The sequence below is a fragment of the Tetrao urogallus genome (genome assembly GCF_951394365.1).
Source record: "Tetrao urogallus genome assembly, chromosome: 7".
Classification (NCBI taxonomy): Eukaryota; Metazoa; Chordata; class Aves; order Galliformes; family Phasianidae; genus Tetrao; species Tetrao urogallus.
Window position 1 is genome coordinate 40,320,312 of NC_136820.1, and position 288,358 is coordinate 40,608,669.

The window sequence follows — 288,358 nt, forward strand, 5'->3', positions numbered from 1 at the left end:
CGACTGGGTAGAGCTGAGCCATGAGAGATGCTGGGTGTGAGATTTAAGAGAAAACCATGCTGAACAACAGCAGCTGGCAGAGAGCAGTGAGAGAATACGAGAGAAACAGCCCTGCAGGCAGAAAGCTCAGTGCAGAGGGAGGACAGGAGGAGCTCCAAGCAGGTCTCTTTGTGCAGCCTGGTACAGTAGTGGATATGGCCTGGAGGATACCGCAGCCACAAAGAGTCTCCTTAGGAGCAGAGCCAGGGCCGGAGCTGCAGTGAATGGAGAGGGGCTGCAGTGGGCAGGGGCAGTGGAGAGGGGGCAGTGGGGCAGGGGAGCTGGGAGAGCTGCTGCCTGTGGGGCCTGTGCTGGGGCAATGCACTCCTAAAAGATGGGCTCCATTGAATTTACACCATGGTGGAATGGGGGAAGAAAAAAGACGGCAGAAACAAAGCATTATGGAATGACTGTAACTCCCATTTCCCCATGCTGTTCAAAGGGCCAAGGTATAAGAGGATGGATAGGGAAGAAGGTGTTTTTAGTTTGTTTTTAGTTCTCAGTGCTCTAACCTGTTAATTGTAAATAAGTTAAATTATTTTTTTCCCAAATTAAGTCTGTTTTGCTCATGACAGTCAGTCATAGGTAAACAATTTCTCTGTCCTTATCTCAACCCACCAGCTTTTTAACTCCTCTGTTAAAAATTCCCGTTTTAACTCTGTATCACCACACCAAGCCCTTACATTCATATAACCATACAAGCCATACTGAACCTAGGTTTCAAATATGTTGATCTTGCAAGTATGAGGCAGTTCTCAGGCACAGCAGGATACTTCTTAGGAGTGGAGCATATAATCATGGCTTTTTCTCTACCTTACTTCCATGCAAGCAGTATTAGTTTAGTTTTCACATATCTAATAGGTTGTCATTATATAGTTACTAAGGTCATATCACTCAGAGCTGCCTGGGGAAGTTTGGCCAAAAAAGCAATCTCAGCCTCCACACTATGAAGGGAAGTTACTTGTTAATACCTACTGCTCTAATGTGCCTGATTAACGTAAAGTAAACAAGAGCCTCCTGGAAAGGTTTATAAAAACATTTCATAGAACCACTGGTCTAGTTAAACTGCTGAAAAGAATAAGTTTAAGAAATAGGTATGGTATGGATGGGCTTTTTTAAAAAAGAAAAAAAAAAATCAATTGCTGTTAAACTGTAAGATTTAAAGATGGCTATGCAAGATTTCATAATAAACTACTAACTTCTCTCAGTTAGATGCTGCAAGTATTTTAATAAGGGTAAAATTATTTAAAAATTGCTTTGTAAAGGGCTTCTGTCTAACAAGTATGGGAAGCATTAAAAAAAAAAGAGAATTTGCTTTTATTTTGCAATTCATGATCATTGCTCAATTAATGTAAAAATATACTGAAATATGGGAGCAAAACACAGTTTCAAGATATCACTCAAATGCATCTCTTCCCAAAATCATGGAAATTCTCACCTATGTTAAAATAGAAGTTTTGTGGTTTTCTCAGATTTTAATTAATTAATTAATTAATTAACTTAAATGCCCTCTTTGCTCTTACTCTGCTTGCCTCTCACAGGTTACATCTATCAGGCTTTTTAAGTACAAGTTTCAGACAAACTAAATTGGCTCTCCTGTTGATACAGATTAAAGGTAGAGCGGTATGAATTGCTTTGCCATAATCCTGCTATATGCACAAACAGAAGCTCAGAGCAGAACAGTTTGTGTTTTCAGACTTGAACAGAAAATGTAGCCTGAAAATTGCTCTCGCATTTTAAATTATCGTAAGATTTCCTATTGGGAAATCTGCGCAAATACAAATGGTGTTAATTAAAATAGTTTTTTTTAATTTAATCATTAGTAATAATTAAGTATTCACTAATTTATTAATTTGTCACTACATAGGAAAATAAGACAACTGAAGTGTATCTGAAAAACTTGTAGGTCTGATTTCTTGCTGAAAAAGGAGTGCTCAGGAACACTAGGCTATTACATGAACATATAGGATAGAAAAGATGCAAAACATTTCATTCTTTTTTTTTTCTTATTTTTTCCATCTTTTTTTTTATTTTTATCTTCTTCCTTCAATTTACTGCCTTCTCTGCTTGCACTATTCTGCATGGAGATATTTAGGTGTAGAGCTTCACGATAGAACATTCATATAAGTGGAAGTGTATAGAAACTCAGTGTGGATTTTGAAGCAAAGGGCAGGAAGGAAACTAAACGCAGAATAACTGGGAAGAAAAAATCCAAATAAAAGAAAAGCATGAAAGACTAAACTAATAAGAAGCCTTGAAAGGGAAGAAGTTAAAAAAAAAAAAAAGAACAGGATTCTAAAATAGCTAGCAATGATTTAAAGAATGTTCATGGCACGCAACGAGGTAGTTTGGTGCTAAGTTAGAGCATGTGGATATTTTTCTTTCCTTTCATAAAAAATAAAAAAATAAAAATCAATAAAGGAAATGACAGAATTCCTCCAAAATACTTTACATTTGTTTCTTTTTATCCAGAGCACAGCTTTGCCATTTCTCAGTCACTGCGTATTTTTTCCTAATGATATGACTGCAATGAAATAAGATTAGAAGAAATTGCCATTATCGTAATTTCAGAGGAGTTTGATCTGTAGAACTCACAATGCAAACTTTATTTTGTGAATACAAGCTGTCTTTCTGAGTCTGCGAAGGGGGAAGGAGATGCATCCCCCATACTAGAATGCTATTCTTGTTTTTTCGTTCACCTTTGCTCTCCGTGGCATTTGTCCTAAGCACAGGCTTTCTGTCTGGATTGTAAAAATCTATTGAAAAGAGATTCTTTTTTTAACTTTCTTAACCATTCAAGACTGCTATTGTATGTTCCTTCCTCTGAGGGAAAAGCTGAATGGCCCAATCTGCCTTCTCTTCTTTTTCTATCCTTAATTTTTAGTTCATAAGAATTCAGCTATTTCTAAATATGTTTATTCAAGCTGATTTTAACACTGTTATGTTTAGCATAGTGATAGAACCTGTATAAAATAGATGCTGTAAATTGAGTATGCCATGAGGGAGCCCATAAGTTCCAGGAAATTATGGGAGGATGTCAACATCAAGTCTAATATACTTCTAGTGCAGCATACACACATGTAGCTTCAGGCCTGGCATCTGGTCTGGTGTTTCAATAAGCCTTTTCTTTCGGAAAATTGCTTATATTTTTCTATTCTCCTTCCCTTTTCCCTCAATGTAAAAGCCCCAAGAAAAATTTGTTTTAACCAAAATAATGTTTGCTAGAATTCCAGAACAGGCAACACAGGCAGCTTCAAAAAATCTGTTAATATGTAGTTATTAACTTCAAAAATCTGAGTAACAGTTGTAGGAGTCTTGAAACTTTTTCGACTCTATTTAAATTTTGTATTTTTTAATAGTTAATATACATCAAACTTAATGATGTACATAGTATCATGTTAAGAACAGCTCATTTGTCTTTCAATGCCATGTCTTTGTTGTTTCTTCCTAAATTAGAGTTTAAGTGGTTTATGTCCATCCTTACACACAAATCTTTTTCTGTCACTTACCATTTTTCTCTTTCAAGTCTGAGTAATTTTAATGCTCGAGGGCCATTTCCGTGGTAAAATGAATGCAATTGAACAGTGAATTCCAGGTGAGATTTCATCACCCTCTTCTGTACTGGGAAAACAATAGATTTCTTACTATTTTGTATCCTGTTTCTATTCTATTCATTAGTTTCCTTTGTTTTTACAGTTCATCTGTCATTCTGCAAAAGTGCTTTCAAATGATTTTCACCAGTGAGTATCACTGTGTTTTTCTCAGCGGCAAATTTATCTGACATTATGCTAAATTATATCTGCCTATGCAGGATTCCTCTTAACACCTCACTAATTTTTCTAGATTTTAGTGAGATTAAATGCTTTTTATATTTATTTTTTATTTATTTATTTATTTTTATTATTTTATTATTTCTTGTGATCTGCCTTAGCCTTTTAATTAATAGCTAGCTAAAAAATTGTAACAGAATTGTTATTGTGTCAGTTCTAAATTTTCAAGCAGACTGGAGTTTATCCCAAACTTTTTAGTTTTACATGATTTCTAGAACTAATGGAATAAAATATGCAAAGAAAGTTACTCTTTGTATATATGTGAATTAAAGGGTCTGTTGCCCAAATTTGCCCATTTCCTAGATAAATATGGAATGTTAAATAATAGCAGGTCATTAAGCTTGAAGGTTTGGGGTTGAAGTTGTGTAAGTTGTTGTGTTTCCTTAACATTGTATTGAAACAATTTTTGAGGATTTGGAGGTACTTAAGAATGAAAAATAGACATTTATCATGCTGCAGTTTCTATGAGTGGTAGCTTTAGTGCTTGCATTTGAGGATAAAAACTAAAAAGAAAACTTTTGAAAATGTTGAGGTTGGGATAAAAAGAAATTTTGAAATTTATTGTTTATTATTAGTTATTTATTATTATTTTTCAATTTATATTGTATTTTTAATCAGTTTTTGTCTTGACACTTTGAATTGCTTAGATCCCCTTTCAAAATCTCAAAATCTACCATAAACCATGAAGATTGTTTTCTTCACAGTTCTCCCTTTTCATTCCACATTACATCTAAAGTTATTTTTAATAGTTTGTGACTTTCATTGCAATTCTTTTCCTTCCTTGCCTACAGCATGTTTTCCAGGTACTTTAAATCTGACAAGGACAACAAACCCTTAGTCCTACAGGGAGAATTTTAAAGTGCCAATTTCTGGCTGAATTATTTTTAAAATTGTAAACTGGGTTGAAAAATTGAAAATAATTTTATATGCAGCTCTCTTTCTAAAGTTTATTCCAATAGTTGGCTCTCATTTACAGTGTTCATCATATTGACACAAGCTGTCATTTAAAACATACTATATGACAATTGGGATTTTCTCAGGAAAAAAAAACAAAAAACAGAAAGAAAAAGCAGTTTATCAAACAATCTTTCACTAAAACAAAATGTCAAATAGAAGTTTCATGAGAAATAATTATTTTGAGTTGAGAATTCATCTGAGAAGAGCAACTTCCTAATAAACCTACAGACCCAATTCTAGACATGCATATATTTTATTCTGGGGTAAATTTGTGTGTGCTTGTCCTAGATCACTGTCAAGTAAACATGTTCTTGCATCACCCACTATTAAACAAACACAGACAAAGATATACAAAGGAATGTCAGCATAAGTAAAAACAAGGCAGTGGTAGTTTAGAAGGAAGTTACAGAAGAGAAGCACTTGGCTTTTATGATCTGAAAGTTAAGAGTTATATAAAAGGACAAATTGCAGATCAGCTCTTGAACTAATTATAAAACTGCAGAGCAATATTTTTGTTTATATTTTGGAGGAGATCTGTGTCTCTAAATGTAAGGTTCCAGTGACTTTGCTTTCACATTACACTAATTAGAAGATGATGTTATGGCAATAGGGGTACCATGGACAATGTTTATATATATATATATGTGATGAACTGTGGATGAAAAACTAATCCCTGGGCAGTAAAATGAACCAACAATTTTGATGCTATCTATGATTTATGTCCCCTGTTGCTACACTAAGATGTTTTCTTGCTGAGATGCTGCTGGATGCTTCTGGTATTTGAACATAAAATGTGGAATGAATGTAACATACCAATACGGATTAATGGAACCCTCCCCATACGAGGTATTGTCAGTAGGCTGCATTTTACCCTTTTGTTTGGGTTCAGCATCATGTGGAATCAAATTCTGTACTAGTAAAGATGGCACATCAATACCCTACAGAACCAGACTTGGGTCTAATGAAACAAATAGAAGTCTTTCCTTTACTGCCATCCAAGCATGAAAGAATATTTGTTTAATTTCATAAAAAAAAAAAAGAAGAAATGAAAGAATTAAATCCAGTTCAAAAAATACTGCATTGAAATAAATAGTCTGGAGTATAAAAATCTTTACCTTGATTCACTGAGTTCAGATTTTTTTTAAATGACTGATTTCTTACAGTGGACAAAGTTTGGGGACCACTGACCTAAAATATCAACTATTTCCTGGTGATATAATGCTACAAAGGCAGTCACTGTCATGCCTGAGATGAAGAGCAATCGGTTACAGAGAACAGAGAACTTTGTGTAGAGGCTTTGGGACCACTTGTGTGACTTCTGTGTGCTCAGCTGTGCTGAGCAAGGCAAATGCCCATGGTCAGGTCAGTTGAGCAGGCAGAATTTGTGTTGGCATTGGGTTTTAACAACATTACAGCCGTACTATTGGGGCTATTATTCAAAGACTGGAGAAAAGAAATGTGTTTTTTGCTCATAGGGCAACAAAAGCCCAAAGAAGTGAATGCTTCTTCTTTCACTACCATGAGTTAATAGAAATTCACATCCATTTAAACAGGGTTATCACAGATCAAACCAGGCTCCGTTGCATTTTCCATAGAATTAGCCTTTTTTCCAACCTCTCTAGTGACTAGAGTGAATTGCTCTGTGCCAAGCTTAATGACATAGTAAGCAATTATTTAATAATGAAATCCTCCCTGCCTAATTTTATGATAGCACCTTAAGAAAAAAAGACTGCAGTGAGAAAAACTGAACAATTTCATGCACTGTAGTTATTGCTGCTTGTAAATTCGTGCTGTATCATCTCTGAAGGCTTACACAGTCCCTCCCCTCCCTGCATTTTAGGGAGTTAACCTTGTGTTCCTTTTAACAGGAGAGAAAATACATGAGAATGTGAAAATCCTGTCCCAAAATAAATAGAAAAATTCAAAAATAGACATAGTTGCAATTATGTTCACTGAGACATTTACTGAGAGGCTGAACTAACAGTAATGGACTTACCACAAACTGCATATGCAGTTACCACTAATATACATATTGTCAGTGCTCCAGAACATGAGGCATGGATAAGCCTAATTGGTGATAAGGAAATTGTAGAAGTCTCTACACTTTGTATGTAGGTCTCAGGAGTTTTAAGGAGCCAGCTAGTTAAAATTAGGAAGAACGTGAATCTTCATACAAGATAAACTACATTTTGGGGAATATGGTGTATCGTAACTGAAGCCAAAAGTCCCTGTTTTATACAAGTACCATTAACATAATCATTCTCTCATGTATAAGAAACTAAGGGTTTTTTTCATATTATTCTATATTGCAGAGGATATGCATTCCCTGCACGTAACCTGTAAATATCAAGAATCTATGTTTCCTTGGGACAAGAATACATGAATATCCAGGTAATAAATGTGTTGCATTGTATTTTCAATTCCACTTTAGAAATTGTTTTGAAAGTCACTAACTAGTTCTTTGCAAACTGGTGACTTATATACAAAAACGTGTCTGGATCTTCTTTCTTTTGCTGTGCCTTTACAGCTTGGTGCATATTTATATGCCTGATGCTGCTGAGAGAACAACAGCTTTGGAGCAAGATAAGGAGGGATGACTGGTGGATGGGGTCAATGTAGTTCAACCTCAAATTAAACAGAGAAAAAATGAAACAAGTGTTAATGAACTGTAGAGTAGCAGGAATAAAAGCTTAGCAAGCAATTTCTCCTTTATTCAAGATCACAGAAGTTCCCCAAAACTCACTTCCACTTTACAAAGGAAGCTGAATACTAAAAGCTCTACTAATTATATGAGAATTTCAAAAATAAAATATATATATATATATATGTATTTTCATAATACTTACTAGATATCTGCTGGCATAAAAGTAAAAAATTATGGGTTTTGATGTTGCTGAAATTGTCACATATGAAGATGTTTTATTGAACTAAATATCACTTTCTGTGTTCTAGTGATAGAATCTGATCTGGTAGTAACTCACAGAGCAAATTTCACAGTTTAGACATCTGGAAGAAATAAAACAAAATTGTGACTATCTGTAGTGTCCACTGTGTGGAATATGAATATGAATATGGAAGTAAAAGATTAGAATTCTACTTAAATCTTGTGAAACCAGGAGTTCAAATGATGGTCTGTCAGTTCACCTCCCATATTGCCAAATGCAGTGGGTGAAGAAATCGTTGCTTCCAAGAAACAGAATCAAATGACACAGGTGACTGTAATGCGAAAGGATGTCTTTTGATGTGCTTTTCAAAAATTACAGACCCTGCCCAAATACTAATAAGAAAGTAAATTACTTCAGTTGATAGGAATGATAGTGAGTAGCAAAACTCCCAATCTAATCCCTTTCACTGAAACAAAATAGAAAAATATCACTAATGAGGTGCCAAATTAAGGCAGCAAGTGCCCATACACTTTCCAGGCTGCTGATTATCTTTCATCAAGGTGGCTAAGTAATACAGTCCTCATAATGAACTAATGGATTTGCAGGTCCAGTTAACACAAAAGTTCAACCTCAGACAAGTTAAAGTTAATCAAGTACAAAAAGGATTAAATTACTACATTTAAATTCAACTGACAGAGGCATTAGAACTGCCTTGTATTCCCTTATTTTCTGCTTTGGTGTAAGCTGCTGGGAAGAGAATGGCAGTTGAAGTATCCCACTCTTTGGGGACTTCATGCTTCAGTTCCCTACCACCCATGCATATGGAGTTGCTAATGACAGAGCAGCTACCCATCAGGGAATGCAATTCCACGTAGACATTTTCACCAAAATGGATTATTTCAGCCTCGTTGGTCACAGATTCTGTAGTTTTCCAGTGATTCATCTTACTATTAATAATGTCAGAGAATTTTAGGCCCTTGAATTAAATAATGATAAATAGGAGCCACCGAGCGAGCTCGGCAGAGGCAGTGCTGTTTATTTCAGTGTGAAGCTCTGTCAGGCCTGATAAATCGGATCCCTGAAATAGTTTATAAAGTACTGAATTGATGTGGCGGTTGGTGAGGGAGAGAATTAATGTTACGAAATAGGCCTGCAACCTAGATTTGATGAAAGCTGAGGAAAGCCTTTTATATAAATTCTGTGTCTGTGCAGGAAATGGCTGCAGCGAGAGGTGAAAGAACTGCACAGGGAAATAACGTGCTCCTATCATCTCTGTGGGCTGTGGGTCAGGGAGCGAGATGCTCTTTGAACACTGATGGTGCCAGAGCTCTGCAATGCCGTATTAGAGCTCTGCAGAGAGGAGGGGTGATCATCTGCTGCTCATTTGTTATATGAAAGACTGAGGACACATTGCACAAAAGAAAAATGAAAGCCTACCCAGAGATGTAGAAGAGGCTTTCAGGTTCTGCATGGCCAGCCTCTGCCAGGCTGCTGGGGAGGAGATCCTCGATGCTGCCCTTAGCAGTGCAGTCACCACTGCTGATCACTCTGACTAGATTAATATTTTCCTCTTCAGATTCTTTCACAGAAATCCTTAGGAAAATATATACATTCATCCTCTGTCTAGTTCATAATTCCAGGAAGGTTATTTCAATTGCAGCAGGTATGCCTGCTGGCAGTTGCCAATAACAGGAAGCAGGACAATCCGCATTTGTTGTGAGTTAGCTCAGCTTTCAGATACAGTGTGCTACAACATAAATGGTGTTTCTCTAGTTCTTCCAGATGTCTCAACACACTGAACAAATATTTTACTTACATGTTTATTTGTTGTTAAATATATAATATTTTACCCTAATTCTGTAAGAGAAAATTCCTTTGTGAGGCCCTTTGCATCATGATTCTAAAATCAAAAAAATAAGTGAAAACCTATGGGTGGTTTTCAGTGCTATTTCCCCCTGTAAATTTAGACTGCTATGTTTCTTTTTGTACCACATTTGTTTGTGAGAACAAAAGAAAATGATTTGAAGACAGGAAATGAGGGAAGGCTTCTCTGATGCTAGTTCCTCTACTTCCATGTCACATGATTTCTTTCTGACATTGTACCACATTAATAAAGGCCAAAGAAATTGCTGTCACTGTGGTTCATGGACTTTAAACCGACTATTAACAAAAGGATGATGCTTTCAGATTGAAGGATGATACTTCTAACAGTTCTATATATGCTTCTTCCTAGGAGATAGTAAAAGAAGGGAAAATGGAACAGGATCATCACTCAGAGGCAAGTCTGAAGTCCCACTTCTAGCACTTTTTCACCTCAAGGTTATTCTGCATACAAGGGTTCACCATGCATATTTAACAAACATATAGCAAACTCAAGATCTGAAAACAAAAAGAAGAGCTATTTGTATGCAGTTAATTCAGCAGGAAATCTGATCAAGCTGACGGGAGAATCTGTGTGATAAGAGCTAGAGAATAATGCCTTCATGGAATTTAAATGTACTAAATCAGAACCTTATAACTGGTTAGATAATAGTAGGCATTTGGACTGAATTTTGGGAAGATTCTTAGAGTCTCTTTTTTCCATCAAATTTATCTCATCTGTATTAACAACCGTAAAATTACTTTGTAAATTGCATAAGTGCACACAGTATCAAAACAGCGAGAACACCATCATGAGAAAAATACATATATACTTTTCTTCTAAATGTATTATTTACAAATGATGTGCATGGAAATGTCTCAGTACCTATTTTCTAACCCTACAGACCTGTGTATTCCGTGATCTCAGAAAAGCACATGATCTGATTACAAGTGCCTTTTGCATGGAGGAAGAATGGAACAGGCTAGATTAGATCTTCCGATTACCCATAAGGGTATGGACACTTTAGCCTCTTTATCTTCAACATCATAGGGATGGCAGAGATAGGAAAAGATAAAGTAAAAGCACAGGAAGACACTTGGAAAGCTCTTCTTGGTGCTGACGCAAAAAGAAATAATTCTGAAATAAGGCAATAATACAATTTTTCTCCAACTTAATTCAATTTTTTTCACCCTTCTAATTCTGCATGAATCAGAAGAAATTTTGAGTATCAAATGGCTTGTGAGAGCCTAAAAAAATGCAGTGAGAACAGAGGAAATATTCCCAGACACTCAATTCACCTAACTTTCTACATTTGCAATGCAGATAACAGCATCTGAGCTAGTTGTGTTGAACTGCCTTTACAATCTGTGAGGAAAAACAGGAGCTTTTACTGACCTGTCTTAGCATAAGATGAATTTATTCTTTTAAGTATTCTGCACTGAGTATGAACATATTTGTAAGGTTATATGTGACTTATACGTGAGTATTGGCATTGTAAACACCTATACTTGTGATATATATCATATATTTGACAACTTCACTGTGTTTGAACCCAGACATAGTTTGTTGTTGTTATGTGTGAAGCAATGATTTGCCTTCCAAACTTACATTTGTGAAAAACAGGGAGGCTTCATTCAGGTCCTACTTCCTTAATCTTTCATACAAGCATAAAGGGCAGTCCCATCTAGGACAAACACACTTCTTTGTTTAGAAAATAACAATGAATGGAGGAATTGTGGTGGGAAAGGACTGACAATTTCCTTATTTTCACTCCAGTAAGCAACAGGACACTTTCAGCCTCATAGAGGTGTGGTTTTCTCCTGGGTGGAATGCTTGAAGTCTCTAAATGTAGTTTCTAATTCCCTGTCCTTCATTAAAGAAGTGTTTTACTGCATTACCCCATAATACGTTTCAATAAATTATTGCTAGAAAATCCAGCAGTATTTAAGTAATAATATAGTGATATATCTTTCCTTTGTTCACTTAGTTTTAGTTTGCCTTGGTCTTTGAATTCCATGAGTCCATTTGCCTCCTCCCGACTGATGCAGAGCTTCTAAGTGCGCTTTTCACAGTATAGCCTATATCCATTTAGGATCTAGACTTAAACAAGATATATTCTTAGATGCAGTTACTTTAGTAACAGGTGTCTGAGTAAAGCAGATTGTAAATACAACTAGAAAAGAAGTCAGGTTAATAATTTCAGCTAAAGCTCTTCCAAAGGAAAAGAGCTACAACTGAAGGAGTCTCAGTTGAAGGAAAAGATCCTCAGGTAGCAGAGAATTCCCATTGAGAGATTGAGATAGGTGGATGGCTTCCTATTAAAAAAGAAACTAGGATAGAAATCTGTATTGTCTATAAAACAAAAAGGTATCATGCTGCAATTATATGCCAGCAGAAAGTAGAATGTATACACTTCAAAATAGTTTTCTTGTGCTTTTTTTCTTTTATTTTCCTCCTAGTGTTAGTCAACTGAAGTTAACAGGGCTAAGGCCAGGGATTTTCAAACTACAAAATAAACTATAAAGAAAATATGAGGGTTTGCATATCTACCTGGAACTAATATTCTGTATTGCCTAAAACTGACTTTCACCAGCTTCCATTGGGACCCACAGACATCTTGAGGTCATGCACACTGACTGAAAAAACAACAACAAAAAACACCTCTGAAGAAGAATCTCTGTCCTTTAAAATCAATGATGATCCTTCCTTGACCAAGGTGGGTGCCACAGTATTAACTGTTCAGGATCCCTGAACTAATATTGCTGCTAGAGCATGACAGTCCCCTTAGTTATCCACTTTTTTTGGCTGTAGACAATCGAGCCCCAGTTTCTCTGTAGCAGATACATCTCTGTCTTTCTGCTGCTGCATACCTTAAGGTTTGGTGAAAGATGTAAGAACATTACATTCAAAATTTGTTAATACTGGACTCCAGATGTTTGGCATGATATCATTGAAGAGTTTGTTATGTGGAATATTAATCTGTACACTGCGGCTTTGTTCTCATAAGCTGAAAGATATTAAGATGACTATAGGGTTAGGTAGATTCAGGATAGTTATGACAAAGATAAATTTAGATGAAATCCATTGAAGATTGATGTAATTATTTATTTTTGAATCAGTACATGAAAACATAACTAGCTTCTCTTTTTCCTGTCATTGATCTGTCTTGCTGTATCCATTCGATTTTAATGCTTTTATTCAACCAAGATTAATAACTTTCTATTACTGACTTCAGGGTAAGAGTTTGCACAGTAGAGTTATATTAAGACCAGCCTTTCAGATTTTTCTGTAGCTTCCCATATGCAGTGATTAAGAATGACCTAATTTAATCTATTTTCAGGAAACAAAGGAAATAAAAAGAAATTTATGAAAATCCAAAATAAACATGCCACTTTTATAAAACAACAGCAACAAAACATACATGGAGAAACCTGCAATTTTATGTATATTTTTTAATCACTTGTTAGCTAATTTCATAGAGAGAACAGTCAAGAATCCCAATAAAATCTGCAGTTTAATAGCAGTAATAATAGAGTTACATAGGGAAATAAACTGAAACTGAAACATAAAATATTCTGTGGATATACAGTAGTAAATGTTGCCATACTAACCTTTTCAGTTTAGTAGTGGAATCATAATTTCAGTTAAGAGTTTGTTTTTGTTTAAGAAAAGAAAACAGCTCTCTTTGAAAATTTGGCAACATAAGAAAACATTTTATCTTTAAATAAGGAAAACTCCAAATTGCTCTCTTCTTAGCTCTCCAGTCTATTCTCAGAATCTTCAAATCTTCATCTTTTTCCTATCACCATAGAAACGCCAACAGTTAAATTCTATGTGGTTTATTAATAAGGTATCCCAGTCTCTTCATTAGTAAGAAAATTAATTCCAGGCTGTCATCTATGTCCATCAGTAGATGAAATACAAACTAGTCCTATCCTTCTTTCTTTCCCAGTGGCATTTTAAGTCTTCCTTTTGCTACTTGTGCATGTCATAAGAAAATATGCTGGATGAGATGAGAAAATTCACACATGTTAATATCCTGATCTTCATGAGTTTTGAGATTGTCAACTTTGATACCCAATTACTTTTTCTCTGTAGCATCTGACTCTTGTGATACAGCCTCACTTCTGTTCTAAGTTACAGCTGGAAGGTGAGGTCCTGGGGTGTGAAGAGCAGATTGTGACAGACACATTAGAGCCAACAAATGTTTCCACACCTGTGTCTTCATGCAAGGAAGGTTTCCCAGGAGCTTTTTTAGATGATTTCTAGTATCTGATGTTGGATCCCAATACACTGATCATCTTCCAACTATTTTGTGTGTGAATGTCCTTTCTGTGCATTAGACTTATTCAGGAGTTTGTGTCCTGGAGGTTTTCCTTTGAACATTTGGACTTTCAACTGCATGACATCAGCCTTTGTTAATAAGAAAACTGAAGAAGCTGAGAACTAGAATATTGCCCTCTTTGTATGATCACCTCCCTCCATTCTAGTGTTATATGAATACTTATCCACAAAACGTATAAAGTAACAGAAACACACTGAATAATGAACAAGTGAGAAAGTCAAACTAAGCTTTGAAATGTTAGGATGTCTTAAAAAGCTGCCCAATCTCACTTCAGGATCTTGTGCATATTATGAGATAGTCTTTAATTAGTTAGTCACACAATGTTTTTTCTAGGAGTGGTTGCTTTACAGGCCCCAGTGAATGCACTGTTCATGCTAGTCATTGCTTTATTTGTTTCTTCTTTATTGATGAGTCAACCCATGATAGCAATAGACTTTTTTTTCTTTGCTATGTACTGTTTAAACTACATACAGTTAGTACTGTACCTATGTCTTTTTCTTGTATGAATTTCTCAGCTATCTGAAACACTAACGAGTAGTAATGAAATTATTTTCACAATAGCAGTGTAAAATCAATGAAAATTATTCTGGCATGTTAGATGTGAAGAAGTGAAATAGATGAGAAGGTCAAAAGTAGATGCTCAGTTTTGACACAAACTATATACTTTAAGCATTTCAAAGTACAGCTTCCATCAATTTTGCACCAATTAAACTGTGAATGATAAAAAATTATTCAAAACAGTTGCCAAGATCTCAGGCCAGGCATCAAGAAATGACCACTTGTGGAAATCATGCTTTGTTCCATAGGTCTAATTCTTACGCACACCTTAAGAACCATCCTCTCTTTTTCTACAATCCTCATGGTGGCCTTTGACTTTCAATTTCTGTAACATTAATGATACTTGTGAGAGCTACTTTGAGTCCATGTGAGTCAGCTCACCCAGCAAATTCCTCCTGCACTGAATGAAGCCAAAAGAGCTGTGGAAGACAAAACTTATGATCAGATAATTCTGACTGTCAAATCCATTCAAAATGCCAGCAATTCTCATTTAATAACCTTAAAAAAATCAGTTCAAGGCAAACGTGGACAGCTTCCAGGACATAAGATGTTAGAACTAATAAATAAAATTTTTTAACCTTCATTACATAAATGAAAATGGTTTATATCAGTGGAGTAAAGTGAATCATTCATATTCGTGCTTAGACACCATCCACCATTTGTTGAACACTTGTTCACTTGAATAGGAAGCAGTGGGTAATATGAGCAGTAGGGAGTGGCTACAATCCTGCCTCTAATTAACAGAACTAAGGGGCATTATTTCAGTTCTAATGGAAATGATTGTGATTTCTCAAAGTGGTACTGAAGCAAATCAATCTGAGTCCATTGGACCCAATCCAATTAAAAAGGAGCTAATCTGCTTTCTGCAAGAGAAGCCTGACCTACAAGGAAGACATGATGATAACTGAAAAAAGTGAAGAGTCCTGATTAATTCAGTTTTCATTTTACACAGTTGCTCTGGTAATTTTTGTTTATTAATACAGCTTTACATACAATCAAAATAGATGGAGCTTGTTTATCAGTAGCATCACTTGTATTTACAGTATTAATACAAAGAAAAACTCCAGGGGATAAGCATTTATTTTTTACCTCACAGTTTAATAATTCAAACTGCCTTTCACATTTTGACTATCCATTAAGTAGTCCAAGCTGTCCTAAATAGTTACAATTAAATAACATAGTTATAATTAGAATGTATAAGATTTCTAATTCAGGAAAAAAAAAAAAAAAAAAAAAAAGATGTTTAACATATCCCAATTTCTTATCTTTTGATGTGATGCTCTTCAAAAACATCTTTGTTCTAGAAACTTTGTACAGTGTGATAATTTAGAGGTAAGTGTATAAATAGCTGCACAGTGAACATGATTTACTACTAGCCATAACTAGGAACGTATTCCATTATTACTGAATCCATTCTATGGATGGATTCTATTCTCATGTAAGAGGAATTTATAACTGAAGCTGTGGCTCTGAGCCTGGAGTACCAGCAGCAGGAAAAGTTCACTAAGTCTTATGTCGCCTAGTCTTCCAGTTCAGATCTGTCACAAGTTACTTCTAACAGTTCTGCTACAGTTTTGGATTCAGAAATGTCAGAAAGATTATTCAAAGTAAAACACTGAAATCACTTGAGTATGCACATTTGTAGGGAGCAAGCTTTTTGCTCTTGGCACTGACAGTTCTGGTGCAGACTGGAGAACGGTTGTTATAAAGCAACATTTATCAGCAGAAAAGCTACAGCTGGACTGAGATTCACTGTGTTTGGGGCCTATCTGTTACAAATAAGCCAGCAGTACGGAATCAACTTATATCTCCATTCAGTCTTCTTGTCTGCACTGCCATTTCAGTCAGTAGAGATAAACAGACCTCCTTTAGCACAGACCAGCCTATCTTAAGAAGAACTGACAAATGGGATCGCCACTGTTTACAAAGGAAGAGGCAGCTGACTTGCTGTTGATACCTGAATTGAGGTGAGATGAACATCCACCCCATACTTAAGGAAGTATCCTTGATTTTCAAGTTTTGCTGAACACAGCTTGAGTGAGTGAGTCTGGATAGATCTCCTCACATTTCTCTTTATACTTCTCTTTCCTTTTGTATAGCATAGGGGATAGTAGCTTCACCGCTGGAGAGTGTAGGGTAAAGCTTAACTGTGTGCTTAACAAATATAATTATATGATATGATATGATCATATATTGATATGATAATTATAATCATATCATATCATAATATGATTATTATATCCTAAACATATCCTAGTTGAATGGATGGAGAAAGTCACACAGATGTGATTACTTGTTGTTAAATTCTTTGAGCTCTTTTGGTGTGTAAGACTATATGTCCATTAAATATTTCTGTTTTAGTATTTTACTTGTCTTCTTTATCCATCCATAATTAGTGGATTTTAAGGATACCCCAGTTTCTTGTCAAATAAATCTCCCTGTTTTGCAGCTAAAAAAGGGAACTGAACTGGATTTATATTTGTTAATACCTTTTTTTTTTCTTTTAAGGAGAAAAGTGATAAACGCCTTCCCATGAGACTTCCTATAGATGTAGTTACTACTGTAATGATTATTCCATATCAAGCCCACTCTGCTAAAGAGGCACTAAATTAAAAGTCTGCTGTTTGAAGAAAAAGCTACAAACTGAATTTCAAACACCTAATAAGATATTGAAAATTACCTCAAGCTTTGAAATGTCACATACTGTAAAAATACAAATTAGACTGTAAAATTCAGCCTAACCATAATTAACACTATGATGTGTTCAAATAATCAAACATTATCCTCAGAGGAGTCTATTGAAGAAGATTATCATGAGCGGTAGTTCACTAATCATTATCTGACAACTATTTTTATGCCATTGATCTAGACTGCCTTGTCTATTTTGTCAGTGTCACTTGGCATCTTTTTAAAAAGGTGATATTTTCCCCCACACAGAGACAGCGCGTCCTACAGCTCCAATTGATGTCAACCTTTGCTCACAGTTATCATCTGCACACAGCCAGGCTTCATTTTAAATCAGAGAAGCAGGGATAAATAAAACTGGATAGCTTTCAGTTCCAATCACATCCTGTTTTACCTCACATCAGCCAAAAAGTTATCACGAAATGATGGATTTTTATCTCTGAAAGAGAAAAAGAAGGTTTGAGATTTTTTTTTTTTAAATTTGTTGCAAATATTCTCTTAGATCTCTCTTATGTGGTTAAAAAAAGTATCTTCTTTACTTGGAGAATGAAAAAGTCTGAGAGATTTTATTATTTTTAATGGCAGAGAAGTTTTTTTCAGTAAGAAAAAAATCCAGATGCTTTTGCAGAAAGGAAAACGTGATACTCACTACATTTCCTATTATTAGATAGTCAGCACATATTCCCAAATTTGGCAAAGCATAGTAATTGAATTTCACAGTTCCGTTCCTCATCTTCACCCTTGCTAAATTTTCTTCAATCCATAAAGCATGACACAGATGTAAACTCAAAGGAGCTGAAGGGTTCAGCCTCCCTGCATATTCCTCCTTAGTATTGAGTATCTGTAAAAAAGTGAAGCTTCTGCAATTTGACCTTTTTCATAAATGTATTTCTCTGTTGCATATTTTCAAGCACAGTGGTATGAAAGAGAATAAAAATTCTTACCTATCCTCTATGGGTGGTTTAGTCTCATCCTTGAAAATAAAAATAAAAAGCCATGAATAAGAACTGGGGCTAGCCAACTGTGTAATATGCTGCACTAACAACACTCACTAGAGGGTAAATCACCTATGACTTAGCTTCCATAACACACAGACTATTAAGGAAAAAAATTTACACTCTATGATATCCATATGTAATATAATGCAATGACAGTCAACTCTAACCTTAGTCTGGAATTCAAAAAGAACCTCCCCAGAATTATTTATAAGGTTAGTCAGAGCTGCACATGGCTTTGTAAATGTGTTTCCATTGGTTTTACTAGAGCGAAAGAAGAGTATGCAAAACTGCCATGTGAGAAGATGTTCTGGAAAAAAGGTAATTTCTATTGTGCTTCTCTGAGAACTTTGAACAGATTGTGACAGGTTAGGAAAAATGCACTCAAAGGTTCGTTTCTTCTTAAAAAGTATAGCATGCATCTAGAGTATGCAGAAGATCTGAATTTGGTTCCTATCTCTACCTTAAATCCCCATGTATTGTTGTCAACACCATTGAGTCTCCCTACTTGTCAGTTCTTCATCTACAAAGCAGATGTAATCCATTTTTCATTCAAGTATTTTTTAAATTTATGTACTTTGTCTCAGTTCCTCACTAGATAAGTTGTTGTGTTTTTTTTTTTGTTTGTTTGTTTTGTTTTTTTTCTGTACTATGGTGTGTAATGACTTCTTGAATGTGGCTTATTTTTTTCCCCATAAAATTCAAATACAGACTTTGGACATGCCACAGAAAGTACAAATATTATCAGTAAATAAAATCCAGGATCTGATTTTGTGATGGCTTGACTAACCATCAAGATTTTGGGCTAGAAATATAATAATGTCAAAATGGCCATAAAATAAATGAAGAATGTCTGTAAACAGCTCACCCTATAAATATTGGAATACATTAAATGTAACTTCATTATGACGAATTGGGATACAACTTCACTGGAAATCCCTTGAAGGTAAAAACAAACCCTCTCTTCACACCAAAAATCTTGCTGGGCTATAGAAAGGGTAATAATTTTGGTGTCAAAAGCAACTTATACATGAATGAAGAGAAAGATTTTGGCAATGATGGGCTCACACAATCAGAAAGCTGGCTCTGACTGCCTCCAGTTTGTACTGATGTGGTGTGAGTGTCTGGCTGGTATCCTCAGCAAAGGGATGGTGCCGACGTGGTTGTGCCGCAGTAAGATGCTGTAGGAGGGCATTGGAACTTGACTGAGCTGCACCTTCTGGGCAGCAAAAAACAAAGTAGAAGAAAGAAACTGTTGGAAGTTGAAGTTTTAAGTGCAATTTTTTAAAAAAACTTTTTTTTTTTCTTTTTTGTTCTCTTGAGGATCATTTTAACTGGGGGCTTTTAGACTCATAGTGCAACTTCTGGAAACCAGTGACAAGAATATTATTTATTAGGAATGAAAATAGAACAAAACAGTCTTTTCTTTTCTTTTCTTTTCTTTTCTTTTCTTTTCTTTTCTTTTCTTTTCTTTTCTTTTCTTTTCTTTTCTTTTCTTTTCTTTTCTTTTCTTTTCTTTTCTTTTCTTTCTTTTCTTTTCTTTTCTTTTCTTTTCTTTTCTTTTCTTTTCTTTTCTTTTCTTTTCTTTTCTTTTCTTTCTTTTCTTTTCTTTTCTTTTCTTTTTTTCTTTTCTTTTCTTTTCTTTTCTTTTCTTTTCTTTTCTTTTCTTTTTTCTTTCTTTTCTTTTCTTTTCTTTTCTTTTCTTTTCTTTTCTTTTCTTTTCTTTTCTTTTCTTTTCTTTTCTTTTCTTTTCTTTTCTTTTCTTTTCTTTTCTTTTCTTTTCTTTTCTTTTCTTTTCTTTTCTTTTCTTTTTTTCTTCTTTTCTTTTCTTTTCTTTTCTTTTCTTTTCTTTTCTTTTCTTTTCTTTTCTTTTCTTTTCTTTTCTTTTCTTTTCTTTTTTTCTTCTTTTCTTTTCTTTTCTTTTCTTTTCTTTTCTTTTCTTTTCTTTTCTTTTCTTTTCTTTTCTTTTCTTTTCTTTTCTTTTCTTTTCTTTTCTTTTCTTTTCTTTTCTTTTCTTTTCTTTTCTTTTCTTTCTTTTCTTTTCTTTTCTTTCTTTTCTTTTCTTTTCTTTTCTTTCTTTTCTTTTCTTTTTTTCTTTCTTTCTTTTCTTTTCTTTTCTTTTCTTTTCTTTTCTTTTCTTTTCTTTTTCTTTTCTTTTCTTTTCTTTTCTTTTCTTTTCTTTTCTTTTCTTTCTTTTCTTTCTTCTCTTCTCTTCTCTTCTCTTCTCTTCTCTTCTCTTCTCTTCTCTTCTCTTCTCTTCTCTTCTCTTCTCTTCTCTTCTCTTCTCTTCTCTTCCCTTCCCTTCCCTTCCCTTCCCTTCCTTCCCTTCCCTTCCCTTCCCTTCCCTTCCCTTCCCTTCCCTTCCCTTCCCTTCCCTTCCCTTCCCTTCCCTTCCCTTCCTTCCCTTCCCTTCCCTTCCTTCCCTTCCCTTCCTTCCCTTCCCTTCCCTTCCCTTCCCTTCCCTTCCCTTCCCTTCCCTTCCCTTCCCTTCCCTTCCCTTCCCTTCCCTTCCTTCCCTTCCCTTCCCTTCCCTTCCCTTCCCTTCCCTTCCCTTCCCTTCCCTTCCCTTCCCTTCCCTTCCCTTCCCTTCCCTTCCCTTCCCTTCCCTTCCCTTCCCTTCCCTTCCCTTCCCTTCCTTCCCTTCCCTTCCCTTCCCTTCCCTTCCCTTCCCTTCCCTTCCCTTCCCTTCCCTTCCCTTCCCTTCCCTTCCCTTCCCTTCCCTTCCTTCCCTTCCCTTCCCTTCCCTTCCCTTCCCTTCCCTTCCCTTCCTTCCCTTCCCTTCCCTTCCCTTCCCTTCCCTTCCCTTCCCTTCCCTTCCCTTCCCTTCCCTTCCCTTCCCTTCCCTTCCCTTCCTTTCCTTTCCTTTCCTTTTCTTCTGAAATTAAATACCTGGTGATGAGGATTTCTGTTCACTGAGTTTTTCATGTTAATATTTGGTGCAAGTTCTGATATAGCAGTGCTGTTAAACCTTAGAAGCTGACATTTCAAATCTACCATCATACTTTCATTCAGGAAGGAACATAACTTCATGACATTCCACAAAAAAATCAGATGGTAAATCTTACATTTGTATGTGATTATTATACCCAGAATTAAAATAGGCCAAGATGAGCAGACTTACTGCAAATAGTTTTTAACTCCCCACTGAACTGACAAATATTCATGATTTTTAATTATTATTATTTTTTTTCCAACGGCTCAACAGTGCTACTTCACAGTATATTTGGAAAAATTTTCTGAAACCAAGAATGTGACTGGGAGATATAGAAATGCTATGGTTTATCACAAATTTCTTACCATCTATTAATCTTAAAATATTACAACACATTTGCCCAGTATAGAAAAAAGAATTACATTAGCTTTGGAACAGGATATATGCATAGAAAATGTTATCCTAAATCGGGCTTTAGTTCTGGACTCTGCTGATTATTTTTGCCTAGATTTCTACTGAGTATAATAGGACCATAAACATCTAGATTATAGGAGGTATCAGCATTTAAATACCTATATTTGCATGACTAAATGTTGTTTGGATCCTATGTACGAGGTTGTTACAGATTAAAATACATTTTGTTCTCTGTATCATGCTAGTGAGAATAAAATGTATTAAAAGAGGCATAAAGTTTTATGTATTTTGTACTTTACTGTGAGATGACAGAGCAGCATGCAGATGAAAAGCTGCAATTACCTATGTGTAATTGATATAAATATTCTGATTCCAGTCCTGACATGAGGACATGGCCTACTCTCTGCAGAGCACTATTGACTTTTTTATTCTCTTCTGTCTAACACCTTTATTCAGCACACAGGGGAAAAAAAAATCTTTAAACAAAAAACATGCTTGACAAAAAGGCCTTTCATGATAAATTTTTTTATTCACTTGATAAATTACCTAAGGGTAGTTTTTAATTTGATGCTGTTTTTTTGTTTTGTTTTGTTTTGAAATTATTTGAGTTTAACTTGGTTCAATTTTGTAATAAAACAAGGCCATCTATCATCACAAAATGTGCATTCATTTCATGGTGAAATGAAAAGTGTAGCCATTGATATCTCCAGTGAGGGGACTGGATTGTGAGAGATATTCTTCCCAAACCAGCTGTTGTAATTTCCTCTTAAAAGCCATCTTAAAGTACCTGTGGCATGGAGTTTTTTGCAGTTTCTGAAATATCTTGAATTAACTGAACTCTATAAAAAATGGCATTTCCCTGCCAAGCCTACATACATTCCCATTTTCTTCTGTTCTCCTTCAAAAGCTGACTGAAAATAATACAGAAGGAAGTACAATACTTAGAGAAAGGTGATCTCTTGTCTTGGCACCATTACAAAATCAGCAATTTTGTAGTTGACAAGTTCTTAAGATTTCCTTGTCTTTCCTGCCATGCCAGTGAGCAATTCCTCTTGTCCTAGCCCTTTCCTCAGGGAAAAAGTGTTTATTCTGAGTTTGAAGTGGATTAAACTTATTCAAAACTTACTGAAGTTTTGAAGTCATTATTTAGAATGTTCCAAAGATTAAATGAATCCTGGAAGTGTTACCATACGGTTTTTATGAACCATATCTTAAACCAAAACTTATGGGCTGAAAGAAAGGGGATTTAAAAAAATAAAAAATAAAAAAATAAATAAAAGAAGAAAAAATAAAGGAGAAATGCAGAAAGGTAGAGAACTTGCTTCACCTGGATATCAAGCTATTAATTTACTTGTAAATAAAACTTGAGATTAGCTTTTTGGGATGCATCTGATGCTTCATAAAATCATTGTACTGTATTATCTGCTATATTTTACTGCATGATTACAGCATATTCCAATTTCTAACAGGTATCCTGATAAGCCTTTTCATCATGTCTATGCTGGTCCAGATTCCAAAGCAATATAGCAAGGTCTGAGCACTCCTAAGCTTCTCATATATCCTTCAAGTCTGCAAAATCCAAAAGCTAGTAATTTTACTTGCTGTGCATACACTGAAAATCTTGTATTTATTCACACGCAAATACCAGTTCTCTGCTACATATAAGGGACTTTTTATAAAATGATGAAGAAAATTGTCTGGATTTTCTACTGGTTTAAACCTGGTGCAGTTCATTCGAAGCCAATGGGATGATACTGATTTGTCACAGTTGAGGTTTGACCTCATATAAGAACATGCCTAAATATTTAATAATAGAGATATGATTCCACTGTAAGTACTTTATTTTGATATTCTTTAATAATCTCCACTCCCTTACAATTACAAACCTAGTTAATTAGCATTTTAAAGCATGTGATATTTTGCTGGTGCTGGTGCTGTACAGGTACACCTAATTCTTTTTCCAGCCTAATTTCTTGACGGATTATTCCAACAGTTTGGAAAATTGCCTTTGATTTTCTGCTGTAGCAGCCATACAGGCAATAGTGAAGCTACAAGGGAAATTGGAATTCAGAAATGAGAATCCAACATGGTATGCAGACACAGTCTCAGCCTCTAAACATACAATGAAATTAGTGAAAATTTTGATACTAATTTTAAGTTCTTTCAAAAATGTTCATTTTTGTGGCCATTTCTTATCCTTGTCCCAACCTAGCATTTTGACTGAATTTGCAGCTTTGTTGACAATCATTTAAAAGCAGAGTTTATTTTACATTATTAGCTCTACATCTTTCTCCATAGTAATTAAACTTACAGTGCAAACACTTCAAGTTTCCAAAGAAAGTTAATGCTTATATTTTCACAATTTAACTTTTCTACTAATGTCATACTTATATGTAAAGTATTTGAGGGTGCTTTGCAAGTCAAGACATATATATAAATTGCCTTTGATTATCTGCTGTAGCAGCCATACAGGCATATGCATAGAAAAATTTGGGTTTGTCTGTAAGAAATTTTAAAGTGCCACTGAATTAAACTAAAATGAAACCCCAGTGAAATATAGAAAAGACAGGCAAACAGTGAATGTTTTATCTATGTCACAGTTTTTCTGTGAAAATGATTTTTCAGTCAGCTTGTAGACACTGATAGTGTGAATAGGAATTCTTGAACTCAGTTTCCTTGGGAATTCAGCTTAGTTTAGGGAGTTTACAAAAAATCCCTCCTTTAAAATCTTGCTCTATTTTTTAGTAAGAGGGCTTACCTGTGGACAAGGAGATATCTGTCAAGTAGAAATTGGGAAAAGCTGATTCAGAATTGGAGCATGGGTAATGGTTAGCCTGCTTCCTGAGGTCCATGCAGATATGTTATTTGTTGGTGTATTTATTGAAAAGATGCAGTAAAAATCTCAAGTTTATTCCTGGAGGTATCAGTTACTGCAGGACAGAAATAAGCCTGCTGCATCAAATTCTGGATTTCTATTTCTTTCATTCGTGACCTGAAAATACAATATAGGGCTTAGCAAATGTATTTAGAATTTTGGATTTTACTCTTTGATGAAAATATAATAACTCTGAAATCTGAAACACTATTTTACAAAAAATTTCTGAGTTCATAAATCCAGCTGGAGTATTAAAAAACTGAAAAAAAGTGTATAAATTATGAAGAATGGAATTAGCATGTAATAGATAGTGACAGAAAAGATGTCTTTCTTTGACATTTCTATTTTTTTTAAGATTTCTATCAGTCTCTCTGGGATAAGATTTAGTATTATTTCTACAACTGCTAGAAGAATGAAGTTTTTCAGGTATCTGCTACTTTAATTCTAGATAACATAGGATTTAAAACAACAGCAATCTAATTATTCTGAAAATCAACAAATCTCATTTTGCTGATATTTCAAATGAGTACTTAATGAAAAATTCACCTCTAAAAGCTGTTGTAAGATAGCTGTAAATATTTCCCCTAGTAGAAATATTTTATTGTTGTTGTTTACACCTCCTAATGGAGAATTATTTTCAATATTTTGTGCCAATGCTTTGGATGGCAGAATTTGATCTATTTCTCATTAGCAGACAAAAATTCTACCTATAAATGAAAAAAATCACTGAACTCTATGGCATCTCCTGTCTTCATTAATCACGTATTTCCAATTGGTAAATGCTAAGAAATTTTTCAAGGCCTCAATAATATTTTCTCAGAATTTGTGACCTAAAGAAGAAAGACTATCCTTCTGCCTGTTGTGTCAACACTTCATATCCAAGCAATTCAATACCTCAACATTTTTTACTTTTATTCCTAACATACAATAACCTATTTGAAAGCTTAAGGGTCATTTACTGTCTGTGCTTAACTAATAATGGATTCTGTGAAAAACAGAAATTGTCAAGGTAAAGTGTATGACCTCCTTTATTCTCTCTTTAGGCCTGTGTTGGAGCACTGTGCTTCATTTGTTACCTTACTGCACTTCACTGCAAAAGCTAATTACAGTTAAAATTAAACTCTATAGAGTGTGTCCCACGGCCTTTTAGCTGCTAGACATGAAGAGGCTGATTCCTGTGTATTCACCTCTTGTTTAGAAGATTCATGTTTATCTAATGTGAAGTCAATATTATTGTCCTGAAAAGAGTTAGAGTATTGCTAACAATCCATCAGGGAGTGCTTCTTTACAGCACTGATGCTACGCTCTAGTGGCTCAGAAACCATTTAACAGTGCTAAGATTCTGATCTACTTTGGTGCATTAACATTCGAACCATCATTTATCTCTTGTTAAATGCTTAACAATAAAATAGTTCATTGTGTTTAACAGTCGAATATTTTGTAAGTGGAGGAAAGGGGAAGAATGAAGTGCCAATAGTTGCAATGGAAAAATATGGAGCAAACCACTTAAGTCTCCTTCTATGCAACATGTATATGCATGCATATAAAAATGTATACATATATATATATATACATACCTACATATATATATAATAATAAAACAGCATAGGACCCTGGAGTTCTGGGTGAGTCCGTATCACCTAACTTCAAATAGATAAATTAATCAACAGCAGACCTGGACGTCCTACACTGCTTTAGTAGGGAATGGAGATAGGCCTCCAGAAAATGACTTATTTCTGGATAAGATGAAGACTGCTTTAAATTGCTTTCTTTTCTCCTTTGATTATAAAGATGAGTTGTTTTGATACCAGAATCTAACTTACAGATATCTAAATTTAGGTAGGTTAATCCAATCTGAAATCCAATATTTGCTGAAGATGACATACAGTAATAGCAAATTAACAAGTTCCCATTTACTCATCTGGAAAAGGAAAGGGGCAAAGACAGTGTCATGTCTGCTCTGGCTTTGTGGCCATGAACAAATCACCTAAATTTTCAGTGCATAATGTATAGTTCAGTATCTGATCATTATCTCTGCATTATTTTCTCAAAGATACTGATTTGCCCCTCTAAACCACTTATGAAATTATATATATATTTATGTAAATGCTATATATGTATGAAAGAAAGAAAAAGGAGGAAGAAGAGAGTGAGGCTTTATCTATTGGAAATATTTTATACTGATACTGATACATTCATATGCAGAAGACTTATACAATTATTTTCTATGCTTCATTCTACATTATAAAGTGAGGGTGAAATTGTGAAGTGTGTTTCAAAGGATTAGCCTACTCTGCAGCCTTTGGCAGGGTGCTAGAGATATACACGCTAGGTCAAGGAGCAGGTATGGCCTATTACCTAATGGAGTAGCCTTACTCTGAAAGGCCCTCACAACTTCATTTGACTTAACTAGTCCTTTGAAGAATCATTTGAAATGCAAAGATATTCCTGTAGTGATGAACGCAATTCCACCTCCATATGCACCTCTGCAGATGTGCATTTGTAAAGGGCAGTAGATATTTACTACACAGAAAAGATACAGATACATTAGAAATAGCACACTACTGATTTGTAATTAGTTTTGCCCTTGTGATACCATTCTATTCTTATTCTAGTTTATTTATTTATTTATTCATTTATTTATTTATTTTAAATTGACTTTTTTCTAATCTTTATTCAAAATCGAGGATAGTTTAAATACTTTACATTTGTTCTTTTTTTCTTTAAATAAAGTTGTATTTTTTTCAAATGCATGCTGAAAGTAATGTCTTAACCTCTTTATAGTCACAATTCCAGTACAAGAAACCCAAGAAGCAATGATGAAATAAGGCCTTGACTGTGATCTCCTTTCTCCTATTGCAAATCTTTCCACACTGAAGTTACTCCTTCACTGCTTTATTTTAGACTGTGTCTTTTTTAAAAGAATTTTTAACTTTACACTGTATTTTTTGTGTCTTTCCATTTGTTTGCTCATCATTTAATTTACTGTCTAGAAGACTTGAGTAGAGTGAGAATAAAAAAATTACAGTCAGCACATGAGCTGCTCATTCTCTTGAGGAATATAAAACAATTCTATTCTTGCTAGGAAAAGCACTTTTAGAAATAGAGGGATTTTTTTTTCTGTTACCAATGCATTCATTTTTCCTTTAGCAGATAATACTGTCGTATTTATTCTTTAATTTTAACAATGTCACATTCACAAGACAAAGTCACTTAACCTGTGTTTAGCAGGCAAACACATAAAGCTGCAAGATAGCATGAAATGCAAACTATTTTCAAATTGGGTTCTGGAATTAGAATGACAGAATGAATGAACTCCAGATTTGAAGAGCAAACATTTAATGTGGCATGTTCTGCATTGGCCACCTTGATTAGATTAAATGCCATATTTTCATGCAAGGTGTAAATATTGAACTATAGCTCTGTGCTGTTGATCAAAGCTGTTTGCTTGGCTGAGATGATTAAATAAGGGTTAGTAAATATAACCTCTGTTAAATCTTCTATAACCAAATTTATCTCTCAGCTTCACCTACCATAGAATTAATAACTAAAGCTGGCAATTGTGAGCCAGAACATTTAGGCACAATATCTTTTGAGCAGAGTGTTTGATATTTGCTCAGAGCAAAAGTTGTAATTGATTGACAGTCACAGCAAATGAACTAGGTCTCATTTGCTCAACTGGACAGAGAAAAGGGCAAGGACAGTTTCATGGTATGCCCAAAGTCTTACATGCAGATTACCAGTTGTGGTGCATCTTCAGCTTTCATTTGTTATATAAAAATGTACAGGACATTTGTAGGTAAATTGCTGTCTTTGATCAGGTGTTACCTGAAGAAGGGAGCTGCCACATGTTTCAGAGCAGAAGACCACAGAAAACTGAGTGTTGAAATGGAGAGAGAGGCAGCATACCCTCTGCACCAGCATGACAGTATGCATCACACAATGTCCAGTGTCATTTAAGGCTGATAGATTGATTTTTCCCTGTGATTATGGCAGAATTTTCCGCTGTCAGATTCAACATAAATTAATTTACACCACATGTCACATCAAATGATAGCTTCTGAAGCTATTTGACTTTATATGGAAGTTGATTACATCTTACTAAGGTAGCTCTGGAGATCCTTCTTATTCTTGCAGTGCATAATTAAGACAATTTGTCTTGGCTCATTTATCAGGAAATAAGCAGAGTAAAGAGTATTAATAGCCAAGGAGTGACAAAGCTTAAAACTCACATCTAGCATCCCTTGCTATGTTTTTCTGTTTCCCACATACATTCCTCATAGTCATCTTGGCACATCTTTTCTTTGGTGTACATGATCAGGCAACTTGAAATTGTATTTACCTATCAGTGGTATTTAAAGAGGATATTCTGTCTCTATTTTAGAGTTAGGAACTCTAGTCATACCCAACCACTTTGACAGAATTTATCATAACACTGATAATTACATTAGAGTGATGGGTGGACTGCATCAAAGATGATGGTAAGCAAACTCACTGTACAGCCCAAGATAGGCAAAGACAGAATATACCACATAGCAACCTAGTCCCAGATTATAAGCCAAAGGAAATCATTCTGCAAGATAAATCAGAGTATTCACAGTTTTTAAACCTTTTTTTCAGAATTTTTATTTCAGTGTTCCAACTAATGTCTAGTTCTAAATATTGCAAAAATTCATATGCAAACTGTTTTTAACCCTTGAAGGGAACAAATAGATGATCCAAGAAGGTATCCTTTATGCTAAAATCTTCCATGACCTTGTAGAATAATTAAAATTTCTGTAGAAGAACCTAAATGTTGCTGTCCTAGCACAATTTCAAAACAATTTCAAATTTTTTTTCTTTCCTATTTCTGAAGAACATTTTTATGAAATAATTATTATTTTTTTAAAACCACAACAACTAAGACAACAAAAAAACAAAATTCTAAATCTTAAAACCTAATGAAGAAAGTGTCCTGCCATACACGTAAGGAATAGTTATATAAAACTTAGAAGAATACAGCGAAAATATAAACAGATTTTTGCTCATGTCACTTTGGAAACTTGAAGTTAGAACCTGCAATAGAAAGCACAATACTGATGGTGAAGGTATTACTGCACCTAGTAAATAAACAAACTAGCTACATAACATCTCCGTAAAAACATTTATAAATTCAAGTTCTTTGATTTGGATTTTGAATTTACAAAGTTTTGCAAGACTCAGAAATTGTTCTCTCATCCTGGCTTATTCCTGAAATCCAATCTTGCACTTGGACTTGAGAAGAGAGTCAGTGGAAAAGATTTCCTCCCAACAATCACTAACTTCTTACATCCTAAATAAATGATCTTATTTAGAAAAGTGGCAGACTATTGGATTGTTACTTAATAAATCTCCAAGGGCAGAAAAATTGCAGAATATCAACCTCCCCCTGCAAATGTAAAATATTTTGTCTTTACCTGGGAATGGTGTTAGAATAATTATTATGTACAAAGTTTGGACTCAGATAGAAAGCGCTGTATGGAAGATACTATACAACTTGTATTGTTAATTGAAATAAGTGAGTTCTATTATCAGAGCAGACTGTTACATCCTGCTGCTGGTTTTGATGATGCTGATTGTGTCACTGCACTTTGAGATTATCTCTGCTAAATTTTTTCACTCCTACTGTGAAAGCAATGGATAGTATTTTCACTGAGATACCTCGTGACATCAGAAAACAGCTCACTTATGCCACATCTTCCTTGACCTAGTGTAAAAGTGAGCACATTTTCTTGGTATGCCTTTTTCCAAATTTTCTTCCTGTATCTCAAGGTTTTTCACGTAATCATGGAACAGCTGTAGTTGGAAGAGATTTCTTGAGATCAGCTATCCCACCCCTCATGTTAAGTGGGGTCAGCTACTATGAGTTGGCCAGGACCACATCCAGACAGGTACTCCACACATAGCAAGCTCTACAGTTCTAAGTGGAGCTGTGCCCTTGTTTATTTTAGTTCTTTCTTGTCTTTCTCATGTATTAAAGGGAGGAGAATTTTAGGGTATGGGAACAGGAAGGATTAACAGTCACCCTGATCATCTGCACTGGTAAAAATAACTCTTAAAACTAATCCTAGGCCTTGGGGACATGAATGGTAATGAGAGCTGGAATCAGGAAAGAAGAAATAACAAATTCTGCCCACAGATTTCTTCAAATTCTCTATTCAATGTCCAAGAAGGCAAATCGCGCCATTACAGTTCAAAATGCTGTAAGTTTGTAAATCAGTCCTATTCACCAAATTGGAAGCTCATTTCTGGCAGATTCATGTTATAAATCTGTAACAAATTTAAAGAGAAGACTATCAGAAGGGTTATACTTGTGTGAGTGTCTTGTTTGTGAATAACCTGATTACTTGGAGGCATCTCTTGCTCACAGTGTTATTATCCTGATCTGGCAATTCCAGACAAGCAAAAATGTCATGGGTGACCAAGCCCAAGGGGATGCAGTCACTGCACATCATGTTTGTGGGCAAGGTCAGAGATGTGCTCTAATTCAGTGGAAAAGGTCATACTTGTAGGAAGCTAGGGATATGTAGTTTTGCACTCTAGTTATAAAACTTACACACTGTGAGTGTAACTCTGTGATGAACAGAAAATACCATTTCTAGGCATGGAATGTATTCCATGTCTTGCTACAGTTTTCTCTGTGAAATGCTGTTTGTTGTATTGTCTATGCATGCTCTGTATTATTCAGCTATGGTAAACCTGGAAGGGAGAGAAGACGAGGCACAAAGGCTTATTGGCTCGGCAGGAACTCAGCAGCTTGTTAGGCAGCACTGTGTAACACAAAAAAGAAAAACCATCCCAGCATGGCACAAAGCGTGAGTCATGAAGCCAGGCTTTTTGACTGGATAGATCTGGCATCCAAGACATATCATTATGCCCAGAAAATTAGAAGATTACAAGAGAAATTACAAAAGACAGAACATTACAACATGAAAGGCCTTGCAACAAAGGCTTTATTTCCTGCAGCAGGAAAATTTGCTTAGCTTTTGGAAAGTAAAACAAAGTGCATTGACTTGAGCCTGAACATGGAAGAATGCAGTGATATTCTAGGGATATCTAGGGCTGTGATCCTGGAACTGCAGAATCAAAAGAGGATGAGAAGGAGCTGGAGAAAAGTCCTAACAACTTATGTAAGGAATGTAATTCAGAAAGTAGCACATACAACATCCAAACTCTGCAAAGGCTTCTGTGGTGACATGCAAAATTGTTTCACAAGTGGACTTAGATCCTTGTGTTAGCAAACCATATGGGTAGCCATTTTGTACTTTTGATCCACCTTAAATCAAATCAACGAATGTAACAAAATGGACAAGAATGGGGAATCAAGGTTTCTGTTATTTAAATATTAAGGGAGGAGGGGCAAATGGCTAATAAAATACCCAATATAATTGCCAATATTTATGTTTTAGAAAGTTTTCTTAAGATTTTTATTCATCCTAAGAGAATTTACAGAATAGCACTGTATTTATGTATGCATACAGTAGAAATATCAAAGAAATAACAAGAGGAAATATTGTTTTCATGTCTTTTTTTTTTAAAAAAAAAAGGAGAGTAGTTATTAAAAAGTAATAAAGATTTATTAAAAGAGCTGTTTTCAGCACACACAAATTTAAGAGGGCAGTAGGGAAGACTTAACAGTGAGTCTGGGTTATTTTAATGACACAAAGATGACTATTTTTAAAATATGCACCAGAAAGTGTTGCCTTTGATGAGACCTCTAGGGAAAGGTAGAATAGTTCTGTCATGGAAGAGGATTTCATCTGCACTTCATTCACTGAGAAATACAGAGACAAAAAAAAAAACAAACAACTATCCTACAGTGAAAGGAAGGAAGATAAAAAGATTAAGATAACAGAACTAAAGCTTGTGGGTTGCCAGAAAGATTAGATTCTTTGTAATAATTATTTCAGTTAATTCCTCCATGCACAGTTCATATTCCTGACAAGACAGCCAAACGTAATGGAAGCCTAAGTGTAAATGAACATGCAAACAGTGTGATACAGACATGGCCATACCAGAACACACATAGGTGCTTGTGGTAAAGAAGGAGTATGCTAATACCTGCATCAGTAATGTAATATTTTTAAGGAAATTGCTTCTAAAAACTGAGCATTTGATTCTATTGTAGAAGATAACATGATTGTTTCAGGAGTTCTTTTTGTACAGTGGGATATGTTCTGTATTCACTGTCTAAATTTAGAGTGAATATTATGACTGTGTTCAAAAAGAAATTTTACCCTAGACCACAGGATCTGTGAAAATACATGTTCCGTGAAGACATGGGATATCTTCCAGTGATATTCCCTTTCCAAAAGGGGTTCTGGACTATGCAGATCAAGTTCACAGGGTTTGAATTCTCTGTGGATCCCAGTATTGGGCACTGCTGGCACTACTAGTGGAGTCAGACAGACTGCATAGCCTTACTCAGCCTCAGAGACTCCTGTTCTGGTTTCCAGTTTCTCGTACTAGGAAGCTGCCACTGTCCCACTCTCCTTGGACTTTCATCTGTGAAAAGGGAAGTGTTTCTCACCTATCCAGATGCGTTTGACTCAGGAAGCAAGGATAATCTTATCCTAGCATGGAAAAGAGTGGAAGCTTTTTTTCACGTCTAGATACAAAGTTTAAACCTTCATCTATACAGAGAGATCTTGCTCAGTGTTCATTAATGTGGGGTGTCTTTCAGCCCTAGAAGCCATGGAACTAATTCAACAGCTGTTCCACTCATAACAATGAGATGTATATGAATCAGTCTTTCTCCCACCGCTGGGACTACCAGAGTAGTTTGGTAGTCAGAGAGTCCTGCGTCGCTCCTTCCACTCTAGCACCTCACTCCTACATATTTTTTATTTGCAGAGGCATACGTTACTGTGGTTTTGATTATACTTGTACATTTGTGAGATTACAGATGAAAGATTTTGGGGATCAAGTATGGCTTTTTACATAAGTAAAAAAGCTTTGATATGTTAATTCCTCCTTGTAAGTTTTCCTTTCTGTCTCTAAACCAAAGGGAAGTGTAATACTGGCTCTCACCCTTCCAAGACATAGTGATACGTATCGCCAGCTTTTTTTTCATGGTATATTTTGTGTTACGGTTATAATATGTGCTAATTTACAATATTTCTAAAAGATTTCTAACTACTATTATTCTCTCTGTAGAAAATAGGGGTAGTTTATGGGAAAGCAGGTTCCAAATTTGACATTTAGAATGATTTTTCCAAATCTGAACACCTATTTGCCCTTTGTCAGCTTAGGATTTTCTGGCTGTCACAGGCTAGCTGAAGTGATAAGCAAATCTCTCACTTCTAATACACACACAAAAAGGATGCTGATAATATATGAGATAGTATCATAGTTTATTATTAAATTAGAAGCAGTACTATTTGAATCAATTCTATATGGTTGCTTACTTTTATTCTGTATATGACATTTTGCTTCACAAGAAGGAAAGCAAGATGATAAAAACTCCATTTTGCACAACCAGTAGGTTAAAAATTTGCTAACAGATTATTTCTAAGGTAGTTATAATAATATACATTCAAATGAGGAGTTGTTAATATGCAGTGCATTTTCAGAGTTTTATTTTTCACCTTATTCAAACATTATCAATATTTTACGAGGCAACATGAATATAATTTCCATAAACAATTATAACAAATTTGTAACAGAGTATAAGTAATTAAGAACAAAACTTATAAAGGTGCCTATGGTACAGGGAGATTTTAACTTGGGGATAGTACCTTTGAAAGGACTTGAAAAGTCATTTGTTATCATGATTTCGGGGGCCTCGAGACAGTTGCTTTCAACTCTGAGGTTGCTTTCAGCTTTGCATTCCTTTGATTATAAAGATGTGAGGTCTCAATTTAATGTTGTAGCTACAAAAATTAATATGCTCTTCAAAGAATTTAACTGGAAAATACTTTACTACATTAAAAATAATGTTAAGATATTATAATAATACTGCAATATAAACAATTAAAAAAAAAAGAGAGAAAAATGATATTGATTGCTATGAGAGATTTTCAGGAAGAAAATTGTCAGAATATTGGAAAATGTGTTTTTAGTAAAACCATTTGCTGAATGGATGTTTTAGAGCTGACTATCTCCTACGTATTTTGAGCAAATTTGTACTCTGAAATCCATTGTTAAAGAAGTCTTTGTATTGCTTGTAGGATAGTAGTGCTTGAGTTTTGTTTGTTTGTTTAATGATATCAATTTATTTACTTTTTTGTTTTTGTGGTAGATACCAAAGACTCACAACACACAAGCAAATATATTCTTATATTTACATGTATATGTTGTAATGTAGTAAGAATTGTGCAAATAGCATGAATTATAGAGATAAGTCACTGTGAATTACTGTGAATTCACTGTAATTACTGTGAAGGGTGAATCTAGCTTCATTGAAATCAATGATGTTTTTTTCATTTGACTTTAATGAAACAAGTATTCACATCCCAAGAAAACCTGTACGTAGTACTTTCATGAGTTAGAGAAACCATCCTTTTTATTAGCACCCTGTGCAAGTGCACTGACTACCAATTTGACAAAACTGTGGCAGACTTGCTTGCTCATATATTTGCTAGAGTGTTACTTTGGGGATTTGTTTTAGTATCTTTTTTATGAGGCCTTTAACAAATGATGACGAATCAAAATGTGCCTCTCTAAGACACGTTCTTGCTTTTGGTGACAAAACTAATCTGCACCATTTGCTCTACTGCTTTGACTCAGCTTCACTGAAATCCTGAAGCAAAGATTTATGCAACCACATGATGAGCCAGAATAGGGAACTGTTCTAATGTGTGTTTTTTCTTTAGGAACAGTAGAATCCAGAACAATTAAAATGAGATTGAGGAGGAGACTTCTAGAACTAACATAATAAAAATGATTTTGGACATGTTCCTTACACACAGAATCACAGAATCACAGAATCACAGAATTGTAGGGGTTGGAAGGGACCTCCAGAGATCATCGAGTCCAACCCCCCTGCCAAAGCAGGTTCCCTACACCAGGTCGCACAGGTAGGCATCCAGGCAGGTCTTGAACATCTCCAGAGAAGGAGACTCCACCACCTCCCTGGGCAGCCTGTTCCAGTGCTCCGTCACCTCACTGTAAAGAAGTTCTTGTGCATGTTTGTGCGGAACTTCCTATGCTGCAGTTTCCAGCCGTTTCCCCTTGTTCTGTCTCCACTCACCACTGAAAACAGTCTGGCCTCGCCATTCTGCCCCCCACACCTTCGATATTTATAGACCTGGATCAGGTCCCCTCTCAGTCTTCTCTTCCCAAGGCTGAACAGACCCAGTTTACTCAGCCTTTCCTCATAGGAGAGATGCTCCAGGCCCTTCACCATCTTCGTGGCCCTCCGCTGGACTCTTTCCAAGAGATCCTTGTCTTTTTTGTACTGGGGAGCCCAGAACTGGACACAGTACTCCAGATGAGGCCTCACCAGGGCAGAGTAGAGGGGGAGGATCACCTCCCTCGACCTGCTGGACACGCTCTTTTTAATGCACCCCAGTAAGCCATTGGCCTTTTTGGCTACAAGGGCACACTGCTGGCTCATGGCCAACCTGTCATCCACCAGGACACCCAGGTCCCTTTCCGCAGAGCTCCCCTCCAGCAGGTCATCCCCCAACCTGTACCGGTGCATGCAATTATTCTTCCCCAGATGCAAGACTCTACACTTGCTTTTGTTAAACCTCATCCGGTTTTTTTCTGCCCAGCTCTCCAGCCTATCCAGGTCTTGCTGAATGGCAACACAGCCTTCAGGCGTGTCAGCCAATCCTCCCAACTTCGTATCATCAGCAAACTTGCTGAGGGTGGCCATTATCCCCTCATCAAGGTCATTGATGAAGATGTTGAACAAGACCGGACCCAGCACAGACCCCTGAGGAACACCGCTAGTTACAGGCCTCCAACCGGATTCTGCACCACCAACAACGACCCTCTGCGTTCTGCCAGTCAGCCAGTTCTCAACCCACCTTACTGTCCACTCATCTATCCCACACTTCCTCAGCTTTGTTATAAGGATATCGTGGGGGACAGTATCAAATGCCTTGCTGAAATCAAGGTAGACTACATCCACTGCTCTCCCCCCATCCACCCAGCCAGAGACAACATCATAGAAGGCTACCAGGTTGGTCAAGCACGACCTCCCCCTTGTGAACCCGTGCTGACTACTCCTGATAACCTCCTCTTCTTCCAGTTGTCTGGAGATGACATCCAGTACAAGCTGTTCCATCACCTTTCCAGGGACAGAGGTGAGGCTGACTGGCCTATAATTGCCTGGGTCTTCCTTCTTGCCTCGTTTGAAGAACCGGAGTGACATTGGCTATCTTCCAGTCTTCAGGCACCTCCCCCGTCCTCCAAGACTTCTCAAAGATGACAGAAAGCAGTTCAGCAACCACCTCTGCCAGCTCCCTCAGCACCCGTGGATGAATCCCATCAGGTCCCATGGATTTGTGAACATTGGTGTTGCCTAGGCGCTCCTGGACCACCTCTTCCCTGACAGAAGGGAGGTCTTCCATTCCCCAGATCCTCTCACTCACCTCCAGGGTCACAGATTCCCGAGTGGGAGCTTTTTCACTGAAAACAGAAGCAAAGAAGGCATTCAGTATCTCCGCCTTCTCAGCATCCCCCGTTACCAGCACACCCCCGTCACTTAGCAGGGGAGCCACATTCTCCCTAGTCTTCCTTTTACTGTTAATGTACTTGAAAAAACCTTTTTTATTATCCTTTATCCCCTTTGCCAGATTTAATTCCAGGCGGGCTTTAGCCTTCCTTGTCGCATCCCTGCAGACCCTGACAACATTCCTGTATTCTTCCCAAGTAGTCAGACCCTTTTTCCACATTTCATGGGCTTTCTTCTTTCCTTTGAGTTTGTGCACGAGCTCCTTGCTCATCCACACAGGTCTCCTGCCACCCTTTCCCGATTTCTTCCTCACAGGGACACACCAATCCTGAGCTTGGAAGAAGAGCTGCTTAAATGCCCACCAGCTCTCACAGGCCCCCTTGTCTTCCAACACCCTAGCCCATGAGACAGCTCCAAGTAGGTCCCGGAAGAGATCGAAGTCGGCTCTCCTAAAGTCCAGGATAGCAATCCTACTTTTTGCTTTACTTCTTCCACTCAGGATCTTGAACTCCACCATCTCGTGGTCACTGCAACCCAAGCTACCCCCGACCTTTACTTCCCTCACAAGCCCTTCTCTATTAGTGAGAATAAGGTCCAGCAGTACCCCTCTCCTCGTCGGTTCCTCAACCACCTGCATCAGGAAGTTGTCTTCAACACATTGCAGGAACCGTCTGGACCGCGCATGCCTGGCCACATTGCTTTTCCAGCAAATATCTGGATAATTGAAGTCCCCCATAAGCACCAGCGCCTGGGATCGTGATGCTGCTTCCAGCTGTTTGTGGAAGGCCTCATCAACCTCCTCCTCCTGACTTTGACAGACTGAGCACTGTGCAAATTCATAAACATTGGAATGAAAATGAGAGGAAGAAGGTTCATAAGGTACATCTGCCGGAATCAAATTTTCTGAGGGACAAGAAGTTGAAAGCAGATGCAAACACTTTCTTGAAATTATTTTTTAAGAGAATTTGCTGCAGCTGATACAGATATATAGTAACTACTGTCCAGCTATGCACTCAAACACATCCCATCCAAGTACTACATACAAAAAAATAGCAACCGTGGTTCCATTTGAATGGCAGGTCTCTCTGGCCCAGGTTGGTTTCAAACATCCTGTGTGAATATTGCTTAGAGTACTTTCTACGGGGGGGGTGAGCATTTTGTTCTGTAATCATTGTTGCATGCCATTATGAAAAGGAAAGGCAGTTCTAGCTTGCTAGTGGTCATCCAATGGAGCTATTGAGTTCTGCTTTTTTTTCCTCAGGCAGCATCTGCTCCTGTTAAGCTCTGTTATATTCCTCCCATTTGTTACATTTAGGTCAATACATTAGAAATGTATTTCTTAAAGGCTATGAATCCATATACTTCAGGGCAGAAAGGGAAAAAGTAAGGAAGAATGGAAGAGTCTTCTTTTTTTTTTAATCTTTACAGTATGATTTTGTCTATTTCCCTGTCTTCTTTAAAGCACATGGTAAGAGCTATCACCAAGTATGAAATACCAATTATATGGCATGTTGGGTACACCATGTTAGCACAGTGTTGCATAATAACATATATTTTCTAATTTGCAGCATTATGAATTGCACTCTGTAGCTTATCACAAATTAATTTCATTTGTTATTTTTCCAGCATTCCCTTCTAGAAGAAATAAAATCTCAGAAGCATTACCTGTAATTGCTATTTAAAAATGTGAAATTGACAGCATACTTCCAGTTGAGACAATTAGTTGTGTGGAGTAAGACATCAGTAGATGTAGACACAATTTTGTAGGCTTCAGTAGAGCTGAAACAGTGATAACTAGCTGAAGATCTGTCTCATAAATCTACAAAATTTTAAATAATTATTTTTATGAACTCTGTACTGAAGCTTAACCATGTGCTTTTTATCAGAGAAATTCTGCTTCTGCTGTTAATTTCTTTTACATTTTTTTTATACAGTATGATTCTGCAAGTCTACCTGGATGTGTTGATTAAATATGTGCCAAACTGTTTGCCAGGGAAAACAAGCCTGTTTCCTGCTAGGAAGAACTAGCTAATTTTCCTGATAATTTTTTAGAGGTGAATGGATGCTGTATAAACACATTAATAGAAATATTTAAGACCACTAAAACCATATAGAGATTAAGAAAAACAAAGACCTTTATCATCTACCTTTATCATCTCATTGATAGTTCATTTTTTTTTTTTTAATTCTCAAGTTTTGGGACAAATCCTGTTCTTATTCACTGTAGTCCACTGCAGCTGTTTGTGCAATCATGATGCATAATAAATGGACACCTCTAATTAAATTACTGAATAGTAGAATCGTAGAATCATAGAACGGCATGGGTTAGAAGGGACCTTAAAGATCATCTAGTTTCAATTCCCCTGCTATGAGCAGGGTTACTCCCCACCAGATAAGGTTGCCCAGGACCTCATCCAAACTAACCTTGAGCACTTCCAAGGACAAGGCATCCACTGATTCCCTAGGCAGCCTGTTTCAGCGCCTCACAACTTTCTCAATAAAAAGTTTCTTCCTAACACCTAACTTAAATCTCTCTCTATCTCTTTATTTTTGTTTTTATTTTTTTAATTTTTACTTATTTTTATTTTCATTTAAAAGCATTTCCCCTTTTCCTGTCACTATTAAAGTGTGTAAAGAGTCCGTCTCCAGATTGTACATAAGCTCTCTTTAAATACTGAAAGTTTGCAATGAGGTCTCCTCAGAGACTTCTCCATGCTGAGAAATCCCAGCTGCTGCAGTGATTCTCTGCAGGAGAGGTGCTCCATCCCTCTCCTTGTGGCCCTCCTCTGGAACTGCTCTTTCTTGTACCGGAGGAATGGACCTGAACGCTGCACGCCTGGTGCGGCCTCATGAGGGCAGAGCGGGTAGGAGCAATCACCTCCCTGATTTAGTGGCCCCCCCACCTTTTGATGCAGCCCAGGTTTTCGGGGCTGCGAGATCACGCTGCTGGCTCACGTCCAGCTTTTTGTCCACCGGAATTCCCAAATCCTCTGCAGGACTGCTCTCAGTGAGTTCTTATACCAGGATTTTTCCAAGCATAGAGGTGAGGCTCACTGGTCTTTAGTTCCCCTGATCTTCCTTTCTAACCTTCATAAAAATGGAAGTGATATTTCTCTTTTTCAGTAGGCAGTGATGACTTGTCATATATGATGGAGAGTGACTTGGCATCTACATCAGCCAGTTCCCTTGGGTCTCTCTTGGTGTCTAACAATGTCTAAACAGTAGAAAGCCCCTTTCACAGCTGTCTGTACTCAGTACAGTATGGCAGCAGAGGATTTTCCATGAGTTTTTCACCATTCAGTACCCTCCAGCCTTCTTGCTCTGTCATTTTGAGAAAAGAGGAAATGAGGGTGGTAATAAGAGTACATGAACACATAAAATATTGAAATGCAGTACTGTGTTTATAGCTTGAACGTGTTCATTTTTTGTAAGTTTCAAAATATTAAACTGTAATTTTTTCTTGGTGATTTTGTTGAGGTGAATTTTAGAGAAAGTTTATTTCTGATTTTTATTACTCAGGAATAAAAAGAACAAAAAAGAAGGAATAAATGAAAAAAATAGAAAAGAAAAAAAAAAGAGAAAAAGAAAAAAGAAAAAAAGGAAAAGAAGTATGTTACTGTGTTCTTTAAACCAAAGATATAGTTGGCACATGTGTGTACTCTAGCTAATACTTTTAGAATATGACAATTCTAAAGGTCACACTCCTGATTTTTAGTTCAAACGCTTTATGCAGCTTGCTTTCTGCTTTGTTAAGCAAGCATCTGTTCAACTGGGTTCTCTGGTCCACGAAGTGACATGAAGGAAACAAATGATGATAAAAATGTATAAGCGTGTTTTAAAATGCAGCCCATGTAAGGGAAGAGTGTCTCTTCTGTTTACCATTAATGACACAAACAATGCAAGATCGAAGAATGTCTGGAGGCTGTCTGCAGCAATCAGCTATTCGGTAGCAGCTGATAAGATAACTCTCACTGGGAAACAAATGAATAGCATGTCATGCACATATATTTGGTAATTAGTATTGCAGGATTAGATTGCAAGCAGTAACTACTGATTTTGCTTCCTTTATTTACTTCATGACAGCAGCATCCAAAAGAGAATCACATACAGTTTCATAGCACTGTGGCAAGATAATTGAACCCAGGTCTGCCTTCTCCTAGCTTGTGCCTTTGCTGTTGGGAAGTTAGGATTTTCCAAAGACATATAAAAACACTTTTTATCACATTCACATGAAAGCACTTCCTGCTGTCTCCCATACCCCCTTTTTAGCTATTTATGTTGATTTTATGAAATCATCACATCACAGTATTCAGACTGGAAGGGATAATAGGTGGTTTTCAGTCCAATCCACTACTCAATGCAGGTAGCTCATCCATTCTTGGAATCCTTCAAAAATGGAGACTGCATAGTCTCTCTGGGCAGTCTGCTCTACAGCCTAACCATTTTGATACAAAAATAATGTTTGTTTTCCACAAACAAACATTTCCACAAAGTTGTTTACAAAGTCTAATGTTAAATCTTCTTGTGGACAAAAACAACATAGAAATAGAATAGAAACAAACAAATAGAATGGGGAAATAAAAGTATCCAAGCTACCATTCCTTAGATGAATGGCTGTGCATAAAAATAATATATGTTTAAGGTTTAAATGCTCTGAAAATACTTTTGTGCAGCTCAACAAATTCAAATATATTGACCTGAATCAAGCAACCCAGTATGAAGTATTTCTGTTGTTTATAGAATTGTTTTTACACATAAGCTTAGATGTAATATTTTCGTCAAATTTGATCAGCACTGACAAAAATATGTACCTAAATATGTACCCTTTTGTAGCAGAATAAATAATTTTTGAGCCAACTTCTTTGCACAATGCATTTAGGAAAAATATCTCAAAGGTTTTTAGCAGCAGAGCAGTTTCTCTTTTCAGATCCAGACACTGGGTTTGATAATTCATATAATTAGGAAATATTGTGGCATTAAGTTGGACTGCTAGAGTCCCATTTCATTTAAATCTGATAGAATAATTTGAATTATAGAGTCAGAATATCCCGAGTTGGAAGGTCACACAGGATCATTGAATGCAACACCTGGCTCCACGCAGAACCACCCAACAATCAGACCACATGTCTGAAAACTTCGTCCAGGCACTTCTTGAACAATCTCAATGCCATGACCACTTCCCTGGGGATTATGTATGACATAATCTTCATTGAAAATATATTCAACCCCTATTCTTTGATACTTGGTTGCCTTTTAAACTGAGGTAGTATAGAAATAAAAAACCATCTCCAAACAAAACCAGGAAAATAATCCTTTACCTTCAAATGAGCTTAATTTTAAAAATATAATAATTTATTGATTTGTCCATTTTTGAGGAGACACAATCAATGGTTGTCATTTTGCTGAAAAGGTACAAAGTTTTTTTGTATACAATGTACTTAGTTGCAATCCATTAAAAACCTTCTCAGGAAGCCAGTATTTCAAGTATTGTGCAACATATAATCATTATTTTAAAAAGGATTCATCATATTGCTTGGATGAAAAATTCACACCAAGCAGACAGTATTTAATGAGTAAATCAATAATGTTCATTTCAGGAAAAAATTAAGTATGGAATATAGCTAGGGAAGATAATAAAACAAGATCAAATACTAAATCTCAGAACTGATGACCCATTAGGGATAATGCAATTCACTGCAGTATCAAGCTGAAGTGTATTAGGAAACTTACATCATAAAATTTGCTGTGTAAATGCAAATTTAATCTAATTTGTCATATGATTAAAACTCAGAGAGAAAGGAATTCAACTATAGTGTAAAATAACTACTTCAGCAGAGCTACATTTGATAAGAAGAATAAGCATGAAGTGTTGATGCTCATTATAACATACTGCTATATAAATATGTCCTATTGGTAAGGCAGAAATGTGCAAGTCTGCTCTCAAGCACTGTTCTGCTGTTTAAAGATATGCTTGGTATGATTTAGCTTAGAAATAAACTTTGCTGCAAACACCAGCTTGTCAGGTAAGTTCTTATTTTTTTCTCGTCTGTGTTGCAGTGAGCACTCTGTGGTGAACTGCACTTTAAGAAAAAGCAAGGATGGGATTTTGTTTCCAACATGTCCTACCTTGCAAAAAAAAGCCTCACCTCCCTGAAACAGAAACAAAAATAGTGGAGTTAAAAAACTTTCTTGGTGCTCAATTAAATCTAAACAGTGACAATTTAAATGGGCAGAAAACTGTTTTATTCTTCCACCATTAAGAAGGATTTGTCTTCATAGGAGAGCTATTCAAAGCACAGCTTGATTGTGTGAAGCAGGACAGGGAGAACAGCCTGTGCAACTTTCACAGGCACACTTCTTGTGTCTCATATGCAATTTATTACATTAATTTCAAGCAAGATCTCATGTTATGTAGTTGAATGCGTATCTGCTGGTGCATGTTCTTTTATATCACCTGAGGGTTCAGGTAAGAGGTATAGTTGTGAGCAACTCTGCGTGGGGAAAGAAAACATACTCTAGATGGAGAGAAAGAACTCTGTAACTTCTTAGTGCTTGAAAATTTATACAGTAGTGATTTTGATAAACACAGAAGCATATTTGTATGCTTCACGGAGAACATGATAAATGGTGCCAACAAAATTCTTAACAGTAAAATGTTGTGTAAGTCATACCTTGCATGTGGTAGTTGTACCCTACTTGTGATAAAGTGCAAGGATTCAGTTGGTGTAAACTACTGACTTTGTGTCATCTGTGCATTATACGTATTTAGTAGAACCTCATTTGTGGACCATATGCAGTTTGACTACAACTGAACTGTTAAGTAGGTGTCCCAGCTAGGATTCTTGATTCAAGGGACCACCAACCCATCAGCCTCACCTCTCTGCTGGGGAAGATAATGAAAAAGGTCCTCCCAGAAGCTATGCTAAGGCCTTTGGAAGACAGGGAGTTGATATCAGAAAACTGGCATAGATTCATCTTGTGCAAGTCCCGTCTAACCAACCTAGTAGCCTTCTCTGATGTCATAACTGCATCAATGGACAAGATAAGAGCTGCTAGCCTACCTGGACTTCAGTAAGGCCTTTGTTATGGTCTCCCACAATATTCTTCCCTCCAAACTGGAAAGGTATGGATTTGAGGGGTGGACTGTTTGATGGATGAAGAAGGGGTTTTGAGATCATATCCAAAGAGTGTTGATCAATGGCTCAGTATCCAAATGGAGATCAGTGATGAGTGATGCCCCCCAGGGATCTGTACTTGGAATAATGCTCTTCAATATCTGCTGTTTCTCACAAGATCCCTGGCCTGAACCTAAGGAAAGGAGGAAAGGTTAATATGGTCCTAGCTTCCCACCTTATGGTTGGAAGTCAAATATCGACTCAGAATTGGAAAGAAAAAAGAAACTAATGGACTAAAGTCCTTGTATGATTTTCTTTCAGGAAAGGAAAATCTCTAAATTAGAGAAGCGTGAATGTGTTTGGTGAGGTTGATAAGCAAACCCAAGCTACAACTGAGGAGGAAGAGGAAAGGCTAGGTATCTCAAAGAATTAGTTCATTATCAATTGAAACAATAACATTTGATCTTTAAACAAGAGTAATTGCATTGTTAGCTGTTGTATTTTCTTATAGAATACAAAATCTGTGACAAGATCAAAACAGAAGTTGGAAAAATTCCCACTATAATTGAATAAGTTAGTAGGAAATAAAATGTAGAAGATAAAATAATTTACTCTTCTGTATAAATTAGGGCAGTATGCAACATTCATAAACAAATGCACAATCAAATATTCCATTCTAACTCCTCAGAGATTAAATTTATGTATTTTCTCCTATAGTTTTTGTTGCTCCAGGCTAAAATGGCAATTGGAATTTTGTGTAAAGCATTACATTTTCTATTTCAGCAAGCGTAAAATGATCTTTCTGATATTACACAATCTTAACTTTTTATTACTATTAGTAGTAGTATTATTTTTTCCAAGCTTGGAATAAATGGTGCTCTTTTCATCAGGATATGAAACTGCCAATAATTTTTATATGGAAAAGAAATAATAAAAAGTATGGATTTTTAGTGACAATGCAAAATTCTCACAAAAAATATCAGTTTTTCTTTATGTATAACACTACAGAGTTGTCCTAGTGATTTTTCTAGGTATTAATTATTGTAGTAATTGCTCACCTGTGGAAGTGACTAGATGATAGACAACCTATAGTTATATTGTACCATCAAGGCAAGAGAGGCTGAAAGGATTAATTACAACATATTTTACAAGCAATGGCATCTTTGTCTACTGTAGAAAACTGTAATTATGTTTATAGTTGGCTTCTTTTCTTTCTAGTTGTAATTTTATGACTTGCATGTGTTCTCTGCAAAATATATTAAAAAATCCCTATTTAGCCAATTTTTTAGCTTTTTTAACACTGAAGCTCCCTTTACTCTGACTAGTGTTAAGAAACAATTTTTTTTTTTGATTTGTTGTTGAGACTAATATGAATTTCATTTGTATTCTTTCAAGTTTATTAAGGTTTATTCTTTATGCCTCCTCCTTTGACCACATGTCTTCATGAAATTCTTCCTTTCTGGAAATATGCTCTAAATGATTGTCTGTCTTCCCACCCGGAATCTTTGATTCTATTACTTTCCTGTAGATTATAAATTTCAAGAAAGCTTAACAGAAGAATCAGGAATATCAAGAACAATTTATTTCTCTATAAATTTCAAGGATCACGCTTTGTTCCTCTTCTTTGAAACATAGGCAAGTTCATCTTTTATACACTGGCAGTCTGAATTGCTTTTGTTCTCACATCTTTAGGTATTATGCTGAAGGCATTTTTTCTTTATTATAGTTCTTTTATTATTGAACTTGCTTCATAAAGTAACAAGGCTTGCATAATCATCCTCTGTTTCTGTGTGTCTTGTGCTGGTACTTTATTACATCCGTGTGCTATCAGTTCAAATGTTAGTTGCTCTCTACACTGGGTTCAGCTCGGCCATTGTCATACAGCATATCCTTTTGCATACTTGTTAGATCTGAAGATTTCCTGGGAAAACATTGTTTCAAGACACCCAAGTAATGAATGTACATAGAATGTGCATGATAAAATCCTGCTTATTGGAAGATTTTATGACATACAACCAGAAGCAGCCAAAATCAGAAGAAAAAGTCTTTTTCCTTATAAACTAACTTATTCAGTTCTGAAAATGTTCAGACGACTTGAGTTCCAGCTGTTTATATGATATTTGAGAAGACCTGACTGTTGAGATCATACTGATTATGTGAGACAGAGGCTGAATCCTCAAATTTAACTCTTTGTTGCTGCTGTTTCTTGGTCAACCCCAAGAACCTGTACAGATAGAGGGACAGGGGGTAAAAAGATTGAGAACAGCTTTTTTTTTTTTTTAAAAAAAAAAAAAAAAAAAAAAAAAAAAAAAACAAAAAAAACTTTTTTTCCCATGGTGCAGGGTGATAGGACAAGAAGTAATGGTTCTAAACTTGAAAGAGGATATACATATATTTGATATAAGGAGAATATTTTTTACAGTGAGAATGCTGAGAAACTGAAAATATAGCAGCAGATGCCCTATCCCTGCAAGAATTCAAGGCTGGGTTGAGCTGGACTTTGGGCAACTTAATCTAACCTAAGACATCCATGCTCGTGTCAGGTGTTGAACTAGACAATCTTTAGAAGTTCCTTCCCTTCTATTCTCACTCAAATCATACTATTATTCTATGTCTTTCATTGTTATTCCTACTTCCTTGAAGTGTTTTCATGGGTCATTACATTTTATCTTTTATTTTTAAATTAACATATTTCAGAGGTCTACTGTGCTCAGTCAATTCAAAAGTTACGGATGAGGATAATTGAGTTCTCATTAATGGATAAGATTTTGTATAGTAATTTAAGGATAGCAAGTAATCATTTTAAATAAAATAAGAACATTCATAATCTGGAATAAAATTCTGTTTACCATTTGGATGTGTTTGATTCCATGAAAAGTACTTTAAGAAAAAAAAAATTATGCATAATGCTTATACAACAAATTTCTACTTATGTGAAGAATAATGACCTTTCTTCTCTTCTTCAGATGCAGTGTGTGTGCCCGCAACCAAGGCTCTATAGGATCATGGAATTCTAGAACAATTTAAGTTGAAAAGGAACTTCAGAATCATTAAGTGCAACCATCAATCTGACATACCAAGTCCCATTGCTGTACAGTGTCTCTTACTGCAATTCCTGCACATCTCTTAAATATCACCTGGATTCCAGCTTCATCAATTCTGAGAAGCAAGGGTGCAAGGTCCTCTGGGATGATTCTTAAGTTGTGATTGCCTTCAGCTTCAGAGAAAGGAAACCTGATTTCCCTAAAATACTGATTACCAGATGTTTGTCTCCTTCAGATACCTCATGTTGAGTTATCAACTTCTGAAATCTTATCTATTATAAATAGAAAAGAAATTTTACTAGCTGAAAAACTGACTTTTCAACAAGACTTTATCATTTCCTTTGTTTAGAATATAATGTATCTAAGTAAAGAACTTCCAAAGGAAAGGGTCATTAAAACCATTTTATTCAATCTTGTATTACATTGTGGTGAAAAATTAGCCCTGGAGGAGTTAATGGACATACAGTCAAAACCAAAATGATGTTGTGAGTAGATCAAACAATTTTTATTTTAATGTTTAAAATAGAAGTTCAGTTGCATAGCAACTCAGTGTTCAATAAAGAAAATTTGTAACTATATTTAGAATAAAGAAATGTTAAAATGCTTTATGAGCTTGGAAAAATTGTTACATCTGACCTGCCTTTGCAAATGGTTTTCATTTCTGTCAAGTAATGTTTTAGTAAAAAACATTTACTCATAAAAAATTTCTGTCCATTTATTTTCAATGCTAAATGCATACTTTTTATTCATAAAGATGAAAACAATGGCGAAAATGTCAATTTTGAAGCATTCTCTCTATATTTTCTTTATGTTAGTGCTAACAAGGAAATTAGAATATTATTTTAGGAAAGTCAACATTTTAATTAACTTTATACATTGTATTTATCTCAGTGCAATCTGAATCATCTCAATCATGCAACATTTTAGCTTTGCAGTGGTAGGAAATATGCTAAGGCTCATAGTCTGCATTTTCATTTGCACAGATAAATGTTGATATAACTTAGCACCCAGCAGTCTATTAGGAGCAGGGAAAGTCTCATTTCGGTAAGACCCTAACCAGCACACTACAGTTATAAAGAAGAGTAAAAAAAAAAATTAGTTGGACATAGGCATGTTACTGAAAATCACGTACCAACAGACAAATTTTGTAATAAATAAAAGACTAAATAACAGTTCCACTGCTTTTTATGCTTTCATCTGACTTGAGATGTAGTTGTTACATAATGGCTGTTCAGTGCATTGACCTTTTCTTTTGCAAATGACGAAAACTGTAAAATAAACAAACAAACAAACAAAATGGAACTGAAACTAATTATTGCTTTAACTTTATCTCAGATGATAAAGCATAAATTGCATTGTATTCCACATTTCTAGATGCAGATTATTCCCTATTACGAAGAAAAGAAATAGTTGGGATGGTATGGTATACTAATGTATTGTGTTACTTGTTTTACCCTTTGCATCTGCTGGATTATGTGATAAAGGCAATATTTCCCATTGCTTTTAAACCAGAACTTATAATAATTGTAAAGACAGTTTCCCTCTCTACCCCACTCAGAATTTTGAGCTTCAATCATGTAACAAGAAGAGCGGAGTCCCACAGATTTTCAATACAGATTAATTTTCTGATAAAACTGTTCATTTTTACCATAATTTTAAAACAGTTTGTCAGTCTTTGTAAAGCAACTTTGAAAAATGATGAATTCATTTATTATTGTTCATGTTTGATTAGAATTCTATTGTACTTTGTCATTAAATAATGTGCTATTAAAATAATATTCTTTTTCCTGTTCATGTGACAACTGTGACAACCTCTCAATGGATAGTATCTTCTTATCAATATTACAAAGTAATTAATCTTTTTTTTTTTTAATTTTCTGATTGCCCTCAGAAAATAATTTTATATTACATGTTAAGTAAATTGAATATTTGTAGTTTTTGCTGGGAGTATGTCTCTCCAGGGTGAACATGTGTGAAGATGTGGGAGGAAAAAAATTAGAAGAAAAATATGAAGACTCTCTAATCATGTAAAAATGAATGAGTTGATGCACTATTCATTTTCTTGCATTCTGCACATGTGGCAAGATAATTCAAAACTGCAAATATGGCATATAAAATGGAATATAGGGGAGCAGAGGCAGATCAGTGTGCTGAATAGCTTTAAACTAAAATAGAGATTTTGGTTGGATGGTAAATGGATTTTCTTTTTATTTGGAGGGTGTTAAGTAACTGGAACAAGTTGTCCAGAGAAGCTGTGGAGGATTGGCTCATAGTCATAGCATTTAGTAGGACAGTGTCATCAAAACTGGGCAAGGCCTTGGACGTAATAGCCAGACTGAAGGAGGAGGCTGGCAGCAAGGGAAAGCACACCGTAACAACCCACTGTTTACTCTCTTCATATCTGATGTATCTGTATAAGTGTGATATCCTTAACTTCCTGATTTAGCCCTGATTAACACACGGTGATGAAGAAACAAAATGCTTATTAAGTGAGCCTTACATCAGGTTTAGAACTGCGTCAGAAGCACAAAAGTCCTTAATTTGAACAAAAACTTCACAGTTGTCATCCTTACAGATGTCATCTGAAAGCTGGGAAGGGAACCCTAACTCCAGTGTGGTGTTAGAAAATGGCATTTTTTTATTCCTTACAATTCATACTGGGCAATTTGAGAAATCAAGCATGCTCTCTCAGAGTTCAAGTTCTACATTTTAACAGTTAAGACATACATATGCAGAACATTGGCATACATATTCATTCTTTTCCAAGAAATCATTTATATATGTTAATGTCATAGAATCATAGAATCACCAAGGTTGGATATGCTAATATATTGGAGATTTTCAAGCTGAGACTTTGACATTTCACTAAGGTGACAACATCCTGAACATAATATATACAGACTTAATAAGTGTACCTCCTTTATAAGGACTCATTATTAAAAAATTTTTAAACATCAATTTGTTAAAGAGGATAGCAACAGGTCTGAGATTCGGGAAGTTAAAAAAAAAAGCAAACAGATATGTAGTTTCTGACACAACAAAAACATCTGGACTTCTAAGAATTTATGTAACTAATGATTCACAATATCTGCTGCTATTGACTTCCACTTTTAGAAAATATTTTAGGCCATAACCTAGGTTCACTTGCAGTCAAGGACACACACAAATTTTTTTTCTTAGAAGTAATGTTAAATCCCAGCTCTTAAGACAGTGTATGTCAATGGTGGTCCTCTGTTCCAACTTTCTAAGGAGAAAAACTTGCTTTTGCACAATCTATAAGAATTATCATAAAACACTACAATAGACCATGTCAGTAATGTTACAACAGTGTTACAATAGCATTCATACACACACACAAGCATATGCACATACAAAAAAAAAAACAACAACAAACCTTTCCTCCAAGGAATTTAATGTCTTTTCCTGTTCTCCTCCAAGTCCTATACTGTTTTGTGTACTTGGTTATTTGCTGCTATAGCAATATAGAGTTTTTCCCCATGTAGGTCATTCTGTGTATCTTCTTCCTCCTTCTTTTTCTCTCCTGTATACATTTACTTAACTTACATTGCTTCTTCTCTCTACTCCCATCCTGTAAAGATTTTAGTACATTTTTAAGACATTATATTAATGAAGAAAAGTTAAGAGGGAATTATTATCAAAATTATCTATATATTACTGACCTGAAAAGTCTCTATCTAGTTCTTATATACACATGCAGAAACAGGAATAAGCAATTGGAAAAAAAACAACCCAACACATTAAATGTTCCCAATCCCTTCCTGAACATCCCTTAACTTATCAAGAAGAAGGTTAGGAGATAATTGCACTGGTTTATAATTACCACATTGGATGGCTTCGTGTGTATGTGGCTCTTTATTAAGATGGAATACAATGGATGGAAAAAAATCTGGAGCCAGAGCACTCAAATAATTAATTAACTAATAGATTTAGCAATCTCTCACTAATGCATCAAGTTGTTATACAGCAGATTTCTCTTTACTGATCACTCTGAACGGATCGATCTGAACTGATCACTCACTGTTGAAATAGTGAAGGGCAAACTGTATTGGAGGCATTTTGTTAGGAGGCTTTCTATCCTTAAATACCTCTTGGCTATGCTTGAATTTAATTTTCACATAATTTACAATGACTTGCAACAGAAACAGCGAAACTTTGTTAACATTGAAAAAGTGCAGAAAGATATAAATACGTAGATTAAAATAAAAAGTATTCTCATGCAATTGAGGAACCAGAGTGCAATTTTATATCAGCTAGTTACACAGTAAATGTGGAACAGCTGTAATAAGGATAGGTAATATGCTTTTGAATTGAATGAAATCTTCATTAACTGATGAAACCTTTCCTGACCTAAAAATTGAAAATAAGGCCAAACACTGAAGATTGTACTTAGCCCTTTTTGAAGAAGTAAAAAAGGAAAAAGAAAAAAGAAAAACATGCATAAAATTAGTATTAAGATATTTAAATCTTGAAAGATAATTCTGCACATAGAATTAAAATCAATGACCAAGTTTGCCAGACTGGAATTAAAAGGCAAAAACATTCTTTTTCTTTAGCTGATAGGAGACTGAGAATGCAGACTCCAGATTAATGAAATTCAGCACATTTTTTTTTAATCCACAGCAACAGAAAACATATGTACTTTCTATTCACCCAATCAACAAATTCATTATGCAAACACTTAATTTGAAGCATTATTATAACTCACTGATTCTATTGGGACTTACACATACAATTAAAAATAAGAATGTGCTTAATTAATTTGCAAATATCTGTATATTTTTAGCCTTGTCTTTACTAAAGTCAGCATGTGTAGCCTCTAATTTTGACTGCTTGTTTTAATTTAGAATATTGATAATTGTCCCTACTGCAGCAAAAGTATTCACTGCGTTATATAAAATCTTAGAAAAAATGCATTTTAATTTAAATTGTAAGAAAACTGAACATTTCTGGAAAGTTTCTTGAGTGTTTTTGTTGTTGTTTGTTTGTTTGTTTTTGCCTTAGCAATTTTATCTTTCTAGGGAAATCCTCAAAATTCATGGAACCATTCCCATGCTGGGAAAGGGATAAGGGGAAAAAGGGAAAAGGACAGGGAGAAAGGCCTAAAAATCAAGCAGCAGCAATGAGGCAATTCCCTTCTGAGGCAGATATACCTAGAACTATCAGCAATCCCCGGAACTGGTGCCTTAGCTCTTTAATTCCCAGTACACTTCATGATGTTGTGATGTGAAATACTGATAATAAAAATCATAAAACTATGACAACGTTTTAAGCAGAACAAAAGTGACACAGTGAAAACTGGAAGTCTTTCTGCATCAAATGAAATATAGGTTTTGTTAAAAAGTAACAAACTGAGTATAGGGAATTGTCTTTCCTCATGAAATTCTGGTGCAATATGTTGATTTCTGGGTATCTTGCCATGAAATACTGATTAATATAAAATTAAAGAATCTCCCATTCTGCAATAGTCTAGAAAAAAAACAGCCCACTAAAATTACCAATGAATGGCATTTCAATGATGATAATTAATTTTTGCCCTGAACAAGACACTTAAAGCATTTTCAAGGACATCACATCTTCAAGCTTTAAAATATCAACTAATTATCAAATCAATGATCATTTGAGGAAAGTAATGAAGTATGGAAAATAACCACTTCAAATTATATAAGTCATTACTGTAAAGTATTTAAAACTAGTAAGTCATTAGCAAAGATGCTTAATATGTGGGTATTAAATGCCTTCAAAGTTTGATAAAAAAAAGCAAACACTATTTTAATTGCCATAATTTCCTTTAAAATAAGTAACTTGCCCTTTAAGCTCTTTACACTTAGCTATCACTTGCTTATTTTTCTAAGAAAATATTCATTCATTCATTTATTTAAATTATTGTGAGCTTTTTTAAAAAGTTCACACCCCTCATTGTTAACATCAAATAATGAGAGTTACTTGAAACAGCAGCTAGCAGAATGACTCAAAGTTCAAGACTGAAGGGAAGGAAATGCTTAATTTTAAGCTCATGACTTGTCAGTCCGCTGGAGTTGAATATATGCATAAATATTCCCAGGGCTGGGATCCTGTTGTGTATTTTATTTTTCTTGTTTATTTTCTTGTGTATTTTGCAATTAATTTTTCCCACGTTTGCTCATAAATGCAAGATATGGAGATAAACATGAAGGGAGAAGGAAGAGGCAAAGCAATTTCTAGGCCTTTTCTTTCCTTCCATCTTTCTTCTTCTTCTTCTTCTTTCTCCCTCAGGGAATTTGCCACCAGCACAGTCCCTGTGTAATAAAAGTAGCGCTAGCACCCAGGGAATTTACCTGAAGCCCAGTTAGCTGTTGTGCTTTTAGGGGTGTAAGAAATTGAGATAAGTACTTTGTAAAAATGTGCAGGCTCCATCATGCCATCTCTATTCCTGTATATTAGTTAGGAAAAAAGATTATGTATATTCTCCAGCTTTCTAATTTATTCATGTCCTATCCTATATGTACCACTGGGGAGAAACCCTTTGACTTTCTATGAAATTTTCTGATGTTGTACTAAGGGTCATGATTTAGTGGGAAAATACTGATGGTAGGTAGATGGACCGTATTATCCTCAATGTCTTTTCCAACCTTAGTGATTCTATGATACTATAATTCTACAATAGAGGTAGAGAGTTGGGTTTTGGTGGAAAGATTTTGAATAAAGCCTAGGACAAAACAATTGCAGCACTTGTTCACTTTCCTATCAGCAGAGATAGAGAAAAGTCACTGGAGGGTTCAACAGAAGAAAAGAAAGCGAGATTCAAAAGTACTGTATGATTTTTAATTGTATATTATTATATATCTCCAAAGTCTGTATTTTAGCAGATTCCTTCTACACTGTAGTGAGGAATATAAGATAGCTAAGTCTGGCAAGTACAGAAAAAAAATAAAACTTTTATGCTCTGATTTTATATTTTTATGTTTTGTACTTTTTTCTAAAGTGGCTAAAACAAACTTTCTATATATTCCCAATACTTTACCAGTTTTATCAGTAACATAAATCCAAAATGTGTAGTTGGTCACTCTTTGCAGAATCTAATGGGACAATCAACAAAAGGACAGAAATTATTAATTATTTAATCCAGTAACAGGTGAAATTTGTTCATGAAAGCTGCTAGTGTTCTTTGGCTTTGTGTTTGAGGAGAAAATGTTTCTTAAAAATAAAATAATGAGGTGTACAACCAAAATGTAGGCAAATCTTAACTTCGTCTCATTCGTCTCTAACTCCTAACTTTGAGGAGGGGTTTGAAAGTAGTTCTCTCGCACCACTGTTGAATGCCTTCAACAATTCTCAGGATGCTACTGCAGAAACAGCAAGACTAGATGCACTGCAAGATCTTGATATTCCTTCAGTCCCATCCTGGTCACTTGAATCTACTTGGCTGTTGAGATAACTTGTAGACAACACCTACAGAGCAGTGTTTTCCTCCAATAGTTGTTTGTTTGTTTTCCTACTCAGGTTTGAATTACATCTCTCTGAATTTCCTGTACACTACTCCAAAGACCACTTCACATTGCAGCAAGCATACTAAGGTGCCTTTATATGTTTACACAAATTTAAACAACAAAAAAAAGTATTATAAATGGCAAAACTGAGTCATCCTAAGAAGGCCTGCAGCTACATTTATCTTCTTCTTGCTTATATCCTATTATAGCTGGGTCCTAAATTGTGCATTAAACTTGGAAAAAAGGTATTTTCATACCTTGCCTTACAAACCTGTGCTTAAGTGACCATTTAAAAAAGTGGTGATTAAGCAGTTGGTTTCAAGATTATCCTTTAAGTAGAAAACAAGCAGTAGTCTTCTATAGATCCCAGGGGATTTTAGTATAGGTGCTACAGGGATCTTTCATTACTCTTCCGCAGTTAATCAATGAAGCACACAGTGTGACTTAGCTGTTGTTCTGAACATACTTGACACCACTCTCAAGGAAATGGGAGTATAATGCTCTAAAATGTTCCTATTTTCAACACTAAAAGACTGATCTATTGAGTCAAAGAAAACCATCTGTTATTACCCAGCAAATTTCCTCCTAAAGAAATATGTGCTTCAGCAGACTGTTTTACTTCAGTACTCTGTGAGGATTAAAACAAGCACAACTGTTTAGATGACAAACACTTCTCTAATCTTGCAGTGTAGTTATGAGTTATTAAAGTGATATGTTCTAATAAAAGTCTTTGGTGAATGGCTTTAGATTCTTTATTCCATATTTGTAAGAAGAATTAAGAATCAAAAATAGAGAAATTAAAGAGGGCCATTACACTATGGGAAAGAGCCTCTGTTGCACTGAAACAATTCAGAAGTCTCCAGAAGCCACTGTAGTTGCTTGCTTAAAACTAGTGAAAAATCATAATCAGAGTGTCATTACTACTGTTACATCATTTGGAATAAAGTGATGAATAAAATTAGCTTTTAATAATGACTATGTCTAGAGCACAGAGTTGATTGAAAAATCAAGTCAAAAGCTATTGATGTTCTTTTTCATTATTTAGCAAAATGACAGCTGTGATTAGAAAATCAGTGATCAGACTTTGTCAGTATTATAATGTGCAGAAATATTCTGCGCTTTGCAATACCACTCTATCAAATCGACCTTAACAGTAACAGTTGAGACTGGATTAACTCATATTGTAAATATAATTGAGCAGCCATAAATTAAACACATCAATATTGCAAAGCTAATTTGATTATCATTGTAATTAAGGCAGATATTTTTTTTTTGTGAAAACACCTTTTCACATCTGATCTCTGAAACTTTGTGAATTCCTTTTCAAGATGTCTTACAAAAATTGCATACTGATTTCTGATCTCAGAGTCATTGTTCTTCATAATGATTTGAGAGGATGTGAGCAGGACTCAAGTATACATTCTGATTTCTAGATTCTAGGCCACTGTCCCTCAGAACCCTCACTTTGATTCATAAACTGAATAATTCTGATCTGAAATTTACTGCAAGATAGTTATTATAGACCACCATCATATTTACTTTATTTCTTGCCCATTTTGATTGGTTTCATTAAAGATTAATCTAAAAAAAGTCAAACCATCTATTATGTCTTGAATTGGACAACAGCACACTCAGGGAACAGATAGATTTCAACAATAAACCTGAGTTAGGCAACTGTGATAGTAAAATTTGGACTATATCTAAAGACACTGAAGGCTTGCCAGCTTTAGCTGAATAATCAAATAACCATGTAACCTCACTTGTGCTCACAATCCAGTATATGGCATACCCTCTTTTGGAATACAGTTATTTCAATCATGGATACTGAAACAGAAAGGGAAGAAGGGAAGGGAAGGGAAGGGAAGGGAAGGGAAGGGAAGGGAAGGGAAGGGAAGGGGGGAGAGGAGGGGAGGGAAGGGAAGGGAAGGGGGGAGAGGAGGGGAGGGGAGGGGAGGGGAGGAGAGGAGAGGAGAGGAGAGGAGAGGAGAGGAGAGGAGAGGAGAGGAGAGGAGAGGAGAGGAGAGGAGAGGAGAGGAGAGGAGAGGAGAGGAGAGGAGAGGAGAGGAGAGGAGAGGAGAGGAGAGGAGAGGAGAGGAGAGGAGAGGAGAGGAGAGGAGAGGAGAGGAGAGGAGAGGAGAGGAGAGGAGAGGAGGTCTTGATACTTAGTTGTATTTATGTTATGTGTGGTCATGGCTCTAAGGGACATGATTAAACGTTGGGAACTGGTAGATCAGGTTAATGGTCGAATTTGATGATCTTGAATATCTTTTCCACTTAAATGGTTCCATTCTAAGCTAAGCAGACTGGCAAGTGACTAGAGCAGTTTCAGTTATCAATAGCCCATTGCAATTGTAATAATTACTAAGTATCTGTTTAATTTCCCTGATTCTGCTACAAGCTCAATGTCTCATGCACTCTGTGTGATGTTATTTATTTTGTAATTGGCATCATATTATCCAGTGTACTATAACCAGCAAAGGTTAAAAAACATTTCAGTGATATTTCTGATTTGTCCTAACAAAGCTATTCATAAGTAATTGATAACCATTTTGCCCTTTTTCTTGTCTTATTCATTATATTAAAATTCATAAATATGAATTTTCATAATGATCGTCAATGTTTAGTGCACTAACCTGAAGTGAAGTGGAATAACTTTCTTGGAGTTATTTTTATCTAACTTACTTTTTTTTTTTTTTTTAATAACCATCAGCATTTCTGCAGCAATGTTACCTCTGGAATTGTTTCCATGGTAAGGGCAGAGAAATCATTCTATGAGAAATACTTATTTTTGTGATATGATACAGAAACCAAGGTAAATGTTAAAAAAATAAATGTGAGTACTGCATTCTGGGAATTCTAGCAATGACTTAAAAAACTTTGATGTGCAATTAAACTAAAAAAAGGGATATTTCACATGACAAAGAGGCTCAAAATCCTCTTTGTGGTCAAAAAAGAAATACTCCATTTACGTATATATATAAACACACAAACACTTCTTCTGGGCTGTATCAAAAGAATAGTAGCCAGCGGGGCGATGGAGGTAATTGTCCCCCTTTACTGTGCCGTCACATCTGAATTTATAGTGTACAGAGATTTTTTACCCAAGTTTACATATAAGCACAGTTCCACAGTGTGTCTAGTTTTAAAAGAGTGAGACAAAAAAAATATCAGTAGTCATAAATAGGATTTGTTGCTTACCTAAACACAGTAAAGTTACATCCACTTACATTCTCTCACTACAGGCTGGACTCAGTGATGTTATTTTCTTTTATACACATTTAATAAGGATTGGATCAAGCCCTTAGGAGGAGAGCTGAAATTATTCCTTGACAGATAGATAAGCATCCATTCACATTTTTCTAAATGATCTGTCATTATAAAGACTGAAGTTACCAATTAAATGACAAAAAACAGCAAATACTGGGAATGGAATATTTGAAAATTATTACATCATCTGTAATTGTTAAATAGGGTACCTTTTCTGAGGAGATGTTCAGGTTTTGTTTATTAATAAAAGAGTTAATTTCTTTCTGTTCTGTGATGAACTAACTCTAGATACTAGTGTTTGTATGCCAGCTATGGATAACATATAGATATTGGGTCAATGTAGCACCTCAGCCAGGCATCTGTTTCATATACAAGTAGCAGATAAAACAGCGGGCTGGGAAGGAGGTGGGTGTGATATACTGTGTGCATTATGCTAATGGAGATATATAAGCCTCTATTTCATTTCTGTTGGGAACAGGATCTGCACTCTTTCTTAAGATCCATCTTCTGCAGAACACTATTTCCTTAACTGTAGCAACAGAGCAAGGACATGAAATTTCTGTGGGCCAGAGCAATAACCTTAACTTCTGCTGGTGCAATACAGAGGGATCTGTGCTTGCTCTGAGCTGCTCAGGAGAACATATGCCCAGAGACTTTTCTTTATGAGACTAGATTAAATGCAAATTCATGATAGTGTTAAGATCATTACAAAGGCAATTTCTGTCATGTAACTCCTGAGGAAATCTGTCCCATGGCTTCTAACAGCTCCACAGCTGAAAAGAATTATGGATCTAGTCTCTGTCTCCTGTTACTCAGAAGTGTGAATTTCATTGGAAAGTGATATATGTGTCCTGAATTTTCCTTGTGCTTGTTTTAAGACTGTTCTTTAGGAGGAAAATTTAGGAATAGGAAGTGAATCTGCTCAGCAATATATAAATGTATGTAGTTTATTACATTGGTCTTCCTGCAGATCTTGATTTGGAAAATAAGTTTGGTCCTTTCAGTTTTGGGTACAACTTGTTTCTTTTTTCAACAGGATTTAACTAGGAGTAAAATCTGTTTTTGTTCACATCTTTTAATGGCCAGAGTTGCAGTATGTCTTCGAAGAAGCCACAATTTAAAGAACTCCGATAAGCAGACTTGAAAAAACCCACCTTGTACCTCTCATTACTAGTGCTTTGATTTTCTGCCTTTGCTGTAGACTCTGTCTCTCTTTTCTTCTCAAACATTGAAGGACAAGTGCAAAATGTTAGACCATTATTTTCTACATTCAGCTACTTCATAATCTACTAACCTTGGTGTATCTTTAGGTATGCGGCTAGCTAACTGGACTAAATGCATTTTGGGAAATACAAATACATGAGCAGTGTCTGAGGTTGCATGGTTTGTTTGGCCCAGAGCAGAGGTAGCTGAGAGATGGCCTCATGGCAGTCTATAGATCCTCACAGGGAGCTGAGAGGCAAAGCTTATTTCTCGCAGGTGACAACGCTAGAAATCAAGAACAGCATGGAGCAGTCAGGGAAGGTTCAGATTGGGTATCAGGAAAAGCTTTTTCACTGAGAGGGTGGTAGGCATGGAACAGGCTCCCAAGAGTAGTGTTCATGGCCCCTAGCTGACGGAGTGCAAGAAGTGTCTGGAAAAAGCTCTCAGACATCTGGTCAGATTTTTGGGTGGTACTGAGAGAAGTCAGGAGTTGGACTCGGTGACTCTTATGGGCCCCTTCCAGCTCAGGTTATTCTGTGATTCCATAATTTTTGGTTATCTTAAAAACACATCAGCTCAGGAGTAAGTGTCATGTTTTCTAAATTCATTAAAGCAGTTATAAAAATGATGGATGTGCTTGAAGAACCAGTGATAGAATGATTAAATGTTTTGAAATATAGTGTTGATTTGTGGACGATCTTTCTGTTTTTATTAATTTAAAAGGAAATCCTCATGTCATATCTGTACTTGTGAAATAATGGCTTCAGTGTTCTGTGAATTAATTGCTTCATATTCAAAAGAGAGAAATTTCTTCAATCAGTCCCAAGTTACATATGAATTGTTAATTCTGGCTTTGTATTTAAGCTACAAGTTAAAAAAAAAAAAAAAAAAAAAAAAAAAAAAGTACTTCCATTAATCATTTGAGCTCCAGCTATACAGTTATAGAATAAGAAAATTCATTTTTTGAAAAAATAATCATTTGTCCATTTTCTGGTAGATTGTACAAATTTTGCTTAAGGCTGTGTTGTGTGGCTTCAAGCATGCTGAAATCAGCAAAAGTGAAAAAAGAATCTAATAATGCTGCATGATTTTAGAAATTTGCTCACTTCTAACCTGTAGACTTCAATAATTAATGAATTGTACTAAAATACATTGCAGTCTCTGGATAATTTAAAATAGCATAATAATATATAAATTGAGTTTCTCAAATGAGACTTTTTTTGGGGAGAGATCAGAGAGTAAATAAACATGACACATTCTTTGCTTATAAATGAACATTGCTGTTATTTAATGCAGGTTTTACATTGCTAAATTATTGCAGTATAGCTTACTGAAAATTGTGGTAGTTCACTGTCTAGCTCATAGAGTTTCAAGAGTTGAAAATACCATTGTTCCATTGATATTAGTAATATTGATCCTGGGAAGAACGTTTTCTATGACTTATAACTATCATTCTTTTTGGAAAAAGTTATTTATGAAAAACTAATATAAATTTTCTCATTGTAAACAGGTCAAATATCTTTAATTCATTAAGGAAGTCTTGTTTAAATATTACTTGTCTCGAGTTTCTCGACTCGAGACAGTTTTTCTCGAGTTTCACTCGACTGTGATGGCAAAAAAACATTTTTCATTTGTGGACTTTCTTTCTGCTCTTATCCACACATTGTGACAATGGGAAAGTCACATTTATGATGCGAGTCCGACTCTGTAATTGTCTTTTATCTTTTCCAAAACATAAGAAATTGAAAAAAACAATGGCTTTAATAATATTGACACTAAACTACAGATGATCTACAAGTTCTCTAAGGCTGGTCAATGTTTTCCATTGTTATAAATGACTGTGTGTATCTGTGTGTGCATGTATATGTGTCCACTCAACTCCACAATTAAAGAATTTCCTCAGGAAAACATAAATATTATTTCCTTTCAGGGTAGAATGGACTAGAGTAGGGTCACATTAGTGGTCACAAATTGCTGTTCTCTAAATACTCTATTACTGTAGCTCTGCTCCTTCATTTTTCAACAGACATCTTCCATCTGGGGTTCACTTTCTTTTATACTATGACCATAGCCCACAATGATAAATTATCTGCATGCATTATGGCAAAGCAGTTTGCTGAAATGCCAAGTGGGAGTTATGTTTTGGCTCTAGCTCTCAATCTAATGTAGAAACAGAGAATTCCTGAGGAGAAAAAAAAAATAAAAATCACCATTTGTTGCAGGAGGGAAAAGATTGTAAGACATATTTGAAGTCATAGCCAGTTGGCATAAAAAGTTGATTGTCCCATTATATTTAGCTTTGGTGCACACTAATCTGGAATATAAAAAGGATGATAGGATGCTTGAAAGCTTACAGAGGAGGGACACAAAGCTGGTAAAAATGCTGGAAGGCATGTTCTATGAGGAGAGGCTGATGGCATTTGGATTGTCTAGTCTGGAGAAAAGGCTCAGTGGTCTGTATATCTGCCTGAGGAGAAATGTAGGTACTGACATCTTCTCTCTGGTAAGCAATAATAGAACATGCGAATGACGTAAAGCTTCATCAAAGGAGGTTCAGACTGGGTATTTGGAAAAATTTCTGTAAGAGTTGTCAGATACTGGAACAGAACAGACAACTTCCTAACAAATTGGTTGATGCCCCATCCTTCTCAAAAGGCCTTTGGATCATGCCATTATTATGCTTTAACTTTTGATTATCCTTTAAGTAGTCAGGCAGTTAGACTTGATTATCTTTGTAGGTCCCTTACAGCTGAATCATTGTAAAATCCTAAATTCCTTTTCCTTCCAAAGCCACCTAGCAACTTTTTCTTTTTTTTTTTTCTGGCAGAATGTTTGTTTCAGAAAAGAGTCTATATGAGCTGGTCATGGCAAAGGGAAGATAATAAATTTCTTACATATACTTTGGCTATATTAATGCTTTAAATCTATTTTCATGAGAAGAGTGAAAATCACCATATATTACTAAAAATATTATACACACAACTAGGCAAACGAAAGGGGACAGAATTGTGAGGGAAGAAATGTTTCATATATTAATATACAGTGAAAATTATCTCAATTAAAAAACACTGAATATTTCATTGAATACTATGTTTTTCAACAGATATCTCTATAAATATAACATTATACAGATCTAGGAAAATAATTTTTATTATAAAATCACATATCTACTTCATAGGAGACTAAAATTATTTCAGATTCATTTTTATTTCTTGATTTTCTTAGACGTATACTGAAACTAATAAGAAACATGACCAATGATTTGATATACTTGTTAAGAATGGCGTATAGTCATTTTGGGAAACTGCTGTTACCCTGGAGACCAAAAGCAGACTATCTGGTCAATTTCAAACTCTTGCACAGAATACGAATCAGAACTTAAACAGCCCCACTCATAAATATACTAAGATGAGCATGAAAAGTTGAAAAATGAATAATTGGTTTGAAAAATCCTCACTTAGTGGTCAGGCTAATAAACCAGAGATTTTGTCTCATAACTCTCATTATCCAACTAATCACGACCTAGACTCACTTCATAGTCATAAAGAAAATTAGGCACTACAGAGCCTTGTTTTACTACACCTATTTTGATTTTTCCTTTGATGAAATGAGTTGCATCCTAGACCTCATATGTGAAAATTTTTTCACCTAATGCAAGTGAATCTAGGGCTCTCTACGGGAGAGGTCCAAGCTCCCATTACAGTTACCAGACATTTAGTCAATACAATCTAATTCTTTGTCAAAGTCTAAGGTGCCTAATGAGACAGTCTGCATCTCAGGCAATTATATCTGGTCTGCTGAACACAATTCTAAGTACTATTTACTGCATCACATGCGCATGAAGACACCTGCTTTTAGATATATAAAGTCAGAATGCCTTATCTACAAGCTGAATATCAGTAAATTAGTTGTGACAACCATAAAAGGGATCTAGAGTATAAAGAGGCCCAGCAGCTTGTAATTGCACAGCAACACATCAGAGACCTGTATTTAATCAAACAAATCATGTAGTTGGTGGGAAAGTAAATTGTGCACAACCCTTTACTGTTTGACTTGTTAATAAAGCCAAAAGTCATGTGCTGACTGTCCACCTCTCCTGTTGTCTAGTGTCAAAGCATCTTCACCTGTTTATTTTTCGGTTGATAACTCTCCTAATTCTTGTTCTAAACAGTCTTTTTCATTATCATTTCTTTTCTGATGCCTTTCAAAAATGAATCTAAAAACCAAAAATTAACTAAAGATCATGTAATTTTGAAAAAAAGACACAACTGTCCAAAACACTTTCAGTGACAAGATTTTAGTTTTTCCCAAAATATGCACCAATAGGTTGTGGTTTGACTAAATACCATTGACTTTTCTTGGAATTCCTTCTTTATCTCACTGTTTTGTTGCAATGTGAATGCAAACAGCAGTTTATGGAGTGGTGATGTGAACTCCTCATTGAAGAAAAAGTAAGAGAAGATTTATAAATCAGCAGGAAAAGTGACGTGCACTGTCTTTTGGGATAGGAAAGGATTTTTTTTCTATTTTCTAGAATTTTGTGAAACCATCAACTTTAACCGCTACTGACTAAGCTGAAGGCTCAGACTTCCAGAACCAGGCAGAGAAGAAAATCTTTCTCTTGCAACATGATAATTCCAGGCCCCATACCAGTTTGAAGACCATGTAGACCGTTGCCAGTTTTGGCTGGACTGTCCTACCACACTCACCGTATAATCTGGATTTTGCTAATTCTGACTTTCATCTGCCTGGACTGAGGTCAACATTTTCCTTGCAACGGGTCACCTACACTAGTGACTACACACTTATTTTGAAGTCCATTCTTTGACTCCTACTGCCCACAAATAATCCTTTATGGAACAATCTCCTGCCTAATCTCTTTAACTCTAACGTGTGTTCACTGTTTTTTATTATTGCAGAATTTTGTAATATTGATAGTTCTTTGTTTCATCTGTGGCAATACTTACTATTTATCAAAGTCTCTGTTTTCAACCAATTGCACACTAATCAGCAAGCTCTCATTTTGTTTATGTTAGAGTGATCAATTTGAGCTGTGTTTGAACTGTATTACATTTACAAATTATATGATGCTTCCTGCATGTTTTATAGTTTGTAATATAGTACTTACTACTTAATAATCCAGATGATACTGCAGGCATATTTCACTAAGTACCTTGTCACTATACAGTGAAGAATCTCCTTCAAAGCTTTAGAAGTCAACAGACAAAAAGATGACCATTTTATAGATGGACAACCTGAATGCAGAAGTTCTTAAGGTAATCCTTGGCACATTTACAAGATTTTAACCAGAAAGTTTTCACAACATTACAGGACTAAATATGAGGATTGAGGGAGAGAGTAAGATCTTAACCATTTCTCCTCAGTATATCTGAAAGAGACATAGTTGTCTGCACATGTACTTAGTCAGGGGTGGCAGTTTTTCAAAGGTAGAATTTGTGTCATATTTTATAGCAAGATACACCGGCAGCTCACTTAAGCAGGAAAAAAAAAAAAAAAAAAAAAAAAAAAAAAAAAAGCATTTGTAGGATGTCTGTTTACTTGTTTCTTTTTATAGACTTTATCACCGTCTTGGCAATATTCACCATATATTCATTGGTTAGCTCTTCAGTGTTGTTTCCATATAAAATGCTAATATTTTCTACATAGATAATTCTAAAGCAGGTGTCAATTATTCTTCTATACTCAAAAGACTTTGACATTTTTATTCTTTTATGAATCATAGTTCCTCCTTCTATTTGCCTGTGCATGCATTTAGAACATGCCAAATGCAAAGCTAGACGCTTCACACAGCAAAGATATCAATGGGAATTGTTTATAAACTAAAACCAAACTAACTACATAAAAGAAAGCAATTGAGCAAAAACTTCCATTTTGTAACCTAATAACTAATTTTTACAACAAAGTAGAAAAATATTCTTAAGTGTTCAGCTTCTAATTATGTGTATTGAAAAAATCCAGATTTGATTTGTTAAGATTTGGGAGTCCTTCATCATCTTATCAGTGGGGAAAATCCTGCTCTTAAAAAGAATTTTAGAGACAGAAAACAAAACCAAGCATAAAAAAACCCCTGGCAGCATATAATCAAGGAGAATTGGGACCTCTAATGTGAATACCCTAGACAGTTCTTTACTTATGATAATTGTCAATTATCATCACCTGAATATAATTTCAGAGAACATGATGCTTTGACTTAACATACTGATTTTTAGAAAAAGCTCATACTTTGTTCTGAATAATTAAAAATAAATTGCATAAATTCTATTATATTAGGCCTAGACTAATTTTACTTCATGGCAGATAGCAAATATGGCTTTTCAAAGTTCCATATGTGAGGAGAAATCCACACAGCCCAGAAGCAATTCAAATCTCATTCTCTTACTAACCTAAGTCTAACTGTCTGTGCTGTGATAAGCATTATTTATCCCAGGGTTATCTTGAGCTTTTGGGTCTTAATTGCCATAAACATTATCAAGTTAGGACCCTCACTGTAACACTATAGCTATTTTGTACTGTTTATATACTCCTCCCTGTATCTAAGGTTTCAATAAATGTATAGCATATATATTTATATATATGTTATTATCAAACATATATATTAAAAACATACACATGAAATAAAGCATATCTATAACTGAATTGTTTTTGAAGGTCTAAATTTAGTTTGTCAGTTTTCAAGTTAGATTTTGTACAGCTGTCCCCTCTTTTCCTCTTTTCCTCTTTTTCCTTTTCTTTCAGTAGCATCAAAAACACAAAGGTGTTTTTTTTTCATTTATTTATTTATTTATTTAAAACATTACAGAATTGCAGTAGAATAACAAGTCTCTTTCTCTAAGGTCCTTTTAGTTACTCTTTTGAAATATAATGTAATGTTGATAATGCAGGCTCTAAGATTTTTTACCTTGCCAGATAAATGGATGTAAAGATCCCTTTGTGCCAATGAAAATAAACTTTATGCTGAATAAAAACACAAAATATTTCACCTCCTTTCTCTTTGGAAACAATTTAGAGCATCTGGCATTATAACATATTAACAATGTATGAATTACTTGTAAATTGACGTGCAAAGTGATGGAAAATTCATGATGGTCTGAAAAAAAAAAAACCAAAAAAAAACAAAAAAACATGACATTTTAAACAGAGTGAGAAAAGCTGAGAAAAGCTGCATAGGCACCCATGCAGAATTTTACTTGTGAACAAGAAGATTTTAACAAGAATGTAACAAGAAGACAGAAAAGACTGAAGCTTTGGTTTAAAGAGACTTCCAGGCTGTATCTCTTCATTGCGTGATATAATATATAAAACAAGATCGTATAAACCTGGATTTTGTCCACATATGTTTTTAGTAAAAGCTTAGGCTTTTTTTTCCTCTTTAGAAATAAAACCACAGCATTGACTACACCTCCATTCTGCCTAACTTTATGTGCACTAAGACAGTAGCCATTTTTCAAGACCATTTCTCAATTACACAAGTGAAAATCTAGAAAATAATTGTTATACTAATGTGGAAGAATCCAAACTGTAGTTTAATGTTAATACCTATCAGACTGTGAGATAGTTATCTCTTCCTGTATTTTGTTAGTCTTTCTTTTCAGTACTGTGTTATTAATTTGCTTTGAAATATAATAATGTGCAAATTAAATCAAATGAATGGACACCTTTGTAGGGATATTTTCTAACAAAATCTTCATCATGACCTGCTGCAGTCAGCCTACACACACAATGATATATTTATTGGTTTCTATATTATTATCAAAGATATATATAATTACATGGACTCACAATGGGCTGATAGAGTTCTTTCATGATTCATAAATCTTCTTGAAAGACTTTTCATTGAATTGCAAAAGCATATATTCAGTGCTGTTAAATTTTAAGAATTTTTGCTACTTTTTAAAACATTCTTAAGGAATTAATGCTTACCCGCCAAATACTGTACGGAAAAAATAGCTGATTGTATAGACAGATTTTTCAACAACATGCTTTTAATGTATAGAACATAAATTCTGCATGTTCTATAAGATGGAAGTAAAAGTATGAACTGATGGTATTCAGTTAAATGACAGTCCTCACTGACATTAAAACATATTTTTCTGTATAGAAAGACTTCCATATTTTTCTGTATTTATATTTATTTAGTAAGCAAAGACTAAATGTTGATTAGACACATATCAGATTTTAGTTGTCCTTGTACTTTACCTAATTCCTTAATACATTCTCATAATAATAATTAATAATTTAGCAGTCTAAAGAAATATAGTTCATTTTGAGATCCGTATTGATTCAAAACAGATAGACGCAGCAGATCTTATGTGTATACACTTATCATTTTGCTTCTATGATCAAAAAGCAGAACTTCAATAAATTTTTCTTCAATTTTGACCCACAAAAATTATTTCTAAATAGTAAAGATAAAAGAATCTTAAATCCATAATACAATGATAGGATAAAAGGGAAAAAGAGAAAGGGAAGGATGGGGAGGGAAGAAGCTTAAAAGTTCTGATTTCAAAAGTTCTTGAAAGTTTGATTAATCATAATTACATAGCACTGGATCTAACTCTACTGATTTCAATAGGATTTTCTATTAAAGGAGTTTCATGACTAAAAGTATATTAAGAACAGACACCTGCGTTTTTTCTGATTGTTCATTGCAATTAATATTTTATTTATTTTTTGAAAAAAATAGCAACAATATCAAAGATATTTACCATCGAAATGTAGGCTATGAAATCATGTGGATAAAGAAATCTGGATATATGATTGGAGTTACCTATAATTTTATTGCTGATGCTATCCATAGAACGAAAATAGCTTTTCAGTAGGTGTACATGGTGTCAGATTGCTTATCAGAGCAAATAAATTTAATTGACTTCAACCTCCATGACTCATTCAAAGTAAAATTTGTTTTAAAAGTAGCTAGTGAATGAAGTTCAAAAAGAGGTTTTTCTTAAGTGTTTCATTTTCAAACATATTTTATGTAAAGTTACACAGACTTCTTACCATAAGAACGCCTCCTTAATTTCTATTTGATTGATCCTTTCTTGTCTGCTAGGAAAAGAACCTCTGGGACAAAACACAGAATCTCAATTTAGAAGCCTTCATATTCACTTCGCTGTGTGGAATTGCTCCCCTTTCCGTTCCATGTATACAGATACCCCTCTTCTACTAGAATCCTGCTTTTTCTTTTTCTCTCTTGTCTACATTCTTTTCCCATACAAACTATGTTTCAGTCTAATGCATATTTTAAAACTAAAGAGTATTCTGACTTCCTGGGGGCACAAAATACTGAGCTCACTTTATTCAGATTTGTTGGATATTGGGTGGTGAATTTTTTTTATTAAAACATAAAAACATGCTTAGGAGAAAATATTTTCTGCATGCTGAAGTGTAGCAAATTAATCAGTAAAAAAATATTTTAAGAATTAGAACACCTTATGTAATGGTTTATGTGATGTTCAGCATCAGCTTTATAAGTAAAAATTGGGATGGGATGAATAAAAAAGAGATTCTTGATATTTCTCTCAAAATGCAGCCTATAACCTGAGATCTTCAGTTACACTCAAGAAGCTCACTGATGATGAAAGAGAAAAGGGAGTTTAGTAACATGGCTGTTTTAATGAAGATGGCATGAAACTGGAAGCAGTTTCCTCAACAGAACATAATAATGTGGAGTGCAAGGTAGTCTATCTAAAAAAATGGAATAAGAGAATTATTATAGTTCGAAAACACCAGTAAGATCATTTAATGCAACAGTCAACTCATCACTAATACATCCACTAGTATAACTCAGTGCCACATCTATTCTTTTCCTGAAAATCTCCAGGAAGGGAGACCACCACTTCCTTGGGCAGCCTGTACTTTTTTTTATCACCCTTTCTGAAAAGAAATTATTCCTAATACCCAACTTGAAACTCCCTAGTTGAAACTTGAGACAATTTCCTCTCATCCTATCACTGGGAGAAGAGGCTGACCCCCACTTTGCCACAACCTCCTTTCAGGAAATAGTAGAGAACAAGATCTCCCTTGAGCCTCCTCTTCTCCAGACTAAGCAATCCCAATTCCCTCATCCACTCCTCATATGACTTGTGCTCTGGACACTTCAGCAGCTTTTTTGCCCTTCTCTGAACATGCTCCAGGGCCTCGCTGTACTTCTTGTAGTGAGGGGCCCAAAACTGAACGCAATACTTGAGGTGTGGCCTCACCAGTGCCAAGTATGGGGGTACCATCACTTCCCTGGTCCTGCTGACTGCGCTGTTTCTGCTACAAGCCAAGATGCCATTGGCCTTCTTATCCACCTGGGCATACTGCCATCTCATGTTAAACAGGATGTTGAAAATACCCCCAGATCCTTTTCCTCTACGCAGCTTTTCATCCAGTATGACCCAAACCTAAATAATAGAGTAATAAATAGAGCAAAAGCATATAAAAATCTAAATCAGGTTCACAAGAATGTATATTTAAATGCTAATAAGGCATGTATTTTTAAATTAAGCTGAAAATACTTGGGCAAACAGGCAAATACTGTTCCTCAGAGATTTTGTTTTGTTTTGTTTTGTTTTCCTACATGCCAAATAATAACAACTTTATAGGGTAATTCTTTTCTTTGTTTCCTCTCCCTCCCTCCCTTTTTTTTAATGATCAGGAAAACAACTATCTTAATACCCAATGAAATCTATCTATCTATCTATCTATCTATATATAAAAATCTTTTCTAGCAACTTGTCATTTATTGCCCTCCTGTCACACTCTCTTTTCTGCTCTAGTTCCAGTTAATCACATGCTGATTGGGGATTCTAGAATACACTTGCTGATGATTATGTGTTATTTTAACAGGAGAATGACAATAATTTCCTGTAATGCCACTTGTTAAGGTAATTATGCTATAATTGCCTTATCAAGGTGTCATAAAGGAGAGAGGAGAAACTCTGAGATTTCACAGCTGCTGTAATGCTTTGATAAAGTGTATCTTGAAAATATATGATCAGCTATCAAGCTAAATTTCTACCAGTTGTTTTAAATCAGAAAAATCTGTCTTGGGTGGGACATATGACCTCTGTGCCTGATGTTTCTCATTCTGATAATTTGAGAGGATGCATTATCTTTTTTTTAAGGTACAAACCGAAAAAAAAAAAAAAAGCAAATAAATGCAGGTTTATTAAAGTGTATTTATGATTTTCAAAGGTGAAACGCTGCTCCCCATGGAAAGGTAGACTTCAAACTAATTTGGGTTTTGGAGGAGATACAGCTATTCTTAGTTTGATAATGTCTCTTATGTTGAGAGAAGATAAGTGAAATGAAACAGAATATGACAGGTAAAATGTAGAAATATGATACATTTCATACATTTCATAAATATATTTTATGTATTAGAGACTTTAATAAGAGTACTCTTCAGGTTTACTGAGATCCATTGTCTGAGATATGCTCAATGATAACAAAACCTTGTGCTATATCTCTTTCTAATGGATCAGCAATACAGGAAATGCAAACAATGTCCACGGAATATGCCTGCCACACATCTTATTCTCTACTGACAGCCTCATGTTTGTTCATACTCAGGCCAACTTAATTTAGAGAGAAAAAAACTACTGCTTCAACTTGTGGTGACAGGTTGTCATCCCAAAGTAATGTTTCCTATTTATGTTCATGGAAACTTAAAAAAGGGAAAAAAGAGAAACTTAACAAAGAGAAAAATAACACAATTAGAGCAAATTCTCAGCTACAAAACACTTGTTTTCAACATAGTCAGCACTATTAGTCAATTTGAATGGATCATGACACTCTTCATTTCATGGTGTGACAGCCTTCTAGAAAATAGCTTGTCTTCCATTTCACTGTTGCCACTGTTGAAACACACCACCCACTGCCTCACTGTACTCACATCCACCATTTGGTCTCCATAAACATTCTGCAAGCATCAATGAATGTCAGTGCTGGCATTTTTTTTCTTCGTGGAGGAGTTCAATTCCACCTCCTTTGTTTCATATGCACTACCATGTGAAACGCCATTGTCTCAGACTGCCTCTCCGCTGCCATCTGTTGCATGACAACAAGATGGAATGGAATACAGGAAGGAAGGTTCAGCCTCTACTGACATTCCACCAGCATCCGTATCTGATGTTGTGTGCCAGCATAATAAAATAGGAGGCATTATTTTTGAAGCAGCCCCCATATATTTGCTACCCTGTTGACCAAAATATCACTAAAACAAAAATGAAGAAAGTACTGGCATTCATGTAAAGTTATTTCCTGCTTACCAAAACTTAATTTGTCTGCAATCATCTGTGATTCAGTGACAAAAACCGTGACTTTACAAATGGTGCTCAGATGTAGTCAAAAGTGGGAGGCCATGGGGGAGCTTTCCGACGGTCCTTTCACAAACACTAATTTCACAGGATTCTCACTCACCCAGTGTTGCAGAGCTGGCTTGTAGCACAAACAGCTGTGCCACTACGTTGGCCAGAAGAAGTTGTAGAGCCTCAACACTTCACTTTGTGCCCTGATATGGGATTATTTCAATGTGACGCATGTTTCAACAGCTGTTTTAGTAGTCATCTAATGACTGCCTAAGCTGTAAGAAAGAAGGAGAATACAAAAAATTATAGACTGTTGAGCAACAAGCACACGAAGAGTGAAAATCAGAACTTCTGAAAAGTTCCAAAGTGAAAGACAGTGAAGATAGTAACGAGGAGCATGACATGGTAGGAACACACCCACCTTCTGCCAGGAGTGAAGGCTGCTGAATTGCCATGTCCTCCCAGGCTGGTCTAAAGCTCAAAGTAATGCTCCTTCTGCCTCATATCTCTCCTTGGTGAAATAAATAATAAAGAGCAAGCTGATACAGATCAGACAGCCTATGGTAATACCACACAGTTTCTTTCTGTTTTTGTTCTGTTTCCTTTTGTCTGTTGACATATTTGTGGTTTTTTTTTTTAAGCTATTGATTTATTAAAGACACTCTCCTGGTTATGCTTGGATGCCTTATTGACAGCATGTATTTTAGTAGAAAAAAAATGATGAAATAAGCTCTACTTTGACTGAAGAACAGAAAAGCATTTCTAAGGAAACATATTCCTTTAATACAGTATTTAGCCACTGATGGCTTTATGGAGAGAGATATAGCATTGCTCCTACTTTTTAACATAATTTTATACCGTGACATTATTTTATTTTGTTCTCCTGCTTTTTGATTACTTGATGTCCCTGGCATAGGTCAAAGCAGAAATCCCTTCACTTGAAGCTTGATTCACAAATACATTTCAAGTGTCAAAGGTTTTCAGACAGGGATAGTAGTCCTGCTGGTTTTAAAACAGGCAGAGTGCAGATATTCTGTGGCCAGAGGACAGGAGACCACTGAAATAGTCAGGCTCCAGTAATCACAATAAACTGACAAAATTACCCCTCAGAGATATGCACTGTTTTCTACAAGAATGATACTAAAAATACATAGCATCTGAATGAGGACAACTAACAAATACTGACAACCCTTGGCCTTGTCTGAACGAAAAACATGTTGCAATTCATTTCTGCAGAGAACCCTTCTCTGTGCCTTAGCAGTATTTGAACGCTAATAAGATTTAGCATACTGTGATTGTGTGGAGAACTTGTTCAGAAAATGCACTGTTTTGATTCTCCCTCCTTGCCAAAATTTGAGAATAAAGAAATATCGATTAAAGCAGACAGTTTTTCTGGACTTTACACTGTTTTGAGAGGAGCAGAAAGGCAATGAAAGGAAGGAATGCAAAATTTGGGCTTTGATAGCCAAAGCAATACTATTGTATATAGTCAAATTTTTATTAAGTTTGCCTAAGGAAGAACTGACCAACCATCATTTATCTTGTCTCCAGACAACTGAAGAATGAAATAAATACAAAAGCATGATTGCAAGCTATGCACATCTGTTAAATCAACTAAACAAAACACAAACTGAGCAGAGCTGAAAGTGTCTATAACAAGTGTATTGCCTGAGGCTCAATGAGTCTGTGTGAGCAAAACTGCAAAACTGTAGTATGACCTCCCAGAGTTTTAATGTCTTTTACTTCACCCTTAAGGTGAATACAGACAACTAATGACTTGTGGGAGGCTTATCTAGTTTCCAATAAAGTTTCAGTTTTCTGTTATTTACCTTTGTTCTAAACCCATACTCAAAATGTATTAAAAACAGTGAAAATCTCCAGTTAGATTTAAAAGATGGAAAACTATTCAAGGGATTGAGGTAGATATTGTCTGAAAACACTATCATGATTTAACGCTATCATGATTTTTCATTATGGACAAGACTTGCAAAAATAACTGCTGATTTTGGAAGTGGACTGCTAGAAACCTTCCTGAGACTTTTTAAACAATGAAGTCATTCACAGGGTTGGCCTGTATGATAATTTATGCCTTGTCTGTATATCAGTCCCAAAGATTTTGTTCAACTTATTTATACATTACAAATCTTTGAACAACTGGAAGAAAAAAAGTGATTTGGAAGTCACACTTGCCCAAGTCTGTTGACTGGGGAGGAATTGCATAGATATGAATTAAAGTGGGTATTTGCCAGCATGTTCCATCACAGTTATGCTGAAGAGATTTAAATATAACTGTAGTAGAAGTAACTTGAAATATAATTGCAACTAGAATGTGCTGGCATACCAGTGACATTTAGGCTTCTCCTTCTTGTTGTCTACCATTATATTTGCATAAAAGGGTAATTCTTTCTTTCTCATGAAAAGAAAATACCATTTTCATCCTCTCCCTGCTTGTATCCTCAATACTTATTTATTAAATAGCCCCACAGAGTTGGGGACTGCTTTTAGCTTTGGGGGTATCTATTCTATTCATTTGTCAATTCAGAAATGACAGCAAAGAAATCTGCTAACGTTGTCATTGTACTGTGTTTATTCTTACTTAAATGAGTGAAGTGACTGTGGTGGTCATATTGCAAATCAGACTTGGGGAATAAATTTTGCCAGATCTCCTTACTGAGTTTTAGTTCTGGGAGGGATCCCCAGAAGGGGCGCAAATACATGCTCACTGATTCTCTTTAACTGCATTCTCTCTAATTAGTTTCAATTCTTTGCCTCTTGTTGTGAGAAGAAATGTAGTGGAAATGTATTTATTATCCACAAGTTTTGCTGTTTAACTGACATTTCTGTTTCATTCTTTTATGACTTTGAGCTCTATGAATGATAGGTCAAATAAGCACAGTTGTTAATTATCATTTCAACTAATTATTATTATTTTTTTTAAAGATGAGTTATGTTTTTAAGGGTTTTCTTCTGGTGGTTTCACAATGATGAGCATCCAAATTGTACCACATGACTCTCTCACTCCCCCTCCTCAAAGGAAGATGAGAACAAAACACCATGAAAAATGGCTCAAGAGCTGACATAAGGACAGGGAGATCACTCACCAATTAACGTCATAAGAAAAACTGATTCAATATAGGGAAACTGGCGTAACGTATTGACTATTACTAACAGACCAGACCAGTGAGAACTGAAAGCAAAATAAAAACATCTCCCCACCCACCCTTTCCTACCTCCTCTTCCCTTAATAGTGAATGAGAATGAGGGCTGCAGTCACTCTATAATGCTTCATCACTGCCACTCCTTCATGATCACTCTAACCCCTGCTCCACCATGGCTCCTCTTCATGGGTTGCAGCTCTGGCCTGGGCCCTGCTCCTGGGAGGGCTTGCCTCCTCCAGGCCACCCACTGCTGCGCCTTGGGCTCTTCCATGGCTGCATGTGGAGATCTGCTCCACGTGGTGCCTATGGGCTGAAGGGATCAGCCTGCTCCTCTGTGAGCTTCTCCTGGGCTGCAGAGAGCTTCTGTTCCATGCCTGGAGTACCTGCCCTCCATCTGCACTGACTTTGGTGTCTGATGGCCATTTCATATTTTTCACTGCTCTTTCCCAGCAGCTGTTTTTCAGCACTTCTTTCTTCCTTTAAATTTGCTTTCCCAAAGGCACAACCAGCACCACTCATGTCTCAGCTCTGCCCAGAAGTGAGTCCCTTTTGGAGCAGCTGGAACTGGCACTCATCTGATATAGGGCAGTTCTGATCACAGATGCCACCTCTGTAGCCAAAAACTTGCCACGTTAGCCCAATAAATTTACTCAGAATTTCCTACTGTTGTTACACGTTTCAGCATATGTGTATCCTAATGAAGGCAAAACATAGGGAAAAAATCATAGAAGGTGTTAGATTTATCTATTTCTCCTCTAGCCATTTTTTTTGTTAAAAAAAGAAAAAGAAAACCAACAAAACACAGCTAATGAGAAGTACCATCAGTATTTCAAATTGTTGTATGGTTGTCATTGAAAGTTTAACAAAATATGTTAACAAATAAAGTGAATTAAGGCCTTGAGATAGGTTTGCCATGGCAAGAAATCCTCAAAAGCAGTTCTGAGTGCTTCTGTGCAGAGCGTCTTTCGCAGTATTATAAATATCTTGCACTGCTATTACTAAAGAAACAAGGTTTGAAATCAATGGAGATTTTGAACATTATTTAGGTCTTCATTTGAAAACAGAGAATTATCCTTCAGTGAGCTACTCCATATTTCATGTATACTAAATCAAACAAATTTTGTTTCTTGAATATCTTACTTTTCATTATCTGTGCGAACACATGCTCAGCTCAGTGTTGAGTACACAACATTCTGTTGTTTAATTGTATCATCAGGTTGGGTGAATACGTTCTATTTACAAGGAGTTTTTCTGATGCTTGCAAAAATTTTGACATTTTATGCTATGATTGCACTAAAATATTTGAAATTTCTCCATTGTCTATTTTTTTTCTCTTACTGCCAGAAAAAAATAGTAACAAATTCTGCTTTTTCATTTGCCTTTCATGTCTGAAACAATGGAGATACCTGGAGATACCTTAGACAGTTCACAAATCCTGTCCTTGAATGCTTTTACATAAGTAAATAAGGTAATCTCCATCTTTGGTGCTCCCACTATTGTGATGGAACAAAGTTATGATGAGCAATTCTAGAGAATAAATCCTGAAAGAAACAAGGTCATTTGTATGAATTACTATTACACCTAGTAATACCAATCCTGACCTCTGGATGATAGATACTAAAAATACACTCCTTGCTTTCGGGAACTTTATCACGGATTTTGGCAAGACATGACTGGTAGAAGTAATTCAAAGAGGAAATTGTAAACCAATTAGAAAAAAGAAAGTAAATCACCTTACAACATATATTTGTCACATTTTATAGTTTACTTAATCACAGTCAGCATTTTCAAAAGGAGCTCTTTTCCAAGACATTTAGGCAAAAAAAGGGTTATATGCCTTATATGTTCAAAATTTTTTGTTGATATCTAGCTGTTCTTAATTATATTACTTTTGATATTATTACTATACTAATATTAATATTTATCTTGTAGCTAGCTTCAAATTTAGCCTTGTGAACATGCATCTGAACAGAAGTTATCAAGCTTGAAGGTATCCTGGTTCTCAAAGCACACTTGGCTTTTTTCTGGCTCGAGGTGACAAGCTGATCCAGATCAGTAACAGACTTGTAAATACTGGCTTGTGTTTCTGCCTGTGGCTTTCCGATATTAGCTAGGTGTGACCCAAAACCCTGTACTGCAAACGGTCCTCCAAATGCAGTTGTGACTTTCTGAAGCAACAAAAAATCTTAAACCAGATTTATTCTACGAAGAAAAGATGTAGAGATATCTGTAATTCTTCCTAAACTATGTAGTCAATGTCATTTTTTGAGGAAGAATAAAAAAAACTTTAATTAACATTAAAAACTGTCTTAGAATGTTCCCGGTTTATTTATAAAGAAATGTAATAATTCTAGTTCCACACATAAAATAAAACAAAATTAATACATTTTCAGAAGCTTGCTACTTGAGAACTATTTCTCAGAATGCTCCATCTTGCTAATGCAGATGGGTATTTTAATTGTTCTGAAGAAATGAAGGGGAACTAGTTACCAAAGGAGGTGACTCTTTTTTCACATCTCTAATTTTTCAGCAGCCCTATATATAATTAGAGATTGCTGATGCAGTGATTATTTAGAAACAAAAGAAGTTTGATTGCAGCACTATTATACATTGAATGAGGGGGAAATAATTTGCTGTGATTGAATTTACTAATAAATATTTAATGAAATATTCTGTCCTATCATATTTAAACCATGCACTATGCAGGGGGTGATAAGCATTAAGCAGAGCAATTTTAAATTGTACACTATTTTTAAAATTTAATTGGACATCAGTCTCATGTCATAAATTTTTTACTTTGAGTAAACACAGCTCCTTGTCCACAGCACCACAACTAGTATGTTATGATTTGTAGATTTTCAGTCTCAGCATTCTATTTTACCATGCTATTAGAATTACAGTTTACCCTATCAGAAAGCCAAACACTGAATTGCTTATTTACTTTTAAATTTAATTAATTTACTTTTTAATATTCTAGTATTCTGAATCAATATTTTTTAGAGAAATGAAGGAGAAAAGTAAATGTGCTGCTACTAAAGATTTAGTTTAACAGAACTCTTTAACACGTGTTCAACTCTTTAATGTTGTATCAAATGTTAGATCAATTAAGTGCTTTATTATGGAATTTTATTTTACATTGTTATTAATCCTCTAACTGCTACAGTACTCAGGCTCAAGCTTAGGTGATTTGTGAAATGCACAGGAAGATGTGGGCCATAAATTGACAGCCCATGGCATACTGAAATTTAAACCCTCTCAGAACTAAGAGGAGATACAAACAGTGGCATATATAGGTCCTATTTCTGTTAGGTGCTGCATAAAGAATAACATGAAGTTGCCTTCAACTATTAATGCTCAGATGTTCTCCTCCTCCAGAGAACTACAAAGACCCTTATGGTAATTTTCTTTTTCCAGAAAGGAATTGCTGATACCATCCTCCCTTTCTCCAATCCAGTAAATAGAGGGATTCCGATCTGTTTTCTGTCAGTTTACATGTGTCCAAATCCATGTGTCCACAAGAACCGTTCCAGCCAGCAGGCTGCAATTACCAAAAACGTACCTGTATGCCTCCAATTGACTGTAGACCCTTAGGTATCAAAAGAATGAAAGATGCCTGGAGCTATAAAAAGCAAAAACAGAGCGTGGATCTGCAATCCTATAATAAGGGCATTATCTAACAAATGGCAGATTGAGCTCCTTGGGTTTGGGCTGAAAGGGAACTGAAGCTATGGCTCACTCCTCCCAGGCAGACCTTCCAGACTAGTGGCTGTGGGCTGCTCTTCTGGAAGTCATCTTGAAGCCAGGCTGAAGAGAAGTACAGAACAGTTCGCTGGAGATTCAGAGGTCTGTCAGCAGCCAATTGGTCCAAAAAGGGGTAAATTATTCCATTGAACACTGTCACAATTGTACCTGTCCCCTTTCTTTTGAAAGGGTTAAGTAGAAAATAATGACTCTGCATTTTGGGGAGGGTTTAATCACATGAGCAGGTTTTTTTTTTTTACTAACTAAAAGTTCCCTTTTCAATATATGTAATTTCTTATGGTTAAAATTAGAGCTTGAAAATTCTGTTTCTTGCTTTGCCAACCTAAGTCATCAGACAGCTGATTTTAAAAGTCATTTTTCTGTAATCAGTTTCTCATTCTAAAGTGCAAATTGAATTTCCTGAGTAGCTGACTTCTTTAGTGTGGAGTGATTTTTAAACACTAAACTGCAGAATGAAGTGGAGCTTAAAATATTTATTTGAAAATTTTCTAAATCTTATATATTTTAACGTTCTGTTACTTTTTCCTAAAAGACTTGTAATTCTGAAATCAACAAATATACAAACAAACAAACTTATTTTTAAAATGTAAGAAAGGAATGCAAGATTAGGTATTAAAAAATAGTTCTGCTCAGAAACTGTGGAAAAATTAATATGCATTTGAAGAGTGGTCAGTCTAAATCCTTGGGATGTTTTTATCCAAAACATTGTTAGCCATATTCGCTTATATTTATAGAGCCTCTATCCAAGTTCATGAAGTTCATTGCTGTTTTCCTTGAATATCCTGTTACTTTGCTGAACATCTGGATATTTTTGGCTTTACAATAATTATTTTAAAACATTATTTTAACTTTATTCAGTATGACATTTAAGCAATTACTTTGTAGTTTTAGGGGCTAGAGTATTAATTAATTGGGGGGTTGGACTCGATGATCTCTGGAGGTCCCTTCCAACCCCTACAATTCTGTGATTCTGTGACTTACTCTAGATAATCCTTCAAAAGTAATTTATTTCCTCTGTACCTGGATTTATTCTCTCTTGACATGGCTGACAGATGCTTCTATAAAAACATATCCCTCATAATTTTTCTTATATTTATAATTAGCACAGTCTTGCCTCTGCTTTTCCTTCTGCTTTTTTTTTTTTTATTTATTTTAATCCTTTCGGAACTGAATTTACCAAATGACCTGTGGCAGATTAAACTTCTTGGTTATGAGCATTGCTCCTAAACTAACAGCATTAGTAACCTCTGAGCATTTTAGAGAATGCTTCATCACCCTGATCCTTTGTATGTTAAATACCGCATATAAAAACATTTGGCTCCCTGCCCCAAGATATCTCATTAAAAACAGGCTCTATATCAATTGTGCATGGCCTATCAGTCAGGTGAAATGGCTGTAAGCAGCAGCATGAGTGAAGTATGAGAACCTGTATGAAGGCTGTATGAAGCATGAGTGAAGTATGAGAAACTAATGTGTGAATAACAAAGTGTCCTGCATTGACTGTTGACCTTTCTTTGTTGAAAATTTGTTGTTGCTGAGTTTTGGGAAAGATGTCTCAGTTGTAACTGAGTGTAAAGAAGATAGGAAGAGTAAAAAGTCATTATAAGCATCTCATTAACACTGTCCCATCCCATTTCCTGCAAACAGAACACTTTCTAGAGGGATACTGCCCATTAGAAGTGCTGATACTTCTCATATACTCTCTTGTTCTGTGTCACAATCAGTGCAGGTCTAAGCCATGCTTCCTTTCTTTGGCAGTGTGAGTTTTCTGAAGCATTCACCAAGTCTTTACTTCTTAGATGTACGGCAGTCAGCACAGCGCACCTGTGTTCAGTTACTGCAATGCTATGGCATTACAACTGGTAAAACAGCAACAGCAATGACATTTCTTTCTCACACTAGTGTGGAATAGAGAAGTGCATGATACTTATCTAGTAATTAAATAAATCAAATAAAATCCAGTTCCAGCAAGTTTCTTCAATTCCATCACACTCAATAGAAAAAAAAAAAGCACATTCAGTATTCACTAGTTGAGATAAAATGACATAGTGGTAATTCTGTGAAGAATCCACAAGAAGGAGGCTGCAGATTGCAGTACTGTTGTGCATGTTCTAGCAAGGCCAAAGGGCAGGAGTGTAGGTTGCTAAAATGAGTAATGGTATGAAACTTTGTTTTTGGACTTTGGACTAGCCTCTGCTCTGATTTGCTCTGATTTGTTCTATTTCTTTCTTTTTGGGATGATGATGAATGCTTGATTATTTTTTTACATGCTGACATCATGGCCATAAAAAGTGGACATAATCTGGAGGATTTTGTCTCAGAAATAAAATCATTGTTAAAATATTTTGTTTATTATATTGTTAACTAATACAATTGCTGTATTTTGTTTTCTACTTTAATTTCCATTTCATTACTTGAACTCTTGGTCTAAAAATCTACCTTGTGTCTAAAATGTGCCTTTTATCTGAAATCTACATTTAACATATCTGTAGTGACACAGATTCAATTTCTAGCATATGTTGACAAATTCACACTCTTCCATTTAGTATTTTCACCCAGAAGTTTGCAATTTGCCTCCATGGGCAAATATGTGCACCTAACATTAATGGGACACAGTGTTAGAAGACATCCAGGAGATAGTTGTCTCCAAGTTGAAAGTGTGCCTGGATTTCCTCTTTCCTCTGGGAGAGATGGAAGTTTTATTTACAGTCTGTGGTCATGGCTTCTGCTACAGTGTACTTTTTGTACACTAAAGAAGTTTTTTGAATCCTTTCATCTGAAATTTTAGTACTAACAGCACCAGAAATTCAAATATATGCATGAATTCAGATGATAATATTTCAGTCCAAATTGGGTAAACTCAAAGCTGAGAAAAGGAAAACTGTTTTATTTTGGCAATTTAAAATATTTAATAATGCTATCTTTAAAACAAACAAGCAAACAAACAAACAAAACCCACAAACGTTTTCAGCACTAGTAATTCCTAAAATAAAATAGAATAAAATAGTATCAAAACTTTGAACGAGATATTACCAGGCAGATCTAGTTTCATTTTTCACTCTGCTTAAGGTGATTTTCTGCAGAACTATTTTTACAAGATTTTGTACCAAAGTAGTGAGAACATGGAATACACTTTTTCTGCATTTCCTGACCTTCATGCCTCACAGAGATTGCAAAGTCTACTTGATATTTAAAATAACCTGACATCATCTACACCATTATTACCAATCAGGTAAGTCAGTAGCATCAGCAATGAATGTTTATCTTATTTCCTTCCTTTCAGCAGAAGAGTTCAGCTGGTAACCTGTGACCTCTGCTATTCTGTATTCCTGCCCACTAAACATCCACAACAATAAACCTTCTCATTATCTTGCCTGTACATTTCAGTGTTCAAAATTAGCACCTGAACACAGTTATGTGAGGGCCTATAGGGAAGAAACTTCAGATAAATAAACATCTTGTGCTGTACATGCTGGGTACAAGCTAGATTGGCAATTATCTTAGCAAGTGGTCTTCCCTGTTCATTTAAAACAGAGTCCTTCCTATTTACAGCTGCTGTGGGATTCTAGCAAAGTGTTTTAAATAGCAGAATCTTGCTCAAAAATACATTATTACTTAAAAAAACAAGAGACTTGGAGTTAAGATAATATTTCCTGTTAAATAATTGAATCAACACTTTCTGTTTTTTATTGTGCTTTGTATACGTGTTTCTTAGCAAAATCACATCTTAAGAAGGTTTTATTAGACAGTGGAACCTTGAAAACACACAAATTGTTGAAAATGAAATAAAGTCGGTAAATTCACAATGACAATAATATAGATAAGTATGATATTTGGAATTTATGAGAAAGATCCATGGGAAGGTAACATTTTCAAAAGGCCATAAATTGGTTCAATGAATTCAAGACATTCTCTAATTCTACTCTATTATAAATAATTTTGTATTTTTTTACATCAGTGTCACACTGTAAAAATTTAAATAATATATCATTATTTAAAAACAATATAACATACAAAAGCATTGCAAAGAACTTTGATAGTTTAATTCCATTAAATATTATTTGATTTCAAAATCATGCTTTTTAAAGAAAATATAGGTAGCCAAATTTTGATACAGATATTAGAAACTTTCTTTCCTTAGAGAACTAAGGTAACTTATGAGGCCAAAGATTTTGAAACATTTCTAGTTTGTTTATAAGTCTAGCCTAGTTTCATCATCAGTGTATGTTCTTATGCTACCTTAAACTAAGAGTCAAATAACTGTAAAATCTCTACCTAAAATAATTCTAAATTTCTTTATAGAAATGAAAATTGGAATGGAAAAGTACCTCACAACTCAGCAAGATTCCTAGCTACAGTTAGAGAATTAGCTGCCCTTTGCTGTGAATCCTAAAACTTATTTGTACCATACACAGAAATAACATCTGCTGTTTGGATAGTTTCAGAATATTAAGAGCACATTGTACTGAAGTTCTTAATACTTGCAAGTTCAAATATTGTTTCTATTTGAGACCAAGTGACCCACCTGGAGGATGAGGGAGAGGCTGCTGATGTAGTCTGCCTAGCCTTTAGTAAAGCCTTTGACTCTGTCTCCCACAGAATTCTCCAGGGGAAGCTGGCAGCCCATGGCTTGGACTGGTACACTCTTTGATGTGTGAGGACTGGCTGGAGGGCAAGGAACAGAGAGTGATGATGAATGGAATTAAATTCAGCTGGCAACTGATCATGAGTGATATCTTCAGGGTTGTGAGAATCCTTCTTTGTTTTTTGGCTCAAAGCTTGCTTCCTGAGGTATTTTTTGTGATAAGACTCTGAGTGATTTGTTGAAGTGTGACAATCGATATCACTTTGGGAACATTTGCAAGCCCCTTCCTCCAGAGCTGCTTTCTCTGTAGAAGAGCGGAAGAGAGTGCTCAGGAGTGTTCACTGGCGGAAGATCTGTCCCGTGACTAAGCAGCTCCAGCTAGGTATGGGAGGCTGAGGGATGATGCCATTGTATCCTGTGAAGGCAAGATACAAGTTGGTGCCTCCCTGCTCCCTCTTATCTGCTGGCAAGGCCAGGAAGATAAGAACAAAGGAATTTCCTGCTGAGATCCCAGAGCCAGAAGCTGCCACTCCAAGGAGAGCTGACTCAACCACTTTGGATTTGAGCTGTCACTCCAAAGACAGCTGACTCGACCACTTTGAAACTATTGAAAAGGGGCCATCATTGCCATGGTCACTGTCGTTGTTGTTTTTCTAGTCGTTGTTCTTGTCGTTCTCATCTTCTCATTGTCATCAACAGAACAATGCCCGACGACCCACCACAACTGAAGATCAAAGACTGAACTACGAACTCTGCTGGATACATGGTGGTGATTATCTCCTTCTTGCTTCCTATAAAGACTCCTTGCTTCTTCTTTTCTATCTTTTCTATCGCCCTCCTTCCCTTCCCCATTACCCTAATTCATAATAGTGTCTGTCCTCCCCTTCCCCATTTCCCTATATAATTTCCCATTTCCCAACTAAGATTTGTAATAAACTGGTCGGACCAACATTTGAACCGTTGTTTCTTAATCTCACGCTGGGTATATAGATAATAAAAGAACCTCCTCTCCCTCCTATAAATTGGAGCGAGACAAGGGTCAGTATTGGGACTGGCCCTGTTTCATGTCTTTATTGATGATTGGACTATTGGGATTGAATGCGTCATTAGTAAGTTTGCAGATGACACCGAGTTGGAGGAAAGTGTTCATCTGTCTGAGTGTAGGAAGGCTCTATAGAGGGATCTGAATAGGCTGATTTGATCGGTTGAGGCTAATTGCATGAGCTTCAAGACCAATACCAAGTGCCAGGTCCTGCACTTTGATCACAGCAACCCCATACAACACTATAGGCTTGAGGCAGATTGGTTGTAAAGCTGCACAGAGGAAAAGAATCTGGGGATATTTGTCAACATCCAGTTTAACATGAGACAGTAGTTGCCCAGGTGGACAAGAAGGCCAAAGCATCCTGGCTTGTATTAGAAAGAGTGCAGTGAGCAGGACAAGGGAGGTGATTATCCCTCTGCACTCAGCACTGGTGAGGCTGCGCCTCAAGTATTGTTTTCAGTATTGAGCACCTCACTACAAGAAAGACACTGGTGCTCTGGAGTGTTTTCAGAGAAGGGCAAAAATGCTGGTGAAGTCTGAAGCACAAGTCTTACGAGAAACAGCTGAGGGAACTGGGATTGTTTAACATTGGGAAGAGCAAGCTAGGGGGAAACCTTCCTGTCCTCTATAACTCCCTGAAAAATGGTTGTGGCAATGTGGGTGTCAGCTTCTTCTCCTAGGAAACAGTGATAGGAAGAGAGGTAAGGCTTCATGTAATGCCAATGGAGGTTCAGGTGAGATATTTGAAATAATATCTTCTCAGAAAGACTGGTCAGACATTGGAATATGCAGCCCAGAGAAGTGGTGGTATTTAAGAAACGGGTATATATGGCTCTAAGGGTGCCACATCTGATGGCGATGGCTTAGTGGACATGGTGGGAATATGCTGACAGTTGGATTAAGTGATCTTAGAGGTTTATTCCAACCTTAATGATTCTCTTATTCTATGATATTTACTGTACTGTTGGTTGTATTTGCTAAGGGTATAGGCCAGTCACCCAAACCCAGGAAACAGTCTGTTTAAAAAGCTTTCACATGCCCTACCTCACTTGCAGCTGGTGTTCCAGGAGAGTATTTTTGGACTTGTCATGCCTGTCATTCCCTCGTGAGCACTCTGCACTCTCTAGGGAATCACATTTTACTTCATAAACAACTATAAAGGGAGCTGACATACATCACATATGAACACCCATACGTGAGGGCTGAATCCTATCTCTGGTAATAGTCTTCAAATACGCACACTGAAAACACTGAAACTAATTGATGTTCTATGTCTGTAGTAGATAATGCAAGAAGCATGCTAGTGCTCAAATTGTAGAAAACCAAATTCAGATTTAGACACTAAGAAAAACTTTCTTGAAAAACTGGTAGTTAACAACTGGAATAGATTGCCTGAGGAGTTTAAGGAGCCTGCTTCCTTGGAGACCTTTAAGAACAGGTGAGACAAACACTTGGCAGGAATGACGGATGTAAAGCCAATCTAGTCTTATGGCAGATTTAGACTAGATGATTTCTTAAATGGGCATGGACAAGATGGAATAGATACTGATTCAAATGGAATGAATGTTTCACAATAATTTTTCTCCTTTCCTGCTCAGTTATAATTCCCTGTTGCTCTACAATCAGCCTAAAATCCTCTACATTTAACCTTTGGATATATGTTCTATATTATATTTCTCTCCCTCAAATTCATTATTTAGAGGAACATTCTATGTCATATACCTCTCAAATGTAGCTATCTAAAAGTTAGTTGTCTATAATAATAATGCAGTCATTAATAATCTATTAGCTCTCCTATTTTTTTAGGTGTATCTCATAATCATTCTTTAAACATGCTTTGAAAAAGCACAGTCCTTAAAAATTATTACAGGTTGTGCAGTACTCCAAGATGGAGTTTGCTTTTTTGGAAAATCTGTATGCAAAAGTTCTCTAAACAAATGATGCTTAAGAAATGCCACATAAGGGAGACCTGGGTATTTATTTTCTGATTGGAAACAATATCTAAATTTGTTTCAGAATTGTGAATTCAAATGGTTTAAAATTCATAATTTCATTTGCAATATCTCCATATAATTGTGAATAAGCTGACAGATACAAGCTTTGTTTTAGTCTCCCTTCCGTAACCATCAGCAGTGAGCATTGCCTGCTGTGCAGCATTGGCTGATTTTTGGTAGGCCATAATATCAGAACTACACTGAAAGTTGCTCAGAAAATGAGAATTTAAATATCCTATCTAGATGTCTGGAAGGCAGTGTAAAATTTAAGCAAACTCTGAGTAATGCTGAGAAGCTTATGAAAGAAAGACACTTCTCTTTTCTGATGTTTTCTGGTGTTTTCTAATGCTGACGTTTTCTGATGTGAAAAAGAAATCCTTTTTTTTTTTTTTTTTTTTTTTTTCTTTTTTAATGAGCCCCAAGTATTTATTACAGAGCATTAGTACCATATTTTATGATTCGCTATAATCATAAAATGTATATTCAGTCACAGTTGTCCGTAGTTTTCCTTCAGTGGATTTTTCCATGCTTCCATTTTAAGATTAGAACAGAGGAAACAATGGGATAATTTGAAATAATTTATACATAGAGGATGTTAGATACTATCAGTAATTTATCTCCACCATTTCATGAGAGAGAAAGGCTCATAGTCTTCACCTACATCAACCTAAATTCATTTACAACAAAAAAAGAGCACTGTATAAATGTTCTAGGATGAAAGAATTACCTTCAGAGGAGAAGATACCATAAAAGAACATTTCAATAGCCTGGACAAGGATGTCCTTTCATCTGTGATCCATAGATTGTCAAGTATCATCCACAGGGACGGAAGGAGCTGTCTGATGTTAGTTTAAGACCACTTTCAATTATCTTTGAAAACTCAAATTAGTGGACAGTGAAGTGAGCTGAAAACTGCCTGAACTACCGGGCTTAGAGGGTAGTGACCAGTGACTTTACGTCCAACTAGAGGCCAGGCATTAATAGAATCACCCAAGAGTCAATACTGGGGCCAATATTGTTTAACATCTTCATTAATGACTTAGATGATGGAAATGAATGTACACTCCATATGTTTGCAGATGACACCAAAGTGAAAGACTGGCTGATACACCAGATGGCTGTACTGTTTTTCTGAGGAACATTGACAGGACTCGAATGAAGTTCAGGAAAGGTAAATACAAAAATCTTGCATGTGAGGAAAAGTAACTCTATGTACCAGGACAACTTATGGGCTAACTGGCTGGAAAAAAGAGATTCTCAGTAATAGACCTGGGGTTTCTGATAGACAACAGCACCTTTCTAAACATTTTTAAAAAACCTTCTCATTTAAGCATGGTCAAACCTTCAAACAAGTATCCCAGAGATGTTGTGGAGTTTCTACCCTTGGATATATTTTAAAACAAATTAGAAAAGGCTCTAGCAACCTGCTGTAGATGGCCTTTCTTTGAGCAGAGGATTGGAGAGGATGGCCTCCAGAGATCCTTTCCAACTCAAGCCATTTTCTGTGAAATCGTATGAAAATCTGATCAAGTAATTTAAGTTAGCATTGTAGTAGAGTGAAAGAGAACTGTAATCACCACCTTGACAACTAATAATTTTGGACAATACATGAATAGTCATACAATGGAGAGGCTCTTTTCATTTTTTTTCTTTTTTTTTCTACCTTATTCAAAGAATATGAAACAGAAATTTGAAGTACTCCTTTAAAACTAGGTAACTGTAAAGCAGGGAAAAGACTAAGCAGTAATGGTTTTTGTTAACAGGAAAGGACAAAATACTCCAGACTAACATTCCCTGGTAATAAACACAAAGATTATTTTTTCTGTTCAGACAAAACTTTTAAATACATTGCTTAGTGTTGAATTTCTGATCTTTAAACAGTTCAGGACAAAGTGTCCAAATTCACTTCTGCAACGCTATCCTTTTCAGAGACACTAGAGAATTGCCATGGTAACAGGAATAATCATAAATACAACATTAGCTCACAGATGTTTATAAGGGAACTGATACACAGTGGGTAATAGCGATTTCATCAAAAACAGAATTCATCATTGCTTGCACAAGGAAGTTGTGTAAGACTCACTGTCATTGATCACATAGGCTGACCCTTTCTTAGTGACAGACTCATCCCAGGTTTGTATTCTGTTGCTTCATATAATTAACTAGATGTGGGCAAACTTCATTCAATTATTTTCTTGAGAACTGTGAGCAGGAACACTACATGTGACTGCACACAGTATACTGTGACTCCATATGTAACATAGGGGTACAAGAATGTGTTTTCCTTCTGTGATAAGTAAGAAGAAAATCACATGTCTGGAACACTACATTTGGGGACTGAATAACAAAACTATAATGATCAATCAGACAAGTCTGACATGTGACTTTCCTACATAGAAAGGATAAAAGACTCATTTACTTCATAATTTCAGCATGGATCGGTCTGAGAAACAATGCAATTATCATTGCTTTTGAAATTAGACCATTTGTGCCGAACCTATTTTATCAAAATATTAATTCAGGAAATTTTGTGTGGCTTACTGTGAATGAACTAAGTGACTGTACTGATAAAAGTGTGATGCTGATCATTGCTCTACAAAGAAGGAAACAACAAAGCTAGGTATCATAGGCCAAATTCAAAATAGTTAATAATTAATTAATGTAACTATAAATATACTAATATAAACTTCAAAGAAGCTGGCAGGCTTTCTGTGTCTTGCATACAAAGATAAAGAGAAGATACTAATATCAATGAAAGTGCTAAAAGACAATTTAAAATATTCTATGGTATATAAAAAGTTATTCTGGAACATCTAATGGACCCTTCTTTCAGGCTCTGTGAATCTCCAGTATTTCTACTTGTTTTTCACCTGAGCACTGACAATATGATTAATTTTTCCCTTCATTTTACTGATGTCAGAAACTGCAGGTGTCTTACATGTTGGAGAAGGCTACTGATCATCCTTTCTAGGTCAGATTAAGACTGCTATGTGGTTGTCATATATTTATTTTTTTTTCATGTGGACACCACAATTTACATCAAGCTTCAGAAGTCTGGAGTGTTTTGAGGAAAAAAAAAATACATTACTTCAGCATATTTTTTGCAGTGCAGTTGGTCTTTAATAACTAGTTAGTTAGATAAAACATCGTTGAAGGAATGTTTTCAGGAAAAGTGAAGTCAAAGTTAGTAAGCTCCCTAATCTTTAAATAAGATATTCAGAAATATTTTAGTTGTCTATTGTACAGATAATAATATAATAGTAATTATTATATTATTTTCTTATTATATGCAAACATATAGTAATTTAGTACCCATTTTTAAAGCTGAGTGACAAAGGGGGGTGAATATTCATTTACAAATCAGTAGAACTATGTATACTTACAAACAAAAACCAACAGTATGTAAAGATAAAACTCAAAGTGAGTGTCATTACTGTCTTAACTCTGTCTCTGAGAGATACAAGGCAATTCAGTGAATGCTAGCTTCTGCAAACATAAAATTCATCTATTTGCTTAAGCAACTCTTTTTTCTTAATGAAGTTTTTTTCTCTTATCCTTCAGTGATCAAAATTATAGACAAATAAAACAAGATTTATGCTATGAGATTACCAGTGGTAAATAGTATTCTGTATTTTTTTACAGGAGATTTTTCTTTTTTCAAGGAGAATAGTATGCAATTGGTCACTATGTAAGCATGCCCCACAGGACTGAAGCCTTAGTTTGCTAATCATTTTTGTTCCTTTGTATCTTCTTGCTAGCATTTACAGCTAAACAAGCCGTACATTTAAGAAGTAGCACTTCTTTCTTTTTTAAAGCCATTTACACTTCACACTTTAAAAATTGTAAATAGCTTTATTTCCTGTTAATGGAGTAATTTATATAGTATCTACTATCTACATTGACAGCACTTTTTATCCACTAGCAAATGTGCAGCATTTACCGAATCAATTACTTGAGTTATGAAGAGGAGCACAAAGCCTCATTGCCACTCCATTCTTCTCAATAACAAAGGAGAAAACACATTAAAAACTAGCATTGATGGGTTGTTGTGAGATTCAGTCAATGAGCACTCCCAGAGTTGAAATTAAAAGGCAGTTAGGAGAAAATTGTTTTCTCTGGTCATCAGTCACAATGTGAAAGGCCTTTTTCACAATGATTAATTAAAAGCTGAAAAAAGACTGAGCTTTAATAAAGTGTCTGGATGGGTTTTTGGTAGCATCATGAGTTAATGGACAGTAGCTTGCCTTGACTAAGTGTTATTGCTCTACTCCATAATTTCATCTTGAAAACGGGCAAGGGAGTGAATCTTCCTCTTAGTAATTGAGTATTGATTTGAAAATAAATGGCACTGAAACTCCCACTGAACTGTCAGGATATATTCTGGACAGCACTGACAAGAAATGGCTTTTCGTAGGTGTGAAAGTTATGGATCAGCTTGATACTTAAATACATAGAGCTCCACTGCAATCTCTCTTCTGATTTATCAAGTTTAAGCTGGTCAATATATGACACTGTAGAGGAAATAACATTCATGTGCCAGAAGCAAGAATAGAGAAACATTACGGTTTCATTTTTGAAATGTTTCCTTCAATTTTTGAAGCTATTTAAAACAAAAACTGAAACAAACAACAACAAAAAAAAGCAGCACAACTTTTGTTGATGCCTCAAATACCTATTCCCATTTATAGACACCAAGTTTGGAACTATGTAAGTCCATTATTTTAAATGGACTTACAGTGAAATTAATTTATTTACTATGGCCATTTTATCTTACAGTAACTTGCTGGCATGCAGCAGCAGTAGTATGAACTGTGTGATCTGAGAGATCATAACACTGGCAGTCATCACCTTTCAAATTTTAAGTGCTATATCTGTTCTCTGCATTAAAAATAATATAACCTACACTATAGAAAGTCTTAAAACTTTCACTAGTGGTATTAAATCAACATTGAATGTAATGCTAAACTGCTACAATGAAAAGTTATAGAGAGAAAGCAAGATTCAGTGAGACCTTTTTAACCTTGTAAAAAAAATGCATAGTTTTAAAGTCACTTAAGTACCAAACTGCCAATGAAATTAATAGGTGTTAAGCACTTCAGGCACGAATCACAGGGATTCTACGCCCCTTCCTGTAAGCTTAAAACTATAGATGGCAGTACCTTTGTATTAGGCATGAGGTCACCAAAATGTATTAAAGATTTAGGCCTTAAGTTCCTCCAAAAACAAGGAAAAGAAGAGGCACCTATACTGCATGGGGAACAAGATAGATTAAGTGCAGAACTATATTTTTTAGAGCTTTCAGCTGAGTGGACTGTTTTCTTTCTTTAAAAAACAGAACAGAACAGAACAGAACAGAAGAAAAAAGGTATTTTATTGATTTTGTTGAAAACTTGCTGATACTTGTCATTATGTGAAGAATTTATATGAAACATTGTACAGCTGAAATGCATGTTAGCTACAGACAAGGTGGATAGCGTGGGTAGCAGTGTTCAAATTCCCAAGTAATTCAAGACCTCCTGACCCAACATAGTTCTACAAAAACAAGATTTAACATTCTTTTATGCACGCCAGAATGTTCAAATTGACAGCTGGATAAAAGGGTTAGGAAGCCAGGGGAGAATATATCTCCACAGGACATTGTTTATTAATCTCTCATTAAACACAAATGCTTATAGTTTATGGAATAAATCAAAACAGTCTAACAATATGGAACAAATTAAGTGTTCATGCCTGTTTTTTTTTTAATTGTTGATTGGGATTTGGTCTTATTTTTACTGATCTTAATTATATCAAGCTAATATATTTGGAAGATACTTGGCTAGAGCTGACACAAAAAAAGGCAATAAATACTGTGTTGATCTCTTCTGTCTATGACTGTTCCTATCCATCAAGCAATGAATCTACACTTCACCTGTCATCACTTTATTGTTAATTTAGAATCAGTCCCTCATACATCACTTTAGAAATTTCTGGCTTTGTATTGATTGAGAAAAAAATGAAGTTTATTATTTATACTCTTCATAAATTCTAGCCTGTTGTACATTTACCCCCACCAGACTCATAACCAAGCTGCCCAGGTGACAAAGTTAAATGATATGGAGTGCAATTCCTCCAATGAAGATGGCTTGAAGTTTCTTATGCAAGCCACTGAATTAATAGAAGAATTGTTACATTGATTTTACAATAAAATAAATTAACAATACTACTTACTTACAAATGCGTTCTGTAAATTATAAATTCTGTGATTATCAATTATCTTTTGAGAATATAAATTAGTTTGTCAAAGTTATGAGGATATTTTGTTTTGAAATATGTTGAGAAATTTTCCAGTGCATTTAACCAAATGTAGTGCTCTAAAACAACAAAAGAAAAATGCAAATTTTAATTAGAATCATGATGGCTTTTAACTATATTTTGCTTATCCATTGTATCTTGCAAAGAACTACAAAGTCAGAAAGAGAAAAGCAGAAATCATTGATTTAATTATATAAAGTAAGTATTTCAGGTCTTGTTTGAAAACTCTGGCTATACATCAGATTTAACCAAATCACTGATATTTGTTAGTCATGTAAAGTGCACTGGTGCTTCTCTCTTGTGTGAATTTGTCTTAAATGTACCTTCACTAGTCAGACAATTTCTTTTATTCTTATTTCACTTATTGCAAAGCATGACAGAGCAAAATTCAAGCCTAGATTTTAGGAAATATTTCTTAGATAAAAGCAATGGGTGTTAGTTGCTTCTTCTGAAAGAAGGCTGATGTAATTTGGTGTCTGAATATCATAGATAAGGCTTGTTGTCAGCAATTTGACCAATGACACATGAAATGCACAGCAAAATCTTATTTCCAAGGATTCAGCTGCTAGTTTGTCAGTAAGCTGTAGGAGGCATGAATTCAAACACAGGATTCCTGAGAAGAAAATTTGGAAAATGAGAATCTTGAAAACTCAGATGAACCCTATTAGCAGGCACTCCAACTTTATTATTATTATTATTATTATTATTATTATTATTATTACTATTATTATCATTATCAATAGATTCTTCATTGGATTTAGAACAGATAAAGTTGAAGACTGAAGTTGGATAAACCCAGGCCTCTCCTCTCCTCTTGCCCCTACTCTCCTTTTTCCTTTTTTCCAGGAGTGAGAGGACTGTTCTCTGACTTCAGTGTAGCAGACCATGAAGGATAGTGGTGCGGAAAACAGTAATAGGAGTCTGAAGGTTGGTAGAGAAGGAGAAAAATTGGAACATATAGTGGGAAAAGGTCAAAAAGGAATTCTTAGTTGTAAGAAAGGCATGTGTGGAAAGCTTACAACTACATTCAGCATCTCTGGACATCCACATTAGGAGACAGATCAATGAGTAAATCCTGATGACCCACAGAAGAGATACAAGTTGGAGAGAATGATTGTTGTCAGTTTCTAAAGTATACGGTAAGACATATCCAAAAGAGTTCATGCATAGTGACCAACCAAAGAAGAAGTCAGAAGATGCAGTGAAAACTAGCTATCTAGAGTTATGTGTCTTCTGTGTAACCACATGGAATTCAACCATGACAACAGGACACATATCCCAGTGACTGAATGCTGGATAGACATCCAGGACATATACGTGTCCAGGGTTGTGAAAGCCTTTGAGTGTGCAATTAAGTGCATTTAGTTTTCATTTTCCAGCAAGGTTCCACACTGAGACATTTTTGCTACTTTCCAGCATTGTTAGTCCCTACTGTAGCAGAAAATCCTACATGTCAAAGAAGTCACAAGCTAGATACCACTGCAGGATCAGCTGTTGAAAAAACAGCCAAAGGAGCAGCAGGAATCACACTCAGCACAAAAAACAGATGGTAGTGATTTTTTTCAGGGCTTCAAATTCTATACTATTATGCACCAGAATCTAGAACAGGAATGAACTCTTCTCTCAGGGATATAAGAAAACATTCTTTTTTTTTTCAAGATTCACAGCCCTGAGATCTTGTACATTCATATCTCACCTGTTCATGAATTCAAATCAATACCTCTGACTTATCAGAAATGTATCTTACACATAGAGCTACTGTTTTGTCATTTGTATGGAAGGAAGGGAAAGAAGACAGGACACTTTAAAGTTGCTAAACTGCTGTACTGTTATTGAAAAAAGGATTCAGAATACATTTGGAAAGAGAGCACACAAGAAAGATTGATCCTTTTACAGATCAAGGTACTGTTTTCCATCAGTGTTGAAATCATGTGCTTGTGTGAAGAACAGAGAAATATATTTTCCAGTATGTTCATATCAGAATGCAAAATGTCAAAAAGAGAAAAAATCTCCTTTATTTTTGACGCTGCTTTTATGTTGTTCTGCTTTTGTTTAAAAGGCTAAAAAAAATTCTTCTATTTCTTATAGAGACAGTTTCCTTGGACTTGCAGAAATAGAAAATATATACTTGTTTGGAAACATGGTTCCATGACTATAGCTACAGACTGAATCCTAGCTTGTGTGAGTGGATCTGTACTACTCATGTAAATTCTGCAATCTTAAACTGATTTCTGAAAGCTTAGATATTTTTGCATGACAATAGTGATCAAAATGCAAATGGATGAACAGTAGAGCAACCTTCAAAATCCCATGTCTAGAGATGATGAATTTTTGCCAGAATATCTGCCCAAATTCTTATTTATCATATGGGTGGCCAGATGCTTCAAAAGAAAACCTGCTGGTGGTATGAGTGTCTGGAATATCAAACCCTCCAGTGAGAAATACTTCTAATCCACAATGTTATGTATTCATTTAAGTTTTCTTCCTAAAAATTCCACTTCCATAAGACAGACTTAACCAAATGTCAGTAAAAAATTTTGCGTTCATATATCTTAAGTTTTCTAGAAGTATAAGACAGCAAAGAAGTTCAGTGCGTTTTAGTTCAGCACTAACTGAAAAATGATTGGAGTGCTACTTTTCTAGGAGTCACTGCATAACATTATACTGTTTCACCTACCAGTTTAGAGAAGCAAACTACTTTCTGATGTACTATGCAGCCTAAAGCCATCCCTTCTTCTAAGCATCTGAATATCACAGGTAGTAAGAGGAACTGCGCAGATAAATTAAAAAATAAAAATAAAAGTCTGCAAATTGTTTTTGGTACTAATCAGCTTCTTAATGAATGGCTGTCATACATAATTTTGCTTTAGCTCACAGTCAATGACAAAAGTTATTAGTATGTAAACAAACAAACAAACAAACAATAACAACAAAAACAAGAAATAAAATGCTCTGTTAAATATTCACCAGGAATATCAGTTAAAAAAAAAATTCACAGAGAAATGTCTTTATTTTTTCTTAATCCATTTCCACACTTAGAAAGCTCATGTTCAAGCAAATTGAATTATTATGTTCTTAGACTAAGTCTGATAATACAATTAAAAAAGAAAAAATCCTCTGGTATGTGAACCAATGCCTTTTGTAAATCTTCTCTCCTTTGCTTAAAACTATTTGTTTCAATATATATATTTTCATGTAAAGACAAATTGCTTTTACTATTGTTTTATGACTGCTTTTATGGAGCTTCTTTTTCTGAAAGACTGAATATTGACAGTAAAACTTTCAGGCTTTGTGACAGAAACATCCTGACTATATGCAATACACATTTTGTCAGTCATAAAAACCTCTGAATAAAACTTCAGCTAAATTTTTAAGCAGCATAGTTCTTGAAACCAGAGATGAATTAATGCACATATTTTGTGAAGCAGAAAAGAGTATCACTGCTTCATCAATACCACTCATACTAGTTATCATTTTGAAATTTTTTATGTTAGCAAATGACTAGAAACCCAAGGGTCAAGTTGCTTCCAAAGAGATGTCTAAGCAAAATGCAAGGATATCTGAACTGTTACTTTCTTAAAATTCTTCTTGATAATGTCACAAAAGGACAAAACAGTGTAATCTTATACACCATAGGAGAGACTGGACACCAGGGGAGGCCACAGGCAAGGAAGACCACCGTGTATTATGGTCATCCCCAAACCTCAAACTGGGCGTACCTGTTCCTCAGCCATGGCCTGATAAGATTTTTCCTCCCTTCTGTATTCACAAACATGAAGGGGTCACACAAGTACTGTATCTCTGGCAGCTGTGCAATTGGCTGTCAGGACCAGCCACCTCTCCCTGTTTATATCAGAATGAGGTCAGGGCAGGAAGCCCTCTCAATCCCTACACTAAACACAGAAGGCCTATTGTTCCAGCACTGGTTCTGGTCCTGATCCTGAAGCAAGCATAACTGGGCCAATTGTATGGTTGTGGACTATGCTCTTACAAAGGAATTAAAACCTCTGAAGTGTAAAGCCTATGTAGTAGAAGAATCATTGTCCTGCTCCCATCCCACTGTTAAGTAATATAGCATTAGAGTGTAAGGGCAATAGGATCCCTGTCACTGGAATAGGAAAAATTAAATCCAGACAAGGTAAATTAATACCTTTTGTTATAGAAGAGATTTTTTGAAACTCCTTTTAGAAGATGTTCTCCATACAATGGTTTCAGGAGATACAAATTTTCCATGTTCAAAATATCACTTACTGATGAAAAACCGAATATAAGCCAGCAAAGTGTGCCTGCAGCTTAGAAAACCAATCATAGAGTGAGCTGTATAAAAGGAAGTGTGGCCACTGAGTCAAGGGACGTGATTCTCCTCCTCTGTTCTGCTCTCATGATACCCCTCTGGAGCAATATATACATCTATGGGAACACCAGTATAAGGATATGGAGATTTTGGAGTGTGTCCAAAGGGGCACCAAAAAAGATGATCACAGGGCTGGATCACCCCTTCTATGAAGAAGAGCTTTCCATATTATGACAAAATCACTAAATCAACTGGTCTATTTTCCATTTCCTTTCCATTTCCTTTTATTACTATGAAGAAATCTAGTCATCTTGTTTCCCTGATGCTCTTTCCTATACTGTTGTTTTCAGAGGTAAGCAGAACTGTCATAACCATTGTCTGTTCCCAAGGATACCTAAAGGAAATGTTTGATATCTGCAGGACTCTGGTCACATTGTTTTGACCTCTGGCTTCCTGGTAAGACAAATGCATTGCATTTTCAGGCCTTGAGGAAATTTGGATTTTTTTTCCCTATAGTAAATGGCATTTTTCACATACAAACACAACATTTATTTCTATCAATTATACAGCTTCTTTTTGGCCTTAATTTTTACAAGGTGAGGTAGGATATTTTAAATATTAAATATTTCAAAGATACAATTGTGATGGTGTGTCAGCGGGATTTTAGTCTACTACTTTATTATTATTGTCACCTCCTAGCCAAACTCTAAGTCGACAACATGCTTCTTATTATGGACCATGAATATTAAGTCTTGAACTACAACCAACATTTTTTTTTTAACTGCAAAAAGGGAGACGTGACTTATAATCTCTGATAGCGATCCATGGGCCAGACCTCTACAGTAAGATTGATACAATTGAATTTTGCTGGAAAGTAGTAAGTTGAGGACAGTGCAAACATGAGGTAATTAAGTTAAATTGAGGTACCCCACCCTTTCCAAATTAAAAGAAAAAAAAAAAAAACAACTAGATTTTCTGTATAAGGAAAAAGGTAACAAAGCTGATTTCAAGAGTCTTTGCTTGAAAAATTGCATCAGCTGAGGTATTGTCCATGCCAGTTTTTCTCTCTGTCCTATTGGATCAAGCTTCAGTGTAAATAACTAAACAGAATTAAGGCATAGTGGACAGAGGACATAGTGGGCAAAGCCTCACTTCCAGGTCTGATGACTAAATTGAAGGAATAAATAATCTTTAGTTTTATTTAAAATGTCTAATCTTCTGCATTTTCTTCCCACTGCAGATCTATCCAGACTTTACAAAATGGAAGAAACCAGTAAAAAGATCACTGAAAAGAAAAAAGCAGCCTATGTTAAATCATCCTCTTTCCCTGTTCCAGAGATTTCGCACTGGAACTTAGGAAACAGACTAAATTAAGGTACAAGAACAAGTTATTTCATATTTAGTCATCTTTGAAGAAGTAATGACTTTGACGGGAGATATCATTTATTCTAATACTTCTTTCCCTCATGCATTTTATCCCCTGCAAGTCATTATTAATTTCAGTTTCCTCCTGTGTATGAAAATAAAACGTACCAAGTATATTTCAGTTAATAACACTGAATGACCAGTTTTGATAATATAAATAAGGTAGTAAGGAGTTTAGAGCTGAGTTCATTTTACTGCCTCTGATACTGCACAAATCTGATCATAATAGCACCCTTGGTCATGACAGATGATGAGGTGCATTTGATCTGTAAACATATTTATAATGGGAATATTAATTCTTGTATTTCTATAAACTACTGTAACTTTTTACATTCCTGTGCAAAAAATGTTACAGATTTTATGGTCTTGGAAGGTAACTATTCCTGAAAAGATTGAGCTAGTTTAAATGATGTACTGAGTGTTTAGAAGGTACTACTGGCTGTGTTTCCCTAATTCCTTTGCCAGGTGTAAAGGATGCTCTCAAGGGACATATTAGATGAGTATTTATCTGTTCGTTCATCCCTCTGCATAGATAACATGTCTTGAAAGAAATGACCAAGCCTCTTTTACTTTCATATCCATTAAGCAGTTTCTAATACAGAATTCTGCTCATTGGCAGATGCCCATATGATAATTCTTTAAATTGAGCAGGAATGTTCACCTCCTGAATCCATCCCTTAAAAAATAACTTTAGTGAGAAGTTTCTTAACAAATGCTCACAATCCAATTTTGCCTGTAATACTGAAGAAGGAAAAACAAATAAAAAACAAGTAAACAAACAAACTAAAAGATGTGTAATATTCTTTTAAAATTTTCATTTTGGGGATAAGTGTTATATAATTTGATACATGTAAGAAAATATATGCATATGTGTTTTGTCCTGAAATCAAAAAGACTTTGATTTGTGTAGCTGTTTTCCCAGAAGGTTAGCCTGGGCTCATGGTCCTTTCTACAGATTGATTCGTTTCTTTATGAGATGTTACCATATTTAGGAATACATAAGAACTTATGGGAATAGAAAGTACTGTGTCTACTAATTATATGTGGCATTTCTCAGCAGTAAAAAAGCAAATATGACAATGAAGAAAATATTTTCTTAAGTAGAACATAGAACACACACAAATTATTCCTCTATGTAAGATACGGAAATGACTGTGTAAAAATAGAACAATAAGCAGTATTTAATGTTTGACACTGGTAGGACAATAATATAGATTTCCTATACAAAAGCAAAGACAGTAACACTTAAAGCAAACTTGGTTCAAATAGTTACTGTTATTCTGTTTGTGTGCATATATTATACATGTTGATTGAAATCAAGTACCAATGGGAAAACAAAGTGCGTTATTGACTGATGAAGTTCAGTTTTCCAATCAACTGGATCATAGTTTTGTGTTACCCAAATTCTGTCTTTTCCAGATAAAAAGATTGCTTGCTATACTTTTTTGGGAATCTTCTTTAATATTCTTTTCACCCTGTTTTTGTTGATAACGATATTTCCTCTTATTATAATTGGTATTCTTAACAATGCAAAGAATTTTGCAAGAAACAAAATTCAAAATCATTAGTAGAACATGCTAAAAATTCTGAAACTTTCTGCAATTTCAATTTCAGCTTCTTCTTGTTTATATATATATATATATATATTTTTCTTACAGTTTCATTAGAAAAAATCCTTATATATTGGCCTCTACTTTAGAAAGGCCTTTGAAGTATATACATCTGAAAAATTATAGCACAGCAAACCAGATTGATTAACAATCAACAATAACAATCAATGTTGATTAACAATCAACAATCAACAATAGCTAATATCACCTTAATTGAGGAGATGCAAGCTAATCATCCAGCTGTATGCATCCAGCTCTAACACAGATCTGTCTGAAATGGCTTCTGCACTATATCTGATCGACAAAATTCTCTACTGAGTCCTATCAGTTTGCGGGGATCTGGACTCTATGCATTGTGATATCAGAAATATCAGACTTAAAATTATCAGTAGGAGAAAACATGGAGTATTTTTCAGGGTTTAGAGATTGCATTCGTACACTTACAAAATCATGACTTTTGATACAGTCAGACACATTGGAAAGAATATTTGCAGAATTACAATGGATATCTTTGATTAGTATTGTTCTCTGCAAATAATCTAGATTTGTAGAACTACTAAGAATCCACTAGTTTGAAAGCACACTCTTAAGATGCATAACTTGTTTAAGGCAAAACAACATAAGATATCAGTGTGACCTTCAAAACATATGAAGATTACTAGAGTGCAAAGGCATAGTCTAATGTATATTTTAAAAGAGAGATTAATTTATTATTTGTATGACTTCTTCTTCCTTATATTTTTTCCTTTTGATAACTTAGATAGTGCAGTGAAGTATCACATATTAAAGTTGTTTTGTAGCACTTGGCATACTGGAAGTGTCTATAATGGGTCTTAGAAGGATTTAAGAATTTTTAGATAACAGTGAAAAACAAGTCTGCATTAGCAGAGGTGAGCTGTTAGAAACTCTAAGGGCGTTTTCACTTTGTAATGTTTCCAATAATAGATTAATGTCTAAGTAGCAAGAAATTTAAAAAGGCATTACATATTTAATTTGCTGCTGTGGGCATGTATCTAATGAATTAAGGTACACAGGGTTGTCTCTACTTCAAGTATAACAAATTTGCTCTTCTACAAAGCCATTTTTTTTAGGTAAGGACACTAGAGATTTACATAGAAATGACTCTCACATAAGTTTTTTTCATAATCATGTAACACTGTGATACTGCATGTCCATAATCAGTAGGCTTCCAATTTGTACTTTAAGAAGACAAAGATTATAAGTTGCAAAAGCTTGTTTTGAGACAGTTTGCTTGTTTTTTTCAAGTCAAAGTTCTGTGCAAAGAATGTAACCTGAATAATGCAAAAATTCCTAAGTAACAGCAGTGTATTACAAGTGGTTTGAAAATCATATTTGTGACTGTCATTTAATTAGACAACTGAAAATTGTTCGTTTTTAGATTATGGGTAATATTATTATTAGGTTTATAATAAATATTATTACAGTTATATATATTTGGTTTATTATTATATTTACCATTAGTTTACAAATGAAAATTAATTAGCAAGATTCAACCTATGCAGCCAAGCCAATCCCACAAGTTTTAGCGGGGTGGCTTCATAAAAAGCAATCCTGCCTGAGCCCCCTTTTGGCATTAATATCCTGGGAAAAATTTGAACATTCTATTTTTCTACATGCTTTTGTTGTTCTTGCAGTAGGGAAAGAGTTCTATATCTCATCTGTCTAGATATGAAACTTGAAATGCATAGTTTGTAATTTATTTTCATTCATTCATATAAAGAAAAGTGCAACAGTGTTTACCATTGTGTAATACTTTTGAAAATGCTCAGTTCTGATCTTTCTTTCTTTCTGGTGATGCACCTTCTCATTACTTCAGTAGTAGAACATCTATAGGCACAACCATGTGTTTTTCAAATTGACTTGTACAAATAATAAGCACAAAATATGCTTGCTTAAATTAAGATTGCATCAGGACATGCGAGTTAGTATGTATTAGAAGTATTTACTTCAGAGTAAATAAAGTTGAAATTACAATGAATAAAACACAAATATTTACATTTTTACATAGCCTATGGACCAAGTTCTAAATAGTCCATAAAGTAGATGGCTATTGTGTATAGTATACAATTATATTTCTTAAGACTTTTTTTCCTTGTATCTGATAGACTCTGAAAAGAATACATAAATTGTAACATTTAATGCAGATAAAATGAACAGATCAATGCATATAGTAGTCTCAATACATTTAGAATATTTCAGTTTTACTCTGCTTAGTACATCCAAAGTATATTAACTTATAAGGTTTTGCCATAGTCTTGAAAAGACTAAAAGATTAAAGATTAAAAAATTAAAAATTGCCAGAAACTCATTACTTCTATAAAAATATAGCTGTTAATAATTTTGTGGAACCATCTCTAAAATATTTTGACAGATGAAAAATTTGTGCTTTGTGTATGTTCTACATTGTGTTGCAGCTCATTAAGTTATCTAAGGTTGCTTCTGTTCCTTATTAAAAAAATTGAATGGTTTTAACCAGTGAAAAATAAATGATCAACAGATCCATTTTCTCAGAAGATGTTGAAAAAAAATAATTAATCTGTTATGCTGATCTATTTTATGATTTCAAAACTAACATGCATTTCCTCAAATGCCGTGCTTCAAGCCGAAGAATGAAAAGAGGGCCTCAGAATCACAATTACTCAATTTTAGTGGTTTTATTTTCAAAAGTACAACTGGATGCTTTTGAGTTTTGGTCAGTAAGGATCTTTTCACTCATTGAATTATTGGTCTGTGTAGCTTATCTGTCAGGATTTTTTGTTTTTGCTTTGGTTTTATTATCCTTTGCTTCTAGTTTGCTAGTTTTGTGCTGGTTGTTCACATATTCTATTTTGGTTTTGCTCATCTTTACAATGTTTGTAAGATTTGCTGTCTCCATATGGAAAGAATTTGTTTACATGACATTTACAGCTTAGCTCTAAGAGCACATCTAAAAGCGTCCTAAGATAAATTTCTGCACTCCTGATGCATTTTCAGTTAGCTACTGAAATGTTATAGGAATTTAATCACCAACTTCTACAAAGTGAGGCTATTATCCTGTATCTTTTGTCCATTAGCACTATTTCAAATAAGAATGTTAAATATCCTTCTTTTTTTAAGGAGACAATCTTCTATTAAAATGTTATTCCAGGACAACTCAAAACCATTAAAATCATCATTTCTTGATACCCACTTATAGAATCATACTTTCTCAATAATTAATTTCCAAGCACATTCCATAGAAGTAGTTGCAGAAGAGGAAGTAATTTACATTTTCATGATTTGCACGAGTATCTTTGGTTTGTATTTTCAGCTTCTGTAGCATACTTCAGTTCCTCAATTCAAATACAGCAATTAGAAATCACAAGTGCAGTCTGAAGAAAAAGTGCTAAAAAATAAGGGGGATCAACCTTCTTGAGTTTTCCTAATATTTGGATTTTTCCTAATTCTAGATAGGCTTCCAAACTCCGTATATGTTGGTCACATCAGCTCTAGCACCTTGTCAAAATCTGACTATGATTGTCATCTGGATTTAATATAATTGACAACATGTATCCAAGATCAAATACAGTCTATTATTCTTCCTCCTGCTTCATCCAGTGACAGTTAATGAGGAATTATGAAAACTATTATGCAAAAATGCAGAGATCACTATTACAATAGTTTTTGATCACTTTTTTTTTTTTTTTTAAGGCTCAGAAAGTTCTTATTCTAAACAGTTCTTATAAATATATATATTTTTTTATTTTAAATAATAATGCTGTTATCTTTCCTTAAATAAAAAACTTACTGTTGTGAGAAAGAACTCATAACCTCCTTTTGGATGATATTAAACAGAAATAATTTGTTTTCTGTTTGCTGCGATTTATTGTAACTGATTCAGTTAAAAGCTCTAGCAATTCCAGATGAGATAAATGGCAAGAAAAGGAGTGAATAGGAAAGTGTCTTTTGTTTTTCATGTGACAATTCAACTCAGTTTAGTAGCTTTAGCTAGATTTATGAGAGAACGTTATCTGTGTTAACTATCCTTCATCTGCACCTGATTTCTGTGTATTAATAGGCTCTATTCCCATATTACTTTTTCTCACAGCTGTGGTACCAGGCAACTAAAATGGGAGATGTTTTTTGTTTGTTTGTTTGTTTCTCATAGTTTCAGAGCACTTTCCATGCAGGAACAGTTGTGTGATGTTAAAAGAGAAAGAATAATAGCATAAAATCTTGGGATCGGGGACAGAAACAGCAGCTGAGTTATATGTAAGAACAGCAGAGAGGATGAGCCAGCTAAATATTCTCCAGTAAACAAAGTGCCTGTATTCAAATATCAAGAACTAAAGGTTTTATCCAAGATAACGCAGAACCTTAAATTACATTAAATTCTGTACTTGAGTAGTTGTTTTCATTTTGTGTTTTTTGTTCCAACATTTTACCCTGCTATTATTAAAAAGACAATTTATCAATTAATTCTGAACTTGGGGTTCTTTATATACAATCATATATTCATATATATTCATATATATTTCTGCCTGCTCACAAAATAGAATTAAATATTTTACCTGAGCCACATGAAGCTTGTTTATATCACCCTGGCAATTTCTCAGCCATTTCAGCCTCTCAGGTGGTGGGGAATCTGCTTCACCATCTAGGCAATCAAACAATATAAATTCAAAGAGATGATTCCAAGGGCTTGAAGGACTTATTTGACAATACTGCAGAAGGCAATATCTCTTATCCCTTTTTAGCACACCTGGAAAGGTTATAATCTCTGTAAAATTGAGTTGCATTACCTGGAAATTTTTGCCTCATGAGTGGCCTTTCCTGGCTATGGCATTTACATTTGCAATTACAGAAAATTGTCTCATCTATTTGATTTATATTTGTTTCAGTTTGCTTTTTTTTTTTTTTTTTAATGAACTAACATCCAATTATTTTCTAGAACACTTATAGTTTTAAGCTCTTAAAAGAGAAAAGGGAATTAGGTATTGAATCTGAGGGTTAGTAAGGTCCAGCACTGAATCTAAGGCCTAAAAACATTCCATCAGGAAGACTTTTATTTATCATTTCTGTTAGAGGGCATATGGGCATATGAATTCCTTATTTACCATTATTTACCCCACAAATTCACCTCTTACAGTAGAGGATCAAGGCTTTCTTTTGTAAATCTCTTAAAATGATTTTCCTGATATTTTTTACCAGTTCAGTTTTTAGTTTAATATTATCTCCAGTTTATCATCTGAGTTTATTTGAGGTACTCTTTTTAGATCTGTATCAAAACTGCCTAAAAATCAGCCCACTAGCAAAACTTGCAATCAGGTTAGCTAAAACAGAGATTTGAATATGAAGACTCTGTGCTGAAGAAAAGATATTTCAAAGTGCTTCATAATTACTCTTCACCTTTTTCTTTCTTAAATGTTCAAATATATATTATTAAAAAGATCTTCTGAATGGTACTCTATTTTACCCTGCCTTACCTTAATCTGTAAGAGATAAGAATCTCTTCCTGATGAAGTATTTAATAAATATTGGCTTTGCAGAGAAATGCTTTAACTCTTTCTCTCAGAACAAATCTAAAAATCTTGCAAAAAATGATAACAATCTGGTCATCCTCCCAGATAATTTTTGAGCTCTTATAATCCTTAGCTTTGGAGTCTTTTCCTTGGCTTCCATTGTAAGATTGGGAATGATAAAAACCAAACATGATGGACAGGAACTGCATTAATCCTCACATAAGCTTTTATCAGCCTTCTTAATCTCAAGACTTTACAAACATTGAGAGATTTCTAAATGGCACTAGAATTGTACCAATTCGTGTTGAAGGGACTTAAGTTCTGTTTTATTTATTTGTTTGTGAATGAATTTGATTTTTATAGAGCATTACTTTTATCACTGTTTTAACATTTTAAATGGAAACATGCGCACAGAGTAAAACTAGAAAATGCTTATTTAACTTGTCAAACCTACCCAAAGAGCTTTCAGACAAAGGTGGCCATGATTTAAACATCATTATACATGCTTTCAGATTTTTTTTTTTTTTTTTGTAGAGAGGACGACCAGAAAGATTTTGTGTACTTCTGGTCTTTATTTCTTGAGAGTATTTACTGGAATGTAAACATTAAATTGTATCAGGGAGGGTGACATATTTATTCAGCCTAAGCAAAATGAAGACCACTGTGACACTTCAAATTTTTTTTCTGATGAAATGGGTAGGAAGGAGCTGATGGAACTGATGGTGACCTAGAGACAGCAGTGCAACAGTTTTCTGAAAAAGGTTTCTCCATGCCTTTGCATTCAGTTTCAGCTGTTAATGTAGTGAATGGAGTTTTGAGAATTCGGGAAAGACTTGGCCCAATATGTGAACAATCTTTACCCAAAATTTATTTATCCCCTTCATTTAATTGTCTTCAAAGAGAACGCTGTGACACACTTCTGCTGTTGTGAAACAAGCAGGATGGAAGATTCTGGCCAATAATCTCAAGGCAAGACAGTATCAGTATGGCACAATGGATTTTGCTATTCTTTTACTGTTTTTGTGATTCTCAAATGTAACTCATTTACACAGAATCACAGAATCGTAGGGGTTGGAGGATACTTCCAGAGATCATCGAGTCCAACCCCCCTGCCAAAGTAGGTTCCCTACACCAGGTCTCACAAGTAAGTGTCCAGGCAGGTCTTGAATATTTCCAGAGAAGGAGACTCCACCACCTCCCTGGGCAGCCTGTTCCAGTGCTCTGTCATCCTCACCATAAAGAAGTTCTTGTGCACATTTGTGCAGAACTTCCTATGCTGCAGTTTCTAGCTGTTTCCCCTTGTCCTGTCTCCACACACTGCTGAAAAGAGTCTGGCCTCTCCACTCTGCCCCCACACCCTAGCTATTTATAGACCTGGATCAGGTCCCCTCTCAGTCTTCTTTTCTCAAGGCTAAACTGACCTAATTCACTTAGCCTTTCTTCATAGAGGAGATGCTCCAGACCCTTCACCATCTTTGTGGCCCTCCACTGGACTCTGTCCAAGAGATCCCTGTCTTTTTTGTACTAGGGAGTCCAGAACTAAACACAATACTCCAGATGAAGCCTTACCAGGGCAGAGTAGAGGGGGAGGATCACCTCCCTTAACCTGCTGGCCACGCTGTTTTTAATGCACCCCAGAATGCCATTGGCCTTTTTAGCCACAAGGGCACACTGCCCTTAAATTAAATTTAGGTCATTTAATACCCGAATGAGAAATTAAATCGTCTCTATAATTTATTAAACATTTTCTCCACGAGAAATTAAATAGTCTATAATTAAAATGAATATCACAATCAGTATGAGGAACTTAGTTCTGTGTCTTTAAATAACTATGAAATGTTCTAGAAAAGCTGAACAGATTACTAGTTCATTTTTTGCCATATCCTGCCTATAAGTTATTGTCTTGGTACTTGATTTTGATTAAAGAGGGAAATCAATGTTTCTTCTTCCAAAGAACTGTGTTGTCACAAATTGCACAAAATCTGGAGATACAGTCTTCCATAAATCATGACATTTCAATTGGTTTTTGAGATAGATAAGTAGATAAAGTCGGTAGATAATAGTCAGTAGATAAAGGAAAAACAACTAATGTCATCTACGTGATTTCTGCATGGCCTTTGATATGGTCCCATAGCACTTTCTTATCTCTAAATTGGAAAGGTATGGATTTGAAGGATAGACTATTTGATGAATAAGGAATTGGTTGGATGGTCATAAGCAGAGGGTTGTTGTCTACAGTTCCGTATACAGGTGGAGGTCATTGCTGTTTGATACCCCCTAGGAGTCTGCCTCAGAACCAGTGCTCCTCAGCATCTTTATCAATGACCTGGATATTGGGATTGAGTGACAATATGACGGCAATAAACTGAGTAGTTAAATTGAATAGAAGGAAGGGATGCCACACAAAGAGACCTGTACAAGCTTGAAAAGTGGGCCCATGTGAGCATAATGCGGTTCAACAAGGTCAAATGCAAGTTGTTGTATATGCGTCGAGGCAATCCTAAATATGGCGTACACATGGGAGGAGTCTGGAGAAAAGTAGGAGAAATACTCATTAATAGTAACCCTACAGAGAGTAAATGGGAAATTTTGATGGACGAAAGCTTGATACAAGCCAGCAGTTTGTGCTCGCAGCCCGAAGGACGAACTGTATACTAGGCTGCATCAAAAAAGGAGCAGCCAGTAGGGTGAAGGAGGTGATTGTCCCCCTCTACTCTGCCCTTTTAAGGCCCCATCTAAAGTATTGCATCCAGGTCTGGAAACCCAACGCTAGTAAGATACAGAACTGTTGGAGCAGGTCCAGAGGAAGGCCATGAGAAGAGCAGGAGCACGTCTCCTACAATGAAAGACTGACGTAACTGGGTTTATTCAGCATGGAGAATAGAATGCTCTGGGAAGACTTATTTCTGGATGTCCAGTACTCAAAGGGAGCTTATAAAAGCGAAGGAACTGACTTTTTACATGGTTTGATAGTGAAAGGACAATGAGTAATGGCTTTATACAAAGAGAGGTAAGATTTAGGTTAGATGTCAGGGAGAAGTTTTCGACTGAGAAGGTGCACTGGCATAGGTTGTCCATAGGAGCTTTGGATGCTCCATCCCTGGAGGTGTTGAAGGCCAGGTTGGATGGGGCCTGGCAGCTCTGCCCACAGCAGGGGGATTGGAACTGGATGAGTATTGGTGTCCCTTCCAATCTAAGCCATTCTATGATTTGATGATTCAATGATTCTATGCTTACTATCAGTGAATAGTCATTGAAAAGAAAAGTTGAATTCCCATATTTCTGCTTTCCCTGTTGACATTCTGAACTTCCTTTCCAGTGTTCTTCCTGACTTTAGCTAGAAGTTCCCATCTGTAGCTGAGAAACTCATCTTTATTAAATTTATAATTAAACTTGAACTGTGGAAAGTTTAAATTTCAACAAATTGACATTTTATGTTGAAAAAAGTCCTTCATAAAAGAACTAATTACAGTGTCTAACTACAAAATAGAGTTCATGATTTGACACACACTTGCAGCATGTCATAGGGGTTTCTTTATTTAAAGAAAATAACATTTAGTGTTTGATTATTCATATGAAATTTAAGATAAGTCAAAATGAAATATCACAGTGATAAATACCAATCTAGAAAGAAATGGCAATAGGAATGAGTGACAGGAAGAGGTTAAATGCTAGGCTGACACTAATTCTCTACCATATCCTTCATGTGATATAAAAAGAAAATTCATCATCAAGATAGTATCATAACAACAAAAAGGATCAGGCGGGTAATAGTAAGGGTGAATCAAAAGCCATTGACAAGATTCAGATATTTTCTCACTTCAGCAAAAATTTCTTGTGAAATCCAAAAATATATCTCTAATTTTTAAGGTTTAGAGAGAGATTTTAGTCATTGAAAAAATCTCCTTGATCATTCACTGAGGACAGAATTCTTCACTGACCACACTTGGATTTTCAGGTAATCTAAATTGAGTTTCAAGGCAGTCATTGCATAAATTCTCAGTCCCAAAGGCTGACAAAGTGCCAGGAAAGTGCACTTGGTCTAATTCTGTTTTCATTTAACCTTGCAAAAAAGTACATTTTGTGATACTTATCCTATGTTTAGCAGTCATTCTTCTTGTGATGAGAATTCCTCGAGGCTGTCACATTGAAGAAAACATAAGAACAAACACAAACCATTTGAATCTCAGATACAATTATTCAGGCTTGTAATTAATTGCCAGTAATGAGACCTGCCTCACTTAGTGACTCATGGAAACTGTTCTTCACTTTGTTTTATGCAGCTCTGTACAAACTAGCTGCTTGTCTTGCTTCTGCCTTTCCTTTTCAACCATGAGCAAAATTCTTCACATTTATACGTTTCTTCCCTTTGTGGAAGCAGAAAGAATAAAAATAGAAGGAAAAGGAGTATTTTGTAAAGATTAGTATGAAAAGTAGGCAGTTACTATGATGACGTAAGGCAACATCAGATTCATTATAAGGCTAAACAAATGCACTTATGGACAGATGGATGATAATATGATAAAATAGATGTCAGAGGATCTGCCTTCTTCCCTTGAAGAACCTGCCTTCTTAGCACAGCCTGTCCTCTCAGGAGAGATGCTCCACTCCTCAAGGGCTGGACACCTTTAAAAATTCATCAATGCCTTTCTTCATCAAGTCTGCTAAAACAATGTCTTTCAGATTGGTATTCTCTGAATTGAAAAAAAAAAAAAAAGAAAAAGAAAAGAAAAGAAAAAAAGTGAAACATCTTTAAATAACATTATTCAATCTATGAGATAAACTGCCCTTTATTGTTTTCCCCTCCCATCCATTTAATTTTTTATTTGAACCTGGTGAGTATGAGTGCTGTAAATAAACTTAAGTAATGATCTTTCCTGAATGTATGCAACTTTAGAAAATAATACTGCATACACTAAAGCTTTCTTTTGCTTTCCTATAGAATATATTGAAGGTGATCATACAAAAAGAAACTAAATGTATTTGGGAAGTCCAGTGATCATAATGCCGAAAATCTGATGCGGTTGGATTAAAGTACTTTAAGTATACATATTGCCTGAAATTCTGGTTTCTCTCTGTAGGGCTTAAGCTTCATGGCTGTGACGGTGACATTCCTGGAAGTTTTTAATTTCCCTTGGTATCAAATTTCATTTTCTAAATATATTCCATCCAGTGATGCCTTCCTTTTCCATCAGGATTCTGATGTCTTCTGACATTGGTAATAGAGGCAGAGTAAATTTTTGGGGGTGCCTTCTTGATTTATTGCTTCAATATCATCTCATATTTTTAATTTTCACAGTTCTCCTTTAGGAAAAGATTCTTGCATCCTGATCTGCATATTCTTATTTATGGACAAGAAAATTGCTTAAAATGAAATAATAATGTAATTATTGCTTATTCCTACCCTATAAAAATCTAGATTTTCATTTTGTCCTTACATGTATGGTTTTAATATGTCTATTTCTTAGCTCTAACTTCGCAAAATCAGGAAAAGCAAAAGCTTTGTGTTTGTAGATGTATGGGCCTTTTTCAAAGTAAAAAGCTGAGATTGCATTGTTCTTGTATGTTCTTCCTAAGCCAGTTCTCCACGTGTCAAGGACATTTCTGGAGACAATACAGAAAAAGAAGAGGGCAAGAACTCCGAGACGAATGAAGAGGAAGTAAAGAAAATTCTGGAGGATGGAAAACATCAAGGATAAAATAAGGACATAGAAAGACTGACTCGGACAAATTGCAGTTCAGAGTAGGACAGCAAAATCATCTAATCATCGCTACTTGTCTTTCTCTTTTCCCAAGCAACCTACAGGCTTTCAGACCTGACCCACTTGATGAAAAAAACAGCAACTATCATCAATCATGCTGTTACAAAGTCAAATGTGGTAAAGTAGAAGCCTTCCCAGCTTCATATGGACACTGCATCAAAAGCTACAATACACATGTTCATGGACACAAGTAATTCATCATTTACAACAGCAATGGTACCTGTGATATAGGGAGGTAAATAAAACAGAGATCTGCAATATAGGAATTGAATATACAACAATAGATTTGTGTACTTTTAAATGAGAAATATGACTATTCCCACTTGTATCTTTCTTGTTAGTTAGACTTTATCTAGTTTGTGGTTATAGTTGCTACAGTAAAAATAATATCCAAGTTGTCACCAGGTAGTGAAAAATCTAACATAATACCATATAAATTACAGTCACATATCATGATTTCCCTAAATGTTTACAGAATGCCAGTGATACTTACAAGAGAAGTATTATCTGTGGCAGTAAATTCTGGAAGAATACTTTAAATTACAAATTATATCACATTTTAATGCATTTCTCTGGAGTTTAAACCTTTTTAATAGGAGGGTTTTTAATAGTATAGCCTACCTTTTTATTTTTCCTTTTTGTCTGTTAGTTAAGAAAAAATTATACACAAATATTTCATGCCAGTTGTCCACTGATTTTGGGAAACCATACTCTATATAAGAGTTTTTGAACTGTAATCTAGAATATTTACTCACATGAAGACTGAAATTATTCAATGCATGCTCTTATGTAATCACAAAACAATCAGGTTCTTTTCTCGGGTTTTTAGTAGCTCTCTCCAATAGAAAGCTTCAGAAAAACTAGAGAAAATGAAGAATCTGGATATGGTGCAAAGCCAAAAGTGATCTGAAAACCAGACATGCTGTTTAATTAAATATTTTAGGTCATAACTTCTGGCAGACAGCTGTGTGTGGCTTTGTAACCAGCTGATTACTGCTTTATTTGAGTGAACCTCACTGCAATGAAATAAGAAATTAAATGGAGTTTGAAAAAAAAATACACACAGAAAAAAAAGAAAAACGAGAAAGAAGGAAAAAGCAGTGTAGCAACATTTGTGTAGCAACCAGAAACACTGATAATTCACCTATTTGTTTTTTTTTTTTTAATTTGTTATTTGTTTTCTATTAAGTGAAAAACTGCACAGAAACAAATGTTTCCACAGAGTTAAATTTTTTACTGAAATTATTCCTAGTCAGAAACACTGCTTTACTTAGTGGGAAATGCTCACATTTTTACTGAAATTATTTCCTAGACAACTGAAGAAGGGAAAAAAGACGAAAATAAAAATAGGAAAAAATATACATCCTTACTTATAACACAGATAGGAAAAGAAGAATTGAATGCACAAAATGTTCTTTCTCGTTCTCTTGAATATTTTCTGCCAAATTCCTTCTGAAAATGTGAAGTGAAATTGTTTTTCTTTCCTTCTTTTTGTTAAAAACTGCAGTTGTAATCCCATTTACATGATGAAGTGAACATTTTCTTTTTGTTGTTGCCTTTATGTCCATTCATTTTGTTAAAGTAGCTGGAGGAGTCTAAGGGCATACCTATAGACATATAAATAATACTATAAACCTGCTTTAACGGTAAAATATGTGCGTACTTTTAGCCTGAAGGGTGTCGGAACTAAGAGTAGAAACAAGAATATAAGTAGTCACATGTATTTGCACTCATTTTTACTGGATGGCACTCCCTTTGCTGATATATATGATGCCCTGATGGCTTTAAGTCATGAAAATGACAAGCTTGAATAATCTTTGAGCTTCCATCTTTATGTGATGTCGCATGCTTCTAAGCCAATCTACTTACTTTGTAGCCAGAATCGTAAGGCCTAGATATACTTGACAATGAGAACAAATCACAGATTTCAGCACATAAATTAGTTTTGACTTTAATGGCATTAAACATGAGGCTGAAATGGCAGAAAGACTATGTGATGCAGGGAGGGCAGTGAGAGGTAGGATTTTTCTCTTACTATTTTCATTTTCAGGAAACAAAATCACAGCACAGAACAATTACATGATTGCCTGATGAACGGAAAGCAAACTATTATGACTATGCATCATTTGTAAGACATGTATATGGAAAATGCACTAAAAACCTTATCCTACTTTCATGTAGCTCTCTTTGGTTGTACATATATTTCTAATGCTAGGATAGTTGTCCCTTTACTCCTTCTTGGAACCTTAATTTCCTGACCATTTACAGTGCCTGCATGCTAATTTTCCTGGAGAGGGCTGTGTTCTTGGTTTAAGGAAGTTTTACTGCTGCACACTGTTCTTCTGATACAGAACAAGAGACTTTTCAAAAATGACTTTTCAGTCTTGTATTCAAATAAAAATTTTAGATGTAAAAGTTTACATCTAAATGTTTAAATGTTACAGCTGCAATTTTTTTAAATTAAAAATAGTCAATTTTTATAAAAATGACAGAAAGCCATCCTTTTGAGAAATTTGCTAGTAGAAGAAATAGCCAGAAGATCTATCCTCATCTCCAGTTTTGACATCAGTATGGCCTTGGCTTTCTGGACTCCCTTGTATCTTGACTTGGTACAGATTTATGTTTTTGACTGTTTTTATCCTAAAAACTCTCTAACAAGAAAACCTGTGATATCCACTTCTTACCAAATGAAAACATCAGGATAAAGGAGGTGCTGAGAGAAGCTCTGAGCTGCATACATCCACCTGCTGAAAGGAAAGCTGATCTTCCCTTACATGTATCACTATAGAAACACACAGATGAATTTCAGTACTCCAAGCCTGTTAAATGAATGTACTGTTAGGTACAATTATCCATCTAGATTTCTGTGAACCTGATCCTATATATCAGAATACCATCATGACAGATAAAACTAAATGCTATGCAATGTTTTTGTGCAACAGAATACTTTGTTATTTGATAAAATACAGAATATGTAGGAAAATGACTGTGGGAATGGAGTTCTCTCAGAAAAAAAGAAAAAAAAGAAAAAAAAAAGAGAGAATGTAAAATGATATCTGAAAGAAACTACAGATATTAAGAAACAGACAAAAATGTTGATATGGTAAGGTCCATGCTATCTTCTTATTAGCTTGCCCACCTAATCTACAGGCTCACTGTTAGCCACTTTACCTTGCTGAAATAAGATTTCAGAGTTGGTTTGGTAATGTGTGCATGACACTGTGGGATTTAATTAGTGAGTTTCAGTACAGTAAATGCAGCAGTCTGCATTTGTGAAAGGGAATAATCAAAAAGGGATTTGGAAACAAAAAAGTAGTAAATAAAAAATATTGGGAGGGGAAGATGTCTTCACAATAGTGCTCCAGGAATTCTCCAATGAGAGAGGGAGACTGCTCTGTTTGAGATGGGCAACATCAGCAGTGGAGAGAAAAGGAAATATTGACAAAGACACTAAGCTATTACCAGTCATTGACTCAGGACAGCTGTAGTGACAAAGCCAGAGGAAAAAAAATTGTAACAGGTGCTCCCAGTCGGAGTAGTGAACCCAACATTACCAGTACAAGATAGAGAATGTCTCTTTAATAGCATCTTTGGATTTGTTAGCATAAAATAGCTGAGGCAAACTTCAGTTCATCTCCTGACAGTATTTTTACTTCATAACCCTGCCAGTAAAGTTTATCAAAGATTCTGCCTCCTGGCAGAATCTGATCAATGGAACATATTTTTTAAGTGACTGGTTAATACAGGAAGAAAAGTACCATTTGGTGTTTCTGTATCACATTATGTTCATGTTGTTGCACACATACTCACTAATTAATAAACAAAAAATAAAAAAATAAAAGCTTGCTTTCTCCGTAACTGCTATTCCACAGTATTAACAGTAGTTTTTATAGCAATTTTATTTAACAAACTGAAGATCTCTCCACTAATGTAGCTTGCCTTGTTCTTCTTGCCACCTATGTCTTATGCATCAGTAACAGTACTCTGATTGCACAGTATTCTGAATATTAATTTAACAATTGTATCACTTAGAAAGCTATCAGCCTTGTCTCAAAACACTCAGAGAAGTGTGCAGTTATGCCTTAGTGACTAAATGTCTCAGACATAATGAAAAGCAAAGAAATCATTCACAAAAGAAAAAACTGACTGAAGGGGAACAGGATTTTCTGTAAGGGATGAGCATTTAGCAACGAAATAACATTTTAAAAATTAAAATAACTCCCTCTAAGTGCAGGACAATGTCTTCAATACTGTAAAAAAGTAGAGGAGAAGGAAAAGAACTACCTAACATGAGGGAGTAAATGCTGCCGCCCTGGAGAAATGACTGCCTGTTGCCTTACACTGTCTCCCATGAATCTGCAGATGACAGAGTGCAATTAAATGTCACTAGCACACTTTCAAGTTTGGCCAAGGCCTGTGCTGTAAAACTGCGAAGACCAGATAGATGATGAAGGACTACTCATTTAAATAGAATATTCAGGTTCTTTTAATTTAAGGATTGATCCCACAGGCCTCTATCCCTGGAGTAAATCTTTGCAAGTGTCTTACTGAATCTCTGTCACTAGCCCTTACCTTGGTGCCAAGAATTGATCTTACGAGTATTTCAAAAAGAGGACAGTGGTTACTCACATAGTGTGATGAAAAGCCATGTAGATAGGGAAGGAGGATAGCTACGTAAATAGGAAGTATGAAAGGTTGAACAAAGGCAGCAAAACAAACTTTCTTGTTTGAGTGCTTAAACAAGAAAGGAAATAGTGGTGAATAAGAGTTTCAGGTAAGGAGGGAGAATATAGGACAGTAAAATTAATGAGTGGCTAGAAGGTTAGATTAAGTGAAATTAATTATTTTTCATCATAATGAAGTTTTCATCGACCAATATGGTAATTAATGATTCTGATTCAAAACAAAATTTCAGACTTCTGAGGTTCACCTGCTACCAGTATTACAATACAGTATGTTCAGAAAGTGTTTGTCAAAACTAAAACTGAAACATTAAAAGATACAGAGGTTTTCACAATTTTGGTTGTTTTTGTTGCTGTTTTTAAGTGTATTGCTATTATAAAGAAGCACAGTGTCTGAATTTTTAAAAGTTCTAAGTTTTCACTCAGCATTACCCATTAATTTGTAGTGAAAATGTATATTGCTTCAAATACCCCTAATGGAGATCATTGCCTGTTAACTCTGTGTAGTAAGTTCCCCAAACTTGTGGTTTTAGCATAGTTAATATCTTTGCATTCAGAAAAATTAATTGAAGCTGGAGACAAAAATACTGAATATAAAAAAAAAATTATAAAATTTACAGTCCCCCATGATTAGTTTGAAAAATATCATGTGGATGTCAAAGCAATTGAAGATCTTTACCAAGTAGCTTTACTGTAAAACCATTTGTTTTTAGTTAATCTCATGACAATGGAATATGAGAACAGAGAAGGAAGGAGCAGTGAGGGAATTGGTAATGCTGGAGGCCAGAAAATTACTTATGAAAAGCCAGGTTATGGGGAAGACTGAAGATCCACTTAATGTACAATTAAATATGCCTTTCAACAAATAAGGCAGATATAATGCCAGCAAAAAGAAGCAGGACTTGTTTAGTACAAAATATGCAGAATGAAATAGAAACTTCTTTGATGTGAAGGAGTGAGACAGATTTCTGAAATCGCATTATCTCGGTCTAAAAAGAAAAGGCCTCCTCCCCAACACAATGAAATGTAAGAATTTTAAAGAGAGGATAACAACAGACTAGATTGAACTTAAAGTCTATCTATGGATATAACTGTGAAGGATTATAACATAAAGAGACTGTCCAGAGTGGCAGACAGTAATACATCTGAAAAGAACTGAAGCTTTTGGTTCATTTTTGGAAATGAACTTCAGGGTATGCTTGGAGGTTATTTATTTTTTGAGACATTTGAAAAGGATAAAAGTTCTAGACTGCTGCTTCTACTTCAAGCGTATGTGTACAATCTGTGATCTAAAACTGGATCTCCATTCCCTGAGATCAACAGAGAGCCTTCTGATTTATCTAAGCTCTTACAGAAGCTATTTTCTGGAAATATATTCTCCAATGGATACAAAAGGTAGGCTCTTTGTTTGTTTTAATGTCAAATCATCCAAATACTGTGTGAAAAGACAGAATAACTGACCACTGAAAAAAATTTACTTAGCAGTGTTGTTAAAAATTTATACAACACACACACACAAACAAAAAAAATCCCAAACAAAAAAAAATTCTAAAGCCACTATAGAATAGTAAAGGAGATTCATAATTTGAAACTTTTTAGAGATGAACAGTTCAAAGACATCCTTCTTAAAAGATTTTTTAAAGTTATTCTACAATTTTTACAAAATTATTATTTTATCACTATATAGATCAAAATCAAGGCACAAATCTACACAAGCATCTGGGTGCCTGACTGCTATTAACTTAGATGCTATTTAAATACCTTATTTTGGATTACTTGTCCAAATATCTTTGCAAGACTCAGCTAAAGAGCTTGCCAGAAAATGTGAGTTCAATCTTGTCACAAGTTCAAAAAATGTACTCTGAGCACTGTGGTCCATCTTTGCTATTTAAAGCTGAAACAAGACACTTCCTCTTGATGTATTTAGAATGCAGTAGAATTACTGGATCATTCAATTGTGGTTTTGGTTCCTGGATACACTATGATAATTATTTAAAGTGCCTTTTTTAACACGTTTAGGATTGCAGGATTTGGATTCAAGTTGTAAACACTGACATAGTGAAGAGAGAAACATATTCATGAACCAAGACTATAGAAGGAGAATTGCACAGGAATTAAAGACGTACTGCAGGTACCAAGTCTTTCACACGCCATGATGTAGCCATTAAAATGGAGTTAATAAACAAACAAACAAACAAACAAACAAACATCTCTGTTACTATTTTGATGTTTTTGAAATATAACTTACATGAATATATTTCACTTTTTGTCTCTCTCTATTCTGAGATATTTATGACTTTCCGTTAGGATATGTCATGCAATTTTACACTAACCCATCAATCAAAAGTATTTATTTAAGCAAAACGCCTATGTACTAAATTATACTTGGCTGATAATACTTCAGTTATCTTGTATATTCAATTATCTATGAATATTATCATGATCATAACAACCTTTGTAGATTTTGATCCAGATTTTAGGGATTCTATTGAAATTCTCAATGCTTTCTGATTTTCAGTATTTTAATTCCCTTGCACAATAAGAAAGCAGTGAAGACAAAGTTAGCATATTTAAGTTAAAACTGTACCTATGCAATAGTTTAAAAAGGAAGAACTTCAGTGAAAGTAAAGATTGAAACATAAACTTTGTTGCTAAGCTTTTCTCAAAGATTATATAATGTTAACTGGTAGTGCTTTTTGGGTTGCCAAATAAGTGTTGATCATGAGCTTATAATACCTAAGTTTATTACAGAAAAATCAGTATAGAAAACTGGTATGTCAGGTGAAAAGAAAAGAAAAAAAAAATCAGAAAACTTATAATTAGTTTGCAGTTTTAGTCATCATACATTTATGGAGAGACAAGACTCTTTAGGAGCTGCAACAGTAGCAGGAGTGTAATAACCACCGAATAAAATACAGTGGTGGTTATTTGGCATTAATAGGATTCTACTTTTGTGAAACATGCTGGGAGATTTAGAATAGGCTACAAAGTGAGACAGAATGACACAAATTGGATTTAGCTACTAGTTTCATATGAATTTATGGGAACAATAAAGCAGGTAGAGTCACACTTGACAGTTTTAGGGGATTAAAACAAGGGAGTTCCAAGGCAGAAGCTATATAAAACATATACTTAGAGGAACAAAGTTCACAAAACAACAATAAAAATCTGTGCACTTTGAAAAAGAAACTGCAGATATTTAGTATCGCATTTTTCTTAAAGGGATTTACAGGCTTTTTTTTTTTTTTTTCCCTAAACCACATTTTATTTTCAGTGTAAACAAATTGTCCTCAAAACTGTCATTTCTCTGAAAACTGCTTGCTTTTTTACCATTCATTTTTGTTAATTGATATTTTGTAATAGTGATATGTTATTACATCATGTTATCAGTTTGTGTTTTCTACTGTAATAATGATGGTAAAATAATTGGGAATTTTGTCATGCAGTGTAAATTAAGAGATGAACAATGAACAATACAAAGAAAAAAAGTAACATATTTTTGTCATATATTTATCTGTAAAACAAATTAATATGTTTGACTACTTTTTGTCACAAAGTATCCAGAACAGTGTGGTAACTGGCAATGTAGAAAACTAAAATGTACAGAAATCCAAAATTTTATCCACGACTATCTATTGTCCATCTTTTAAAAGTTAATAATGATTTACTAAATTTCTGGGCAGGATAACTATCAAAGTATACATTTTCTGCAATAAATATTGAATAATAAATGTAAAGTAGGAAATTACCAGTGCTTGTGTAGACATCACAGAATCACTGAATCATAGATGTTGGAAGGGACTGGGACTTCACTGTCTTAGCAGAAAAGACAGAAGCAAAAGTGTTCTGCTTCTCCACCTGCTCAGTTCGCAGGTTTTTTTGCTGCATTCTTTGGGACTTCTAGCTAGTACTTTTTTTATATGGGGACAGGTGGAAGGAGTTCATACACGTAAGTGTGTATGTGGCTGTATAAGAGAAGATTTTAAAAAATCTCTTTTTCTTCCAGAGCAGGTGTTTATGACCATTTTATAATTATCAAATCCATTCACACTAGAAATTCATAGCATTCTATAACCATCTTTCTCCTAACTTGTATTCAGATTGCTTCTGAGAATGATATATTTTTGAATGTAGACAGTAATATGAAATGGAAAATCAGAAATGTATATAAAATTATTTTCTTTGAGTATTTTAAGGTGGATAAGGTCTACTTCTTCTGAATTTCTTATAACTGTCACAAAATCTTTCCTAACTCTGATGCATTCAAACACTGGTATTAATGGTGAGAAACATAAAATCTGATATTTTTATTTTTTGATTTTAAATTAGACATTGATTTTAATCGGTTTGCACTCAAGATTATAAGGTTCATAACCACTTCTCTTTCAACAAAAAATTTCTCAGTAAAGGATTTTTTCTGTCTCTCACAGCTTTACCTGAGGTATCCATACAGGTGTTTATCTGAAGAAATACAAGATTGAGCCAAGATAGGAGATTTTGGTCCTGTTGCTTGGCAGGTGAGAAGGTCCAAACCTTCACAGCGAAGAAAACTGTTATTCTTTGTAAATGAAGAATGCTCAAAGAGGACTCAAAAATGTCATCTCCATAGGAGGAACAACTCTGGAAGTCAGAACAACTCAGATCTCAGCATGAAACCTCAGTAAAAAATTATTTAATTTCCTATAAATGAAAGAATAACAAGTATGACTATAGACATACATAGTCTATTTACCACTCATAACTGAACTTTTTGTACTTCTTAAGTTCAAAAATCAGGACAGACTGAAATGTTTATGACATAAAGGAAATTTGTCTAATATAAGCTAAAAGGGCAATAGATTTTTAAAATGAGCTCAAGTCAGCTGTCTGAGGACAAGATAGGTGTGAGGAATTTCTGACTACAGAATGATTATTTTTCCACAACTCTATTCTTAACTCAAGAAGGATGTTAATAAACTGAAGAGGCTCAGAGGAGAGCAATGATTAAAGAACTATGCACTGACTCTGATCTAAAATAATAAGGATCTCAGGCTGTTTACCTCAAAAAAAAAAAAAAGGGGGGGGGGGGGGGGGGGAGTTAAAGGTCATGCTTCTTCCTATGCTTTTCCTGCTTTCCATACAGGAAAAGAAATTTGATAGAAAAGGACTCTTCAATCTACTGTGCAAAGCCAAAGACAAAATAAAACCCAGAATGAAGACTGGAATGCTAATTTAGTTTTTAGCAGTGAGAATAGTATACCACAGGAAATACTCTTGAAGAATTAAGGTGAGCTTCCTGGTAGCAGCAGTTGAAACAGGATATTCCTCGTGAGTATGTACTTTACGTTCATATGTAAGTATTTCAGAGATCTGTGTGACTTGTCATTTAAAATTTTAAAATAGATAATCACTCTGAACTCTACTAAATTATGGCTGTAGAGTGGATAAGGCATTGTTTTTTAATAGTACTGAGGTTGGTTTTACTGAGTCAAGGTTGACGTTGTAAATTATCTTAATTTTTCAGTGTTGGTCTTTAATGAATGAGCTGCATGAAAATAAACAAACAAACAAATAAATAAATAAATACAAGGAGCTCAATTTGAACCAAGTAAAGCTTTACTATTCCAGAGTCAAGAGCTGATCAATTATACAGGCAGAATTTTTTTTTTCTTGGATGTTATTCTAAAGTAAATAGGACGTCATAAATGCTAAAATTAATATGTATTTTCTTTCAATAGCAGAATAAAGAAAAAAAACACTCTGTGAACTGAGCTTGCCTGGAGTGAATTAACTATTGATCAAGGGTGTTCAAGTTTTTAGTGAACTTAGAAAATAGGTTTTGAAGGTTTCATGGAAATAATCTTTTCGGTGAGCATTTCATGAAAACAAATGAATCTTGGGAGCCCCTCCCAGGCTTCATGACTCACAGAGTAGGCCTGTCATGAGTACAGTTTCTAATACTGTTACACAAGTTTTAGCAAAATGTAATGCAACAACATATAGCATAACTGTAGCTGAGGTGAGCATGAAATATTTTGAAGCTCCTCACTCCTACTTTCCAAACACAAGAATGTATCCTTGTGGCTTCTATGCTTGATAAATAAATACACACTTGGTACAATTTGCCTTTTCTTAATTGTTGGAAGAAACTTTGAGCATGCAACTCAGGAGTATAACATAAATTTGCATATTAATTTTATAATTTAGTTTCCCAAATATTTAAAAAGGTATAACTCTTGAATTTCCAATAATCTTTTTCCAAACTTTTTTGTGTTAAAATAATAATGAGATAATCTAAACTTTCAATAGTAACACAGAAATTGCTTTTAGAACTTTTAAACTTCATTTAAAGAACAAGAGCTTAATATACATTGGCACCCACATGCACATATACATAGGTGAAGACATGTACAGATATGAAATATCTTGCTTGCAGTCTGGCATTTAGCTCTGAGTTACATGCAGTGTATCTTAATTCTTATAGGAACATGGTATGGCTGAGAGTCTGTAATGTCTGCTCTGTTACAGACTTAGTGTCTGAGTGGGTATCTCCATATTTCTTCTTCCCATTTTACCACGCTTAGTTAATGACCCCTAAGGAAAATCTCTGCTGAAAGACAAAAACAGTATTTTAATACATCGCTAATAGGATATTTAGGATTAATAATAAGAATAATAGGATATTTGAAATGTCCTGACAGTAGTTTGTCCTTGTTCTAGATGCTGTTGAATCTTACACTTTCTGTCATGCAGTTCTTTCTAATAAACCCCTACTTCTGGATAAATTACTGATGCACTGTAATCACTGTCTGTGATATTAACTCCCAGTATCTTTGTGTTTGACCCTTGAAATACATTTATATTTTGATCTTAAGTAAGTGTTTTGCATTTAGTCCTATTTAATGTAATGTAGTATAATGTCTTTAAGATAATGTTAAAAATAAGTATTCTTAGTAAGTGTACTAATTACTCTAATTAGTATTAATTAATTTTTTACAGGCAATTGCAGATTAGCTTTGTCTTTTCTGTACTAAGACTCCACAAAGAAACCTCAAATCTGGAAGATACACTTGCCAGAAGATCTAACTTCATTTGGGGAATATTCAAATCAAAGATCAATTCTAACTCTTTGTTTTTGTTTGCTGTTCTTTGGATGTTTTTTGTTGTTGTTTGTTTTGTTTGTTTGTGTTGGTGTTTGTTTTCTTTTTACTACTAGACTGCAAGACTGAATATAGAAAATTAAACTGGTGATGTATTTTCTTTTGGCTGCCAATTGAAGGTTTTTTGGTATTTTCAGGTCATATTTGAGCTAGCTGCTGAAGATGTGATTTGACCTTTGATGTGTTTAGCTACCAGTGTAGGAGTCAGATAAATGGGAGTGGACTTTTTTTGGTGGCAACCAACAACAGGACAAGGAACAATGGGAAGAAAATGGAACACGGGAAATTCCTACTAACATAAGAAAGAACTTCACTATGAGAGTGACAGAGCACTGTAACAGACTGCCCAGAGAGGTTGTGGAGTCTCCTTCTCTGCCTCCATGCCTTGCTGTGCAATTTGCTGTATAGAATTGTTTTAGGAGAGGATTGGACTCTGTGATCTCTGGAGTTAACTTCCAACCTCTACAACTCTGTGATTCTGTGATTCTGTGTCCTTGAAGGAGCTGAAGATACTTTTCCCAAATACAATCAGCAAATTATCTTCCCATCTACCCTATGCTATTTTTGTACAAATACTTACAGTACAATTTTTTATTATTTTTTATGTAGATTGATGTGCAAATAAAATCCCCACCTCAGCAAGAAATTCAAGTGATCCAGAAATCTCTACACAAAAAGAGAATGTGGCTGAAGTCATTTTTATTTTCTGGCTAACATTTGTTGAAATGTTCCTCGCTGTTCGACCAACTCCACTCATCAGGAGCCAATATCCTCGTGCTGTCAGTAGCATGCACAACTATTCAGATCTTTCTCTGCACTGCAATTCCTTTTTTGCTTACTCTAGCTGAGGTCTCCATCAATACAGCTGATTGCTAAGGTCACAGACTACCTACCGTACTTCAGGCTTAAAGAGGTTGTAAAAGAAAGTATTTTACTCCACTTAAGTAAATATTCTTATGTGAATATTATATGTATTTCTTTAATCCAAAGTTACTGATTACTTTTCATCCTACAAAAGTCATTATGCACAACTGCATGGGCATTTAACAAATAAAACATAAGATGGCTTATAGACAAACAGCAGGAAATAGGCAGCATGGAATATCTTTTTTTCCCCTTGTTCTCTATGTTGATCTGAAGAGAATTTCCTAAAGAAGGGTAGATTATGGTATTTTTGTCATTTTCTTTTAGATTTTCAAAATTGTTTTTTTCATACAAATTATTATTTGTGTCAGGATGTCATGGTTCTGACTTCTGTAATGTACAGGGATAGGTACCTGGAATTGGGGCATTAACACTTCAATGCCCCGTACACTACATGATGTTTTGATGCGGAATACTGAAACCCAAAATAAAAAAAAAAACAAAAAACAAAAAAAGGACATAGAACCATGACAGAGGAGCAGGTAACAAGAATGAAAGAAGCCATCCACACTTCCCACTCTTGGCAGAACAAAGACTGTCATTATTAGTTGAGTATCATTGCCAAATACATCTATTGCATTTAACAAACTTGTTTGTTGCATCTCACACATGTAAAACTTTTAGCAATGGAATTTAGTTCATTTCCAGGGACGGAGGGATTAGAGAAAGATGGTTGAAACGAAATGCTTCGGTCTTGTCAGCATTCTCTAGTTACTCATAGCCAAGATAATGTATCAAACCTGTCCTCTTTTCCACCCAAGCAACCTATTTTGTATCTACAACATATGAACCATGAAGATAGTTTTTAAAACATTTGAGACCTCTTTTATCAGGTCAATATCTGGCCACAAGAAACAACAATAAAATATCAAACATATTCACATTTATCCCCAAGTGCACTATTCTAGTTCATTTGCAAACTGTCACGATTTATTGCACAATTCAAATAACTTTCAAATAATATTTCATTTTAGTTAATATATTAATAGCCACAGAACAATTTCTGCTTGCAAACTTTATCACCGATTTGTTAGGCTATTAAACTGAAGCAAGAAATTTGAAGATTCAACTCAAATACTGAAATATGGAGGGATTCTTTGAAATACTTTACAGCAAGAGATACACTGTCTCTTCAAGCTTCCTTGCTGTAAATGTAACTAGAAATTTATTTTCAGTGAACTTACCTCAAGAAAACCAGCTATGAAGTCAGCAGAACTAAAGGATGAAAGACACCATTGCTGGAATTCTCATAAGGTTTCACATATGAATGGCTTCCATGTTCCTGAAGATACTTGAAAGCACCATGACAGCCCTAGAAGTTGTATAAAAAAATATTTGTGCATTTATCTAGATCAATAAACCAAATGTTTTACCTCACATTTCTGTTGCAAAATGTATTTTTTTCTATCTGGCAATAGAAAGCAATGTCCAGAATTATGCAGTGAAATGCAGCAATCTGTTATTAAGTACTGCAATCTGAAAGTAGTTCCAAAGATGAAAGCTGATGCATTTTTGTCAGACATGCATTGTTCAGGTTATTCAAAATCAGACATATACAATGAATTATTACATTTTTTTTTTTCTTTGACTGAAGCAAAACGTCCTTCACAGGTAAAATATGATAATGGCAATTCAGACAAGATCATGAATGTCTAAAATAAGAATAAAACCAGACAACCACATTTCAAGGAGTGGAATAGCTTTTCTATTCCAATTGGTATAGTGTGGAAAAGCTTTTAACTACTATGTTATTGATGTGTCCAGTTTTTATCTCATGATGGTGATGTATAGGAAGAAACTACATCCCAGCCAGCTTCCTAATCAAAGATCTCAATTTCTTGTGAACTGAAAAATAATTAAAACACACCTCAGAACTGATTAAATATGAAACTGATTAAATATGTACTACGTGGTCAGCACAGTACGTCTCTACTCGTGCCTTTCACAATGCCGTGGCTGACATCTACTCTCCATGGCTTTCTTCCTCTCTCATCTGCATGTCTACAACCAGCAGGGGACTTTCGCAATGTGGGATGAGACAAGAGTCCCTTGGGTCCCCCTTCCAGCCTCTAAGTGTGGCCAACATGCTGCTTAAAGGGAACGCAGGGACAGGTGAGGAATGCCTCAGGCCTTCCCCTCCCAGCCTCTGCCCAGCTGCTGGGCAGTACAAATTAAGTACTCAGTACAAATTAAGTACTACTCAGTACTACTACTCAGTACAAATTAAGGATCTTACCTACAGCCACAAATCCCACAAATCCTTGCAATGTAGTAACAGGTGGATATGCTGAATGAGAGAAAAGGAAACAGATGGAGGTGCTTCTGAATCCTTTTGAACATAAATATCTGTAAATGCATGAGTACTTCATAGAAAACTTGCATGTCCAATCACTGTATGCCTCTTACTGAACCCTGAAAACACTTGTGGTAGTTATATTTCGATATCATCAATATTCAAACATGTAGTTATTATAGTAGTATGACAGAATTATTATATTAAACATAAGGCAATCGTTGTATACTTATAGTACTATGTACTACATAACAAACTCTTGCACAAATCCATCACACTTTAAAAGTCAAGCCATCAAGATTTTGATTGCCCACTTAGTTTCAAGATAGCTTATGAAAAGGAAAATTGAAATAACATGAAATTGTGACATGGAAATATACTGAACATTTAATCTGCTTGCCTGAAAGCTCTGGGTGCATAATGGGCCTCTACCCTCAGTTGTGGAAAGCAATGGAACTGAGATCTATGATGAGCAACCACTGACAGTAGGGATGAAATTTTTTCAAATCTTTTACAGGCTTCAGCACGAGTGGTAACCTTATTCTGATTTCGATTCCAATTGTCACAGTTTCTCCTAGTTACAAAATCTTCTCTCCATACCTCCGCAACCAGTCTGCATTTATCATGATGTAACCTTAGAGATTTACTCTGAGACAGTGGTTTTTATTTTGTTAGTATAAATATACAGTGACTATCCTAACTTGTCAGCTCATTCTGTGACTTGAGTATTTAGGCAATTATAAATAATATCAGACTATACAGCCACACACATATCAAGGTGGTGATGCTTTTTTTTTAACAGAAACTAAATCAAGTCAATAGATAAAAATTCAAGGCTGGTATTCCACAACAAAGGTAAGGCTATATTTTCTTGTATAAACAAATTTAAGAAAGACCTATCTTTTTTTTCTTTTTTTTTCTTTTTTTTAAAGCCTATGCTATTACTGACAGATGTGCTAACAAATGGAAAAATATTAAATGCAGTTTTCACAAAACATCAGACTAACAGTTTTCAGAGTGAATATTACTGCCATGATACAGATTTAAAATTACTCTGAGAATAGCTCAGACTATTCATTTCCAGATAAAATTGGCCCTTCAGTACTACTATGAACAGCATGAAATGAAGGAAATCTCTTTCCTTTACTGTAGGAAAACAATTGAAAATAAAATTTATTTATGCTGATTTTTTATTTAATTTAATTTGATTGAACAAATGAACTCTTCACAAAGCTGAAAAGCAGTTTAGTTACAGAGACTAACTGCAGAGGAACTGAAAAGTAATGATTCATTACTACATCATTTTGTTCAGGACAGTTAGGAATTCTTATCCTTTTTGAAGGAAAGTAAACAAAGAGTAAGCAATAAGTTTTTCTTTTCACAAGTCTTGTGAATAGAGAAAAGGGATCCACAAGAGTGAAAGGGAGAAGAATCCCAGAACAACAAATGTTATGTATCAGGCATATACAACAGACATACTGTATTCAGGAGTGTGTTGCACACCATACTTATTTATGTTGTATAACTCTTAGAGTCAAATTAGATTGTTTCATTTTAGTAGATTTTGACAGCTTTTATAAGATCAGTAGAAATATCATGTTTCATTGAAACTGAATGCAGTAAACGATTTTTCTGTTATTGTTGTTTCTTTCTTTAAAAAAAAATATAACCTTCAAATGAAGATCCTCGAACTATTGAATTCTATTTATAAACACAAAATTCATAATATTGTTCACCTTCACTCTCAGTAAGTTCTCCTCAACTGTACATCACTGTATCACCATACAGAAATATACTCATCAGCAGATGGAATCATCTTTGTGATGCACTTTTAAAACACCAAATGGCTTCTGTAGCAAAAGTTCTTTTAAAACATTCTCAAAAGAGCATATGCAAAAAAAACTTAACCAAATAAACAAGAAAAATACCCACAGCAATAAAACATAGGAGTTGGAGGCAACAGCTAAATAATACTTTTTAAATACTACTGGAAGCAAGCCAGTATAATGGCTATTCTTGCACAGAATTCATAATCTGTTTTATCTAGTGCTGAATGACACCAACTACCTATGTAACCATGCTCAGATTTCCTGAAAGCTTATTCAGGAATATAACTTGCCTAAATAGCAGTATTATGGAATTCTTTAAAATTCTCCAAAATATGCACTACATTTTTGCTGCACAAAAATACAGATAGTAAAGATACAGAATGCACAGACTTCCTTCTGTCATGGTAGAATGGATACCATATATAACAAGCAGTGATAATAAAAGATTATAAGTCTTCAAATCCTATGGCAAACTAGCCTGTGGTGTGTCCCGTATGTCATAGTGTTTGGAGTTAGTGGGAAAAAGAATGCTACATCTGCTGTCATAGATGTTGTAATCTTGTCTTATAGACTATCTTTCAGAGGTGGATTAATGTTTATGGCATCGTTGTACAGGCTGAACGGTAACTCTGGAGTCCAAAGTCTCAAGCAGGACAAGCTTCAAAGTTAGACCAAATTGTTCAGGAATATGAAGAAAAGAAAGTCTTCCAGGCTGGAGAGTGCACATAATTTGGGACCAATTCATTTCAGTTCTTATCCATTTAATTGCTTTAATTTTTCTGTTATATCTGATTGGAATTTCCCTCACTACAAATTCTGTCATTATGCCCCTTTTTATATTTCCTTTGTCCTCTTCTTTTTCCTTTTTTTCCCAAAAAGTTTTGTTCCTTCTCTATAAGAAGGTTATCAAGAGTAATCAACATGGATTCATCAAGGGAAATGATGCTAGTATTCAATGTAGTCATCACTGGCTGGGTAGATGAGCTGTGTATGCTGTGTACCTTGATTTCAGCAAGGAGTTTCCACACCATCTCCCCACATCCCTGCTATGATACTTTGAAAGTATGGGGCAGATACTGAGTGGTGAGTGGACTGACAACTGGCTGACTGGTAGAGCTCATAGGATTGTTATCAGCAGAAACCTGGGTCAGTTCAGCCAGGGGAAAAGATGACTGAGAATGGATCTGATAATGTTTATAAATATCTAAAGGGAGGTGGGAGGCAAATGGATGAGGCCAGGGTCTTCTCGGTGGTGCATAGTGATAGTACAAGAATTAGTGTTCTAAAACTTGCACATAGGCAGTTCCATAATAACATGCGGATGAACTTCTTTACAGTAAGGGAGATGGAAGTGGAACATGTGCCCAGAGAGGTTCTGGAGTCTCCTTCCGTGCAAATATTCAAGACCCATATGGATGCCTATCAGTGCAACCTACTGCAGGGTACCCACTTTAGCAGGAGGATTGGATTTGATGATTTTTTGAGATCCCTTCCAACCTCAGTGGTTTTGTGATTCTGTGATTATAGGCAACTGTTTAAGACTAAAGAATAGCAATTAATTTTCTCCCATTAGTCTTATCTTCTACAAGTTTACCTATAGCTTCTCTCCATACCCTAAATAGGCTTGAACCCATGCTCAGAGAATGCCCAAGGAAAAATCCTTTATCTATACTAGTGTGGATAGAGATTTAAATCTCTACCTATAGTGAGGACAGGAGTGTTCATTCAGCATAAATCTTAACTGTTTCTATTTCTCCCTTTGTCCAGATGGCATTATCCTGTTATCACACCATCTCTCATGAGAGGGACCACACTTGTACCTACCAAAATCTCACACTGTCTGAACTACATTAAATTAGGTTATGGAACAAAATACATTTTTTTGTGGCTCACAGACCTACTCAGTGCATGGCAAGTACATAAGGCAAGAGTTGTGACATGATATTTCCATATATCATGAAAAAATAGTGGTCACAAGAAACTACTGTATCTATAAAAGTCTTGGATGGTAGTCAGATTTTTTGTCTGTCTACAGAGATATAGGCTGTGAACATACGTGTACATACTGCTAAGAAGATATTTTTCTCTGATGGTCTGTCTTCTGCACAAGACCCTGTTGGAAAATAGGTGCTTTTACCCACATTTGTGTGTCTAAAGTTTGAAGAAAGCTTTATACAGGGTTATTTTCAAAGAGAATGAATCAACTGAGCAGAAGTTTCATGTCCTGTAGGCAAGAACAACCATTTGCCATATGAAGTCATCAAAGGTTAAAACTGAATGAGAAATACTGTTTTTTTGTAACAGCTACTCAATTTTTTTAAGTACGTCATTCCAATTACAGAAAGACAAGGCTTTATATTTTGCAAATTATTCATGGAAAGACTGCATTTAATATTGAGATAGTAGTCAGAATCTGCATTTGAATGGAGAAGTTTTAAAGTGCTTACAATAGGGAGGAAAAAAGAAGGAGGGTAATGAAACAATGTACAATTATTAGTTAAAAAAATATCCTATATTTTCTCCCATATTTATTCTTTTGCCAAGTGAGTCTGATTAAAAGCAGCATTACTGGCTCAAATATGTGGTAACTTCTGAGAGTGCTTACTTGATTGAGCCACAAATTATAACCAACCTTTTAGGTAATGAACAAAGGACATTAAATTTTTATCCAATTACACATTTTTCCTTTTTGCAGTGGTTTAGTGAATAGCTTTTGCAAAAAGTTTTTTTTTCCTAGCAGTGAAAAATTAAGGCCATGTCTTCTTTGAGATGTTACATTGATCTAGTTTCTTCTCTCTAATTGCATTGATTTAATGCTATTGAACTAAAAACACTTACTAGCATTATTATGCTGTCTTAAGGTAGGCTGTTTATAACTGGTACATCCACATGCCTCTGTTCTCTTGTTGTCATTTTTTAAATTCAGCCATCACTGTGTCCTATATTGCAATAAACTATAAGCCCAGGGATTCTGCAACTAAAAGTAAAAAGTCACAAACTACAATAGTCCTTTCCAAGTACCCATTAGCTTGGCTACATAGTGTGTGTGGTATAGTATATTGAAAACATAAAGGAGATAATACTCCTGTATGGAGTACTAAAAGGCCAGAGAAAGAGTATTGTAAGATGACAAAGGAGCACATACATGAAAACAAGGAGAAAAACACACTTTGCTAGTTTTAATCCCCTTCCCATATAGTGGACACCAACCATGACACATTCCTCAAAAGACTGTGCCATTTCCATGAGAAAGTCCTGTAAAATGATAACTAATAGACTTCTTCTGGAGGACTCAGATCATACCAAGCTTAGCAAAAAGGCTTCCTTGCTACTTCCATCTTTGACTTGGGAATCTTTGTATTTTATCTAGTTAAGCAGTAAATTCTGGTAACATCCTAGTTTTGTTACATATTACATGTATAAGATTGGTTAATTAGTTCTGAAAGAAGATGCAATACAGACAGGAAAAATGTGGCCTTCTTGCCCTGTATGTCATACTTGTTGGTACAAGAGAGGTCTAAGCTGACTACTGTCTTTTCAGGCTTTGGTCCCACTTTAAGTGATGAAATGCTGCCAAGCATTATATTTCAACATCAATTAAATATTTGGAATTAGTATTTAATGATTGTTTTGCTTCTGCATTTGAGGTCAACTGCTAGAAATCCTGACAGTAACTTCTGTGATACTCTGAAGGTCATGCTACCTTGTCAGAGGGTAGAGGTTAATGGGAGCAGCCATAAAGGTGAGCTGGCTACAATGAGAAAAACACTGCCAAGAAATGTTTGCAGACATACTGACAGGAAAAAAATAAAATAAAATAAAATAAAATAAAATAAAATAAAATAAAATAAAACAAAACATCTGCCATACATCTCTATTTCTATCTCTAGAGACAAAATTTCTTTCCTGGTAATAATATCTTAATAGCTTGATGTACACTTGCTTTATCAATCGTAGATATACTTGAGTAGTGATTTATAGTTATCTGTAATAAAACAAGAAATTTGAATTCATAGCATTCAAGTCCTTATTATCACAGAATCTTGCAAGCGCAATTTCATGATCTGGGTCATCCTTCAGTCTTGACAGAGATGCAGAGACGATCATTACTATAAATGTAGCCCCACTTTCATATGGGGGTTATTAATTAAACACGTTTGCGTTTCCTGCTTTTCACAAGACGCCAAAGACTTTACCAACACAGGAATGTGTTCTGAAATATTTTGAGCAGTCAGTGGGGTAGCTGTGATGATGAGATGTATAAAAAATAAGCAGTATTCTACAAGCGAAGAAAGATTTTTAATAATAGGAATGCATTCCAGGCAGAGATTTGCAGTGTCACATTACTGTCTAGATATGATACAGACTACATATTCAATTAGTATGGAAGGATTAGTTCTACCACTGATCTTTACATTGAAAATATCTATATATGATCAGATGAGTCACACATTTGTGTGAACTCTAGGATGAGAAAAGTAACAATTTTGTTTTCCAGACACAAAGGCACAAATAGGGTTGTGAGGCGGTCAATCAGTTTTAAAGATCGAGTTTACTCCCTGACCCCTTGCATTTTGGAGCCTTTCACTGTGCTGATGTCAAAGAGAAAGGATACATTTAACTTCACCCTGAGGACTTCCAAATGTGTCAGTGATGCGTGCCATAGAAGAGCAACACAGAAGTGGTGATGCCAAATGACAAGATTCATCAACATACACTTCATGTACCATCTGCTTCATTTAAGTCAAAATTTCTCAAACACATCTTCTCAAAGATCTTGTTGGCTAAGTGTATATGAAGGGCTTTGTAGATTAAATACGGCTAGAAGGATGTACTGCAAAATGCCTGACAAGATCATGCCAGTGAAGTGTGTTGTGTTTGGAAGAAAGGAGAATGAGTATGGGTACTGAATAGGGCGCAATCAAGAAAATGTTAAGTGCAGGCAGCAGGCTGGACACTATTTTGTTTCTCCACAGAAACAATAAAAAAGTTCAAACTTGAGAGTGGCATAAGTATGGTAATTAACGGATGATTGTTATTTCCTTCATTTTGTAATACTGGGGAATTCACTGTCAACACTGTCAATCTCAGATGAGAAATACGGCAAAGTAGAGGTAAAACTCGTCTTGTTTCAGCCAAGATTTTTCATTTCATTGTTGCTGAAGACACTAACTGTATAAATGTAAAAGCATGATATATATAGCACAAAACATAGTACAGTTATCTTCATACTTTAACTGAAAGATTTCTGTAGATAGATTCTCAAGTGCTTTAATTCTTCTTATAACTGTGAGAAAGCTAAAGTCTCCACAAAACTAGCAATTCCAATGTTTTTTAACTTTTTATAACCATAAGGAATTTTTAATTTTTTTTTTTAATTATTTTTTATTTTATTTTTGGAAGGTAGACATTAACAAAGTTAAATTGCATCTAGGAATAATGTTATTCCAGCAGAAGAATTCTCTCATTTTGCTAAGGCAGTCATCAATGCTGTTGCTCCAGTGCTACCTGGTGTCATTTGCTCATGTGCTACATGTTGCTCTAACATGACTAGACATCACCTAGAAACAGGCACAACCTCTGCTAGTTTGCTCTTAAAGGGTGAGCATATATCGGCCTTCTTTGTATTCTCTAAGCACTGCTAAAGGTTTTCATACCAATAATAATACTACACCCTTGGAAAAGTTAATGGTTTCCAGCTGGTTTGGCTTTTACTCATCTGCAGAAGGAAGAGGAGAAGGGAATTAATGGTAACATACACTGCATCGTGCTGCAGGAATAGCCCAGGTTTATCGAGCAGGCTCCAATTACCTGTGGCCTGGCTTTTGTGGCCTGTGGAAACACTCACTGTGGTGTATACATGGCACATTCCCAATCTCAGCACAACATCAGATATTTTACAGACAACCATTCTAGCAAAGATTAACAAACAAGCTGTAGAATTTCATTCTTTTCCCTGTAGGCAATAATAAACAAGTGACATGAATCTCAGTGCAGCATTACTGTCTTTAAGTGGCAGATAAGCAAATGAGCATTAGCTAGTTAAATAAACACTCTAAACAGCTATATTTTGTTTCAACTAAGTATTTTGTACACCATTGCCCTTTAGGGGTTATATAAAGTGGAACTAAACTACTAAAAATGTAAATTTATTCCTCAACATATTGCTATTCAAACTGGGAATATTCTGATGTCTCAAAGGCCTTTCTGGATAATTTTATCAGTTTACAACTGCAATACTTCAGGGCTAAATAATAATGTTATTTTCTTGAAATGAAGTCCGAGTAAGGCAATTTTTTTCCTATTTGACAGTTCTGGAAGTCCCAAAGTCCTCATCTCCTTGTCACTTTAATTCACCTGATTTTAGCCTGTTTAAAGTCACACATGGTGTCAGAAAATACACAGAAATGTGACCTAAAGTGAAACAACCAAAAGACTTGTTTTTTAGTATTTTTTTGTTTTATTTGAGGAACAAAATCTGGTACTAGATTGAGATATTTTTGCAGAGCAAGGTGAGAGAAGCATTGAAGTTAATGAGAGTTTTACTATTTACAGCGTCAGAAAAAAGACCTGAATTGGATATAATAAAACTGGAATTCATTCATTCATTCACTCAGTGACAGAATTCTCACTGAGTTCCTTGGAAGCAATGGTGCACTTTAAGAACTATAATAAGGATGGAAGAAAGTATAACATAGTTGAAGTTTGATAAGTTTGATGTTCTCCATAGCATGTGCTGTTTTGTTAAATTCATATCTGATTTGTAGAGAAATATGTCTTGATGGCAGGTGTAATCTTCAAAATAATACTACCAGGGAATCTAGTTCCACTCATGTTCTGAATGCCAGATTGACATTACTAATAGAGAAGTAAAATAAAGTTATGGCTCTGTACATTGTTAAATGCTTTTTCTTCCACTGACCTTAAGGCAGATAGTGAAAGGATCTGTCACTGCCATGCAAGAAAAGAAAGAAATGTTCCACCAATATCCACTTTCTGCACACACATTTACATGCGGATGAAATTAGATGATCTTAGTATGTGAATCATAGATTTTGTTTTCTTCACATTTTTGAAGTCTGCTTTCAGCAATAGTGCCTAAATATAATGCTAATTGCTATGAAAGAAAATAGTACAACCTCCTACAATCTTATTGTGTGACATTACTGGAGTTAGCACACAAAAAGGTTCACATAATTTTGCCAAGTTTAGCATTTGTTTATCCAATAGTATAGCTAATATAAAAAAAGTATATATAATTATCTATAACTGATGCCAGGAGTTGTTAGAGATAAGTGAAATATTCCTAGTGTCTTATTCTCTATTTTGTACATATCTATTTTTGCTCCAAACTAAGAAGATTGAATAAGATATTTAGATATGACTGACGGAAAATGAATAGAAAATTTTGTTCCTAGATCCACAGGGAAACATGCAAGTAGTTTACAAGCAGTCCTTAATTTGACAACCCCTTTGGTGTATAAAATATGACCTATAGATTAAAAATAAGATTTTAAAAAAGAAGGAAAACATTTAGGGACAAACTTCTTAGTGGATTTATTACTGTTGTGAGGTGAAAAATTATCTACGCTTTTATTCAAAAGAAAAAAAAAACAACCACAAAACATTCCTCTTGGTAAACAAATATACCTTAAGTATCTGACCCTTTTTGCTTTTGGCACAGATATATAAAAGCAAGGGCAATTTTTTTTTTTTTTTTTTTTTTTCCTGCCATATATGACTTTCTCCTGAAAAACTGTTTTTAGCCTTCACTGTTTCCATCCCTTAATGAAAAACAAGGGACAGGTAATTTATTTCTCCTCTGTATGAAATCTTCCTCTGTGGTAAGCTTACTGTCAGAAAAATATTCAAAGGCACAAAAATCTTGCAATTACTAATGATTCTAAGGGTTCATTCTTATTCCATATTGTAAGACAACAGATTTATATCCAAGTCTGTGTTGAAAAATCCTAAACCATGGTAACCTAGTAGTGACTTAAACTTTGGTTTAGTTCTCAGCCAGAATGTCACAATTATTTCTTTATTTTTAAATGTACACTGTATCCATACCCATAGTATCTTAACAACTCCCATTCATTAAACTGTCAGTTGTCAATCCTCTTTTCAGAGAGTCAAAGAACCAGTTAAGTTGGAAGGGACCTTTAATGGTCATCTAGTGCAACTCTGCTGCAATGAATAGGGATCCAAAATTTCTGGATTCAGATCTTCAGAAACAATGTTGACAAATAGGAATGCATTCAGGAAATGACCTACAGGAACACTCAAGGTCTGCTATAATGAAAAGAAACTCTCCTTTGGTTTAATTTATCTAAGAGATTAAGAGCTGTCTTGGTTCTACTCTACAAAGGGAAGATATTTCTGATAGTAGATGAATTTTTAATTTATTAGAAAAAGACAGAAGAGGTTGGAAGCTGATATATGATGCATTCAGCCTAGAAATGAGGTTAAGATAATATAACAATGAAATAATTTAACCTTCTGAACAACTTACCTTGGGATGTTGCGTAGAATCCATCACTTGAAGTCTTTCAAATTTGACTTTGTAATGATGATCTGCTGTTAAAACAGAAGTAATGGAATTGTTTCAGAAATGATTGCTTGTGTTTCTATGTTACACATTATGCTGGAGTCCAGAAAATAATCTTCATTCCACTTCCACTTTCAAAATTTATGATATTTACTATCTGGGAATGATATTCCCTCTTTTTTAACTCCTCTCCTTAGGAAGTAGATATTTTAAAAATGGCAATTTTAATAATTCCTATTGATATGCCCTTGGCTATTTATTAGTATAATTAATAAGGAAAACTTGTTAAGCCAATCAGCTGAAAGTAGAAAACACAATGTTCTTAAGGTATACTGAAATAAAAGATTTTCCATGCTGATATCTAATATGGAAAAGTATAATAAAGCTGACTACAGTTACAAGGAGCTCTAATAAACCAGGAATGATTTCATAACCCATTAATCTCTGGGTCTCTAAGGACTGTCCCCTGACAGCAAATATAGATCACAGCTGTGTACCCTATCCCAGGGAGAAAGGCAATGGTTTACTGCGTTCTGATCTTGTCTTTTCAAGGGAGTGGTTATTGGTTATGTTTGCCTGACCAGTATGATTTGCTTGAAAGCCATTTGGCCAGTCTTAATGAAAGTAAAAGCTGACCTTCTTTAGTAATTTTATTGTGTGCAATTTATCAAGGAACTATGTGTGATCTGTGAGTTGAATCCTATTCTCCTTACTCAATCTGAAGAAGCATTTAAAATCAGCTTAATACAAAAATTGAATAAGTCTGCTTTCCAGGGCTGCTAATTACGTATAAATACCCATACATTCAGTAATAACAGAATATAATTTAGAGATTTTTTTTTTAGGGAAGTGACTATCAAGAAGTTCAGATCTGAGGACATGTGTCTTATGAGGAGCAGCCAAGATACTAACGAAAAATACGGAATAATTACACTGCATAAATTTAAGCTAGAAAGATGATGGATTCAATCTCCTCTCAGGAGTGAGAGTGGTAAAACAAGGGCCAGTAGTCACACATTGATGCTTAGAAAGTTTAGGAAAGCTGGATATTAGGAAAAACATTCTCCCTTGGCTGGTCTTTCAGTACTACATCTATTTACTCAGAACTGTGGAACAATCTCTATTGATTGACCTTTTCAATATTTGATAAGTCAAAATCACTGATGAGTGCTGTAAGTAGAGCTTCTTTTAGATGTGATAGGAGAAGATAACCCCCCAGTGATCCCCTTCAGCCAAGATTTCTCTGATTCCACAAGCTACCTTACTGAACATCCAGTTTTATGACAGGGTATTTGGATCCTTTCCTTCACGTACATGAAAAAAAACACACCTCCTCACTAGACTGCTGTAGAGGAACTGTTAGGTAACAGCTTGAACTGATGATTGAGCACTCAGTGAGGGAGTGTGACTAGCCTAGGGAGCATAGGCAGATTGTTTGCACCTGTGCTTCCCATGTGACCTGAAGGGACAGTCCCAGGACTCATACAAAGGACTGTGGGCTCAAAATAAGTGCCAGCCACTGAAGGGAGAGCATCTCTCAGACCTAGGTTGCTTTCTGAAAGGGGTGCTGTATAGGTGGAGAACCCCTTTGCTAGTTGAATGAGTTTCATTTTTCTTTCTGTGTATGATTGCTGGCTTATCTGCAAATATTTTGGTATTACCAAGAATGTGTCAGAAGTAATTTTGCTTCCTTGTAAGAACAACGACTGCAATGGAAGCATTTGCTCAACTTTATCATGCATAGACTATAGACTCAACAATTGGTTGATAGCCCTCCTAATATTCTACTTGCACATGAGGTATGTGAGCCTGAACATTCTGTGAGCCGAAATGAATAATGGAATATAGAATCAGATGCTGCTTTCTGGGGTGTTATGGAACATAGAAGCAACATCATTTTTTTCGAGATCTGCTCCTTCTCCAACTGTCTTGTAAAAGATATAGCCACTGCAATTAGTTTGCAGTGTAACTTGAATCTACAGGCTTGTGATAGGAGGCTCTGAGCTGAAATCATGGACTGAATCCTGGGAGGACTTTGTAAAATAAATGTCTGATTTCTGTAGCCACGTTAAGCTTCTGCCATGATAAGATTTTTCAGTCCTTTCAAGAGACAGTCTTAGGTATAGAAAATGACTCTGAGCAGTCGGGAAATTTTTATATGTGAAATAGATGCTAACAAATTCACATGACTAAACTGCCATTAGGTTATAGTTGAACGCAGGAGGTCAGAGGGTTATTATTACATTTAGTACTATAAATTAATTCTCACTTTACAAATACAGATACTCTTACTTATCTGGACCTTAAAGTTAGGATCTTAAAGAGTTCAGCACCCTGCAGCTGAAGCTTGGTTACTCCCCTGGATGTTAGCCATGTCTGTGCTACACTGCACAAAGATAACCTATCTGACAAGAAGTAACACTGACTGATTCCACCCTGATGACACACTAGTACTTCACTGCTATTATTCCTCATACCAGTCTATAGCACAGTCCTCTTTCTTCTCATTTCCTCACTTCCTACATACAGTATTCTTATATACACCCATATACCGTATTCCTATATTATTTTCTTTTTGATTGAGGCTTTTTCTATTTCCTAGCTTTTTCTTCTTGTCCACAGCCATTTTTTGGGGGACCTAAACACATTAGCAGCACAATGCTTTTCTTTCATCACTATTACTGAACCAGTGACATACACATTTTGTGGTTCAGACTCTAGATTTAGATTATATCTAAAATGAGTCCCTATAGTCATATAGCCAAACTACAGCTAGTACATTTGATTGGTAACTGCTTCATTTTAACAAGTAAAAAAGATGAAAATTAAACCTGTCTTGTCTTTGTATGATTTTTTTCCACCAACAAACTAGTTATGCCAGTTATTTCCTTTCAGTGAATATTCAGTCATTACAATGCTGTTTACTATTAAAGGTGGCATTGTTAATTTTATATATGTTTAGTGAATGGTTAAATTGATTTTTTTGTTTTAACATAAAAGGCTCTGGTTGTAACACAAGTCATGGAAAAGGTGCTTTTTTAATAATGTGTTTCTCTCTGTTTTATGAAACCCTGAATCTATGTGCAGAGATGCAATTTATTAAATGTCATGGATGGGTCATCTGACCAGTATTTTGAGCAAGAAATTCATATCCCATGATTCTGAAGGCTGAAAGGTTAATACATAACAGATGCTGCTTTGGAGGAAAGCATTACAGGCAATGTTTCTCAATCAATGAAATGCTATTATAAGCAATAGAGCCAATTTCTTTTAATCAATGAACCTTTATTACGACATTTACTAAGAGAAGCTCTATGCAATTCTTATAAACCATTCTGCAATCTTCTAAGAAAATATCTTTTGTTTTTTGAAGCCTTTTAAAGGTTTTTCTTATTTTGTTCATTTTGAGGTAGCACATTGAATTTAAAGTCTGGTTCCGTGATTAAACAGAGCAAATAAACATAGTGTACAAAACATGTATTTTAACCAAGCTGCAATGTAGAGTGTACGTAGGTCCTGTTAGGGAGTGAGTTGCAATGTGCACTATCATGTAGCTGTGAAAACCAGTCTGAAGCAGCTCAGCCCACACTCTTCTGAAAACTTTTCATTTTGGAGAAGAGCAGCTGAACTACTTCTGATGCTTTTTCAAGCCTGAGAAAACACATGAAACAGTAGAAGGATGAGCTGTTCCTCATCAAATGATGTTGTTCATACAAATCTAAACTGCTTATCAGCTTTGACTTTTCTAACATCATTTCTACATGCCAAGGAAGCATTTGTATTTCCTTATAACTTGTCTCTGCTTCCTTCTTCTGTATTTTACCACCTTGCATTGAAGATCAGTCATGAATTTCCTGCTTAGTCAAGCTGGTCTCACACCTTCCTCTTCCAGTGCTCCATTCTCCTTACTGTAAAGAACTTCTTCCACATGTTAGCATGGAACTTCCTATATTCATTCAAGTTTTAGATCATTGCTCCTTGTCCTATCACTACACACCACCAGGAGGAGCCTGAACTTATCCATGTGCCTCCCACTTCTCTTAAGATATTTATAAACATTCATCAGATTCTTCCCTCAATTTTCTATTCCCCAGTTTACTCAGCCTTTCCTCATATGGGAGATCCTTAATCATCTTTGCGGCCTTCCGCTGGACTCCTTCTAGGAGATCCCTATCTTTTTTGAACTTGGGAGTCCAGAACTGGACACAGTAGTCTAAATGTGGCCTCACCAGGACAGGGTAGAGGGGGAGGATCCCCTTCTTCAACCTGCTGTCCACGCTCTTTTTAATGCACCGCAGGATTCCATTGGCATTTTTGATCACAAGGGCTCACTGCTGGCTCATGCCTGCCATGTTGTCCATCATCTTTTATAAGAAAAGAAAAACTATCTATCTAAGATATTAGCAAGATGCCCCAGGTAGTATATATTTAAAAAATAAAATGGAGCAATGTGGGAGCAACAAAATTAAACCTCTACATAGCTCTGAAAGCTAGCAAGAAACCTACCCTAAGGCTGATAGTGAGACTTTTCAATGTGCCTTATTGAACAAAGTGCACTGTACCAAACCCCATTTTTCACATCAGTGCTAAATTGCACTGAAGGATACATCCTGCTCTCCTTGCTATTCTCCTACGTGCATGAAATGATTTCCCAGAGAAAGGAATTCAACTCAAAATGTTGCACATGTACTGTATATATAGCTACTGTGTAATTTCTATAACAAATAATATCTGAATATGTTTTGTTAAGATTGATAATAAACGTATAATGGGAATACTTCAATCCTGTATTCTATTAAATTTTAAATGCATAAATATTTGCCCTTTCCTGTTCCCAGAATGACCTGAGCACAGACAAATGAATCCATTGCTTCCATTTCCCCTGTTATTTTCTTGTAAAAAGCATTTTTCTTATAAACAAAATAGCCAGGCCCCATATGCTGTTTTTGTAACGAAAGATCACTTTATTTAATGTGGAAGAAGTATCCTTGCCCCAAGCTTAAAATAAGGGAGCTGGGCGATTTTAAATTACAAATTAGAGAACAATCTCTACATCTGCATGTGATACTGAGGTGTTGTTTCTTACTACAAGAAAAAGCCATGCTGTCATGTTCCCTGTTGTTTTTAATATTTCATTCATATGATGGTGAGACCTAGAGGCTTATGTAGAATTTTTGAGTGATAGCTTATAAAATTCCTAATTGCTTTTGTTAAAACATGACTTGCTGTTTTTGAAGGATGGTACAGCTACAGAAGCATGCAGATGTTCTGACAGTGCAGCATTCAACCTTTCTGTCACTTCTGCTGGGAATAGGGAAAACATCAAAGCTGCACCTTTTACCTTTTCATATGACAAGACAGCAAGACTGAAGTTGTTCATGAGTAAATGAAGTCACCATCAAATAAAGTGAGCTTGTGCCCACAGTTAAGTCCTCTTTGAGGAGTCGTGTTTCAAGATTATTCAATCTGACTTCCAGAGGTTTTCTTTTAATTTACTCTTCACAAATCTCTAGGATTGGTGACAGGTAGGCATGTGACAACTAATTTTTTCATATTCAGAGCACAGCAGTAGTTAAGCCTCTGTTCTCTCTGAATCATTGTTACAGCTGAAGAGAATTTCAGCTGCAGGTCTATCCAAAACCACGTGCTGCTTCAGACTTGTTCATTCTCAACAAGCACCAGTAGCTGCTCACAAGTTACATGATGCTCTGTGGACACCTACACGTGTGTTCTCTCCCATGCCAAACCGTAAATCTCTAGGCCTTGAGTTTGCTTTGTTTTGACCTTGTTGTTTCTGAGGATGGCAGCCTCCAGAAATAGAAGAAAATATTCAGAATTCCAAGAAATAAAGAAAAATACAAAAACCTTAAACATTTAGTTTTAAAATATGCCTCTTTCCATAACTTCTAGCAGTCGATAGATGAAATCTGTAGGTCAAGACTGCCTGTGGCTAGTCATTATCTCCCTGGGTATGAATAAAGAATAGTTAGAGATGTCAGTACATTTTCTGGCTTCCTACCAAACCATCCAGTTCCCTTACTTCTAGCTGTTAGAATTTTATGTTCTAAGTAAATAATCACAATGCAGCATTGCAGACTACAATGTAAAGACATTCAAGACATTCAGTCTCTATTCATCTAAATATTCTTCCTTTTATAAAAAACTCCCATTTATAAAAAAGAAAAAATAATAATAAAGTAGATGATGTTGTTTAGCTTTGCTTTTGCATTGAACGTGTGGGGTTGGAGCAAGCAGTACATGCCTGAGTCAGATAAGCTGAGAGTGCTGAACACCAATAACTATGTGCCAATGTATTGGTTCCCTTTTCTCCTTTTCCCATATATCTCAGGGTGGCTGTCCAACACGATGCATGACCTGTTATCAGCAGTGTTTCACATTTTATTCATCTAGACACGTTTTTACATTCCTTTTTCATTCAGCATCTGTTGACTGATTGTGGAAGGCAGGCTGCTGAATCAGATTATGAGAAATGTCCTTTTCCCCATCTCTCCCTGTGTCAACTGTATGCCTGTCAGTCACCTACCAAGGAGCAATGGGGTTTAAAACCTAAGGGTTGGTAGGGAGTAGCTTATTATAAGTTTGCATTCAGTAAAGAAAAAAAGTAAATTTGGACACATCTATGGAATTGAACTTCTCGCAGAACTCTGTTGTCACTAGTGCCTAAAAGCTTCATTAAATCTCCATTTATCGTGGCACTTATCATCTTTTCTGTCAAATGTAGCCATCAAAGGATTTCTCCGAGCATTAGGGGTGCTATACTACTGCACGGTGACTGCACGGTGCTTAATTTACCATGCAGACTGTAAGAACACTGTAACTCTTAACACACTGACCAATCTAGAAAGCATCAGTTTCATTTAGCCAGCATCTGCACCTTTTTCAATTTCTTTCCAGATGAAGTTCGAAGTGTTGCCTCTGATCGGTTAAACTCTACATGATTTGTTTCCTGCCCTAACCAAGGCAGCCAGTGTCAAGACTGTCACTTTGTGTTAACAGCCTTTCCAAATTACTGATGGCTGCTTCTTGTCAGACTAAGTCACTTACAGAGGGAAATTCAGTTACAATTAGGTTAGAAGGTTAGCTAACTTCCAGGGTTGCAGGTCTGGACATGGAAGTAGAAATGCAACAGTATTACTGGAAATTTGGACACTGGCACTGAAGGGTTTTTGTTTGTTTTCCAAGAGTGCATGAAATGGCCTCGAAGGAAACCTATCCTCCAGTGCAGAACGTCTGCTTAAGTTTCCTCAGTGGAGCAGCCCTGCAGGTGGAGAGAACAGAACTAACATCTCACATCCCCCTTTATGCCCCCATCCCTCACCCTGGCCTTCTGTTCAAACAGAACATTTTATTATTTGTACTTATACCCACAAAATTTTTTTTCTTCATAAACACAAATTCAATAAATGAAAAATGGGATAGATTCTTGCTATTGAAGAAACATGAGAGAAAAAATAGTGTAAGGTTCTCCTAGCATTTCTGCTTGTGTTTCAGCTTGTGTTTCATCGTCACTAAGAGTATTCATCAGCATCCAGCAGAGCATTTATAGACACTGCCTACAAAGCCCTTTCCTGTACAGTGCACACAGTTACAAACAGGTGCCCGCTCATCGATGAACTGCAGTAGTACTTGAATATCTTAAGAGGAACAAGTAAAAGCTGGTGAAACATTGTTACACATTAGTTTAACTCATATACAGATTATGAGAAATGAGAGACTACTACTATGGGAAAAACAAAACCCAAATTGAAATCCGTAAGTCAAAAACTACATCTGATGGTGATGGAAGACTAGGCATACATGAAAGAGGATCAGATGTTTGTTTTCTCACCTAGAACTTTTTTTTTCCCCACAGCCAAAATTATTTTTATAACAAGCAAACAAACAGCAGCAACTACAATACCTCACAACATTATGGGGAATTTATTTGCTACCTGAAGCCTTTAAAATGATTCCTTCTTGAGGACATGTTACAGGTTATAAAGCAGGAGAAAATAGCCTTTCCTGCTGCAGTAACTTAGAGACAAAGTTTATAGAGGGGAAAAAAAAAAAGAAAAAAAAAAAGAAAAAAAAAAGAGGAAACAAACAATATGGACATTTGTGGTCAGAACCACAGTGAACTAGAAGAAAAAATTAGCAGCCATATTTTCTGAAACAATGGTTTCTAAAACAGAAGTTTTATTATGTTTTTTACATGCCTGTGATCAATTCATGACATTTAGGGCTAGAGCCTTATGCCATTACTGGCACAGAGCATCACCTGGATGCCCAAACACTGTCATCTATGAGGGCTGCTCTGAAAGTACTGCCTCTTATTTTATTGTGTTGGCCCAAGATGTCAGAGGAGGACATTGGAGGTATGACAGTAGAGGGTGAACCTTCCCATCAATATTCCATTCCATTTTGTTGCTGTGAGACAGATTGCAGCAGAGGGTCAGTCTGACAAACTGACATCTGACATGAAAGTGTGTATGAAGGTAAGGCGTGGAATTGAATTCCTCCATGCTGAACATGTTTGCACCCATTGACATTCATCTATGGTTGCTGAATGGTTGTGGAGGCCAAAGAGTGGTTGCGAACACAGCGATGTGGTGGGTGGTGTATTCTAGCAGTGACAGCAAGTTGCAAAATCTGCAAGGTGCAGATTTTTATGAGTGCAGCATGCAATTTCTTGTGCTTTGCTAGTGAGAATGCATAGCTAATGGTGGTGACTACATTGAAAAATAGTGTTTTGTAGCTAAGAATTTGCTCTATTGAATATTGTTATAGCTCTCTTTGTATCTGTTGTATTTTCCATGGAAATAAATATGTGACGTTACTTTTGGAGCAGCCTATGTCTCCGCAAAGATATTTGTCTCCGCATGCAGTTGCTACTGAAACAAAGGAAGACTGCAGAAGAAACAAGTTACTCAAGATATTGCTAATAGGTGTCTAATAAAATTGTACTAACTAATACCTATTTAGTTAAATGAAAGTTACTGACGTAATATAATTAGACACTAGAAACTGAACCAGGGCCAATGAAAGTATACTTATTACAATATTATTTACATTTACTCATCACTGTGTAATGTATGGTAGAATCAGAATACAAAATGCTGTACACCATGTTAGTGAATGCAAAAAAATAGTTACACTTCAGAAACAGTCTCTTTTAGAATATACTTCTAATGAATGCTTCTGGCCCAAGGCACAGTGTGTTTGTTTGCTATGTGCAAGCTGTATGTTGAAATGTTTTTAGCCACATGGAATAACAGGACTATGCAAAAACATTGTGCTTAAGAGATGAATGACAGAACTGGAAGAAAACCAGACAGAAGGAAATCTATGGCACCTTCTAGGCTGGAAAGCAACTGGGTAATTAGCATGGCTATGCATCATGATGTAAATTTATTGCACCAATTTTATAAATTGCTGGAAACTTATTACAAAGCAAGCAAACCAGAAACAAACATGTTAGCGGTGTCTGTGACTCAGCACAGTCAGAGCCAGCCAACTCTGGCTGTTGACATTAAAAGGATCAGGATAAAATTCACAACATCTAGAAATATCTTGCTGAAAGAAAATAGAAAAGATTACTCAGCCCAGGTGAGTATGTCTGGTATTCTGGTATTTACACTGACAACTGAAATTTACCGGAAAGTGTGGTTCCCTCTTCTGGTGCATCAGCTTAAAACCACACAGTCATGCTGCTTAAGTCAATGGAGTTAGGCTGATGTAATGGACAGAGGATTATGAACAAGCTGGTGTCATCTAAGGATTGCCTTAATTGGGCATTTTTTAGGTAGAAATTCTAATATTCTTCTGTGGTTGTGAAGTCAGCCTTTTGAAACATTAGCTTTATGGCAATTTGAATAACTATTCTGGTTTCAGCTGCGACAGCGTTAATATCAAACTAATGTTTTGTCTGTTGGATAGGAGCATGCCCTGGGCCAGGCCACTCAGCAGGGGAGGGCCGCTGACTTCATGGTTCTCTGTGAGGGGCTGGAGCAGATCCAGGACAGGTGGCCAGAATAAGGCATGGAGTTATTCCATACCAGATGATGTTTGAAAGGCCATAAAGCTGTTGGGAGCTGGCCATGGAATGGCAGTTTACACGTAGGAACTTTCCTGAAAGACACTAGTCATCACTATAGGCAATTCATTTCCTAAAATTTGAGGGTTTTTTGATTTGTCTTGTTCAAAATGTCATAACTGGACAAAAAAGGAAAATGAAAAATGGACTTTGGACTTCGTCTGATCATTGTATATTTAAAATATTTTTCCACAAAGTGGAATATTTTCCTGGGAAGTTTGTTGCAGTCGCCTACTACAGAAGTTTTAAACATCTAGAAAATGTGTGTGCAGGTGAAACCTAGGAGATATGAAGGTATAGTATTTGCTTGCATTTACTGCCATGATTATTTTTCATATAGTGTGATAATAATAGTAAATTAATGTACATGCATTAATATAGTACTTACTGCATAAGTATAGCATAGCTTGCTCTAGCAATAGCAACTGAAAAAAACTCGATCATTCTAAGATAAGCATGCAAAACATGGTTTATTGAAGGAAGGAGATAGGTCAGTTGATATGAGGGAAAGGAGAAGATTTATGGGCACTGCCACACAACTATCTTGAACATCACGCATGATAGGTTTGACTACAGATATACTGTGGTTATAAGGTAGCACTGTCAGTTTTCCACCTACACCACAGCTGCATGTTTGTGCTATGATATCTACAAGAGGTACTGCTGATATTCAGTTATTTAAGAGAAGCACAGGTCTCAAGGGACTCTTCCTCCCTTTAACTTTACGACAACAAAAGCAAATATACTTTGGAAAAAAAAGAAGTTTTATTCTAAAACAAAAAGAACCAAAATCATTTTCAAAACCGGATATATAAGTAAAGCTAGAAAAATGCTTGAATTCCCTTTTGATCAAAATTATAATTTTCCAGTGTTACAAGTTATCCTGTCATGCTTCCAATTTGAGGAAGTCTAGTTATTTACAAACATTTGAGGGATGATTTTTTGTTAGGTACTTTAGAAACAAAAGTATAAATTAAATTTTCTCCTATGGAAATGTAAAGTGGTATTTATCAGTCTTTTATTAACATTTATTTTGCATGGCAGTTCTCTACACTGCTAATGATGAACAAGGTTGCAGAAGACCTGATTGTTTCAGTAAAGTAAAATTTAAAGCAAAGAAAGAAGAAAGCAGTGAAGAGATGATTGCAATCTCAAGTATGAGAGCTGTCTGGATTTTCACTAGAAACTTTGTCTACATATATTGCATGAGTGTTTTTGAAAAGGATTTCTAACAGCCAAATATCCAAATCAGAGAATGAAACTCTGTAAAGGGAACAACTGCCATGCAGAAGGAGGGATTAAGGTCATTTAAGTACTGTACTTATGTTGTTAGAGATTACATATTTCTAATTTAAGATACAGTGTTCATTTCATTCTGAGTCTCTGAGGCAGACAAGTAGGGATATCTAGTTAATGCAAATTGCTAGGAATAAAATAGGGGGCAAGGGGGAAGGGGAGAAAGCAGGGGGGAACATTCCCAGTGTCTTTATCCTAATTTGCGTCTGCACTTAATATGAGAAAGAGTGAATATAATTACTTTAGAGGAGTGCAAGTGAAAGAAGTTAAATTAATACCAGTTATGAAGCAAGATTAAAGGAGTTCAGCATTTTTTCTCATTTAAGAAGAGGAGAATTCAGAGTGGCATAGCTGAAGTTTCTAAAATTATGAAGAGTGGAGATTAGCAGAAGCGAAGAACAAAACTTTAAGAGAAAAGTGAATTCACAAAGTTGACAGCAGAGTATATGAAGTGAAATTTGCAGAGAAATAGTGCTGTTCCTATGGAACCTGCTACCAGAAGAGAAACAGATATGCAAACTCAGAAGAGAGACACTCAAACAAGCAAACAAGTTTATGCAATTTAACATAAAGAGAGAAACTGAAATTCATTTTTGAGAAATGAATCTGGATGAACAGATAACCAAGAGGTGTTTTCAAAACTCAAACAAACTTCCTCAACAGTCTGAAAAAAATGAGTTTTTCTCCTCTTTACTCCTTTTTCCCCAGACAAACATAACTGTGGTTGTATTCAATAAAATATTATTCCCAAAGCAGGTTTGCTGTAGTCATTCCTGAGCCAGAAAGTCAGAAGTATCCACTTGTATCTGCAATAGCATGTAGACAATAGCTTGAAACAGAGTCTTTTTGTGGCTGGCAGATTGTGAACATGATGGGGAGTAGTAGGAGAGAAAATTAATTATTTACAATATTTTTGTGTGACTTGAATTAGACATGCAGCCAATTTTTGCATCCTGTCAGTTTTTGTACACAAGAATAAGAAGCTGGATTAAAAAAAAACAACAACAACAACAAAAAAAAAACCTTGAAATTTTGATTTATCATTTGACTTTAACATTCAGTGCATAGCAAAAGCTATTAATGTGCTCCTGCACGACCTTTCTGCACTGCCAGAGAGCAGTTTCCCAGTGGAAGTTCACTACTGTTTTAAAGATAACAGGTAATTCTGTGGTAACCTGACATCTCACGAATACCTGTGCTTTCCACATCTTAAACAATGATGTAGAAGAGTTGAAAAAGACAAAGTGAAAGGCAGAGAAGATGACCGAGGTCATATTTTTGTACCAGGGAATGGTAAAATGAATCTGGAAATTCTCAGTTTTCCAGCCTCTTCAGTCTGGGAAGAGATAACTTTCTGTATGAAATGAATAGAGGAAATAAATAAGGGACAGGGAAAGTCTGTTTAAGAAATGATTTAGGCATTCTTCCAACAGAGATGGAGTTGAACAAGGATGGAGTTGAATAGCATAAAATTGTCAGGTGGCCATTAAGTGCAATGTGCTTTTTGTTTCATTACCATTCGATTACACTGTGGAACACTTTCTCACAGCATATTCTCAACATCATAGTTTAGATAGTTTCAAAAAGTAATTGCGCAAATTCTGGAAAGAAAAATCCATGAAATTCCTGTAAGGAGATATGTTAGGAATTCTTTCACACAGAAATTTGCTGAGAACAAGGATAACTTCTGGGAAGAAAATGCATTGCTCTATATTTACCTGCTTTTTATTTGCTAATTTCAAACAGTCATCTTGGCCATCACAAAATTCAAGATCCTGAGCCTATGTTTGATATATTACAGCCATTTCTTTACAAGGTTACTAGGATACAAACATACCCATTGGGCACTGTGTAAGACAAATATTTACCTTTTAGCTGAGTAGAGGGAAAAAAAAATCACATACAGAAATAGCAAAAGTAATAGCTATTTGTGCATGCTGACATTTTAATTATATTACAAAACAAGTGACATTTTAGATTTTCTTTCATTAATTTGACAAATCAAAGCTATTTTGAAAATGTGATTCATTTCAAACTCTTTCTGACATGGTGTGAGGTCTGAATATACTGATATTATTTACATAACAATTCACAATACAGATCTCTGTGAGACTCACTTGACAATGCATGGGTTTTTTGTTATTTTTATATTTGCTTGCTTGTTTGTTTTGGCCTTCATTATTTTTTATTTCTTGCTAGACTTTTATATTTTGCTGAAGTTACTTTTTTTTATGATAGCTTCCTTTAATCACTTTTGGTACCAGAGCTAAGAACCATATTACTACCTACACATTTTGTATTATGGATAATCCTGCCACAAATCTTCTCTTGATCCTTGCAGTTATCTGCTGCTAGCTCTGTGGAAGCAATTTTCATTTCCAGAATTTCAAGGGTATATAAAGCAACGCAGCAGGTAAGACAGGCATATTATGTTCTGTGCTCAAACAGTGCCACGGTATTCTCAGCTGTCGTGCAGACGTAATTGAATATATCTGTTGTTCTAATTACATTCTGTTGTTTTAGCAGAAAATGGAGTAAATGTCTACCTATTTTGTGTTCACAGAATCAAATAAAGGCAACCTGCAGAAAATCTTTTTCCCCACAGGGAAGATCACATACACAAAATCTTTTCTGTCACATGTCTTATTAAACCTTCCTGGAGTAAAGATTGTGGATCCTCCCAAGATCCTCTCTGTGGTTCTGCTTGCTCGATGTTTTTCTTTCTAATTTCCAATGTAAATCTCCCTTGCTGTGATTTAAAATCCTTACCTCTTATTTTTGCCTACTGAGAAATAAGACAAATCTTTCCCCTTTCCCTTGATGCAATCTTTGACACTTTTGAACAGCGTTGTCATATTTGTCCTGTGTGCCCTATCTAAAAAAAAAAAAAACCAAAACCTCTAAATCATTAATTTTCGGGGAAATACAAAAGAAAAAAAAAATAAATAAAAGGATTACTGCTTTTAGTCTTCACTTAAATTTTCTGATTTTTGAAGAGAAGCCCCTTAAGAAACATTTTGATACAAAGACAAAGTACCTAAAAAAATTCTTATTTTCACTCTAGGCTTGAATCTCAATTTAAAGTTTCTGTTTCAGAATTTTCTTAGGACCTTGTAGTTGCATCATCATGCGAAGAGGAGACAATCTTGGAGAATATTGCTAAAATTTATTAAATATTTTGTTTTAAAAAGTCACGTTGGTTGAGTAAAATTATATAAGGCCTTTCACTGAAGACTTGATATAGACTTTTTTATTTCCTCCTGTACAGGAAAACAGATTTATATTTGAATATTTAAAAGTATAATAGACAGAATATGAATAACAATGAAGCATGTTAAAACATTTTTCTGATCAAAATACTAGTTTATTGGAGACAATGGGAACTCATATGTGCCTTTCAGAAATGACAGTGTTGTCATCTTTTATTTCTCCCTAGTCTCTACTCTTCTGTCATTTAAATTAAAACAAACAAGCAACAACAAATGAAACAACCCAGGAACTAGACAATAACTAAATAGCACTTGTTTATAGATGTTATTATTCCATGTGATAATTGCAACTGCTAAGGTAAGACTGCTTGTTTTAACTATCAGTCTTGCAATTGCTTTGTAGTTCTAAATTTATATCAGTATAAAGCATAAACAAGAAGAAAAATTTGGCAGAATATGTATGTGTGGATATATAATAGCTATCACACAGTTGTTTACAGGTGATCTGAGGCATTATCAGGAAGGAAACAAATAATGTTATTAATGTTAGGAAGTCCTAGAAATGTGAATCTGAAAACAAGTTGTCAGAACTAAAAATAAGGTACATCGAATAAGCAGAGAATTTATGTGCAATGAGGCATTGTTGAGGATAGAGAAGTGCTGAAATCAAGGAATTTCATACAGTGAAAGTGAATGAATGGAGTGCAGGGACTTTGATTGGGAAATACAATTGATGAGGCAAAGCAAGAAGGATTCATCAATAGAACAGAGCATAGAACAAGGAAGTTAAAAGAAAATATTTTATATTGTCAAGAAGTATCCTAAATCACTCACCCATCATTGCAAAGTCATCAAAGCAGCAGATGGAAAAGATCTAATGTGGCTGGAAAACATCAATAACTGATTTGTGAGAAGATCTGATTATATGAAATAGCAAAGGGATATTCCAGATTTAAATTAGAGTGGAATGCCCTCTAAACAGAACAATGCCCATACCTGCGAATAGTAAAGCTAATTGTAATAAATTCTGTGTATACTAATATTTTACATAACCTAGTAATACTAACCCAATCATTACTTGAATTATAAGGATAGAACAGTGGACATTTATCAGACAAGATAACAGTTCTCTTCTGTCCAAAATGCACAGAGTCTTGTGGGTTTGTCTAAACAATAACATCAGGTTAAAAGGATATGAAGATTTAACCAGAATATGAGTGTGTATTTGATACGTGTCTCCACGTATTGAAGAGTCAAGAGTAAACTGCTCTCTCTCCTTCTCTCTCTGTGTTAATGCTGTATCTCATCTCCTTCTCCTTTAGAGGGTTATGTTTCCCTATGCTGTGGAAACATATTTTCACTATTTCAGACATTGAGAGTTGCTTTATATGCCAGCTTTTCTAATCAAGCCAAAGTAAGAGATCTATGCAAAGTAGTTGTATCTCAGATTATTTTAAAATTGCCATATATTTTCTTCTCCCTTTCTCTTTCCTTTTCCCACACTATCAATAACTGATGTCAACCTTTTCCTTCTGACTTTTACAGGTTTTAAATCAACTCTGTTTCCAGAGTAGAAATAAAAGGATTGGTCCATATACTCTCTAATCCTCTTAGAATTATCTGCTATTTTTTCACTTTTGTTTTATTAGATATTTTATTACTGCTCAGTTCTTATCTTTAATAATATAGAAGAAACAATCTTTCATTCCTTGATGATTGTTTAATAAATGGATCTCAAAAAATGCAAAACAGATTTCATGAAGAATGCAGAAAAATCCCTAAAGGAGAAAGTTAATGGTGGTGCAAATAATCAGTTCATATCCTTCTAATAGAAAAGGAAGGGCTAACTGAGTCTGAAACTGCACAATAATCAATCCCTTGGCAATAAGATTCTGCTGCATTTCATTAGAGATGATTTCAAGGGCAAGATGGGTAAGATGAGACTCAGCAACAGTACACGAATCTAGAGAATCATAGAAATCTGGATCACATACATTCCGATGAAACTGCATGACTTAGGAAAGGCATGATTCTCCCTCTCATATGTCACATTCTTCTTCCATTTCTCCACAATGAATACAAAAAAATAAAAATAAAAATAAAAAAATAATAATAATAAAAAAATCAAACATCCGCATGCAATATATGACATTAGAAATGAAAAGACAGGTAGTTGTGTGATTTCAAATTGCATTACAAGAAGACCTTACTCCGATTTTGGACAGCTATGTTACTAAAGAGCAATGATTCATAGGAATAGGAAAATCAAAAGTTACTTACAATCTCCAATGTATTTAACAAAAAGCACTTTCTTGTTGCTGTAAGAAATCCCAATTGCTCTTTATTTATTATCTTGAGCAACCTCTTAACATAATAATGTTAGCTAGCAACACATGAAAGGTGAATTTTAGACCTACCCACCCACCTTCAGGGAGTACTGGAGAACTGCTGAGACTGGATATGAAACAGCTAAGTCTCCTGTACAAATGTGAAAGTCTTTCAGCTCCTGCCATATGCCTTTTAAGAAAATTAATTTTAGCCTTTCCACAAAGTAACTTGTGCACTTGGAATGAGCAAGGAGATTGATTCACAATTCAATAAAATAGCATGTTCCCATGCTGTCTTTGGCTCACAGTTCCATGTTCAAAATTTCTGCACTCCAGAGTTTTGTTTGGTTGATTGTTTTCCCTCACCCATCTGCAAATAAACAGTCACAATATTTCTGTGGGACCACGCCTGCATCTTGTTTTTGAGTTCATCTTCATTAAGAATATAGCTGCCTTCTAAAACTGGTTGTGTAGCTTAAAAGCAGTGAAGAAGAAGAGCTGATGTCAGCGTAGGGGTAGTAGAGCCTCTGAGCTCATCCTCATGTGTTGCCGTAGGCAATGCACCTGTAGCCTTCAAGCAGAGTCTGGTCTATTGCACTTAACTGTAAGAAAAATGAATAGTAGGAAGAATTTTGGATCACCAAAATGATAGCCTTTAAATGCTATTGGAAGATCTAGGATAGGAATTTCAAAAAAAAGTAAAATTTTTTTTTTTTTCTGATTTCAGTACTTTAGTACTCAGTACAGCTGAGTACTTTAGACTTATGCTTGTGATGTAGTTGGAATCCCCTTGGCTGAATCTGTTTCTAATTCAAGACAGTTGCTTTCTAGAGAAGTCTCTGCTTAGACCAAAATCCCTTTCATTCTTTCTCCAACAGTTATTTCAGTATAATTGGAAATATATATACTTAGGTTTAAAATTTTTTATTCTTTTTATTAAAATGTAAAAATCTAAAAAAAGAAGTAAAATTCCTGTATTGTCTTAAAAAAAAAAAAAGAAAAAAAAAAAAAGAAAAGAAAAAAAAAGCTTCCTAGATACTTAGAGTATAAAAGTATAAAATTTCCTCCCCAAAGTTACCGCAATACTTCTTTTCTCTTTTTTCTTTTTTTTTAATTTTATTTTTTTGGATTGAAGATAATTCTCTTCTTCATTTAGTTTCTGTAAAGATCGACAGAGAGTTGATAAGGCAGACATCTGAAATACATGCACAATAATTATTGTTATTGTACTGGCATAGTACGATTTGTACTTTAATTGGACTTTTAGTAGTAGCCTAGATCAAATAATAATATTAATATATATGGTGCTACATAAAATATTTCTGTCTTGGCTTTACCTATCCTGCCTAGCTTTTTTTCAAATTTTAGATTCATATTGCATAAATGACTCTCTTAATTTTGGCATAAAGAGATTGTTGGGGTGGAAGACACCAGGAACTGGAATAGTTATTTTCAGAAAATGCTCTTCATCACAATTACTACTGAATCAAAATGTGTAAGAATTTTACTTTTTTTATGTTTTGGTTATCTGTTTTATTTTATGCAGCTCACTGCATGCTGTTAAGTAATCATATTAGAAAGACAATGTAGCTACACTACTCTGGTACTGCTTTTTCAAATAAAAATTAGTAATAGGTGGGAATTATTTTTTAAGTCCTAAAAAATTTAAACAAGAAAATGGAGGAATTAGAACATCTAGCCTTAAGTGAAAATGTCAATGTATGAGACCCTGTGTGAAGGACAGGTAATTTTGGCACTGGAAAAGCATTCTTATATGTCAAAAGGCCTTAAAATCAAAATAAAGTAGCAGATTAAACAGCCTGGTGAGTAACAGAATCTGTATGAATTGAAATTTCAATCCCCAAAAAGGTAAATACAGCTCTTCAGCATTTTTATCTGCCTGACCAAAACAGGATCCTCAACTGTGATATGCTGAGAGAAATCAGAAAGATATCAAAGGCACACAAAGCAGCTGTATTGGATAAAGTGCAGTGTCAGAGACTAAATTTGTAGATATTATCATGGAGCATTACTATGGAGACAGCTGAGCTACAGCCCTGGATTTTACAGAGAGAGACATGCAGGACTGGTTCTGGGCCTCACAGGGGAAGGACTACCCCAGAATGACCACAACTGGCTCATATTGAATGTCCTTAGAAGAGCAACAAAAATAATGGGGGGTTAGTCAGACTTCACCATGAGGAGTAATACAAAAATGCAGAATATAAAAAGGACAGTTAAGATAATTAAATCCATGCAGTTAGTTTTAAGATTACTGAAGGATAGCATAGATTTACCACTGTGCAAAACAGTGCTTAGAAAAGACTTGAGATGGAGCAAAAAGGAAGCCAGCATAACTAAATAGCAAATTGAAGCATAGTTAGAATCAGGAAGATGTCATTCAAAAAGGCGAGGTTGCATCTAAATGAGGAAAATAGATATTAATGATTAAATAGAGCGTATGATCCGAATGATCATGCACTCCAAAAATCTGCACGCAGAAATAAAAGTAGGTGGGCCAGAGAAAAATCTTTTTGAGGCTACTAATAGTATCAGTACCAGTACCTAATTTGTTTTGCTTCATTAAAAGTGAAGAACCTGCCCAGAGAGACACTTATTCTTATGTTGGTTAGTGAGCAAGTTGATTGAAGACGCATAAAATGACTCAAGACAGTCATACATATAATAAATGTTTTAGATGTGCATGAGAACATCTGAGTAGAAAAAAAGTAAGTTATATGCTTCAGGAGGAATCATGAAGTTCATTAAAAGTAAAACTACTTTCCAGATCTGCATGCATCTAAACATAATTCCATTTATAACCATTCGTGAGTGGTGTTCCGCAGGGGTCGGTGCTGGGGCCTGTCCTCTTCAATATCTTTATAGATGACCTCGATGAGGGCATCGAGTGCACCCTCAGTAAATTCGCAGATGACACCAAATTGGCTGGAAGCGTGGATCTGCCTGGGGGTAGCGACGCCCTACAGAGGGATCTGGACAGGCTGGAGAGCTGGGCTGGAGCCAATGGGATGAGTTTCAACAAGGCCAAATGCCGGGTCCTGCACTTCGGCCACAACAACCCCAGGCGACGCTACAGGCTTGGGGCGGTGTGGCTGGAGGACTGCGTAGAGGAAATGGACCTGGGGGTATTGATTGATGCTCGGCTGAACATGAGCCGACAGTGTGCCCAGGTGGCCAAGAAGGCCAATGGCATCCTGGCTTGCATCAGAAACAGTGTTGCAAGCAGGAGCAGAGAGGTGATTGTTCCCCTATATTCAGCACTCGTCAGGCCGCACCTCGAGTACTGTGTCCAGTTTTGGGCCCCTCACTGCAAGAAAGATATTGAGGCCCTGGAGCGTGTTCAAAGAAGGGCAACGAAGCTGGTGAGGGGTCTGGAGCACAGGCCATATGAGGAGAGGCTGAAGGAGCTGGGAATGTTCAGCCTGGAGAAGAGGAGGCTCAGGGGAGACCTTATTGCTCTCTATAACTTCCTGAAGGGAGGTTGTAGTGAGCTGGGGGTCGGCCTCTTCTCTCGTGTCATTAGTGATAGGACCAGGGGGAATGGTTTCAAGCTACGCCAGGGGAAATTCAGGCTGGACATGAGGAAGTATTACTTTTCAGAAAGGGTGGTCAGGCACTGGAATGGACTGCCCAGGGAGGTGGTGGAATCACCGACCCTGGGGGTGTTCAAGGAAAGACTGGATGTTGCGTTGAGGGACATGGTTTAGTAGGAGCTATTGGGAATAGGTGAACGGTTGGACTGGGTGATCTTTTAGGTCTTTTCCAACCTTAGTGATTCTATGATTCTATGATAAAGTATCTGAACAAAGCATCCCTTCAGAAGAGTGAGCATTATGAGTCATGGCATAGAGCACAGCAAACATCCCAACTCTGTATGCTAACATTTTGTAGGAACCTTTTAGTTTGGTTCCTTTTGGCATTGCTAAGGAAGGCATGGTGTTTGTAGACTTTTCTAAAGTTATACTAAACTAAAACTTATATTCACACAGTAAAAAATCAAGACATCAAATTATTCATTTCAAAAATAAAAAATGAAAGACCATTTTCAAAAGAAACATATGCAATTTTGTCCATTTTGCTTAAGGTGCAGAATTTGCCCCACTTTGGAAACATATGGCTTTCCAAAGACCTCAATTTTTTATTCATTTGACCTTTCAGATCAATCACAGACTTCTTTTAACTTATAGATCTATAAGTTACTGTTATGTTTTACCAACCATTGGCATTTTCATCCTTTAAAACTGCACCCTTAAGATTTAATGGCTGTGCAGGTGTGGGCTGGTGAAACATCTTCCATCTCAGCAACTGTTGTTTCTTTGCTACCTCATATGTTAGATTTCTGGCTTTGGGATTTCACTGACCTCCTTGTTAACTTAGCACTCTTTCTCCACAGTTAATATTGTGGAAGACATTTCACTATTGTACATAGCACATAGCTAACATTTGAGGAGTAGTGATCAGTGTAACTACAGTCTGTAGAAACGAATGCTTTACACATGTATTTTTTCAAATATGAGTTATGATTGTGCTTTGCCTCTACGTGACATCTCATGCTGTTGATGTTCAGCACTTCCAGGAAGCATATTCTTTCTTTTTTTCCCAGAAAATCAATATAAGTAGATATGGTAGACATCTTTGTCTATTCTACCTTAAAATTACATAGCCAGCTGCATGGTCAAACAAATGTGTGCTGATACTTCATGAAATGATGAACTCCTTCAAAGATAAGAAGTCAGATATGGTTTTAAAGCATATTTCCTCAAAAACAAGGTCAGTGTCTTAACCAGCGGATTTTTAATGTTTGTTTTACGAGCTGAGAAACTACAGAAATTATTCTTAGTAAACAGAATTGTTCCCTCTGGAATAATTTCCTCATTACCAGCCATTGTTTTGCACCTTGTTCTTTTTGTGCTTGTTAACAATACATTGCCAAATAGAATCTTCACACATATTATATTGTTCAAAAGACTTTTTCAGTGCAATGTTGTGAAGTGATGGTTTTAGTAGGATTTCCTTAGCAAAAAAAAAAACAAAGCAAGAAATGTGTCTCCCTAGCCACCAGGAAATCACGGACCACTTACACCTATGTGCAAGTCTAGATAAATAAACTTGTTTTCCGGACTGACTGTAATAAATAATAATAATAATAATAATAATAATAATAATAATAATAATATAAAGAATAAAAAAAAGAGCTGATGAGGTAATAGTATTTTCTCTACTTAATGGAGGTGACTATGGCACTCAGTGTGAAGGTAGTGAGTAGCATTTACTGTAATATAAGTATTTTAATTAGATATCCTTCTCCCATATATTTCCACATAAATATCTTTCAAGCTGTCTTCCAGTTGCAAAAGATATATTAGTGTTTCTATGTAATCTCCATTTGTTATGATTACCATGTAGTGAAATCTGAAGTACGTTTTCAGCCTTGATCATACTAAGTAATCCAGCACAGTGAGTGACTAAAAGTATTTATTTTGTATTAGCATTCTAGTGGCTGAATGTAACCAGTTATTGATATGTGAAATAAGCAGTTATTATTCAGAGTTCAGTAGAGAATATTTAATAAAAGAAATGAATAGATCATAAGCTATTTAAAGGGAGAATGTAGAAAAAAAGTGCTTGTTGAAGTGGTACTACTTGTAGATTCATGTTTTTTTCTGTGGAAAAATCATTGCATCTTTCTTTTGTGAACATCAGTAATTTGATAATTTGACATCATGATCTAGAAATTTCTGTGTTTTTATTTTGCCTGTATGCCTTTGATAAGCATGGCTGAGATTAGGATAATTTTGCATGGTGAGTTTTGGTGTGAAAGTCAATTTTAGCATACAAAATTCGCTGTTTTCCCTGTACAGAACAACAGGGAAGTAAAGAAATTACAGTACATGAATTGGAATTTGAAAATCCCATCCTCGTCTTCCCAATGGAAGAGGAAAATAATTTTTCCTTCCTTCTTTTCTTTTTTTTTTTTTTTTTTTTTTTTCCTTAGGACAGAAATACTTTCACTGAGAACTATTTTCACACAAAAGCTTGCAGAGTCAAATGTGATGTCTTGTCTTATCACTTCTGAACAGACTCTGGAGTTTGAAAAGAGCTCTGAAATTTGCTTAACTTGCCATTTCCTAACATAATGAGGAAATCAATGTGTCTTGCTTTTAGAAATGCTGGTGGCTTCAGAATAATTTGAGACATTGCAAGTATAAGCAGAAATGAAACTGCAAGTACTGGCTCATCATTGGAATATCTGAGATGAATTACAGATAAAAAAAAATGTCAGAAAGAATATGTCATTCAGATTTACTCACTAGTTTCAGCGTTTTTTGAGTAAGCTAATTTAGAAGTTGGGGGTCGCCTGAGTGAAGCCTATGGGCATCTTAAGCGCTGCTGCAGCTAGGCTGGGCTACAAAATGGAATTGCAAGGGGAAATGTCTTAGTCAGAATGAAATGCAGCAAGCAAAATTGTGCATTTTTTGTTGTGTAAAACTTATGCCTTCTCCCCTGCTAATCAGCCTTCTCCTGTAAAACCTTGACTCAGCTCTGCTTGTCACTCTGGAGGAAAATGAAAATTGATGGAGAATACAGTACTTTGATGGAGGATGGGCAAATGTATGGACAATACAGTGCAAAAGGAGTTCTGGAAACAAACTAACAATTCGGGGAACTGTATTAAAATATGCTTATCTTTACCACTGCATATGTACCTTTGCATTATTGCCAAGAAGTTATGGGAGTGATTTTAGTTTCTGTTTGAAGCTTAAAACCTAAATTTCTGTTTGATATTTAGGCAATTTTCCAGTCAACTGCTATTGTATAGGATTGTTTGAATGAGATCAGGCTAATTTTAATGAAGCCCAAAGTTTAAATTAGATACAACAAAGTCTAGGTTTAATTCAAATGTTATTTCTAACATCATATACATAGAACTATCCAAATGATTGCTTTATGACTGATTTTCTCAACCACAATTTGTGAAAAAATTTATTTCAAGTATTTTAATCAACCTAAAATGAAGTGCTCACTCTTCAAAACTTTTATTTGTGTTTAGTTTCTTTTTTTCTTTTTTCTTTTTTCTTTTTTCTTTTTTCTTTTTTCTTTTTTCTTTTTTCTTTTTTCTTTTTAGTTTTCAAACAGCAACTTAAAATTTTAAGAGAAGAAAGTAGAACACTGACTTCTTAAATGAGTTTTCTTTATTATTTCAGGAAAATATATTCTGTAACTATTCCGGAGACATTTGGTATATTTTACAGTTCAGGCAAACATAAAAGAAAATAATATCCTTACCACTAGAGTGAGCTCTCACACTAAAATAATAGAGGATTGCTTTGGTGTCCTTTTTTACAAAGTTGGGGAAAAAAATTATAAGAAGGAAACAAATGTACCATCTGGAGTCATGGTGGGAAGATATGACCTGACAAAAAGAAGAGTCCAGAGGCTGGTTCCAGCTGGACATGGGGAGAGGAGAACATGTTGCGTTCATTCCTCACTGTGGCAGATTCTGCCTCAGTCCTACAAAAGAGAACAAGAAATGTTTGAAAGTAATTCAGTTTATTTTTCCACTTTTAGCAGAACAAACTTGAATTGGGCAGGCATACGGTAGATACTCCTATCTTTTATTCTGTATAGGCATAGCCAAGTTCAGTAAGAACTGTAACATTAATTGCTATTTTCAAAAGCATTCAAAATACGTCCCAGAGGCTAGAAAAGGACAAAAACCTTTAAAATGGTTCGTGCTACTAAAAAACATGAGTGAAAAGTTTGTAATAGCCTTTTTAATTTAGCAGCACTGAATGAAATTCAGTGATACAGAGTATCAAGAATAGAAGCTGTGTCTACTGCACAGTAGGCTGTGACTGCAAACATCAGTATAAGTTAAAGAAAGAATTACAGTTAGATGAGACAAGAGCAATACTATTTTCGAGGATTTTGGAGCAGTATAGTATATTATATACAAGACCCTAGAAGAAAATGAAAAATGAGAATTTGGAAGTTGTTTCCTGTTATTTAGAACACTATACATATTCTGCACTTGATTAATCTGAAAGAAGTATATATTTTTCCTTCAGTTCTAAGAGGGCTGCTCTGAAAATAATGCTTCCTGTTCTATTATGTTGACCAAAATGTCAGAGGCAGACATTAGTGCTGTAGCAGTAGAGGATGAACCTTTCTGCCAGTATTCCATTATATTTTGTTGTTGTCTGACAGAGAGCAGCAGAGAGGCAGTCTGACAAAATGGCATCTGACGTGGAAGTGTGTATGAAGCAAAGGTGTGTCACTGAATTCCTCCATGTGTAAAAAAAGTGCACTGAGGAATTCAGGATCTTGTTCTTCACTGATGTTGACTATGTTGAACATAAGTGTTTTGTAGCTGAGAATTTGTTCTAAGTAATGTTAGTGTTATTTCACTCTTTGCATCTGTTCTAGTTTCCATGGAAATAAGTAGGAGGCATTGCTTTTGGAGCTACCCATGTTGAAAACTTTTCTAGAATCAGAAGTAGAAAACTTCTCCCCTCTTGCCTTCTCCATCTTTCCTTTCTTATAGAAGGAGAACTTGAAATTTGTAACTGCTTGAAACTTCCATTCATGTTGTTTAATTTCTATTTCATTTTCAATAAAGTGGAGATTAAATAATTTGTATTATATTATTCAGGTCGTATTCATGATTTAAAAATATAAGTGCATTTTCGACCCTTTTCAATTAAACAGGTCATTGCTATAAACTTGTGAGAGATTAGATACTTGGTGTGGGGGATCAAAGAAGAGTAACGATATCAAAACTCAGAACTCCTTCAAAAAAGCATCTGTGTTCGAACAAATGTGAAACTTTTTACTCGTGAAATAAATCTATCATGAGGAAGAGGTAGAAGAGTGCAATAATTTTGTATCTAATAAATTTTGAAATTTGGCATTTGTTTACAAACCCACTGGAGTTGTGACTTCAGTCATCTATGCAACCAGAGATGAGTATGTAGGTGTATGCAAGACTGGGTTCCTAATTGCTGTGAGATCTGAGGCAATTAAAATAATATAGCGTCTCTCCACGCACACAATTTTTTTTCTTTGTGATAAAAAAATGTTCTTTGTTTTTACCCCAAATTCTTAATGATCCCTTAGAAACAGCAGTAGCCTAAAGGAAGTGAAGGTTGAGAATGGAGGGATTTTCATGCTCTCCCAGTACCTATTTTTCTCTGAGCTTCTAAGGAGACATTTGTCTGTTAACAATTTTTTTCCAGTCTCCTCTTCCAGCATTTTACTTGGATTCTGTTTCTGCATCTTATGCGCAAAGGAAGTATTAACATCATAGGAAGGAAGCAGTAATAAATGTAACTGGACAGATAATATAAAATGCCTATGAATACACTAGAGTCTCCCTACATACACCTACTTCTAAACAAATTATTTCCACATCAGTTCAATTGATGTATTAAAAGCTGAAATGCTTATTTACTGTATTTAAAACATTACATTAATTACAATTCTATTGAAAAATAGCCTCTTACCTTATTCTTCAGTAAAGTCTTTCAAGGACAGACGTTCCTTTTCACAATCAATTTAATTCAAGTCATTAACCAAGAAGCCCAAAGAAGTTTATAGACCTTAAAAATACAAATAACAGAATGTACTGTGTCTTTAATTAGCAACACTCCAGATTTGAAACGGTGACCTAGAGGTATATAACTCCATAGCCCATTACCAATCCCCCAAGCTACTACAATCTGTCAGAGATATTCTCCTCTTATTCTTTAACATTAATAAACCAGGAAAAGGGCTTACTTCTTTATTCCTTCCCTTCTTTCTTTTTTCTATCATTTTCAGATTCCTTTCAAAAAAGCACAAAAGAACTCCCTGGTTTGAGGTAAAGTGTAAAATACTTAAAAATTTGCTGTTTAAGAAAAAAATGTATAGTAATCCTGAAGAAAATTTTTCTTCAGGAAATACGTAAGATAAACAGCTACTTTTGGGAATTTGTATTATCTTTTTTGTGAAAATAAATGTAAAACAGATACTACCTGTTAGCTCAAAATTGATTATTTATTGTTGCAATATTGCAATAATATTGCAATGCTACCAAACATAATCAATATAATTTCTGATATCAGAAAGTCATGCCAGCAGTTATTTCTCGGACATAAGTAAGATAAAAATAAGACTATAACTATATTTTTAATTTCCTACAGGGATTAGCACAGAAAAAAAAATTCTGTTCTCATGCACTTTCACTTGAAATAACTTAAAATTTTAAAAGTCTTGAGTATTGCAGCAGTGAATTGAATTTGTAGTTCATAGAAATGCTGAGAATGCTATTTCCTTCTATTTTCAACACTCAGCTTTCTAGCATTCTATTCTATTCTAACTTAATACATTTTGTTTCATCTATATAGTTTTTTATATATTATGCAATATATTACGTGTAATACTTTATGTATATTCTGTTTCCCTCTTCATTTCAAGGGGATCGTATTCAAAAATTTCTAAAGCACTGCGCACATCACGTGAACTCACAGACTTTCAGCTCTGCCAGTCTGCTGTAATTACTCTATTTGTTAACTTAAATTGTTTTTCTGGTTTTTTTTTTTTTTTTTTTTTCCTAGCAACAGTAATAGCATTCTCTGTGTTGAAACCATCTGGTATATGAAGTGGACTGTGAACTTCTGCAAGAATTTTCAAACTCCAGCTTAGTAAATCAACCATTACAGGGTTCATCCTTAGCAAATGGCAAGGCAGTGGGCTCTTGTCCATTGAATGGATACGAAGGTCTTCAGAAAGATAATTAAGTCTCCTCCTGTCCTTCAGAGAAGGAATTTCATTTACTAACAGGATGCTTGGAGGTCAAACATTTATGTTTTTCTCATCTCAGTCTAAAGAGTACATAATATGAGATGAGGGGAATGCTGGTAGTGAGACAGAATTAGTTTATGAATTGGTGTAGGTACAGAAATTTCCTACATTTTTTGGTTGGTATTCTAGCTCAGCGCACCATATTATTATTGCCATCATTTCTACTGCTTGCTTTCTGGGTTTAGACTTAGAGATTATGATTCTGGAATATTTTTACATATTATTTTAACATAATAAAAAGAACATACAACAGAAGCTTCAGATTTCTCCATGAATGTGTTCTCCAGAAAATATGGAAACAAATACCTTTGATCTCCTGAAGCAGCTGCCTGAAGGTGAAAGAAACCTGAACTTTAGAAAGTAAAGCAGCAATCATAGAGGTTTCACTTTTCTGTGCCTCACACCCTGACTATCCTGTAGCAACTCCTTTCAGATTTCATACCTAGGCTTGACCATTTTTTCCTATCTGGAATCACTTGCCAGACAGTGCTATGCTGCATGTTTGTGAAATTTGATATGTGCAGGTTGGATTTTTTCATCTTCCATGAATATGCGTTGGCAGTATGGCCCCAGTAAAGCTAGTTGAAGGATATTCTTTATCAATTTTTGACTGCATGTGAGAATCCTTTGTTTTTTGGCTTGAATCTTGCTTCCTGAGGTTTTTCTTGTGATAAGACTCTGATTTGTCGAGGAGGCAAGTGATGGGTGCTAACCGTGTCACAATCAATTTCACGTTGGGAACATTTGCAAGCCCCTTCCTCCAGAGCTGCTTGCTCTGTAGAAGAGCAGAAGAGAGTGCTCAGGAGTGTTCACTGGTGGAAGATCTGGCCTGTGACTAAACAGCTCCAGCTAGGTATGGGATACCATCGTGTTCTGTGAAAAACAGGATGCAGATGGGCATCCCTGCTCCCTCTTATCTGCTGGCAAGGCCCGGAAGATAGGAACAAAGGAGTTTCTGCTGAGATCCCAGAGCCAGAAGCTGCCACTCAAAGGAGAGCTGACTCAACCACTTTGGATTTGAGCTGTCACTCCAAAGACAGCTGACTCGACCACTTTGAAAACACTGAAAAGGGCCCATCATCGCCATGGTCATCATCATCGTTCTCATCAACGTTCTCCTCATCCTCGTCGTCATTGTCAATAGAACAACTCTGCCCGATGACCCACCACTACTGAAGATCAAAGGCTGATCTACGAACCACACTGGATCCATGGTGGTGACTATCTTCCTCTTGCTGCCTACAAAGACTCCTTGCTTCTTCTTTTCTGTCTTTTCTATTGCCCTCCTTCCCTTCCCCATTACCCTAATTCATAATAGTGTCTTTCCTCCCCTTCCCCATTTCCCTAATTAAGATTTGTAATAAACTGGTCGGACCAACATTTGAACTGTTGCTTCTCAGTCTCACACTGGGTATATAGATAATGAAAGAACCGCCTCTCCCTCCTATAAATTGGAGCGAGACACTGCAAAGTAAGATTATTTGTATTTTCACAGTGTTCACAAAACTTATGTCAATTATATATACATATGCATAATTCTATTTTATTTTCCATGAGATCTATATGTTTTTGAAATCAAAATGACCTCAAAATTCAGTAATTTGAAATTCTTCTGGGATAAGAGGTTTTTCTATTTCAGGAACCATCCCAATAAATAATTTCTTCAGATGAATTTTGACATATTATAATCCTACAGTTGATAACTCAAAAGCAGAACTGACATTATTTTCCCCTTGAATACAAATTGAAAGGGAATACCATCCCTTATCATCACTTCATGGCTTTTTAAATCAACATAATTCTTCATATTTTTGTCTGCAAGATATGCAGTTGATAAATTGGATACCTTATGCATATACCTGCTCAAGGACAGGAAGTAGATGGGGAGAGAGATCTGAGAAAATCTTCATAAGGAAAGAAAATGCTTAATTTTAAATGCTACATGTGTATATATACATGTATGTGAGTGTATGTATGCACATATATATGTATACATGTAAATAGATTAATCACAGTAGATATATATTACAATAAGTAATGAGAGAAAATGATTGCAAACTCATAAGCAATAGATTGCTAATAATAGCTATCATACTGTCATAAATAGTAATAAAACTAAAATATAACACTAAACTATAAAATTAAATACAAAAATAAAAATTCATCCAGATAAAATAAGATTCTTGCAAGTTTTCTGAAGTTCTAACAGAATTCTACTCTTAGATAATCCAAGAGCTTCCCCTTTACTTCTTAGATATCTTAGTAAAAGGCTTAGAAACTTTGCAGACTTAGCTGCTCTAGATTATCAAGAGATGACCCATTAGAGCAAAAAGAAATGGTAAAGTAACAAAATCCTGTTCAAAATGAAGTGCCTGTTTTATGAATCCATTCAGGTACATAACCAGCTAATTTTCCCCATACATCAGGAGTATTCTGAGATGGATGAACAGCAAAAAAATAGCTGAAGCATAAGAAAAGGATTCAGGTGTAAGTATAGCAGCACAACACTGTGTGCCAACTTCATGGTATGGCAGAAAAACTTCTGTATCCTGGTGTGGACCACGACCTCCTTTTACAGGATATTTTATAGAGATAAAATAATAAATCTATAAACATAAATATGTAAAATAATTGAACAAGCAAACAAAGAGATAAGATAGTTCATAATGCTCTAAACTTTTAGACAAATCACAGAGCTACAAGAAAGCAGATCAGTGGAAAACAACTCCCTAATTTGCAAGTAACTTCTCTTCTTTGTTTAAATGAGAATTCTTATCAATTAAAAATTACCATGATAGATTTTCAGGTAGTCCACGGTCAGAAGAACACAAACACATGAAGTAAAATAATTGTTTAAAAATTCAGCCCAGAACTGATTTTTTTTTAATAATCATTTTAAAGCAGAGTCTGCTGGTTATGTTACTTTAGCAATCCTGAAAATAACAGCTATTCTTTTTTAACTACTGATTATCCTTTTCATCTAAATTAACTTCCAGATCCTTTTCTTATATTGAATCAGTGTCAATTTAAACATAAGTCCATTTATTAAATATTTTATTAGGTTTTTCATTATGTACATTTGTAAAGATCTTAATAGAGATGTTAAGTAATTGAATTTTTTCAAATTCCTAAAATCTTCATATATCTCCATAAATTGTCTCTTTAGGAGAAATCTGCTTTCATTGTGTCTGATATTTTATTCATATGCAACAAAAAAAGTTAATATACATTAATTAAGCTAATATGATTTATCTTTTCACTCATTATATAAGTTAATTTTGTTCTAAAGAAATCCTGTTTTCAAATTCTCTCCAGCAATGTAGAATTAAAGTAATTATAGTTTGACACAAGAAATTAGTCACAAAGGTCCATGATTTCTAAAGTAAATGGAAATTTTTACAGGCTGGATTAACCATATACTTTACAAAAGGCAGCAGACCTGAATGGGGGTGGAAAGGGGGCTAAAAAATGCTAAAAATCAACAAAATGTAACTTTTAGATCTATTTTATACAGTTCCCTGCTGAGATCATTGGCCTCTTTTAGTTGTTTTTTTCTTTTTGTTTTTGTTTTGTTTGTTTTGTTTTTCCGGATATTGCAAATATAGTAACAAAATAACTATCATATGGTAGATAATGGACAGCTACATAAATGTGGATGAAGTCATTGAAGCTCATGGAAGATTCCAGATATAGATTTACCAGTTTATATTGTTACACAAGTATCCATGTTTGTATAAAATCTCTCCACACAGAGTACAGACACAGACGCCTATAACCCTGTAAGATCACTGGTCCATAACATCAATTATGCAATGAGTTTTCCCCTTGAACTTTTTTTCCCTATTATATCTTCATTAATGCATTCAGTGTAGGAGTTAGGCTGGACAATTTCCTTTCTGTCATGATGGATGAGTGTGACATGTTATGAATAAGAGGTGATTAAATATAAACTATGCGTTGTCCATCAATGCAGTTATCATGAAGGCGTTTGGAATTAATATATTTTTAATTTCCCAGTTCATGGATGAAAGCATCGGCCTACATTAATGGTGCTACATAAATGGATAATTTTGTAAGATACCTGGTGTCTTAGTCCTGATTCAGACAAAGTTTCCATTAAAATATGTGGAAATAACAGTGTGGCTAACAGTGACCCAGGGAAACTTATGTCCTATTCATTACACAAATAAGTCAAATTCAGAATATTTCTCATAACAAGTTTTAAGCTTTCATTTAAAGAATGTGTTGAAAATCTAATATATAGGTAATATTTTCTTGGGAGAACTACAGTTTATTTGATTCTCCATATTCTTGTTGTACTCTGGAAAAGAAAGGACATAATGGTTGAAAAACCTCTTAGCAATCAGTAAATAGAAATTTGAGTTACCTCTGCATCAGTTTTTCATCTTACGTAAGACTATTGATTTAAAAAATCAGATACTAACTTCATACCTTTGCATTATTTTTATGCCTGGTTTTAAAACTGGATATTTTATGGAACATTGCTGTGTGCATTTTTACTTGCAAACTATGTTCTTAACATGCTTTCATTAAGCAACTTTCAGAAAGCTTAACAAGTTGAAGACATACCTTTTTTTTTGTTAAGGAAACATTTTTTTTTTCTCCTAGTAATGAAAGCAGTGAAGCATCCAAGTCCGTAGAAAGATTTTCCAATAAAGGGAGGAAAGGAAGAGAAAAAACATGGGGGAAATATCTTTAATTTCAGTGAGTTATGAGTGGGGAAAGAAAAGGACAAGCAAGATATGAAAAATATCCTTTTATTTTTACAAAATGCTTATTTTTCATTCAGCTAAGACACAATCCTTAACTGTGAACAATGCTCATCCTCAGGTTCTGCCAGCCTGTACCAGTTCCCATGGTACTTCTTGCAGGCTCAGCATGAGAGCAGGGAAGCCCTGTTGACCTTTCTTCTCAGAAACTATAACTGATCAAAGTCTTCAAATTCACGTAGAGCTTTCATGAACTCATGCAGCTACTTTGTTTTCCATCTTAGACTTAAGGGGTAACTAAAGGCAGAGAAGATTAATGTTAGTGACTGCTGAACTGAAAGAAAGAGCAGCTTTCACTTGCCACTGAAGTAAAATTTAGAGACAGGAAGACTGACATCAGCCTAGAGTGAATGGGTGCTTGTTTACCTAGGAATGGGCTATTTGCGCTCATTGATTCTTTCTAGTTGGAAGTTCAGTCCTACTTCTTGTGACACCTTTCTCTACTTTTTTAAATAACACTATTTGTTCAACTTAAGATGTAAAATAATACTGTAAGTACTTATTACAAGGAAAAGGATTTGATGAAAATGTGTTGTTTCATTCACAACATTTCAGTCATTGCTGCACTTAGAAAAAGACTAAAAGAAAGCGGAATGTGAGATGAACAGTCCATGCGTGTGGCTAAGAGATCCACTTCTCACTGAAGCTGAATATTATCGTGCCAGTGATTTCAGTGGGCTCAGAATGACACCCCTAAAATAAAGCTGTATTTGCAGGGAAAAAAAAAAAAATCAAATATTTAAGCATATTACATATTGCCCATTTACAAATTTGCTTTATCATCACAGTCCTCAAATGACTGCCCAAGGCATAATGTTTCAACTAAATGAAATATAAAACATTAGTGAAATCTCAACGGAGAGGCAAAATAGTGATGCTAAACAAATCTGGAAATCTCAAGTATAATCCTAGTAAATTCTGGTTAATGATAAATGAAGTAGGAGCAATTATTCAAGGTACAGAGTTTTTGTACAAATTACAGGTAATAAGCTTAATGTAGGTGTGACGTAATTTCTTAATTCTAGCCATTAAGGAAAGCAGATTTAACTCACTTAAATATGACAATAGATAACTGTAGCCATTACACTAATGACATCTGTCATCAACACTGATATTACCACTATGGCATGCATATTGTTATGGTAAAGTCTGTGTCAATGTTTTTGTTAAAGATGATTCAGGGATTTGTAATTTTGCTATAGTCAGTAATGGTGGAAGAAGAAAAATGAAGCAAATCCAGAATCAACCCACTTTTCACATTTGCAATTGACTTTGATTGCATAAAATTGTATTGGTCACCAGATTCAACATCATTTTCAAACTCTTGCATCAAATAATTCCCTCCACTAATTTATTAAAATTAATTTTAAAAATAATGGACTTTATTCATTCTACAAATATATTTTTTTATTTTACTTTTCATTTTTTCCTAAACTTTTCCCTGTTTTCCACACTGGAACTTCCCTCCAAAACCTGATTTTGCTGACAATTATTTTCAATGTTATATTTTATTTGTTTGTGGAACAACTTTTTCCTTTCACTTATCTATTTCCTTCTTGATATTTACTCTATCCCTTATGCTCACTGTTAATAATAAAGAGAAATGTTAAAAATATTGTGTGTAATTCTCCTAGACAGATGCAGGCAACTGTGGGCAGCTCAAGCATACAGATATTTCCTATCAAATTTCAAATGGTCTGACCTGATCTGATATTTAGAAGTTTACAAAAACTCAGTCTCACAAAATATCTTCAATTAACTATAGCTCTAAACTGAAAATAGTTGACTCTACGTATAAGCAGAAATTGTGCTCTGTACAAATACTCTAAAAGGAGCAGTGAGGTTAATTTTTAGGTAAATGACGTCTAATGTAGGTAGGTCACTCTGATTGTAATCCTCCCTATTTATTTCCATGGAAACTACAACAGATGCAAAGAGCACAATAACAGTATTTGATAGAACAAATTCTCAGCTGCAAAACACTATTTTTCAACATAGACACTACCATTAGGTCTGCATTTTTGCCAGCGATCGACAGGAGCCTGAATGCTGAGCTCATAACAATCTGCACCAGTGGAGGTGCCTCACTATCACTGTTGCTGCTGCTGAAGCACACCACCCGTTACCTCACTATGTTCACATCCACTCTTTGGTCTCCATAAACATTCAGCAGACGTGGAACGTCAATGTGTGCAATCTTTTTTGCATGGAGAAATTCAGTTTCACACCTTTGCTTCATGTGCACTTCCATGTCGGACACCATTATGTCAGACTGTCTCTCCTTAATGCAATTTCTGTGTTTTTCCCAAGAATTTGACAATATACTCAACAATCAAATGTTTTAAAAAAAATTCTACCATTTGAATTATTTTTTTCACACAATGTTGGCAATGTTACTTATATTCTTTTAAGTCAGATCTTGTTGACTTTCTTGCAGAACAAGATATGTTTAAAATAGCCAGAACTTTTCAGAAGGTTACTAAAAACGCTGTATCATGGATATCTTAAAAAATGTTACTGGATAAGAGTTGCATTGCCTCCTACTACAGATATAGTAGTCTCCTATCTTTTTAGAACTCTGGAAAGGAAAAGCAAAAAAAATGTTTTTTTTAAAGCATGTTGTATTGCTTTGGCTAGTGGATGGGTAGACAAAATCACAAGGATAAAATTAATGTGGGAAGTATGAGCCAAAGTATTCAAAGAAGAAACAAATAGATGTTTCATAGTCATTTACAGGCAGCTGGGTGCTGGGTGATCACGAAGGATGGTCTTTTAAGAACTGATGGATTTAACAACTGACTGGAGGAGAAAAAAAGAGCTAGATGACACACAAAATACCATGGCTGCCAGACTGCATAACAGGTGAGAGAAAAATTTTCAGTTACAAAGGGAAAATAAATTCTGAATGTAAAAATAGCACACAAAGGAGATAGTGCTTTAGGAAACATGAAATTTTAGATAAATTGAACAAATATTGGATTATTTTTTTTTTGCTGAGTAAATTCTTTTCCCTCTCAGTAGCTTCCCATCTTTTGCATTAGGGTACTGTTTTCTAAAGAACTAGCAAAAAAGTGAAATGGTTTGCTAGCTATAACTTATTATTTCTTCTCATTTGAGATTAAACTGAAAAACTGACAGATTAAAGATTTTTTAATCTTCTCATAACAGAGATTGCAACTTTTCTAATCACATCTTGCTATAAAACAAAATTTATTTTAACAGATGTTTCAGAGGAAAGAGATTATTAAGCAAATGCTAGATCAAATAAAATTATGGAGGATGTAACATGAATGTGGCAAAATATTTCTTTTTTTTTTAACAGCTCCACATGCAATCTCAGAAAATTGTTCTTTCTCTGTCATTTCAACCTTGAAGGGATGCTGGTTAACTGGATCAAGGTTTCTGACCTGTGTGGACTGTGTAGTGGCAGCAGCAATGTGTTTCTGGGGAGCACAGTGAGGCAGAACTGCTGGGGCACACTGTGGTTTTGGAGCACTCAAAAGGACAGATTGAAGGGACAGGAGGGTTTCAGGAATAGGGATTTTGAGAGCTTTAGATTATAAAGGAGGAAGGGGAGGAATGGACCTGGAAAATGACATTCAGGCTCACGGAGTTTGGAGACCTATCTTCTCCTGGTTATAAAAGATCCCAAACCATGCCCAAATGAGGCCCAAACCAAAGTATCCCAAATTTCTCCACGTGTTTCACTTATTTTCTCTGGGTGCCTTGCTTCCCAGCTGCTCAGTCTCAAGACAGAGCAGATAGTATTTTCCTGGTGATAGCCACACAGTTACATGCTTTGCAGGTGCCTTAGAACTGCTCTATTCAAGCTGAACTTCATCCTAGATTCATATTTGAATTCAGATACTGACTTTATGTATTTGTTCAGTATAAAACACCTTTTCAAATATGCGCTTGACATCAAAGCTCTATCATTACTGCATTCAGCTGAACAACTAAACAAAGCTGATCTGCAAGTCAAGCAAATGATAACAGAAGCCATCTGACAGTTCTTATGTGTTAGTATTCGTGAGATTCTCACTTATAAAAAATTAATTTCTCTTTGGATTTAGTAAAGAAAATTTCATTAATACATAGTAGACACCCACAAGCATTATATTAGAAAAAATTTTATGGTACTGAGAGAAACATCAAAATAGGTAACATGCATTTGAATCGTCACTTCTGCCTATATAATTCACACATTAAAAAATAAATATACTCCCCTTCACATTATAGCATAAAAAGTTGCATTTTAAGGATGAAATCACTCAAATTATAAATAGAATTTTGTCTCAAAGAGCATTAAGGCTGACTGAGCAATCACTTTAAATTCAGACGCAGTGACTTAGGTGCAAGGCGGATTTCATATGATTAACTCAGAACAGGGATTAAGAACAGATTTTTCAAATTCCAAACTCCTCCATATTTATCATGTGACATTGGACAAGTTGCTTATGCATTCTTCTTGACTTACAAGGAGGGATCCAATTCTACTTCACACTTTCGTTTTCAAAAAATAAATCCTTTGAACAAAGTGAGGAATTGGGATTAATTCCTCGGTTTTCCAGTTAAGGTAAAAGTTACATACAGATATTTTTAAATTTCAAACTTTTAACTAGTTCTTGATGAACTTCATTTCCAGAGGTATAAATATTACCAAATATCAGCTTCACATTTATCATAAACTGGCTTTGGATATTTCAGAAGCGTTATTTGCTTTAATTTACATGGTTACTTTTGTTCTTCCAACATGTACTATAAAGAATTTTTATATTTCAGATTTTGAGGGAGTAATTTATGAAGACCTCTGCCCCTCCTCTTCCCCCCCCCCCCCCCCCCCCCAAAAAAAAAGGAAGATTGCACAAGAAGAAGCAAACAGATCAGACATCAGCAATTCCTCTGCCCCTCTTAACAGTGCTGTTAGCAAGGCTGTTAAATAACTCAAATCATAACATATTTCTTTCAGAGTAATTAACTAAGCTTTTAAATATATTGGCAATATATTAGCATGCCATATATTTCCAAATACATAGGTTGCTCCAAAAGTAATGCCCCTATTTATTTCTATGGAAACTACAACTGATACGAAGTATAACAGCACTATTTCATAGAGGAAATTCTCAGCTACAAACCATTATTTTTCAATGAGGTCACCACCATTAGGTCTGCAACAACAAGAGCCTGCATGCCAAGCTCATAAAAATCTGCACCAGTGGAGGTGAACCACTGTCACTTGCCACTGCTGAAATGCGCCACCCACTGCCTCACTGTACTCACATCCAGTGTTTAGTCTGCATAAACATTCAGCAAGCATCAGTGAATGTCAATGGACATTTTTCCTTCAGTTTTACATCTTTGCTCCACACACACTTCCATGTCAGATGACTTTTTGTCAGACTGCCCCTCTTCTGCCATCTGTCACACAGCAATAAAACACAATGGAATATTGGTTTAACCACTACTGCCATACCACCAGCATCTGTCTCTGATATCATGGGGCAACATAATAAAATTGGATGCATTATTTTCGGATCAACCCACATATTTTCCTGAGAAAATAATACAGTTGCAGTCTCTCAATAGACAGAACTAACATCTTTCCCACTGTAGCTGCTGTGTCTCCTGCCTCCCTGTGAATCCTGCCTATGCTGGAGGGAGAGCAACGTGTGTCCAGCATACAAGATGATGAGAGTGCTGTTGTCACCCTTAAGTGACTACCAGCTGCTGCTATCAAATCAAAAATGGCTGGAAAAATTGAAAGGGACATAAGAAAGTAATCCTTTCAAATTGCCACAATATTTACTGGAAGGAGAGGCTTTCAGGGGAAATCAAGCATGTAATCCTGTAAGCCCTTTGCCCAGTCGTAGCATGAGCACACAGGGGCTCCTATTGGAATATGGTAATGATCACAGTTCAGCGGCCCATGGAAGGAGAGAAAATAATGAACACATTTAACAAAACAGGCAGAGATTCACTATTCAGTTGTTTTTCACGAACTCAGAACAATTCTTGACTTTCATAATTAAAAGCATCCAGCTATATACTTTTGCTTTTTACATGAGCTTGTTTGGAAATGAGATGGTAAAAAACTCCCCTCAACACAGAGACACTTTTATTAAAATACTCACAGCATTATCATGCTGCATAATATAGAAAACATCCATTTTATAGCTGCGCAATTCCCTCCATATACTACTGCGCACCAGCAGTAACAAATACAAAAGCAGATCGATTTAAAGTTCAAGTTAAGTTGCATGAGTTCCCCACGGTGAAGCAATTATTCCCTTGGAGGCTCTTATTTTCTTTATCTCACCATGAATTCCTCAGACAACGAATGTGCAGTTTCTACTGTGCAGTTACTCACATTGCAACAAAAATCTCAGGAACTCCATTTAAAGACAGATATTTTGCTCTTGATGGATGCTCACTAAGAATGAATTTTGATCTCTGCGGAATCAAAAAGCACATATTCCTGGCAATGCTATGTTTCTATTTATCTAATCTAAGCTATGCTTTTCCCTTTAAACTCACAAGTTATTTGCTTCTCAGTAATATAGATTTAACTTTTTGATGAAAACCTGGAGTGTATATAATAGCACCACCTATACTGGGTTGCAGTGAAGTGGTAAAGCCAGTATTTTATATACTGAAGAGCTGAACACAGGCATCATTACTGAACCTGAACCTTATGCTCACCTATATCTCACTGCACTTAAACCAACAGCATTGGTTTCAAACCTGATACCACGCTAAAAATTGAGCTTCCCCCTTGCTGCACTCAGCTCTTCTTAACACTCATATCTTCAGTCCCCTGCTGTAGCCTTCCTGCAGAGAACGCAGAGCTGGCATCCCCCACTTTTTTTTTCTCTCTAATGTCACTTGTAGTGGGTAGAACTCTGCAGATCAGCTGTCCAAGATTCATATAGCACGGCAACTCTACAGAAAACAATTGCTTACTTAAGTCCATCATTTCTAATCGTCATTCTTGCACTTATTTCATAGAGGTGTCGAAGAAAAAAAATAACATCAACTTTACAGAGAATTTCATTAGACAGTAAAAGCAGATCAGATAATTTTATCTTCCAAATTAGAATGGGCTTTGCTTGAAACTGATGATTGCCTGTTAAAGACATCCTTAGTGATCAAGAAAATATGATAGATCATATGCTTTCAACAAAATAAAACTAATGTATTGCAATAAATAAACTCATTCAATTAATTTTACCATTCCTTTTTTTTTTTAGTGCTAAATGTTATTTCTTTCCTTATCACTTTTTTTTTTTTTTTAATTTAGAGAAAGCCCGAGAACTTAAAGCAAAACAAAACGAAATCAAAGCTAAGATATAAAATCTGTTTTCATTGTCACATTTCTTAAACATGATATGAATACATTTTTTGGAGATTTTATTTGCATGAATCTTTTCTTTGTGATCATTTTTTATAGGTAGCTGGGTTAGTTTATTATATTTTCTACTAGTTTTGCATGCTTCTTTCTATAGCTTGCTCAAGACCCGTGGAAGGAATTAGCTCTATCAAGACGGGAATCAAATAAGGATTAAGTTTGTAATACAAGTTATTTTACTGCAAATCACATGTATAATCATATACGGAGAGAAATGCATATACACTCATTAATTGATTAATTTTTCCATGCTCTTTTTAACTATATGGTTGCATACACACAGGGTGACACAAGATATAGAGGAAGATTGCTCTCACCAAGGCAGTGAAAAAAGCATGATCAGAGGCGAGATTGGAATATCACTGTGAGATGTGACATGGTGTGTAGGAGACTGGGAAAAAAGAGCAGTGGAGCCTGCAGGGAAAGCTGAGAGCATATGCAGAGAGCATAGAGCAGAGCTGCAGAAGTCTGTGAAGGCAGAACAAAAAGTTTGAACATAATATGGCAAAGGAGAGGATCAGCCTGAGATTCATAAAGATGTGGTCACCTAAAAGCCTGCTATTCCCCTCAGTATTACTTGAACAAAAAAATCATACCCATTATGCTACTTTTATCACCATGTATAAAACCAGAGCTTTTTCTAGGAATATCACTGAAATCAGTATTTGCTCATGGATAATTTCTGCTTCACTCCTCAGTCTGTCACTTACCTTTCAGCTTTGCAACTAATCAATATATGCCATTTTCTACAGTAGGAAAGATGGACATATTTACTGCTCTTCAAGAGAAAAAGACATCATTTTCATACTTCCCATGAAAGGGAAAGCTTTGAAGAACATTTGAGGATAACAGAAATATTTCAGTTTGTTTGCACTGAAGTGGAACACAGCACCTTACTCTTCCCTGGAGCAATACCCTCCCGGGTGGGAGCAGCCTCCCCAGCAGTATCAAATGAGCAGTGGTGCTGCATTATTTGTAGGAATCCAAAAGAGCAGCAGGAAGTTTTCCCATACCTGGCCTGGCAGGGTGAGAATGACCTGAAACTGTTACTTTGAAATCTGAACACGCCAGAACAGCTCAGATTGGTGAAAGTGCATCGAAATCAGTCCTTTTCCTTGGAAATGATTGTGGCAAGACACCATTTCCAAAAAGCAGTTTGCTGAAAAATTCCTTACAGATTTTGTTTACAGGACCAATCTCTGTAACAGTAGATAACTGTGTTTGTAACTGTAGAGGTTTTTTTGTTGTTGTTGCTCTTGTTCTTTGTTTTTGTGGGGGAACTCACATTTTGACTATTTCATAATAGTAGAGGGGGAAAAAAGTCTTCAAGGAATGTTAGTTTATCATTTAAAAGCAAATTTATCACCATTTTTACACCACAAGTATAATGGTGAGCAGCTAGGTCGCAATATGCCTGTACATTATAAGAAGAGACAAGGTAAGAGCATATGTGTCATCTGGAGTTACAGCTAAAAGTGCAGTTTATCAGCAATTTGATAACTGGTCAAGCAGCCGTGCTTACTAGTTCATGACTATTATCTACATGTTTTCCCATTTATTAGATGCCAGCTGAGGCCAATTTTCAGCTGGGAACTATAGCAGCTGTCTCTGTGGAAAATGAAAGAATATCACTTTAAATTTCCTTGCAGCATGAAAGAAATGTCAGCTTCATGCTGGAAATGTACAGTGATACACATTTTTCCTGACCTGAACACGCTGCATCAATTCATGCTCATGAAAATGTCATTTGAGACTTGTTTTCTTTTCCTGCTCTTTAACCAATTTCCAACCTAAGAAAAACCTTTTTCTAGCTGCTTGGTGCTTAGTGTAAATTTAACACTAACCTCTCACATAAAGTCCTGAAAGCTATAAAGAATTTATATTTGTGGTGGCACAGTTTGTCATTGAATAAACTTTAATAGAGAAGACAAGAGAAAAAAAGAAGGGAGAGGGAGTGAGATGGGGAATGAGGGAAGGAAAAGTTTTTCTGATGTTTTTTCGATATTACGTAAACCATTTTCTACATTCAAAGGCTATTTTCTTCTCTACCTTTTTGGCTGGTTCCTGGCAGTTCGCATATTTGCTCAAATCTGGTGTCATTATTTGAGTTATCTGGACTTTAACAATGATTTCTGCATCCACCTATTTTTCTTCCATCATTAATCACCCTAGAGAAGATAAGCATGATATAAGACTAACCAACTAGCTTTGTGCTAAGTCTAGCTCTAAACAGTAGTAAAGAGAAAAAAAAAATGCATTTCATCAGGCTTTTATTTTCTATTCTAAATTATAAAGGTACTCATCTCTGTATTCTTCAGAAAAGTATAAAGCTCTCCCTACTTCTGATAATCCTTTTATGCTTTTATACTAATATGACAGAGTGCAAAGTATTAATTATTAAATACTGCTTATACAGTGCTGTAAATATATACGACTTTACAGAACTTAAGATAAGCAATGGCATCTTTCCTAATGAGCTTACTGTAATTAAATTCCTTGTTGAATTTACATATGAAATATAGCTAGAAGTCGCACCACACAGGAAAAATCTTTAAAACAGTAGTGGCACAGATCTGAATCTACTTGTTCCTGGGCTTTAAAAATAAAGAATAACAATTGTAGTCTACTTTGATTGATTATTTACTCATGTAATTTCATTAAACTTTTTGTCTAACCTTTTATAAGTTACTCAGACATCTGTGGATGTCAAAGTTGTGCAGGTGAGCTGAAAAGATGACCTATGACATCTAGTCATCCATGATATTTAAAATATGTACTTACTGTTGAATTAATGTTCTGATCATTTACAGTACATAATGTTATGCTTACACCTGTATGCACAGTATTTCAAATCAAGAATCGTTCTACCCTCAGTCCTCCAAATGACACAGATCTCTTTCCTTTCTCACATAATATCTCTCAGTTGCAGCACAGTTGTGTGCAATATATTCCTTTTTTTGACAAGTGGAGTCCTAGGAATCAGTTTATATATTACTTATGTGTCGTTCTGGGACTATTTATACTTATGGGCAATATGTGAAGTAAATAGGGCATTAAAGAACCAAGATGAAGTAAAAGAAAAAGCTGTAATGCTGAACAGGATTCATAGGTGAATTTTAAGAATGTATTTGGTGCAGCAATGTACAAGTTCTCACAAATCCATTACTTTTCATCATTAAAAGGAAAACAAAATCTTTCTCCTTCTGAAATTTAAATGAAACTCATCTCAAATATAAGCTCACATAGTGTTTTTTATGTTGGCACTCACTCCATTAGAATGACCTTGCCTCTGGGAAGCACTTTCAGCACTGACTTTAGGAGCAGAGCATCCTCCTAAGGAGGAGTACGGTCAACTCCACAACGTGGCTGTGATGTTGCTTGAGGTGAAAAGTTGAACACTTGGGCGTTACATCTGATTTCATGTTATCAGTAGAGTCAGCTGTGACCAGAGAAGAATTTAAATCCCTGGGTACTCCACTCTCTTCATGTAAGATAACATATGCTTCTACACTTTGTATGATACAGGGTTAAAGACAGAGACCCATAATCATTTGCATGTCAAAAGGAATGAAATGGGGTCTCCTGTCTGGTCAACCTTCTCTCTTAACCCACCTATACAGATGACTGTCCACGTTGCTATGGGTGCAGTCATGGCTGCGCTACTGGCTGGCTCTATGTCCAGCTTGTGGCTTGGGCAGATAAGGGCAAAAATTATATTAATTTTTTAACAAAAATTGAAGCTGTCCTGATCTTGATATAAATAAGCAAGCTAGGGGTGAAAGTCTTCATACACATGTGCTATCCACTCTAATATGCATTATGCATAAGCCAAAGTGCCAGGGGGGAAAATCCTAACTTAGTTACATCAGTAAAGCTTAGCTACATACTGTTAAGCAGGGATATTTGAACACTAACTTTGAAAATATAGGAATCTACTGTGCTGCTCTTAGTTATTACCTGGATAATTTCTGCAGGAGTCATGCAGAATTTTTATTTCTAGTGAATTATCTTTATTGAGAGAACTTCTAGATTCCTGTTGTTAAATACAAATTCATTCTTTTCTTATTTATTTGCAGGATATGCTCAATGGCTGTAGTACATGACACACTGTGTTGCTCCCATAAAACAGATGCTTGCAAGGGAACAAAAAGGCGTGAATTTATTTCTACAGTTAGAAATATTGATCTAGCAGAAGAATAGTGCATTCATAACCAAAATATCTGTGATTTTCGCTAGCAGTGCAGACTGAAAATAATTTATATTGCAAACTGTGGTATGAAGATGGACCCAACTTTATGGAGACTTTATTTTCAGTCATCTTACATGTGTTTATAACCATTCAATTTGTCTTTTCTAGGATTTTTACATGCTGATTATTCATCAATATTTATTATTAATTCTTTATTTTCTGAGGAGTTTACCGCATAATAAACTCAAAATGCAGTCTATTAATTTAAAACTAAGATCTATCTGACATATTTAAACTATTAGCTTTTGACAGTCATTTTGAGAAATTATTCTCTGAGAGCAGACATTTCTGTAGCAAATCATTTCCAGTATTATTGTTAGGGCTCTTGTTATTATTTACATTTATCTACCACTGAAATTGAGCTCCTTGAAAGCTTACTTTTAATCTCCTTTGTATTCAGTACAGGACTTGCTGTTCTAAAAAACAGAATTTATCTGGATTGTCATGTCTTCTTATATTGTTGAGCAAATTGGTAGGGTCAGTGACATTTTGGTTGCTGCTAGCCAGCAGTATCATAATCTAAGATGATGTCTTTCAATGTTTACAGATGGATCAGTGTGAAGTAGTGGTCACATTTTATCACCGTTAGGCTCTGGAAAGGCAAATATGGATGAAAAATGCTTATGTTTTCATTGCAGAGAGTTGCAAAATCCTAATAACAGTCCATACAACCTCATTCATCAAATCATGCCAGTTTTTTTCAGATGAGTTTGTTCCTTTTCTGTAAAACATCTTCATGTAAACTCAACAGAGATTATCATCACATATGCCACAAACCAGCTGATTCTAAGAAATATTTTTTTATTTGCATGCTTTACGCAATGAATGCATTCCTATTTTGTACTGTGCAAGCATGGCCCACTTCTAATTAACGAAACTCCACAGTAACTACTGTAGATAATTAATATGAGCACCATGCCCTGATAGTGTAGGATTCTAAGAACATAATGATTTTTTTGTATCCCTAGATGTATGCTATCACTGTCTAACTGATGTGAGATAAAATGCTAAGATATGTTTCGAAATTAAAGGGTGTTCTCAAGTACAAATAATTTCCTTTTATATTACTCCAATTTTTTTAAAGGTCCAATCCTAATAGTTTCTAAGTAGCACTAATGGGCTGCTGAAAAGTTCATCTACATTTGGTCTGCGCAGGATTAAGTGTAAACAACCAATCCTGTCTGAAGTGAAAAACATCAGGGATGTCTGAAGTGGGAACATCAGGGATTCCAAATAAAGAAATAAAATTGAGAAGAGATTTTTTATGCTCTGTGCATCTATGAAAATAGATTTGCTCAGGAAAGAAATCCAGTGTAAGAGATCTGAATCAAGAGCTGAAGATTGTAGAGGCTAATCTAAAATAATAGTTTTATATTGTTTTACTCCTCATTCCATTAAGCATTCCACTAAATATTTTCAGAACATTAAGGCAAAATAAAGACAAAGAACAAAAACAGAATTGGCAAGTGATAAAGCAGATTTCAAGCTCAAAACTTTTCACTGGCTCAAATTTTGAAAGTCTTGTACTGGATATCACAGTGAATTCATGAGTAATTCAGAACTCCTGTAATTATAGTTTGAAATATTCATTAAATGCAATTATGTAAAAAATGGATGATGTAGAAAAAGAATAAGCATGGTCAAAGTGATGCAATTAATTTGTCATCCTCATTGATAAGTAGATTTTTACAATCTGTTATACACAATATATAAAATTTCAAGAATAGAATAAATGAAATATGAACTTTACATAGATATATACCTATTGGTGTAAGTAAAAATAGTATATTTTACAGTTCATCAGCCAGAATTTGCATCTTGAAACTTCTGAAGAGGTAAAATTAAGTATGGCTTTCTTTTGCTGTTGCTTTTTGTATCATAATCCCACAGAATCTATCCATTCCTAATGTGAAGACAAAAATAACTATGATTCTTGTGATCACATCCTGCTTGTTTATATAAAGGTCAACCACTTCTCTGAGAAATAAAACCCATTAAAGCACTGTTATATACAGATGTCAATTACAGTATGTTCAAATCTAAAGTTAGTACCGAGGGATCAAATGACACCAAAGATGTGAATAAAACTTAGTAAGATACGTCAGTATTCAGCTGGAAAAACAGAATCATAAAGTGAGAATTGTTCTTTGGAACAGGCTGGGCCTAATAGTTTGCAGTCCCCATGAGGCTGGGTTTTGTTGTTGTCATCGATGATAATGATGTATTCCCTGATATTTTGTTTCCTTTCTCAGATATAGATGGTCCCCTGGATATTGTTTATAGTCATCTCTCAATAAATGTGGGCAATTAAATGATGTACATCTGTGTGAAAAATGACATAACAAAATAACTTTTTATATCAGTTTGACATGTTGTCTTATTTTACCATAATTGATCAGTCAGTATGTTTCTTATCATCTTTACTAAAATGGCCTCACTGGAAAAAAAATAAATAAATTCAATGAACTTAGATAAAATTCATACCTAGAAACACACACATAAGACAACCAAGAGTCTTAGATGAAAGTTACAAGTACTTCTGTCTAAGTAATCATGGTGGACTTGGAGAATGAATTTGCAAGAGACTGAAAGGAAAGATAAGATCCGATTGGAATTGATGCTGAGATAAGGTACTTAAATGGACTGGGAATGCAATATTGTCATCAAAGCATGATGTAATTTCATGTGACATGTTTACTCTATCAAAGCAATAGTTGGAAGAAGATAAGACTACTGCCTATAGTACAATTGAAAAAGGGGTTAAAGTTTTGAGGAGAAATACCTCTTCAAGCAAACAATAAATAAATAAATAGAAAAGAAATAACAGGAATGACTGCAAATATATTTAGTCTAAAAATGTAAGAACAATCAGGAAAGTCGATGTCCCTAAACGCCATATGCTTAAAAATGGGCATAAAATGTAATAGGAAAGCTTCATATCATCAGAAAAGCAGAAAACAGGAAATTATTGATCTGCTATTGCAAGAAAAACTGTCAGCGGATGATGCTGATACCTTTTGTGATTTTGTTCTTCAAAATTTTTAACACATTGACAACTGAAAAGGTCAGCTGTGATCAGGTGATTAACACGTTTAACATCATTGACAACAATGTGAGACTTCTGCCTAGAGAAAAGTCTGAGAGACTTTCAGATTATATAAACAGTTTTCAAATGGTTGGATCTGAAAAAGTTTACCTGGGCTACTTAAAGTGAAGAGGTTATCTTTGAGAACTTACACAGGTGTCTGAGCTTCCAAATCTGGCTGCAGTGATCGTCTTTAAAAGAAAAAGCCACAGTGAAACAGAAAGCACGGAAAGTTAAGTCTTGAATTTGATTTATCTTCAGTTCCTGGAAAGAAGAAATATTATAGGCAATTACAGACTATTGAAATCAAAATGGTTACTGTTCTATTTATAGCTGATGGAGAGCTTACCAGAAAATTTTCTAATAGATTTGTATGTTGCTAGGTACCAAGTGTGTGTGCACACAAGGCAAAGAAGATGTTAGAGGACAACAGCAAACAAAATAGCAGCATGACTTACTATCAAGATAATATCCATTTAAGCAAGAAAAGAGAGAGATAGAATGGCAATTACATTTCTATGAATCTTGCCATGAATCTTGTCAATGTACCATTTTTGTTAACAGTTCAAGTTGCCATATATCCTCCTCTGTGAGCTTAGGGACAATCCAGCAAAATGATCACAGAAAGCCACTGTGAAGAACAAGATTACAAAGAAATCTATAATTATTTTCTGACTTTGTAAACTCAAAAAATATTTCATTCATTTTTCTCTTTAAAACAAAATCTAGAAAAAAATATACATTTTTATGTCTCACTACACAAATAATATTGCAAAACACCAGAGAACCAGGAGATGATGTCTTATACCCACCAGATTTTTGCTCTGTTCTGTATGTATCATGTACTTGACTGTGAGGTTTTTGGGCATGGCAGGGAAATTCCTGTTGGTGCTACAACACTGGAAGAGTGTACTTCTCCCAGTCTGTTGTGGAACTGGCTTGTTTAGAAGTGCACTCACCTAAGAAGTATGATACAGAATTTTAGCAAGGGTTAAACAGTTCTGGTGTGGATGGGCATCAATACCTGTAGGGTAAGAATCACCCTTGATGGAGATCATAACAGGAGATGACTAACTGCCAACATAGATTTGTCAAGACAGAAGTTATATAAAGCCAATCTAATGTCCTTCTATAATTAGAGTACAGGTAAACAGACAAGTATTAGGTGTACATATGATACAAAGAAGACTCCAAAACTGTCTCATACATAGGTCACTCTGAAAGTAATGCCTCATATTTATTTCCATGGAAAATGCAACTAAGAGCACAATAGCGTTATTTGATAGAGAAAATTCTCAGATACAGAACACTTTTTCAACACAGTCACTACTATTAGCTGTGCATTTTTGCCAGCAGTGAACAAGACCCTGCATGCTGAGCTGATAAAAGTCTGCACCAGTGGAGGTGACCAACTGTCACTATAACGACTGCTGCAATGCACCACCTACCACCTCATTGTGCTGACATATACTGTCTGGTGTCCATAAACATTTATCAAGCATCGATGAATGTCAGTGTATGCAATTTTTCCACACAGGGGAATTCATTTCAACACCTTTGCTACATATGCATGCATATACATATCCATGTCAGACACCATTTTGTCAGTCTGCCCCTCTGCTGCCATTTGTCACACAGCAACAAAATGTAATGGAAAAATCTACATAAAGCTGTCATACAGTAGGTGCAACACTAGGTTATAAAGCTGTTCTGAGAGGGTGTCAACAGTATTCTGTATGGGAGTTATCACCAATTCCTTCTGCAGTTTTTCTGATGTAATACAGAATAGTTTAATTAATACCTCAGATAACATCATTGGTTTCTCCATGTATGTTGTAGTAAGATAATCTCAAAAAAACTAAATGCTCTGAGGTAATGCAGTATGTAATTTAAAAAAATTCATATATACAGAATGAAAAAGTATTAAATAGCTTACAGTGCTTCCAAAAATATTTATTGGTCATGTTGCAGTCAGAAATACACACATACCAATTCAGTCTTACTCCTGTTAGCATCTGAATTATATGTTAGGATGTTTAAGCAGAACATCTGAAGTTGGAGAGATTATCTTATAGTGAGAAATCATCTTTATATATATAGAGAGAGAAATAGTATACATAGAAAGAAACTGATATTTATAGCTTGAAGATCCTGAGCAAGAATAATATTGTGAGTTTTAATCACTACCCCTTGCAAGTAATGTGACAGACCGAACAGTGATGAGATGAAAGTTATCAGGATACTCAAATCTCTCCAATAAGTGAACAGCTACAGAGAAGGTTTGAGAAAACTGGAGTTATTTAGGCTAGAGAAATGAAAATACAGAAAACAGATAACAATTAGGACAAAAATATTAAGTACAAAGGAAGATAACAAAATGTTCCTTATGTCCATAATGTAGAATCAGCTATACAGAATGGTATGATATATCTCTCCAATCAGAGAGTCATGGTGCCAAAATTCCCCAACACATCACATCTGTGAAAGATGTGATAATGCCTTTCTGTGTTTTTAAGAGCATGGAACATTGTACCTTGTTTTGAAAGCAAGTGACCTAGAAGTTGATCAGAATTTGGTTTTGATATTTCAAAATTTCACGTTCAATTTTATCTGAAGCCTACTAAAATCAATTGAAAATTTCAGAATTCTCTCAAGTTTTATCAAGCTGCCCTGAGTACTTTAAATCTCAAGTAGTTCAGTTGAAGAGTGTGTGTCAGTGTGAAGGGTACTGGACTACTCACTAAGAATGTAAGTGGGAGCATTTGGCCTCGAGCTATTATGTGAAGATCACTTCAGTTTTATGTTATGAATGAATATGAAGCAAATGAAAGATGGACTGAAAGCCAGGTGTTTAAAAGGACTTTAAAATTTTAAAATTTGTAATGGTCATACTTTCAAAGGAAGAGGAACTTTATTACCTCCACTACATTTGAACACTGTTTCTCATACAGCGTAAATGCTGTGATTTTAGATCTAAGATGTGGGATGTGTACAGATCTCCCTCTTTCTAGCATTTCTAGGAGTGTTCACTGAAGAAGCAGAACCAAGCTTTTGAGGTTTTTCTTTTATTCTCTCTCTCTCTCTCTCTCTCTCTCTCTCTCTCTTCTTTTATTTTGATACATTTTCACTAGCTTTCAGTAAAATATCCTATAACTTGCAGCACAGAGTGCCCACTTTATAGTATTCCATAATTAAGGTGGCTGAGAGATGCCTTTGATATAGCCACTAGCTATTGTTCTAACCTCTCGCCCCATGCACTCCCTAGTAACATTTCTCTCACAAGTTTTGCCTGAAAAGCCTCTCACAAAAGCCAGCAACAAACATGAAATATAAAGTCAGAATTTCTTAATGAAGCAGTAGGGTACACTGGGATGTACTGTAGAAAGCTTCAACCATAAATATTGATTATTATGTTTTTCTGTTTACACTGCAAGTTTCTGATAACTTAGGTGCAGAAAATTATGCTTCTACAAGTATTCACAGCAAGTGATAGAAAAAGTCTTCAGACAGATTGAAGGTAATTAGAAGATACATCAAAATACTTACTAATAACAGTCCTACAAGTCATACAGAATTTAGTCACGGAAAGTTCTGAAAATTGCTTCTGGTTATGTACTTTTATGTTATTTACTACTATTGGATAAAGCCCACAGCACTTGAGAGCATACATTCTTTTATTTAGATATCTAAGTAGTCTTGCTGAACTTGAAGCAAAGTCTCAGGAGACCAATATTACCATTGTGTTAAAATGCTTGCAGGCTTAACATTTTAGATGCATCTTTCTTGTTAAAAAGATAATATAGAATTTGCTGAGGTAGAGGTACTAACATGATGCAAATATTAGAAACATCTTAAAGCTTTGTTGTTGTTTTTTTTCATTCAGATGCATCTCTTGTCTTACACAGAATGATCTAAATGACTATGAAGTCATTATTACTATGTCATTATTATTAAGTCATTATTATTATTGTTGGCCATGAGCCAGCAGTGTGCCCTTGTAGCCAAAAAGGCCAATGGCTTACTGGGGTGCATTAAAAAGAGCGTGTCCAGCAGGTCGAGGGAGGTGATCCTCCCCCTCTACTCTGCCCTGGTGAGGCCTCATCTGGAGTACTGCGTCCAGTTCTGGGCTCCCCAGTACAAAAAAGACAAGGATCTCTTGGAAAGAGTCCAGCGGAGGGCCACGAAGATGGTGAAGGGCCTGGAGCATCTCTCCTATGAGGAAAGGCTGAGTGAACTGGGTCTGTTCAGCCTTGAGAAGAGAAGACTGAGAGGGGACCTGATCCAGGTCTATAAATATCTAAGGTGGGGGGCAGAATGGCGAGGCCAGACTGTTTTCAGTGGTGAGTAGAGACAGGACAAGGGGAAACGGCTGGAAACTGCAGCATAGGAAGTTCCGCACAAACATGCGCAAGAATTTCTTTACAGTGAGGGTGACGGAGCACTGGAACAGGCTGCCCAGGGAGGTGGTGGAGTCTCCTTCTCTGGAGATGTTCAAGACCTGCCTGGATGCCTACCTGTGCGACCTGGTGTAGGGAACCTGCTTTGGCAGGGGGGTTGGACTCGATGATCTCTGGAGGTCCCTTCCAACCCCTACAATTCTGTGATTCTGTGATTCTGTGATTACCTCTTCAGTTATTTTTTCAGAATAACACACTTGCTTATTTGCATATTAGAAAGAACTTCACACCAGGGAAGATCTATCTTCACTATTTTCCAATGGAAAATTCTGCTTCCAATTACATCCATATATCTACAGAGCCATTTAAACAGTCACAGAGAGAAGAATTCTTTGCTACATTTATTAAAAAAGACTTTAATTCAGGAGAGAAAAAAAAAGTTAGAAAAGAAATATTTTAAAGCAGATATTTAAAGACTATGCCAGGCATGTGATTACTTGGACAATAGATGATTTGGGAAATAATACTGTAATTATTTTAACAAGGGACTTGACTTCTTAATTTTAATGGCTGCTATGTTTGTACCTTATTTATAAAGGTAACCTTTCAGAAAATATAATTATTGTATAGATACAATAAATGTATGTAAGTTGCTCTGAAATTATTGAAAGTGTAAATTTTTGGGTATTGGAATTATCACTTTCTATATAACTGTTATAAAAAGGTAAAAATCTATACTTTGTAGATAAACATATGCTACGTATACATTCTTTTTCTATTGCTTCGCTGTGTTCTACTCATACTACTCATATTGTGTTATGACCTTATTTTCTACTAGACTGGGGAACACTGGATTTAATACAAAATGATAGTTAAACTGTACTACAGAAGCTCTGAGAATGAGGTGTCCTGGTTTTGACACTCCAATAAAATATGTATAATTTAATAAATTATGGAGACCAATTCTAGCTCAGTTTAGCAGTTGTATCACTCCATTAAATAGTCTCATGCTACAGTTCTTTCTCGCCACATGAACTTAAGAAGACAAGGTTGTCATATAAAGGAAAATGTAAACTATGCTGTTCATGTGGTAGATGAGCTAGTTATTAAATGTATATAGAGTCTAGGCCTGGTTTTATAATGTTCGTATCAATCTCCTTAGGACACCTCATAGATCCTCTTGCGCTTCATAAGATCTAAGTTCATGTTAAAATACTGAACAAATATAATATTGAACACCTAATTCTTTCAGATTTCATTTCTCTGAGGCTACCAGCTCCCATTCTGGCTTCTAATTAACACATACACACAAACAAAACCAACCTATGTTTAAGTGCCCTGGAAGACATATCATTTAAATGAAAGTGACAAAAATTTTGTATATCTCCTGCTTCCTACAACTCATTTGCTTTCATTTTAATAACACTCTTGGAAATTCTTAGATGAAATGCGCCTTGCATTTACAACCAACTACTTTTACTGAAATTGTTCTGTTCTAATTTGGCAAATAATATTTGTTGTTTTTCATTTAGGAAAAAAAAAATGCCAATGGAGACGTGCTGTACTTGATTCCTTCTCAACAGATATATCTGTCATGTCATCCGTGCTATTATTAAGAGCTCAACAGAGAGATCGCTAATTACATACTTTACTGATATTAATTGGTAAAACAGAAATGCCAAGAAATTAGATATGAGTGAAAATAGCCAAGAAAAGTGAGTGAAATGAGTGAAATGCCAAGAAAATGAGTTCAATGAGTGAAATGACAATAAAATAGATATGAGTACAGTGATGACAATATTTATGCTCATCTGTCTCAGAGTGGATGGTATACAAAGTCATTTGAACTTAAATGGTGTTGTAGCAGATAAAGAAAGGTTTCATAATGGTTAGGTATGGTTGGATTGAATGATCTTTAAGTTCTTTTCCAGTCTGAGCAATTCTATGATTCTATGATTCTATGAAAACAAAAACAAACAAACAAAAAAAGCAGGACCCTTAATTAATTCTATGTCTTTGAGAACCATGGTTTTGCTGTTTCCTTCTCACACCTGGTAAGATATTAAAGGTACTATACAAGGTTTCTTAGATGCTAGGCAGCTTGAGTTATGTTCCTGCACTGGACCTCAGAGGCTGATGTCTACTGGAGAATGCTTTATTAACATACTGTGGTTTAGCAATAATAAGCATATAATAATAATATAATAATATATATTATAATAATATAATAATAATAAGCACTAATATACTAACACATGGAATAGAAGTTAACAGATAGAGCAATCAGGTAGTACATGCAGACTTATAAATAAACACCAGCAATGTTCCTGAAGAAAATGCAGCCCATGAATGCTAAAGAACATCATATTTTAAGAAAGAGGAAGAGAAGTGTAAAATTGGCAGCTGAATCATTCAAAAGTTACTAAAATTTGCCCTCTTATATTTAATAATATGAACTCACACAACTTTGCTACACATTCTGATATTATTTTGTACACTGAGTGGATAATGTTTACTTAAATTATAACTATTTATGACTGCTTCCCTCAGTGGACTCCTGGTTTTATTTATTGTGGGGAAAATTAAATCTCCTCTAAATGTAAAATCATTAATTTTATTGTGGTGTAAACAAATCTCTAAAAGAGTACCTGAATGCTTTACAGACATAGGGTTTGGCATAGCATTAAGCATTAAGATGTCCCGAGAAGTCTTCTCCTTGCAAACCAAAGTACTATATTAGTACTAATTTTACATGCTAAATTACCAAGCCAAGGACGAGACTGTATAAAGTTTGAGTTTCAATAATGAAATTTATAAAAGTAGAAAAATCTGGAAAAGCTGAAGTACATAATGTCTTTTCCTTAAGGAAATGCTTCTCAGGAAATGAAGCAAACGTCAGACTGAAAACAAACAAACAAACAAAAACAAACAACAACAATAAATACAAATACAAAAAAACAAACAAACAAAAAAAAAAAAAAAGGAAATGTAGTCAGTCTATTTATCTAATTGCAGATATGATTCAGATTTAAATCCACCCACCACCTACTGCTACAGTTTCTGTTCAATGGAAATTAAAATCCAGCTTTTTATCTCATGTTGAATTATTCTATTTAGAGGTAATTTATCTATGATTAATCAAACATTGCAATTGACTGAACTAGGTATATACATAATAATCCACATCTGTGTAGCCCACAAATCCCTTTCCACACATTTTAATGACCTCAAACTCCCTTACTATGTATGTGCATATACTTTGTTTCCAGTATCTTTTTTTTTTTTTTTAACTCACTTTCTACTTAACCTTGTAATTGGGTACACAAATCATAATTAATATTAATGATGCAGTTTACCCTGGAGAAAATATTCAACAAAGGAAAAGCCACTGATTGTGCATAGCTTGTTAGAGTCACATTACTCAAAATATTTGAAAAGATAATTAAAAAACAAATTTATCATTAAACTAGCTACATCATCTTCTTTCATTGTTTCCATATCTGATACAACAGTTGTCTGCTGCATATGTAATACTGTACCTTAGTCACCACCAAATTGCATTAATGAAATTTATTTCTTTACACTGTATTTTTAAGTGATGTAACCACAGACATGGATTAAAATAACCGTAAGGTTGAAGAAAGAAGTGATTTGCAAAATAAACGTCCTGCTTGAATTATGAATGTTCTCTTCGACAAACGCCAGGTATCAATGAACAAGTACTACCAATAACACAAACAGACATCCGTGTCTTAGTACTAAGTGCACAAACAGACAAGGAAATAAGCCAAACCTTTGCATTCAGCAATCTTCAACTCTTCTGGAAGCCTAATTCTTGACTTTGAGAAATTTCTCTGATAGACTGTAGAAAATATGCATACAAAGAAGATCCCCCGATGCTGGTATGAAAGCTGTTTTTGCAAGAAAGCAGAAAATGTTGAAGAGAGTCCTTCTGTCTATATGTGTTCAGATACTCTTTGGTACTTAAGTATTAACACCAGACACCTGTATGTACCCAGGTATGCATCAGTGAAGCATCTCCCACAACTCTATGTCCCAGTCAAGGCTGGCTACAGTCACAAAACGAAAGGATAATTTTTTTGGCTATGGGACAGTGACATCAAGGATGAAGAGGCTTCATGTTTAGAGCTGCCCACTGCCTAATTTAAAACAGAGATGTGAATTAATTTTGTCCGTCTCTCAAGCCAAAACCTAAGTTTGATGCCAAGACTTGTGTGGTTTGCATCCTACCCAGAGCTTTACATTAACTCATTCTCAGAATACAGGCCTGGGGTGGTACAAGAAGAGAGATGTGACTTAGTATAAATATAACACACTTTGGTTGGTGAACAGTGGGAATCAGATGTGCGAAGACTCAGCTCAAGATCAAAGTGAAAAATGTGACTGCTTGTAACATGTTTTCCTCAAAAATAGCAATCTGAAAAGTATAGAAAAAAGGAAGGTACGATATGGCTTACATGTTGTTAAAAACTGTTATCTGAGGCCAATATGGGTCAGTGACTACAGTGTTTCTAAACAACAAGCAGTAGGAAGTAGTCTGTAGTATTCTGTACCTGTTCAACTTTACACAGGTGGCAAAGAAGACACCATTGCCATCACAGTTATCTGATCGGCTGTATAGGATTGCAGGAGAAAAAGCACTTGCAGTACCCATGCAAGCTTCTCAGAATGTAATTGCAGTGCCTGTACTGCTCTCCTCCACTCAGCTCAGGGTCATCGCTGAGAAATATTCTCCCTATTTTGAGCACAGATCTAATTTCTTCGACATTGCTGGACCAAAAAAAAAAAAAAAAAAAGAACAAAATGCCCAATTGCTTCTGGAGTCTCATGAGGAGCAGAAGCTCACTTATATCCCTCTGCACCTGGGAGAGTGACAGGCCACTTTATAAGCTTCAACATTGACTAGCTGCTACAGCTTTTTGTTGTGTTGTTGTTTTTTGTTTGTTTGTTTGTTTTTCTCTTTCTCGGTACATTAACACTGGCTACTTTCAAGCAAGGGACTGAAGAGCTACGCCTGTTTTCTGTCACCATATATTTCATACCACTCCCTGGAAAGACTTTGGTTTGCAGCACAGGCAATCATTTTTGTCAAGTGACCTTATTACTATTATTATTTGTTCTGTAGTGTTCTTGACATATTTATGCTAAAATGCCCACATAAATGACCTTGCAGTATATAAGATCAGTCCATACCCAGAGAGGAAAGTTCTTTTTCTTTTTGGTGCTTTTTATGTAATATAGAAAATGTAGGCATCTACATTTTCTATGTGCAGAACAAGTTCAGATTTTATCAATAAAGCTCAGGAACTTGACTGGAAAAATTTTGTGTCAACTCCATGCTTTTGTTGTACTTTTGGTATCCTCATTACAGATAACTTTTATTTTGTATATTAATAATTAATGCTCATTTTCTTAATGATTGGTGAATAAATACTGATTTTTTTCTGGGTAATAGCAGAAGCCCAGTGTCAAAATATTATTAGAATGACAAATATAGGATAAAAAAGGATGTAAAGAGCAGAATGATTTTTGAATTCCAGTTGAGTTTCTACGAAAACCTTTTGGTTTCCATAAAGTTACTGATTTGAAAAGGAGTTGCCTGGACTCCTAAAAACTTTTCAACAGTACTGTATAAAATTGCAAGCATGAATATGAAAATAAAACAGGAGTTGGAACTACTTTGTACACAATAATGTACTTACAATAAACTGTGCTTCCCCTAATGACTTCAGCTAGCATAAAAGTTCATGTATGTTTATATAACACCTTACACAGCACATCTCCTTAGGACTTAGTGGGAGAATTTATTGTATAAGCATAATGTGCTAATAACAACATCTATACCTGGACATGTCTGCTGTGTCCTTCTGAATATGGGCATTCATCTGAACACGTTCAAATTGTGCTGGACTATATATGCCTGGAGCTATTGAAAGCTCATTCACTTTCGCATGAACACTGAAAATGGACAAAGAATTGTACATCATTCATTTGAAAACCCTGATGAAAAAGTGGTATATTCAGGTGGTGACAGTAAAACAAAATGTTACAGGTACAGCTTTCTATGTAGCTTCTGGGATTGTTTAGTCTGGAGAAGAGGAGGCTCAGGGGAGACCTCATTGCACTCTACAACTTCCTGAAGGGAGGTTGAGGTGAAGAGGGGTTTGGCCTCTTCTCCCAGGCAACGAGCAGGACACGGGGTAATGGCTGCAAGTTGTATCAGAGGAGGTTTAGATTAGACATAAGGAAGAACTTTTTCTCTCAGAGAGTGGTCAGGCACTGGAATGGCTGCCCAGGGAGGTGGTGGAGTCGCCGTCCCTGGCAGTATTCAAGAGGCGTCTGGATGACGTGCTGCGTGATACGGTTTAGTACTAGTGGTGGCAATGGTGATGAGGAGACGGTTGGACTGGATGATCTTATAGGTCATTTCCAACCTTGTGATTCTATAATTCTATGGTTCTAGTAGTAATTCAAGAATGAGGAACCTAACTAGATATATAATTATACTGAAGATGCACAGTGCAGTGGAATTTCCTTTATGAATACAGAGAAGTTGAAATGTAATCAAAATTATTGTTTAGTAGAAATATTGCAGTAGTTCACAAAGATTTTTTTACATTTCCTCAAAACAAATGAATCTCCTAAAAGTTCTCTGGGCAGATTCTCCCTTTTTTTTCACACCAGAGAAAACATTTACAAAGGAATGGGGAAACATCAATCTTATCAAAGTAGGTTGACATAGATATTTACTCAGTGTATTCTCGTACAGACTTAAAACAGAGTGAATAAGTGTAATTTTTGGCATCTGTAGCTCTGAAGTTTGGAAAAGGGAAGGAAAAAAAAGTGGAGAAAAAAAAAGGAAGGGAAAAATAAAAATAAAATCTGTAATAGAAACTGTCACTTCTTAATACATAAAAAGTTGAATTCTCTATCAATTGCACAGGTGCAAATCTCAGCTGTTCCTGAAATTGCAGGATTGTAATTGACAGAAAAATTTGATCCCTCAAAAATAGTTATATTTTGTATCACAGTCACCTCACAATGAGCACAGTCTTTCAGAAGCAGTCCCCTGAAATTGAATGATCTCTCAGCTACTTTTATCATGGAACTGCAGGCAGCCCAGGCTCTCAGCAGTTCCCCAGGGATGCTTGCAGACATTGCAAGGCATGAGCAAGTCAAGGCACACTACAACATGAGAATATCTCTGACAAATCACGCCAGAATTTGCCTTTAATTGTCCTCTGTAGACAAATGTTCTTGCATAAATTCAGCTTTGTGTACACTTGCAAGCCAGTTAGTAAAGAGAAATCTCTTCCAGGAATGAATAGTAAATCCATGTAAGATAGCCTGGAAGTACAGCCATACCAAGGATTCCTAGTACGGCTCCTGATGGGTAGGAATCTGCAAGCAGAATCTGAAATACCACTTACAGGAAGAGAACTATGTAATAGTTAAAGCTGTTTCTGTGAGTGCTTTATGTATGCATTTTACAAGCAATATGAGACACCTATTTTTGAAATAGTTTCTAGGTCATATTTAGAAGCAATGCATAGGTGCCTAAAAGATCAGAAATGATTTTTTGTCAGGACCATTCTGTTGATGTCATTAGTGCAAGTGACAGTATGAAAGAGCATTCACAAAAGCTAGATTTAGCTAAGCACAGCTCATTTTCACAGCCACCCCTCATAGACAGTCAGAAAGAAAACTCTAGAGAATGATTAGGAATGAGTAGTTTATCTGTTTCAAGGAGTGAAGTGACTGTGAACGTGCTGCTGCACTAAACCTCCATTCTGGGCTGAAACCAGGCATCCTTCTCCTGTCCCAAAATTTCCTTTGAAGAGAACATGTATTTTAGGAGTAGAAGGCCCTGAACACTCCAAAGAACAAGGGAGCCAGATTGTAAAATAATTCAGATTGTAAATGCTGATAGAGAGACAAATGAGTGAGAATGTCCAAAACTGAATATTTTCACGCTCATGTACAAGCCTCTTTCCTTCTACCTAGAATACATAGTGAATGGTTCACAAAAGAGAATTCTGATAGCACTTGGACTAAAAAGAAGAGATGCATACTGAATCCTGCAGTTAATCAGACATACGACACAACTACCAGTCAGACTGACCACATGTTATACTTCTATAAAATGACTATTCAGATGGAGAAAATCAAGATAGTAAGTGAGAAGATCCTGGCAAAGAAGAAGAGACAGGAAATGAATCAATGTACTAGAATGCTCAAGACTCAAAGCAGTATGGCACAAAGCTGATATGACTGCCCAACTTTCACTGCAGAGAGGTCAAAGCTTAAGTGAATTTGGTTTGGGGAAGTGAATGTGTGTGTGAAATTACAAAGTAGAGTAAAAGGCCAAATCTTGGTGGGTCTTAAATAAATCCCAATATTACAGTATTCAAATATGGGGATATTGTTGGATTGTGATTCATTCTGTTTCACCCATGACAAGGGTTCACCCAGAAGAAGTGTCCAGGATCCAAAGTGTCCAAAAGGCCTTCCATTGTTTTCTTGAAATTGTCTTCAATCTTGATTGCTGACAACGGTGCCAAGCAAAGTCTCATATCATGCCATGCCCATAATGCTGAGAAATGGAGACTAGATTCATATAGTATTTGGAACAGAGTCTGAACTACTATAAATTCTAGTTTTGACATTGGCATTATTTTAAATACAATGTTTACTATTTTATTTTGTTTTGTTTTCATTTTTTGTTTTCCTTGTCAGTTTAATTCTGTTGAGTTTGGGCCTCATCTCCTAAGTTAACAGGTTCATTTTTAACTTCTGACACTCTTCTGATGTTCTTAATGTGAAATATTGTGAAAATATTGCTCAGTGCTGAGAGAAAACTTCTGCATAGAAGCTGGCTGACATTACCCACATTATTGGCTGTACATAGCCATGGTATCACCCAAATGTATTCCCAGGAATAGATGAATGCAGACCTTTTTATAGCCTTCCAGTATTTAAAAGGAGATTAAAAACAGGAAGAAAATCATATTTTTACACGGATAGGTAGTGGTGGAACAAGAGGGAGCGTTCTTAAACTAAAGGAGAGAAGATTTCAATTAGATGTCAGTGGGAGGATTTTGACTGAGAGAGTAGTGAGATGCTGGCACAGGCTGCTCAAAGAGGTTGTGGATGCCCCATCCCTGGAGATGTTCAAGGCTGGGTTTAATGGGGCACAGGGCAACCTGATCCAGTGCTTAATCTAGCTGTTGACAACCCTGCCTACAACAGGGGGTTGGAACTTTGATGATCCTTGAGGTCCTTTCCAATCCAAGACATTCTATATCGCTTTGGTAATATTGCCCTTCCATTGGCAATGAAGATCTGAAAGGCATAGTTGCCTACTGAAATTAATAGGAATCGTTGATGTTCACGGAAACAAACCTTGCAGAATTACTTTATTTTACCTTGCTATACATATTTTTTTTCCTTTTAATGTGTTAGCTACTGTTATTACAAAGTCCAGAAAGACGATTTCCTGTAGCATAGCAACATTTCACATTTTTTGTGACAGCCACTTTTCCTCCACAAAAGAGGAGGTTATTCTACAGTGTACTGAACAAGATATTATTACTTTGAGTGAAGTGACAGTGAGATTATGAAGTGCCATCAGAAAAATATTTTAAACAATGCCATTCATAGTGTTGGATGTATGTTCTGAAAAATGTCTGATTTTTCCGAAGTTGAAGTGCATATAATTGTTTTCCAGAAGAGTTTATTATCACCAGTAATTTTGTATTCTTCTAGAATTTCTTAAGGTAATGCATTTGTGTTAATGTCAATCAATATCTAGTTTGATTTCAATCAATTTATAACACTGAAAAATACATTAAAATTTCTGAGCACTACTTACATAGCTATGTGTTGGCAGCTTTATGAGTGAGTAGAGCATAACCCTTCCATGAGGACAGATTAGACTGCAAAGCATCTTTGCCAACTGAAAGCAGGTTCCTTCCATGAGAACTGACAGTGCCCTCCAGTTTGGGTGCAATGATCTGTAGTGCCCCTTCCATCTAAAGACTACCCGTGAAAGTAAGAATGATCTACTGACATGGAGTTCAGGACCAAGAAGTCTCCCATTCTCCTCTAGTCAGCAGCAAGAGATGTTCATGGCACATTTGAGTTTCAGAGGTAGAGACCTTGCTCTGGCCTTATGCAACTTATCTTGAATTACTGATTAGTACTCAAAAGTCCATTACACCTAGTTGAATGTGCTTTACTAGAAACTTAGAAATAAAAAGGCAGTGTAACTGTTGGACAAAACAGAAGTTATCCTCTTTTTACCTGATTTTCCCCCTGACATTTCACAATCCAGCCTCTCTCAAAAAGTATAATGGTGGCAGCAGAGATAGGGAGATATGGAGTGACTGAGTCAACTCTGACATTTATTTTCAGCTTTGAAAACAATGTTATTCATTTACAGCACAGTCATTTTTCAAACTGAATTTATCATTGTGTACTTTTCCAGTTTTCTTCTTATCAGGTGATAAGTGTTGGTCACTTTTATTTTCTAGTCATGCCTCATAACCACTTAAATGTCTCCTGTTCAGGATAGAGAGTTTTGTCAGGGCACATGGCCCTGTCTTTCTAGGAGGGCCCGTGAAATACAAGCAAGGCAGCAAGTGGCTCTGATGGCTGATGTTCAGATTTAGCAGTCTATTGGTGATGAAAGCAAGCAGTATTAGTACATTAAATTCAGCACAGTGTTGAAATAACTGCGTGTACAGTGTGTGGGGAAATTTCAGCTTACTAACAAATATTTGGTGTGTTTTCAGTTACTGTGGATTATTAGTTGTTTTTCCCATTTAACAGTTTCTTTTGTTAATCCAACAGCCACTATCAGCAGTAGGAGTAGACTTACCCAGCCAGACCTTTCCTTTAACTTCTTGGAATTATTTGGAATTGAAACTGAAAAATAAATAAATAAATAAATAAATCCAAATATTGAGATTCTTGTGTGTTGTAGTTCGTTCCTATTTCATATCCACAAACTGCTGCACTGAATTTGAAGGACTGAAATCTTCTTCCTGAAGGAATAAACTATAACAGAAAAGTATTGCTGGCATTTTTCTCTCCTATTTAACAGACCTTGTAGCCTGGATTGAAGAGTGCTAATAGAGAACTTCAGTGAATGGAATAAATGGATTCTCCCATTCACTGTGCACAGAACAGTTGATTGGGTACATGCCCTCTGTGCTCCTTTGAAATCTCCCTTAATGAGCCTTTTACATCTCCTTTGCATCTCTTACTCAGATCTTTTACTGTCTGTCTTATACAACTGTAATATAATTGTAGAGGTTTCATTACTTACATGATTTTGTGCAAGGTTTCTAAGACAGTCTTCTGATTTGAACATCCTTGAAAAATGCAGAGCTAAGTCTCACTTCACGTACCCAAGAAATATGTGTATTTCATGTCAGAAAATTTGCTGGAACTGTGGTATTGTCTCTACAAGGTGAATAGAAAAAAATTTCTTCTGGAAGTGGCTGGTTTTCTTTCATGTGAATCCTGGGATCCCTCCTTGTTTGTGTGACTTTCTCATCAGGAGTCAGATGTGTTGGACCGGACAGTATTGTCTGATAACTACTTCCTGACTCCTGGTGCATAAAATGCACAACAGCTGTACCCTGCTTGGTTTTCCTGCAGGGTGAGCAAGTAGACTGGATCAACATTGTTGATGCAGACAAGTATTAAAGAATAGAAATTATCATTGAGACTGTTGTAGATGTGAAAAACCCTGAAAGGGAGACACTGGCCCAGCTGCTCTTTAGGATGCAGCAACCTCGTGCTGCAGAGCAGCACATTTTCAGATCTGGGTGGAGGAGTGCTCTGGGCTGTAGATAGTTGACATTTTGGGCGAGTGGCTCTTTGTATTTTGGATTTCTCAGGCTTAAGAAATAAAGAAACTTGATTATTGGGTTTTAATTTTCTACAGATATGGCAGAATAGTTTTTTTTTTGTGATTCCTGGGCATATATGAACACCCTTGTAAAGGGTGGATGGACATAGCAATTTGTACTGGAGTTATATACCATTCTGAATCTTCTGGAGATCCAACAGGACACAGCGTACAAAATGATGGAAGTAACTGAAATCCACACCATCTGTAGGACAAGTATTTGCATACACTTGAAAACTTGGGCTGTTCTGTTACTTCTTCTATATGTACATTTTGCATGGTGCTTAATCTCATATAAATTCTGTGCACACCCAGCAAAGCATAAGCCTGCAGAGATCATATGTGATTCATTTCTAGACTGCATTTAGGTGAAATGCCTATTACTGAACAATAAATTGTTTCTTTTTGTTGTTATTTTTGTTAGTTGGTTTTTCCCATAGCTTCTGAAATATTTTTTCTGTCACACACAGAGGTACTTAAAATATAAATGTTCTAATTCAATATTTTAATAATACATGTTTTGGAGGGAATTTAACCCTGTGTCATTCAACGTTAATATCAGTCTTCTGATCATAATGAACACAGTACACTGGAAATGAAATACTAACTCTTTTTAGACACAAATTTTAAAGTCTGAATGTTATGGCTGTGAAGTCTAATCCAGAACAGGGACTGAACCCTCCAGAGTGCTGTTAAAGCTGCAGTTAAAGGCTAGATCTTCTCTTTGAAATGTTTTTGCCACCGTATGTTTTTCCTAAATCATCTTGATTAGACTGTAGTACAAATGTCACAATTTTGACTTTTGTTATTGAACTATGTGAACATAACCATTTTCTTATTTTATGTTGTTAAACAATTTGTGAGGAAATTGCCTATTGTGTTTTGTTGTGGTTTTCATTAATATAAAATAACTTGGATTCCTCCAAAATTAAAATCAAAGATGAATAACTTTGTGCTCAGCTAGAACATACCATTTTCTAAGTCATCTGAGATCAATACCGATTAAATGAATAATTAAGTGAACTGCTGCACCCTCTTTTGGGCTGCTTTATTTTCTTCTATAAACTACACTTATTATTTACAATAATGCAGCATTTGGAGAGCTGGGAGAAAATAATCTTTTTTTTTTCCTCTAAATTCCTCTTTCTTTTGTTTCTCAGTAAGCAAAAAATGAACATTTGTGATTTTTTGTTTTCGTTCTGAATACCTGACTGAAAATCCTCTGGGAATTTAATGCCTCAAATGATTTTTATTTTAAAGCCCACATTATGTTCTCTGTTTTGTTTTATTTTATTTTATTTTTGTTTGTTTTGGGGTTTAGTTTTTCTGCTTAATGATTGCTTCTATGCTGCTCATTAAGATGCTGTGCAAATAAGTGATTATGAAAAACATATGTAAAGTTCCCAAACACACACTGTTTTATACTCAGTGAGTCTATTACTACCAGAAATTTGTCAAACAGATTTATCTGTTGTAAGAAGTCCAAAATGCCTAAAAAAATTATCATTTAAATTGGAGTGAGAACAAACCACCTAAGTTGTAAAATACACTGAATCAAATGACCTAAAGTGAAAGGCATAGCTCTTCCCAAGAATTTGGATGTCATGCCTCTGTTCAGAATCCATTTTCATAACAAAAGACTGAAAATACCAATAATTTCTTACTTTTTACATTCAATCACAGTTCAAAATTTTGGCAGCTGAAGTCTTAAACATAGTGTGATCCAGCAGGTATTCTCAGACCACACAGAAAGTGCAGCAACTAGAATGTTCCCTCACCTTCACAGCCCTGTTCATTTGTATTTGTTTATTTGTACCTTTTGTTGAAAATTCTGTCAAAGGTGACTTGGATAGAGATTTTTATTTATATAAAAGTCATCTGCTTGAGTCAAATTATCACCTCAAGTAGGAAAGATTTGAGAACTCTCACCAGTAAAATCCTCTTTTTCAGTGCAGATTGGTGCACTACTTCGATAAGTTAAAGTACGGACTGGGAGTTTTTTCTACTCAGAAGTGAATTAAAACTGAATTTTTCACGTTGATGCTCATATGTTTTCTTCTAACAGACATTCTGTTGGTGAAAGGGGTAAAGGCTGAAAAGAGCTATCAATTTTTGAAAGACCTTCAGGAGGTAACTTCAAGTAATAGAAAAATGAATGGATGAAACCTTTACTACTACAGCATTTTGGCCATTATGAAGCTTCTTCTAAGACATACCTCAGAGGCCTTCCTGTATAAATAATTTAGGAAGACTCCTTTACATTTTTTCTGCTTTTCTTGCATTTATTTTGATGACTTCTTAAGGATGAACTTTCAGGATGTAAAAGAAAATGAATATTATTTAACTTTCATCTTCACTTGAAAAGGAGATCTAATGCTTATGGATGCAGACAATAACTAGAAAGTGTTTCTTTAGTACACAGAGGCTAAACTACCCACACCCTTCCATACACACACACGCTCACATTCCTGCTGTTTTTCCATTTTAAAGGGAAATGGGGAAAAGAAAGGTTCGCATTTTGTAAGCCATGGCAATTTAAGTCATGTCCTGGTCCATTTGTTAAGAAATGCAATGGAGATTTGTGTCTTTCTGGACTTACAGGTCCAGACTGGGCAACATACCTTAAGACAATCTCAGTCACTTCGATCCCTCATTTAATGTAGTTGGATTTTTATGTTAAAGCATCAGATTTTCCCTCCTTAATAGATAAACTGAGAATCTGATTGAGCTCCTCTCGGGCACTGGCATCTAGTGACATAGTCCCTAAGTACCTTCTGGATTTTGATTGCAGATGCAGTACTTGAAGGGCTCATCAGTATGAAAAAAAAAAATCTGTTTCTTACTGCTGGTGTCTTTTAGTCATTGCAATTTTTTCTACACCAAAATTTGAGAATTTTTTCTTTTCACAGGCAGTTAGACAATACAAGCAATTGGGAGCTAGTAACCAGTGCTGATGTTATACTTTATCAGTATTAAATACAGTGCTATTGATTTGAAGAAAAGATTTTTGCACAACATGTCATTACCTTGTATCAGTGAATTAATACAAACAAAATACCTGAGAAGAGAAAATTACATTGGTAATACTGTTGGTACATATTAACGTAGTAAAGATATATAGTAAGATATGTAGTTATGCAGAGTGTATCCATTTCATCAATATTTTTATTATTGATGGTACTGAATGAGTTCTTTGCCTCGGTCTTCACTGGCAGCCAGGATTCCAGTACTTCTTGCGTCCTGGAGCCCTGCATCCCTAAACCTCTAGGCGGGAACTGAGGTAGCAAATCCCCCCCTGCTGTGAGGACAGCGAAGGTCCAAGACCACCTCATGAGACTGAATGTGTACAAGTCTATCGGGTTGGATGGCATGCATCCCAGGGTTCTGAAGAAACTGGCTGAGGTGGTTGCCGAGCCACTCTCCATCGTATTTGAAAAGTCGTGGCTGTCAGGTGAGGTCCCGGATGACTGGAGGAAGGGTCACGTCACTCCCATTTACAAGGAAGGGAGCAAAGAGGACCCCGGGAACTACAGGCCAGTGAGTCTCACCTCTGTGCCTGGGAAGATCATGGAACAGATCATCCTGGATAACATGCTTGATCACGTGAGAAATGGGCGTGTGATCTGAGATAGTCAGCACGGCTTCAACAGAGGAAGGTCATGCTTGACCAATCTCGTGGCCTTCTATGATCGAGTGACCGCATCGGTAGACAAGGGAAAGGTGACCGATGTCATTTACCTGGACTTGAGCAAGGTCTTTGACATGGTCCCCCACCACATCCTTATCTCCACATTGGAGGGATGTGGATTTGAGGGGTGGACCACTCAATGGATAAGATACTGGTTGAAAGGCCACAGACAAAGGGTGGTCATCAATGGTGCTATGTCCAGATGGAGGCCAGTAATGAGCAGCGTCCCCCAGGGGTCTGTCTTGGGACTGGTGCTCTTTATCAATGACATCTATGACGGAACCGAGTGCACCCTCAGTGACGACACCAAGCTGAGTGGTGCGGTGACACGGTTGAAGGAAGGGGTGCCATTCAGAGGGACCTCAAGAGGCTAGAAAGTTGGGCCTGGGTGAACCTAACAAGTTTTGCACTTGGGCCAGAGGAATCCCAGGCATCTATACAGACTGGAAGGAGCCGTCCTTGAGAGTAGCCCTGCAGAGAAGGACCTGGGGGTCTTGATAGATGAAAAGCTTAACATGAGCCAGCAGCGTGCCCTTGCGGCTCAAAAGGCAAATGGTATCCTGGGCTCCCTCAAAAGAGGGGTGGCCAGCAGGGACAGGGAGATGATTATCCCCCTCTACTCTGCTCTTGTGAGGCCCCATCTCAAATACTGCGTCCAAGTGTGGAGCCCCCAGTACAAAAGACAGAGTTGTTCAAGAGGGTCCAGAGGAGGGCCACAAAGATGATCAGGGGACTGGAGCACTTCCCCTATGAAGACAGGCTGAGGGAGCTGGGCTTGTTCAGCTTGGAGAAAAGAAGGCTGCGGGGTGACCTCATTGCAGCCTTTCAGTACCTAAAGGGAGCTTACAAAGAGGAGGGGAATCAACACTTTGGAAAGATAGATAACTGCATGACAAGAGGAAATGGTTTTAAGTTGAGGGAGGGGAGTTTTAGGTTGGATGTCAGGGGGAAATTCTTTACAGAGAGAGTGGTGAGGTGCTGGAAAAGGCTGCCTAGAGAGGTTGTGGATGCCCTGTCCCTGGAAGTGTTCAAGGCCAGATTGGATGGGGCTCTGGGCAGCCATGTCTAGTATTAAATGGGTGTCAACGGTTTACGGGCTGGTTCGGCCCGGTTCCATGACCAGCAGGGCGGAGGGATCTGCGGATCCACGCCTCCGGGTAAGGGGAAACAGGGGACCCCAAAATACTTGAAAACAACAGCAATAATCTGAGATGGAACAAATGATTTACTAAATATAGTATTAGCAAAAAATACGAGAGCGAGAGAGAGAGTCTGTCTGGATGGTAGATAGACCTCACCACAATGCTGAGGTGAGATGTGCAGTCCAGTTGAGTGACTGAAGAAAAGCAGACGGCGAAGTGCAGATGGCAAAGCGCAGACGGTGAAGCGCAGACAGAGAAGCGCAGACAGCGAAGAGCAGGCGAAGAAGAGGAATCAGGTGACCTTGCACGGAGTTATATCTCCTTGCTGACCGCAAAGCCTCCTGGGTAAATGTAGTTCTTCTCCATCGGACGAACATTTGGCCGAAGTCATAACCCCCCAGTGCATTACTTGATGTTGTGGTGTGGAATACTGATGACCAAAAATCATAAAACCATGACAATGGGGAAGTTGGTGGCCATGCATGTGGCAAAGGGGTTGGAGATTCATGATCCTTGAAGTCCCTTCCAACCCTTGCCATTCTGTGATTCTGTGATTCTGTGATTCTGTGATTCTGTGATTCTGTGACTGAGACCAATTGTCCTATTATGTTGTTTCATATATAGGAACTTTCACCACTGGAGAACTTGGTATAGCCCTTCATTTTCATTTGTTTTCTCTTGGACTACATGGTGACCATGTAGCTACATGCTCAACAGAGCTTTTACCTACAACAGAGCTTTTACCTGCAACTATGAAGAGGCAACTGCATTTTAAATTTGATTATTACCTTACTTGTTCTTGTAACATGCTTTTGCATTTGTGTTTGCCTATCACTGTTATGTGTTCTCAGGTATAAGACTGAAAATACATTCCTTTGCAAAACAAAGTATGTTGTGAAGTGATGACAAGAAAAGACCATGATACCTTGATTAGAATGATTTTTTAAAAATCATTCATTATGAGCATTTTTTCATGTTCTACAGAAAATGTTTTACATAATTCAATATTGGGCAATGTATTTTGGGGGTATTTTCATGTTTCTCAGCTAGATCAGTTGTTTTTTGTTTGTGTATGCGTGTGTGTATGTGTGTGTCGGAGAGTTTTCTGAGTGAGGAATTCCTTTCATAAACTCAGTGTTTTTTCCTTCTTCAGGGGCAGCACTGTCAACAACCCTATCTGTCATTCTGTATCTACAAAATTTTTGACTTGCACATTAACATGATGCAGAATAACCTTTTACATCCAGTATTGAGAAATATATTGCTAACATGAACATCTAATAAATGCATCAAGGCACTTGTTATGCAGCCCCTGGCAATACAGGTGATGCCAGATACAACAGCTCCATTGGAGTAGCTATAATCTTTTCATCTTTGGTTTAAAAAAAACCTTTTTCTTCTTCCTGCAAATGTCAGATATCTAAGCAATACTTAAATAGAGATTAATACAGGCAGACATTGTAAGCAGTTTATTTAGCAGGAAAAATCCTAGCAAAATCATTGGGGAAGGAACATATAAATAATACTAAACCAATAGACTTTAATGGAAAGATTCCTGTATTTATTTCAAACAAGCTAACTTGGATACCAGAAACAGTTTTTCTGGGCAGCATCAAATTCGGTACAAAGCTAATTTACTTTTTTTCTTGGTGTGATATAAGGAATATACCAAGTTTTCCGGTGCAATGGATTAGTATTTAGCTCTCTCTCAGTTAAAGCTAAGTAAATCATCCCTGAACTGAACTGAACCTGCAGCAGTAGTCATACCTCAAGAAAGGAATAATAGTTAAGTGACTGTTTATAGCAAATTTCTTCTTGTTTATCCATTGCAATCTCAGATTTGTATCTATATGATTAAAAAATATTACTTGACAATTTTTTCATTGAATTATAGAATCATCAAGGTTAGAAAAGACCTCCAAGATCATCTAGTACAACCATCCACCTACCACCAGTGTTTCTCCACTAAAACATGACCCTTAGTACAACATCTCAACATTTCTTGAACACCTCCAGGGACAGTGACTCTACCACCTCCCTGGGCAGCCTGTTCTAGTGCCTGATCACTCATTCAGAGAAGAAATTTTTGCTAATATCCAACCTGGTAAAACTTGAGGACATTTTTTTTGGTCTTTTGCTTAATATGAAATTAGAGTGAGGATATTAATAGCATTTCATATGATTTATCAGTTCAATAACAGTAAAATTTCCTGTAAATCATAGATATGATTTATGCTACAATTCATGACTGTCATGCATCCTCCCTGGCAGTTGAGCAACAGCTTGAAATACTTGAAAAAATATATCTTTAATAATTTGGTAAGATGTCCTGAATATAGTAACAAGGCCCCAGCTAATATCTTCTGAGTTCACACATGAGGACTACTATGGGAAAGATACACTAATTTTCTGCTCAACTCTGAGGGTGCAAGTTTGCTGTAAGCTGTAACCTGTAAGAAGAAATGTCAATAAAGTGAACATAAGAGACATACAGCAGTTAGCTCTCTTCTCATCCAGTGTTAACTGTCTGAAAACTATATAGACTAAGTTGCCCTTGTAATGGAGAGAGATAGGCAACTCAAGATGGGAAATATGGGGCTTCCTCCAGTACCAAAAATATGGCACATAACATAGATGGGATTAATCTTCCTGTGCAAATATCTGTAGAAGTACTCATTATCTGTGGAAGCTAAGCTTGAATTAGTCACCTAAACATTTGTGTCTAGTGATAAAGATGAAGAGATCCTTATCTGATGAAATCATGTCACTAAATAATGTATCATAGAAGATCAGACATGACACCTGAGAACATCTTAGATGTTAGTGAGTATGAATGTTTAGCAAACTGAATCAAAACACTAAAATATAAGAAAACAAAGTTAGGGGAAAAAATTAGGTCCAAAAGACTAGAATAGTTCATAAAATATCTACTAATATACTGAAAGATTTGTGCCAGGTTAATACCTCTTAAACAAGAGAAAGACCAAATCTGAAAGACTAAAAATCATAATCACAGAATCATAGATGTACAAAACAAAGATGTATATGTCAGAAATAATATACAGTTTATTACAAATGATGATGGAATCACCACTTTCTTTTTAACAGATTGTTTGATAGATAGTCTTCAAAGTTCTGCATAAGTTTTGTTTCATCTCAGAAATCTCTTTTTCAGAAGCTGCTGTCATTAAGCAGATTTTTGCAGAGAACAATATCACAGATGATTTTTTTCACTATTATGATGAAACTAACAATGAAGGAAATGTAAAATATGCAAAATCTTGCCTTATCTTTCCCTGTTTCTTGGATCTGTTCTTCTTCCGTTCCTTCTTTCTTTGGCTTTTTCTCTCACTTTTTCATTTGCTTTCTACTCTAACAGTTCTAGCTGTAATGCAGAGTTCAGAATCTCCTCTCCAGCTCCACCCAGGTCTTAAATTATCTGTGTGGGAAAGGAACCTACATTAGAAAGACAATCTAGGTTTCCAAGCAAATTTATATATTTTTTTAGTATGCTTATTGAGCAGATCAAATAACAAAATCAATTTTGTAATCAAATTGCAAAATTTATTTGTTTGATGTAAAGAATTATTTGCACAAAAAATATTTTCATGTCAATAAAAATAAGAAATTATAATGAATGCACAAACATTTTCAACACCATGATGTCCATTTTACTATCAAACATGTGCTCAGTCATCAGTTCAGGTTGTGGTATAATAGTTCCCCTACAGAAGTTTTGGAAGATTAAGTAAGTATAAGGATTTATTTATTTATTCATTTATTTTTAATCTAAATACAGAATTTTTGGAGATTCAATCTGTTAAGGTACATTCACAGCATTTTAGTTAATTTATTTACTGAGTTAATGGGAACTGAAGTGCTTAAACTCTCCTAAATATAGATCCTAAATTACTTGAGGGGTTGAATTATCTTCACTGTTAAATCAATTAAAACGTGTTCCCTATTACTGTCAAACATGTTTTGCATTTCTACAATTTTCTACCATTTTTTAAAGTACAATGTTTAATGGCCTCTTTACCTAGGAAGAAAACTCAGCCAAAACTTCAGAATAGCCCAGCCAATAGTAGAATTCAAACATCTTTCACTCTCTCTCCAGGGAATCGACTTTTGCTTGCTAATTGCTTTGGTCTCCTTGATATGGCTCCTGCTGTGCTGCTTATAGGCCTGACTGATATCCTAGAAATGCCTTCTAAATGACTTCCTTATCAGTGACAAATTCTTTTAGCTCCCTAGAGGAGCAAGGAAGAGAGTTGTTTTATCCTCTTTTACTAGGATAGAAAGATTGCTCCTCCTTTTCCAAAAATTTATACATGCACAGCCCATAATGCAGCTATTATGGCAGATGCTTACTTACTATTCTCCATGGTGAGTATAGTTCATTGTGGATTCAACACTGCGTTTCACTCAGATCCTTTCAGAATAGTCAGGAGCAGAAAATGAAGAAAAAAATGCTTTAAAAAAAATGTCTGCATGATTAAAAATATATATTTATTTATTCATTAATTTAATGTCATTATTTTAAGGGGATAATATAGAAGATGGCTTGAAAGAAAAGGCAGTGATGAAGGCTGGTGCAGTGAAAGGATGAAAGAGCAAGGTAGAGAGCTATGAGGAACCTAAGGTGAGGAAATATAAGGAAGAGAAGGATGGTCAATCAGGACAAAGAAGAGAAAATCTAGTTTAATTACAGAAATTCTCATAAGGACTCTGCAGCTGATCCTCCTCATTTTCCTTTTATAGTGTTTGGTCTTCTCCATTGTGCTTATTTTTATAGATCTTTAAATATTGTTCTAGTCTTTCACTAATTAAATATTATTTCCTTTGCCTTTGTTTGCTCTCTGAATTTTTTGTTGTATGTGTCCAAGATTCAGTCAGAGAAAGCCTGTACTTTCTACTGAGTGACCATGTTTATTTTAATTTTTTTGTTGTGGAGTTCATCATCCAAGTTTGAATTCTCCATTAAACATAACGGAGCTCTAAATTTGGAATAGTATAGACATTGAGCCTGCAAAATAAGGTGTTCCCAGTTTGATAAGGAGAGGAAATTTGAAACTTCAATGGGAAAAGATTAGAATATGACATTTTTAATTATGCTTACATTTAACACTGGGTTATGTTATGAATGGAAGTTCCTACAGATGGGTAGTGCTTTATGTATATACATGTGAAGAAAGTAGTTTCTCAGTGATGTTTGGTGACTGCAGATCATTTGTACAGCAGAAGAATTGCTTTCTAAATGAAAGGGAGCATGGTACCAGTGATACAAGTTGGGAAAAGTGGGGACAAGAACATAAGATTGAAAGGGCATTTCTGAAGCTCCTTCATATGCATATGAAGAATTCTTTTTACAAATTCAAATCATATTCAGCTAGACCTTTTTTAGCTGTATCAAAGGCGCATCATCTTCCAGCATGAAAAATGTGTACCTTAGTCATCTTTTTGTTTTGTTTTGTTTTTTGCCAGTGATTTTCCTTAGCTTAGTTATCTCTCTCTGATCTTCGTCTTTACTTGTTTGATCTAAAGGCCACGTTTCATTTTTCAGTCCTTGTAACTCGACGTGAAAGGAGAATTCTTTGTAGTTCTTCCGTGTCAGGAAATGAATTTTTAAAAGTGAGCAGTTCCAATTCTTTTCAGCAGAGGTCAGTGGTGTAGTTTATTACAAAATCCGATGACCCAAATGTGCACTGAGATTCAACTTTTCAAAACTGGTTTCCTGAAAGAGGTGACCTAATACACTTAACTTGGCCTTCAGAGTTGTCAAATATGAATAGCCACAGATTCAGTGCACTAAGTTTAGTGATACAATCACCATTCTGTAGTTAAAAGTATTTTGAAAGATATTGTAAGCAAAAATAAGTAATGGAAGTTTTTTCATGCTCTGTCCCTACACAATGTAGCTAAGTTCCACGCTCTCTCTGATCATGATACTTAACATCTGCCTTTTCTGTGCTCATAAACTGCAGTCTGCAAGATTCCACTGTGCTTATTGCTATTTTATTTGCTCTTGTGAGTTCTTGATATTTCATCTTTTCTTGGTTACCTCAAGATAAGCATTTGCATAGATTAGGTTAGTTTTGTTTCTGACAACTGGTTCTGAGGACCAGTGCCCAGTGGATCACTTCTTTCCACCTGCAAATCTGAGCACTGGGTGAAAAGCAACCAACATGCAGACAATGATTCTAGGAAAGACATTCCCTCCTAGCCTAAATAACAGGGCATTTTAAGCAGTGCAATACATTGTATAGTTTTTTGTTTACTTTTTTGTTTTGTTACTTTCTGCTATGTTTGTTATAGAAATTAAGTCAGTTTAGGTTTCATCTTAATCACTGCAAAAAAATATGGAAATAGAAGGTAAATCAAACAATATTTGTACAGCAGGGTGCAAATATAAGCACAGAAAATGTAGATCAAATCATCAATTTGATCTGAGCAACAGATCAGAAAACATAGATTTTAAGAAATTGTGTGGAATGGAGGCTCAACACCATGTAGAGAAGTACACAAGCTGCTGCAGCAGGGATTATGGTAGGGTACTAACTATTATGCTGCCTTAGGATCCTGGTACTTTTAATCCTGTATGCCTGTGAAACATAGCAAGAGCAGCCAAGCTTCAGGAATCCAACATGGAGTAATCTGTTTATTCTGTCACAGAAAAAGGCAAGAAGGAAAATGACAAGTTCAAAACCCAGCTTGCCTTCTGAATTTCAATCATAAAGATATATTAACCTGTCAGTTATATATTTCCAAGATAATCCAATTAACTGAAGCCTGTTATCAGTGCAGTACTTCATAATTATTACACAGATTCAAATAACAACTGAATTTATCTCATATATCTCTAACACCACGAATTGAAGAAAATCCTTAATAACTTTACCAAAGACAGTGACTTAACTCTAGTATATGAGCAGTACAAAATAGCAGTGTATAACCTCTGCTAGATAATACGCTCCTTTTATCAAGCACTATTAATCAGGAGGCATCTAAGTCCCTAACAGAGCATGCTGATATTACTGTCTGTATTTTACAGGAGGAAAGGAAATGATTCCGTAAAAGTTGAGAAGCAAGGCTGTGGTATAAATGGGAGATGACTGCAGATCTGATTCATCAGTCCACAGTCCTGTTGTATACAATATCCTCTAGGCTATATCAGCTCTACAGACTAGCTGTTAGAGCAGACAACAATGACTGCAAGCACCACAGCCAGTGGTTTTTAAGAGAAGACCTAAATAAAATATATTATAGTAATAAAACAAATTAGCAGCTGTTATCCTGAGGCGACAGTAATGAAGCCCTCACAAAACAGGGCTTTATTAGAAGTAGTAATAGTAATCATAAGTTCAAGTTTAACTAAGTGAGCCATTAAAAGTGGAATGCTGAAATGAACTGAACCAAATGACAAAGTAAAACATGCCTAGGGCAATGAACAGGTTTTTAATTTGTTTAACTTCCATCTCTCTGGTGTCTAGCTCTAAAAAATGATGTGACAAAAGACTCTTCATTACATTGCAGTCTGAATGCTAAATAAATTAGTAATAGCAACAGCAACGGTAGTTCACACAGCCTATTTATATCCTACAGTGCTAACTAACATCACTAGTCCCCTGTCCTTTGGGCTTTGTTTTTCCATTGTTCAGAGAAAAATACAGTTCCTCCAGCTGTATGTGCTCATAGAGATTTTCATACAGTAAAAAGCTACCAGCTCCCACATTCAGTCATTGCTGACTGTAACACTAATTGTGTGTAATTACCAATTATGTTCCCTTGAAAACATCCTGTCCCAAAGTTTTCTTGATGTTTTTTTTTTTTTCTTTTCCTGGGGAAAAGTGATATTACCACAAACTCTTGATTTACCCTTCTGCAGGAACACTGCTGCCCTCAGGAGCATCCAGGTAGATCTCAGAATTTCCCAGACATGACACAAATAAGCGTCAGTCAGGAATGCTCTAAGATGTTCTCAGAACCCCAAAATCAGAATGGGAAAGAACATATTTTTCTTTGCAAAATATTTTTCAACATTTTTCAAGCTTCTTCAGACCAGAGTAACCTATAGAATTCATATTTTTGTTTTGCAAAATAGTCATAAGTTTTGTTCGTATTTGCTTCCTTGATTTTAATTCAAGACTGAGCTTAGCTCCTATAGTCCTGTTTTGTTTTTGTGAAAGTACCTTGTCTTGTGTACAAAAACATTAACCAAAAATTGTACCAGAGACGTAAAGGTAAGTATTCACATTGCATCATTGCTATTCACATTGCATCTGTAAAACTGCTTTAAATGTTTTGAATAGCTATTTCCATCACCAGGCAAATAGAAGAAAATGAAATAGAAAAAAAAATGCCACAGTGACTTTCAAGGATTTACTGAAGGAAAAAAAAATTGCATTTTATAAATCAAATTCCTTAAAAATACCAACTTAGTTTCAAAATAATTTTCTGCACTTATCTACTGAGGTTCTCCTTGCTGTGCTAGAAATTGTACAGTGAGCTTTATATAAACTGTGAAAGTGGATTTGTGATTTTTAAGCTGGCAAATAGAAACCAAAATAGTAGTTCCATTTTAAAAACAAAAAGCCTGCATCAACAGTTTCAGATGTTAAAAACAAAATTCAAAGCCTGAAAAGTCGAAATCTGATTAATACAAACATCATTACAAAATGGAGATTATTTTTTTACATGGCTTTTGAATCAGTGATGTAGGTTCCCGTTGTAATGAACTACATTCTAATTTAAATGTAAATAACTTTTATAAAATTGTGTCTGAAATATTAGGCGTTACAGAAAACATTTAGAAAACAGTGGAAGACCAATGAGTCTGTTAAGACAACTTCATAGTATGATAACAAGTCTGAATAAGCATGGTGTGTACATGAAGAAGTGGCAGAGTTAGAAACATTTATTCTTTTGCAAACTTAATTTACCAAATATTTGAAATGTGAAAGACATGGCACACAGTACTTGTAAGTATTAAAAATTACAAGGAAATGTATGTACAGTTTTAACAAAAAATCTGCTTTGGATATTTAACTACAATTTTGTTTATTTTTATTTTTATTTTTATTTTTATTATTATTATTTTTATTTTTATTTTTATTTTTATTTTTATTAATTTAGGTCTGAGCATTTAGATAAGGAGTGAGTATAAACAAGCTAGCCACCAGCTGAAAGGCAAATGATGAAAAAAAAAAAAAAAAAGACTAATTAGATTTAGATCTTTCTTTTTTAATGAAATATTTTTTCATCTCCAGCTGCTCTGTGCACATACTGCTATTTAATACTTTTTTAATGCAATTTTATGAGTTCCTGATTAGAAAGTAGAAAGGAGGGAAACATATATACTAATATTCTAACTACTATAATAGAATGTATTTAACACATATGTTTTAAGAACAGAAATGTAATGTTTAAAATTTAATTTTATTTAAATGTTATCAATAGTTCTTCTAGAATATTTTTCTGGTCCTAATGGTGTCCTTTGAATTTTTCTTCAAAGGAAGTTACTGGTTGAGCAATAATTTAATTACAGGTGAAGTTTATTCTTAAGTTCCTCAGTTAATGGTTCACTTGTGCCCTGAGATATGCATTTACTTTTCTGAAAATATTATTTTATATCCTATCTAAAGTAATTCTGAATGTTCTCATTATCCTTAAAAAGGTTTAATCCTTTTTTAATTCCTGTTAAGCTCTTGGTTTGAATGCTATATTGTCACAATGAGGCCTAGTAACATGTTATTGTGTCTGTCTATTCTTTAAAATCCTTCTTAGCCCATGTTTCCAATGTATAGTTCAACTGCTTTTTTTTTTCTTTTCTTTTTTTTCCTACAGCATCTTTTGGAAGCAGTGTGCTGTCTTAAGTCTTGCCTGTTTAAGTATACATTTTCCTCTATTTTTTTTTCGTTATTATTTGACTTGTTAAAGGAGAGGTGACTTCAGTAGTTAAAATATTAGATTGACCAGTATCTCTTTGACTGTAAAGTTTCTGCCTCTATCACCATGAGGAAACCAGCGACTCATCCTTACAAATAAAATACAGTTAATTTCTACCTTAAAATACATTCAGTGATGTCATGTGTGCTAGCTGGCACTGTGCAGATATATAAAATAGATAGTGTAACAAGTGTTTTGTAAATATTTTATTTTGCTGAGCTCTTCTTTCTTTTTTTAATTTCAATACTTTTTTTTATCCTGAAAGAAATATTATCTGTGTTATAATATACGGCTATGTACCATATTATTCTGAGTCATACAGAAATGTAGCTGCTCAGGAAACATTTAGATCACAAAAAAAAAACCAAAAAAAAAAAACAAAAAAAACAACCAACGCCTGCTTTATATCTCATCTAGTTGGGACATTTGACCTGTATATACAAAAGTGCTGCAAGAACTTCACAATTAATACTTTATAAGAGGCTGTTTCTTTGTGCTATGATTTCTCTGTTGAGTGATAATAATTTTGTTTTGTTATTGGCTAGGTCAGACATTTAATAACAGTTTTGCCATAAAGTATGTTAAATGATCCCTTTAGAAAGAGTTGAAATTGTATACCAATTAATCACGAATATTATTTAACTTATTCAAATTCAGAAATAAAGTAATTATCCAGAGAGCACCAACCTGACACCCCTCCTTTTAACTGCTTTTGTATGAGAACTACAAATCAGATATTCTAAGAAATATATGAGTAATTTTATGGATGAATTGCATACTTCATACTAAGATTCATACCAAAGAAAAAAAGGGTCTTTGTTCCCCTAGGTAAAGTCAAACAGGGCATACTTCTATTTTGGTCCTTTTCTAGTTATAGTGATTTAGTGAAATCATTATTTTAAATAGAAAATCTTATTAAAAACTGCATTTATATTGCAAGGATGACTCCTATCTACACCTTTAAGCAGCTTCATTACACTGTTAGTTCTGCTTTGTCAGTATTTCTGTGTTAAATGTTCATATGACTAATTAAAATGTGATTCTAAATTCTATTTGTTATTACTTGTATTATCTTTCTTACAATACACCGACACAATGTGTTTATGGGTTCTGCAGGCTAATCTAATTTAATATTTTCTAGTAAGTGAAATGTCATGCATAGCAGCTGCCCTTGGAATCCTGATTATAAATATACATTAATTTGTATTAGACTGTTAGATTTTAACTAATTCTAGACATGTGTCCTTGCTGTCAGTCCAGACAGGCAAATCTTTCCATGGATGACATATTCAAATGGAGATGATAATTTGTGTTCAGTAAAGGGAAAGAGAATGAGGTTTATGAAAATTATATCTATATTATACCCAATTCAAGGACAAAGGGAAAGTAGGCATACAGTCTTCCTTTTTCCAGGTGAATATTAAATATACCAGGGTGTTACTTTGTTATGTTGACCAGCGAGTAAGCTTTGCTTCTCCATGCATTTTCATCATCCTTAATCCTTACTATCGGGCAACACTGATCTCCCTTACAATTTTCCTCTGTTCAGTTATTATTCATTCTGTCTTCGCAGCAATTGTTGGAATGGTGACTCAGCCACCTCCATGGGCAGCCCATTCCAGTGCATGGCCACTCTTTTGGAGAAGAAATTTTTCCTAAAGACCAGTGCTGAAGAAGATTAATTTGTCTGTATTTATTCAGTATTCTATTGCTCACTCTTTATTATGTTTTGATTTTTCTCGTAATTTTTCACAACTTTATGAATATGTGTGACACAATTTACAAAAAAGTATTATAATACATGGATGCAGTGGTTGCAAAGTAAAGTTCAGTAATGTTACCCAAACAAAATTAAGAACGTAAAATAAATGAAACCATTAAAAAAAAAAAAAATTGGCCAGCCTAATGTCATAAAGAGGCATGAATATATTAAAAAATGCTTTCTCTCAGAAGACAGATACACTTTCTGGCATATATTTTCCTGTTTTTCTCTTTTCTCAATATAACCAAGACTGGCAAATATGTTACAAAAAATTGACTGAAGAAATAAGAAGCTGAAAAATGGTTAATTTTGGCTGTCCTAGATATTTGGCTAATTAATTTAATGTAAAAACATCATGAAAAAATGTTGAATGCAGATATTACCAATTAACCCAAACATATAAGAAGCGAAAATTCTCAATTAATAGAACACTACATAGTCCTTGTAATTATAAGCTTGGCATGAGAGTATGGTGTCACAAGGAAGCAAAATCCTCTAATTAGGCAGGATTTGAAAAGCAAAGACAAAAGTCAAATGTTGAGAGTTTGACAGGGAAAAGCTACTCTTATATTGTGCAAAAATGATAGTGTTTAGAAAATCTCAAATGATTCATATTTCTGAATATGTTCTGGACTCCATTGGGATTATTTTTCCCAGTTTTTTTGTCCCAAGTGTATCTGTAACAACAGCAGGAACAATATTAATAACACCACCTAGCTTGCTCTTTTCAGCCTTCCAAGCCCCTGTACTTTTTTAAGCTTAATACAAGAAACTCTTTATTACGCCTATTTCTTGGGTATCACAGCACAACATGTTTGGATGTGGCTCACTAATTTAAGGTCACATTTAACGGGTTTTCAAATTTGGTTTTCCATCAAAAGACGACATATATAAAAATAGCAGTAGAGAAAAAATTTAATGTGGACTTTTAAACTATGAATTTAGCTGTTATTTTCTACTAAAATGAAAGGACTTCTTATTTTGAAGAAAATATCTTCTCTAATGGATCTAAGCCACACGAAAATGTACACTAGTTCAATTTCTGTGAAGTGACCTAAAAGCATTTATCAAATTCAATATGCAAATTACGTGAAGGTAGTAATGCAGTGTGGTTAATGGACAGATGAGTAATACATTTCTTCTTAATCAAGACCAATTTCTTTTATTTAAAACTGAGACACTGATACTTTTGTGTTTGTTCCTTTTTTTTTTTTTTCTGTGGGAACAGACAAAAGGTATTCAATAGAATGTGGATGTGGAATGAAGAAAAAACTCAGATGAGAAAAGGTTTTAAATTTCAGACGTTATTACTCTGTGGATATCAATAACTTGTCCTGGATTTTTGAGTTACATTTATACTCTTCTGTCAGTCTCTGTACATCTAGTAGTTCTTGTTTCAAATGCTTACACATATTTGTATGCATTCCATTCCATTCTAAGAGACATTTTTCTTAATCTGAAAAAGCATTTTATTTTATCAAAATAAAATTGCTGCATCTGGAAGGGAGAATGTTATTAACTGTAACAGCATATCTAAGTGGCTCTTGAAAAAAAGAAAAAAAAAAAGGACTCAGTTTGTAGTTGAGGCTTATTTTGCTCTGAAGTAGTCATGCAACATCTGAAGGTGCTGTCAGCAAAACATCTGGATTGAAAACAAAAATTTATGTATTTACTATACAGAAATGGTTGCTCATTCTCATCTCCCATATGATTCCTTACATGCTCAGCTTGGCTTGATTATACCCTTCTTATTCTCCATTTCTGTGACATAGATGCATTAGAAATAATTATGAAGATTTTCAAAGCAGAGTAGCTCTTGTAGTGCCATAGGCCAACTTGTTTAGCCTGCAGCATGTTTATAATGCTTGGGTTGATTATCACTTCTAACAGAACAGTCTCCAGTGACTTGTATCTGCATTTGTATATATCTCAGAATGTTGTACGTGGTGAAGTAAGTAGTAAGTAACCTGTAGAAGAAATTATCTTAATTGGCCCAATAATAAAGTGTTTCCTGCAGTTCACCACCTTCAGCTAGAGTTACATGCTTCCTCATATTGAAAAAGAAAGCATCCAGCTCTCAGTTACCTGCATGAGGCTTGCTTATGTCATGGGAATTTTATCATCATGACACCTTTTTTATCCAGACCACTTCTTGAAACAACTATAAGAAATTTACGACTTATGTAGTCAGTAACAATACTGGCTTTTCTTTATATTCTCTGTTATTCCCTAGTGTTTGGTCTTAAAGCCAGAACTAGGTTTTACGAGAGCTGCCTCTCTGCTTTCGCTAGGCTGTTCTAGTATTTCTTTTCACATTCGTACATACATGCTTTGTACCAGTGGGAAATAATGCAGTGCACTGGGATGTTTCCTACTGACCTGACATCTGGTCAGTTCTCAATACACCTCATCATCCACTCATCCAACCTGTACTTCCTGAACTTGTTTTCATGGAGACATTGTCAAAAGCCTTGCTTAAGTCCGGGTAAACTACTCTGTCTTCATCTATCCAGGCAGTCATTCCACCACAGAAGGCAGTTGGGTTGGTTAAACATGATTTTCTTTTGACTAATCCTTGTTGACTACTCTGGATTATTTTTTTTTTCCTCCACACATTTAGAAATTATATTAAGGATGAGCTATAACATAGCTGAAAGTGAGGCTGACTGGCTTGTAGTTTTCTGTGTCTTCTTGTCCCCTGTGAAGATAGAAGTGACATTTGCTTTCTTCCAGTCCTCAAACACGTCTTATTTTCCACAGCCTTGCAAAGATGATGGAAAGTGGTCTAGCAATAACATCAGCACTTATAGTTGTCCCATTAAGTCCATAGACTTCCAGAAATCATTTTCACCTAGATCATCTCTAACCCAGTCTCCCTCAACCAACGAAAATTCTTCCTTACTCCAGACTTTCTCTCTGGTCTCCTGAGTCAGGAATTCCTGAGAACTGGCATTGCCACTGAAGACGAAAACAAAGTAAGCATCCAGTATCCTTGCCTTTCTTGCAACTTCTGTTGCCAGCGTCCCTGGTCCATTCAGTATATAATCCATAATTTTTCTAGTTTTCCACTGTATTTTTGTATTTGAAGAATATTTAAAATGTATGCACACATATATATAAAACCTTAACATAGTTTTTCATTCAACAAAAAATGTTGAATGTTTCATATTCGCTAGTTACTGGGAAACCACTCTCTAAACCCTTTCTAGTCATACTCTCAGTTCTAGTACAGCAGAAGATCTGCATCAGTTAATTTAACTGTCTTCTCTCACCTCTAATTTCTCATCTTTGTTCTTGCAACTGATTTCAACTTACTTTGTTTTTTGTTTTTTTTTTTTGTTACTGTTGCTTTTTTTTTTTTTTTTTTTTTTTTTTTTCCCCCAAATCTTTCTTAATACAAAAGTTAAGAAATCCCATCTTAAAAATTATGTCTCCTATTAGGTCTTTAAGTTACAAATTATAGCCAAGATCTTGACATCTAGGTCAACATTCCTTTAAAGATTTGAAAGGAAAACGAGATAAATCTATGCTAGAAGTGTATACATTGCATTTCAGTTCCTCGTGACAAAAAAAAAAAAAAAAAAAGTATCCAAGGGAATAGCTTCACTACATCTTTTATCTCTTCTAATGCCCCAGGCTACTCAAATCAACTCTTTCTTTAAAATGTAAAACTATTTCTTAATTCATGCATTTGCAATGTTTCCAACATCATCAAGAACAGATTTCTAAGTTTGCCCTAAGTCACTGAGCATTTCCTTTCCACAACAAGAGATCTTGTAAAATAAAATAAATGAGTGTATACTGTTCAATATCTAATGATTCTGCAATGAAGTCATTTGAAAATGTTCAGTCCTTTCATATGCAGTTTCAGCTCTATCCTTGGATATATCAGGACTTCTAACAGTAACAATAAGTATATGTTCATTCTTGGCTTTGTAAATGGAAAATCTTTCAAGTGAAGAACAAAGACATAGATAGGTGTTAATGCTGGATCTTGGCAAAGAGAAGAAAGGAATACTCTGCTGAGACTAACAAAGACACTCAGAAATTTTGCAGTGGAAATAAACCAAGATTTGGCAGAACAGAAGGGAATATACTTTTAGTGCAGAGGGATTCAGTACTCTAAAAAAAAGTACTCTAAAAAACCAAGTGCAAAGATGTCTGAATCCCTTGAGATTGCTCTGACTTGGTTGTTATAAGCCTCATAACTGTTGAAGGAGCCTTGATAAGAACATATGTGCCAATATTGCTCATATGTGCTTTCATTAGTATAAATAGATGTTGATAATAATATCTTACAAACAGTATACATCTGTCTGCTTTTGCTGTTATATAGTCTAAGCAGCATCTGTCAGAATCAGAAATCTTTCTTGTACACAGCAAGCAGACATGGTCTGTTCTGAGGTTGGATATCAGAGGAATGCATTTCCCAAACTGCAGGCTATCAAAAGAATTTCAGATCACTGTATCTGGGCCACATCCCACTTAGTTTAACAGAGGAACTGATGATTCAGAGCCCTGCTCAGCAGAATACTCAAGCACTTTCTGAGCTTGAGTCTGATTGGTGCCACTGTTTAGGAAATCTCAGATGATTAAAACTGGCTGTAGCTCAAGCTTTACTAACTGATGACTCAAAGAACAAGGGATCCTGGTAGAATTGTCAACTGATTGGACTTAATAGGGTAATTATAACTGCTTTTTTTTTCTTCTCATCCTTAGTAATTAAGTGCCTTATTTAAAGTGCAGTCATGCCAATTACTCACATTTCCATGATGACTACCTTCATTAATCAACACATGATGAGAAAGTGCCAAATCTCCCCATACCCAGAGGTAACCTGAAGTTAGGTCTCATTTGCTGCAAGCCTTTGTGGAAGCAGCTGTTTTCCTGGAGCCATAGAATCATGGGAAGGGATCTTGAAGATCACATATTTCCACTGCCTTGCCTGGGATGGGTCACCCATAGATTATTTTGCCCAGAACTCCATCCAGCCTGGCCATGGCTTAAGTGTTATCCTTCATTCTGTCCCTATACTCCCTGATAAAGAGTCTCTTCACATCTTTTTTTTGTAGACCTCCTTTTGGTACTGGAATATCTCCACTATAAGGGCTACTGAATCCTTCTCTTCTCTAGGCTGAACATCCTCATGGCATCCTCTCAGCTGTAAACCCATTCTCAAAATAAGATTGAGCAGTTCAGAAGACACCTCCACCTACTTCCTAGCCCCTCTGGAAAATCTGCCACAGAACAGGTTCCCAGGCAAATCAGGCTTCAGTGAGAATGTTACTAAAAAAAGCTGTGAGCCAAAGTTTGAGGTCTAGAGTTAGGCATCGTCAGTTGAAGTTTACAGGGAGTTAACAAAATGGGCTTGAAGGGCAGTCTGGAATCAGTTTACATAACCAGGGGTGTTGAAAGGGACAAGAAACTTGAACATACCTGCATAAAAATGACACCTTTTGTTTTATGTCCTTTGGGACAGGAGAGAAAGTCACCCCTTATGTTCTACCAGAGAGTTGTTTTTTCTCTTCTTCCTTGAATCTTGGTAAAGGAACAGGGCCTCAGAGCTGCAGTGCTGCACTTGGGAAGCAAGGGAGAGGGCTGATAGCAATCTGTGCTGCTGACAGTGTCACAGTGTAATGAGGCATGCTACACCCTCTCAGCGATACGTCAAGCCTGGGAAGTTTCAAATGGCTTGGTTAAACTGCCCTGAAGAATTTAACTGCACAGAAAAGGATTTTATAGTCTTCCTTTGTTGTTAGTGTTTAGAATTGAATTGCACAAGCAAAACAATCTGTGGGCTTGGCATGATATCAGCAGGGACTACCGTACTCAGCCTCTCAGAAAAGTCAGCAGCTTTGGGCTTGGTGGGTTACAACGCCTTGCACCAACACAATATTGTTTTATCATATAGGAGGATATTTCTGGCACTTTTCCAGGTTTTATATTGCCAGCTGCGTCTTCTGTTTCAGAGAATTCCTGTATGTTCTGTATTTGCTTTGTGCACTTTGAACAGCATCGCTTGTAAAAAGTTACTACAATATTATGTTCCATTTTACCATTGGAGTCAGGATGTAAAAAGTTAGAAAGCATACTTCATGTGAAGATTTCTTAAAATGGTATTAATCAAAGCTGTTACAATATAGACAAAAAGGCTACTAGCTATACACTAAAGAAATTTGCCTTAAGTCAGTTTTAAAGATCGCAGCCAAGGAGTAAGCAGATATCAGTTTGAGGGTTTGTTTGTTTGTTTTTTTCCATAATAATATTTTGCAACAAGGGGAAATTTCTTCCTTCACAGCCATCCTTCACACTGAGAGGCTGATTATGAGGCTGGGACAGTGTCCACTGCCTCTTCACCATGGGACACATACGTGGCTTGCAGGCACAAAGAAACAGTGCATTCCTGTTCCTGACATTTCCTTTTCTGTAGAGATGAAACTGGCTATAAAGCTAATCAGCTTCAACAGGAGGGTTAATAAACTCCCAGGCACCTTGCTTACCTGCATACCTATCAAGGAAATGAGAGATGTACTTTGGAAATTCCTGAAGCACAAATGGGAAAAGCGTCTGTGTCCTAGACAAGTGTCTTATCTGCCGGCACCAAAAGCCCTGACTGCTCAAAGTATGGTATCTTTCCAAGATCTGCAGATATTTGTTTCTTTTAATGATTTCACATTAAAATAATAGATAAATAGATAAAATTACAGTTACCTTCAATGTAGCTGTAAATTTTGCCTGTACATTTGAATTCAGGTTCTGTTTGTTTCAATATTTCACTGTCAAAACTGTTGTTTATCTCTTAAACTGAATATGATTATACACAGCCTATGCTGTTTTGCCTCTTGACCGTTGACAGTTCTGGCTGATGTTGAAATACAGTTTATAAATTAATCTTGTACTTCAACACTTAACAGGTTACTGTTGCGAAGATCACTGGTTCCAAGCATACATATTCCAGGAAATATTTAATGCTTCTTTATAACTAATTCTCCAAGACTAAGCTCTGCCAATTTAAATTTGATTGTGATTGCACTGGCCACAAATGTGCTAACTTTGTAATTGATAACTTCCCAATTACTTTTTACAAATTTCCTGAGTTCTATCAGTAATTAAATGAGGGAGGATGTAATTATACACATAATCACTTATTTTAGTTCAAAGGGAATCTTCAGTGACTAGTGGAAGCTATTGCTGAAGAAGGAAAGTCTTGTTACTATATTTCACATTTCTGTTTGACTAAGTTGCATTTTCTGTCTAGTTATGCTTTAATTTCATTTGCCTTGTGCTTCTTCTGTAAGAAATATATTCAGTAGTAAAAACTACATTCTTCAATGGTATGGACAAATTTTAACTTGTAATAGAAATTCTGTCTGTCTTGGGAAGCAAGTTGTTTTGTCCCACAGTACAAAACTGTGGTGTTTACTTCTGTGCTTCTCGTGAAGGGCAGGGAGGTCAGGATGGGAGAAAGAGGATGGTTTCTATTCAAGCTGTGAAATTTACAGGAGCCAGTCCAATGTTTGTAGTTCAAGAAAAGTCCCTTTTTTGTTAATGCTTTCAGAAATGTGCCACCTCTCCAGCATTCCCATCTCATTCCTGTGAAAATTCCAATGGAGTCTTTGCTCTTGCTATGTGTAATCACTTAGACATGTCAGCTGGTATATGATGTAACCAAAGAAGATACATGAATGAGGGCAGGAAACTAAAAATGCGTGAGATGCTAACAGGGTAGTATTTTTCTCAATGTGTAGTTCATATATCTGCATCAGAAGGTTTCTGTCTGTGTTCCCAAGTATTCTTTTATCTCAGTACTGAAGATTCAACTCCTCCCCATTATGACAAATGTTGAATTAATTGTATGTGCAGCTGCTTTGTAACTGAGGGGTAAAGCACCTCTGAGGAGGAGGTAGGGAAATGGTAATTAATCTTTTGTTTGCTAGATTTTTACACTCATTGTTGATTGCATGAATAAGAATCCTCTTGGCAGTGGGGCCCACTGCACTAAAGAACATGTTAATCCTAATTTACTTCCAGAACTGGAACTGCAAACGTTCTAAATGAATCTGTGGCTATATAAAAGGGGATAATATTTCCATCTTGTAGTTGGATAATGAGTTAATAAAAGTTACCAGAAAAAAAAGAAAAAGGATAAATAATTTTACTGCAATGTTGAAAGATCTCTAGATTTGTATATCTCCAAATCTTGTTCCTAGCAGAAGGAGGAAATAAATCAGCAGAAGTTATGCTTTGTTTTAGGGGTTCTTAAAGTTTTTGATTTAGCTTCATGACAGTTAAAGAGAGGAAGTTCTGTTTGGTGGTTTTCATGTTTTTGGTTTTTGTTTTTGTTTTTTTTTTTTTTAAATCCAGGTGCAGAAACTATAGCAATTAATATTAATCTGAATTTGATTATTTGGCTGTTCAGCATTTCATTGAATTATGTTGTCTTTGTAATTTGATTGCTACACAGATGTAAGCCGTTCTGATTGCATTAAAATATGCAAAGGAAATGAAAAGTATTATCAAGCAATGTTCAGAAAGCTGTTCTTCCTTCCTAGCTGTGAAAGCTTCCTTTGGGAAAACAAAAGCAAAGGGTGTTAGTGATTATGCTCTAATGCCAGCCATCCAGATAGAAATAATCTCTCTACATGGAAGCTAAGCATTTAGGCTTTAATACTTTGTTTCTGGATTAATATGTGTTATATAACTAATAAGAACTTAATAGATGTCAGATGAATAATATGCTGAAGTATGATATTGAAAAAGTCCAATCCATAAGGAATGATCATACGTTAAAATGTTTCCTTTGGAAGTGGTCTTCAGAGATAATTTGATCCATCTGCCTGACTTCAGGGCTAACCAAAAGTTAAAGTGCATTAATGAGGGCTTTTCCCAAATGTCTCTTGAACACTGATAAGCACAGGACCTCTGCTCTTACATTTAATATATTTTTTCTAATGTCCAGCCCGAATGTTGTAGAGGCTGAACTTTCCTGGCAATATTCCATTACATTTTGTTATGATGTGTCAGACGGCAGCAGAGGGGTAGTCTGACAGAAAGGCGTCTGACATGCAAGTGCATATGAAGCAAAGGTGTGGGTATGAACTACTCCATGCAAAAATATGGTACCCAATAACATACATTGATGGTTGCTGAGCATTTCTGGACACCAAACAGTGAATGTGAGCACAGTGAGGTGATGGGTGATTTGTTTCAAGCAGTGGTGGTAGTTACATGAAAGACAAGCCACATTCCAGTCATCCGTGCACGTTTTCACAAGCATGGCACACAGGCTCTCATTCATTGCAGGTAAAAATACATATCTAATGGTGATGACTATGTTGAAAACTTGTAGCTGAGAATTTGCTCTATCAAATAGTGTTACTGATCTCTTTGTACCTGTTGTAGTTTCTATGGAAATAAATAGGAGGTTACTTTCAGAATGAGAAATGTAACTAATAAGCACTGTATGGCAGGTCAGTCATAAACTATTCATTCAGTATCTAGTGATTCTCAATGGTGAGCATTTGGGCCATCATATATCATATTTTCTTCTTAGACTGGAAAATATTAAAGGAGAACTGAGGAACTGGGTGATTCTTTCCCTTCCTATACTTGTGGCCAGAAGCAGTTCCACCAATCTCTCTACTTACTGTAACGAAATCATATGGTTTTAAATCCTGTGTTTGTTAGGACATAAAGTGTTCCTTGTATTTCTTCTGAAAGTATTAAATTATTATATTTGGATTTTTTACTGGCCTTGCTCAATCTAGGAGCTGTTTTGAAACTGTTTTCTATTTCTAAAATGAACATTATAAGGAAACATTTAAATACTTGTTCTCTAACATTGGTTATAGAATTTTTTTTCACTCACTTTAAACTATTTTGCAGTAGCATTTCCTGTATCAAATTTAAGTTTATATTTTTCCCTATTGGTTTTTCAACTGTACACGTAAGTAACAAAGAAGAGAATCGGAAGTAGAGAGTGAAGTAGAAATTTAAAGTTTCTCAATGTTTTGGGTTTTTTTCTGTTCATTTGAAAAACAAAGGAAAAAAAATCTAATTCTAATAAAAATGGTCGCACCAAATTTTTCAGGCATCTTTTCCGCATGTTTAGAAGGAAGAGAAAGGATATGTTTGGAAAAGTGAATCTACGAGATTCATTTTTGGATACTCTCATAGATTTTAGAATTGATGCTCAAAGAGAATGAAACTCATAAATATTTCCATTTAAAATCCATCTCTTAAGGAAGAAAAAGCTCAAGTTGTATTTAGATATCCAAAAGGTGACATTAGCTTGAAGGTATTTTAAGTTTCATCTGTACTAGGCAGCATGAGCCACAGCCCTTCTCTGCAGCTGGGGAAATGACTTTCCAGTCCTGATCCACAACCTGCCAGTGCACAAAAACCATCCTCCCTTTCTAGGGAGAGTAAAAAGGAAAATGCAGCCTGAGATTCCTCTTCATGGAACATTATATGTAAACTAGGGACATTTCATTCATAGAAAAGATGTTTAAAACTCTGCCAGTGAAGCTAATAGCTTTACTTGTTTTTGCTTTTGTTTTTGTTTGTTTGTTTGTTTTTAATTTGCTTATTTTTAATTTATTCATTAAACTTAGGAAATCCTTTAAGAGTATTTTTAAATAACTCAGTAATCAGGTACATGCACAATCTTCCTAATTTCTTCTACAAGTACCTTCAGAGTTTAATATTGTATTAAACTGCAGTTGCAGGATTTCAGTTACTTATGCAAAAATCACATCTGCAATTGATAGAAATATTTATCAGTGTATTCACTAAAATGGAAAAGCATTGAAGCAAGTAATAACATTTAAAACAAATAGGAAAGCGCAAATGAAAATGAAACATCTGAATAATTACAGAAAATGTAGCACAGAATAAATGATATCAAAATTCCACTTCTGTATCAAATCAATAATACTGAAATGTGACAGGAACTTGATGATGGTGTGAAACTAAAAATTTAATCCACTCAAAATATCTTTGCAAAATAATCATAGACAATTGAATCTTTGCAATTGTTTCTTAATGTATGGCAGTTGGTTTCTGGAAACGATTAGCTTATTTTACGGCTACAATAAAAGAACATGTGGAACGAGACAAGAATCCTGTCCCCAAGTTCAACATTTTAATTTCCAGAGTAGCGAGAAATAATATTATAATATTTTCCATCACTTATTAGTCAAGATTTAATTTTTTGTGCATGCAGTCATAAAACTCTACGTGTATCTGACAAGAGCACAGAAAAAGATTGATTATATAAAGGATAAATAAGAAACAGACTGGACATGGCAAACAATGAAGCATTTGCAAAACAATTGCAAATACTAAGATCTCCTACAAGTAGACCTGAAAGAAATCTGTTCTGCTCTTATCATAATACTAAAAAATAAGTATTGGTGTCCCATCACTGGAAATTCTTGAAACAAACTAAAAAGGTGTTGGAATGCACTTCCATATTGAATGTCTAATGAAAAAGCACAGAATGTAATAATCTCACAGCCATATTTCCTGCTGACATCAGTTATGAAAATTCACCTGAAGTTAGCACAAATAAGCCTACTATAAATATTCAGCACATTACTGTCTTATTTATTTATTTATTTACTTGTTTATTTACTTACTTATTTACTTATTTAATTTTCTTGTTTTGCTAAGTTTCACAATCTTTATGAAGATGCGGAAACAGTGGAGACGGTAAAATGAGAGGAAATCAGAAGCAAAGAATTTCCACCTCTCAGCAACAGTAGAAAGACATTAGATGGACAAATTTAGGTTAGATACAGAGTTGCAGTGTTTAATTTGAGCACACACTCTTGAAATAAACTCCTCTAAATAATTTAAGAGAGGATGATTCACACAAGCACAAGCAAAAATAGGTCTTAGAGATGCTTTTCCACTTGGAGCTGATATGGACACTACATCTTGCTGCTATAGCACTGTTTGTATAGTATAAACAACTGTTTTGAATATTTCACGGTGTTTGTGTTTTTGTTTTGCTTTGTTCTCTCTAAAAAATTTCTAAACTCATGATTTAGAGCAATGGAATGCATGGATGCATACAGCAGAAGTAAATGGGTTTTTTTTATTCCTCGTGGAAAGAAGTCAGGTCGTGAAAATGGAGTCAGTCACAGAATACGGATATTTACACTGCTATTTAAGATGTAGAACTCAATTCATTGAGGAAAAAAGGTATGCCAAAGATGTTTTTCTGTACTGGTCTTACAAGCAGTATTATCAGAGTAGTATAACCTAACTTATACTGCACACCCTTTAAAGTATGACTATAAATTTTTGTTCTTTTTTATTCTTTCATCTTAAGAGCAAATTCAATAGCTTTAACTTATTTGTCTGCAATTACATTACCTGGCTTCATTTTTACTGTCGGCTGCAAATGTGCTTTTGAAAAATTTATGGTGGCTCAGCTGATGCAGGATAAGTTGTTGCACATTACATCTTACTGATAGCATTTGTTCCTCCTGAAGGTAACACTTTTGGAATGAACCAGGTGATTATGCATGGGCCTCTATACTAGTAAACTGCTGTTTTTATTGTAATATAAGCAAAGTACCAGAAATTCAGGGCATTCCCCTATTTTAAGTTCTGTAAAATTCTTTTGCAGTTTTTTAGAAAAGTCAAATATGGCAGCAAAGTGGAAATATGGTGATTAGTTACACTTTTCTATTTTACAGTAATGAATTATGAAGGGCATTTATTTAAGAAGCTTCTTTTGAAGCTTTTGTACATGATTGCAAATGACATGTGTGACGTCCAGCAGTCCTTTCTTTTGCATAATGGTCACAGATTATATTTGGGAAGAGTAACATGGAGGTAAAATGACAGCTCAAGTCACTTAATGAGAAGTTTATTAAGAAACTAGGAGTGATTATCAGTTGCAAATTAGCCATAATGTGAGTAATCAGCAGAGATGTCACTTTGGTGCAAGAAAAATGATAAACAGAAGCATGTTCATCCCTATGCTAATCAAAAAGTACCTACAGCTCATTACAGAATGTCATTTGAAAGAATCTAGGCATGCACAGTTCTAGAAACATGTTTTTGGAAAATATGTTTGTCAATATTGGCACACATACCTTTAGAATGTATTTGTTATGCTAAAGGATTTTTATTGTTGTTGTTTTTGTTTTTTTTTTAATAGGGAGACATTCAATAGATTACCTGATAAAAGCTATATATGCAATACAAAAATGCATAATTACATTTTTTGATTTCTAGAATAGACAGCTTTGAAGCAGAATAAAACAAATCATATTTTTTATGCATATAAATATTTTTTTATGCATGAAATTGGCAGTTCCATTAAAATACTTCTGTGAAACATTCAAGCCACTAATCAGTCTTGTATAATTATTTTTAAGTATTAAGTAATATGTCAATACAGTTTACAAATGACAAACTGAGATTCAAGCGTCAAACCTTTGAGAAAAATGTCAGCCTGGGATAGAAAAAATTCCTATATTTGCACAATACAAAACACAGCTGTTGAAAATTATATAAATGACAAATGATATAGATGACAAGGCAATGTAACAGCAACAATAATTTCAATATAATAATATTTTTTGTCACTAGTTTTCAAGTACACTTTGTTCTGGCATAGCTGATTTCATTCCTTTAAAAACAGTCCTCCACATCAGTTAATTCTGCGTGATATTCGCAGAAAATCTTCTCTTTGGCACTGTGCATGCCATCTGAAAAACATCAGTTTTATCTCACAATCCCTTCTCCATTTTCCAGGCCTACAAATGAAAATATTCAAAGTTTCATTCTCAGATGAACTTACGCTACTTAAAACTGTGTTTTTTCAATGATTTTTCCAGATTTTACTTATGACAACAGTCTTCTGCTAAGCCAAACTGCTTAACTTAACAATATTTCTTCCTGTTGTCCTGTGGTACATATCCAATGTTGTTTTGTTTCTGGGTTTTGTTTTTTTTTTTTTTGTTTTTTTGTTGTTTTTTAATGTCATCCACTTTAGATTACTTTCCATTATTAAATTGTTGTTTAGAAACAAACAAGAATTTTTCTTCAGATTTTAAAATAGATAGTTTATAACTATCAGAGAGAACCAAGGTGTGGATTTTTTCTGAGAATCCAAAGTGGGTGCTTCCTCACATTTTGAATATGTCTTTTGGAGTAAGGAGCTAAGAAAACTCACTACCAGAAAAAAAAAAAAAAAAATTGAACATTTCTTTTGAAGTGACAGCTGCTTGACAAAAAATATCAAATAATCATACTCTTCTACCCAGTTGAGGCCAGATGTCTCTGTTGAACACTTACAAAATAAATTTTTAATCTAGAAAACAATTTGTCCATGCATATTTCATTCCATTCGAGTCTCAAATCTGCTCATTTTAATCATTTTTCATCTTTATGGTACTTAATAACATTCAGCATACCCAGTACATGAGTTGTATGTGGGACACTTTATTCTTATGAAATGTGAAAGTCTCCTGTGAGTTTTCTGATAAGCAAAAGAACATGCGGTTGGCTCAAGGCAACAATAACAGCTGGAAACTTTAGTTGTAATGCTATTAAATATTTACATTCTTCACTTCTGTGATGTCATAATAAACTAGCTGGATTTTAATTATTGTGAAGTTTTCATGTCATGATTCCCGTGTGCATTTGGGATTGGTGTTATTTTCTCAGGTTCTTTGATACTTCTGAGAGTGACTCACGCATGCCCTTCCTATCTGGTTCCTTCGGTGGATCTACAAGAACTACACATGATGTGCTGCCTTGATCCAGACATCTCCCGAAAACAAGAAAATAGAAGACAGAAGCTGAAGTACTTAATACACAAGAGACTCAAAGCGTACAGACAAAGCAGTAAACTGCAAGCAAACTCAGAAGGCAAAAGGATCAAGGAGCTGGGAATATTGTATGCACTGGGAATATTGCATGAATCACAACTTCTCCTTTTCAAAGCATTAAGCACCTGCAACTTCTCTTTAAAATTAAAATATAGCGTTTTACATATTTTAATATCAAAGTTATGGTGATGAAGGGCTAACACAGTGTAGAGCTTTCTAGGCAAAAAAAAAAACTAGGAAGCAATCAGGATGTAGTTTCTGTGTGTAAACCTTCTGGAAGCATATTATTTCCACTGTCCATAAGCATGCCAGTGCTACAGGCTTTTTTATGTAGGTTGGAGGGGAACTTTGAAATCTCATCTTGTCTTGTGCCTGTACTATTAGAAGCAGGTCCAGTCTGCACAAGTGGATGTTTTCTGCTTTCTCCCATCATGATGAGCTTGTTCAAGAGGCAAAATGAATGTGATCATTACATACAAAGAAAAATACCACTCATGTTAGAAGCCAATCTTTCCTCTGAGTTATGATATTATTGACACAGTCTTGGTTTAAATGGTAAATCTGTGAAGGCAAACAATATAATATGACATAGGTGGAGATCCCTCACTAAAAAGAGCTAATAACATTTGTGGCTAATTCATTCTAAGCATCCTAGTTTTTCTGCAAACTGGTGTAATCTGAATATTATACCACAAGAAAACAGAATTGTCCTATTCAGTGACCTTAATAGATGTCAAAGGGTTAATAAGAAAATTAATTTATCCTTTTAAGCACAAGAAGTAATTAAAGTCTAGAGGAAATCTGTATCATAATTGAAAATGAGTAATGAGCAAGTGGAATGTGAAGGAAAAATGAATTTGGTAATTAAGACAGGAAGTTCAATATAACAAGAAGAAATAATGTATTTGTCACCTATGGCACAATTATATCATGCTGATATTAAGTAGGAAAGCTTAGGGTGAAGCAGAACAATACGCTTGGTAACTGAGAAGGTTTTAAGATAGTGACACTGCATCTTCCATGGGCAAAAGAAGCTACTTTGGGGATCAATAAAAAATAGCTCATGATAGCATCATGGCTTTCAAGTTAATGAATCTGAAATGTATTAAAGGATTAAATAGTAATTGTACTAGCATTTGAACTAAAACTGCCGATGTTATTAGTTCTTTAGAGTTTAAGATGTCCCTGCATTATATACCAGGATCTACTATCATAACAGAATGGGCCAAAATTACTCTTGATATCTTTCCTCCCAAGTCAGCAGTTAATTACTATTAATGCAACTTATAACTTTCTGTGTTATAAAATATATGTCTTTTTATCTGAATTTATATTCTGAAAGTTTGAAGCACAGAAAATTCTGAAATTTAGGGACACCCAAGAAGTTATATTATTTTGTAACATCTCAGAACTTGATGTATAAGGCACAGGAAAACTTGTGTATCATTGTGTCCTTCATTTTCCATGGCAATTGATGCCAAAGATGTCTGGATGCAGTAGACAGACATACATGAAATGAGTAGTGTGGAGCTGTGAAGACAACTTCTGTACTCCCAAGACCTAATATTTACTATGTTGCTTAGGAAGATGTACTTCAGTAGACCTAAAACTAGTTTTTCAAAAAGTCTTCTGGATAGGTTTTATTTCACAGGCAATGTGCAAAGAGCACAGAGAAACAAAGAACATTTTAGCAGCCATGAGCTTCTTGAAAACATGAATGCCCATTGTCTTTTTAGAAACAGGAAAACAGTAAATTAGCACTAAAGATGATCAATATGACAAAGTATTTGCATATATCCAAGCCTTTAGTAACTCCTACTGAATAACCATGTGAGTATGAATATTTATTTTCACTTGGGTGGTACTGGAAGAGAATAGTGAACTGTACCCAATTAAATGAAGTCAGCTCTACTTTTTCAGCCTTCTATTTCTCTCTTTGCTGAAGTGGAAGAAATTCAGAACTGATGAGTTCTTGCCGTTAGCTTAGGCAGTGGAGGATTGTGTTTTGGTGAAAATAAATTTGTGGTGATTTATTTTAAGTAATGTATGAACACGTGAATCATTTAGTATATCAGAGTCCTGTCTCAAATGATTAGGAAAAACCCAGTTATTTAGGGAAAACACATTCATTAAAGGTATCCAAATTGTGAAATTCATATTTATCAAACATATAAAATTAGAAATAGTTTTGTCAAAATCATCAGCTAAAATAAAAACTCCAAAACAAAAGCAAAGCAACAGTATTTATAAGTAAACATATAGATTCTACTCCTCTGTAGTCCATCATTTGAATTAAGAGGATATTAGGTTCATGATGGAATGCTCAAAAAATAATATAGTGAGAGTTACATCTGTTCCACATCAAAAATTATATCAAGGATATCCTGAATAGCATAAGCTAACTGCTTATTGCCATAGCGTGCTGAACAGCTGAAGAAATCACCAAGTAAAGCAAATACCCCAACTGTTTCTTCCTTTCTTGTGCATACCCATCTCCACGGTCTCAAGCACTGTGACCTTTAAAGCGGTGTTCTCTAAACTTAGCATTTTTAGGCAGCTCATGTTACTGGTATTCATAAAGCCTCGTGTGATTATGGTATCTCATGATGTTTTTGCTGAGGATGAAATATTGTTCTCTTCAGAATCTGACAGAGTCCATGACAATTATTTGCTGGAGGAATACAAAGAAATTCTTACTAATTTCTCAGTAAGATGTCTGACCCCAAAACCCAGACCAGGAATCCCTTTTTCTTTTGCATTACCCAACCCTGAGTTCTGCTGTACTCTTCTGAATACAGAGAAAGCATTTTTGAACTAGCAAGAGAAAAATTGTTGCAGTGATACAGCACAGAACATATTAGCATGTGTTATTGCCTCATATATTGCCACAAAGCAAAACATGCATTGGTGTTTAAACTTCTATATCCCCTTTTCTTGTCATAGATCTAAAATAGCTTCTTGCCAAAGGCACTCTAGTCACACGGATCTTGGTGGGGTTTACAATACCCTACATCATGCTGATTTGAATTATATGGATGAAAATAATAGGATAGTTTGTAAGAAAAGAAAAAAAAGGGAGAAACAGAATCAAAGAATAATGATAATGTCAAAGTCCAATGTGTGCTGGAGCACCAAAATCAAAGCTAAACAAAACTATTTTTTCAGGGATTTACTGCCCTAAATAAACCCATAAAGTGGTTTATTTCACTGCCTGAACAAAATGGGTATTATCTAGGAGGAATGCCTATAGTATTGTCAGCGTGAGGTTCATGGTTTGCTGACTACCTAAATTACCTGGCACGCTGCTAACCCTGGTCTTAGCCCTATCCAGGCAAGGAGCTGTCATTAAAGGAGCAATTAATCTAATATTCTGACTTAGAAAGAGATAATGACAGAAAAGAACATGAGATGTGTTAAGTGTTTTCACACTCAAAACCTTGCAAATGTCCTGATTCTCAATAACATCAGCTGAGAAACTCTTCACTACCTATCCATGTGGAGATTAAGAAAATTAATTCAAACTCTTAAATATATCTAAGATTCTATCAAAACAGGATTGAAAGGTATCCCTATGTGGAACCAGCGTGCATCATCCTTAGTAGGTCATAAGAAGAAAGAATTCGGTATTTTATTCTGTCTAGAGAAGCTTCTAAAACTTCTAGAAATGACTTATTCTGAGCTTCTGAACTCCAGGTCTTTTTACCAATAATCTTCACTAACATCATAGGTGTAACACCTGAACCTTTGGAAAAGACAACCTCTAGCGTCAAAGCTACCATTTTCCCTACTCCAAAATGGGATGAACTACAATCTTGAGATGTAATGAGCTTGCTAATATCAATGCAGACAGAGTATTGGCGTGTGAAAGAAAGGCAGGTAATCAGTATGTGATGTTACCATGCATCAACTGCAAAAACATGGAAGGAATGATCACCAAACTGGAAAAAATAAACATGTACGAGAGAATCTGAAAGAAGACTCAGAGTGTAGTTTAGCACTTAAACCCCACTAATTAAAGTAGAATATTAAATGGAATTTCTGCCACTACCTCTATGTGCTCTTGAAAACTTTCTATCATAGAAAAATGGGTTGATGCTCAAGATATGCTTAGTAATAATAATTATAGGAACAAATATAGATTTAATTTCAAAGATATCTAACTATAGCAAATCCTCCTTCTCAAGTAGATTATAACACTGACTTCATACTCCTCCTAAAAGGAAAGATAGGAAAGTATATTCAGCAAATCCTCACACAAGCTTTCTTTTGCTGCCTTGACAAAATGAGTTATATACGTGCAGATTACTCTAAGGTTTAATTGGTGTTTATTCAAAAATATAGAAGTCTCTACCACATTCTAATTTACTAAGTGATAATTATAGCTTTTTAATACTTTAATAAGAAGTAGTAGGCTGCATTTCAAAAGACAATAGGAACTCCCCTTGCAATTGGAATTATGAGGATTACTTTGCAAATGCAGATAAAGAAACATTTCAAGGGTTAGAAGGTTATAAGAAGGTTGTCATAACTTTGTTATGGCTACTTTATATTGACAAACTAATCTGTAAAATTCTTTTTGGAAAATTACTAAGCAGTTGTTAGAATATAACGTGATTATACAGTAATCATGGATGTGATTTTAATAATAAAATTTTGTTAATTAATTAAAAATTGACAAAATTTTTAAAGAGGCAGATCTAAATCAATAACATTTGGCCATAATTTTGCAAGGCTACCTACTGATGAATTGTGACAGATCACTGCAGATGCACTGATCAATGCACATAAAGATAGTTGTTAGATAAAAATCTGAATATGTCACCTTGTATGCATGTGTGTGTGTTTATATGTATGTATATATGGCCTGATATGTATGCATGTACATGCATGCATGTGTAGATACAGATATATGCATGTGTAAATACAGCATATGTGCATGCTCACGTACATGCATGTATACATACATATGTACACATGTAATGATACAAACATGTATAAATTTATGTATATACTCATGCATAATATATATATATGCATATATGCATATTTACATGTATATAGAGTCATAGAATCAAGGAATCACAGAATCATAGCATCATAGGAACATAGAATGGCTTAGGTTGAAAGGGATGTTAAAGACCACCCAGTTCCAATCCCATGCCATGAGCAAGGTTGCCAACCACTAGATGAGGTTATTTAGGGCCCAAACTGGTCCGTCATTTTATGCCCCTAGGGATGGGGCATCTACCACTTCTCTGGGCAACTTGTTTTAATGCCTTACCTCCCTCTGAGCTAAAAAAGTTATTCCTAACACCTAACCCAAATGTTCCCTCTTCTGGATAGAAACTGTTGCCTCTTGTTCATCATTACCAGACCATGTTAAAAGTCTGTTTCCTTCCTGTCCATAAGCATCTTTTAAGTACTGGAAGGCTACTCTTCCCCAGCAAGGACAAGCCCAGTTCCCTCAGCTTCTGTTCCAGCCTTCTGATCATAACTGTGGCCCTCCTCTGGACTGTCTCCAACATTCTTTCTTGTGCTGGAAGCCCCAGATGTGGATGCCATAATCCAGATGTATAGATGACCGTACATATGAACGTGAATGCACATATGTTTATATGCATGTGTGTATTTGCATATATACATGCATGTATATATACACATATATGTATTTATATATACAGGCATTTATAAATATTTGTGTATATATATGTATGTATGTGTATGTTTAGTTATATATGCATGTACACACATGCATAAATATATAGGAAAATATATGTTTTATATGTTTTTATCCATCTCTGTATTTTCTATTGGAAATACAACATTGCAGAATTTCAGATTTCCTGGAATTTGTACAGTAAGAAAGAAATATATGGCATGCATTTTCTTTAATGTTTTTCCAGCCTTCCATCACTACTACCTTCAAACTCTGTACATGAAAGGGAAAAATAACAGATACGAGGAAACCTCAAATAATAAGTGTAATACACTTTTTTTACTTTAGAAAATGGGCAAAAGTGACTGTGAGTAAAAGAATAATTTATAAACTTAGATGAATAGCAGTGCTTATTCTCCAAATGTGATCTTCCTAAATTTATTATTTCTGTGAGAAAAATATGACAGATAGAAGCCAGCAAGAAGCCGATAATGGACTTCAAAGAGGATCCTTTTATTCCTCACAAAACAGTAGGTGATAAATGATTCTAATGTCAGATCTTATTATTTTCTTCTGTTCTCTTTTTTTATTTTTTTTCCTTGAAGCATATCTCAAACCAGAGATGAATAAACCCCAAAGATAAGATACTCTTACAGCTTCTTTCTATCTCCAATGGCTGAAGCTATCAAACATCTGTCACAAACATTAAATGGGGGAAGATGTAGATGTTTGCTCCTTGACAAGCATGTATTTTTGTGTGGTGTGTGTGGAAGGCATTTGAAGACAGGAGGGGATGGATTATTAAAGAGACAGTTAAAATGAATATTTCCTCATGTATTTACATTTGTTTTGGACTGCATCTTACAAGAACATTTCCTTGTGAGCTCTGCTCCACTGAAACTCAAAGGATGGGTATAGACAAGGAAGCCTGAATAGGTCTTGACCCAAGATGATCAGACAAAGTATTATAGTGACCTATTTTTGACTCCAAATAAGCCTAGTGGAATAACTGTCATCCTGAGTTTTCAATTCAAAATAATGATTACAATATTGTTCTGGGGTTGTTTCACTTTCAAGAGAATTTTTATGCATCAGCAAGTCTTCTTTGCAGCAAACACAACAAACATCTGCATGAAAGACCTGTTCATTATTCACTTACTGTTCAAAGTCTAAGTTGTCTGATTGTTCAGAAAAATAGGAAAGATGTCCTTTTTTTTGAGAGAAAAAGTTGGATTCAGTTCACAACTCAACTGTTAGATATCTGCAGGCAAATGTATTTGCATTACTTCCTCTGTTCTCAGTCTACTAAATGGAAGTGACTTTTGCTTACTTTGTAGTATTTTTGTGAACACTAAGTGTGTGACTGATGTTCATGATGTCGTCATCTGATGCTACAGTGTGTAGGCGCACAAGCGCTCAGAGTAATAGTATGTAAGAGACTTTGTGTGTAGGAATTAAAGTTAATAAACAACTTCAGTGGGAAAACGAAACAGGTGAAAATTGTCATAAGCAGAGGGCCAGTAAAGAAGGTACAATTGAATACACTGCAGTCCTCTGGGAAAGACTATGTAGTAGTTGAAAATATTTCACAAAAGAAAGAAAAGTGCGATAGTAAATCTCAAGTCATATAACCCCCTTGGATTTGAGAAAGATTTGATATACATAAGTGATTCATTAGGAATCTATTTGCACAGCTCTAGCTGTGGAGATACAGCTTTGGGTTAGATGTAGGGCAGTTTCAAACCAGTAAGTTGCACCCTATTAAATAGTGCACAGCAATATTAAGCACAAGCATTAAACCTTTTCTTTATTAAGCATTAAACATTTTCTTTATTCGTATCTTATTAACAACACTTTCATCAAATCATAAGAATGCTCACTTGAATGTTACTTTCCACAGAGAGGTTGGTTTGCCAGTAGTTGAGACTATTCAAGTGGGTAACTAGTTTAAATTTCTGAAGTATTAAGAATTGGACAGTAAAAAACAGTTAATAGAGGCATTCAGCAACTAATCACTGAACAGAATTCCCTGAATAAAAAACTAGTGGATAAAGAAAATTACTTACGTTTGGGATAAGCCAGGTTTCCCAGATGGGCTCAGAGCTATGCTTTCTGCTTGCCTGCCAACTGCTCACAGGCAGAGGGTTTTGAAAATCTGTAATTTTGCCCTCTTTGAGTTTGTAACATATTGAACATTGGACACAGCCAACTTCTAAGCCAGGAGAAGCTGGATGGCCCAAATCAGTCCAACTAATTAAAAATCATTTGGCAAGCTAAAAAATCCGACCAGGTTTTTCTGATCATATCACCTTCATTCTATTTCTAGGAAAGCTAAGCCATGTTTAAGTTCAGTTTGGTGTGGTCAATAGGCTGCTACTCTTCTATCATCTTGGTGACATCCTGGGATGAATTTTATCATTATAAACGTGTTGCTGTCTTAATAATGTCACATATATTAGGCTGACTATACTGAGTTGAGTGTTATTGTGAATAACACAGCTCAAAGTACTTTTTTGCATTCTTTATCCGTAGTTACACATAAAATGTAAGTGAAGACAGTGAAAAAAAGATGGTGTGGTGTATTCTGATGTGCTGAAGAAAAAAAAAAGTGAGAAATGAAATTAAGAAAAATTTTAGAAGCAATTTTTAAAACTAAACTTTAACATGCATTTGGTTGTTCTGTGTTTTCTGGGTTTTAATGATCTAAAACTCCCTTGCTGCTGAGAGCATTTAAAAAAATATTAGGATCTCCCAGGAGACATTTAAAAAATTTTACAGATTTACTAATTTAAAAGATAAATTAAATCTATTGCCTTTGGCATGGCACAAGACAGAACACAACTAAACGTAACTATAATAGCTGTAAGATACTTTCAGAAGGTGATCCGAAATAGATTCCTTTATCTCTTGTTTGACAAATTATCTACATAAAATACACCATTTTATATATTTCTCTCTGAAATTTATGTAAAACACCCTATAGACAAAATTTGCTGCTTATACTTTGGTTGGATAAGTAAGTGATATGATACAGCAGTTATTACTTTTTACCTCAGAATCAAAGATGAGCTTCTTTTTGAAACAGAAAAATTTGGTATTTGAAGTCTTATACGGAGATCATCAGTATGAATTTCCAGTTTAACTGTACTGTCTCTTAGATGTGGTATTTTGAATAAAGAGAAATACATTGTTTCCACAAAATTTATCTTCTACTCAATTTACTTCTTTGATTTCTGCTTTGATTTTCCCTCCAAAAATATTTTAATAGAGTTCTTATGATAAAGCTAACCTTTCCTCTGAACAAAATTTTAAAAATACTTCATGTTCATAGGAAGCTAATTACACAGATGCTGATTTTCATAACCAGACTTTCAAAAACTTAATAAATGGTTTGGTAAACTGTGAATAAAACAATTTTAAGTAAAAATAAAATTCATAATTTCTCTTATAAATGTATAAGATAGATGTAAAATAATAAATGCTAAATGTATAAACAAATTAAAAATGTATGCATTTCACAAGTTTCATAGTTCATACACTTTGCTTATTTAATTAATTAATTAATTAGCATAATTAATTAATTAAAATGAGTAATAATTTCCTAAAATTATATTCTTACTTTTCCTTCAGAATCTTTACAAAGTCATTTGCAAAAATAACGTTGCATGAACTAGTAAGAAAATACTGTTTATGAGAAGTCTGAAGATTATCTTATTAGTGAATAGCCGTCTTTTCTACTGGGAGTATCTGCTTCTGTGTTTACTCTTACACCCAGAGGAGCTGCGGGTTGGTGATGCATGGTACTCAGAAACAGATACGTTTTGTTGTTTTTATTGATAGCACTTGAATAATTTTTCACTTCCATATGGACAAAACACATCATAGATTGCCAAACCCTGCCGTGTGCAGTAGGTTGTAGAACTAACTGATATTGTTTTCCTCATGTGTAAAGCAACTCGAGCACATTCTCCACATGAATCACACCACCTGTGTTGCTTCACTGGTTTGAAGTGTGACACAGTATATATATCAAATGCAATTTAGATAGTGTGTTTTGATATTTCATTGGTACGGGATCTAAGAACAACAGAATTGCTATAGCAGAACAGAACCAATGGTCCATCTAGTCCAGCATCCTGCCTGAGACAATGGTTGCACATTTCAAAGGAAAGCACAAAACTCTTGGCATGTACACAAAATTTAACCATGGAAGGAAATTGCTTTTTGATTGTCTGTTGCTCAACTAATACCACAAAGCATGAGCGTTACTTGTCCCTGTAATTGTTATCCTAGTCAGTGGAACTGTGCATGATAGTCTAATTTATAAATGTCTGAACCTTTTCTGAAATGTGGCACAGTGTTGTGAGGTTTATTATGAACAAATCTACACAGTTTCTGAAATTAAGGTTTTTTTTTCTTTCCATTGTTTTTTTAACAGGTAAGAGATCTATCAGCCGATGAAGCTGTTACAGCGAGCAACACAACATATGGGCAATTTAAAGGATGTTTAAAGGATCGCTTATTGTTAAGTGTAGCAGTTGCTTGCAATTACCTGAAGACAATATTCTCTCTTTCTACTCTCCTTATTACTTCTAGCTGCAGCTCATGGTTGGTGCCCATTCATTCAAACAAAACATCACTAACAAAAGTATGAATGTATGGCTAGTTATGTAACAAGGGTTTTCTTACCTCAAGGTAGATGAATGGAAATTGTTATGTTCAACAGCACTAAGCAGATCTCATTTTATTAACTCATCCAGTGCCACATTAAAATCAAAATCCTTTCTAAATCTGAACCTTTGGATCCCCTGGCTTCAGGTGATTTTGACCCATGTTTATTATGTAAAAAGTGTATAATGAAGAAATATTTATTATAGTTTTGCAAATAAGCCCATTTTCTCAAAGCATGTGGAATATCTGTTGCACAGATAAGATTTCAAAGCTGAATTTTTTAATTGCATATCTGTGATAATTAAAATTGTGGATTTTTTGTTATATGTAAAATCTTTTGAATGACTGAGACTTCACAACTGTTACATTGACTAAGTTTCAGAGGGATCTGCTTTTAGCAGCCTTCGGACAGTCTGGCTTTTATAGCTATGTTCAAGGAGCTATGATACTTGAATGGTGGTAACTTCAGAGCTTTTGAAAACTTAGATGAGTTTCACTACAAGCTCCCTTTACCAATATTATACATTTCCTCATAGCAGAAATATTGAAGTTGACCCCTCACCATTGATTCCTTTAGCATCCAAGGTATTTCATTGTCACTGTTCTTTCATGTTAGCATTTATTGTTCATTTCCTACATCTCCATTTTCCTCTTCAGAAGACAAATACTCTGATTCTTTTGAGAAATCAGTTAGGAATCACTGCTAGAAATCACCTTCTTCATCATATTCTCCCATTCTGTTTGAAAATTTTTGAAGTTTATCTCTACTTTTAAACAAAAGAAAAAGAAATAAAGGTGATTTATAATTTCCCTATGGTGGTAGCATGTTACTCTGCTTTTAACAATCAATCTCTCCCCATGTTATTCAGTAACAAGAATCTATAATCAAAATAATATACAATTTGTTTTCTTAGTCTGATGACATGCTTCCATACCAACCACTGCATGTTCTGAATTGTGTGATATGCCTTTAGAATATTGCATATTAGTAACATACATACAGCAATATTTAATTGTCTTTAGGATTTATTGTTATTTGCTTACAATGCACTACTATGCTCTTTTCTAGGATAACATATATATACTTTTTCCCCTAGGACTGGAGATTATGAATTTATACTCTCACAAAAAACTCCTTATGGCTTTAAGGAAATAGTTTCAAGTTGATGATGTATTTAAATAAATGATTGTGTCTGGTTTAAGATCAGTGGCTCTGCCATGGTTGAGACAGAATCATTGTGTTGGCCATCTTTGCTATTTTCCTTTATTGAGCACATGTACTTCTAAGTGCAGTAGTCTCACTTTTAATTTTCTACATTAATAAAATGAAAAGTTATTTTAAATATCATGTATAAATCAAAATTATTTTTAGCATGAATTGTATGCACAGAGTTCTTTGATCCCACTTGACATCTTTTTGTAGAGTATTAGCATAACAAATAATTAAAGCAGCTGGAAAAAATGGTTAAGAATTTCTTTGCTGGAGAATTTCAAATGAGGCATCTGTAGATCCCAAGGATGTGAGTGCCATTTCCTTCTGCAAATAATAAAGTAACTTTCAAGAAGGAGGGAGAAGAGAGAAACAGAGTAGCAGTAATTCTAAAAGTAAACAGGAAGCAGAATTCTTCACTGACATTTTATATTATTTAAATATTTATTATCAAGCACTGTAAAGTTGGTAGTAATTGATTTTATACTCCTAAGAGGTCTACAATGAAAAGATACTTTTTTTTTTTTTTTTTTTTCCCCTGTTTTTACTATAGAGGAGTTTAATTTAGAGGTATATACATTCATTGTTAAAATACAACCATAGTAGCTGAGGAGTCCTAGTAATTAAGTTATCTCAAATAGGGAATCAATAAATAAATTCAATTTAAGTTTCCTTTAAGGGAATGTTTTTTATTTCAGGTGTTCTTTGCTTTATATTTTTATTCACTGAGCATATCTGGAACAGGTAAGTCTTATGAAAACCGTATTCACAAACAAGTTTTGAGTTTCCTGCAGTTTTGCTTTGTTTTGTTTTGAAACAAAGTAGTAATATGCCTCTTTATGGCATGAGGTCTTAGTTTCATAACCAAGTGACCTTCAGGGCACCAATGTACAAACAATGGATATGCTGACAAGACAATTTTTAAGATAGCCAGCAAACATTATCCTTGAGCAGTGGTAATCTTAGCCAAATGATAAACTGTATATGTATATTTTTATTGGTTTATTATGCGCATGTCAGCATGATTACACTTTGGTATACAGCAAGAAGTCATATAAATATGCTAAAATGAATGTGCTATATAAATGATTTTTTTTTCAATAGCAAACTAACCCGCTATTGAAGGCAATTTATAAATATACAGGAGAATATATTTAGTTGAGTTTAAGGAGAAAATCATACTGAAAAGCTCAAGAGAACATTGTATTTTTCCTATTTTCACCTGCTGTCTAATTCATATATTACTTAAACATTTCCTATAACCAGGCAACATCATGATCAACTGAAAATCAAGCATTACAGCTCCAATGATATAACATATTATATGATTAATATATAAAATATTATGTGATATGTTCTCTTTTCTCCTGCTTTTCGGCTCTGGATCTTGACAGACAGTGTTAAAGAGCTGGATTTTCAGATTATCAGTGAAATATAAGGTAAGTGAAGCTTCATTAAATACATCTGATGAATTCCATGTTTGTATACTCCAGAAATTCAAGAATCCATCTGTATCATCAGAGTACATCAGAGCAACCTCCTTTTATCACTAGATTTCTGAGCAATGAGTAGAATTAAAATAATACCATTTCTTCAGCAGAAATAGAAAAATATTTATGTTGAAAGGGGGAAAGTTATTTTCTATGGCTCAAACACATGCAAGAAACTGCAAGCAGAGTTTTCCATTCCTCTTTAAAAATTCTTGTGTTCATGTAGTTAGCTTAAACACCTCAGTATCTTATTTGAGAACATCTGTGGAGGACAGATGAAGATAAGAAAGCAAGTAGGATTCTGGCAGGGAGTTGGCAGAGAAATACTGTAGTTTTGATGAACTATGTCATTTCCAATAATACAGACTTCTTGTGCTTGATGTCAACTCTTAGCTTTCTGCCATTCATAAGCACTGCTGGGTGCACAGTGCAGATAAGTTTACTTCTATGCATAGGAAATAATATTAAATGAGCATAAAGAAAGCATGCTCCACGGGAGAGAGAGATTTCATGCTTTTTCCAATTAAGCTATTCAGTAAAACTGACATAGATGTGGCCAAATTTATCATTTTAAGAACTGAGTTCAAATAGGAACTCTGCTGGTTGAGACTTCCAGGAGCTTCTTCATGCTAGGACTCTGACTCACACACATCACAGTCTGCTGTGTTAATGCAAACTGAAATCAATGACATTTTAATTTAATGTGTCAGAATGCAGCCTCTGATGGATAAGGAATGGGCAAACTGTTTTTTGTGGTGCTTCCATGAGGGGATGGCAGCCACTGGCTAAAGTGTGGGTGGAGACAATTTCTGTCATCACAAGGAAATCCAAGAAGGACCATCACCCTGAAACTTCACAGTGTAAAATGCATACTTGACCTAGACTATGGTGAACTTTCTTTAAATCTTGTTGAACATAGCACCGAATGAGAAAAAGATATAAGAAGAAAAAGAAAAAAACATATATATCCCATAATGTTCCTGGTACATTTTTATTTCACAGACCATTACCTTAACATTTGAACTATATCAGATTTCATATTAGCACTCTTCGTAAGGAAATACAAAAGAAAGCAGGAAGTGTAATCCTTTACTTGTGGGAGAAAGTGTAGTTCAATGTACTGTTCCTACAATTACAATTTAAAATTTTAAAATTTAGCATAAACTAAAGCTTTAGCTCTTCTACTACTTTCAAGATTCTTAACAAAAGACAACCAATATTTGGTGATTGTAGTTTGCCAATGAATGAAGCACTTGAAATCTGAAGAAAGAGGAAAACTTATCCAGGGAAATAATTTAAGTAAGTAGATGAAACCTTTTTTCTCTCCCCAATGAAACATACCTGCCTGATCTGTATTATATCTGCATTTATTCTGCATTATAGGAAATAGTGTTTCAGAGATTAACAAAGTGTCTGAATCATTGCAGATGAAGAGCAAATATATATTTGCTCGGAGTATTTATATAGCACTCCTCAACTGCAGTGTAAATATATTTTTTATTGTGACATGTAAGCATTGCTGTTCTTCTGCTAAAAGAATAAATAAATAAATAGGTAAATAAATAAAGTGATTTTCTCACTATAATCAAGGAAGGAAATAACAGCGTTCAAGTCATTGATTCCTCACCCAGTCAGTAAACACTGAAAGGTTTAGCTATTTCTGTATGTTATTAACATTTTTCATTCCACCCCAAAAGCCAGTAGAGTTTTTGGTCTCATCCTTCTAGTTTTAGTAGAAACTAATAAAAGGATAGTCTCCAGCTAGCATTAACTGATCAAAAGCAAATCTTAGATTCCATAGTGTTTCATACTTTCTGTTATTATAATCTTTTTTGGGTTTTTTTTTTTTTTTTTTTTAAGAAAATCCTATTTCTCAAGTTTTAAAAGGAATCCTAAATTAAATTTAAATGAAAAAACTGATGCACAGTGAAATTGCATGTATATCAATGCATAACAAAAAAAGTGTACTATGAGAGATTTCTGTGTAAAAGCTACCTTAACTGTGTCAGCTTGAACAATATTTGACTACAGGCAGTTTTCTCTAGCTTTGACCAAACTGAAAGAGTATTGTTTAATTCAATTTTTTTTTAATTGAATTTTAGTTTTAATAATGCATAGTGGTATAGATGTTGGGATTGGAAAGAATATTTAAAATCAGGTGCAATAACTGACTTAAAATTGTTAAACCTGAGTTTTTTAAAACTGAAATTACCAAGTACATTTTTGCAAATACTGTTGAAAGTTGCACATTAAACCCTTCTAAAGTGACCATTTTAAAAACATAATAATGTAGTTCTTTTTACACGGACAGAACTAAAGCAGTCTGCATTTTGATCTGTAGATTAAAATTTCAGAGAAGAAAGGGGAGGAGAGGAAAAAAGAATCAAGCTGTAGTAAAAAGGTAAGACAGGACTCAGGAGTTACATTAACAAATTTGCAGTATTTTGGCAGTCATACCACAGATTTTACCATCACAAGATATTTGTTGCCTACACAAGAGATTTCACTAGGAGCATTTCCAAACAGCACTCTGCATTTCAGCATTCCATCCCAGTTTTGCCTCAAGATCACTGTGTTCTTATCTCAAAAGCATGCTGTGTATCCTGAACTTTCCACCAGGTGAGCAGATATTTCTATTTGCACACAGCTAAGCCCCAGCAGAGATAAAAGTCCCAGACCTCAAAGGCATTCTGATTACACCAGCATGGCACCACTCCTGAGCTAATTATCTCCACCTTTTGAAAGAACCAGCTATTTTGGCACAATGTAGCACTAATGCATCTATACTGTTTATCATTCTCAGATAACTTACCATTAGTTTCAATATATTTACCCAAAGCAGGTACATCCTAGATGATTCTGAGAAAGTCATGTAGCTGCTACTTTTACAGTAATCAAAGGCTTGGGAAATATTTCTATGAAACCTTAAATATTTTTTTCTTTACTGAGGATACTATAATGTCTGTCTGAATGCTGTATTAGTAATGAATAGCAAACAGGTTAAACTCTTTTCCTTCTTTACTGTTGGTCATCATATTTATCTCTTTATGTATGTTGTTAAATACTAATGACAGTAAAAGGAGAAAACATTACTCTCTGCAATCTGTTTCCTCTGTGCTGGGGCCTAGAAGAAGCCTCTTCTAGGGAAAATGGACTATAGGTAGAGCAAATCTGGAAAAGATGGAGACAAAATGGCACTGAATATGCATTCCAGTCATACTCTACAATAAGGCCATTGTGAGTGAATGAACATACCTGCACACTGTATGCAGGGAGGAAAAATCTCTTTTCATACACAGCATTCCTAAGGAGAAATCAAGCACAAAGCTAAATCCTGTGTCCTCAGCACTGAACAAATTAGAGCAACAAAACTACTCCATCAGAAATGCTCCAGTGAGGAAATCCTGTCATTGTGCTAAACTTCAAGTAAAAGAGATTATAGACGGAGTCAGTTATCATTCTTCTGGCTGCTTGACATAAATCATAGAATAATCTAAGTTGGAAAAACCTTCAAGATCATCAAGTCCAACCCTCAGTGTGATGAAATAGGTCCCACCACTAAACCCTTAGTGGCACATCTATACATCTCTTAAATACCTCCAGAGATAGGGACTGTTTCATTTCCACAGACAGCCCATTCCAATATGTGACCGCGCTCTCCATGAAGAAATTCTCCACACTGTCTAGTCTAAACCTGGTACAACTTGATGCCCTATGTCTTACCACCAACTCTTATCTCCTTATTACAGAGAGTAATGTCCCCTCAGTCTCCTTTTCTCCAGTATAAGTAGCCCCAGTTCCCTCAGCTGCTTCTCATGTTTTATTTTCTAGTCCCTTCTGTAGCTTAACCATGCTGGAGCAGTTTAACATCCTTCTATTCACTCCAGTATACATATTTATTTCTTTATTTACTTTTCTGTCTATCACAATGTTGACATAGCTGGGACTAGCAAGAGGACTCTTCCCAGTAAGCTTATTGGATCCAGCCACATTTAGACATGGAGAGATGTAAAGTATCTACTGTTTGAGAACTGTTCTAACTACTTAGAAATGCTTTAAACTTGAGCCGTACCAGATCCAGTTGCCCAGCAAAGCTGAAGGAGAGAAATAATCCACTGTACCGGGGGTCATCAGCCTTATATCTCCCAGCTTTTATAAACCTCTGCTTGTGCCTGAGTGTTTTGCAGAAGGAATAGATGACAGCCCAATTTTTAGAAGAGTTAAAGTAAATATAAAGAGGAAACATAAAAGGGCATGAATTCATCATTTAAATTATTTGTGGTCAACCTTGTCTATGAAGGTTTTAAATGCCTTCCATTGTTTATCCTTTTTTTTTTTTTTCATTTTAAATTAATTGTTGGAAAGCAAGAGGATGTTGTTGTTTCCACTCCGAGTGTACCATATGACATATTCTACATACTTTTTGTATATACGCTTTTGTACATACGCTTTGTAAATGAAGAACTTGAAAGTAAGAGCAACAAACCACTCATCAGAGCCATTAGTCCTTTGTGACAAGATCATTAATATTCTTGTTTTAAGACAGACATACCCTTTCAGTTCCCAAAGCATAGCAATAAAAACTGCCTCTAGCAGTTAACCAAAAGAAAACAAAGACCAAAACACACATACACACACACGCACGCACAAACCAATAATCCAACAAACAAGAAAAGACATCGAAAAGCATCCAAACATATTGGAAATAAAATGCCAGTGAGAATCTGTAAATTATTCACAGACACTTTTGTTTGCTATTGTTTTGACTTGATAATAAATTGTTCCTCACAATTGCTTTTCCTGAGTCTTGCCATAAACTTCCAAAGAAGGTAGAACAAACAAGCTTGAAATCACCATCAGAAACAAGAGAGTCCTTTAGGAAGGACAGGCCATTGATTCTGCTATGTTTTCATTATTTTGACATTGATCAGAAAAAGTGCTGTGTGATGCTTTCACATTTAGATATACAATAGCACATACTTTCTCCAAAGATTTGAATTAAAAATTCTGGATTCCTTCTCTTTTTTCATTTTTTTTTAAATTACTTTCATAAAATTACCCTAATAAAATAATTAATTATACCCAGTGGTTACTCAGTTTATTTTCTCTAAGAGGTTACTACAGAACAATTATTTAAGATTATTTGAATATTAAATAGTAAAAAGTAGTTTTGTGAAAGTAAAAAGAAAATGATAGTTATTTTCAGGGTTTCCAGCTTTAATTAAAATACATCTTGAAGTAAACATTGCAATCCTAAGATATATATATGCACACACATATATATATATATTAGCACAAATATGTAATACATGAGAGATGAACCCGATGATTTGTAGAAGATTAAGGACAAATTAACAGAGGAGAAACTGTCAAAGTCCTGCTTATACCAGCCTCACTGTTCAGTAAATGTTAGCATGATGTGCTAATTCTCAAATGTGCTTACTGGATCATAAGTCATTGTGAAAGTAAAGAGAACTCAATTATTTTCTGTTAAGACGGAGCAGAAGAAAGTAGAGATTTGTATGTCATCCTAATTTTCTAAATAGAAAAACAAGTTGTCCATCATAACTGAGCTCATGTATTAAAGGAAATAATAAGTTCCTGAAGCAATTTTATTTGGTAGCAATTGTAACTTCTAATATGGAATAATAATTCCAAAATATTCACAGCAATGCTATTTGAATTAATTACATTTCCTTTCATTTTATCTCAAGAATAAACACTAATTTATTGCCTAACTATATTTTCCATTTAATTAGAACAATTATTTTTAGAATTTATTCCCAAAGTCGTTCATTTTAAGAGAAATACTGTACAATAGTCATTATTAGTCATTATTAGTTAAGAACTGCTTTAAAAGCAGCTTGAAATTTCATAATTTAAAGTGTCAAAATTAATATTTAAATTTTGTTTGTTGGTTATGGAATAATGACTCTTTTTCATCCAAAAGGTATCTGAAATTCTTAATGGAGTAAATGTGATATAACTTACACTCAGCTCTTAAACAGAAAAAATATGTAAAAAAAAATCAATTTTTTAACATTTATTCTGCTAGGCAAGTCAAGTTGAAGTATTTTGATGAATTCTTCTGAAGTAAATCTACAATTGATTAGACACAGTAACTCATTTTGCAAATGGGATAAATGATTGTCCAGAAAGTTTTAGATTACTGATGTTTTATTTTGCCCTTCTACTTGTAGTATTTTAGTCAAATTGTTTCTCAAGAGTATTCAGAGGTCTCAGGTTGACTGAATTTCATAAATTCTGCTTTACGCACACATTATTTTTGAAACTTACTCTTGGATTTGGAAGAGAAAAGTTCTATTCTCTTCCGTCTTTTACACTTAACTGCAGAATAATAATCTTCATTAATCCTGGTAATTGTTTGACCTTTAGAAAAAAAAAAGAGAGAAAAAAAAAAACATGTATTTTTATCAAGTACCATAAAGTTTTTTGTCCGTTAACTGTCATTCACCAGCTCTATAAGATTTATAAAAATAAATCTTAAATTCTGTAGTGCACAAGCCATCCATTATTGCACATAATTCATTCAGAATTTATGCTATGTGGATTCTTTTTGCATTTGATTTATCGTCATCTCACCTGCTTGCATGGGAGCTGTAATACTTGTTTGTGTCAGCACTTTGCTTGGAGATAAACACACTACACACTGACTACCCCTCTTTCTCTTTTTCTATTCTAGTGGAGCTTAGTTGCTGTTTGGCAGCCTTTGCAGTGCATTATTGTAGTCTAAGTAGAACTACTGGGCAAATCATAGGGTATGGTTTCCAACAGTCCCAAACCACCCCCCTGCAATCAAGTAGACTAATACTGCCAGATCTAGGAATGTTTGGCATGTGGAAACAACAAGGTTTGCATGCCAAAATTCTGAACGTATGTTAAGTGTGAACTCTTCATTGCAGAACTGCTGATTAAGTGAAAATAGAAGAAAAAAAACACTCTTTTCCATTTTTTTTATTTTCTCCCTGTGCTGACATTGGAAGGTTTTATTTATTATACTGTTCACTTCTAGACTGCATATACAATGATTACAGCAATAGTTAATTCTGAACCCACTGACATTCATTCTCTGTTTCCAGAGGAACCATTTTTCTCACTTTCTGCCACACTTATCCCAAGAAATAGCTATGAGAAAAGATCCTGTAGCATATGGTTGCTTGGCATGTTATTTTTACATTTTGAAACACAGATATTTTATTGTATCATCTTGTCTCTGATCCTTGAAACAACAAGAAGTACTGATCCTATCCTATGCTTATTAATGAATATTAATGATTAATGATATTAATGAATGACCTTCTCATATCTGAAATATCTCCCTTTCTGTAGGGTCACATAGCTGTGTGATCAAAACACTGATATTTAAAACATGTTAATATGGGGTGAAGGAAAATATGGTTTAAATCTAAACCAGTAATGTCCAATTTAATCTGATTTGAGTTTTGGATGTGATTAAAACTGATTATAAAAGAAAAGCTTCTATTTCACTCAATCTATTTAATGTTTAACCTCTACTATAGAAAATTTGTACTTTTCAACAATTCCTTATTTAAAGTCTTAAAAAAAAAGATCTTCGATAAATCACTTTGCATATGTTTGCCTGGGGTGAAAGGAAAAGACAGTCACCTAGAGCTAAAAGAATCCCAGGTTCAGAGATTTCATTTTTACATTTCACATACAGCCTGTGTACAAATGTACCTTAATCTTCCTCTTTTATTTGTCCTTTATGATAGAAAAAAAATAAAAGCCAAGGATAAAAGGGATCAGAATGCAAGCTAATTCTAATGGCTCATGAATGGTTTAGAATTAGATTGCCCTTTTTTTGCTCAGGGCCATAGAAAGGAGGGTGACACACCTGGCTGTGACCCCCTCATTCCAAGGGCTGCTCTGTGCAGGATATGGGCTTGAGCTGACTACCCCGTTGTGGAAAATCAGAAAAACAAAACAGAAGTCTGCCCTGACTTTCTTTGACATTTACTTTCTTTCATAAGGACTATTGAAAGTCTGATGGCAAAGTATTGTCCTCCGAATCCATTAGTTGAAGATCACCAAAGAATTCTTCTTAACTTCAATAAAGGAATTCTTAGTCACTCAGACTCCTCATTTGCTCTCTAATAAATAGCAGATACAACCATGACCCCTATGAAATAAGTAATCTACTAAAAGAAAATATCTCAAACTGCAGAATCTCAACTTCTTTTGTTACTGAAATAATTATTTTCTTCTTTTCTCTTTTTTTTCTGCTATGTCCACTTTCAGTTGCTAACCCTCTGACTTTATCCTCTGTCACCACAATCGCAGACCCTTACTGCTCTGTTATCTGCTGTCAGCATTCCCAAAGCAAAGTTCACGTTTTGACTTAGAATGAATTTTGCTCTATATATTTAAAAAATAATTTGCACATTGCAATATGATGGTTTTTTTTTTCCTCAGAATCTTTTATCTTTACTAGGATCAAGATTCTTCTGAAGATTTGGATGCATCTGTACCAGCTTTGAAGATGGTAAATCCTTTTACTAGCTTCATTATGTGATCTTTGAGATCCAGAGGGCAAAGGGTCAGTGAAATAAAAGGAATTATCTGTTTAGCTAGATATGAAAATTAATGCTTGTATATTTTGGTAGTACAGTTTAACATTTGTAAAATAGTAGTAAAATATATATATATATTTTGGGGGGGAACACCAGAGTTAAATCATTCATGAGAGTGACAAAATGTGTCTGGAGGGCACAGCTTACAAAAATATCTTCAATAATTGCTTTTGATCCCTTAAGGAGGAGATTCTTTCCATATATTGTCCCTCCAAGATATTCACATGTTCATATCTGCTGGAAGCAAAGTCATCATCCATGGCTGACTACTTCCCAGGTATACTAAACATTTGTTCAATTTTCAGCACTTGAAAAGCAGGTGCTTCTCAATCAGATATCTAGCACATCTCTTTAAAGGCAGATGAATCAATATGACAGTGCCTCTTGGGCAGGTAACTATTCTGGCCTTCTTGAAAAGAAGGTCACATTCAAGGCTGCCTCCAAGGCATTCTCTGTTCAGTCAGCATGCACATCCACTTCAGACAATAGTAGCATGGCAGGGTTGTATTAAAATGTCTTGATAAAGGTAGCCACCCTCAGTCTGCAGGGTGGAAAGTTGCTCATGGAACTTGCAGTCAGCCTTAAAGGTCACATGGGCCCTCTAATAGCAAAGACTTCATCATCAGACTATATCATTCCTTTCCTTTTTGCTCTCTTATTTCCTCTGCTCTATCCTTTCCTCTACCTGCTGCACAGTCTTTTCCCCATTGTGAGTCACAGCCTGAACTTAGACAACCTAAAATAGATCCCCTCTGAGGAAGTTACAATTTTCTATAGTCTGAATCTATTCTTTCTTCATTGCACTATGCAGAATGAGTCTGGGCCCCAGTGCCACCCTCAGGTGATCACTCAATATTGATCTATCTCCATGTCGCAGCCCCTCATCAAAAGGAAAGACAACATTAAAACTGAGGGCGAGTTCTCTCTCCTCTGTGAAGTTAAATCATATGTCTGGGGATAGTGGGGTGACAGAGAAGTATACACATGAGCTTTGTGACCTCTTGATAAGAGAAGGAGTAATGTCTTTGAACTAAAAAAGGTAAATTTACATTAGATATTAGAAAGGAATTATTTACTAAGTATTCTTTATGAGAAAAAAATCTTCATGTAAAAAAAGGGGTCATTTTCACATAGCAAAAACAGAAGCAAAGCTTAGAGTTACTGAAGTTCTGTTTGAATTCCAAATTACTTTCCAAATATAATTGAATATGTTTATGTTTAAATGAAAGAAAATATTTCAAAATTATTTATATTAAATCTTTAAATTGCCTTCATCTGAAATTTTGTGTTGAATGGCTGTTTTGTAGAAGCTGAAAGGAGTAAAAAGCAGAAGAGTAAACTTTACACACTGATAAAAGACTGAAAACCCATCTTTTGCAGTTCTCACTTTGCTTTTTTCCATATTTCTTCCACACGTTGCCATAGTTACCATACAGTAGAGAAAATTACTTAAAAGGCAGGTGAGCAGCATGTTGCTCTAGCTCCCTTCATGAATTGCCTCTCCTGCTCCATTAGTATCAGGCTGCCTTCAACTTCTGGGCTCTGCTCCCAGTCTGATGCCAGCCTGGCTAGCCAATAGGCCACAACTGGCTGTGTATTTTGATATATTCTACATGAAATAGTGAGATATTACAATATGGTTTACTTGCAGAAATTGATATTTCTGAAATAAAATACTGTTGTGAGATGGTGAAATACAGAGTACACTTGTAGAAGTAGAAAGGTAGGTACATATCTGTTTGAATGCTGCTTTAACTGTTCTTGTTTGTTCACTATTTTCTCTGAAGTTTTCATTCCCTCCTTCCAAATATTGGCCTAAATATAAACTTTTTTTTTTCGCCTACAACATTTTTTTACAATTATTTTTATGTTTATTTTTAATTTTTACCTCCAATACAGTTCTAAAAAAACTGCATACATATTTATTTTCATCTTTAGTTACCTCTAGAAATTAGTAAATGGAAGATGTGTACTACACAGTAAGCAGGAAAGGCATCCATTCAGATGTTCAGTGGAGAATTTCCTAACTTAAAATTTGTTTAAATAAAATACTGATGCAACTAAATTCAGCAAGATTATGTTTTTTTCTTTAGACATTTTATTGTATATCACATGCTAAGTGTCAGAAGTATTTTGGAATTTGAAAAGCAAAGCACCACATGTACCACTTTTGGATCTTAGCTGAAAAACTTTTTGTATAATTCTCCTAAATGCTTGTAGTCTGCATGACTGGATTAATGAATACAAGAATAATAGGTCTCCAAGGTGATTTACATGCATTGATTAAATGTCAGCATTGAAATGCAGTAGGTTCAATTACTATAAAGGCTGAGAACAAAGGCAGGGAGACTGTAACCATTGGTTAAACAAGTTACTTATCAATTATTTTTAGCATTTAATTACATTTTCTTGTTTCACCAGGAGGACATTTAAATAATTATAAATTTCAAAAGTTCTACAAAAAATTAGTTAATTTTGTATTTGCAAGACATTTTATTAGTCCTCTTACTGATGTTGACATATACCTTAAAGATGGGGCAGACTAACTTTTGTAACAGAAGACAGAAATCAAAATGGCTAAGGAATAGTAAGTGGCTGATTTCAAAAGAAAGGAAATAAAACAAAAATTTGCCTCAGTATAACTTAATAGAGCAACTGTGAAAATGGATTGGATTTTAAGTTCTCTGAAATCTTTGAAAAACATGTCATGGAGAGAAATTTGTAGACAAATTCTCAGTGAAAAAGGTTTTTTGTTGTTGTTGTTATTATTACCTGTGGATCCATGTTATTACCAGCATCCATGCAAATCACCAGAAAAAATGCATCTAGTTGTGGAATCTCAGGAGACTAAATAACATGAATGATAAAATTCCTTTGATGACAAATGAAAACTTTTATCAGTGATTCAACATATCAAAATAACTGTATGACCTAGTAAGGTGCCACCTCTAGGTTTTATGCACAATGTGTTATCTGCCATATTATCGACGTGTGATAGATACAGATAAAGTCCATATTATTCATTATTACAGACAACCTCTACTTAGACTAGTGACAGCAATTTTGTGACACATCCATCTAAAAAATTTGTGTAAATTCATAGTACTGATTTCTTCAAGTATACCTGAAAGGATGCAGCCATAGGACATACACTTTCTAATATTTCTATTTTTTTTTCTAATTGGTATGCTTGAAAGTATTCTGCAAGCTCTTTATTCCGTTCATCTATCCTAACTAAATGACTGAGAAATGCAATAGCACTTCAATTCCTATACGAAAGAGCTGAAAAATATTCTCATGTATCACAGATTACAGTACAAAAATTCTTACAAAGTCACTTCTGAAATCCTTCTGTCACAAGTTCTTTTGCAATTCCTGATGTTTTGAAATAATTTTCCTGTTGTTTGTTATGGTGCTGATGAGTGCTGATAGGAATAATAGACCAGATAGTCACACATAATGTAAAATCTGGTCTTCCACTCCTGCAGTGCTGGTAAGGGATCATGATCCCCAGTTACAAGAGAGAATGCTTGGGTAGAAAAGTAATCATTACCAATTTACATATTTTGGCACTATAAAAATTATTTTGAAGATGCTGGGAAAAGACAGATGACTTATATAGACATCAAATAGTTAATTTCCTGTCATTCCAAAAAGAGAGCAGCTCCCTGGGGCTTATGCTGCATCTTGGTATTTATTGAACTTTAAGCTACAACCAACAGGCTGGTTAATAACAATTCATGCAGCTGTCAATCTTTTTGACCAATGTCATCAATATTTCACACTGCCAAATAACAACAATTAAGTACCAGGACTGGAAGAAACACTAAGGGCAAAAGTTTTTCTAACACAATAATGAAATCGACAGTGTAGGACAGACATTTCCAGTGGGTATTCAGAGAAAAGCTTTCCTGTGATCGTCTTTTCGAAACACACAAAGCATTCATGCAATGGACAGATTCCATAATTTTAATTCAAATAAATATATATATCGTTTTTGGAATATATATTAAGTTAAGCTAATATTTTATCCAGAAAAAGATGCCTAGAATTTTACATGGATCACAATTTTTCAGCTGTTGATCGATGATTTGCATTTCTCGTAAACACTTGCACTCAGCATTAGTTGGCATACCTGGCCTCCAGCCCAAAAGAGGAGAAATAATCAATTAAGCCAACCCACAATCAGTCAGGATCACTAATTTTTCATTAAAGTTAGACAAATCCACCACTATTTTCAAACTGGTTTAATTTACATGTCTATTTTAGCCTCATCTACATGCCTCCTTTGTTCAGCATACATTTTTGGTTTTTCCTGAACCTTCAAAAGTGATCAGCTAAAACTGAAATACTTACCATGGTTACACTTCAGTACTTACTGCCTTTTCAGGGAGCACAAGCATCATTTTTTGTCTCAGATGCTGTTTATTTGAAGCCATCATAGAGAAATGAAGCTAAAGATTCTGAGTAAATGCCAAAGTCCATATATGTAGACAACTTAAACAGATCCACAAAAATGAGAAAAACATTGCAACTTCACTATGCTTTAAAATATATAAACTAAACCCCCGTGTTATATTGCTTCATAATGTATTCTTCAATAGTTTCTTACATCTCCTGAAATCTGTTAATCTTAAGACCTTCTTACATAAATAAAAGTGCTTTATTGAAAAATGAGCTAAGTGAAAGACAGGAAAATTTAAGCACATTATTAGGACTCAAAGAAAAAAAAAAAAGAAAAAAATACACACACACAAAAAAAAAAAATACAAAAAAAATAGAAAAACAAATAAATAAGTGAACAAAAAAAAAGAGAAGAATGCTTAAAAACTCTACAAATACCAGGGAAGATAATAAAATTAAACAAAAATTAAGGCAGAAATTTTAAATCTATTTTAAATTGAAAATATATGAGTATAAAGATAGTTCTAAAATAGTGTTAGATAGTTCTAAAATAGATCAAAGATGTCGATTACTTACAAGCAGCAAAATGATCCTCTAAAAACATCTATTGATCCTAGAATAAATGAACTAACTAACATGACCAAGAATAGGTATGTTTCCCATTACAACCAATTTGATAATATTGGTAGTGTAGCATCTGAATTAGTATTCATATAAGATTATATGCATGGTAGTCAAGTATTCTGAGTGTTTACAAACATGTTAGACAGGTGAGAGTTATAAATTGAAATCTAACCATAGAGATACTACTATGAATTCATTCACTAAAAGACAAGAGGTCATGTTATAGATATTACTTGTTAACTTTCTGTCAATGTGAAATAATGTTTTCTAAAGTTACATTAAGAAAAAAAAATCTGAATATTGAATATTAGGAAAAATTTCTTCTCAGAAAGAGGAATGAAACATTGGAACAAACTGCCCACGGAGGTGGTACAGTCGCTGTCCTTGGAGGTGTTCAAGAAAACTGTATATGTGGCACTGAGGGACGTGGGTTAGAGGGCATGGTAGTGATGGCTTGATGATTGCACTAGATGATCCTGGAGGTCTTTTCCAGCCATGATGAATCTGTGATTCTACAATGCAACATGCCCTTGGCCTGTATTCCAGGGGCTGAATTCCCATCCATTATGCTCCTCCAAGAACTAAGCCTTCTCAAAGGTAAAGGTCATAATGACAAAATCCTTTTCCTAAGTAGATACAAAGATGTGATGCGGGAACTGGGATGTAATCTTTACTGCAAACATAGGCAATATAACTGAGCAGTAAAAAGAGTGATTGATCATGAAATTCTAGCTTGATCTGGAAGGTTTAAAGTAATGGGTCATCCTTACAGTGGGTAGAAATGCTTATTCTCCAAGGGAAAATAACTCATTGCCATTTGCCTTCCATTAAATATAATGATGTTTCTTTCCTCTTGGATAGAAACTAAAGCACTGCATGCTTCTCTCATATGAAAGTTATTTATAGATATAAATAGATAATAATAATGTAATATGAACAATGTTGATAGGGATTTAAGATTAGAAATAGCTAGATATCCTTACTTACTTGGTACACAGAGGGGGGAGGTTGCTTAATGAACTTAAGATCAAATCTTAGCAGAGCTAGTTTATTTAAACTGTTTGCAAAGCATGTCCAGGGTGAAGCTCTGAGCAAGCGTTAAGTAACTTCGTGTGGTGTCCCTACTTAAGGGGGGATTTTGGTGTGCAGTCAACTGCTTGCAAGAGGAGATTCCAATGGAGTCTGCTTGCTATTTATAGGGTACGCTGATTGACTCATTATCAAACAACTTGGAATTGGATCTATAGAACTGGATGTCCATTATCAGTTCTTCGAGCACCTAGTTTGTGATAATATGATGGTCGTTAACTGTCTCCCTTGAAACTCTGATTGTTATCAGTCCCAAGGAGACCGAATGTCTTTTGCACCTCGTTGTAGCACTGCGATTTGGGCATAAGTACCCGCTTTGGTGAGAGGGCGAAGAGTGCACCTCACCCCTCTCCCTGGTTACTAATCCAGTAATCTCTTTTGACCCTCCTCCAAATCTGGTTGTTTTTGTTGTTGCTGTTTGTTTGTTTGTTTGTTTTTACTTCAATATTCAATCACTTGGTCCTTAACTTCAAGATTTCAAGTTACAGAATCATTTTTTTCTCTTCCACAGATGATGATGTATTTTTCGTTTTATTGAAAATTGTGTGGGGGGAATTCTGAATATACTTTTTTTTATAAAGTTACAGAGCAAATTCTGTCATACAAGAAGAATAATTTTTTTTCTCATTTTATTGTTTGTGGCTGAATAGCAGCCTATAAGCTTGATCAGTTTTGAGAGCAGATCCAGCACACAGATGTAATGGTATAGTATGCACAGATCTGTGATTCTCAACAGTCATTCCTGCGGTTTCAGGAATGAATACTGGTTTGAAACACTGTTTTTTGTACACGGGAAAAAAAAAAAAAAAAAAAAAAAAAAAAAAAAAAAAAAAAAAAATCAATTTAATTAATTAAATTTTAAATTAATTAATTAATTACTTTTGTGGAGTATTCATCCAGAATTTGTTGTTTTCTGTTGAAAATTACAAAATAGTTCTACAAGAATTACCATTTCAGGGAGTAGGAATTAGTTATTTAACTGCAAATAAATCTCACTATTAAAATTCAGTATGGGGATTAGATTGGCTATGAAGAGCTAGGCTGCTTTTTACGTGCCTCTTCTGTTAAACAGAATATCTTGTTTGTATAATATATTGTTTATGGGGCAGAAGAAGACTTTCCTTCCCTGTGTGTGAAACCTATTGGAAGATTACAGGCAATATTTCTGCCCACATAGTCCTGCAATTCATGGGAAATTACATCTTATCTTCTCATTGCAGAGGAGATAGAGGACGGGAACCCTAACAAATCAGTTTTCTGACAAAGTAGAATGCAATGAGATCAGAATCTGCTGAGAATTAATCTATACTTTAAAACTGAACAGATTTAAAAAGCATTAGATTTGAAAAGCCTTCATTAAGAAATATGCAGCGTCTAAACAAAACATATATTTGCAAATAAAAAAGTTGCAATAATAAAACTACTTGTTCATTATTATAGAAATGACTGGAGCTTTTTCGTCTTAGCTGAATTTTCACCTAATGATCTCCTTGTGTTTTATGAAAGCAATCTGGAAAAGATTATTCCTTTGCCATATGTAAAGCAAGGGCTAGTTTATAGTTACTTTGATTGTTCAAATTTCATAATTTATGCCATCATCTGTATAAAGTAAGCTGACAATTTCAGGAATAATAATAATAATAAAAAGCATTTAGGATTCTCCCACCACGGGGTATCCAGAGTGGCATACTTAAGGGGAATGTAACTTTTAGCCCTTATGTACTTTACCAAATAATAATTTTATTATTATTATTTCTAATCTGTAGGCAATCCTATTCTCCTCAAAAAGTTTAGAAAAAGCAGTCGTTATTAAAATTTTCAAGGGCTTAAGTTTTTACAATTAAGATCTGAACTTACCATTACTTAAATAATTGTACCTTTCCTTGGAGATTGATTATATCAGGAATTCAATTTTATTCTTTTCAAGTGTCTTTTTTTCTTTTTTTTTTTTTAGTTTGCTTGTGGAATCATTAGGAAATATTTAACTGGTGGATCTTATCTATCTGTTTCAGGCCCATGTGCTGTTTTGCTGAGAAAGTGAGAAAAGTTCTTATAATAATAATGACACAGAATGCTTCAGAAGTGTGCAATTTGCAAAATAATAGACCCAGGATACAGGAACACAATGATGTTGGCAGCCTATGCAGTACAGTACAATGTCTCTAATTAAGAAAACAAGTGAGGGGTACAAGGTCAAGAGCAGAACAACCTTTTGTCTCTTCCCAGTCTCCAGGCTCTGAGCCATAAGCTCCAGTCCTGTGCTAGATTCATATGGTTAAGGAGGACCCTGACTCTGAAATCAGCGATTAATACCCCGTAAATATCAGCATGCCTGGGATTTTATCGTGCATTTTGAGCACTTCTCTGGGTCTGCATAATGCAATCAGGAATAAGAAATACTCCTCTTTTGTGTTCAGCTCACCTGGAGCAAAGTCATGCCTGTAACTACCATGAAAGATGTGGTACAAGTAACAAAAAGGAGGAAAAAATACATATTCTTATTCTCTCCAGAAAGCTTACAATCTTGTAATTCCCCACTATTTTAAACCATAATTAAACTATTCTGATCATACCAACAAACTACTCTGTTCACAAGGCTTGCAAGCTTACATGCATTCATTTTAACTTAGCCTGAGTTGAGCCACAATTTAAGTGCTCCTAGTGTTAACTTGATATTTGCATCTACTTAAAGTGTGCAATGTTAATGCAGAGCTCAACCAATGAAACCTTTTGAAGATGTAGAGAAAATATTGTGTATGCACCCAGTTTTCCTAAACATCTCATGCAGCTAGTTCTACCTAACTTAAAATATAGCTTTGTCTACTATTCCCTAGCAGGAATAGCATTGCATACATTGAATTCTTGAAATTAATTGGTACTGTGTAATCAACAATGGGCTTTCAACAGGAATAGGTGACATGTGGAAGTCTAAGAAATTCCAAGTCTATAGAAAAACATCTGGAATCAGCAGCAAAAACTTGGCTTAGCAAGGCCAGATCTGTAGCTGCTGATCCAGCACCTCATGGACGCACATAATTTTTAACCTAATTTATTTTCCTCATTTCATTGGAAGGCCAATTTATGATTTCTTGGAGACACACTGAGCAGATTGTCTTGTTGATGTGATGAGAGTGAGTGCTAAGCTGATTTTCTTCATGAGGAAACCACGGAATCCTCTCATAAGTTTTGGAAGGAAATATATTGCATTTTTAGGTTCCACTTGCAAGTAGAGAAAACTGAAGATGGATATATAAAGTTTAAAATAAAATTCTGAAAAATTCTGGAAGTGTAGTTGGAAATGAATCATTTATAACATTAGAAAAGGCACATGGTATGATGATGGAGTTGGTTATTTTTTGTATACATTTGACTTCCAGGATTGGCTTTAGTGGAACAGATGTCCTGTGTGGTCCAGTAACATGGGGGAAGATATGCTGTTTTTGCATAACAAAAGAATGTTGTGAAACCAAAAAGACATGCCTCAGAACTTGTCTTATATGATAAATTTCTGCTTGCAGTTAGGCCCAAAGAAGGCGTGCATTAACAATTAGATGATAAAAAATAAAAAGGGGGACGGAGATGAAAAAATGAAGGTATCCTTGCCAAACAAAATCTAAGAAGAATTTGTTAAAAAACTTACCTTGTACATGTATAGCAGGAGATGTCAGCTTGGCAACTGCTTGTAAATTCTGCTTGCTTGACAAGACGGAGAAAGGCAGGCTTTATCAACTATCTTGTTTGCTTGATATGACAGAGGGAGATGGACTTTGTCAAGAAAGACAGAAAGATAACTCTAGTTCGTCAAAGCGACAAACTGAATCCAGATTACAAAATATGTACAAAGGAAGCAGAAGAGAGGTACTTACTGAGGGGGCCAATGAGGCTGACTGAGAAGAAACCTCAGATAACTTAACCAATGGGGAAACAGGGAAGGGCTTACTTGTATGGGGCAATAGGGAATGAAAACTCCTGTATCTTTCCAGTGTGCTGGTACCTGAATCCAGTAGAACACCAACTTTTGCAAAAGTGAAGAATAAACTGTGATTCATAGCAAATTCTACCTGAGCCTGAATTATACAATCCAGGACACAAGTGTTTCTTACAGCAATACCAGAGAAAAACTCTGTTAGATACTCAACTGTCAGATGAAGCATTCTTTGTGAGAATACATCCTCTGGTAAGCAAGAAGTTACCCGCATGGACAAGAATATCTTAATAAACTCTTTTATACATAACAAAGACCTCAAATCACTCTGAACAAACAAATACTATTTTCACAAAATGGTTGAATGACACATACTTATTTCTTATGTTCTCACCCAACTTTCAGGTAATCGATTCAGATAAAAGAATTCTTCGATGTCTAGGTTACCAGAGTGTTCTTGGTCCTTCTCTTAGCATAATATGTGTTATTTTCTTCCATATCCTTTGTCTGAGTTAGAGTCTGGTGCTGGATGTCCTGCGGGAGTTGAAAAATGATCTGAAACATTGATAATATGGGAGAATACTTATACAGAAGTGATTTCTTATTCAGCTGATGTAAGCAATATATTCTTCTGTCCATGTGCCTAGTAGAAAAGACAAGGATCTCCTGCAGAGTCCGGTGGAGGGCCAAAAAGATGATACAGGGCCTGGAGCATCTCTGCTGTGAGGAAAGGCTGAGAAACCTGGCTCTGTTCAGCCTTGAGAAAAGAAGACTCAGTGGGGATGTGATCAATGTCTATAAATATCTAAGGTGCGGGAGACAAATGGACAAGGACAGTTTCATTTCAGCAGTGTGTGCCAATAGGACAATGGGAAATGGCCACAGACTGAAGCATAGGAAGTTTTACATGAATGTGCATAAGAAATTCATCACAGTAAAGGTGACAGAGCACTGGAACAGACTGCCCAGAGAGGCTGTGGATTCACCTTCTCTGGAGCTATTTAAGACCCACCTGGACACCTGTGCAACCTCATCCTGGGAGTCTGCTTTGCAGGAGGTTTGGACTCAGTGATCTCTAGAGGTCCCTTCCAGGCCCTACATTCCGTAATTCTGAAATTCTGTGAAATAACAGAATTGTTATTGTACTTGTAACACAAAGTATTTTTCTAGAAAGGGCATTATTATAATAAACCAATTCTCGCTCAATTATATTTTTTACAAAGTCACTTCTGAATGACCCTTTGGCTGCTGAATATGACAGTTAAGTTGGTACATGCTGTTAAAAAATATTGCTCTATTTTGCCTTTAGCAATCATGCAGTAAAATATCGCTTAGCATGAAAATGAAATGATATATTTAAGACAGTTAATAATTGGAAGATATGCTACTGTATCTCCTGTTATTAAAATGAGTAACACGAGAGAATTTGAAATACATATCTGTAATTATTTTTGTCTATTGAAGAAACAGAGAGCCAACGACAAAAAAACAATAATAAATCAGTTTTCCGTTTACATTAATTTATACCCACTTTGTTTTCCAATTGATTTTGTAATGTACTTTTATCAATTATTTAAATGCAATTAACATACATTGCTGCAAATATTGAGAGAGTTATTATTATTGTCATTGGATTACTTGAATGTATACCCTGAAAAAATGGCTTTTCCATTTTTTCATGACTTCAAAATGAAAAAAAATGACTTATTCCAAAACTTCATGACTTATATTCTCAGCCCAAAATCAGTTCTGTTGTCATTGTATGTCACACCTCCTGTTCCCAAGGCATCCTGGGATAATGGCAAAGAAAATAAACAAATCAAATATATATATATATTTTTTTCTTCTTCTTATTATTATTATTATTATTTTTTAAAGAAGTGTTTTACCTTTAAAGAATGATCACCATTTTTTACCATGTTGCCAGACAAGAAATAAGAGCTTTGCTTCCTGGATGTGTACTGGAAAATTATTCCAGAAACTTATACTATTAACTCATCGTTTTCATTATTTCTAGGTGAAAAAAAAAAAAAAAAAAAAAAAAAAAAAGGATATGAACTATCAGTACACACTATATCTGCATATGGAGCTAAGCAACTTTCACAGATAATGCCTGTGAGGATAAAAATAAAGCCTGACACAGTTTGTTGTCTTCTGATTTTGTATACGCTGCATTTCATCTGAACAACGTATTTATCTGATGATCAGCTTTCTTGATACTCCAAACATGGAATCGTGATTTAAAAGGAACTCAGTGAATGGATTCAAGAAAATAATATGGCTGAAGTGGTTCTGTAATGATGTTCTTTCTCTGGAACTACATAATTTAGTCAAAATGAGAACTTACAAGAGGTAGACCTGTTCTTATTCCAGAAGTCTGTCTTTCTGCAGATCCACTGCCAGCTGCCTCAGCATTGCTTTTCCCCAGCCTCAACTCCAGAAATCAACACATCATTCATTCTTTGGGAATGAAGGTCATCCTACTGCCAGAGATCTCAGCTTTACCCAGGTTGCTGCAAACAGAACAAAATTATGGGGAGTGGCTACTGAGCCACTTCTTTCTTTTAAAAAACTTTCATAGCTGTTTAAATATGAGCGGACTAATTCTTAGAGGAAGTCAGTTAGAATGATTAAAAAAAAAAAAAAAAGAAAGAAAAAAGTATTCCCTGGGAATCCTCACTGTTTGTTCTGCTGAAACAGGCACTGTTGCTGCTACTAAATCACTGAAATTTTATGCAATGCTTGAGCTCCTGTCAGTTTGCCTGACTTTCAGGTGTAGATGAAATTTATTGCTGGCAGGTGCAGTGACTCAGATCTCTTCGTTATAGCTGTCATGAACAACTTGGAAAGATTTGCATATTGTCTTGCTATGATTTCATGTCCTGATAACATCTGGACTTCAATCATAATAGATTTCAAGCAGCAGAAATGTAAGAATAATATTTTAACATCACACTAAAAACAGCAGCAACAACAACAACAAAAGATTCCTTGTCCTCACAGAAAAAATAAATCCACTTTCTCTGAAGGCTCTACCAAACTATAATAGGGCATGGCATATTCCGACAACATAAGGATAGTTTCAGCATATAGATCTCCTTGCCATTTATTATCTCCTAACAGGGACATCAGCTGCAGGGACTACTGCTTAATTGTGTTATCAAATTTTAGTAGCTTATTTCTCTAGCTTACAATGTAGGTTTTACATAAATATATTTCTTTTATTACTACTGAAATGAAAACCTGAAGTACTAGCTAAACCTTTTCTGCAAACACCTTTAAATTTCCTTTAAATTGATGTAGCATTTAGGATTAAAGTATAATTCAAGATATAACATTATTATTATTTCTTTTTCTCCACAGGAAACAATGACAACATAGTCAGTAAATCCAAAGTATTAAAACCATATTGCTAGAAGGGACTTCAAAAGGCCATTTTCCTTCCACTTTGCCCTCAGGCAGAATCTCTGTTATTGCCAACAGATGTTTGTCTAATCCAGCCTTCAAAGACTCAAGTTAGGAAAATGTCCGAACTGCTGAATTAGAGAGATTAGAAATTAGAGAAAATTTCCTCTAATACCTAACGATAGACTCCTTTCTTGCAATACATAAACTCTACAACACATATTTAAAAGCACTTAAAATTTCTCTCGACTCTTTCTCAAATCCTTCAGTTATTTCTAACTTTGCTAGAGGACGAATCGACCCTTAATCAGATCAACATTTATGAGTAGGCAGATGTGTATAACTTCTTGACTTTGTTTCCAAGTCCAGTAAAAAGGCAGGAATAAAAGAAAGAAAGAATGTGTTCCCAGAGGCTTTTTTTCCCCTCAGCTGCTCCCACATTGTGCTGTGGGCTGAAGACAATAAATGATTCAATGGGTAAGAGCGTACCTCCCTTTTTCCAACTTTACTGTTACTGTTTACATTCTGGATAAAAACTTTATATGGCAAGTGTGTATTGCTTGAGTTTCCAGAATCTTTTCCTTTCTTACTTTTTTTTTTTCCTTCTTTTTTTTTTTTTTTTTTTTTTTTCCCTTTCAAAATAATTGTTTTAATGTTTTGGAATTTAAATTCTTTCTGATGACAAAGGTCAATATTGTAAGTAGCAAAATATCACTCTCTTTTTAATTTCTTTAGGAAATCTTTGAAAAATCATCTGGAAGTGAGCTGGAAAACTTAATTCAGTTTCCAAAGCTGTTTCTACATCATTTCTGACAGGCATTCCTTCTTTGTTTAGAAAGCTCTCATAGACAAGAGTCTACAGACTTCCCGAGCAGGTTGATTCCATGCATGGATTTGTTCTATCTAACCTAAATCCCCTTTGCTGCAAATTAAGCCAATTTAAATGTGATGAGCTGATATTCTTGCCATTAGTAAGAAATGTATGTCCTTTATACTGGAAAACTGCTCAGCTTTGTGATATGAGAGGATTAAAAAAATACTAACACTTTTTGCCTTGGCTCTATATGTATGTAGCCAATGAAGAATTACATTACTAAAATGGGGAGATGTAAGAAATAATTTTACTTACTCAGAGGATGAGTCGGCACTGGAGCAGGTTGCCCAAAGAAGTTCTGAATACTGCATCCCTGGGGGTGCTCAAGGCCAGTCTGGATGTGGTCCTGGGCAGCCTGGTGGGTGGTAGCCCTGATTATGGCAAGATGATCTTTAAGGACCCCTGCAACACAAGCCATTCTATGATTCTGTGTTTCTGTGATTCTATGATTCTACAAGTAATAGTTACGTGGGAAGAGAAATTATATTACTTTGAAATTCCGCCTCTTTGGTCAATTGGAGTCATCTGTACTGGCTACGTTCTCTTTCTGTTGCTCCAAGGATGCTTTAATTGCTATAAAAGCTCATATTTATGTTTGTAATTGTTTACCAAGTTTGGGTACTTCCATTTCCTACTACAACTTATGCTCAAAGGTTTGTCTTCTCCTTCATATCATGCTGTCCTTACAATTTCTCTATCCTTTCATGGTGGGAGGATTTGCACTATATTAGGAAAGGATCTAACTGTAGCTTCTTGGGTTTCTGCAGCAGCTCCAGTGTTTGTCCTTCAGAAATGATTTCCTGACTGGTGGTGACTCATAAAACAGAAGCCCTGCAGGTTCAATGCCAAAATAATTAAATATATTAAGAAACATATCAGATAGAACAAATTAACGTCAATTTCTCATCTGTGTTTTACCTCTCCCAGTGTTCTCCTTAACACAAAATAGATTGTTGAGTGTCAGTTTGTTTGGCATCAGTATTTAAGATCTGTACCAATGATAAAAGTTAGCAGCATCATGCAGCATGAACTGCGATAAATTTATTTCATTGATTCTACAGAGACCTCTTAGAGGACTAACAAGGAAGTTAGTGGATATAAATAAAAAGACTAATTATACTTTCTTTATCCTACAGTTCATAGATTTATCACTTGGGACAAACTATAGCATTTGCTGAATTTTATCCCTTACAGTGTCATAGCAGAGGGGGTGATGTGAGCACTGTAGAGTATTGGCAGAGTAGGGCAGGCCCAGAAGGAACCCATACATGTTATAGTGGGCAAAACCAAAGAAGAGCTAGAGGAGTTCCTCTTGGATCCACAGTCAGCAAAAATGTTTTTAAGTCAAAGGAGTTTCTATTGACAATTTAGGACAGCATGGCTTTATTATCTTATTGTCATTCTACAGTGATTATACATTTTTATGGATATCACTGGAAGAGATTTTGTAAGTGATTCCTGACCCATGTCAGGGCAATGAAATCAGCCCAAATCACCTCACTGGGGAGTTCAAGCTGAAAGAGTGGAGTCCGCAGACTGGAAAAATGACCTACTCTGAAGGCCAGCAAAGGCCTAGCTAACATCTTCAACTACTTCAACTAATTCACCACAGGCAAGCTGGCCATGCTTTCATTGCTAATCTTGCTAATCTTCAACGTCAGAAATCAGTGGACATAGTAAACAACATAATTTTCTCTCTAGATTCCTCTGCAGACTTCTTATATTAGAATTGTCTGCGAATTTTTCATTGTTACAGTGCATGAAAAGCCTTGATATTGTCAGGATTTTAAAGAATTTCCAGAACATTTCCATGAAAATCTAACTCCCCTCTCCTCCATCCCATATAGCAGGTATGATTTATTAATGTATCTTAAGGTAGTAAGTACCTTATGTTGATCTGAAAAATAATTTTGGACCAAGAACAAGAAAAAAGAACAAAAAGAGTCTACCCTTTTGAAACATCATACACTACATTATAATCTTGAATATGCTTTAATATATTTGCTTATGTCATTTTTGAAGGCTTGCTTCTATTTTCAAATGTTTTACATAGGCTTTCAGTAACTGCTATACATTGCAAATGACTTTCATTTTGGTTAAGAAAAGTTTGACAATAATGTTCTGTCTAATTGTACTGCTGCAGTATGATACCACACCATGTATTTTGGTTTTTCAAATCAGTATTTACCTTCTGTTATATTTGCATATATACCTTTTGTGGTAAATGCTAATTGGAAATGTCAGAGTTCTCTTTCAATTTAATTAGCATAATTGCACACATAAAAGAGTGGAAATCTCTTTTAATTTAAATAACATTTAATAAGACTGCCCAGAATATCATTGTTATTGGGGTTACCTAGGAAACCTTAAGTACATCGACTGTCAACTCACAGAGCAGCTTGACATCTGAAAATGCCTGTAAACTTACAGCACTGGAAAAGGACTGCCACCTGACTCCTTGATATGCCCCACTTACTCCTCTTAAATCTTTTTTGGATTTGTTTTTTCTTTAATTCTTTGTTATTCCCACCTTATTACTCTGTGCTTTTTAAGGACTGAAAGTCTTGTTTGGGAAATGTATGGCACAGATGATGCAAGAGCGGATGCAACCACTGGTAAGATTTTTGGTTCTATCAAGTAGATCTATCAGTGGAGTTTGCTCTCATTTAAAAAAAAAAAAAAAAAAAAAAGAAGAAAAGAAAAAAAAAGTGGGATCTAAATAAAGCAGTTGGTACTGGTGTTTTCTGGCACGTGCATGAGACAAGTGAAAAATGTGCAAGCATTCTTTTAAGCAATGACATATGAGATAAGTTGTGAAAATCTGCTACAGACAAATACATGAGACAATCTTTTTATTTAGTAACATTCATTCTGCAGGCTCCTAAATGTCCCATGTTATTTTGGATAAACCATTGTGTTCTGTCACATTTCCTCACATGTGATGTTCACAAAGAAATTCACAGGAATAACATGAGGATTTAATAATGATAAAAATTTGGTGCTCTTTATAGAGTAAAAATGTCTTTGGGGGGACAGTTTATTACTGAGTGGATAGCAATTCAGAAATAGAACGAAATAAATTTTAGAGAGTTTCAATTAGAATTTTTAAAACCGAATCCATTAAATTAATTAATTAATATATATATATAATAATTAAATACATTTTATATATATATAAATAAATAAATAAATATATATATATTATATTTATATATAATAATTAAATACATTTTACTTATTTTTTAAGGGAAGTGCTAGTCTCTATAAACTCTTGATTTCAAAAAGCACACTTTTTTCTTTTTTTTTTTAGCAAAACCTCTCCCTACTCTTAGGAAAGACAGAGAGAGAGAGAGAATATAAGACAGTTTTAATGGTATAGCTCTAAGCATTTAACAAGAGTAGGTCTACTGTGGCTTGGACCATTGAGCACTATTAGAATCCCACAGAACACAACTCTTAGAACAGTGGGTAATAACATTACTCAGTGATGTCTTTCAGCCTGATACATATAGCAAGTCACAGTTCCTCTTTCCTCAGCTTCTTCATTTGCTACATAATAATCTCCTTTAGATGTATTTTTACATGTACTTATGCAAACTAACATAATTTCATTCATGCTTCTGTACAAACTGTAATAAAAATTTATCTCTTTAGAAAGGGTGCTGTGTGGAGCAACCTTATTAGGTGAGTTTAATAACTGCCTGTTTTCTCCTTAAGTCAATAAAATAAATGAATAAATAAATAAATTACTGTCTTAAATGGCAGCAAATTCTTAAATTAAAAAAAAAAAAAAAAAAAAGAAGTTGAAAAGACAGCCGATTCTTTAGTGTTATAGCTGAGATGGCTGCTGAGATTTGTGCAAGACATACTACCAGGAATAACCCATGGGCTATCACTGTGGTATGGTTCTCTTCTCTTCACCATTGGTACCTTCTTCACCATTTGTAACTTAAATGTGAAGATGGAAGACATTTTGAATGCAGTAGAAATGAATGACTGATGAAAAAATGTTTGAACTTTAACATTTGTTTTCAAGAGCATTTTAGCCAATTTGTAAGATACACCCATTTGAAGTTCACACTTCATAGCTTTCTTCCGTGATGTTATAATATAAGGAAATTCTCCTCAGTGGAAATACATCTGAAGGGAAGTTGGTTTATGACTCATTTATTTGTTGTTTTGGTTGAGAAGGCTAGAGTGAATGGTTCCTACTGGCATGACAATCTTGAAAAAGAAATTCAGACCTAGGCTAAATCTCGATTAGAGATCCTTAAGGCCTTATTTAATTTCAGAAAAATAACATGGATCTATATAGCTGTTAGAACAAGCCTTTGAATTGTAAATGGAGCTTGGAAACGTATGACTCAGTCTTCCTTTTCTGTATCCATAATTATTCTGTGAGCTATTCAAGTCATTTACAGATCCTTCTGGTGTGGTTCTTGTCAAGATCAGATTGCCATTTTATGTAGCCAACTGAAACTGAGTTTACAGCCTTGGAAAAAAAATCAAGAATGTGAAAGATGATACAGAAACTCACTGAACACTGTGTGCTACAGAACAGATTAAATCTTGAGATCTTGTGGACTGGTAAAATGAATTTGTAATGTAGTTTAATTTTTTTCCTCTTTTCCACCTGAGTTACACATTTCAGGCATGTTTTGTCAGGCTGTAATGTCTGGCTAAGCAGTTCACTTGCCTTGCTCCCACACTCTGCTCATTATCAGTGATGCTATCTCCGTGTTCATGTGGTTCAGAAATTATTTCTGTTCTTGAATTACCAACTTCACTTTCAAGTGAGCAAAAAAAAAAAAAAAAATGCTACTGATATACTGAAAAGTGGTATACCTGGATTGAGGGAAATGGCTAAACACTAAGACTCTACCTCATGTGAGGAAGATGAGGTTCAGTTATACCAGGAACACAAGTCATTTGATAGACTACAGGTGATGTCCTTGGCAGTGGGAGTGGTACCAGTGAAAAGTGTTAAGTACTTGCCCTTTCTGGGAGGCAGACAGTGCAGTCTTTCAATATCCAGTATAATTATCATTTCAATTTATTCAGGAGAGAATTTGCTGCAAAGTACTATAATTTATTTCATTTAAATTCCCTGAATTCCCTGATGCATGCGTAGCACAGAGCACCTTCATCTAGCCACATTCAAATGTACACCCACTCTAAAAGTGTTTGGCTTTGCCCAATGAGAAATCTTTCTCTTAAGAAGTGGATATCAAAGAAAGTCATTTCCAATAAATATTCCACGTAATCCATCCAAAGTCCTATACTCACCCACAATAAAAAAGGCAGAGGTGTTCCACGTCCTGTGCCTTTCAGTGTTCAAGGGGGATCTGGACAATACTCTAATTAATACACTTTAAGTTTTTGTTAATCCTTAAGAGGTTTGGCAGCAAGAACAAATGGTCTTTGAATTAACTGCATCATGCTATGCTATGCTATGCTATGCTATGCTGTGATATTCTACTCTGATCTACTCCACTCTAATTCTTTTTATATGTTGAAACTTATTTGCTGCTTGCCTTAAATCTAACTACCATCTTCTTGCTATTCTATAGATGCAAGATCTGCCATTTTGTCACTTTTGTCACTGTCAACTTCAAAACTTCATTTGCCTTGACTTTACTTTAAAATCCTACTTTAAAATTAATAATTCTCAGAGGAAAAAAAGAAAGGGTCAGAGTCTTTCAGCATTAACCAAAATAGGAAGTGATATCTGTAACTGGGGTATAAGCAATTCTCTGTCAATTCAAGCTAATGAAGCTTTCTCAGTGAATTGACACAGAGGATTTTATGGCAGGATAGAGGCCAGTAGTTCCACTCCTGGAGTCTCTAAGATGCTCTTAAAGATGCTCTTTCTTTAACAATCTAAATTCTGGCCTAATTTAAATTATCAAACTGAGTTAAATGATCAGAAGATCTGTTTTCATAACTTACTATTTTCATAACTTACTGTTTTCATAACTTATCACCTCCTAAAACTTTCAAGATTTAGTGTATAAAACAGAAACCATGATACCTTCTCTCTGCACATGCTTTGGTAAGGAAGCGTGAGCACTGACTGCTATGTGGGGTGAACAAGACTTTGAATCTTATAGTTCTGAACTTAGAAAACATCAGTATCCAGACACTACAGAAAACCTGGCTAGAAGAAATCTAATTAAGATATTTGGATTTGAGAGCATGGTCTCATCTTCTCAATTTAATATTGAGGCACAAAAATATAATGTAAATGAGAATCAGAGCTTCTTCATTTTCATCAGTCTTCCTTTCAGCATGACTAAAAATATCAGTGGGAAGAGGGAGAGAAGGAAAGAGGAAAGAAAGGTCCTCTGCATTGTTTCTATTTCTTGGCTTAGTTACAACAATATAAACTAGCAGTCAACTAAAAGCCTGCAGGGACAGGCCTGTTTTATAGTAGTCTGGGACCATTCTGCCTAAGGATACACATTGGCTGCAATGAGACTGCAGGACTTGTAACAGTTGTGGAAGGCTGAATATCATTAGCTTCCCCTCATTTATTTTACTGCTAGGCTTGCAGCATTTGCACTAAAGTGGCATACATGAAAATACAAACAGTCTGCTTCTCGTGTACCCTGTATTTCTCCGTGACACCATTAGCTAAAAGATGAAGACATAGATTTCCTGAATAAGAGGTAAGCTGTCATCCATATTTTTCTGCAGAAAAGTATTTTTTGCCCATTTATTAATATGAATATACTTGTTTTAAGGTGAGAAGCACAGGTTGCATATGAAAAGAGAAAATAAAAATTACATTATGGCACCTTTATACAAGCATTTAAGTAGTAGTTACCCTATGGACATATGGAACTCACCATTCGCTCACCCACAGTCTGTGGTCTCTTTGACCTTCATATTCTCTCATGTGTCTCCTCACCAAGACAGACACAAAGTTATTATCAATAGTCAGTTGGTCTGTAGAGACATTTTAGAAAATAGTACTTTCTATTACTCCATATCCTAGTTTGTTTTAACCCCATTCCTTTTGTATGTAGCTCAAAGTGTGTTTTATTTTTTTTTCTCAACACTGTATTATGAACTGTTATTGAGTAACTGAAATTGAGGCTGAAACTTTGCTTACAGCCTTAAGTGTTGTCCAGACAAAGTACTAGCACCATGCAACTACATATATTCAATCAGCAGAGAGCAAATCCTCCCTTCCTAGCAATAAGGAAAGCAAACACTAGTTGTAAAGACTGCAATAATGAACACATGAAGACGAATTTTGATTGCCTGGTCTAAAAAAACCAAAGCTGGATTTTCAATAGTCTTACAGCCTGCACTGTTGTATGTATTGTGCAACAAGAGATTGGGTTGTACTTTCCTTCCACTGAATAACATGACAGGCTAATGTTTCACAACACAGTATTTTTCATCATGTTAACAATGGAAAGGTTCAGTGCAACAGGGAAGACAAATCCCACTTGTGAAGCATCACTTCGAAATCCAAATGAAGAAGCTAGTCTTCCCAGGGTTCTGTGTGGGGAATCCAGGCAGAAAACAGAAATGGGGGAATATGATACACTGCACACATTTCTAGCTTTCTCAGACTATTTTGTAATGCCCTAAATTTATTATATATTTATACAGTTATATATATGTATCATGTATCAATAACAAAATCCTTATTCTTAAAACTGCATTCAAATAATGAGTCAGTTTTACAGAATACAATTTTTATTCACCATTCATTTTAATTGAAAATGGGTGCTGGTACTCTGAATCTCTCTTTATAAACACTAGCTTATAATTTGCCCTCTAGATCTCAAACATCAATCTCCTCTATCTCTACTTATTGCTGTTTCAAAAGATGTCCTCAGACAAATACTGTTGTTGTAGAAGACCATTTCCTGCGATCAATCAAAGCACCTTTCATGATCTTTGCTATTTATTAGGTAGCAAATAAATGGTTCAGAGAAGGTAAAAAGCTGTTTATGTGGTCGGTATAAATAATTCAAAGCATGATAAAAAATTAGCTTTATTTCCTCTGATTATGTACATTATAACTCAGCAAAAAACAGCGCCCTAAGAAAATTAGAATAATGCAGAGGCCAAGGGGTTAAAATTCAGCTAAGTATTCTTTAAACACCTCAGCATTGACTGTGAAGCTACATCCTTTCTTTAAGGAGGCTTTTCTAAAGGTGTTTGGTCACCTTCTCTGTCATTTTTTTGCCGCTGATGGAGCATTTGCAAAAACTAAAAGAAAAGGCTGAATGGTATTTCTGAAAAGCATGTAATTAGTTGCACATTAGAAAGCTTTCAGATATCAGTCAGAGCCTCCCTGCTCTTTGTAAGTATTCCATAGAAGTCATGAGTATCAGCTGCCTTTGTTGTAGCTATGATTACCACACTTCTCTTTTAACTGGGAGTTTGCCATATGTTTGTGGTGACACATGGCAAGGTTTGATTCAGCAAAATTTAAATACACATGCACAGAAAGTTCAGGCCAGAAGCAATAACCATGCAAAGGTCATGGTCTTGTTGTATATTTAAATTAGCCTGAAAAGCTACAGAGTACGTTGGCTGTGGTAGGCTTTTATGTCATCTCTCCCACGAAATATCCAGGGGGAAAGGTACTATGAATATATTGGGAGAGTGATGGAACAAGGATAATTGCATAAGAATAAAATATTTTAAAGAGTTATTGTGTACTACTTGCATACAGTTGTGTACTAGTAGTGGTAGTTTTATATATAATATGTTGTTTTAACCAGATTTTTAAAGTAGTCTTTAATATGTGACACAGTTGAACAATATGATTTGGTCTCACTGAAATAGATGTATAGTCAGTACAACTTTCAGTGGATTTCCTTGAATGATTTGTATCATTCTCAATTAGAAAATAGGTCACCCCTAGGAATTTTTGGTCATCCTTTCAGGCACTGTAAGTAGTTTGTTTCAAGAGAGAGGTGCAAAATGTCTCCGTGTAATTTCTACTTTATATTTTCATGTCAAGCTTGAATCTCAGATCAGTTTTTCAAGAAAATTAATATGAATTTTATAGGAAAACTTTGGAATGAATTGGCCAATTTATGGGCTAGAATAAAAAGAATACATTATGAAGGCTGGTTATATTTGGCACTTCAACTATATTCTGCTCTGGAATGTTGGAACATTTGCGGACTGTAAATCTGGAAAAGCTCAAGGCAAAAAAAAAGATTTGACAACTGAGAAAATTGTCTCCTGTGGATTCTTTACTAAGTAAGAACCTTCTAAGTAGTTCATAAAAAGAACACAGAACAGTACATTTAATGATAAAGCCATGGAATCCACTGAATAAGAATCTATTTGCTTGGTAACGTGATTGGCATATGCCATTATGTGGTGTGCATTCTTCTATCACTGCCATAAATATTTCCTTGTTGTGCTAGCAGTGAAGGATTTTGCACTGATCTATAATGACTAGCAACATTTTAAAAACAGATTTAGGAAGATAATCATTTAACATGCCCACATATTGAACATAATATAACAAAATATTTTACTTTCCTTTCTCAACCTCTTTGCAGGTACATCATAAAATCATTCACAGAATACAGTTGAAAGTATAATCTAAGCCATCTGACTTCCCCCTAGCAAGATTCCCAGCTTTCCCTAAGCAACTGCTTACACACATTTCTCTAACCTGTGCTCAAAGATTACCAGTGAGTAAGTATTACCATTACTTTGCTGCATGTACACAGACAATGAATCCCAGCACTCATCTGTCCTTACAGCTAGAAATTATTTCCTAATGTGTAACCTAAATCTAATTTTTCATCTACTTTACTCACACATTTGAGATCTCTAATTTCTCAGAATACTGCAACCCCAAACCATTCTAGGTGTCCTGTGATATATGCAATAAATCTTGTCACTAAAATGTTGAGTGAAGGATTACTGTTCTTTGTGTATCAAAATGAAAATGCAAAGCTTGACATTTATGTCTGTTTCTGCTGTTTATCTGCTATTTCTGCATGGCTTCTAGCACTGTTTCCTAGTCATGGTTATCAGTCTAAAATGTGAGTATGACTACACTGAGGCTCTTTATGCCTCTTGCAGTCACATATCTCAGAAGACCAGGACTTAATATTTCTGACCCAGAGAATACTGCTTAGAAAAAGCCATAGCAGTTATATCTTACAGAAATCTGCAGTCTTGGTTAGACCAGTGTGATTCTGTTTCAAGACATGTTTGTATAATTTCTGCCTGTTCTTCTAGCTCGGCTGTTATGACATTTGTTTTTTTACACCAGTTTCTGAAGAAGTCTAGAGCAGCAAGCATCCCATTATCTGTTATTAGCAAGAGAAAGATAATTTTGGTGAGGGTTCACAGACAGTCTTATTGCAATTATATATGGGATATCATATTCTTTGCCAAGTTTTTGTGTTTAATATAATTAAAATTTGCAGTGTTTATTTTATTTTGCATATTTCTATACAAGAAACACTGTGATTAGGCAGTTTTCTATTCTGAAGTGGTAAAGAATTATTATAATCCAGTGCTTTGGTTTGTGTGTTAGCAAGAAATTCAGTTGTGATAGGCTTATTACTAATATGTCCAGCAGTGCCTTTTCAGTGAGTTTCAAGAATTACCACTCACATGGGTTTCAGACTTTGCTATTAAAACTTCATCTGTCCTTATGGAGTGATCAGTGTCTTACACAGATCACAAGAAGATGCCTTCTGAATCCACTGATCTGCAGTAATCTTACGAAAAGAGGGATAGACGTTGACAAAGTCAAATGTAATATTAAGTTTTATTTGCTCATTTAGAGAACTGTAATTTTCATAATAAATAAAACTTTTAAAATATTATAAACTTCCCAGAGTGATATTTTTTGCTTATTTGCAGACTTCAAATGTGAAATACTGACATTAAAAGAATGTGCATATACTAATATCTACATACTCATCAATGAACTTCCTCACAGAGCACAAGTGCTAAGCATCTGGTTAGAGATAGAAATTATGTGTGAAGAAAAGCAGAAGCAAATAGAAAATATATTGAGAGTCCACTTGTGCTTCAACATCACATCATTCCAGCAGGCATACCCATGATATTAAAAGGCAACGTATGCCTTAAAAAGTGTTCTGGCTCTCATCAAGTGCCTTATTACCACAATTAAGGAGACTAAGTTGTTCAGTAGTTATACTGAACAGGAGTTAACTTCTTTAGCCAGTCTGTTTAGGAAATCTGTTTTTTATATACATACAAAATAATTTTCAGTTTGTAAATCTCTACTTAAAGCTGCTAAGTAGCCTATAAACAAACACATATTCTAAGATGAGAATAGAATCTAATAAAGGAGTCTAATTTGTCTTAAATCCCTGAAGTCCTGCAGTACATGTCAGATGCCCAGTAGGTGATTCACAGCTTGCTGACTAAAATGAAAAAGAACCCCTGGGTTAGTGCAGGTAATAAATAACATTGCAGATTTCTGCCATTAAATAGTGCTGAAGCTCTATAAGGTAAGAATGACAGAATCAGCTTTTTTATTCTTTAATACCTATGCACAGAGTTAATGATTTAACACTGACACCTCTCACACAAGAAGACAGCTCTCATTCCTGAAGAGCCTCATGGCAGATTGATCTGATTTACCATAGATCAGATGTGAACCAGCTCTAGGCTGAATAACCCCACTGTTCTAAGAACAAAAAGGATTACAGTGCAGAAAGTGAAATTATATATATAATATATATTTTTTTTCAATGTAAAACTATGGGGAGAGGAAGAGACTTACTAAATAATACAGGAATGGTGCACAAATGGCCCACTTTTGAAAAATATATTTGATAAACCTGTTGGAAAAGAGAAAATGAATACCTCCCAGGGGTGAACTCTAGGTACAGTGAAGTATGAACACAAATTAGAAAGAAGCCAACAACTGTATTAGCAAAATACATTCTTCACCCATTATAAACAGTTATTTCTTATCATAGAAAATAAATTATCTCTTTGCCAAAAGTAATGCAAAACATTTTTTATTTATGTCATTTTAAGGATAAAAAATGATTTAAGGATAAAAAATGATAATCACATCAAAATGTCTTTATGATGCAAAAAAAACCAGCATTATTTTCAGATTTTGTAAATAAATGTTCCTCATAATTTTTGCCAATATGTAAAGAAACCTGATTATTCTTTACTTCCGCTATGCATAGAAGGAATTCATCCCAATTCCTTCAATAAAAAAACTTTATCCTCTAACTGTTTTTGGTGCTTCTGGCCTCTTCAGTACAAATAGCCAGAACTGAAAACTGTATTAATCGTTATATGAAAATGTTTCTAGGACTAAATTGTAGAGAGTAGTCTTGGAATTTCTTTCAGTTGCAGTTATCTACTCACCTTCTTACAGAAGAACTTCAATTTATTCAAAAATTCTGTTAATCTTTGCTGAGACAGAATAATAGCTGCCATACCATCTCACTTCCAGCTTTCAGAGTTTGTGTACATTTTAGTGGAACATAAATTGTATATCATGTGGTAAATTTTTTTAGTCATAGAAAACAGCAGTTATACAGTGGATATGTTTCTTTCAAAGAAGTTTGGGAAACCACAACTCTTTTCTATTACACAGGGAAGAAAAAGCAAACAGTTTTTGTATGACAGTACAATTTTCCACCATCAGGCCCCTGAGACATAAATGGAGTTTCCAAATACCTGTCATCTTACACCACAGACAGTCACTAATATCCACTTAGGCTATAAAATAACACGTCAGTGGGATAAAATTCTTTCATAATAAAACATCTTTGACAATGAAAATTATTAGCACAAGACTTGTCTTTCTACAGAGGATAAAATTGCTCTCCAAAATTTGAGAGCAGTCCCTCCCAGTTGGCATAGAGCCAGAAGGTCTGTTTTTGTCATTGCTATAATCATGTTATTTATAGACTTTATGTTTATAGATGAGGCAGCTGTGTTTGTGCAGTTGGCTATTTCAGTTGAAAGTGAAAGGCACTGGACACATCACTGGCCAATACAGTTAGCACACTCAGAGGCGTGACTGAACCACATAAGCTCTTTAACAATTCCAAAAAAACACACATGGCTGTGACTTTCTTAACTCAGATTGAACTATGAAGATCCTCTAAATTCTATTGAAAGTACAGACCTTGGTGGAATGACATAGAAAATACAGACCTCGGTGGAATGTAACAGGTCTCAGTTACAGGATTCATCCTATATAAACACAAAGGAACAAAGTCTGTTCAGAGGAGATGGGCAGGAACAGAGGAATGGGTCTTTATATATTTTGAAGATGAACAGAGAAGCACAATGTTGCTTCTTTTGAAGGAGATCTGTGCAATCTGTGCAAAAAACAGGTCGTGGACCCCTGCACACAGCCCTGCTGTATCCAGACAGATCAGCAAAGCCACTGTTTTTCTTTTAATATACATTAATTTCAACTTTCCAAAGTTCTCCTCTGGTTGATGACAGAGCTGAGCAATTTCCTCTGTTGCTACTTTTCAGTATGGTTGCCTAGATACTCAGTTTCCTTGAGAATCATGCTGATTAAAGCGTGGTTGCAATTTGATGATTTCAAGGCCCTGTTTTGTCATCTAGGCACAGAATTCCTCAGAAAAAAGAAAATAGAAAAAAAGAAAAAAAAATTGTGCTTAGAAACAGTTATGCAGAGGGAGACTCAAAGTTTTACAGATTTTTCCCTCAGTGATTTCAGTGATGTTAACTCATCACTTGTGTTATTGTGTAAAGCAGCATATTTCCAGCATTACCTATCCTTATAATCTGTCTAGCTCGTGTTTAATGTATAACTTGATGGATGTTTCCAGAACTAGACACAAATCTTTCCCAGGGTGAGAACATCACAGGCCAAAATGCACATTTCAGCCTTGTTTCCTCATGGTGGTCACAAGACATATTTTTGATATAATGCTAATCCAGAAGCCATTATAAAAGCACTAAATTGTATCAGGATAGGAGCAATGTTGTGTTTCTTCCTTTCCAGATCACAAGAAGTTTAGAAAGAATAAAGCTTCCATATTTGTCTGCAGCCAGTTTTGCTTATTCCTAGAGTAACAGTATGCTTAGCAGTAAATATGATAAGAATTGGAACCCAATATACTAATAGGCTACATGTGAAGCTCTTCAAGGTCTGTAGGAACTTCTCATTAGATAAAAATTAATAAGTTTTTCTTTTCTTGCACATAAGAAAAAACATGATAAAGATGTGACTTGAAAACTGTCAGCAAGTAGTATTCCACGCAATAAAAAATTATCTTCCTTAATCTGTGGAATAGAAAAATTATTTCAAAAGACAAATTCCAATCAACCTATGAAAATGAGTCACTTTGCTGAAAAATTGATTGCATGAACAATTTCTGAAGTTTAATGAAATTGAAAATTTTGTCTTACATTTATTAAATCCTTCTTGTTACATATATAGGCAAAATAACTGAACTATTCAAAAAATATACAGACTTCATATACTGAAAGGAAAATGCTCTTAATATGTATTTCCAGTAATTTATTAATAGTTTGATATGAAGAATTTAGAATTTTGTTATCTGACTTGTTATGTCAGTAGTTTTGTTAGCTTTGTTTTATAAGGAATAATGAGAATGTCAAATCTAGTGCAGTAAATGGCTAAAAGCCTCAAGTCTTTACTTATGTCTCATTGCTTTTAAATTTGCTATGACTTTCTGAAAGCCTTGAATTTTACTTCAGCATTCATTCAGCCATTTCTGTATTACAGCAAGGCAAATAAAATATTCTTCCCATTTCATTACATCTTAAGGTATCTTTTCTTTGCTCTCTGTTACACAAAAACTGCTGACTTATAACAAATCAGAGCATACAAGGCCATCATAGTTCTGTTCTTATCTAGCAATACATAATGTACATATGATCTTAAAACACTGCTGAATGAAGACAGACATGGGGACACAGGAAAACATTTTGTTCAACTAATAATCTGAAAATTGAAAATATTTTGTTCAACGAAATATTTTATTAGTATTCTTTGTTATAATTATGGTATTTTTCCACTAAATAAAATAATTACATAATGTGTGAAGTTGAGCTGAATATCCAGCCTTGCTTGCTGACACATTAATCATAAGAATTGCAGATAAGCAAGAGTTGTCCCCTCGTTACAAATGGTGCAGGGTGAATTCCTTTCTTTTTCAGAAAGAGATATTTTCCAGCTTCTTCATCACCATTCCTTTTATCCTAAGCTAAGTGTAACCAATTCTCCTCCTCATGCAGAGAAACAAGTAGTGGAAATGAATAATGTGATAACAAGTCAAGACAGGAAAATGAAAGGTCAGTTGCTTTCTGTCTTCTTTGTCTTCAGGTAATGTATAATAATATCTTTTTTCAATGCAAGAAACAGTTGAATGTTTACTTTTCTGATGGATGAGATGGATGCTAATAGTCAGGCATACAAATAAATTTTGCTCCATCTCATATAAACACAAATACGTTTTTTTTCTTTAGATAACAGTCTTATCTATCTGTAATGACAGACAGGGAAATATTGGGAAAATATATGCTTTGCTCTCTTTTAGGTGAGAAGGAGCAGCCCATCATTAATGTAATTCCAATTACCTGTTCTACTGATATTAATCTCATAAGACATTCAGCAAGAAAAGGACACAACACTCAAAACAATGTGAAAAACCTAAACAATGGCAATACATTGCAATCTGACAAAATCTCCTATACGCATGAAATAGATCATCCATTCTGTTGGCCTTTCAGTGATTTTAACACAAGCTGTCCAATTTCACAACCCAGGGTGCAAAAAAAGGAGTGTGTAGGAAGGAAATAAATAGTATAATGTAGTGAAAAACAATCTCATTCTTATGGCACTGAGTGAATGATCTTAGTCAATCTTCAGAAAACTAAATATAGAAATGTTCAAAGAGGATTAAATCTGCAATAACTGAGAGTGTCTAGAGAGGTTATGAAATGAACATATAGTTAAATTAATTCAATAGATGAGGAGCTGCTTAATGACATAACTACTTTAATTTATTGCAGATATTTCTTAAGATGTGAGAAATGAACACTTTGCTGGAATTACTGAGCTATACAATTCACTCCTTCCTACTGAACATTCACTTAATATTAATAATTATGATATTTTCTTTCTATTGTTCTGTGATTTTTTAAATACATATGTTTTAAATTACACCAAACAGGTCAAACTTCATACTATGGAAAAAGTTATGTGGTACTTACTTTCTAGAAGCGTATGTAACAGCCGGGCAACGCTGATTGTGAGAATGTTATTGCAGTTCTAACCTGTACTGAAAAATTCCTCTATACTTACATAGAAATATCTCTTTTCCTGTGAGGCAGAACAAGTAAATTACCACAGAAAATTAAAACAAAAGTTTCACCCTAGCTCAACAGAAAAATATGTGGCACAACAGGGTTCCCATGAGATATGTTTTACTGTAAATACAGAAATATCCATGCATAAACTCAAATGCCACCTGGTTCTGGTGCCTTTAAAAACAGAACACAGTAAATATCATAATCTTATATGCTCCTTTCAGTCTAACACACTAATTTTTCTGCCTCTTAAATGCATCACAATTTCAAAGTTACTATTGCTACTTCATTTATGTTTGCATCCTTGCTTCAGCATTATCTGTGAGACTGGTTCCCTTCTTGTTGAAGTTGTGAAAATACAGCTTTTCTTTTCCTGGAAGATTTATCATGATCAATAAAACAATCATGCTGTCAGAAGGAAACCTGTGACTGGTCAGAATAGCATGAGCTTAATGAAAGTTCATTTGACACGTTTGTCCTGGGGATTTAGAGCACTTAATATACCAGTAGTTTTTGTCAGTTGTTCTTTCTCAAATTCAATTCAGAAACTACACTGGGAGTTTTTGAATTTCTGGACTTGATCACCGGGTGATTAGAAGTATGCAGAGGTAAGCAACCGTCCGGGTGATCAAGTAACTAAAAGAAATTTAAAAAGAGGTGGTGATGTCATAAGTAGTATTTTATAATATTTTGAGCTGTATGAATGAATAAATCTATTTTAGTGTTCTGAGAAAGCACTGGGGGCATTGTTAATCTACATAGTAAATTGACAAAAAGTGTTAAAATAAGACATTTACTTAGGGTCACTTTCAAAAATACCTAGATACCCTGGACATTTAAAAAGTATTTTAAGTCACTTGGTTAATTTGAAGAAATATATACTATCTGTTGAATAAATGACAACACATTAACATTTAGAGGTGCCTGAAATAAGCAGCAATTTATGTGTATTGCCACAAAGAATTACTTCTAGGTAACACCAGAGATGGTTTTGTCTTCCTTTATCCAGAGAGGCTGCTCTTCTGACAAAGGACACATCTCTATCCATAGATCTAAATTCCTATCAAATTGCTTTCATTTCTGTGTACTTTACTGATTACAGCCCAAAAAGCTGGACACAAGTTTTTCTTCATGATGTCAGTACTAGGTCAAACTATTATTATAATGAAATCAGCATGGATTTGTATATCCAACAGTGTTTTGACCTTTCTACTGTATCTCGTGGCCGATGTTCAGAAATCCTCAATATTTTTGAAGCAGATGGTCAGTAGATTTTTATCATAGTAAGAGGCTAGGTGGCAATGGCACAGAATAAAACTATTCAAATGCCTGTGGTTTTAACTCTGATCAACTAAATAGTATTGATTTTTATCACAAAAGCAGAGAGATATGTTTCAACACAAAATATAAGCTATGGACTTAAAATATTCAGTACCTACTGGGGTAAAAATCTCTCTCATTTACTCCACAATCTCTTAATAGCAAGAGCTGATAAGCACTCACCTCCTATAAATAGCACAATTACCAAATAAGTCAAGGATGTTTACAAAGAACGTTCGTAATCTCTTAGATAAAATACTTCATACACTTGGTTTTTAAACCCAGTTCTCAAATTATTATCATCAAGATTAATCAACTAATATTTGGATTTGAGGAAATACTGAGGAGTCATAATTGCACAATGTTAATCAACGACAGGAAGAGTGATGAGAAAATTGAATAAAAGGAGGAGAGGTTTTCAGACTTTTTTAATGCATTTATGGAGACCAATTTGAATTTGCCTATGTGATCTGACTAAACATGTGATTAATGTTTTCAAATTATCAGTCAAAAGATCAATATGAATAAATTAAAAAATTGCTTAAAGTAAATTGCCAAAAAATACTTAAAATTACTTTGTCACAGAACAACTGGAGACTTATGACCTCCTTTAGATCAGATTCTATGAATTGTCTGTCAAATTTTTACTGTCATATTTTACATAAATTACATATTAAACTTTCTGTTTCCACAAAAGCAAATCAATGTGTTTTTTTTTGAAAGATGATAAAGTCCTTCAATAAAATACTATCTCCTAAATCCTTTTTTTTTTTTTTTTTTTTTTTTTTTCCTGATACTCTTTTGTTATCCAATGTGGATTCTGAGTCAACAGGAGTTGAGCTTTGTAGCCTCCTACTAAAGTAGTGTTTAAGAAAATATGCTAGACATTGTCCTTAAAACTATGACCCTGAAAAGTTAAGACCAAGGAAAACAGGATACCTTCTGAGTAAATGCTCCAAATATGACATTCCTTAAGTAAATCCAAATCTTGAAAGCGTACAAGTCTCAAATATATTAATATTCTGGAAAAATTAATATGCCATAACAAAAGGAATTCCAAAACTTACCACTGTTAATATATTTTTCTTGCCTAATTCCAGCACTATATTTTTCATATTTTATATATATATATAATATATATTTATATATATATATTTTAATATATATATATATATATCACTTAACTAAAACCTATTTGCTTATCTCAGAGCAAATGAAAATATGAGTAACTGAAAGTGTCAACACTGGACAAAATTTATAGGATGCACTATCAACATCATTACTATGGCTAATTTAATTAACTATATTTTAAAAAAGTAAATAATGTATCTGAATATCAAATGACACCTCACTGACTTTTCCAAGTTCAGATAAATAAATTTACTTAAATTCAATGGCAGAATATCAAGATCAATAAATAATATAACTAATACCACATTAGACTAAACTTGAGATTTGCACTCCAGGTAATTGTGAAGATACTGAACTTCAATCTGTAAGTTCTACGAGAAGTGATTTGACTGAAAAATCTCCATGCCTTAAAATTTGTGAAACCACTCCAGTTATAGCTACGTTATGGTATTTTCCATGACCTGGCCACCTAGATGTCCAGACAAGAGATATAGCAAGAATATACCACAGATTTCTGCATGTGTGGTAACTTCCTTTTTTTCTGCAAAGGAAAGCAAGTCAACTATGTGGATGAAAGGCAACTCAGTCTTATCTCATAAGGGAGTTAAGAAAGTGCTGTAGCACACGCTTCGGAATTTGGGAAGATTAAGTATATGTAACTCATTCATGGATATTTTTGCATGTTTTAAGCCAAACATTTAAAAGTTTTGCTGATCTGGCAACTGCAAACAATCATTTTCTGAAGTATTTCCAGCTTTTTTGAATGACAACCAGAGGAAAAAAATATATATTTTCTGTCTCTGATTTTTACAAGTGAATTCTACAGCACATCTATTTGCTCAACATTTTGCAAAAACAATATCTGGTTTTTAAATATTCATATTTTATTCCATTCACTACTGTCATTTCAGTGTAAAACTCTGGAACAGAAGAGTACTCTTTCATGTTTTCCGTTTCCAAGTTTCTGGGCAGTTCTGCAGGATAGTCCTTTGTATATTCAAAACTAGGCTATCAAAATATAATGCCAATTTAAGCCACAACCATTATTTATATTAATAGTGAAGGAGGAAAAAACGTAGTGGTAAATTAATCTTTGTGCAGCAAAGAACTCCTTAAAATAGGTTTTCAACATGCATAGTAATGAACTATTGCTATCTCTCCTCAACAGACATCTTTAAATGACTACGTCCAAAGTTGTTTAAAATCCTTTTCCTAGAATTTCAGTTTCAGTAATGCAAGGAAGACTGATTCCTCACGTATAACACTGATCAACACAAGCCTCCTTTTTTTTTATCTTCTGTTTAATATAGGGAACTCATGAATCAGCTGTGACTTTTACATGCCTTGCCTTTGACCTTCCCACAGATAATCATAATAACGCTGGGCTGCTGAGAATCAATCAGTTTTCATAAAGGCAGCAGCCTTCAGATTAATCTCATATTATTAATTCTGCAAGTTAAAAAGACAAGCAGAGAGACAAGATGGCTTTCAGTGCTATTTACTTCCCTAAAAATATTTCCTGTGGATAATAAACAAACAAATTTCCAATCTGGTGGAGCTGTAAATTTGCAGCCTTCATGAAAATTAATTTAAATGGATGTGACTGTGAGGTTGGGATTGTAAAGATTAGGGAGACTCCTGTAGTTATAATTGCCTGTTCAGTTCATCTGCTGCTCTGTCACTCAAGAGTGGCACAGCTGCATTAACAACTCTAATCATAATCTAATTCTCAGATCAAATTCCCATCTTCAATATATCCTTTAATAAAGCTTCCATACCCCATCTTTTAGCCTTAATTATTGCTTCCTGTCTCCCCTGACAGCCAAATTAAAAGGTACATGCTGCAGCTCTATAATAAAAAATAGCACAGATACAACTACTATACTGTACTGCAAATTCACACTAACCTTGTGAAGGTTGGATGGCTTGAGATAATTAGATATTTTACTGATAGCACAAACACTAGAAGATAAGAAATACAATTTTATAATCATGTATTGATTTTCCCTTTTTCCTGCTAATATGGAAAATTATCTGGACCAGGTTTAAGATTAGCAAAGTGAGAAAAGACAGTTTTATAGGAAAACTGTCTAGATCCCAACATGAGGACTGCTTCTCTTAAAGCTAGAGTTCTTGAAATGTCAGTTGTTGACAGAAGGCTTTGTAGTAGCTAAAGTTAAATCCCTCAGCACAAGAGATGAGATGCCAAGTCAGCAAGACACCTAATCAAGCATTTACCTTTTTGGCATGTGAATAGAATCAAGTCCACAACATTATTAACATGTTTTATGT